The 242,116-nt window shown below is 43.9% G+C and overlaps 7 protein-coding genes and 1 pseudogene across 11 annotated transcripts; 5 read left to right on the top strand and 3 right to left on the bottom strand.

Moving 5' to 3' along the window:
- Window positions 1–4,673: 4,673 nt before the first annotated feature.
- Window positions 4,674–32,251, bottom strand: SNX1 (sorting nexin 1). 2 transcript variants are annotated; one of them, XM_035131271.2, is made up of 15 exons: window positions 32,040–32,249; window positions 25,900–26,002; window positions 22,364–22,500; window positions 21,756–21,822; window positions 18,180–18,223; window positions 16,541–16,682; window positions 15,794–15,872; window positions 14,331–14,406; window positions 12,481–12,594; window positions 12,024–12,117; window positions 10,783–10,988; window positions 7,215–7,358; window positions 6,804–6,884; window positions 5,586–5,657; window positions 4,674–5,109 (listed from the first exon to the last, which is right to left on the bottom strand). In XM_035131271.2, the coding sequence occupies exons 1-15, from the start codon at window positions 32,157–32,159 to the stop codon at window positions 5,059–5,061; spliced, it is 1,530 nt and encodes a 509-aa protein (XP_034987162.1). In that variant the 5' UTR covers window positions 32,160–32,249; the 3' UTR covers window positions 4,674–5,058. The 2 variants fall into 2 exon arrangements, with proteins under 2 accessions (XP_034987162.1, XP_034987163.1); XM_035131272.2 differs by lacking the exon at window positions 6,804–6,884 and having other exon boundaries at window positions 32,040–32,251.
- Window positions 32,252–34,350: 2,099 nt separating this feature from the next.
- On the bottom strand, window positions 34,351–59,228 carry PATL2 (PAT1 homolog 2). Of its 3 annotated transcripts, XM_035131269.2 has the most exons (19): window positions 59,007–59,228; window positions 56,457–56,559; window positions 54,853–55,196; window positions 52,670–52,738; window positions 51,826–51,891; window positions 50,494–50,640; window positions 49,958–50,044; window positions 46,741–46,871; window positions 45,084–45,161; window positions 43,409–43,550; window positions 42,574–42,691; window positions 42,395–42,492; window positions 41,732–41,776; window positions 39,694–39,842; window positions 39,171–39,330; window positions 38,399–38,539; window positions 38,067–38,164; window positions 37,799–37,948; window positions 34,358–35,874 (listed from the first exon to the last, which is right to left on the bottom strand). In XM_035131269.2, exons 1-19 carry the CDS (start codon window positions 59,142–59,144, stop codon window positions 35,871–35,873), a joined length of 2,268 nt encoding a protein of 755 aa, XP_034987160.1. In that variant the 5' UTR covers window positions 59,145–59,228; the 3' UTR covers window positions 34,358–35,870. The 3 variants fall into 3 exon arrangements, with proteins under 3 accessions (XP_034987161.1, XP_060138429.1, XP_034987160.1); XM_035131270.2 differs by lacking the exon at window positions 59,007–59,228 and adding an exon at window positions 57,798–58,995 and having other exon boundaries at window positions 34,351–37,948; XM_060282446.1 differs by lacking the exon at window positions 38,399–38,539 and having other exon boundaries at window positions 34,356–35,874.
- Window positions 59,229–62,148: 2,920 nt separating this feature from the next.
- On the top strand, window positions 62,149–73,701 carry B2M (beta-2-microglobulin). The gene is made up of 4 exons (XM_035131660.2): window positions 62,149–62,306; window positions 68,395–68,667; window positions 68,987–69,024; window positions 73,086–73,701. Exons 1-3 carry the CDS (start codon window positions 62,237–62,239, stop codon window positions 68,995–68,997), a joined length of 354 nt encoding a protein of 117 aa, XP_034987551.1. The 5' UTR covers window positions 62,149–62,236; the 3' UTR covers window positions 68,998–69,024; window positions 73,086–73,701.
- Window positions 73,702–76,964: 3,263 nt separating this feature from the next.
- On the top strand, window positions 76,965–87,301 carry TRIM69 (tripartite motif containing 69). Its single transcript, XM_035131659.2, has 6 exons — window positions 76,965–77,586; window positions 80,111–80,206; window positions 82,216–82,449; window positions 83,387–83,409; window positions 85,320–85,444; window positions 86,682–87,301. The coding sequence occupies exons 1-6, from the start codon at window positions 77,089–77,091 to the stop codon at window positions 87,224–87,226; spliced, it is 1,521 nt and encodes a 506-aa protein (XP_034987550.1). The 5' UTR covers window positions 76,965–77,088; the 3' UTR covers window positions 87,227–87,301.
- A 1,469-nt stretch (window positions 87,302–88,770) lies between these two features.
- Window positions 88,771–97,829, top strand: TERB2 (telomere repeat binding bouquet formation protein 2). Its single transcript, XM_035130481.1, has 8 exons — window positions 88,771–88,834; window positions 89,754–89,835; window positions 90,652–90,791; window positions 91,104–91,165; window positions 92,684–92,757; window positions 93,686–93,774; window positions 95,733–95,871; window positions 97,424–97,829. Exons 1-8 carry the CDS (start codon window positions 88,771–88,773, stop codon window positions 97,827–97,829), a joined length of 1,056 nt encoding a protein of 351 aa, XP_034986372.1.
- On the top strand, window positions 97,611–121,805 carry SCAMP5 (secretory carrier membrane protein 5). Its single transcript, XM_035131293.2, has 7 exons — window positions 97,611–97,721; window positions 106,945–107,011; window positions 110,062–110,190; window positions 111,795–111,951; window positions 112,775–112,876; window positions 113,150–113,267; window positions 114,049–121,805. Exons 2-7 carry the CDS (start codon window positions 107,005–107,007, stop codon window positions 114,241–114,243), a joined length of 708 nt encoding a protein of 235 aa, XP_034987184.1. The 5' UTR covers window positions 97,611–97,721; window positions 106,945–107,004; the 3' UTR covers window positions 114,244–121,805.
- Window positions 121,806–124,053: 2,248 nt separating this feature from the next.
- PPCDC (phosphopantothenoylcysteine decarboxylase) lies at window positions 124,054–160,036 on the top strand. 2 transcript variants are annotated; one of them, XM_035131951.2, is made up of 6 exons: window positions 124,054–124,102; window positions 126,154–126,282; window positions 136,476–136,571; window positions 139,479–139,607; window positions 141,225–141,393; window positions 152,153–160,036. In XM_035131951.2, exons 2-6 carry the CDS (start codon window positions 126,160–126,162, stop codon window positions 152,236–152,238), a joined length of 603 nt encoding a protein of 200 aa, XP_034987842.2. In that variant the 5' UTR covers window positions 124,054–124,102; window positions 126,154–126,159; the 3' UTR covers window positions 152,239–160,036. The 2 variants fall into 2 exon arrangements, with proteins under 2 accessions (XP_034987842.2, XP_034987843.2); XM_035131952.2 differs by lacking the exon at window positions 124,054–124,102 and adding an exon at window positions 124,104–124,153.
- Window positions 160,037–191,288: 31,252 nt separating this feature from the next.
- LOC118092456 (large ribosomal subunit protein uL5-like) lies at window positions 191,289–191,802 on the bottom strand (annotated as a pseudogene).
- Between the last annotated feature and the right edge of the window lie 50,314 nt (window positions 191,803–242,116).

Below are 242,116 nucleotides of genomic sequence, written 5' to 3'. Positions count from 1 at the left end.
CCTCGCGCTCCCTCTATCCGCTCCCTTTTCTTCCACCACGACCATTCACATTTTTTTCTAGCGCGGCCGCGGATCATTCTGCGAGCGGAATTGACTTTGTATGGCTTTCTAGAGATTTGTACATTAAGATAAAGAAGGTAGAATTTTTACCCGGAACGTTATCAGACCACAACTCTATTATTGTGAAATTAAGAACAGGGCAAAAATTCCCAATGAGATGGAGATTAAATGAGAGGTTATTAAATGATCAAGAAATATTAGGGGGGGAAGGGGGGAAATTAAAATATTATATTTCTTCCTCCACGATATCCGGAGGGTGACAACTTGAGAATGGGCCTTTTCTGCAATGGCTCCCCGTTTGAGGAATGCTCTGCCCCCAGGGAGATTTGCCTGGCGCCTTCATATTAAACTCTTTTAGGCGCCAGACGACAACGTTCCTCTTTAACCAGTTCTTTGGCTGATTGACATTCAATGCTCTTTTAAAATGTGTTGGGGAGGGGAGGGTTATTGGTTTTGTTTGTTTGTTTGCCTATTTCGTGTTTTTAATATTGTGATTTTATGTTGCAACTGCCCTGAGATCTACAGGTATAGCACAGTATACAAATTTTAATAATAATAATAATAATAATAATAATAATAATAATAATAATAATAATAATTGCTAGAGGGAGGGGAAAAGTGCAGGAAAGCCACAATCTGGAGAGAATATAATATGGACCCACTGATAATTAATGGAATAACAGAAAGCTTACTTGGCCATGCTAAGCAACAGCAGGAATGAGCCCCTAGTTGCCTGCCAGTGTGTGATTCAGATCCCTGGCAATTGAAATGAGCTAGCCCTAATCTTTGTTATCTTTTCTCAAGATTGGGGATGTATTATAGACATCCAGTTGAATACACAGGTATTTCACAGATAAGAAGTTACTCAGCGGTTGGATTGTTTTTAACTTCCCCTCTTTAAAATCTTTACAAGAGCCAATGAGTATAGACTAGTTATGAAGTCAACAATTATATTTATATGGTGGAGCAGACCCCTCTCCCCGATCTGGCCTTGGCATCTCCAGATTAGATGACAGTAACAGGAAATTGCTTCTGTCCAGCAAGACCTTGGAGAGTCACTGCCAGTTACAAAACAGGGAGTGTTTCAGCCCCCTAAAGACTTATCAAGTTATCATGGGCAACGTCCTCTGTTTCCTCCCGACCTCCCATCTGCTCAGCTCACCAACACCTGTATTCTGTCTTTCTTGTGCACTGGGGTAGAGACCACGTGGCCCCCACCAGGATAGTCAGGGTCCAGGGAAGATGGGCATCATAGTTTAACAACATCTGGAGTAGCACAGGTTCCCTAAGAGACAGGCTGCCGATTTAGGACATTTCATGGCTGATCTAACTAAACCAATGGTCTACTCTGAGCAAGGCTAACACTGGATACCATAAACAGTGGCTGTAATTATCTGGCTGTTCCACAAAAGGTTATGTCATAACTTTGTTAAATATTTAAGGCAGCCTTTTCCAAGCCAGTGTCTTCCAGATATTTCGGACTCTATAATTCACACCAACCCCATCCAACATCTGGAGGGCACCAGGATGGGCAAGGCTGCTTTAAGTTGCCACAAGTCTCAATGTCAGTCACAGTAGGCAATAGTGGACCAAATGGGCCAATGATCTAATGCACTATAGGGCAGTTTCCTATGCACCCTTTATAGATAATGTATGAACAGCAGGGTTTAAGTAGAGCGGGTATGGGGAACTTGGTGCCCTCCAGATGTTGTGCAGCTCCAACTCCCATCAGCCCCAGTAAGCATGACCAATGATGAGGGATGATGGGAGTTGTAGTCCAGCAACATCTGGAAGCCCAGAGGTTTCCCATCAATCACCCACTTAGAAGCAATAATGCATTACACTGCTTTGGCTTTAACCCATGTTAATATAATACTATGCCAGTGTTCAGGGTGTATGGGGTGTTAGGGTAGGGGTAGTACCTATTGCAGGACATCTTTGGGAAAAGAAATGGAGTGGAGTCCCTAATACGGTTGGATGGCACCTCGTATGCCTCCTTGTGGCAACTCCTGCAGCCAAGCAGGTGCCCAACATCTGGCTCTGCTTTCCTTTGGACCATATCAGCAAGGCCAAGAAGGGGGTTTTGTTGTCTGGGCAGCCCAGGATCTCCAGACACACTGCTCAGGACTGTGCCTCCAGGAGGCCACTTTGGTGCTGCTAATGCAGCAGTCTGACGTCACCCCCGGAGGTGCACTCCATTGAGTCTCTCGAGACAGACAGATGCCAGTAACAATGCCAGTGTTCTCACTTTCTCTACCTGCATTCTGCTTTTCTGTTAAAGAAAACTGGTGGCTCTCCAGAGGTCACACCATTGGCCATGCCTGGCTCAGACTGACAAGAGTTGAGTCCAGTCATATCTGGAGGACCAAAGACTTCAAGGGATAGGCCCCTCCCCCAAAATTGATACTGCGGTTTTCCCCCAGACTCATCAACTGAAAACAGAAGAATTCTCCAAAGAAAGTACGGTAAGTTGGGGGGATTGCTAAAAAGGAGGGGGCACAGCATATATCCTGTTTTGGGACAATAACAACCTTTTTTGGGTGTTTATATTCCCGTATGTCCTGGCATCACTGCTGTATTTTCTTCTATATAGCAATTTGTAACGGCTTCAACTTTGGCCTATTGACCATAATAATGGCTGACCAACCTAAATACAACATACTTGGGCAAGTGTGCTTAGTGGCATCTGTGGTTGTTTTTCCACGCCCTGTAGGTAAAGGGGCGCCACCCAGTTTATCAGTTTGCCATACATTGCACAGTCTGCAAATGGAACTGATAGTCAGTGGCTGAATGAACAGGAGGACTTCTGGGTAACTCTTGCTCCCCTTTCTCCTCTCTCAGGTATAGGAGTCTGGAACAAATACCTTGGGGGCTCAATACAGTTTTCCCCTAACACCCCCCGGTAAATCCATCGTTTTGGCTTAAGCAACACTACCTCATGCTTCCTTGTGCTGAGTCCACAGAACATCTGCGGGATTTATAACCCACTTCCCCAATCTGAGTCTATGCCAACAAGAACAAAACAGAAATATATAGATTCGCAAAGGGGATTAAGTACCCACTGCTGCTCTGCAGGCTATGTGGAAGAGCAAGGAGCAGGAAATCTTTTCAGATACAGATTTAATGGGATAGCACAGAAACAAAGGACTTTCAGGTTCCTCTTTAATATTTATTTTGCAGATATTTATTTTGCAGAGACTTCTCGCCCCAGCTTATTAGAACTGAAAGCAGAAGGCAAATAAAAATGCATACAAGGTTTTTTAAGGGCATGGTTGTGGTCAAGCTAATTTTGAATCTTTAGCACCAATGTCTCAGAGTGGGGGAGAACGAAATAAAGCCAAGGACTCTGAGCAGCCAAGAAATCAAGTGTTTTCAGCTTAACTAAAAACTACACACTAGAGCAGGCATCCCCAAACTTTGGCCCTCCAGATGTTTTGGACTACAATTCCCATCTTCCCCAACCATTGATCCTGTTAGCTAGGGATCATGGGAGTTGTAGGCCAAAACATCTGGAGGGCCGCAGTTTGGGGATGCCTGCACTAGAGCATTAGCAAGCACCAGACAACGTTTGGCTGCTAGTATTTAAATCAGGTTATTCCAAGGATGATGAGAGACTGGCCAGCAATCTTCTCTTCCCCACCTGCAAATCAAGGGAATCTAGGAAGCTGCATTCAAACAGAGTCAAGACCATAGGGTTAATCTAGCTCAGTAATGTCTACACTACGGGACCCAGGTGGCGCTGTGGGTTAAACCACTGAGCCTAGGGCTTGCTGATCAGAAGGTCGGCGGTTTGAATCCCTGCAACGGGGTGAGCTCCCGTTGCTCGGTCCCAGCTCCTGGCCACCTAGCAGTTCGAAAGCACATCAAAGTGCAAGTAGATAAATAGGGACCGCTCCGGCGGGAACGTAAACAGCGTTTCTGTGTGCTGCTCTGGTTCGCCAGAAGAGGCTTTGTCATGCTGGCCACATGACCCGGAAGCTGTCTGCGGACAAACGCCGGCTCCTTCGGCCTATAGAGGGAGATGACCGCCGCAACCCCAGAGTCGGACACGACTGGACCTGATGGTCAGGGGCCCCTTTACCTTTAATGTCTACACTGACTGGCAGCAAATCTCCAAAGAGGACATTCACAGCCTTACTTGGAGATGCTACTGGGGATGGAACCAGGGGACTGTCTGCACGCAAGGCACTGAGCTATGGCTCTTCCCCAAAGCATCAGGATTGATTCCAACAGTGAGCCTCTCAAAACAAGTTGCTCAGGAAGAAGCAGCTCTTGCACTAGAAGCGCATGCAAGGTTTGGAGAGTTTGCAACCTGGGATAAAATGAGGCTGGTGGATACAGAGAAAAGGGGAAAGTGTAGGTAGACTGAAAAGTATGTTAAGAGTGAATATTCACAATTCACACACACCATCAACAAAGCACGATCCATTTAAAGGCTTCTGCCAGCTCCTGCTGCAGAATGGCAGGGGTTTGCTTGTGGCACCAAGCGACAGGCAGATTCTGGCAGATGATTACTTTCCTCAGAACACAGCTATTCAGTCGATAGTAACATTTGTTCTATTGCACCTCCTTGCCAGGAGCTACCACAATGCAGAAATAAGAAACAGATTAGCCCTGATTTTAAGTTTTATTACATAGTCGTCATGGCACCACAGGAGTCACAGGAAGCATTCCTGGGCCCAACATCAAAGTCCAAAAAATACACAATAACCCCTGCCCATTCTCCGCTCCCTACAGCGGGTCTTGGCTTGTTAAGCAGGGGACTAGTCTCTTCAATAGGAAAATATATATGTTTGTGTGTGTGTGTTTGTGTGTGTGTATATATATATATCTGAACCTAAATGAAAAAATATACAGTTAGAAGAAGAGTTACTAGCTGGGGAAACTGCTGCGTTGCTTGTGGAGTCTATCAGCTCTGCAGGATCCATCTGAAAGGCCAAGAGGTATAATGTAGTAAAGGCAGAAACAGTCCCGGTTGCATGAATTTGCTTGGACTGGTTAGGAGATGGCCTTTGCCTCCGGTAGGAATGCATCCCAGTACTTCACAAACTGCATAGGAGACAAGAAAAAGGAAAAAAAATGTCAGCAAGGGAAACACAAGCTGCTCATCTAAAAGTATCTGGTAGCTCCCCCTCCCTTTACCACCCATCAAGGACTTTGGCCACTGAAGGGCTTTGTTCCCTTCCTTGGTTTTTTTAAAGTGGGTAACCAACATGGCCTTCAAACTGCTGGGACATCTTTCTTTAGGCAAGAAGATACAGCTGTGCTCTGCCTTGTGTAATGCACTGGAGAGAGTCTCTGTTGAAGGGCCACAGGGCAGCTATACTTTGTGGTCCTTTGGATTTCGTTCTCATATGGGACCCCACTAGCATTATGCACTGGATAGGAGCAAAAGCTGGACTCTGGTCTGACCCAGCAGGGCAACTCTAACGAGACAGATGAGTGTTTGTTCTGCAACATGTCTCCTGGGATAAATAGCCGGCAAATGATAAAAGTTGCAAGTACATGGCTGATTGCTCCCTCACCTGCTTCTGCGAATGTAACAGCGTCTCCAGGTATTTGGTCACATGAGTTTTGAAATCTTTCGTTTTCTCTTTCTGTAGACAAAGGATGTAAAAGATAATAATAATAATAATGAAGACTTAACCCTCCCAAGACTTAACTTAACCCTCCCAAGAGGAGGTTGTAGCAAGTCTTTTGGCTTGATACTGAAGGCATCCTGCTTTGTAGACAGCTGCATGCCCAATTAAACAAACAAAACAAGCTTTGCCTATTGATGCCACAAAACCAATCAACCCCCAAGATGCCACATAAATTATCTTACTGTAACAGAACAGTGACATCTGCTTTGAGCAGCAGGAACAGGCAGACATAAGGTTTGCAGATCTACCTTATTTCTAACCAGAACCTTGCACCAAAGACAGGTGCACAATAGCAATTAGTTAAGGAGGCAGATATGTACTTAGAACTAGCAGGGTGCCTGCAGAGGAATTGGTTTTTAGTACTAGTACTGAAGCTCAGAACTTACACTGCAGCATCTATACCAGCTTCTCCCCAAAGCAGTGCTGTTCTTTTAAAGCAGCCCAATCTAGAAAAGGCTTTTTGCTGTTGCTCCTGCTAAACTTAAACCAGAAACCTTGGCTCATCTACTGCAGAATCACCAAAAGATCCAACAACAGTTTCTAGCTGCTGCCCACTCCTGTTGTACAGTTTTGCCCACACTAGTTTCACGCTAGATTCTGAAGCCACCTAGATACCTGCAGTCCAGTCTCACAAGCTATCACAGGAAGACTGACCAGCATTTATTGGAGCTGCTTTGCAATGGAAGCTGAAACCTCCATGTTAAAGCGTTCAGTCATATCCAAATCTTTATGCTTTCCTTGACACAGAGACTACCAACTTCTGAAGAAGTGTGCATGCACACGAAAGCTCATACCAATGACAAACTTAGTTGGTCTCTAAGGTGCTACTGGAAGGAATTATTTCATTTTGTTTCGACTATGTCAGACCAACACGGCTACCTACCTACCAACTACTGTTTATCTGCTTTAGGACAAAGTTTATCAAATTAAGGGCAACGAAAGCAGAATCAAAGTCAAACCTAGTCATGAGACTTCTCAACTTCTCCAACCCAGCAATATCCCAGTTCAGAGTGGCAGGAAACCAGGTCCCCCTGGACTGCCAGCGCCGTGTTAAAGTGTCAAATTAAAGGAGTTCCAATGCACTTAATGCAAGTTCTATACCTCAAACCGCAACACCTCCTTCCGGAGAACTGCAGATATTCGTTCAAAGTCTCGCTCATATTGCGTCACACGAGATTCCCACTGCAGAAATGTGAAAAGGACAGATTGTCATGATGCAGAAGTGTGTGTGTGTACATCTTCCTTACACACAACCTGCCACTACACATTTTAACACCCTAGAACAGACATGTAAGCAGATATATAAAGATAAGGCTTTTGTTAAAACCATTGGGTTTCCGCCAGTAACTGGAGGGGCTCATCTCAGAAAGAACCATGCCATCTCTCCTTGCTTACAGAGGAAGATTTGGGTCATATAACCCTTCTGAGTTCCTCGGCGCTTATTAGGATAGGGAGACACACACAAAGAGGGATGGAGAGAGGAGACCTGTCAGGTTTGGGTGTCCCTCTCACCTCTGAGATCTCCTCTTTGGCTTGCTGAAGCTTGTCGGGTTTGTTGGCCCACAGCAGCCGAGCCTCTGTTTCTCGTTTCTTCTGCAGCATGATCTGGGCATCCTGCCAGCGCTGCCATGTCTTCATCCGCTGGTCAAAGGCACCCTGTTGGCAGGGAAGGGCACACCTTCAGAACGAGTCTCTCCTCCACCAGGCAACACCACACACAACAATGGGTTAAATCAGAGCATCAAAAGACCCTCCAGCGCATGATATGCTTCCAACACAATGGCTGCATCTTCAGTGGAATGGAAGAAATAGCCTTGGGAGGCTGGTAACTCAAACAAAAACACGTTGAAAAGGAGAGAATTGAGTTTGCATATGAATTAAGATGGAAAAGAAGAGTTTCTGTGGGAATGACTGTGCAAGCAGGCAGAGGACAGTAACTTTCAGGGATAAGAAAATGCAGTTACACAAAACTTAGAAAGAAAAATGAAAGATTTAAATTACTATAACCTCACTTGTTTTTATTTGATATAATTTTGTTTTATCTATATGCAGGAGTCGGTAATGGGACAGCTGATGGTTGAGAAATTCGCTAAAAAAGGATGTTAGTTAGAGATAAATCTGGAAAATAAGCAGCATTTAAAAGGGGAAATAATGGAAATATCTGAGAGAATGGGAAGCCAGTTTTTGAAAAAAATGTATTAAATTAGTTTTAATTTGGCGCTGTTGTGTTATAAATTTGAAAAACAAAAATAAAAATTGGCACACCCCTCCACCTCCAACACATGTTGTGGACAGTGGAGCAGCAGGATGAGACCTGGGTGTTCCACACTCATCAATGCCAGAATAGCAGAGAGTTGTTGTTTTGATTACCCACAGACTCATTGCTATTCTGGAATCTGAATGAAGGGATCATGGGAATGGCTAGAGACAATTTAAAATGCCCTTGTCTAATATTAGCTAGCTGAACAGCCTAGTCAAGAACAGTAGCACTGCAAAAGCAGATCATTAAATAATTGATAATAACAATAATAATTTATTATTATTTATACCCCACCCATTTGGCTGGGTTTCCCCAGCCACTCTGGGTGGCTCCCAACATAATATTAAAAATAGAATCAAACATTAAAAACTTCCCTAAACAGGGCTGCCTTCAAATGTCTTCTAAAAGTCAGATAGTTGTTTATTTCTGGATTCCGGTCCGTCGCGCTGGTGAAGAAGGACGCAGGGACTTCGTGCTCCGAAGTCCCTGGCCTCGCGGAGGGGGGGGGAAGTCCGCAGAGCGAGCGGACTCCCCATAAAAACATCGGGAAGAGTGTCCCGGTGACTCACGCACCCAGCGGCTGCTCCATGCGCGATTCCTCCGCTGCCCGAGAGCTCAGTAGAGCGATCGAGAGCCAGCGGAGTGGAGTCGCGGGAGCCATTTTGGGTTCCAACTTACCTCCTAGAAGCGAAGCTCCGAGTCCTTACCCGGCAAGCGGCGGATTCTTCCAAGAAAATAAAAGATCTCTACAAAGTAAGTGAATCTCCATTTGGACTTTAAAAATATTAATCTGGAAAATAGGGGGAGATTCCAAAAAAACGGAAGTCGATCTCTTCCTAATGGCTAATTGGGAGGTGCATTAAATATTCTCAAGCCGAAAGGGAAAAAGTTTTCGGATTGTGGACCCGAGAGAAAGAAAGACTTTTCCAACCCTTCTCAGCCCCCGAGGCCGGCACCCCTTGAGGTACAGCATTAATAAGGGGAAAGTGTTTTGACAGCTGTCAAAAGCTGTCAAGCTGTTAAAAGATTAAGAAAATCTATTATACTGCTGTGGATGGTAAAATTCGTTTGAAGATGAGGCAGAAGTATTCTAATTGGAATTAGGACTTGATTTGTGATGGAGTTAAAGACAAAGGAGAAGATTAGCCAAGATGGAGCCGACCGTGTAACAGGAAGGAATTTTCCAGCACCCTTTGTCCCCTATCTCCTGTCTGCTTGTGGTTAAGAGAACTATGAAAACAAAGTATTCTCAAGCCTTCCAGGAGGCTGTGCTGAACTATCTACAAATATGGGAGGATATCTATAAGGAACGGCAACATCCTAATTCACCATCAATGGAGATTGAGGTTCAAGATCAGGACTTAGAGGACAATTTTGATTCTGAGACTGTGTATGAGGAGCAACAATTTGATGATAATTCTGAAGGTGATCTGGACCACAAAAAATATCTTTTGGATGAGGCAAAACAAGGAATTGAAAAGGAAGAACAGGACGATAATGAGAAGCAAAGTGAAATGAAGATCAATGGAAATGAGGAGCTTGAAGGGACTGAAACGTGGAGTTGTGTCACTGAGGGATGGGAAGGGCAGGGGGAGGGGGGAACAAGGGCCTGGAGCGGGAAGTGGGAAAGAACTGGTGTGGGGTGAGAATTTTAGTTAAAAGGTTTTTTGGTTCCTGAACAACGGTTTCTGAAATCTTGGCTTGTTAAAGGAAATGCTGATCCAATTGGGGGAAAAGACATCGGGAGAGGGGAAGGAGAGTGTTTTAAAGTTTAAGGTTAAGATTTTGATTAGAGATGTGATAGTATATAAAAATTGAGTTTTCTGGAGGGAGTTAGAAGAATGGTTGAGGGAAGAATTTTTAGATTAATATTAATATGTTTGTGTTTAGATAGGTGTTTGGGTAGAGAGCTGCCCGTTTTCCTCTCTTTGCTCGGAGGCACCCAGTGGCAGGGGGTGCTCTGGGGGGAGGGGAGGGGGTGGAAGGAAACCCAGACACAAAAATGGATCCTTTGAAGTGCTGGGCCCCACGGGTTCCTCTTGTGGCAGGAGGGGGCCCGTGGGAGGACAGCACGAAGAAGGAGGAGGAGGATTAAGTTAATATTATAAGAATAAGATTTTGAAATAGAATAGAAAACCCGCCATAATGAATTAGAGAAGTTAGGTAAACCAGGAGGAAGAGAATCGAGGAAGTCACAATTACAATGTCAAGAAAATAAGAATTGGGAATTTATAATTTTTCTTTTCTTCTTCTTCTTCTTTTTGTTGTTGTTGTATTGTTAATCTGCTATGTTGAAGAAATAGCTGGGGGGAAACCAATCCTCAGAGCTCCTCCATCCCTGTCCGTTCAGTGGCAGGGAGGGGATGAGGGGGGAGGAGGGAGGGGGGAGGCCAAACCCAGCTTATAATGGACCCCTTTGATTCTCAACGCCCACGGGTACTACTGGTGGCAGAAGTGGACTTGTGGGTGGAGGGAAAATGAAGGGACAGAGTCTACACAGTATGTTTGGTTTGTCTTGTTTGTATAAAAACCAATAAAAATTATTAAAAAAAGATAGTTGTTTATTTCTTTGACCTCTGATGGGAGGGCGTTCCACAGGGCAGGTGCCGCTACCGAGAAGGCCCTCTACCTAGTTCTAACTTGTGTACAGCGACACACCTGGGTTTATTCAGAGCACAGACTTATTGTTTGTATCTCAAGATACTGGGGCCAGGCCTGAAAGCATTCTGAATGCAGCAGGCCTGCGGCTCTCAAGCCCATGACTAGGAACATAGGCGTTACACATCAACACATTTAAGCTTCTTGTCAAGGCATTCTCACCCTCACAACAGAAAGAAGGCGAATGTAGTCACTCAGGAGCTCAGCCAGGAGGAAGAAGTCACTGTTGGCCTGTTCTTGGTGCAGCTGTTCAATCTTCTCTTCCACCTCAGCCAGCTGGGAGAGTGCCCGGGACATGGCGGTGTTGTCCTCTGAACTCCCCAGCATGGCTAAACTCTTGGCAAACTGACCCGTATTCAGTGACAGTTCTGGTGGGTGGAACAGAAAGCATTACGTGCAGCAGGAAACGTGAGAAACTAAGCCAGCCAAAGATCACCCTTGGAAATGCAGCAATTGGTCACACAATCCACTGGCTTGCACCTCACTGTTTGGTATTTTGGGGTTTGCTGCAGCTGGCGACTGAAGGTGCTACAGAAAGTAAGGACCTGTATTACAGTTTGCCACATGTTATGCCAATAATTGCATGTTGCTATTTGCCATGTGGCAGCCTCCCATGCCCCTGGAAGCTCTTTGCCTTCAGTAGCTATTACCTATCACTGCCATGCAGCCCCTGGAAGGTTGCCCAGAATGAAATGTGCATGTTTGGGTTGAAAAAGGTTGCCCAGCCCTGATTTGCAGCACGATCAAGATGCTGCACAGAGATCTATAGAAGTCTTGCATAGTTTTTCAGCTTCACAAAGCAGGTGCCAGGAGCGAGCCCACAGTAATCACACTGTGCAAGCTGGAGTTAACTCTTTATTAGCAAAAACATGATCTGCACAAACTTGGCGGAGCATCAGGCCTCATGAGCACAGCAGCTCATCCCTGGTATGTCTTTCCCTATGGATCAGTTGCAGAGATTGAAAGCCCCCCACCTCCCCACAGCTGCCTAAGTGCCCTCCTCTCCAGGGTTTTCCCCAAGCAATCGGAGACTGCGCCTGTGTGAATCCAACCTCTCCTCTGCCCTTTCCCTGCCTCTTCTGGTTCTAGGAAACCGGGGGAAGCTTGTTGCAGCAGGAGGGGGAGACACCTGTGACTCTTCATGAGCCTGAATCATCTCTGCCTCCTGGCCTCCCTCCTCCCCTTCTTCAGCTTCTGCCTCTGATTCTGGACTGCTCTCTGCCACAGCCTCTCAGCTCACCATGTCCTGTTACCTCTTCTCAGTCCTCTTGCCTGTGACCACTCATCATTGTCCCACCACCACTGCCCGGGCTTTGAGCCTTCTCTGCTTGGTGGTTCCCCAACTGGTTCCTCCACTTCCCACCTGCGCCCAACCAGTCCATGGCAGCGAATTGCAACATTACCTTTCCTGTGATTAACTAGCAGTTCTACAACCGCATGTAGCTTCCGCAGGCGCTGCTCCTCACATTCTACCTCCTGAAGTTTCTCTTCAAACCACTGAAAGAGGTAAAACGACCAAGGTCTCATTTTAAGGGAAGTCAATGGGATATCCAGCTAGGCCTGGAAACATCGGTGTGGTGCCCTCCGGATGCTGTTAAACTCCCCAGTTAGCATGGAATACTTGGGGATGGTGCAAGTTGTGGTCCGCCAACATCTGGAAGCCGCCATGTTGACAACCCCTGAGATAGGTATTCACTTCCACAAACACTCCTCAAAGAATCTGAAGAAGTGTGCATGCACACGAAAGCTCATACCAAAATAAAAACTTAGTTGGTCTTTAAGGTGCTACTGAAGGAATTTTTTTATTTTACTCCTCAAAGAAATACATATATGTCAAACATACAGCTGTTAAAAACTTACGACATCTGACTCATTCATCTTGATGGTCATTTTGTTAACGGCATCAGTAGCTCTGTTGAACATCTTCAGAAGTCCAGCTCCACTCAGGGTCTGAGTGCCAACTGCTCGTGGCAACTGTAGGGAGAGTAAAGCCTGATAATCTACAGCACTGACAAACTGAGCTACTTGAAGTCTTATATTAAGAGGCCATGAAAGAAGCATGAAGTATAAATGGGTACCAGAGATATTCCAAACAGAGGCAGGCAGCAATGTTTGGCAGAAAATATCCCCGAGTTTTATACAGTTCAGAAAATGGAAGCATCAGCCTGTATTCTGTATTAGGAAAAGCCTCTTGAAAAATAGAAAAGGAGCTCCGATGCTCATCAATTGTGAATGGTGTTTCTTCCCATATAGAAACTGCTTCCTACCTATGCAACCCAGTAACAATGATAATAATAGTAATTACTTGTACCCCATCCATCTGACTGGGTTGACCCAGCCACTCTGGGCGGCTTCTAACAGAGTATAAAAGAACACAAAATACACCAGACATTAAAAGCTTCCCAATACAGGGCTGCCTTCCGATGTCTATGGAAAGTGGTATATTTGTTTATCTGTTTGATATCCTCTGGGAGGGTGTTCCATAGGGTGGGTGCCACTACTGAGAAGGCCCTCTGCCTGGTTTCCTGTAACTTCACTTCTTGCATTGAAGGAACCTCCAGAAGGCCCTCGGAGCTGGAACTCAGTGTCCAGGCTGAATGATGGGGTGGAGACGCTCCTTCAGGTATATAGGTAAACCCCAAGTGACCCAGAAGCTTTGGGAAACAAGTAAAACCAGTAGACCTAATTATAAATCATGCTTCTGGAGCTGCTAGGAATACATCTCTAGTGTCTCCAAACCCATGACTTGGCAGCAATGGAGGGATATTGTTACAGCTCCATTCCTAGAACACATTCCAAGTGTTCCCTGAACATATGGTTACTTATTTATGATTTGTGAACTGTGTATAGTGACTAGAACTTGCTTTCTTTCCTTTTTTAAAAAAGGAGAACAAGATACAACTAGGCAACTTTGTCGTGAGGATTCACCACAAAACCACACATTGACTGGAAAGCCTCATTTCACACCGGAACCAGTGAGCAAGGAAAGCAGAAACAAGCCGTGATACCTCAGCACGAAACCAGAGAGTTAAAACTAGGCCTACTTGTTGAGAAGTTGGTTACAACTACAGACAGCAACAAAGAGAAGAAGCTGTGGCCATGCTATGCATGGACGTGTCTAATATTAGCCCCACACAACTGCAAAAGCAGAAAGATAACTAAGCTAGCTCCATTCATTTCAATGGCTCTACTCCAAGTAAAGCTTTGCTGAATACCACCCAAAGAATATCGACAGAAAAGAAGCACAAGGCTTGCATAAGTAAGGGACCTCAAGAGCTTAGGGCTGGAGCACAAGATGATTAAAAAAAACAACCTCCCCTCAGTGTTATACACATCTAGCAATCCCTATGCCATCACTCCAGGAAGAACAGCCTGAAGTGGCATGGAGTAAGTCGCAGTCAATCTGTATCAGGTGTCACATGTGGCTCACCAAATTGGGGCAAGACCAAGTGGCCCAAGAGCAGCTGACTAGAGGGAGAACAAGCAAGTGGTTTCTCTGTTTTGAGAGAAGCTGGACAAGAGGTTTGTGCCTTTCTACCTCCTCTGCAGCTCACCAATGTGTCCGAGAGTACAAGTTCGTTCCGATCGAGAACATCTACAAAATGAATTCCTCAAGAGTTTTACCAAATGTTAGATAAATAAACCAGGCCCCAAGTGCAGAAACACTTTGCAGACAAGTGTTGTGCACTCAGGTAGGGCAGCAAACCAACCTCATCTTTTTCCAAGAATTCCCTGACATCTGGGTCCTGCAGCATGGTTGGATGGTTGACCGTTCTTTGAAGATACCTGTGGGAGAGGAAAGTATGAGGCCAGGCTCCCTTCATTTGGCATTTCTTATTTTCAAAAAGGTGTGTGTGTGGGGGTGCACATTGACATCACAACATTCAGGACAGTTGGAATGTGTGGAATTTGCATTTTGCCCCGATTCACAAACAAGGGAGGAGGGTGTGGAATGTGTGGTGGCAGCTGTTAATGGAGAAGGAGACTTGAATGAGAGGGATGTTTAGGTTGGCATGATGGGCAAGATGCCTGTTTCAGCTTGAAAACGGCTCTTTAGACGGCAAGCAGCAGGATTCTGGGCTTAGAATCAGGTGATGGAGTTGAGCTGCGTGACTGCTCTTGGCGGGGGAGATAGGAGACTGGGGGAGCAGCAGTGCTGGTGAAAGCTCAGCATCAGGCAAGATGTGCAAGGGTGACATTTTGGAAGTGAATTTCAGAAGCCAAGCTCTAGCCATCTCCACCCCCAGCCAGCATCAAGAGAGGTAACTTATTCAGGGAAAGACTATGGGGTGCAGCCTTGGCAAAACTGCTGGCTAGCAGGTTTGCTCTCCAACTCATTTGAGAGGCACACTCCTAGATAAAGAAAGGTAACAGAGCAAAACATGTGATGTCTTAAAGGAAGGTGACCCTTTTGCAGTCTGCATCACTGAAAGCAAAAGTGTAACAAAGCAGAACAAGAACTGGAACGGTGCCTGCTTCCTCTCTCACTTCCCCACCCAATGAGAGATACCTGAACCTGCTTTTGATTTTAATGATCTTCGCCAGCCCCTGTTTTTTTATCAGAATTTAACTTCAGCTAGTAGGATCATGCTAGAAGAGGTTTGTTTGTTTGTTTGTTTTAAAAGGTATGGTTACAGAGAATGTTCTGTAACTGATGGAAATTCACAGGATGATGACCCTGAGGAATTTTAAGAAAAAGCATGCTTTGTTAAAGTCAGCTTGAAAGCAAAGGAGGTGCTTTCTTTATTAGGCTGAAGTCAGAGGATTTGTTCTCAGAAGTCAAGAACGAAAAGGAAGCTGCGTTTTGTATTATGAATTATTTCAGGCATTTCTTCCAAAGTTTTCAATATTTGCTCCTCTGACAACACAAAGGAGAAAGGTTAAAGCTCTATGACTGTCTTCCCCAATCTGATGCCCTCCAGATATTTTGGATGGCAACTTCCATCACCCCCACCTAGGCATATGGCTAGGAAGGCCAGAGCGATCTCTGCTTGGGGATTGGGAGAGCTGCTGCCATTCAGAGAATACTAGAGGGACCAATGAACTGACTCCATACATGGCAGTTTTTCCTCAGTAAACAGCTTTACATAGCAGAGTAGGCCAAGTGAACAGCTTACCGTGGCCTTTGACAAGGGTCAACTACGGCAGACAGTTACGTGCACGGAGTGATTACCTTTCTAAGGCAGCTCGACGTTTTTCTAGGAATTCTGTGGAGGAAGAATCTTCTTTCCCAACTTTTACTTTGGTCATTCCTAGAACAAGAATGAAGCGATATGGTCAGCTGTACCTGTGCTGCACCTTCAGCTTCCTCTCGCTGTGGCTTTAACAGGACAAGCATGTCCTCGGTGCAGCACCTGAGCACCCATGTGAAGAAAACGGCTCTCCACTCTGCAAGCACTGTGCGCAACTGACTCCAACAGTGCAGAGCAAGTCAAAGAGCCAGAAAGGCATTATGACAACAGCACAGGTCACATGAACACTTGTGAGTCCAGAAGGGCATTGCTCTCTATAGAAAGCCACAACATTCTGTGTAGAGCCCAAAGGCAGAAGTGCTACAAGAGGCTGAGAGAGGCACATGGAGTAGTAGAGAACTGCAGGCGGAAGCTGGCAGTGAAACTTCACCAGTACCAGAGATGCAATACTGTATTAGGAAGGAAGTTGGGTATGCCTTATGTGTTTATTGCTCTCTGCCAAACAAAGAGCAACCAACAATTACACGCACAAGGACAAGGTGGGCTGATGATGCTTTCTTGTTGCACAGTGTCATGCTTTTAAAAGGCCACTGGTATGTTTTAAGTGTTAATAACCTTGGAAAGGTTAAGATCACAGTATCAAGGGCACCTCAATTACAATGATGAATTGAAAGCAGAGAGCAGAGGTCTGCAGAGATGTTGCTGGAAGAGTGACTGACCAACCTCACCTATCAAACTCTTCTCAGGAGGTGGGGGGACGATGAATCCATTTTGTGTGTGCTTCTCTGATAGCTTCTCATACAAGCCCAGGAAGTCGCTGAATCTCCTCTTCACAGAGAACTGCTTATTCCTGAACATTGGCAAAGTGGTCTGAGGAGGACACAATGACACCATGTTAACATGGAGCATCCTGGATCAAGTTATATTTTACAAACACATGCATGTGCATAGAGATGCTTTGCTTGCAGAATTCTTGAAGCTATAAAAATAAACCATTCTTTGCCACTGCTGCGCTGCCACCACACACAACGCTGGCAAGCATGAATTTTACATGCTGCAGTCCTTTGACTGCTTACCTGGGAGTAAACCGCTTTGAAGACAAGAGGACTGAACTCTGAGTAAAACATACTTAGGATTGTACCGCTAGAATATGAAAGGCACTACATATAGTAAAGGTAATGAACAGTTCACATTATTAACTATATATATGAAGCTGCTGCCCTCCAAAGGATACAATAATTCTACTGAAACAAGGCTGTGACTTGGTTTATGCCACGTTGCTTCCCTTTGAATATGCCATATCAAACTGTCCTCCACCACAGAAAACTTGTAAAAATGGTTTGCCATGCAGCATGAAGAAGTTATGTTCAGAATCAAAGACTCCCATGAAACTTTGGATCCTGCCCGATATATTTTTACTCATTTGCAGGAACAGGAGAAACACAGGTTGGAAACAGAAACCACCAGCACTGTGGCTGGGCTGCAAATGGATGAGCGGATTTAACTCACCAACTCCTTGCCTTTAAACTGATCAACTAAACTGAGTAAATGAGATGGGCATGTGACTAAAGATTCCAGAGCAGACGCTTCAAGATATTCATGAAAAATATTAAGAAAAGCTTTCTGTTAGGAGCTTCCCTCTTACTGAGATTTACTCAGAACCATGCGAGCATTAAAAAGCCCTTTAACTCTCAGCTCCAGAAATTTAAGTTGGCCTCAGCTGAGCAAAGCAAAAGTTGACCAGTCTACTGGTGTAACTAGGTCTTCACGTTCTATTTCTTAGCCATTAACTGGAATGTTGTCATGTTGAAGAAGAGACTCGTGTAAGAACTTGCACATCGCTATTAAAATAGTTTTCAATCATGCAAAAAAAATTTTTTTTTATTAAGAAGTTCAGTTTTTCTATATCATGTAGACAGGAGTGCCTGGCGTGCTATGGTCCATGGGGTCACGAAGAGTCGGACACGACTAAACGACTAAACAACAACAACAACAACAACAAATATCATGTTTTGATGTGTGTGTCTGGGGGTGGGGGGAGAAGGCCTTTCCTCTGAACGTTTTGCTGCATCTTACTGTGTTTTCAGTATTTTCCTTCAGAATGTACTCTCTGGAAGCCACAGGAGTCTGACTCCTCTGCTTCTTCCCTGTAAGGCCAGCAGCAATCAATACAGGAAGGGTAGGAAGGGAAATGGCTGAGTGTGCTACCCCAAGAAACTTGTGTGTAATCAGTCAATTGAAAAGTGCATTGACTACCCAAGGTTTGCAGTGCAATACCAATGGAAAAGCAATTTAAGCAGAAAGCCAACTGAAAGGAACTTTGCATTAATTGGACTTGGTGCTACCAAGAAAGGGAGTAAGACATACCTGTGTCGACACTTTGTAGGCCACATAGGCATTCATACCATCTCCTATGGGAAGGAGGAGAAAGGAAGGAAAAATTCAGTTGTCTCTAGCACACTGCCATACTGAAGCTGTGGGGATGCCTCCTCCTAGTGGGCTCTTGGTAAACTGATTAATGGAGGCTGCTGCCCAGGATAGCTGAAGAATCTCTGCTGATTGTTTGAGGGTCATGTCACGTATTGCAAACTAGCTTTGATCTTATCACATGGCTGTGGATTAGCCTATGTACCTTATGCAAGGTTCTTAGTGCAATCGTGGTGTTTACAAGTGTTCAAAGCACATTTGAAGCATACTGAACTCCACACCATTTCAAGGCATGAAGTGACCTTGAGAAATTAAGAATCAGGGTTGGTGGGGTTTTTTTTTTGGGGGGGGAGGTTTGAAAAAGCTGTAAGCAGAAGTCCTGCTTAGCTCCCAAATGGCTTATGCTGTTCTACTGGGTCAAACCCTAGGATTTTGCTTTTTAGAAAACTGTCAGGAAGACAATCCTCCAATATTGAATTCTACATTACCTGCAACAACTCACGCTTCCATAATGGCTGGGAAACTGCATTTCAGCCTAGCAAGGTGATGCAATTTATCTGAAGCTGAACGTAAATTTACCAAACTAGCAAGTACAGTTCCGGAGCCCCGTTCGCATCCAGAGCAGTACGGAACCTGAAGCACCAAATCTGCACATGCTCACCATGGGATCCGGCACTTCTACGCATGACGTCATTTGGCAGGTCTGCGCATGCGTGAATCGCCGAACCCAGAAGTAACCCGTCCCAGCACTTCCGGGTTCGGCGAGTTTGTAACCCATGATGTACGCAACCTGCAGTGAACGTATGGTATGACTGTATAGAAAAAGGGATGTGAAGCTAAAATGGCAGCAAGTGAAAAGTTATATGCACTAAACAATGAATCAATTTAAAAGTGAGATAGTTAAGCAATAGCTCTGGCCAAGAAGTTCCCGGGCAGCAGAGTGAATCACAAGCTGAGCCATGTGATGTTGTAACAAAGGCATGCAGAATTCTGGGCTGCATCTCATGTTTCCTATATCAAAAACATTTGGAATTCAATAGGCTACTGCTGGAATAATAATACTGTATGTGCATCAGCTGATTTTGTTGTGGAGGGGGGGAAAACAGTGAACCATAGAAGACTCTAGAAACAAGGTTGCAATGAAGATTTCAGAAAAGCATGGTAGTTTGTAATACTGTAAATAAAGTTTACTAAAACAGAGTGTTAGTTCTGGCAAGCAAGTGAAGAAGAAAACAGTTAACCAGTCAAGGATGAAACATTCTGAACATTTCCCATTTCACTGAATAAATAAGCCCCACTTTCCCACTTTCCTATCTTGCTAGTCATCCCCCATGTATGGAGGTGATTCAAGATGATCCAGGAGGTCTCCTTCAGCTATCCAACCATGCAAGCTACAAGATGTACAATAGTTGAAGCTTGCACAATAGTGGCTCCTCAGTAGTGCCAAGTACTGTCTCTACTTCCTACAAAGATGAGTCTAACATAATAATTAGTGACTTGTTATACTGCTAGGATCTGGGAGAGCTCTGCACATCTGCCCCAGGCTGAACAATTAAGTGGCTGTTATGGCACTGAAGGCAATTTTTTTTATAAAAAAAGAACACACGCAGGATGCTGGCCGAAGAATCCCTTCACTGCACACGGCTTGCTTTTTAGAACACTGAAAGTCTAAAAGCAAGTAGCATGAATAGATACAAAATTCTTTTTGCAGAATCCTTTCCCGTAATAAAATCTGCAGGATCTGTGCAGCTGCAGTAAAAGATACATGACAAATTATCTATGCAAAATAGCTGCATCTCAGCCAGTCTTGAAATATTCCTCTCCAAAAAGTCAATTCTTGCTGTTGCTAGGTGAAAACGGTGCACATGCTTTGAATGCCTGCAAATTGGAAGCTGGTTGTATTAGGTCAGGACTTAGGAGAACGGTCGTGTACATTCAGCCAACAGCTGCAAGGAAGGTGTCAGCCGGCACACCTTCCATGTGTACATTTGAATTTCAAGGTTCCTGTACACCAGCTCCCAACAAACAAACTGCTGCCTCTCATTTAAGTAGCATTTTTGGGAATTGGGACACAAGAGTAGCTGAAATGCAGGTATTGTTTTAGGCAAGGTCTTGTATTCAGGGCCCAAGTTGCTTTTTAAAGCACAAGGCTTTTTAAAAATGTTGAGCAGTTTAAAGAGCACCACAGAAATTCAGGAGTGAGAGGGATGACACTGAACGAACTGCTATACTGCTGCTTCACCCCTCTATAGAGCTGTGCATCAGTCAAAAGCCTCTGGAATCAGATTAAAATCTAAATATTCAGGCTATTATTATTCAACAGGCACAAAATGTAATTTAAAAGGATTATCTGTTGCTTGGAAAACATGCTCAAAGCAGTAACTTCAGCACCTGCAGTAACAGAACACAATAGCCTTAAGCTTCTGGTCAAGAACACAAAATATGAGACCATCCAGCTTCAGAATGGGCATCTACTGTACAGCCTTATTACACTTGAACATATACAAGTTAAGAAACCCAGGTGATCCATTCACTAAGAAACCAGAATCCTTTCTATTGGGTATAGTCGGGAAAGAGATTCCCAAGAAAAATGTTAATTTCTTTATGTATGCCACAACGGCGGCAAGAGTATTATTGGCCAAGAACTGGAAGTCCCATGAACTACCAACAGTGGATGATTGGCAAATGAAGATGATGGAGTATATGGAAATGGCAGAGATGACCGGGAGAATTCGCGACCGGGGAGAAGAAGCGACAGAAGAAGAGTGGAAAGATTTTAAAATTTATTTTAAAAAATATGCTAAACTTGTATATTGAGATTAGATTTAGAAGTGTAGAGAAGCTGTGGATTTGGGAATTAGGAAGTAAATAGAGGTATGTGAGATTTGAAATGGTAAGGAATTTTTATTAAAAAAATGCATTGGAAATTGCTAAAGATAAGAGAGAAATGAACCGCAGATCGAGGGAACTCGAGGAAGTCCCCATATACAATGTTAAAGGAAAAAGGATTGTGTATTTGGATTTTTGTGTTTTCTTTTTATTGTTATGTTATTGTGTTTTATTGTGTTGTTTGCTTTTGCTGTTTTTCTTTCTTGTTGTAAAACTAATAAAAATTATTTGAAGAAAAAAAAAACCCCAGGTGATTTATGCTGTTACTAGCCAACTATCACCTACAATGGCACAGAAGGGGAGTGGGAAGTTAACACAGTAATTTATGCAGTTTTTCCCTTGACAGTACTATTCTATCACATTTTTGGCAACAGGAAAAACTTCAGAAACAAGAAGCTTTTGCAGATTCTTGCACTGCCGTTCTACACAGGAAGCAAGAGCAAAGTATTGAAGCTGATCCATAACAGTAAGTGATGGGGGTTGACAGTTCAATCAGTGCAGTTCTGAGCTCCACCAGCGAAAGCAGAACTTTATTACCAGCCTTGCCTCAGTCCGGAAGGCAATACACATACCCATGCAGCTTTCCCCTTCAATTATGTCAAGTATTTCCATTTCATAGTGACTCACCAATTTTCTCAGGATCACTCACTTCCACTGAAAGTTCAAATTTGTCTTCCTGTTCCTCTTCTTCCAACTGTAAGAGAAGTACATTCAAGTCAGTTAACCCAGGGAGTTCTGTCAGGACCTGTATCAGGCACAAAATAATATTCACATTTGTGTGTATATTAAATATTGTGTGAATATTAAAAGAGTTAGGGGGTAGACTGAAGGCTACAGCATGTAGAGCTCATTCATGTTCAATACATAAAAACATAATTTCTAACATAGTACCACAGCTCTGAAGTATCCTCTCCAAAAGCATTTCTATAGAATCTGTTTCCTTAAAAATTATCTCCTAAAATTCCTTTTTGTAAGTTTTTTTTTCTTTTTGTGAGGTTCAATAGGGTTCCCCCCCAAAATATTATTTATATATAATTAACAAAATAGTAAATGCTGTAAGCTTTAAAGTTGCAAGGCAGGATATATGTATTTTAAATATTACCTGTTAGATGTGGGTATGAAATTAGCTTAGGGTTGTAGCAGGCTATTCACAATAGTCACCAAGATTCACCCTTCCCAGGTTGATATACAATATATAACTGACTATATGACTAGCCAATCACAGAAATACATACCTCCTCATAGGTTTTTGACTGTGGCTTAGAAGGCAAATTTGCTGTTTTCTCTAAAGAAGGGACAGAGCTGATCACAGTAGCCATCTCTTTCTTCTGGTTGTTTTGTGTGCTATCAAGAGACAACTCTACAGTGGCATCTGAAAGAGGATAAGATTTATAACTGGGGGCAGAGAACCGGAATGGCTTATAAAAAATCAAGAAATATGTTGAGTTTTTCTAGGCCACAAGAACTGTATCAGGAAGAGCTACTAGACATTATCCTCCCCAATTCCAGCCTGTATGGCAGGCTTTCAAGTTAGAGATTCGCTGTAATCTTTGGCATTAAAATCTGATCAAGGAATATAAATATGCAACTATAATGCTGCTGCACTCCTTCTTTGTACTAGGCCACAACACCAATTCCTGCTCTTTCTGGATAGATTTATGGTGAAATAATAGCCTAAGTCATACTGCATACCATAAGAACATAATAGCCCCCTGGATCAGGCCAGTGGTCCATTTAGTTCAGTATTCTGTTCTCACAGTGGCTACCCAGATGGCCCAAGGAAGACTGCAAGCAAAACCTGAGCGCAACAGCAATCTTCCCTCCTGCAGGTCCAAACAAGAGTCATCCAGAAGTATGCAGCCTTCAGCAGTAGATGTCAGGACTGCACTGAGAAGCCACCTGAAAGCTGTCATTTAGGTTATGTATAAACTTTGTTTTCTTCTCCAAACTTATTTTATATACTTTTTCAAAATACCAAAACAAGAATAAACTTCATTTTGTTAGCAAACAGGTCCTATCAGTTCCCAAACGATTTGAAAACAAATGGCCAGTTGTCAGTTTAAAAAGAAGAGGAACATGTGTAAATTGTGGTCTGGACCTAGGAACATATCTAAGCACACGTACGACAGATGAAGTGTTTGGGTTTCCTGTTTGGGAGCTTTCATGTTTCAAGTATAGTTTAGTATGAAGACTTGAGGGCCTGCTAATTTCACTTCCTTTAATTAACCTAAACACAGAGCAGCTAACTAGCCTGGGCATAAGCACTCCTTGGAGAACATGCAATTATCACAAAATTGTCCTAATTTGAACATGTAGAATTACCAGAATTAGAAATACCATACATTTGTTCCAACTAGCTTTCAGCTAGTTAAATACTCTAAGGCAAAGGTAAAGGGGACCCCTGACCGTTAGGTCCAGTTGTGGACGACTCTGGGGTTGCGGCGCTCATCTTGCTTTACTGGCCGAGGGAGCCGGCGTACAGTTTCCGGGTCATGTAGCGAACCAGAGCAGCACACGGAACCACCATTTACCTTCCCGCCAGAGGTATTTATCTACTTGCACTGCGGGCTTTCAAACTGCTAGGTTGGCAGGAGCAGGGACGGAGCAGCGGGAGCTCACCCCGTTGCAGAGATTCGAACCACCGACCTTCTGATCAGCAAGCCCTAGGCTCTGTGGTTTAACCCACATAGCCTGGTTTAAATCTACAATGATCCTCCTTGGCTCAGATTTACGTGTCTAATATTGTTGTTGTTGTTTAGTCGTTTAGTCGTGTCCGACTCTTCGTGACCCCATGGACCAGAGCACGCCAGGCACTCCTGTCTTGCACTGCCTCCCGCAGTTTGGTCAAACTCATGTTCGTAGCTTCGAGAACACTGTCCAACCATCTTGTCCTCTGTCGTCCCCTTCTCCTAGTGCCCTCAATCTTTCCCAACATCAGGGTCTTTTCCAAGGATTCTTCTCTTCTCATGAGGTGGCCAAAGTATTGGAGCCTCAGCTTCACGATCTGTCCTTCCAGGGAGCACTCAGGGCTGATTTCCTTAAGAATGGATAGGTTTGATCTTCTTGCAGTCCATGGGACTCTCAAGAGTCTCCTCCAGCACCATAATTCAAAAGCATCAATTCTTCGGCGATCAGCCTTCTTTATGGTCCAACTCTCACTTCCATACATCACTACTGGGAAAACCATAGCTTTAACTATACGGACCTTTGTCGGCAAGGTGATGTCTCTGCTTTTTAAGATGCTGTCTAGGTTTGTCATTGCTTTTCTCCCAAGAAGCAGGCGTCTTTTAATTTCGTGACTGCTGTCACCATCTGCAGTGATCAAGGAGCCCAAGAAAGTAAAATCTCTCACTGCCTCCATTTCTTCCCCTTCTATTTGCCAGGAGGTGATGGGACCAGTGGCCATGATCTTGGTTTTTTTGATGTTGAGCTTCAGACCATATTTTGCGCTCTCCTCTTTCACCCTCATTAAAAGGTTCTTTAATTCCTCCTCGCTTTCTGCCATCAAGGTTGTGTCATCTGCATATCTGAGGTTGTTGATATTTCTTCCAGCAATCTTAATTCCGGCTTGGGATTCATCTAGTCCAGCCTTTCGCATGATGAATTCTGCATATAAGTTAAATAAGCAGGGAGACAATATACAACCTTGTCGTACTCCTTTCCCAATTTTGAACCAATCAGTTGTTCCATATCCAGTTCTAACTGTAGCTTCTTGTCCCACATAGAGATTTCTCAGGAGACAGATGAGGTGATCAGGCACTCCCATTTCTTTAAGAACTTGCCATAGTTTGCTGTGGTCGACACAGTCAAAGGCTTTTGCATAGTCAATGAAGCAGAAGTAGACGTTTTTCTGGAACTCTCTAGCTTTCTCCATAATCCAGCGCATGTTTGCTATTTGGTCTCTGGTTCCTCTGCCCTTTCGAAATCCAGCTTGCACTTCTGGGAGTTCTCGGTCCACATACTGCCTAAGCCTGCCTTGTAGAATTTTAAGCATAACCTTGCTAGCGTGTGAAATGAGCGCAATTGTGCGGTAGTTGCAGCATTCTTTGGCACTGCCCTTCTTTGGAATTGGGATGTAGACTGATCTTCTCCAATCCTCTGGCCATTGCTGAGTTTTCCAAACTTGCTGGCATATTGGGTGTAGCACCTTAACAGCATCATCTTTTAAAATTTTAAACAGTTCAGCTGAAATATCATCACTTCCACTGGCCTTGTTATTAGCAATGCTTTCTAAGGCCCATTTGACTTCACTCTCCAAGATGTCTGGCTCAAGGTGTCTAATATTATCACCACCTAATATTATCAACTTAGCATTCATATAAATGGTCGTACAAATGTTCCCATGTGTTATGCTGTAAGTCTTACTCCCAACCCCCCACCCCATGTTGCAGATGGGGACACAGAGGCTGAGATCACCTACTTGAGCTTGTGGTAAAAGCAAAATTCAAACTAGAGATTTCTTGATCTGTAGCTCACTCTTTGCCACTACAGCACAACTTCTGAGCTCGTGTCCAGAGATTTTCTATAGGAGAGATCTAAAACCCAATTTCTGCAAAAGGGTTAACAGCAAAAGACTGCTGTAACTGCTACATGGGTTTTAGCAGAAGAATATCAGCAGACAGTCTTGCTTGCAAAGTTAAGGTGTTTATTTCTCGCAACTCTAACATAACACCTTAACACAAAGCACCTCTTCTCCTGTGCAACTGGAGAATCCACAGCAGTGCATGCCTTCTTAAGAACTTGCACCATCACACCTGGTAAGAAGACATACCTGCGAATAGGTCCTGATCATCCTGTTCCTCCTGAACACCATTTTCTGTGGAGGTAGTTCTTACTGGTGCAGGCGACTCTTTCTTAGGTGACATTGGCTTGCTCTAAGAAGAACAGACAACAATTATTATACATGTTACAAAGTTAAATCTGTTATTGAAGTATATGCCCACAGAAGCCTGAAAAAATATATTGCATGCCTTCAGCCACATGGATGCCATGGGTTTCACAAAACTCTGCCAACTTTACCAAATGTACATTTATTTTGCAAACCCAATGTTTTTCAAACCCTTATTATTATTATTATTTTTTATAAAAAAAACCCTTCCCATTTCAGTATATTAAGTATGTTTCTTCTCAGCAGCTATGAAGAATAAAAGTCAAAAAAGTTTATTTGGGGCAGAATTAATAATGCATTCATTGGTGCATTTTACACTATTCTGCCATTGTAGCGCTGGCTTATAAAGGTCCACTGTTTCCCAACAGCTTTCTGAAGACACAATACTCTGGTATCTGGAGACAGCACTTACACTGTTTGCAAGGCTGAGTTGCTAATTCCAAAATAAATAAATAAAATAGCAGCATGAACGGGGTCACAGACCCAAGAGGCACCATGGCTGAGGCTAGAAGTCAGACTCTTTGTTGCCAGAGCAATGAGCTGCAGGAGCAAGGCTTGCTGACGACAAACAAATCCTTGGAAGGCTTCACCCCCCTGCAGCTCTGCCAGAGCCATACAGCTTCAGAAGAAGTTCTTCCGTTGCATGCGCTCCCTGAAGTTTTAAGTTGCAGGAACTTGATTGGAAGTTTGAGGCTGCAAGTTTCTGCACCCTTTTATTCTGTATGAAAAGACACAGCTCATGGCAACATGTGGCTCTATAGTTAAATAAGGCTGTATTGTTCCCCAAAATACAGTGTTGTGAGCCTTAGCCCATTCTTCTGCATTTCTGTAGCAGTAAGAGCTAGAAATATGGTAAGGTAAAGGTAAAGAGACCCCTGACCATTAGGTCCAGTCGTGACCGACTATGGGGTTGTGGCGCTCATCTCGCGCTATTGGCCGAGGGAGCCGGCGTACAGCTTCCAGGTCCTGTGGCCAGCATGACAAAGCTGCTTCTGGCAAACCAGAGCAGCACATGGAAACGCTGTTTACCAATACTGAGCAGAGTAAAGTTAGCCTTTCTGCCAGTTCTAGTCTTTTTGGTGAAGTTTTGCAAGTTTTGCATGATTTCTACAGAGATTGAGGAACTTCCGGCATCATGCTTACTGATTCTTTCCAGGCAATTGGTGCCACAGAGTTCTTCCTCACCCCCTACCAGGAATCTGAATTTCAAGTTCAGCTCCTTTTATGTAAGTATCTCAAAGCCATTCATTATTTTAGGTTTTGCAGTTTATCACATACAGACAGTAGGGAATCAAGAGATAAAAGGAACAACTGGCAAGTTTGGCCTTGGAGTTCAAAATGAAGCAGGGCAAAGGCTAATAGAGTTCTGTCAAGAGAACAAGCTGGTCATCACAAACACTCTCTTCCAACAACACAAGAGACGACTCTACACATGGATATCACCAAATGGGCAGCATCGAAATCAGATTGATTATATTCTCTGCAGCCAAAGATGGAGAAGCTCTATACAATCAGCAAAAACAAGACCTGGAGCTGACTGTAACTCAGATCATCAGCTTCTTATAGCAAAATTCCAGCTTAAACTGAAGAAAGTAGGAAAAACCACTGGGCCAGTAAGAATACACAGTGGAAGTGAGGAACAGGTTTAAGGATTTAGATTTGGTGGACAGAGTGCCTGAAGAACTATGGATGGAGGCTCGTAACATTATACAGGAGGCAGCAACGAAAACCATCCCAAGGAAAAGGAAATGCAAGAAAGCAAAATGGCTGTCCAACGAGGCCTTACAAATAGCGGAGGAGAGGAGGCAAGCAAAATGCAAGGGAGATAGGGAAAGATACAGGAAACTGAATGCAGATTTCCAAAAAACAGCAAGGAGAGACAAGAGGGTCTTCTTAAATGAGCAATGCAAAGAAATAGAGGAAAACAATAGAATGGGGAAAACCAGAGATCTGTTCAAGAAAATTGGAGATATGAAAGGAACATTTCGTACAAAGATTACCATAATCAAGGACAAAAGTGGTAAGGACCTAACAGAAGCAGAAGACATCAAGAAGAGGTGGCAAGAATACACAGAGGAATTATACCAGAAAGACATGGAGGTTTCGTACACCCCAGGTAGTGTGGTTGCTGACCTTGAGCCAGACATCTTGGAGAGTGAAGTCAAATGGGCCTTAGAAAGCACTGCTAATAACAAGGCCAGTGGAAGTGATGATATTCCAGCTGAACTATTTAAAATTTTAAAAGATGATGCTGTTAAGGTGCTACACCCAATATGCCAGCAAGTTTGGAAAACTCAGCAATGGCCAGAGGATTGGAGAAGATCAGTCTACATCCCAATTCCAAAGAAGGGCAGTGCCAAAGAATGCTCCAACTACCGCACAATTGCGCTCATTTCACACGCTAGCAAGGTTATGCTTAAAATTCTACAAGGCAGGCTTAGGCAGTATGTGGACCGAGAACTCCCAGAAGTGCAAGCTGGATTTCGAAAGGGCAGAGGAACCAGAGACCAAATAGCAAACATGCGCTGGATTATGGAGAAAGCTAGAGAGTTCCAGAAAAACGTCTACTTCTGCTTCATTGACTATGCAAAAGCCTTTGACTGTGTCGACCACAGCAAACTATGGCAAGTTCTTAAAGAAATGGGAGTGCCTGATCACCTCATCTGTCTCCTGAGAAATCTCTATGTGGGACAAGAAGCTACAGTTAGAACTGGATATGGAACAACTGAGTGGTTCAAAATTGGGAAAGGAGTACGACAAGGTTGTATATTGTCTCCCTGCTTATTTAACTTATATGCAGAATTCATCATGCGAAAGGCTGGACTAGATGAATCCCAAGCCGGAATTAAGATTGCCGGAAGAAATATCAACAACCTCAGATATGCAGATGACACAACCTTGATGGCAGAAAGCGAGGAGGAATTAAAGAACCTTTTAATGAGGGTGAAAGAGGAGAGCGCAAAATATGGTCTGAAGCTCAACATCAAAAAAACCAAGATCATGGCCACTGGTCCCATCACCTCCTGGCAAATAGAAGGGGAAGAAATGGAGGCAGTGAGAGATTTTACCTTCTTGGGCTCCTTGATCACTGCAGATGGTGACAGCAGTCACGAAATTAAAAGACGCCTGCTTCTTGGGAGAAAAGCAATGACAAACCTAGACAGCATCTTAAAAAGCAGAGACATCACCTTGCCGACAAAGGTCCGTATAGTTAAAGCTATGGTTTTCCCAGTAGTGATGTATGGAAGTGAGAGCTGGACCATAAAGAAGGCTGATCGCCGAAGAATTGATGCTTTTGAATTATGGTGCTGGAGGAGACTCTTGAGAGTCCCATGGACTGCAAGAAGATCAAACCTATCCATTCTTAAGGAAATCAGCCCTGAGTGCTCCCTGGAAGGACAGATCGTGAAGCTGAGGCTCCAATACTTTGGCCACCTCATGAGAAGAGAAGAATCCTTGGAAAAGACCCTGATGTTGGGAAAGATTGAGGGCACTAGGAGAAGGGGACGTCAGAGGACAAGGTGGTTGGACAGTGTTCTCGAAGCTACGAACATGAGTTTGACCAAACTGCGGGAGGCAGTGCAAGACAGGAGTGCCTGGCGTGCTATGGTCCATGGGGTCACGAAGAGTCGGACACGACTAAACGACTAAACAACAACAACATACAGACTGTTACCTAAAAGAAACATTTCTTTCTGGAAACATAAGACCTAATAAACATGGACTAACTATGACTCTTAGCCAATTAGCTGCATCTAGATAAGACAAGACACCGGCTGCAAAAAAGGGGCTCCTCAAGCAGAATTCTATGCCCTGTTTGCAAGTTCCCTTCACATTAACTTAAGTTTGGTAGCAGTAATCTTCTAAAAAAGGAATCGGGATAAGACAATTTTGCTAAAAACTTAATTGCACCAAACTTTTTCCATCACATCAATTATATTCCATCAAATGATGAACATCCCCAGGACTGGTCAAAGGATGAACATGGGTATAGTTTTTTGCATGCAGTAAGACAGCCTTTTAATGGTAAAAATTGCCATTATCAGCAACGGTAAGAATGTGAATCAGTAGATTAAAGTTATCCTCCTTTTGAGCAATTAACCATAAAGTAAATTCAAGTTCTTTCAGACTAAGGAAGAGGGTAACTGTTCAGTAGAAAACACCACTGACTCAAGATGCAAAAGTGACAGAGAGTGTTTAAAGACTAATCAAGTACAGTGGAACCTCGGTTTATGAACACCTTGGTTTATGAATTTTCGGTTTACGAACGCCATGGACCCATCTGGAACGGATTAATTCACTTTCCATTACTTTCAATGGGAAAGTTCGCTTCAGTTTATGAATGCTTCAGTTTATGAACAGACTTCCGGAACCAATTACACCCATGCTTCGGGTTAAGTACGCTTCAGGTTGAGTACTCCGCGGACCCGTCTGGAACAGATTAATCCACTTTCCATTACTTTCAATGGGATAGTTCGCTTCAGTTTATGAACGCTTCAGTTTATTAACAGACTTCCGGAACCAATTGTGTTCATAAACCGAGGTACCACTGTATGCTTTGTTGCTTGTCTCTGGCATTTTTGTATTGTTTTATTTTGCTATGGCTGTATGCTAACACAATAAAGGTTTGAATTGAATTTGACTAATCAAGTGTATGACCTAGTATTCTAGCAGAATTGTAATATAAAACAAGCCTCAAAGTAAACAAATTTCATTTTAAGACAAGGAGTAGCAGCAAATCTCAGGAAGAATACACAATATACGGTATGCTCTTATGCAGCATGGGATTTAGAGAGCTTCCTATGAAGTCTTATTAGCAAAGAAAGGCTACAAAACAGAGAAAAGATGATAGATTAAGTAGCTACAGAGAGGTAACATATTAGGCTGCTGCTATGCTGCAACAGACAAAACTGGGGATTGAAACCTAGACCTGAACTCAACCCAAGTCTAGAATTTAGATCAAACAGTCAACACCAGTGGGTCCTCCAGCTCATCCAAATGAGGGGGAAAGATCATTTTATGTTCTAGATTTAAACTGCTTCCAAGCCTCCACCATGCAACAGATTCATAACATAAACCCAAGATTTTATTTCCCATCAGGATATCCTTACAATCAATCTGCAGCATTCTGAGAGGAAGCCATGCCCATTCTATTGCAGGAAAACCAATAAAGAACCTTGTGGCACTTTAAATGCCACCAGGTTTATCATAACACATCTTCAAGGAACATAATAAAGGAAAACTGCATAAATGGGCTACCCTCCGAAGGCAGGTGCCTATACAGGAAGGGGGAGGGGAAATGGTTAAGATATTCACCATTTAGCCCTTCCAGCTTCACATGCATGATTCTTTATAGAATTCGTACACCGTCTTTCACTGGAAGGTCACAGGGCGCCCTCCAAGATAAATGCATAACACAAAATGCACGACGAAAACAACACAAGCAGACCAACAGCACCTTCCCCCTCGCATGCACGGAAAGATACACCCACACCCTTGCTTGACAACTTCGTGAAAACTAAAGAAGTGGGCAGTTTGTAGCCCGCGAAAGCTTGCACTACCGTTAAGTTTGCAATCCTACACACAGAGTTTCTCATAACATATATATATATATATATATATATATATATATATATATATATATATATATATATATATAATTATGATTTTCAGTTTTATACATTTCAATAATTTTAGTCTTTTTAACATTTCAAAACTTGACTTCCTCCCCCTCCCTCTTTCTGCGGTTCCTTCAATTTATTTTTTAATATTTTCTGCTACACACACACAAAATTTCCGGAGTAGCAAAGCCCCACTGAACCCAGCGAGGCTCCGCTTCGGGCGAGACGATGCACGGGCGCATCGGACCCGCCGTGGCACCTCCTCGCCCTTGGCCAAGTCTGCAGAAACTTCTCAAGCAAGGCAGCGCTGAGGGGAAGACGACTGACAAGACGGGGTTTTTGGTGGTGGGGGTCCCAGCAGGGGGAGGGAGGGAGGGGCGCCCTCCTGAGGAAGCCACTCACGGAGCTGCCGGTGAAAATGTCCTCCCCGTCCGAGTCGCTGCCCGCCTCCGGGGCGCCCGCAGGCTCCGCCGCGGGGAAAGGCGGAGGCAGCCGGTCCACAGGGGAGCCTCCCGACGCCATGTCGCCGCCACCCGCGGAGGCCACTTCCGGCTCCCGCACAGCCCCGCCGGAAGCGGCAACAGGCGGCTTATGGGGAGAGGAAAGCCCGCGGCGGCGCCAGGACGAGCGGGGAGAGGGGGCGGGGCCTCAGAGAGAAGAAGGGGCGGAGCCGGGAGCCGCCCCTGGGAAAGAGTGAGAGGGGGGAGAGAGGAGGAGAGTGGGACGGAGGTAGGCAGCCAATCAGAGCGTGGAGAGGGGGGGGAAGCGAGGAGCAGGGCGTGGTCTCTTGTCATCCTCTTCGCCCACGCCTGGTCTACCTCGCTTGGCTTCTCGTCCCGTGGAATTGAGCGGTGGGGCTTACTCCCGAGTAGACGCATGCCTGGGTCTGGGCAGCCGGCTCCGCCTTGCTTTCCGAGGAGCGCAAGGCGGCCTACACGGCTTGCTTGAGGAAATGTGGGGTGGCCTCTTCCGTCTTGTAGGGTTGCCACCTGGTTCTGGCAAAATACGGAGCAGGGTGGGGCGGTTAGGGGATGACCCCCCCCCCAAAAGCAGTGCATTACAGAACGGGATGGCCCCTACCGCATTTGTCACATGCACACACAAACTCATGAATGTGCAAATTTGCGCTTTTCTATTTTGTATAATGCAAGTAGGGACCAAATCCTAGGGGCCGTGGGGGCTTCGGCCCCCACAATAAAATATTTGAGAGGGCCACCCCCACCCAGCTAATGGGCATCCCCATTCAAATAGTGTGTGTGCACTGCATCATGTGCCCAATTATGTGGAGTAGAGCTTACCTGGGCCCCAGATATTTTATTCAAGTTGGCAACCCCGATAATGCACATTGTATATTTATTATCTATTGCATTTATATCCCTCCTCCAAAAAGCTTAAGGTGGGATATATGGTCCCATTTAATCCCAACACCCCTGTGTGGTAGGTTAGGTGGAGAGACAGTGACTGCCAAGTCATGCAGTGAGCCTGATGGCAGAGGGGGGATTTGAATCCTGGTCTCCCAGGTCCTAGTCGAGATTCTAACCACTACACTGTATGCATAAATGCATTTTATAAATCAATAGTATTTTATGTGTTGTATTAGTCTAGGATTTTATTACTAGTCTGCCTCTTCTCATACCTACAAATAAGAGATCATCTGTCATATATATGGGGCAGAGCGGGAGGTAGGGGGTGGGAAGAGAATAAGGAAATTTTATTCAACCCTAGCTTTGCAGATTGCCAAATACTGTTGTCAAGCCTTTTGTTATATAAAGCAGCATTTGATCCCACTAAACTGTTGGATTCTAGACACAAGATTTATTCTTTATTGATCTAGTAGTTGGTAACACTAGAACCCTAGGTTACTTACAGCAGTGTGGCTACTTCATTCCATTATGAAGTTAGCTGATAGGCTTGCCTTTTAGCTGGCAAAGGGAATTCTTTAGTGGTGAATGGTTCTATCTTTCTAACAGAAATGGCTTCATGCCCAGCCAAAGACAAACGCGTCTCCTCTTTCTGTATTCACCAGTAAACAGGTGTACTACCAACAGGATTTCCTATAACTGTAGCCATGATGGAAGTGGGCAGTTATAGCAAGATAGAGTTTACAGAAAAATGCTTTGGGTGTATTTAGTAGCAAGGTATCTTATAGCATTTGTAGAAGCTTATACCAACCCTGCAACCCATTTTCATCCTTATCCTTACTTAGCACAAGGATAGAACACCAACCAGGCCCATGCAGAGCTTGTTTGAGGCATGGGGCAGGAGTCTGGCTAGAATAGTTATACTGTAAACTCAAAAAAACCAGCTGGTCCCGAGCAGGTGTACCTGGCTGCCCCACCTCTGCAAGCATCTGGCACCAACTGCACTGGGACAGCCTTAATGCAGTTGCTCCGATGCTTACTAAACACAGATGACAAACCTAACACTTACTTGGAGCTGAAAGCAATTATGTTTGACAAAGTATCAAGACTATGTGGTTCAGCATTCTACCTCTTAGGCTCAGAGGGCTACCACAGGAAATGAAAAAGACTGAATTGTACACTGGTCCATTGCTTGCAACTGTAGGTAAAACTCCAACTAGTTTTTTTGTAGCACTGAGATGGCAGAGAGTAAAATGTCATGTTTAGTTAGTAATACAGACTCTGAGATGGTGCAACTTCTAGCTCAATGGATAAAATGCAAAACTGCTTAGGGGCAGTTCTCTTGTCCAAGGAGTTCAGGAACCACGATGATGTACAGAAGAAAGCCACATTGTAAATACACAAGTATACAGGCTACAGTAGATTGCAATGGCCAGGATTGCAGGAGTTACCATACTGCGTCTGTGAATCTGTGGTTGAAGACAAGGAAACAGCACATTTATCACATTTAATAATGATATTGCATTTTTATTGCTGCTTTTATTTTGTACATTGTACTTTTACATAGAATTGCAGTACAGTTAGAATGCCATTTGCAAAACAATGAAATGCAGTATGTAATAAATAACAGCAGCAATAAAAATACACTGAAACATCCTACAGCATCTGGCATAGCATATTAACAATTGCAACAAAATAAAGCAGTGTTCCAAAACATCCAGCAATTTTCAAGGGTGTGTGTGTGTGTGAATTTAGGACACACTGCATATGCCAGAACCAGACAGCAGCACACAAGTGTCTGTACTTTTTTTAAAGTCTGTTTAACAGAGATAAAAATGGGATGTGTTTGTAGATTTGAAAGCAGCAAGCCCTTTCTATTCTGGAAAAGAGTGGTCATCTAGCTCCAGCTACAGACACTAACAATATCTGAAGAGCAATAACTCATTCTGATGTAGCATCAAGCCAGATCTCTACCAATGTTTGCAGTTCATGTAATATAAAGGACCAACTTACATATAATACTGAAAAACACAGCCCTTGAAATTTCATGTTCTCTCTCTCTCTTTTACTAATAACAGGCCACGATGGGGGTGGGGAGAAAAGAAGGGAAAGTTGCATTTTAATTTTTATTAAAAGGAAAAAAACGAGGGACTGCAAAAAGGTACAACCTTTCCTCCCGCACTATGATAGTCCCAGGTGAAAGCTGCCACCACTGGCCATCATGGCAGCATAGAGGCAATTTAATAGGGAACACAATGGGGGAGGAAATGGTTAACCCACCCACCGTCCTAATGAAAAGACTGGAAAAAAACGAAACATGGCACTTCAAGTGATACACTTAGCATCCTGTTCAAGGCATTGGCAGGAGGTTCCACTGCCTTCAAGGGTCTCTGGGTACCTACCCACATCTGTAGGAAAAGTTAAATATTAACAAAGAATACATGCACAATATTTCTTAGGGTAACTATGCGCACCCCCCCCCCACCTTCAAGATCCAATATTTCAAACTAGTTTTATTTGCTTTTATTGTATAAGTGCTGTACACAAGATCTTGTAAAAAACAAAGTTCATCCCCCCACAACCTAGTATTTACTGTACGGGCAAGCCTGTGTTCACTCATTTCAGCCTGAGTTTACATACTGAGCTAGCACTGAATATCTACAATATTGGCACAGAGCACTTTTTGGGGGGGGGACCATGTCGTACCACAAACAAAAGCAGAATTTGTGAATTAAATAATTATTTTCTTTAAACAACCACTGTGTTCTAGCTACAGCCAACCCTCCTGACGACTGTAACTACCACCAACGGTCACGCTGCAGCAACAAAGGAGGTTCCAAGTGTTGCGATAGCTCTTGAAGGCCGAAGCCAATCACCTGAAACATAAAGGAAAGCAAATCAGGAACCAAAGGGGGAAATTAGTTCCCATCAGTGGCCGACTGCGTTCTGTAAAGCAAGGTTAGCCAATGTAGTGCCCCGCATGTTGTTTTGCAATACAACGCCCACCAGCCCCAGCCAGTGTAGCTAATGGTCAAGAGATTACAGGAGTTGTAGTCCAAAACATTGAGAGGGCGCCACATTGGCTATGCCTGCTGCAAGGCTTCAGCTATTCTGTGGCATCCCCAGTGAAGAGCTCTCTCCAATCTCCTTTTATCCCATTTTACCAAGTAGAAGGAACTGCTCCACAATTATATTTGCAAAACATGAAGCTCACATAAGTTTCTGGCCACCCAGCTGTCAGCTACTACCCTGATTCCCATGTTTATTTAGCAAACCAGCTCATAACGGGGCCATCATTTGCAAAGGACCATGCTTGCAGGTGTAGAATGTGAACCATACAGTGGAACCTCGGTTTGTTAACACCTCGGTTTACGAATGTTCCGTTTACGAACGCCGCGGACCCATCTGGAACAGATTAATTCACTTTCCATTACTTTCAATGGGAAAGTTCACTTCAGTTTATGAACGCTTCCGTTTATGAACAGACTTCCAGAAACAATTACACCCATGCTTCGGGTTAAGTACGCTTCAGGTTGAGTACTCCGCGGACCCGTCTGGAACGAATTAATCCACTTTCCATTACTTTCAATGGGAAAGTTCACTTCAGTTTATGAATGCTTCAGTTTATGAACAGACTTCCGGAACCAATTGTGTTCATAAACCGAGGTACCACTGTACAAGGATATTAAACAGGAAGCACTTGAGCAAGGGCTCTTATAGCTTCCCCCAGCCTGCTTTGGCCAGGGCTTGCTGCCATTCCACAGCTCTCATTCTGCTAGTCATGAACCAAGGTTCTCAGCCAGGTAGTAGAAGGAAGCCCACCTAAAAGAAATTACAACGTGGAAGAGTTCTCCTGAGAACAGCATCGCTATCCTAAAATGTATGGCGCTCACAGCAGCCTAAAGGCCCTCAAAGTATCTCACATATCAATATATGCAATCTCTTGGCTGTGCTAGAAGGAGGCAAGAAGTCAACCCAAACAATAGCAAGGATCCTTCAATGTTAAGAGGACAGTGGTCAGTGGTAGAGCAGACTGTCCCAGGCATCTCCAGGTAGGTCTGGGAGAAGCCATCATCTGAAACCCGAGAGCACCTCTGGCAGTCGAGGTAGCCAATACTGAGCTAATGGGGCCAATGTTCTAACACTTATAGTGCAGTGTAGCATGTTGAACATGAAAATAAGCATTAGGAAAGCAGGGAGTTTTCTGGTAGGGAAAACAATGAACCCCTATTGCCCATTATGAGCCCTTCATTTCCAAGAGCGACAAGCCATCATAAAGAGGGATCCATCATGAGAGGAGACCAAAGGAAAACAGCAGTAGTGTTCCAATTTGCAGCTTTGCCTTACATCTGGGTTCTGCCATGTTATTTGTGTCAGCGGTGGTGACTGGTGCCCATTTGGACTGGCGGGGTGGAGAGCAGGGAGACCAACAGTAGGGGAAGCCAGAGCCAATGAGACCAGCTGGTTCTCGTTTGGCCTCCATCACTCTCCCTGCCGAATTAACAAATGGCAAAACAGAGTGAGGAGGCAAACCCCGACATTAAGGGTCACCCCACTGGGTGGTTTTAAGGAGACAGGCAGTCGCCTGACCGAGGTGAGGTTGGTGGGATAGTACCCCATTCAACCTAATACAGCCTCCACTGTATGTAAGTTTACTTGCTTCAATAGCAATAGTACGGTAATAATAATAAATAATATTTATACCCTGCCCATCTGGCTGGGTTTCCCCAGCCACTCTACATGACATGCTCTTCCCCCACTCCTCCAAGTACCTGCTCTCTGTCAATGCCCAAAACTTACTCCATCTTGGCATCTAAGTGGTTTGCCATGTCTTTGTCTACATAGCGGCAGAAGAGAAAAAGGAGGTTGCTGGGGAGGTGAAATGGCTCTACCATCGACGCCTTGGGTACCTGAGAAAGCTCCCTAGCCACAAGGAGCACTGTATCCACCCTGAGGGGAAGAAAAGGGAAGTGGGGGGGGGGGAAGGATGGAGATGAAACGTTAAGAGGCTTGGTGTCTGCAGACACAAATTACTTGGGACCACCCTGCCCAACAGATGCCACCTCACCATTTTTCAAAGTCTCCATTGCGGGGCTTCAGGGGCATTCCGGAGGAGAGACATCTCTCCCCGTGACTCAGGAGAAGGTATAGAAGTGAGATGGCAAACTTGGAGAGACAAGGAGAGAAGATGGCACAGCAGGAAACATTAGCAAAGGAACAGCAGCAATGGAACCCACCACACTCAATGTCAACCTTGAGGTAAGGTGGCATAAAACCACACCGGTACTGGCAAATACTAAGGGAATTTAAAAGTCTCCCCCTCCCACCCTGTTTGTTGCTCCGCCACAAAATTCTGCCAGGATCCCCGGGAAAGTTTCAAAGCCCTGTCCCCAAACACACCTTGTTCCCAAACACCATAGCAAGCGATTGCTGGACAGACTCCGGCTGCAATCTGGTTAGCTCCTGTAAGATGTCTATCATCTCACTGAAGGTCAACTGCTCAATGACATCACAGAGAGGACCGTAGAGAATGGGCAGAGACTACCAAGCCCACAGAACATGGAAGGAGTAAGTTGAAAGGATAAATGTTAAAATCAAGCTTGCTTACCCTTTAAGAGTTAATAAACCTTATCTATGGGATAGAGAACTCTAATGCTATAGGAAGTAGTAAGAGTTATAGGTCTTTATTTCTATACACTGAACCTGTTAAGAGAAATGAAGTTTCTACTCCCAAGCACAGGGTGGGCTTGATAAATTTAACCCAAACCATTACAACCTATCAAGCAAGGGTTACTGCCTGCTCTCTGAAAAATTCTGCAGCCTCTCAGCCGAACAGGATTCAAGCAACATTTTCAGTTCATTCTGTAAAGGCACAGCCCATCTTACACATTTCAGCTTCCACAATGCTGTGCACATATTTCAGTTTTCTGGTGGCTTGGGTCTGGTTATGCAAGAAAAATCTGGTGTAAATTAAATTGTGCAAGCAATGTCGTTTAGAGACGTTAGCTTCCCCCACAACCCAATTTAAATGTCTCATTTTACTGCAAACCCCCGTTTGCACCCCAAAAGTCAATTTATAATGGGAGCCTCATAACAAGGTCATCAATGATGGTAAAGGGCTTTACACTCTGCAGATGGTTTTAGGGAGAAGTGGAACACACAGGACGGGTACCTCATCCATCATGTCCTTCTGAAGGAGAAACGGTAGGTGCTGGGTGATGCTCACAAGGACCTGCTTGGCCTGCTCCTGCGGCAAGTGTGGCAACAGACGAGCCACCAGCCTCTTGCCTTTTCCCACAAGCAGGATCTGAAGGAATTCATCTTTGGCTTCCCTGGAAGAAAAGACCAGCTGGTCCACACACGTACCTCACTGCCAAAGCATCATGAGAGTCTAGAAAGGGGAAAGGGGCCAAAAACATACCCAAAGGCCCATGGTTATGTTGTACCTAGTGCTGTCTGGACTTCAGACGTGGCCGTTTAACAGAACAGAACATCTCCTGGCTCTTCTGCTAGAGAGGGAGGATGGTATGAACCCAAGGAGTAGAAATTGTCAGCGGCCTGGTAACCTAAGTAGGCAGCTGGCCTGATGGATAGAGGTGGGTCCACAGACACGTGGCCACAACAGCCACCGTCTTCTTCATCCTAACACACATCTCATGTAGCATCACTGCCGCAAATATTCCCCCTGGACTCACTTTTCCGAGTTCTGCTCTTCAATTCTTAGGGCTTGATAGATATGTCCCAGCTCATGCGCAAATTTCTCACAGAAGTGGAGGTGCTCCTCCTCCGGTGCTTGCTCCAGTTTCCGCTGACCATCTTCTATATCCAGAAGCTGCAGGTACATCTGTCTCAGGAACACACCAACAAGATCCATAAAGCCACCGTCTTTGACAGGGCAGCTCTTTAGCCAACTATATTTGCTGAGCATCTAGTTGTGCTTTCCAGGTGCTTGCTGTTTTCCCCTGTTATCTCCCATCTGCCAATTGTTTGGGGGGGGGGGCAAAGGGAAGGCAGCAGATAGTATTTTCTTACCTAGAGTGAATGGGAACTGTAGAGAAATCCATGCCTCCATTTTCCACGGAGTCTCCTAAACTTCTTTAGGGTCAGCAGTGTCACAAGTTCAGGAGCATGAACCAACTATTCTCCAAACAGTGGTCAAACCCTTCATTTGGTGCTAGCATTAAGGATCACATGCACCACAGGCATGTACATGTACCGCCCGCACCAATGAACTATGCTTTAGTTAGTTTTTACTTTTGCAATGTAAAATCTTTTGGCAGGGGGCAGTTTTGTCCAGCAACCTGCAAACTGATGTGGCTGGATTACAACTCCCATAAATTAGGCAATTGCAATCTACTACTACCAGACTTTTAGAAGACATCTGAAGGGAGCTCTGTTTAGTAAAGGTAAAGGGACCCCTGACCATTAGGTCCAGTCGTGACCGACTCTGGGGTTGCGGCGCTCATCTCACGTTATTGGCCGAGGGAGCCGGCATACAGCTTCTGGGTCATGTGGCCAGCATGACAAAGCCACCTCTGACGAACCAGAGCAGCGCACGGAAACGCTGTTTACCTCCCCACCTGAGTGGTACCTATTTATCTACTTGCACTTTGACGTGCTTTCGAACTGCTAGGTGGGCAGGAGCAGGGATGAAGCAACGGGAACTCACCTCATCGCGGGGATTCGAACCGCCGACCTTCTGATCGGCAAGCCCTAGGCTCTGTGGTTTAACCCACAGCACTCTGTTTAGGGAAGCTTTTAATATCTGAAGGACTACTGTATTTTAATATTTTGTTGGAAGCCAGGTGGGTGGGGTATAAATAAATTATTACAACAACAACAACAACAACAACAACAACCTGTGACTGGTTCACACCATAGAGGCTTTTCTCAATTTCTACAACGACTATTTCATTAACACAGCCAAATCACTCACACCGTATGTGCAGAGTTCTAGCTGAACAGAGCTATTTGCTACCAACTCTGCAAGAGTTTCTATGCATCATCATCATCATCATCATCATCATCATCATCATCATCTGTAGTCATGACACTGCCTGTGCTGGATACTACACACTAGGAATCTGCTCCACTAGAATGTCATCATCATGAGTTTCATATTGTCAAGCTCTTTGTTGTGGGGGACAAAGGGGGCGTGGGGGGGGAGGAAGAAGAGCACACACTGCCTTGCTGAATAGAGATTGATGGAGTTTACTTATAGGCTGCTTTTCCACAATGAGCTGCACCCAAAGCAGCTTGCAGCAAACATTCAAAAGCATCAAAACATTGAAAATACAAACATACAAAATACAGAACATGTTAGTAAATTCAAACGACAAAAATAAACATTTCAACAAATGCAGAATACATCAATACAATTCTCGAACCTAATGCGTTCCGGGAGTCCATTCAACTCCCGAAACCATTCGAAAGCCAAGGCACGGCTTCTGATTGGCTGCAGGAGCCACCTGCACTCAATTGGAAGCTGCAGAAGCCATGTTGGATGTTCGGCTTCCAAAAAACGTTCGCAAACTGGAACACTTACTTCCGGGTTTGCGGCATTCGGGAACCAAGGTACCACTGTATTACCAAACAATGTTTAAGTACATAAATACAAAGCCAAACAAGAGTTAACCAACAATAATGCTTCTTGTACTGGCCTTGCCACGCTCCAAGGACACTGGCTTAAATATAAACACGGAACTGCGTTCCCAAGCTATCTCAGCGACTCACCTTCTCAATTTCATAGAGCACTTGCAATCGTTGATTACCCACAGCCTTCAAAAGATGGGGGGGGGGAGGGGGGAAATAGGTGTTAGTTTTCAACAGCAGAGCAACCAGCACCAGTTTGTAATACAGTTTCCAGTGGGGCCGTTTCCAGTACTTTACAGAATACAACAAAGTGGCCAGAATTCCACTGGTCAATTAGAGGTGGCATGAAAAACAGGAGGATAAAGCCCATAGAATATACCGTCCACCTGTCAGTTAACAACGTGCCCTATTTATTAGGGGGTGGGGAACAACCATCCGCTGTGGACCACTGACAGGTGGGCAGGGCCACCCAACCATAAATCATCTTGTGTCACGTGTCAGGCGGTTCAAGCAGCAGCAGCTACAGAGAAGATCCTTCCTTTGCACCCCCAACTGGAATTCTAGTGACAACTGCAAAGAACCTTCCTCGAACTTTCCCATGCCCAACATTCATGGGACCCCGAGGCCCAGGAAAAGCAGGCATGGTTAGCCCAAATGGCCTGGCGAGACAGCTTCCAAGGCTCATGTGTCGGAAGTTCCCACCAACGATATATACGCAAGAGACTTCATGTTCACACGCAGCAAATATGTGGAGTCGAGTCCTAGCTTCTGGAAAAGCCAGAGGCAACAGGATGGGTGCATTACCTGTTCCAGTGGGATGTTGTGCACGGCATCAATAGCCCTGCGGGGACTGTAGCACGTAGACACTGCCACTTGGCCCAGGGAGCCTGGTATCCGCACCACTAGAAGGAGGAAACCATGGTCAGGAGGTGCCTGGCATCCCTAACATCTAGGGAGGAGCCTTCTTTCTGCAGAGTGCTTACCAGATTCGTATGCCTCCACTTTCTGGATATAGGGTGTCACTAGCTTGGGGACTTCAGTCTTGCATCCTCCGAGAAGCCCCTTTTCTGCCTGTTTGTGTTCCAGCTTGCGATAATATTCCTGGGGGGGGTGGGGAGGACAGGACAGCTCAGTACCAAAGGCAGTGGAAGCAAAAAGCACTTCTGTTGCTCCCCACTCATCCCAACTCCAGCATCCAAATCTGTCAAGATGGCAATTCTCGCCGAGCCATTCTCGCCAGACAGTGATTAACGTACACCTTTTGAACTTTTGGGGACGCGGATGGTGCTGTGGTCTAAACCACTGAGCTGAGCTGGTTCGCCAGAAGCAGCTTAGTCATGCTGGGACAAACACCGGCTCCCTCAGCATATAGAGCGAGATAAGCGCCGCAACCCCAGAGTCGTCTGTGACCTTTGAACTATAGTTCAAATATAGAATTTATGCTTTTGAATTATGATGCTGGAGGAGACTCGAGAGTCCCATGGACTGCAAGAAGATCAAACCTATCCATTCTGAAGGAAATCAGCCCTGAGTGCTCACTGGAAGGACAGATCGTGAAGCTGAGGCTCCAATACTTTGGCCACCTCATGAGAAGAGAAGACTCCTTGGAAAAGACCCTGATGTTGGGAAAGATTGAGGGCACAAGGAGAAGGGACGACAGAGGACAAAATGGTTGGACAGTGTTTTTGAAGCTACGAACATGAGTCTGACCAAACTGCAGGAAGCAGTGCAAGACAGGAGTGCCTGGCGTGCTATGGTCCATGGGGTCACGAAGAGTCAGACATGACTAAATGACTAAACAACAACAACAACACTCACCTGGTAATAATAGTCATCCCTGTGAAGGTTGTCACTCTGAAGCTGCAACATTTGCACCTTTATCACCCAGTCTTTTTCTACCGGAGTCATGAGCACAGCATAGGGATCCACCTTCGGCGGCTGGCGCTTCATACGGGGAATTCTTTTAGAGAAGAAGAAATACGCTTATGAAAAGGCTTCTGCACTGGTCCAAAATACCACCAACCCCTTGCTGCGGTCACATACAGTTGTACCTTGGAAGTCAAACAGAATCCGTTCCAGAAGTCCGTTCAACTTCCAAATCCAAAGCACGGCTTCCGGTTGGCTGCAGGAAGCTCCTGCAACCAATCGGAAGCCCCATTGGACGTTCGGCTACCAAAAATAGTTTGCAAACCAGAACACTCACTCCCGGGTTTGCGGGGTTTGGAAGCCAAAATGTTTGAGAACTAAGCTGTTTAAAAACCAAGGTACGACTGTATTCTTTCTTCTGAACTGCTTTTAAATACGGCTCTGTCGTGCCAGGGCCGGAGGAGTAAGAAAACCTAAACACGTAGCAGAGTTTCCAAAAAATAGACCAAAGGCAATTGTACTTCATCCAGCAGAGCTTTACTGCTGCTGAAGGCAAATGAGCATAATGGTTGCAAATCCAATACAATCAGGATTGGCACAGTTCATAAAAATCCAGTTGCAGCACTTAAAATAAAACTTACAAACTTTATAATAAGACTTAAACCTTAACAGCATACAGAACGGAACACCAGAACAAAGAGAAAGAGAAAGTGAGAGCCAGGCTCCTCCTGGCCTTATTATTATACTCAGCACGACCTTGACAAAAACATAACAGAACCAGTTTAAACCAGCTATACTCAGCTTCCCAGAGAAATAGACAAAACATCAGAAACCTTCTTTCTCTCATGTAGAAATAAACCTTATAGAATCCTCCTGAACTAATCAGAATAGGAAAAATCTCTACACATCAGATCAATACTTTCTGCACTAAGAAATGAAAACTAGCAGGCTCATCTAGGGGAACAGCACCGAACTTGAATACCTTCAATAATTCAGAATAGCAGCTTGTCTAAGTTTTAGAAATCTGAATGAAGTTGGTGCTTTCATTGTATTTTTCCAGTTTTAGTTATTTCATTCAATATTCCATACTGTACCAAAAAGTGGGGGGGGGGGAGGAGGGGAGAAAAGAAAAACACTAAATGATCTCCAATGAGCATCTGTGTCAAAACATTGAAAATCTATAACTAGCCCTCGGAAAATAGCCAACATTATCTACGGTAATCCACAAGCTTAATCCATTTTAACACAAAAATATGATGTGCATTATGTTCCTTCAACTGCATATAGTAAGTTAATTCTGCCATTATAATGGGTGCTGAGTCACCAAACAATCCCATGAGGGCCAGCTGGGTGGAGTGGTTAAGAGTGATAGACTAGGACCTGGGAGAGCAGGGTTCAAATCAGCCGTGAAGCTCACTGGGTGACCTTGGGCCAGCCATTGCCTCTTCGTGTAACCTACCTCACAGGGTAGTTGTGAGGATAAAATGCGAGAGGGGGAAGAAGTGTACATGCCACTTTGAGCTCCTTGGAGAAAAAAGGTGGTATATAAATGTAATAAATAAATACATACATACATAAAGATTGTGGCAATGTTCATATTAAGTTGTCTTCATTTGCCCTCACTTACCTCCTTTCTTGCCCTCGCTGTCTTTGGGTCAGGATCCGTTGATGCAGGGGGTGAAGTTGTGTCATGGCACTGGGAACACTGTAATGAAGCAGGACAAAGAGGGGTACCAGGATTCGTCTCCCATGCCTTTAGGACCTTTTAAATACATTTTTGTATTTAACTTCCACTAATATAGTGTGTTTGTTACTACGAATGTACTATTTTTTAGGCATACTTTATCCCCGTATACATTCGTCTGTGCACATTACTTGGCTGCAGAACTAGTTTGAAAAACTTAGAACTGCTATTTTGAAGATGGGCTGTATTTGGTTTTCGTATTGTGGCAGAAAGTGTGACTTAATTGCAAGTAGAGAATAAATCTTTTGTCAGCAACTTATCTTGCCCCCAGTTCTCAAATATGCAACAGGTTAGTCTGCATGCCAAGTTCCCTACTCCAACGTTAAGACTCAATTGCAGGCAGCAACCCTGATCAAACTATTTGCTGGCTGTCCTCTTTCCCCCAAAATACTATTTGAATTAACAGACGACAAACAGAGGCTGCAGATCACGATCAACACTCCAGATCCGTAGTCTGTGCTGAACCAGGGATTCTAGAAAGCCTTCTGAGCACTTGGGAGTGCTATATGCCTGGCACTAGCAAGTGGCATGCAGTAGTCAAGGAGGAGGTTTCTGCCTGTGCCCTGGAGGGAAGTGAGGGGGCAGGTGGGGCTCAATCACCTGGGATGGTAGTCCACTAAGAAGGAAAGGAAAAGGTAAAGGGACCCCTGACTATTAGGTCCAGTCGTGACCGAATCTGGGGTTGCACGCTCATCTCGCATTATTGGCCGAGGGAGCCGGCGTATAGCTTCCAGGTCATGTGGCCAGCATGACAAAGCCGCTTCTGGCAAACCAGAGCAGCACATGGAAACGCCGTTTACCTTCCCGCTGTAGCGGTCCCTATTTATCTACTTGCATTTTGACGTGCTTTCGAACTGCTAGGTTGGCAGGAGCTGGGACCAAGCAACGGGAGCTCACCCCGTCACAGGGATTCGAACCGCCGACCTTCTGATCAGCAAGCCCCAGGCTCAGTGGTTTAACCACAGCGCCACCTGGGTCCCAAAAACTCTGATCCTAAACCTCCGCTGCCTTGCAGGGTATCTTCAGGAGAAGAAAAGGCTAAGGAAAAAAACCCTACACAAATTCAGAGTGGAGTCCCTAAGACGGTTGGATGGCGCCTTGTACGCCTCCTTCCGGCAACTCCTGCAGCCAAGCTGGTGCCAAATGTATTGCTCTTTCCTTTGGACCCCATCAGCAAGCCCAAGAGGGGCGTCTTGCCATCTAGGTGGCCCAGGACCCCCATACCCACTTGTCCAGGCTTGCGTCCCAGAGAGGTCACTTTGGGGCTGCAAACGCAATGGTTTGACTTCACATCTGGAGGTGCACTCCATCGTCTCTTGAGACACATGGATGCCATCAACCAACCAACCAACCAACCAACTAGGTGTCATAGCAGGGATCCATGAGCATGCAATAAGATCTTGTGATTATAGTTCTCCAAGCTAGTCAAAATAACCCCACCACAACTCTAATCCCACGTACTAAACCGCAGATAGAGATGGACTCCTGAAGGGGCTGCATCCTCTCAAACCCAAGGTGATCTCACCCATGCTTTCTATACCTGAACTTCTGCTGGCTGCCAGATGTTGGACTGAAGAGTGGAGGGTCAAGATTATGGGCCATAGCCCAGCTTGGGCTATTAACATTTGGAAAAAAGGGCGTATATGGAGGTGGAGACGCATAGGCAGATGTCTGGAGAGAAAAGGGAAGAAAGGAGATTTCATTTTTATTATTAAGTTTGATATTCCCCTTGATTGTAAAAAATGTCAAAGCAGTTGAACAAAAACAAAACAAAATAAAACTATTGGTAAAAAAACACAAATATTTAAAACATTTTAAAATATAAGACCAGCGACAAACTAAAAACAAATGTGTCAATATTCTACATATCAGGGTAAAGGTAAAGGGACCCAGACCTTTAGGTCCAGTTGCGGACGACTCTGGGGTTGTGGCGCTCATCTTTGCTAATTGGCCAAGGGAGCCGGTGTACAGCTTCCGGATCATGTGGCCAGCATGATGAAGCCGCTTCTGGCGAACCAGAGCAGCGCACGGAAACACAGTTTACCTTCCCGCCGGAGCGGTATCTATTTATCTACTTCCACTTTGATGTGCTTTTGAACTGCTAGGTTGGCAGGAGCAGGGACCGAGCAACGGGAGCTCACCCCGTTGCAGGGATTTGAACCACTGATCTTCTGATCAGCAAGCCCTAGACTCTGTGGTTTAACCCACAGTGCCACCTGGGTCCCTTGGTTGGCAGGGTAGGCTTGCCTAAACAAAAGTGTTTTTAGCAGGAGCTGGAAAAAAGTACAGTGAAGGTGCCAACCTGATGTCAATAGGCAGGGAGTTCCAAAGTTTGGATGTTGTCACACTTAAAGATCTTTCTCTTACAGATGCAGAACAAATATTATGTGGCACCTGTTAACCGTGCTCATGAAGTAACTTCTGGTCGTTTCAGATAGGCAACTATAACTGGTGATTAAGAAAATGCAGGTGCCCAACCACATCTAACCACTTGGGGGCATTCAATCCTCTAGTTGACAATTCTCTCTACTTTGCATCCTAATAATAGCTAGTGAAAGAGGGAGTCCTGCAAGCAAATAACTTGCTCTTACTTGGAGACCAAAAAAGGCATACGTTGCCTGGATATCTAAGGTTTAGCTTGATACTTTACAGTTAAATATCTATACATTCTTAACAAGTGCTTTTTTCTGAAAAAAATAATGTTTTGACTCAAGAAAATCACCATTTTATAGTTCAGATCAGGAAAAATAAATACAGTAAATGGACAAAAGTACAAAGATGCACAAAATGTTTAGGGGTATGCGTACCCCGGTGTGCCCCCAGGAAAAAAAGCACAGTTCTTAACAACTTGGCTGCTGCTTTGTATATGTTCAGTTTCCTGTGATCAGGACACACAGGAAACAAGTTGTGAATTCTGACTTTTCAAAACCTACGCTTGAACTGTTAAATCCTGTTCAGGAGAAATTCCCTCCTATACCCTTTCTTTTACAACCCTTGTGGACTTGTCATGCCCTCTGCCATCAGTAAACCATTCTCAGTAGTAGTAGTAATTATTTATTATTATTAAGTGGGGACTCCCATCTCCCAGTGAATGCAAAGTGTCTCCCTGTTGGCGAGAGATAGCACAGGGCTGCTCCGAATGCCAGTAATTCTTTGCCAATTACTTTGAAACCTCTTGATATGGTTTGAGACTAACGTTTGGAGCCAGGCAGCATTCGGTCAAAGAAACCTGTACAGTGGTACCTCTACTAACGAATAACTCTACTTACGAATGTTTCTACTTAGGAATGGAGCTCCGTCTGCCATCTTGGATGCGGTTTAGATAGGATTTTTTCTACTTACGAATTTTTAGATAGGGTTGCTTCAACTTACGAATTTTTTCTCAAAATGCATTCCTATGGGATTCAACTTACACATTTTTACGACTTACAAATGTGCGTTCAGAACGCATTAAATTCGTAAGTCGAGGTACCACTGTACTCCGCTCTCTCAGGTGAAAACAAGTGGGACCTGCAACAAAATGTTTGCCCTGTGGGATACGCCTGCTGATGGTAGAGCAGAAGAAGAAGAAAAGAAGAGTTTGGATTTAATATCCCGCTTTATCACTACCCTAAGGAGTCTCAAAGCGGCTAACATTCTCCTTTCCCTTCCTCCCCCACAACAAACAGTCTGAGGTGAGTGAGGCTGAGAGACTTCAGAGAAGTGTAACTAGCCCTAGGTCACCCAGCAGCTGCATGTGGAGGAGTGGGGACACAAACTTTCCCTTTTTTTGGCGGGCAATTCCCTTATTCAGGGCCCTTGCTTTCATATCTGGGAGTTGACAGCCCCATAGGATTCCTTATCTTCAAATCCGGGGTTGACAGCTATGTCCTGGTTCACCAGATTACGAGTCTACTGCTCTTAACCACTACACCACACTGGCCAGCTCCAGGATACTCCATTCCATCCTCCCCCTGGCCAACATTCCACTGTCACTGGGCATGCTCAGTCTTCACTGGCACATTTTGAGTTTTCCCCAACCCCAGGGGCTTTTCTAAATATTTCTTTCTGCAAACCTTGGGATCCCCTGCAAAGTCCACCAACACTGCCCTTCTTATGCGTGAATAGTGATGTTTCGTTTACATCTGGGCCAGCACTCAGAAGTGAGATGTCTCTATTAGTATTATATACTAACTGCAATCTTGTGCGCTGGGTTGTGTAAAAGGAAATCAAAAGTTAGAGCACATCTAAACTTAAAAGAGGAAGTGCAGGTGGAACAGTTTCCTGTGAGAACGGAGCTAAGCTACACATTTATTTTTTATCTGTTTCACAAAATTCACATGCCACTGGACTGTTGTAGAACTCTAAAGCCATTTACAAGGATTTTTTTTAAAAAAATAAAAAAATAAAGAGCAGTTAAACACATGATTAAAATAGTAAAATAGATTAAAACACATCAACATCTATGCATCTGGAGAGGTTTGCCTAAACAGAGTTTTAAACAGGTGCCAATAAGCCAAGAGTTCCAAAGCCTAGGTGCTGCCACACTGAAATATCATTTTTCTTTTTTTACAATTGTGGAACAATTAATATATGTCACCTATAACAGTGAAAGTTCTTTAGATCAAAGTGAAGAGGTGAGTACATACTGTCTAAGGTAACCCCACAAGTAAATTGATCCCAAGCCAGTCAAAGCTTTCTTTATCAATAGTAATACCTTGAAATTGACCTGGTAACATATTGGCAACCAGCACAGGCGACATGACACGTGACATTACCTGATTAAGGCCAAGTACACGCCGTGTTCTGCGGGGTGGAGTGAACAGGTAAGGTGATCTCATAGAGCCAGACATCGTGGGAGATTGCTGTGAGACAGGACAGTAGCAAAGACAATTTAAAATAATAATGATAATGATAATGATCATCATCATCATCATCATCATCTGACTGGGTTGCCCCAGCCACTCTGGGCAGCTTCCAACAAATTATAACCTCAAACACAGTAAACCATCAAACATTAAAACTTCTTCTAAATGTCTGATAGCTGTTTCTTTCCTTGGCATCTGACGGGAGGCTGTTCCACAGGGCAGGCATATCCACAGCAGCTCAGGTATCCTCAGGCATTAGGTGCATGTTCTGCATACTGTATAAAACTGTGACTCCAGACTAGTAAACCCAGACAACTGCTTTGTCGTTCTAACATAAGCAATTTGAAAATTAGTTCTGCGTAGCACAGAATGAAAGTAGCAAGATTGAGGGTTTGAGGATTGGGGGGACGGAAGTGAGACAGGGCCAGGCGATGAAGCCAGTTTACCTGCCGCATGAAGCGCTGAGAAGAGGACTTGAAGGTTCTCCCACGGAAGCCTGAACGCTCCAGGCCAGATGTGTCTAGATAGCTTCTCTGTGCTGGTGAGCCCAAAAGATCTAGGTTGACCCGGGACATTGAAGCCCTGTCCAGCGCCTGAGGCATAAGAGGCAACAGTAATATTTAATAGGTTAGGGATGGGATAGGGATGGGATATATCTGTCAATTTTGGTTTCTCATTTTTTCCTGTCTTAAGTTCTCCACTTCCTGCAGCAGTTCATGATTTGCTTGTTAGAAAGTCTTCATGAAAATTCACCAGCGCTTTCATGCAAATTTCTAATTTACATTTTCATGCCCTTATGCCAATACACATTTCTACAAAGCAACTTTCCTAATTATAAATGAATTTCGCATGTTAGTTTCACTCATGTATGCATTTTTATGCACACTAGTTTCTGATGTTTTGCCACATTTTAAACATTCTGTTGGGAGCCACCCAGAGTGGCAGGGGAAACCCAGCCAGATGGGTGGGGTATAAATTAATTATTATTATTATTATTATTATTATTATTATTATTATTACCCTATTATTACTCTAGCAAATAGAGTTTTGTACACATTACCTGGTTAGAGAATTAAATTCCCATGGATGATTGTGCTTTGCTCATGTATTGTTACAGAAGAAACGTATTTGATAGGTTCCCCTTTAAATCCAAAATTAATCCCCCATGGATATTGTGGTGAAGCGCATTGCACCATCTCGGTAGCCAGATAAATTTCTATTTTTGATGAATTTCTGGCTTGCTCTCAGTTCATGCTCTGAAGTGACTCCCAACTCAGATTTTAAGTGGCACGGTACATGGAAGCAGAAAGTAGCCTAAAGTGTTGGGGGACTGATCATTTGTTTTGCAGAAAACTGTTTGAGTGAGTATGCTTCTGTTAACTCGAAGTGAAGAATGTTCCAGAAACCTACCAGAGAAGCCTAATTGCTTACACAGGTGTGAGATACGGATCAGGAGTTTATTGGTTTCAAGAACCTGTAGCATTAGAAAGGCTGCTCTTTAGTTTTTCTTTTTAAAATTTATTTTTTATTAAATATTTTATTGGTTTACAGAAGTACATGCCTTGTCTCTTTTTCAGGTTGTACAATCTTTCTTACATATCTCTGGCATCTGTTGTGAGACGTTAGTGTTGAGTGCACCAAAGGATCAAATATGAGTAGAGGCAAGATGCCATTGGATACAACAGATTTGACCCTAGGCTGCTTCTGTGGTAAAGACGGGGAAAGGGCTGTTATCATTTCCTTTGCTGGGCAGAAAAGTGGTGTAGACTGAGCCTTACCTCCATCATAGACAGTGACTGAACTCTTCTCCGGGTAGAATTCCACATGGAAGATTTTGAAGCTGTCTGAAAGGGATCAGAGCAGGGGTCAGCAACCTTTTTCAGCCGTGGGCCAGATTATTATTATTTTTTTTGGGGGGGGGGAACTGAATGAATTCCTATGCCCCACAAATAACCCAGAGATCCATTTTAAATAAAAGTACACATTCTAATCACGTAAAAACACGCTGACTCCCAGACTATCCGCGGGCCGGATTCAGAAGGCGATTGGGCCGCATCAGAGAGACTCGGTTCAATGAAATTAAGCAAAACAAGAAAGGAAAAAAGCAAGCAAGCAATTACAATTAATCATAACAATTGAGCAATTCAAACCCAATTTCAGCACGTTGAAAGGACTGCAATAGGCTGTTAAGCACGTTGCAGTTGAAGCCAGCTGGGCTGTTAAAACTAGAAGGACAACCAACTGTGTTCTATCAGATTATCCCAGTGACCAATCTTGGATCTAAGGGCTCAGGCAGTCTTTAAGGTATCCTGGACCCAGGATGCTCAGGGATTTGTATATTAATATGAGAACCTTGAACCCAACCCAATAAAATACAGATGTTTTAGCAGAAGTGCCATGTGCTGTCACTTGTCTGCACCCACCAGCAGTCTAGCTGCTGCATTTTGCATTGCCTGGAGTTTCTAGATCAGGCCCACAAGAGAGCACACTCCATTTAAAGGAGACAGTCTCTTCCTTTAAATTCCTGGGAGTTTACCTGGGAGTTTATCAGAAAACACTGATAAAATGAATGTACAAGAGGCTGTATCTTAAGGGGTGGGTGGGGAGAGAAAGCAGTCTTACCAAGAAATCAGTAGGATAATCCGAGAGGTCGTTGGCAACTCTGCTGTCTAGGACAGCAGAATCTTCTCCCTGCAAAGCAAAGCAAAACAAACAAAAAATGAGCCTAAAAGAATATCTAAAATACTGCATAGAGGCAGAAGTGCCACTGAAGCAAGGTGGGACTTGGTGAGGCCTGAAAATCCTCATCTCAGCTCATTTTTAACTAGAAAGTGACTAGTCTTTAAATATGAGCACTTCTTTAAAAAATGCAAAGGTTTTGGAGGCCTTTGGAGTTCTTATTCCCCTTTGCAGTCAAAGCATGCCATATCAGGAGCACATACACAGATCTGACTTTTACCTACAATGTATACTAGTCACAGGAGGTTGGACTTTCAAAAAGACAGAATTCTAGTTTCTCAGTATGGGGAGGGTTATCTGGCTGTGAGCCAGGCAAGAAAGCTCGTTTCCCCACTGCTATCTCTTCAGTCCAATGAAACAAGAACACATCAAGCTAGAGAAGAAATATGATGTGTTTGATTTGTACCGCCATTCTGCTGGCTCTTGAAGACACACCTATTCAGGCAGGTAAACCGTGCCCTGAACTTGAACTTTTTTATCCAGCTGTTTTTACATGCATATTTTATAATGGGCTTGTTTTTTGTTTACTTTAAATATGGATGTTTAATGCTTTAATGGACGTGTTTTATGGTGTTTTTAAATTATGTATGGATTTTATGATTAACTGCATGCTACCCACACTACCATGAAAGTGGTATATAAATTAATAGCAATTCTACAATGGTACCTCGGGTTACAAACGCTTTGGGTTACAAACTCCGCTAACCCGGAAGTAGTACCTCGGGTTGCGAACTTTGCCCCAGGATGAGAACGGAAATCATGCGCTGGCGGTGCAGTGGCAGCGGGAGGCCCCATTAGCGAAAGCACACCTCAGGTTAAGAATGGTTTCGGGTTAAGAACACACCTCCAGAACGAATTAAGTTCATAACCCGAGGTACCACTGTACTACTTCTTTGTAACACAGATTTATGCACCTGGGATGCAAGCTCATTCTATGCGGCAGTGAAAACAACACACCAGCCATTTTCAAAATGGTGCCCTCTATAGCTGCTGGGCTGGGTTACCAAGTAAATTCCTGGATAACAAAAGTCACAATGATAGAATCGGCTCCATATTGCTGGCCTCGAGTTATCCAGCTTTCTCAAAGTACAAGACACCCAAAGGGCATTTTATATTTTACACAGATCATTAATCAGCAGTCCCAGCTGACACCTACTCTCAAAACACCTTAAACCAGTGATGGTGAAGCTATGACATGCGTGTCAGATGTGACACGCAGAGCCCCTCACTGCTGGCACGCGCCCCAGTGGCCCATTCACACTGTTTTTGCTGTCCCCTCCCATTTGTTCTCCCGTTCCTCCTCACGCTATAGCTTGTCTCCACTGTTAAACCCGAATCCTTTTTTGTTGTTGTTGCTGGTAGCCAGAGATTGGTTTTTTAACCCTTTCTGTGCTGTTTTCTGGCGCTTTGGCAGGTGATGATTGGGTGTAACAGAGTTCATTTTTTAATCTGTTCTGTGCTGGTTTTTTTGGCGCTTTGGCAGACTATGTCGGTGCTGTGTGTTAGTTCCAGCGAAGGTATTATTCGTCATTTATTTCTGTTCTCTCCCCCCCCCCCAAAAGCGCAGCAGCTTTGGGGCATCCCCCCCAGAAAAGCAAAGCAACTTTTGCACCCCCCAAAAAACCCCTCCAAAACTTTGGTCAGCAGCTCCCCCCAAAAAAGCTCAACAACTCTGGGCACTTTGTGATAAATAAGGGGTTTTTGGTTAGGTTAGGTTAAATAATTAGTTTTTTGTTTATTAAATACAGTTATATATTACAATTATACATTTTTGTTATTTAAACTATAAATATCACGAAATTATGGTTTTTTCTCTCGAAGTGACACACCACCCGAGTTATGCTCTGTTTTTTGGCGAATTTTGACACACCAAGCTCAAAAGGTTGCCCATCACTGCCTCAAACAGACGTCACAGGCTCTCCCTATCCATACTAGGGGCCCCAAGTCATACGATCCAACTCTTTTACCAAACCTACTGCCCACTTGGTTGCAAAAACCAAATGAACAGAAGAGACTGGCAAGACTGTAAGAGAAGTCTTGTGTTTCACACCTTAAGTCTACCTTACCTCCAATGTACGTTGGCCACGCACAGCTCTCATAACTGCTGGGTCTCCCAGGTTGTTTGGCTCTCCAGCTTCCTTGCTTTTATGATCCTCCTCCCATGCAGACTCCTCATCTTGGTCAGCCATTGCCACTTCCTCCTCCTCTTCCTCCTCTTCTTCAGCATCATCATCATAAGTATGTTGTGGCTCGGTGGGAGGGCTTTCATTCTCTGCCGCATCTTCTAGCATGGGTTCTGCCTCAGGAGCTTCACATTTCTCTTCCCCAACAGTCACCATCACCTCCTCAAATCCACCCACAGGCTCTGCATCTATCTTCAGAACTTTCCCTCCAGTCTGCTCCAGGTAAGCTTTAGAAGTGAGGGGAACAGATCAGCAGCAGAAGGAGGGATCTTAGGAAGAGGGCAGCAACATTTTACCTGCCACAGCGAATCAACTACAATGCAGGAAGCAAGCCCTTAGACAGCCAAAAGAAATCCCACACTGTAGAAGAGACACACCACTGCCATTGTCAATCTTGGTAGATTCTTTTGGAATTTTGTTTTGGCTGTGAACACACCAGACATTTAAAGGACATTCAAAGCATATTCCCTGCCCAAAGAATACAGGTGAAACTCGGGAAATTAGAATATTGTCGAAAACTGCATTTATTTCAGTAATGCAACTTAAAAGGTGAAACCAATATACTGTATGAGATAGATGCATGACATGCAAAGCAAGATACGTCAAGCCTTTATTTGTTGTAAATGTAATTATTTGTCGTTAGGTGGGCCAATTATAAATGGAATGTAATTAATGAAATGTAATAGCAATGTTTTGTATTATTGTAACTGTTTTATTACTGTGGAATTTCCAAAGGAAAGCATTTGTAAAAATTAAAAAGAAAAAGAAAAAATAATAAGTTGCAGTACTGAAATAAATGCACTTTTTGACGATATTCTAATTTTCCGCGTTTCACCTGTAGTAGGAACCATATTTTGCTAAAGGTGCTAGGAATGGTAGTTCTGCAAGCGATGAACTATATTTCTCAGGATTTGGGGTTGCACTAAACTTATGGGGTATATGCAGCCTTTTATTCAAGTGAAATGCCTTCAACAGTTTTTTGAATTGCATTGAGGGGATTTTGATGATGATGATAATAATAACAATTTATTTGTACCCCACCCATCCGGCTGGGTTTCCCCAGCCACTCTGGGCGGCTTCCAACAATGATTAAAATACATTAAAATGTCACACGTTAAAAACTTCCGTAAACAGGGCTGCCTTCAGATTTTTTCTAAATGTCAGGTAGTTGTTTATCTCTTTGACATCTGGTGGGAGGGTGTTCCACAGGTGCCACTACCGAGAAGGCCCTCTGCCTGGTTCCCTGTAGCTTTGCTTCTCGCAGTGAAAGAACTGCCAGAAGGCCCTCGGCACTGGACCTCAGTGTCCAGGCAGAACGATGGGGGTGGAGACGCTCCTTCAGGTATACTGGACCGAGGCTGTTTAGGGCTTTAAAGGTCAGCACCAACACTTTGAATTCTGCTTGGAAACGTACTGGGAGTTTTAAAGTCTGAAAATATTGCTTTGTTTTTGTTGGAATATATGTAACAGTTTAAATATTTTCTTACCTGTTGAAGTGAACGTCAAGTTAACGTAAAGATCAATTTCTTCCTCTTCAGCTGTCTTGTCACCCAAAGGTTCTTCTTCCGTCATAAAGTAATCCTCCAGGATCTGGTTGGAGATGGAGAAACAATAAGGGACTCATCCTGCTGTCAACTCCCTTGTGGGAGAAATCAATGGACAGTATTGAAACCTCTTCCAAAACCAAGTACACAGAACCAAAGCCAATGGCGTCGGTTCCTGCAATCATGGTAAACTATGAACCATGAATGCAAGAATGGCTCCAACATCATCCTCTCCAATCAGAACCAACAAACTACAACCCCTGGCTTAGTGTTAGAACAGAATCAGGGTTCGTTTCACTCCAAACAAACCGTGATTGGTAAGCCAAAAAGAAACCCTGGCTTCACATCACAGTTTAGAACTAAAACCTTTTCCAGTTCAGACACAACACAACATTAAGCTAGAGATTGTTCTTAGCTCCCAGTGTGAACAGAGGCATCTATGCATTCATATCTATGATGTGAACACAGCATGTATATTGGGTTTCTAACCCACCCATATTTAGACTCAGATGTGTGGCCTCCCCTTGGCAAGTTTCCCTCACTGACTTGAGGCTTGAGACTTATTAATCTCAAGGAGGAGGACGTGCCCTGCTCCAAGATTTTGGGGAGACAGAAGCTTCACAATTATTGTATTGGTCAAATGCCCAGGGAAATCCGGATGTATGGATTGGTAGCCCATGCCAGCAGTGCTGATTTCCCCTTAAAATAGCTACAAAACAACAATTTGCGACCTTGCCAAAAAAAGCTCAACAACTCTTTGGACCTGCCCCCCCCCCAAGCTAAACAACTTTGCAAAAAACAAAACAATTTCTGTCCAGATTTTCACTGAAATATGGCAATCCTAGTTCAGTGCACACTAGTTCCTCTCGAATATCTACCATGTTTCTCCGAAAATAAGACACAGTCTTATATTTATTTTTCCTCAAAAAAAACAACACTATGCCTTATTTTCAGAGGATGTCTTATTTTTTTCCTCCTCCTGCCGCGGCCGGCATTGCTGCTGCACCTATCACTATGTCTTATTTTTGGGGTATGGCTTATATTCCTTGAATGCTTAAAAATCCTGCTATGGCTTATTTTATGACTACATCTTAAAATAGGGGAAACAGGGTATTCACAATAACCAACATAACATCTTCTATGACCCCACCACCACCCAGGCAGAAATGCATTTCTCACTCTTTAAACCTTCTTGGTCCCTTTTTATATTGTAAACCACATTGTGATCATCGGATGAAGAATGCTATAGAAATTTGATTTATTAAGTTAATTAAACACACTTACCATTTCCTACACAGCCTTGGGTCATTTCCAAAGGTGACCGTCCAAGAAAACTGCACTCTTGTTCCCTTTGACTGTTTATATAGGCATGTTACCTGCCAAAGTTCTTTTGAATGTTTTAAAGGGCCTGTTTTTACTGAGAACTTGGGTTTCATTTTGTATTTTTGTAAACTGCTCAGGTTTTCTTACCATCAAGCAACATGCAAATCTTGTTAATTAAATAAGCGAAAGCTACAAGAATGTACAGCCACTATCAAGAACACCTGCGGAACTGCCTTGCTTCTGAGTAGACTTGCAGTGTTAAAAGCTAGCCCATTTGACTGTGGCAGGAAGGCTTATAGCACAGTAAGCCTGCAGGGATTTTAAGGAACACTCCCCCACAAAAAAATAATAATACAAAAAACCGTTTCAGGCAGTGTGTTTTCCCCTAAAAATTGTTTAGGGGTACTCTCATTTTCCTACTCATATTGAAATACTGTCCCTCAATGAGGCCAAACTTAAGATTCACAAAATGTTTAGGGGTATGCTCCCCCCCCCAGAAAAAAAGCACTGGTTTCAGGTAATAATCAGGCTGGGTGGTGGGGAGGAGAGGATTCACTCTGACACTTTCACTAAGCTGGCGTAGGGTGAAAGTGTGAAATAAAAATAAAGAGCACGCGGGGGAGTCCTAGAGAGACGTGACTGCGCAAGTGTCTCCCCCACCCTCGCAACAGCTCACTGCGATTTGCAGCTCCAGCCTTTCCTCTTCCCGCAAACCCCACCTTCGTGTTCAAGCTAGGCTGGCTCATGCCGACGTACGCGTGTACAACGCGTGTAAACCACAATGAACTCATCCCCCCCCCCCAAAAAAACTCGTTAAAACAAGCGTGCTTAAACCGCCCGATGCTTTTCTCCTTCCGCTGCCCCGAAATAACAAAACAACAACAACAACAATAAGAATCCAGGCGAAGCACGCGTGTCTCCCGAGCTTCCCGAGAGAGGAAGGGCGAAGGGAGCGCAGAGCCGCTCTTGGAACGTCTGAAAGCGGCAAGAACTCTCTTGCTCTGGCTCTCAAGGAGCTGCAAACACAGAAAGCGAGGAGGAGCTGGAGCTCCACCCCGCCAAGAGGGAGGGCAGAGCCTTCCACGTCTCGTCCCACCCGTCCAGGCTGGGCGGAGCAGCGGGTTATGCTGCCAACAGAGGCCGGAGATCCCTCCGGCGCCAATCGCTTACCAGATCCTGCGCGGCACCGGCCGCCGCTTCCCCTCCCTCCGCCATCGGGGACGCGCGTTTTCCTCGACGGCGTCTCCCATTCCTGCCTCTTTTTGAAGAGGCCTCGTTAAGGGAGGGGCAGCGGCTGCTGGGCTTCATTTAAAAATATACCGCTATTGCTGCTGTTTGTGAGGCTCGCCTCTTGGCACCATCGCTTATGTACATCTTGAGGCGCCGGGCGAAATCTTCCCACTCTTGTCGTTTATTGCATTTGTACCTTGGCATCCACAACATAAAAATGCAAAAACGAAAAGCCCATGTACGTAATAAAAGGAGAGCCAAACCAACGCTTCGCTCAGATGGTTGGAGCGTTGGTGCTGATAAGGTCCAGGTAGGTTGCAGGTTCGACCCCCCCCCCCAGAATTCCTGCATTGCAGGGGGTTGGACTAGATGATCCTTAGGGTGTCCCTTGCAACTCTACGATTGGATGATTCTGTAGGACATCCTGCGCCAGAAGAAGAGGGTTAAATGCCAAATGTCAAACGCCACCAAATGTCAAGAAAACAAGCAACTATCTGACTTTTAGAAGACGTCTGAAGGCAGTCTAGTTTAGGGAAGTTTTTAATGTTTATAGCAGGGGTCCCCAGACTACAGCCCGGGGGCGGGATGCGGCCCAATTAGCCTGCCAATCCGGCCCGCGACGACCCCCGCCGCCCGCCGCTGCCGCCCGCTCTTACGGTGCGCAGCGCGGCAGCGCTCTTCCGGGTTGGGAAAAAAGTGCCGAAAATCCTTTGTGCGCATGCGTATGGGCCTCTCCCGACCCGGAAGAAGTCATTTCTGGTGCACTTCCGGGTCGGGGGAGGCCCACGCGCATGCGCACAACGGATTTTCGGCGCTTTTCCCACCCTGGAAGCGCACCGCCGCGCCAGTAAGCGCCTGTGCGCATGCGCACAGGCGCGCGCTCCCCCGCCCGCCGGCCCGCCGCGCGATCGCCGTGGTGGGAACCGGCCCAAACGCCGGTAAGTCTGGGGACCCCTGGTTTATAGGAAACCAGGCAGAGGGCCTTCTCGGTGGTGGCGCCCACCCTGTGGAACGCCCTCCCAGCAGATGTCAAGGAAATAAGCAACTATCTGACTTTTAGAAGACATCTGAAGGCAGCCATGGTTAGGGAAGTTTTTAATGTTTGATGTTTTAACGTGTTTTTAATATTCTGTTGGGAGCCGCCCAGAATGGCTAGGGAAACCCAGCCAGATGGGTGGGGTATAAATTTTATTTATTTATTTTATTCTTAATGTAAGTTGTCCTCGGGGAAGTCGCCCCAGCTCCTTGGGACATTTTGGCTGCCCTGCTTGGAAACTTCCCCAGGCTTTTGTGGTGCTGCACGCAGAATTGCACTCTGTATTTAAAACGCAGTCACAACACGGATTCGCCTAATGGCATTATATTGGCAGCTGTCCTTTCAATTCCTTATGATCCCTATGGAATTCTCATTTTTCACACTTGCTGGGCACTGGCTCGACACCTTCACTGAACTATCCACTATGACATATTTTGTATGTAAAGCTGTTGGTTTTGTCTGTATTTGGTAATTATTATTTTTTTACAATTTTGAATGTCTGGTTTGATTGCTGTTTGTATGTAAACCGCTTTTTAATTATTATTGTGGTATATAAATTTTGCCACCTGCCATTTTTGCAACTTCTGTATTCCCTTTTTTCGGCTGCATTGCATCCACCTTAGGTGGCACAAGAAGAGCCTGCTGGATCAGGCCAATGGGCTCATCTAGTCCAGCATCCTGTTCTTACTGGTATTCAGAAGCAATACTGCCTCTAACCATCTTGTGGGAGTGAGTTCCATAGTTTAACAATGTGCTACGTGAATAAGAAATTTCTTTTCTCTTTCCTGAATCTTCCAACATTTAGCTTCATTGGATGTTCATGAGTTCATCTACATTTATTTTATCCATGCCATGCATACAGTAATTTTATAGATTTCTATCATGTCACCTTGCCGACAAAGGTCCGTATAGTTAAAGCTATGGTTTCCCCACTACTGATGTATGGAAGTGAGAGCTGGACCACAAAGAAGGCTGATCGCCGAAAAATTGATGCATTCAAATTATGGTGCCACCGTCCCTCAGACCATGTGGTAGGCCGGATTATGTTTTTTGGGGGGAAATGAAGGAATTCCTATGCCCCACAAATAACCCAGAGATACATTTTAAATAAAAGCACACATTCTACTCATGTAAAAACATGCTGATTCCCGGACCGTCCGCGGGCTGGATTGAGAAGGCGATTGGGCCGCATCTGGCCCACGGGCCTTAGGTTGCCTACCCCTGCTCTTGAGAGTCCCATGGACTGCAAGAAGATCAAACCTATCCATTCTGAAGGAAATCAGCCCTGAGTGCTCACTGGAAGGACAGATCCTGAAGCTGAGGCTCCAATACTTTGGCCACCTCATGAGAAGACTCCCTGGAAAAGACCCTGATGTTGGGAAAGATGGAGGGCACAAGGAGAAGGGGATGACAGAGGACGAGAAGGCTGGACAGTGTTCTCGAAGCTACGAACATGAGTTTGACCAAACTGCAGGAGGCAGTGGAAGACTGGCAGTGGGAGTGCCTGGCGTGCTCTGATCCATGGGGACATGACTAAACAACAACAAATCATGTCACCTTTTAGTTGCTTTTTCTCTAAAAAGTCTCAAACGTTGCAACCTTTCCTCAAAGGGAGCCCCATCACAACACCTCTGTGCTATTTATTATTATTATTATTATTATTATTATTATTATTATTATTATTATTATGCCACCAGTTCTGAACAGGTATCAGGCTTTATCTGAGCCTGTGCCACATTAATAATAATAATAACAACAACATCTTGCACTCTGACCCTGGTTCAATTTCAAGTTAGGGACAACAGCCTTGTTGCCGCAGCTGCGCTTCTCCCATTTCTCGGAACTGGCCTGCCTTCCAAGCAACGGAAACTGAAAGTAAAATACTGTATACAAAAAAATAAAATAAAAAAATCAGCGAGCGGCGGGAGTACGCATGTGCTGGAAAGTCCCCGGGGCCTTTCAGCCAACTTGCGCTGAGACATCTCCCCGGCTACTAGTGATGCGTGATCTGTGCGTTATTGTGATTGGGCAGAGAGGAGCGATTTCTGGGCGTGAAGTTCCCTCGGCCGAGCTCTGCCGTCTCAGTCGCCGAATTTCGAGACTCCGAAGCGGAGGCAACGAATAACTTTTTGCCATGGCGAAGGCTCACATGCTGTCGTGCTTGGCGCTTGTGCTGTTGGTCGTAATCCTCGAGGCCACTCCAAGTAAGTAAGACTGTGTTGCAGCCCACCCAACCCTTTCCCTCTCCCGCTTCGGCTGCCTTCCAGGGGTGAACCTCGTTAACGGGTTAAGAGGCGCGCGTTCTCACGAGTAGCTTGACACGGGTTACCTCTCCCTGTGCCCACTGGCCCAGAATTTAGCACCGTTAAACTCGGTGGGTTTTAATTATATACGCGGTGGGCGCGTATATAGCATTGCACTGCTAAAGAATCAAAAGAATTAAAAGTGGCAGACGTGGAATATGTCAAGCAGGCTTCAGACTAAGAAACCTTGTGCTATCCTGAATTTGTTAAACCGCAATTCTAAGTGTGTTTACTCTGAAATAAGGATAGCGACCTTGGCGAATAAACCTAATTATGCTTTCCCCCCCTAAGTCCCACTATAGTCTTACTCCTGTACAGTATAGGATTTCCGCCTGAGCTTTTAAAGGTGCTACAATGTTCCTTAGTGTTTGGGATCCTAAACATCATATTAAGCAAGCGCTATCGAGCACAACTGGGCTTTTCATAGAATCCACGAGTTAGAAGGGACCCTGAGGGTCATCTAGTCCAACCCCCTGCAATGCAGGCATACACAGCTGTCCCTTACGGGGATCGAACCTACACCCTGCATATGCCTGCATACCTAAGTACAGTACTGTATGCTTTTTTCCTGACCGACTGAGCTATGTTGCCTTACTTCTGAGTAAACACGTGTAGGTTGTGTTGTTTTAGTTCATCCTGTTAGGTAATTGGGGCGATTAAAAGAGTTAAGAGTGCCTCCTTGATATTTTGTGGGTATTTTGTGGGGGGCCTAATCCGTGTTTTACCGAAGCTGAGTAGGATTGGGCAGAAGGAAGCAGTTGATCTGAGTGCGTCAGTAGAAAACAACAAAGGCTCATGATGGCTCCCCTGCATCTGAAAAGCTATTCGTCTTCCTTTCTGCGTCTAATTTCTTAAACCAGGGGTTCCCAACAAAATTTTCTCGAGGACCCCTCATCGAGCCGCTATTGTGACAAGGACCCCCATTAATTCCTAATCCTAAAATTAAAAAGTGAGAGCCAAATTAAGAGTCTTTCTATATTTTATATTTATACGTTTTTACAGTTACAACAGAGTACTCCATCAGTATACAGTTAGTTTTAATTTTCAGTTCTTAATGAGATGAGTTAAATCTGTCCTTTGAGTCCATTATTTCTGAAATATTAGGTTCCAAACTTGAAACTTTCACTCTGAAATCCGACCGCATGTCGAGCTGATTCCTATATTCCTATATTTGTTTTTCATGAAACACATGGAAGAAAATGCTTGCTCACACCGATATGTGGTTGCAAATGGAAGGATCTTTTTCATTGCCTTATCTCCAAGTTTCTTGTAGTCCTTGCGGCATACAGCAGAACTACTGCCTCTATCTAATTCTAGTTTTGCACTAGACTCTGCTCATGCAGGAAGCGGCCAAAACAAAAAATCTGTTATCATACGAAATATATTTAATATATTTTTTATTCTAATAGGATCTTGAGACCCCTCTGGCATAGCTCGTGGACCCCTGGGGGTCCCCGGACCACCTGTTGGGAACCACTGTCTTAAACATTGGTTGGTTTGTATGGTTTGTCACACTTTGGGCCCAAACCACAAGTGCAGTGCTCCCAAGAAATGCTGTCTTAGCTCTAGAATGCAAAATGGGAGTTGACTCGAGAAGAGGGAGGATGGAAGTATGCCTGTTCAGTGGGATTTTGTTGGAGCCTTCTGATTCCAATGAGACAGTAACATCCTGATAGAAGTAACACTTTTTGTTATGTGGTGCCCCGTCCTTGTAAGCTAAGATTGAAGTGCTTCCTTCTCCGCCTCCTGCTTCCTTTACTGTAGAGGATTTTACAGCTGTTAAACTCAAGAGAATAGAATTTCTAAAATGTGAATTTAGGCAGTTTACAGGTAAATTCATGCACACACACACCCCACAACCATTTTGTGGGGAAGGGGGAGCTCATATTCACTATCTCCCTAGGGGGAAGAAAGGGGGCATTTGAGCTAGCTAACACCTGCCTCCCCCAAAAGCTGCTGCCCTCTATGCCCAATCTCGCCCCCACATAGTGATAGCACCTACATGATGCTCTCTTCCCCCAGCGATACTCCTCAGGAGAAGGAAGCACACATATGTGCTAACCCTTGTTTTGGGGCCATTTCAATTCCCCCTACTGCTCTCCTGAAAATCTCCTCCCCGTTTTGGGCTCCCAGCGCATGTATGCGCAAAGGGTCAGCTTTAGAACTTTTTGGGGTCAAAAATGAGGTGCCAGTACTTGTATGTTGATAAAAGTGCCATGGGTGCCATCACAAAATAGTTGCTATGGGCAACAAAAGAGAGAGAGAGAGTTGGCCATACTCTGCACCAGTGAGTACTGTCATAAAAAAGCCCTTGATAAGCTTGTCTTGAAAGCTGGAAATGCTGCCAGGGAAATAGTCGAAAACGTAAAAAGAAGATCACAGGACCAAGCTACACAAGTTTCAGGAAGTCTGCCACAAGATCTCCCAGTGCTTTCATTTTTACTTAAAAGCAGCCAGTGCAGGAGTTCTTTAGATTGAGGCTCTGGCCTGACATTGTTTCCCCATCCCATCACCCCTCTGAAGCCTCTATCACAGAAGAACACCCTTTGGTGTTGATTTCCACTGTAATAGCAGTTTGAGGAGAGGACATTTGGACCGGAAAACACCCCCTTAGTCACTGCTGCTTTGATGAAACTTGAGCACACCTGCAGCTGCTTTTTTGGGAAAATAATGGTGGGTTGTATCTAACAGCACTAAGTAACTTGTTCTGGTAGAGCAAAGCTTAAGGGTACATCCACACCCCAGTTTGCACCACCACTTTCCCCCAGGGAAACCTGACCTTTAGCATCAAATTGGAACAAATGGCAATTGAGTTTCCTGCAGATCACTGTTTGTTTGGATTTAGCACTAAAGAGTGGAAGGGCGAAGGCAGCGAGGCAAAGGAAAAACTGCTTGGATCTGTGCTTTATAGGCATGGGACAAGTGGAAGTGTGCCTAAGCGCTTATGCTTGTGCATCTGAACTAAATCTGTTATGTGGGTTGCTTCAACCTTCTGCAGTGAATTTGGGAAGGGTGTGCCATAGTGTGGGAATGGAGGGGAAGTTGTGCAAGTGTAAATCCCTGCACTAATAGACCACGTTCCCTGGATACTACTTCCTGGTGCACTTTTGCCCCAGAGTAAAGGGACAGTTAGAGATCTTGTCCCTGAAACTGTCCTTCCACTCAGCAGTTGAAGCTGTTGTCTGAAAATGAAGGGCGGGTGACCCATTGCACTTTGTGGCCCAGAGTTGAGGACGGGATGTGACTTAATCCTTGCCCCAAGCTGCTTTGCCTTTTGAGTTTCCAGATGTGTAAAACATTCATCTGGAACACTGGGGGCGGGGGGGGGGGCGTGGAGTGAAAAGCAGTGGCACAGAGGTGGCCATCAGGGAAGGAGTTAAACACACACCAGAATGTTCCTTTAATTTAAAATACGCAAGCAGTGGAGACTTACATTTATATCTGTTACTTCTTCTGCCTTGGAACTCGAGGTTGTGTATTAACATACAGTACATCCATTGCCCCTTGCTGGCTCTTTTCCAGGGACTTTCTGACTAGTCACTGGCCTTTGCCCAGTTCTATTTTCATTACTATCACATGCAGCTAGAGAAGCAAGTGAAATGGCGTCTTGGTCTTTTCTGAGTGCAGAGCAAATGTTGCTTTCGCTTTTTATTTCCCTTTCTCCTAGTACACACACGGTAATCTTCCTGTTTTACAAACCCGGAATCTACCTTTAGGCCATCTTTACTTTAGTCCCCAAACATGCATTTGGGGACCCCCCTCTTTTGATTGTATATTAGTACACTGGTAGAGCTGCTATTATGGGACGCAGGTGGTGCTGTGGTCTAAACCACAGAGCCTAGGCAGGGCTTGCCAATTGGAAGGTCGGCGGTTTGAATCCCCTCAACAGGGTGAGCTCCCATTGCTCGGTTCCAGCTCCTGCCAACCTAGCAGTTTGAAAGCACGTCAAAGTGCAAGTAGATAAATAGGTACCGCTCCGGCGGGAAGGTAAATGGTGTTTCCGTGTGCTGCTCTGGTTCTCCAGAAGCGCCTTAGTCGTGCTGGCCACATGACTCGGAAGCTGTCTGCGGACAAACGCTGGCTCCCTCGGCCTATAGAGCGACTCGCGACTGGACCTAACGGTCAGGGGTCCCTTTACCTTTAGAGCTGCTATTGCGAACCACCCAGCAGGGGGAGATGAATGGCAATAGAGCAGGAATAGGGAATCCGTGGCCCTCCATGTGTTTTTGGACTCCAGCTCCCATCAGCCCCAGCTAGTAATGGCTAGTGATCCATGTTGATTGGAGTTGTAGTCCAATAAATTCTAGAGTACCAGAGATTTCACAGGTCTGGAATAGGGCGGCAGCACAGTTCTGCTTTGCATGCTGAACATTCCACATTCAATGCATTGAACCTCCAGGACACGTAAGGCTAGAAAGACACATGACACAGAAAGTCAAATACTAGTTGGTACTGAGCTAGATGAGCAATGGTCTGACAGGGAGCATAGGAAGATGCTTAATACCATATAAACTCATGGTTTATTTATAATAACAGTGACATTTAAAAATTGGACAGTTATAAATATAATTGCAAGGCCTTCGAACAAAGTCATTAATTGGTGTAGACGAGCTCCAAGAGCGAACACAAGTGTACCTATTTCTGCAGGAAATTAGCTGCATGTAAACAGTTCCTCCAAATCATGGTGTGGAGCAGGCTTCCTCAAATTCTGCCCTCCAGATGTTTTGAGACTACAATTCCCATCATCCCTGACCACTGGTCCTGCTAGCTAGGGATCATGGGAGTTGTAGGCCAAAAACATCTGGAGGGCCGAGTTTGAGGAAGCCTGGGGAGGATTGGAAATAAACCACAGGCTTGAGAGTTCTCTCTCTCTCTCCTCCCTGTATGTGGCATAATAGTTTGGTTTGATCACACCAGGTAGCAAAGTTTGTTGGCATGTCCAATCCAGAAAGTTATGGTTTGAATAAGCCCATGCAACTGGGATCAAACCATTGTTTGCAATTGTGGTTTAGCAGGATCACTCAGACCATACTTTACCAGCTTGGAAATAACAGCAAACCACAGTTTACTTAAAACTTGAAGTAATTATTAAATTGTGCAATGTGAGGTGACGAGGAAGCTTCAACAGTTATCCATCTCCAAACCATGGTTTAGGAGTTCACCCAAAAGTAGCTTTTGCTTATACCCATAACTGAGCATGTGTATAAAAAGGCTCAAATCCTAGTTAACTATTTTACAGGGAGGTTGATAGATCTGTTTCATACCAAATGCTTTTCCTATGCTGTGTCTGTGCAGGGCAGTGTGTGCGTGTGTGGTCATCATACATAATGGATACACACATGTGCATTTTTAGTTTTGTACATGCAGAGGACTGCCACAACTGATGGTGGGTTCTAGAGCTGGGCGATACATCAATATACCGTCCAAAACTGGTTTAAAGTCCATATCATGATATCAATTTCATAATTTTTGACCTGGCAATACATCGCAAATCATGGTGGGTGGGTGGGTGCTGTGCAAAAATCACAATGTGGAAAAAACAGTGCAGCCAGCCAGTGCTGCTCTCGATCTTGCAGCCCCCTTAATTCTGCTGGCTCACCTCTCCCTGCCTTCTGGAGGGAGCAGTGAATCACAGGAGCAGGCACTATGCCGTTAAGCCAGCCAATGACTATACAGCTCCATCCTTATTTCAAACATAGTGATATATTGTTAAACCGTGATGTTTAGCTGGTGATATATCAGATGTTGAAAACCAGATATCACCTTGGACTAGTGGGCTCCTGTTCTATGTATATGTAGCAAAACGGACACATGGGCGATTTCAGTCTGTGACAGTATACATGCAGCTTCTTGTATGGAAGCAAAGTCCAGATAGGAAATTTATCTCCTAGGTCAGATATAGCCCTGAGTGCACAGCTAATAAAGCATGGCAGATGATAACCTGTATCCCCAAACCTTGCCTTTTTACCTCTTTCACCCATTCCTACAGGAACTCCCAACGTACAAGTTTATTCCCGCCATCCCGTGGAGATGGGCAAAGAAAACATTGTGAATTGCTACGTGGACAACTTCCACCCTCCCAAAATCAACATCACAATTGAGAAGGGCGGGAAGCCACTTGATGTGAAACAGTCTGACCTTTCTTTTGATAAAACCTGGGCCTTCAATCGCCTTGTCTATGCCAAGGTCATTCCAGATGGGGAAGATGTCTCCTGCAGAGTGGAGCACAGCACCCTGGAGAAACCAAAGGTTGTCAAATGGGGTGAGTATCTGCTACTGTGGTCTTCTTTTTCTTCCCTTTCTTTTTCTTGTCAAGTCTTGAAACACGAACAGCTGTGCTCTGTCATCTGTAGTCCCTCCAGAAAACACATACTGTATCTTCAGATGACATATACACAGGCTAAGATTTGCATCGGTACGTTGCAACAAATTGTCATGAGCGACTAGTCATCCTTTGCAAGAGCAGTAAACATTCATTGACCATAATCAAGAAATCTGTAGGCGCTTCAGATTAACACTGTCATAAAATATTGGACCAATGTATGTCCGAGAGACACTTACCTTGTTTTCTTCTTCTACAGAGCAAGAGTAATAACCAAATGACCCCTCAGCAGGAAAGGTAAGATATGGATGATAATTATTTAATATAATCATCACTTTTTACAAAAGTGTAGTTATTTTACAAACATAACTAATGAATGATCATTAATGTGATTTTTATTTATTTAAAGAAATATGTAAAAAAAAATCTTGCCTTTCTCTCATAAGGGACAAATGGATCAATTTTGTGTTGGACTAGTTATAAACTGTGGGTGAAAACAGATATAATATGAAAAGGAACTTGCTCCTAATTCTTGAGCCATATCTTTTCCTCCCAGCTGTGCAGTACCTGGCAGCAAATCTATCTTTGGTTTGGCCCACCATCTGCCCTACTTCACTATTCCAGTGGGCTTTTTGCCTTTTTAAAATTTTTATTTTAAAAATATATAATCACCATACAGGCATTTATTTGTTAGAGGGGGTTGGTTGGCTGGTCTTAATTGAGGAAATATGGAAGCTTTTTCAGATGGCCAAACTGCTCTAGAGATTGGGGGTAGGTGGGTTTGTGACATCCGAGGTACTAGCCAATCGGTGCCATGTGATGCCAGATTATCAACAAATTTGCAAGACCATTTCCCCCCAGAACTCTGCCTTTGAGCACCTTGCTATAACATAGCTTTACCCCTTGCGATGATACTTTGTGGAGAGATCAAAGACTATTGTTGCCCCCTTTCCTCACCTTGTTTAAAAATATTTCTTTATAGTGTGTGTGTGTGTGTGTGTGTGTGGGTATTGTTTTGCTTTTGAATCTGTTTTTAGCTGTTCCATTACTGTAAGTCACCTTGAAACTCATATGAATGGTGATTCATAAATTAATAAAATAGTTCTGTTCAGCTAGCTTTTACTCAAGAGTGGACCCATTCAAATTAATGGAGGAAAGTTAGCCATAGCTATTTCAGTGTATCTACTGTGAGTTAAATAAAAGCTGAATACAACACATTATAATATATAATAATTATTTCAAGATCCTGGGGGGTTCCAAGACTTTGGTAACTTTAGTGGGGGGGAACACAAGGCTTCTTCAGTGCTTCCATGTTAGGCATTTATAGTGCAATCCTAACCATGTATACTCAGAAGTAAGTCCTATTGAATTTAGTAGGACTTGCTCTCAGGTCAGTCATTGCTGTTCTGTATTTTCCCCATGGCTCTTTTTCTCAAAGGGCCTAAAGCCCAACTTTTTTTTCAGAAGGAACAGAAGAGTAGCGCAATATTCATCAGCAGGTGCCCTTTGGGCCACTCTTCTGACTTTTATTCAAGAATCGGGTTTGGACGTATATTAGGAAACTGAACCTATCACAGCTCAGCACACATTTGTTAGAACTTTTGCCGTGGGTGCCACCTCGCTTTTGTGGTTGTTGTTTTTTTTAATGGATTGCTTATTGCTATTTTTTTTCTGGCTACAAGCATAAGGAAAGAAAGGCAAAGCGCCTTAACACCATAGAATGCTGTGAGAATCTGAAATCTGTTGGGCAGAGTAAATGAGAATGTGGGAAACCCTCAGAGCCCCAAACCTCTCTCTTAACTTCTGAGGTGCGGGGCGAACCCTCAAGTCTTTTAATCAGCATTCAGGTCAGGGGGAGGAGCCATTGTGATGAATATCCTATTGAACATATTATACCCCCTTGGGGTATAATGCAAAACTGAAAGCACCCTTTTAGTGAGTCATACCATTGGTCCATCTAGCTCAGCTTCGTTTCCAGGCATGTCAAACCTGCGGCCCTCTAGATGTTTTGGCCTACAACTCCCATGATCCCTAGCTAGCAGGACCAGTGGTTGAGGAAGATGGGAATTGTAGTCCAAAACATCTGGAGGGCCGCAGGTTTGACATGCCTGGACACTGACTGGCAGCAGCTCTCTAGGGGTCTTCCCCAGCCCTGCCAGGAAATGTCTGGGGTTGAAGCTGGGAAATTTTGCATGCAAAGCAGGATGGCTATGACCCTACCCCCCCAAAAAAACCATATGTACTCCTCTTTACTGTCCTCCCCCTCCTGACCCACCACTGGTTGTACACAGCTAGTTTCCCCTTGCATCTCATGCTCTCCAGATCAATCTTGGTCTTTTCTCTGCTGCTGCCCCCTCTCCCTCCCCTCCCCAACCACATTTCCTGTTTATGCAATAGGAGGAAGGAGGAGTATGACAGGCAGCCATTTTGTTGTACTTGCCACAGCACGTGATTTTCAGCCTGCCCATGTATACTTAATAATGAATAAATAAATAAATAAAATAATTTTATTATTTATATCCCGCCCATCTAGTTGAGTTTCCCCAGCCACTCTGGGCAGCTTACAGCACATTAAAAAAAAAGGTAAAACATTAGATATTAAAAATTTCCCGATACAGGGTTGCCTTCAGATGTCTTCTAAAAGTCCAATAGTTGTATATTTCCTTGACATCTGATGGGAGGGCGTTCCACAGGGCAGGCGCCACTACCGAGAAGGCCCTCTGCCTGGTTCCCTGTAACTTCACTTCTCCCAGAGAGTTGGGTCGGCCATACTACAACATGGATGCCAGTACCAACTAACTCCTTTCTGTGTTGATTTTAAATGATTTCTTTAAAAATACCTTTTTGGCCACTGGCAGGACCAGAAACTGTTGGTGGTTTTTTGGGGGGGTGGGTGGGTGGCGGCAAACTATTTTTAAAAAATAAGCATTGGTGGATTATAGCGTCATAATTCAAATGATATTTTACCGTTCTGGTGTACTAACATTACACTATTCTAATTATATATACAGCTGCACACAGATAACTCTTAGCAATAAGGAACAGACTGGTTTTTAAAAATGAATGCAAGCCATAAAATGTACCCACCACAAGGGTTATATTGAATGTGTGCTGAGCTTCCTATGGCCCCATCTACAACCACTGTGTCATTCCCATGGGGGTGGGGTGGGGTTTATATGAAACCTAGCATTTCCCACTGTGTAAAAAGCCACTCCTTGTAGTTTGCGACAGAGGAGCAAAGCAGCCTTGCCCCACAGTCCTACAAAAAGGCATGATACGAAGGGAACAGGAAAACAAATACATGCAAGGATGAATTTCTCCCCTAAAGTCCAACACCATTTTTATTTTATAATTTCATGTAGATCCCCCCCGCCCGCCCAAGGAACAAAAAATAACATGCACAGTTCTTCTCTGTCTCTGCTCCCATTTTATCCTCAGTCCTATGAGCTAGTTTAGGCTGGGGTGATGATGATGGTGGTGGTGGTGATAATTTTTTTCTTATACCTCACCCATCAGGCTGGGTTTCCCCAGCCTATCTGGGCAGCTACCAACAGAATATTAAAACACGATAAAACATCAAACATTAAAAACTTCCCTAAACAGGGCTGCCTTCAGATGTCTTCTAAAAGTCAGATAGTTGCTTATTTCCTTGACATCTGATGGGAGGGCGTTCCACAAGGTGGGCTCCACCACCGAGAAGGCCCTCTGCCTGGTTTCCTATAACCTCACTTTTCGCAGTGAGGGAACCGCCAGAAGGCCCTATGCCTAGCCCAATGTCACCCAGCAAGTCTCCTGGCTGATTTGGGAATTCGAACCCTGGACTGCCAGACCCCAGTCCAACACTCTAGTCACTACACCACATGTTACCCAACCCTTCTGAAATCAGTATTGCCTCCTATATTGGGGTGGGGTGGGGTTGAGGCTAAGAGAAGAGAGGGTGGCTTGGTCAAAGCCAGGCATCCCCAAGCTTTGGCCCTCCAGATGTTTTGGACTACAATTCCCATCATCCCTGCCCACTGGTTCGGTTAGCTAGGGATCATGGGAGTTGTAGGCCCTGGCGGACCGCAGGTTTGGGATGCCTGGTCAAGGCCACCCAGTGAGTTCCTGGTGAACCAATAAGTTTCTTGATTTGCAGCTCTGCCTGTAGCTAGTTCTTCGAATACTTCTTATCGTTCAAAGTGCTCTTCTACGCTTCTATCCTGCTTTCCCCTGCCACTAACAGGCAAGATTAGGTTGCAATAATGATGCTCAAGACCACATAGAGGTTAATTGTAGTTTGGGAGTATTTGATCCCCTGTTGGGTTTCCCCCCCACATATGAGTCAGTATAAAAGTTGGTTTTATGTTTTTCCTCTCCAGGTCCAAAGAGCCTTCCATTTTATTGCTACTTGAGCATTCTTCCTCCGCTGTTCCTGCCTTTCTACTGATTATGTAGCTCTCTGGATAGTTTTCCATCATGAACCGCATACATCAAAACCTGCTGAGACCTGCTGATGGGCCGTGCTTGAGACTTTGAAGTGTTTGATGTGGGCTTTCATATATGTGTGTCCTCTGTAGGCAGACAATTGAAGATTGCCTCGGAAATCTGATCTGTCATGCATTTATTGTAACATTCAGTGATATTCAATCTGGCTTCATAAAAAACAATGTAACCTTCTGTTGATTTTTCAAATACTTCTATCAGCAAAATCTTCCAGGAATTTGAATCTTTGCAAAAAGAAGCAAGTAGAAAGGCTTATGGGTTGCATCACATACTACCGTAGTTGTACTTTGAATAGAGCCATTAAAGTTATTGGACTTGAGTAACTTTGGTCCATTAATTTTGGTGGGTCTACTCTGAGTATCCTATATATTTCACTTTTTTGACTATGAATTAGTTTCTCATTTGGCCTATCTGGAATGTAACTTTTAATGCTAGTATTAGCATTTATTAAAAGTCTTAATAAAGTGCTTCTACCAAGATTTCCTTATGTAACAGTTGGTGACCTTGATTTATTGGTTTTACAGGGCACGCCCAAACATGTTTACTCATAAGTAAGTCCTATTATGTTAAATAGGCCTTATCCCTGGTAAGTGTAAACAGGATTGCATACAAAATGCAGGATTACATTCGTCAACGGATATTTACAAACATGTTCTTTTTTTAAAAAAATAAATATTTTTTATTAGTTTCTTTCTTTAAAAACATTAGCACACAACATGTTTACAAAAAATATACATACAAAAGAATCATTTACAGTAGAAAAAAACAAAAACAAAAAATCATTAATTAAACAATCATTTACGTCTTCTCTATGTATCTTCACAAACATGTTCTAATCATAAGGAGCGTTATGATATTTCTCCTCTGTCATAATACACAATTGCAGTTAAAAGCGAGCTTTAAGAATCAAAATAAGGAGAGAGATTGTAAATCACACTGCACTCCCTTCACAAAATAGGCCTCAAGTTATATCTGTATCAGAACTCGAATCCCAATGTCTCAAAATACATTGCATGTCTTGGAGGGAGTGTCCCCAGATAACTCTTTGAGTCTGTGAAAAAAGAAGTTAAGTAAAAGATGCTTGTTGCCCATATGTAGCAAGCTGTAACCTATTTTTTTTTTAAAAAAATTAAAACTAGTCTAAAAACAAACTGCAGAGCTCAGAACAAAGAAAACTGTCTCACTGCTTTCTTGCCAGAGTTGCTTATGATAAATAATTCTTGGCCAGTAGAAGAGGGGAGCTGACAGCAAAGGATTAACTCACTGGTTGGCAAGGTTTACCTTGCCTGGGCCGGTTCACTCCAGTGGAGATCCCTCCGTGGGTCGGATTGCATGTGTGTGTGAGCGCCTGGGTCCGCGATTACCTGCGTCTGTGCAGATGTGATTTCTGGCGCATGCGCAGACACGATTTCTGGCACTGTGGAAGTGAGTGGCTGCGTTGCTTTAGTGCAGCACGCGAGGACTCACCAAGCAGGCCACTCAGTTTGGGGGTGGCTCGTGGGCTGGTTAAACGACCCCCATGGGCAGCTTGTGGCCCAGGGGCCTTAGGTTACCGACCCCTGGATTAACTCTTCTTCCAGAAGAAGGCAGGACCAATCAGAAACACTTTGATCTTCCTGCAGGGGCAAATGTGGGATGGGCAATGGATGGGATTTTTACCTTTTGCAATAGGCTGCATTCCAGACACAGGTTTCTAAACACACCCCAAGCAAGAAACTATATACCCTTCTGCGTTCTCCGTGACAGGCCATTCCTTCTGTGAAAGAATAAATGATTGCAAATCTAACATCAGAAATGGCAGCATTCAAAAGCAAGTAGGGGAACATTTCTACCTTCCAAGAGACACTGTATATGATCTAAAAGTAGCCACAAAGGAACATCAAAGGAAGACTGCAATGTGAAATTTCTGTGTGCTTGTGTATATATACACACCTATTACTCAGGATCATCTGATGAACTCAACTGTACACCATGAAATGTTATACCGTAATAAATGTGTTAGCCTTTAAGGTGTCATAAGACTCGTGGTTGTTTTAACACATCATATAACCCACAAAGGCATATTCTGGCCCAACATCCACAGTTCTAGAGTGGAGAGGGAATCAAACTGATGGTAAACAACTGATTTTACCAAGATTATAAATATGTTTTTCAAATACCTTCACATGCAAGGCAAAAGTGGATTTTTTTCAGTATTAAAACTAGAGGAGAAGCACACATCAGTAATTACTTACCATGGATACCATGTGAGAGATATTTCTGGTTATACAGCATAAAGGAATTGGACAGCAATGCTGAGGAAAGAATAAAAACAGGCCTGTTTTGATGGAAGTTAAGCTTTGATCTCATCTGGAGAGCCCGATGGCTGGATCTGTGAGCAAATAATTTCACTGGAACACAGATGGAATCTTCTGGAAGAGGAAAACAGTTGGTGAGTGGCAGTTATCGGCCAGGACGGCAAAGCTGTCTAATGAGATAGGGTGGAAGAGAAACAATAGCTCCTTGAAAAGCATTATTTCTGGGAAATAGGTGAGTTGGGAATAAATTGCTTAGAAAAATGATGGCAACGGGAAGCTACTTTAATACAGAATGCCAGCTCCCATTCTCAATCTGTCAGTAATTTTGAAAGGGAGATCCAGAGCAGGAAAGTGGTATTAGTGTGAAAAGATAGGTTGGTACTGACAAAAGCTTTATTTTCCCCAAACAACAGAATTCCTGTGTATGTATTGAGTAAACCGTACACCTTGTGTGAAGAGGCTATATTCATCCCAGCATCTTATCCCTTATTGTTTGCACCTGCCTTGTCTTGAGAGGTAATGGAGTGTGCCTCCAGGGTGAAATCAAACCGCAAGCCTGGGGCAATGTGGATGGATGTCCTGGGTTGCCCAGACGACAAGACCCCCTTCTGGGCCCTAGAGCCCAGCCTGTTCTTGCCACAGCGCCCCTGACCCACTCACCGAATGGCCGCCCGGCCAGCGTACACATGCACCCACCAAAGGCCGCATTGACTTGCCAGCTGGACTTCCCCCTGCGTGGGCAGGCAGGCAGGTGGCACATCGCAGCCCCATGAACCCTCTGTGCCCCACACCTGCCTGGCAGCATTAGCGGTGACTGTTGACATGCTCAAGGCAAAACACTACACTGGCTGCCCGTATGCCTCCGAGCCCCATTAAAAGTGCTGTTTTTGACCTTGAAAGCTCTTTACGGCTCAGGGCCCCAATATCTTCTAGAACATTTCTCCCGATATGAACCCCAGGCACAGGCAAACTCGGCCCTCCAGATGTTTTGGGACTACAATTCCCACCATCCCTAGCTAACAGGACCAGTGGTCAATGGGATGAAGGGAATTGTAGTCTGGAGGGCCGAGTTTGCCTATGCCTGCCTTCCTCTGAGGCTCTTCTCCAGGGACCCCCTCTGAGGAGGCTTGGATAGTGGTGACAAGGAAGAGGGTCTTTTCAGTTGTGACTCCCTATTGGTGCTATGTGCTTCCCAGCAAAGTCTGCCTGGTACCTTTGTTGACATCTTTTCAGCATCATTAAAGACTTATATTTTCCCCCAGGCTTTTGATCGACTAAGACAATATTGTTTGTTATTACTATGCCCAAAAGTTTCCTGTGGCTGCTATGGGAGTTGTCTTTTTCCTTCTGCTTTAAATCACTTGGAGTTATTTGGGTAACAAATGGCAAACTAATAAATAGCAGTGATATTGCCCTGGGAGGTCTCACATCGAGGAGAGCTTTGCTACAGTACAGGATGTCCTCACATAACTGCCGCCCAGCCTTGATTATTATGCTTTATGATAATCTCAGTTAACTCCTTTTTCATCTGACAGGATGGCCCTATCGTGACTGCTGCCTTAGGGCATTTCTTTCTGCTATAATGTCCATACCCGCAAGCAAAGTCCCTTCAACTACCTCAGTTACTACAACTGAAAAAGAAGCAGAAGCCCGTCCAGCCGGCGCCAGTTCTTCTGAAACCTCTTGGGAGATACATGCAGATGATTTCACCAAAGAGTTATCCTGTGCTATATGTCTAGAGCTGTTTAAGGAGCCTGTCATTCTGCCCTGTGGCCATAACTTCTGCAAAGATTGTCTAGAGGCAGTATGGGGGAAAAAGGGAGTCTTCTGTCCACAATGCCATGCGAGCGTTCCAGAGCGAAAGTTCATAGCAAACAAAACACTGGAGAAAATGGCGGATAGGATTAAGACCTTTCATGTGGGGTGCCTGCAACAGAAGTGCATAGAACACAGTGAGCCATACACCCTCTATTGGAAGCCGCAAGAAAAGCTAGCCTGCTTCAGTTGCCGAGAATCTCAACAGCCCAAAGAACAAAGCACCCAGTTTCTCCTTATCCCAGATGCTGTGCAGATTTATACGGTAACCATCTTACCAAGGCTGGATCCAAACATGGGAAATGATCCAGCCAAACTCAAGTGGCAGTATTCAATGCTAGTCCTACTCAGAGCAGGCCCACTGGAGTTAATGGACACAGTTACTAACTTAGATTTCTCAATTTCAGTGTGTCCGCTCGGAGTAGGGCTCTGGGCTGATTTGCACTTACCTTATTGCCCCAGGCACTGTCCTGTGCTTTAAAGCTCTGTGTCAAGTGTTTTATTTTTGCCCCAGATTTCCGTGCGAAAACCTGCGCTTTGGCACTCAGTTGGAGCACATGGCAATTTAGGTTTTCTGCAGATTGCCATTTGCTCTGATTCAGCTTTAATGAGCGGGTTCTTGAGGGGAAATCTCAGGAACAAAAGAAGAAGAGGAGGAAGTGCTCGACACTGAGTTTTAAAGTGGATGCGCCCCTACCTGGAAAGAGTGGAGGAAAGGTAAGTCTGGAGAAGCCCTTAGCTAAATACAACCCAAGCTTTTTAAAACTATGCTGGTTTCAGAAGGAAACACCTAAGTATCTACTTATCAGGTCCGTTGAAATCAAAGGTGTGTATATATGTTTTAAAACTAGCTGGTTGTTGCTAAGGACTTAAAACTACCTGCCTGTGACACAGATTTGCATGAATGTATAGTGTTCCTCTGGGAAAATGAAGTTGGGTAGTTGAGGTGCCACCAGCACTTTGCTTTGCAGCATGCTCAGCTGCCCTAAAAACATTGTTAAAAAAGTTTTTGTTTTGTCTTTTAAGGTGGAAGGGTCAGGAAATTGGGGGCCCAGCTTAAAAGGTCCAGTTTTGGGGCCACCTGCTCCCCCCACCCACAAGCTCCTGGCTGGTTGGATAATGTTTAACAATGGATGGAGCTTATCCTGTACAAACATTTTAAAATGCTTCCATTCAGTAAGCAGGCCTCTAGCTCAAACAGACTTTTCTGCTAACTGGATGCAGCTTAGAGCCTTACCAAAAAACAAACAAACAAACCAGCAGTTTTATCACACACAAATGGCACAGATTAGTTGCTTCATGGACCTCTTTTCTCATGGTTGCATTTTGTGCAGAAGGAAAATTCCATGTACCCAGGACAGCCTATTGCCACTCATGATGTTGTATCAACTGCAACTGTGGCTGCTGTGTGGAGAATAGTGCGGAGTATCACAAACACATGTTGGATAGCACCCATGTCACTCCTGATGATGAGCAAAACAGCATCTGTGTCATTTTTAAAGTATTTTTTCTATTTTAAAAATATTTCTAAAAAGAAGTTCTCTTTTTTTATATGTGGATGAATGTATCAAATTTGATTATTCCAGTTGCAAATTTAGTTTGCCATATATCTGCATCAGTTTGCAATGAATATCCATCAGCATTTTAGTGCACATTTCTCCTGATATACACATTTTTTGTCTAGTATATGTATTTTTGCAACCAATTTTCTTTAATACCATGCATTTTTGTATGTTATTTTGACTAAATTTTGTGTATACTTTCCCCATATATGCACATGTTTTTCACCATTTGGGGTTGTAGAACTGTATCACAACACTTGAAGGAGTTGTGGGTTCAAGTCCCCACGTTGGGGAAAAATATTCCTGCACTGGACTAGATGGCCCTTGTGGTCCCTTGCTATGATTCTACCCATCCCTATGGTTCTATGGCTTTCTAGGACTTAAGTTCAATTTTTTCTGTGGGGGTGAATGGATGACATGTGGGTTAAGGTTGCCCTCTAGTGCATGAAGATGGGAAATGCAGGTCTTGCACAATCCTGTGCATATATTTACAGTACTTGGAAGTTGGCTTACTTAGTATTGCGATTTAAGTTGTTTTAGTTGCAGATAGCATTACTATTACATCAAAGAACCTCAGTCATGAAGCAAATATACTTCCCGGTTGGCACAGCTCAAAAATAACAGAGATGGTGCCTACATAACAGCTTGCATTCAGCCAGTGATTTTCTAAATTTCTAGCTGTACTAAGTTACACTTTTCCAGATTAACTCATCTGCCAAGGAATGCCTGCCTCTCTGTCATGGACTCCTTGCATGTTATTGGAAGCATGTGCTTATATGCCTATCCAGTGCTTTTTTTCTGGGGGGACGCAGGGGTCATAGCTGCCAAGTTATCCCTTTTTAAAAGGGATTTTCCCTTATGCTGAATAGGCTTCCTTGCGAGAAAAGGGAAAACTTGGCAGCTATGGCAGGGGTACACATACCCCTAAATATTTTGTGAATCTAAGTTTGGCCTCATTGAAGGGCAGTATTTCAATATGAGTAGGAAAAAGAGAGTACCCCTAAACATTTTTTAAGGAAAAAAACACTGTGCCTATCTATATATTAATATGCTTGTGAAAGAAGTGAAATGCAGTGACCATCACTGAAAAGTTTCATGCAACTCTGGTAATGTGGCTGACAAACTTAAATGGGACTGATCACCTTCCTTGGATATAGAATTACTGAATTATTTTTATAATTATAGAATTATTCTGTGAATTATAAAATTATTCCCACCCCCCTCTAGGAAAAACTGCTCATGATGAGAATGCACCTCAGGTCCATCATGGTGAAACTCGAGATGCTGAAAAATGCTCAGGAGGAGAAGATTTCTAGTCATAAAGTGAGTAGCATTAATGTGTGTTTAAGAACAGCAGCAGCAAAATTACTTTGTCTATACTGTACAGCAGAGTGTTAATGCATACTTGGGTCTCACAGATCCTATTTTTCCTTGTAGCTTTGGTGCATGTTTGTCCACACATGAACTCTTTCAATTGATTTCTGTCTGAATGCTTCCCATCCACACTTGTGGGTGGTGTTTGATGAGGTGTGTTTGCATTATGAGCTTCCGTCTTCTCCTCTCAATTAACACTTCCCAACCCTCCCAGAGTTCTGGAAGCCTGAGGACCATAGCGGGCATGCCTTCGCATATTTGTTTACCTGTGCATGACCTATTTTTTATTTTTGAGGTACAAGCCTTCAGATATACCAGACGCACAAAAGAGGTAAACAATTTCAGATCCTCCATCTCCCTATTTAACAGGGATGTCCTTGATTTAGAGAAGCTGTCCCAGTATCTGATTAGATCATGGAATGTCCCGCTTTTCCTTAGGATGTTCCTGTTTTCACTGGATAAATGTTGGAGGGTATGGAATTATCTGACCCCCAAGCTGTCTGAAGGCACTCCTTTTTGGGAAGGTTTTTTTTTTATAAAAAATGGCTAATGTTTTGTTTTAATATATGTTGAAGGCCACCCAGAGTGGGTGGGGCAACCCAGTAAGATGTATGATGTATAAATAGTAAAATTATCATTATGGAATGGGACGTACCTATTTTCATCAGAGAAATGTTGGAGGCTATGCATTTTTTTTAATGTACATGTGAGCCTAGCCACACCAGAAGTAGGCCATTAAGGAGTGCCTCACCATTGGACATAGTGGTTTGTGGAAATAGATGGGACCAAAAAAAATGTCACCATACATGTGAAAAATGCCCTACTCAGCCATCCACCTGCAAAAGTGAACTTCAGTACATCCACAACTGGGTAACATGAGATTTTATATTTAATTCCACCCCGCCACTTCACTGCTTTATCCATAGTTCAGGAAAGTTCAAATTATAAGGAGGGAAAGAATAGGGTGCTCCTTGGATGAGGATAACATTGTGTGAAACACAGGCACACATGGAATGCACTGAATCCACTGCTGTATGTACACAGTGTTTTCCATACCTACATTAAATCACTTGAATGAAGGAAGCTAACTAACTAAAATGCTGTGCACACACTTCAGTTTAATCTGAACCCAATGTGCTCCCACCACTGGTTTGTGAAACCAAGAACACATGCTGTTAGTCACAATCCACGTCTGTTCTGTAGTTTCTTGAGAAATTCTGTGTTTTGATGCATTTTCCCCCAAAGCAGCTTCAATCTTATTTGAACAATATCAAGACTCCCGCATCTTCTCTCCATCCAATGGTGTGAACAGACACCAGGATACTTAGAAACACATCCAGCCATACTGAGGCACTTAACAATATGTAATCAAACTATCACCATCATTATTATTATAATTATCAATGATGTGCAAATGCAATTTGAAACACAGTGGAGGGGAAATGCCCCAACTATGTTTTAATCTAGTAATGTGTACACAGCCCAAGCTAACTTTTGTCTGAAAGGTCGGTGAGCTCTGTTCAGTTCTGGTACTGAAGACAAATTCTAATATCAGGATGTACTCAGAGATACCTATAAGGCTTTTGCACAAGGTCTGGTTGACAGATCTTGTGGTTTTAGTGATAAATAAAATAAATTTGACGCATCTGAAGTCTGCCAACCCCTCATATAAAAGTAAGCTTGTCTGGAGTTGTAATATGATGTACTTTGAATTTGCTCTTGGCTGCCTATTATTAAACGGGAAAAGAAAATCTAGAGAATCCCCAACAATAATGTTGCTATTTTAATAATTGTGTGCTTCCAGATGGGGTCTTAATACTGCAAACAGGTCACTGAAATATTACAAAGCAGTAATAGACAACAGTTTTCTTAAAAAAGGGATCTCATTTATTTATAAAAATATTTATATCAGCTACTAGACCACCCTTTGCTTTGTCTGATAAATCATTTTTTTCCAGGAGAACAGATTGCAATTTCAGTACCATATTTCTTTGGAATTTCTAAAACTGCACCAGTTTCTTCATGGCAAGGAGAAAATGTATATCAATCAGTTAAAAGAAGAGGGTGAAATTCTCCTCCAAGAAATGGAGGCAAATCTAAACAAACTCCAAGACCAAACACAGAGCGCTAAGGATACCCTGGTCTGCATCCAGGCCCGTCTGTACCAGCAGAATTCTGCTGGCTTCCTGAAAGTAAGGAATTTGGACTTAACCGTACATTGATTGGGATATTGTCCATGGGTTATTTCAGAGATTTCTAGTCCAGTCACTGCATGCTTAGTATAAGGAAACAACCCATAGTAATAAGGAATATGTAAATGAAAAAAGGGAGTTTTCCAGCTCCAGAAAATGATGCCATTACTGCTCTCTGAAAAAAGCCCCCGAGTTGCATTACCCTGTGTTTCCCCTTGCCTGCATCATTTGAGCTCTGAATGTCCTGACCAGGGAGATGCAAAATGTCCAGCCCTTTGTGGCACAGGAAGAAACCCTAGATTTCTATGAGCTAAAGCACAAATTGTATTTGGGCCCTCTTACATGGAGGTGAGACAGGAAGCCAGTCAGCCAAGCTAATAATAAGGTGAGCAGTGGCCGAGAGAGAGAGAGAGAGAGAGAGCATGTGTGTGTGCCAATTCACTGCCTCACGATGCCTGCTGCCAGAAGGCTTTGATACTCGGGCCTTAACACTTATGCTAGCCTGGAGTTGATACAGCAAAGATTTAGGAGAAAATGCACCTGCTATTTACCCTAGTTGGCTGGTAGGATTTAGGATGCGGCAGTTAATCTACTGCTTTCCTTCCTCCCTGTCCCCACATAGAGTTGTTTTGCCCCTTTAGTAATGGAAGCTGAAAATAGAATAAGGGAATCTGGGATACAGCAGCAACAGTATGTTTTTATAGCCTTGCAGAGAGGTTTGGTGAAAGCAGCTTTTTAGATCACCATGAACATCTGTGAGAAAATAAACACTTTCTGGGGGAGGAGACAGGCAGACCGTGAGGGGCATTGTTTGGTTTCTGGCGCAATGAACCACCTGTCCTGCTTGGGTCTGCTAGGTTCCACATATGCTGAAAGTGTGTCCCAAAGACCATTAGTCAATAACTGTTTTTTCCTTCTCTCTCCTTTCCTCTGACAGGGAATAAAAGCTTTCTTGGAAAAGTAAGTGTGAGTCTGTGAGCAAGTGTTATCCAAACAGTAAGGCAGGCTTTCTTTAATCAGTCAGGGGACAAGCCTTATTCAGGTGTGGGTACCAAATGTGAGTGTGATTGGGTGGGTAGCAGGAATGAGTATACTAGCCATGCCCTTGAAAGTTGGCATGTGTGCCTGTGGCAGGATGTTTTCCAGGGGACCAGGCTATGAATTCTTGATACCTTGGTTCTTGGTACAGTATCTTCTATGGATACTAAATAGCTAAATAGGGCTAAATATTGTAAGTTTCACCATATGTAATTATGGGCAATATTTCATATTACAGAAGAGTAGGGCCTGGTTCAGACATAACACTATACTCATACCTTACGCCTATTTAACTTGTGAACATTGAGGCACACACACACATAGCGGGTGGAAAGTGGGTGATGTTTGGGGGGAGGAAACCTTTGGCAATTTCCCCCACCATAGCACCCAATGTCTTTTGTCTATACAGTCATACCTCGGTTTAAGTACGCTTCGGTTTGAGTACTTTCAGTTTAAGTACTCCGCGGACCTGCCTGGAACAGATTAATCCATTTTCCATTACTTTTGATGGGAAAGTTTGCTTCAGGTTAAGTACGCTTCAGGTTAAGTACAGACTTCCAGAACCAATTATACTCATACTTTGGGTTAAGTATGCTTCAGGTTGAGTATTCCACGGACCCGTCTGGAACAGATTAAGCCACTTTCCATTACTTTCAATGGGAAAGTTCACTTCAGGTTAAGTACGCTTCAGGTTAAGTACTCTACGGACTGTCTAGAATGGATTAATCCACTTTCCATTACTTTCAATTGGAAAGTTCACTTCAGGTTAAGTATGCTATGCTTCAGGTTAAGTACAGACTTCTGAAACCAATTGTGTACTTAAACCAAGGTACCACTGTACTCAATTTTTGCATTGTGTGCTATCTCCGGAACATAAGCGTCACATAAGTTGAGAGTTGCCTGTAGCATCATTTAGTATTACAGGAATGAGGTAGCACGAGCCTTGGGCTCAATCAAGTGTGCCCTGCTCTTCTGCTGGCGTATGTCAGAGTGTAGGGATGGAAAAGAAATTTAATTTTTTTTGCATTTTGAGGAGAAACTACCTCAGTATTTCACATTTCATGAAACAGTTTCTGAACTGAAATACAGCTAGCCATCAAAATTTGCACTACTCTGAATTTTTCAATGCAGTTCTGCATCCAAATTAAACATACATTTTAGTTAAAATAACGTGCAAAATAGCATTATATTAGGGGACATTAATTGCAAAAATGTGTGCATTTGTCAAAACTGCATACAAATGTCTGCTTAGTAGGAGAAATGCACCCAAAAATGCTGGCAAATTTAAAAGAACTTTTTTAGGGGGCGGAGGGGGGATGGACAGAATATTAAACTGCTATAGAAATGTGGAGAGGTGACTTTAATATTGGGGAATTGAGAAACATAGTGAACTTATACTTTAATTGGTCACAAATGTATCTTCAGGCAAACTATGGCTTAATGTGAACATGAAGCATATTAATGCATGCTGCTGAAAATTTATCTTCCCGTTCCTCTCTTTCTCCAACTACTGCTGCAGCATTATTGTTATTGTTATTTTTATTCATTTATAGGGTCCTATTGTAGCCATTTCTGGAATGCCTCTTACAGTTTTTAATCACTGTCAGCAATACTGAATATAGTAATGCATTATCTTATACAAACATGTTTTAAGTATATTTTGAGCAGTGCATCCCACATTGTCATTGTACCTTTGAATGCTTTGATGGCCTTTGGCTAAGCAATGAAGATTTGTTTTGTTATGTGAGCCACTATAATGGTTGTTTATAGAACAATTTTTTCAGGCAGTATCACTTCCTGCTAACTGGAATGTGAATTCATGATTTGTGCAGGATGGAACAGAAAACGGAAAATTCATCTCTGGGTGAACTAGTGATCGGAACTCTGAATGCCGGGGACTACAAAGGGCCCATACATTATGCCGTATGGAAGGAAATGAAATCCATCCTCAGCCCAGGTAAAGCTGTGTCCTGTACCACTTACTCATCTTTAAATCAAACTAAAGCTGCAGCTCTGTACACACATGGGAGTAAGCCCCACTGAACTAACTTCTGAGTAGTTCTAAAGATACTGTAGCAAGGCATTAGAAAATTTGGCACTGCATTGTGGTCAAAGGTAGGGAAAGCACCATGAATCTGTATAGGACCGTGCTGTAAAATGGTTTAAAGGAAAAGACAGGCAGTCACTGAGCTTCACATAAGTGTTCTGATTCCTCTTTCTCGCCACAATAAGGGCTTGCAGGATCATTTTTTGTTGTCTCCTGTTAGTCCCCCCCCCCAAACACAGGAATATAATTTAAGAGAGTGCAAACATCTACAGATCAGTTTCTTCAAAACAAATTTAACACGAACAATAATTTCTAACCTAAAAGAAGATACCTCAAAGAGGTGTTTTCAGTGTTACATCCCCAGCATCTGCCTGAACTAGCAAATTCCTTTCTCTAAAAGTGTTGTGGAGTCCAATATACACAGAACATCGATTTTTGCTGAATTAATCTCCGTTTTAAATCTCTGCTTCATCACTGAGCAACATTTCAGTGATTAGAGGTGAATGGACTGCTCTATTCATTCATCAACAAGTTTCTGAAAATCCAATTTACAACATTCCCAAAATCATTTATCAACAACCATTACACAAATATCCAACTATTTCCTTCAGCAATATTGGAGATACAGTATCTAGTTACTCAATGCCTACAGTCTATAAATAGACACTAAAAGGTGCTGTAGCTGAAGCTACTGCCGTTCAGCACTAGTGAGTTAAGTGGCATTTGGACTGCAAACTTTAAAATGAAAAGTGGCAAAATTTAAAATGACATTGTATTACTTTTTTGTTGGGACAGGGAATGCAGGTTTTCATGAATAGCTTGCATATCTTTACATCTAGAGAAAAGTTTTCTTAATGTTTTTCATGTATTTATATCTCATTTTTCTTCCACTATGGAACTTAAAGCAGCCTAAACAGAATTCTTAGTGGTTTCCAAACTCAACGTTTGCCAAACCCAGACTTGCTTAGCTTCAGGAAAGCTGTTGAATTCAGACCAATAAAGAGAATATCATATATTGAGGAATTAATTTTTTTGCATAACACATTCTGACAGTAGGGCCTTCTTTACTGGGGTGTTTTTACACTTTCATGATTGTCCTTAAAAGTCTCCAATGCTACAATAGTCATGTTTTTCTTGATCCCACCAGACATTTCCTTCCTGACCCTGGACCCCAAAACAGCACATCCAAACTTGGTTCTCTCTGAGAGGATGACCTCCGTGAGACATACTGACACAAAGCTAGTTTTGCCGGATATTCCAGAGAGATTTGACTGCAGCGTTTCTGTCCTGGCGTCTGAAGGGTTCACCACTGGGAGACACTACTGGGAAGTGGAGACATGGAAGAAGACCAAATGGACCTTGGGGGTTGTGAGAGAGAGCATTAACCGTAAAGGGAACTACCCACTGTCACCCAAAGAGGGCCACTGGCTTATAAAGCTAAGGAATAGCAGTGAGTTCAAAGCTATAGACATGGAAGCAAAAACTCTGGCCCTGAGCCAAATTCCCACTAGAATTGGGGTGTTCTTGGATTACGAGGGCGGCCAGGTATCCTTTTATAATGCAGACAATATGTCTCACATCTACACTTTCATGGACAACTTCGCAGAGAAACTCTACCCATACCTTTGTCCATGTCTGAACGACGCAGGACAAAACAGTGAGCCCCTGAGACTTGTTGCTTTTCACTTATAGAGGCAGGGTGAGAAGGATCACCATGTGTAAAATAGATCTCTTTCACCCTGAGCTATTAGATGCAGACAACTCTCATGAGCCAGTGCTAAGATCCCATTGCCAATGAAAGGGGACAACGGGTGCCCCTGGACTTCTTTTGGGACTTAACTCTGGCCCTATCATTGGGACCTGCTCTGGTAGCTACCCTGGCCCTTCCTGTGGTCCAGCTTCAATTCTGCTACACAGCCTTGCCATGTCTGAAAAGTTAGCAGGATCCCACGTAGGCCCCTAAAAGTGGCATCGCAGTTGAGGCCTACAGAATTCTTACACTAATCACTCCTAATTGTAAGCTTGTAAGGAGAGATTAATTATATAATATTTTTTTTCCAAAAGGCAAAAAATTAATACTATTATTTAATAAATTTAAATCCACTCAAGTTCACAATGTAGCGCAAGTTTAGCACATGTATAAAATTGTCCACATGTATAATTTATTAGAAAAATATTCAGCTTCGAAATGGCAGGGAGCAGAAGCAAAAGTTAATAAGTAATAACTCTGGGATAAAACTTGTTCCCCAACAAAAATGTTTCGGTGTATCCTTTTGTATTTGTTTGATGAAATCCAATAAAAAGAATGCTCATATCAATTTCTCAGTGTGCTGCTGGGCTCTTGAATAAAGTTCAAATAATAGTCTTAATAAAAGATAAATGTTTATGTCTGTAGACCATTATTATCTGGCTTACACAGGTTTTGCATTCATTACACTACCCTACTGCAGTGTTAGTTGGGGTTGAAGGGTGTTATTTTTTAGGAGAAATTCACACAAAAATGCTGATCTATCCCGAAACATTTTTTGTGATTTCCAGTGAAAATGTGGAAAACTGAATGTAAGATAGGAAAAATGAGAAACTGGGAAAACTGGCAGATTCATCCATCCCTTATTGTGATAGCTGTAAATAACTGTCGATGGGAAATCAAGTTCCTAATTTCACCACGACCCCATGTTGTAAGATGTTTTCAAATAGGCTTTCCTTTTTATTGCCCTTTATGCTACCAAGACGGGCACCAGCAGCCGAAATATATCAGAAATCCTCTTTCACACTATTGCAACCCGCCATAACTGGGCAGTCCCAGCAAGGCCCACCAATGGGGTAGGGGCCTAGCAATGGAGACTTTACGCACAGGCCTTCAAAACCTAGATTTGGCCTTGGTTCACGATTAATTGGTACTGGTAGATCTGAATTCTGACAGGAATGCTGGAAAGTCAGTAGCATTGAAATAGCCTATATTGGTGGGCCGGGAGGGGGGGAGGCTGCCTGGGACACCCTCTGTACACAAAACACTACGAATTCCTGTGAGGAAAAACTTTTTTTTGTGTGTGGGTTCTCTCATTTTTGTGCAATACACTGTGGAAAATGTGTGCACGTATTGGTCAAATGTAGTTGTGGAAAGCGGGTGGAGACATATTCCTCCCTCCTTCGCTCTGCAGGATTTCAGTTTCACTGTATCAAAAAAAGGCGGGAAAGTGGAGGCCTGTCAGGGCCACCCTTTACCTCACAGCAGGATGTTCAGGGGCTGCAGTGCCTGGTTTTCTCAAAGCGTCAGCCATGAGCTCTGTGGCCTTTGGGGTGAGGGGAAATCATGACACTCTGAGGAAGGAAAGCGGGAGATCTTATATCCCTCTCAGCCTGAGGAGAAGGTTGAGGGTTAAAGTCAAACTCTGTATTTTCATTGAGGGAGGAATAAAATTTTGGGGTTTTTTTTTGGGGGGGGGCAAGTAAGCCCTGACTTGCAAAATCTATCCCATGTCACGGAGCACTCACTTCATTTGAAATGACATGCCCATCAACTTTTTGGGGGGAGGGGGCAGCCCCCTCAAATATTTTATTTTGGTTCCTATGGGAAATGGGATTGAGAGGGGTTGGTGGGAGCAGCTAGCTTTGAAGAGATGGAGAACTCCAGCACAGCAAACATCTATCTATCTATTGGTATAGAAAAAATAGGGGTGGTTGGCTTTTGCTGCCCAACTCCCCAAGGGACTAAGTCTACGATCAGTCAGAGATGAATGGATGGAGGCAGGAGGCCAAAAAAGCAAGGCAGATCTTTATTTTTTTCTGTTGCAACGGAATTCCCTACCCTCCCAGCAAGGAGGGAAGAGAGACTATACCAGTGTAAAGAATAGCCTAATATCTGCCCCACAACCCTCAATATAAACTATGAACCTTTTGAGTTATCTCTTCACCTTGGACTCTGTAAAGAAACACCCTGTAAAGAAATTCCTGTAAAGATAACATAAAGGAGAAAGTGTTAAGAATACCATTATGTATCATTTTTGAGCTGCCTTAAGCCTGTTATGCTAATAACTCGCCCCTTGATTCTGATTTGCTTCATTTTTAATTTGCATCTTCAAAAAATTTAAATATAGAATTAGTAAACAACAACAGTTCAATGCAAGGAATACATGTTTGCAAATTTCAACACCCGTATTTCAAAGAGTAAGTATATTTTGAAGAAGAAAGATTATTCCCTTGTGGCATTTTTCTGCAGTTGCTGAAGGAGGAGTGATCACAAACCAGGATGCTGCTGATTATCTGTTCAGCAGTGATGCTTCCCACCCTGACACAAAAAGGTATATTTTGTAGCTGGCTTTATAGCTCAGTCTTGGTCTGAAGTCTGGGCATTGTACACTAGAAGCTTCTACGTCTACTGCCTAATTTCTGGAAGGAGAAGTGTTGGGATGTAAATCAGCTTTAAAATATCCTTCTGTATTGGAAATGCAAGAGGTATCTCACAGATATTTAATAGCTGGGGGACGGAGGATATGTATATATTGTGGATTATATTGCCTACATACCTGAGAATGGAGATGATGTAAGGCTGTGGTTCCCAAACTTAACCCCCCCCCCAAAGCACATGAAAATTGCTGAGGCTCTTAGTGGACCACTTAATGATTTTTCTGCCTGCTGTAGCAATTGTCATGTGCTGCCTGTGCTAGATGCTATATTGTTTTATTGTATTTTATAGTATTAGCATTTGAATTCCATTATCTTCAAATTGGAACACTGTTAAATACAATGTGGGAAATAAACAATACAAATGCAATTAAAACTCAGTTTGAATATTTAATGTGCGGGATGTGCCGTCTCCAACCACAAATCCACACATGGGCTGCAGAACACCTGAATGAAGCTCATGGACCACAGTTTGGGAACTCCTGATCTAAGGCATTTTGCTGCCAAGGCAAAATATCCTAGCAGCACTCCCTTGTGGTGGTAAAAAAATATAGCAACAAACAAACAAATTACCGTAACTCCATTTAAGGATGCCTCCAAATCCTCTACCTTGGCTGATCTTTGGAGGGATACATCTTGCTTGAAAGCTGTAATTAAAACAATTGTTTGGATGTTTCATATTCATTTCTGTAACCCCCTTCCTCTTCCTCTAGAATACACCAGAGCTTAGATTATCTAGAAGACAGAGTCACTGTTTTTCATTCTTCTTATCTTGCGGCATGTGTCAACTCTGAAACAAAAAACTCAACAGCATTAGGACACTTCCTCCTTCTACCTGCCTGCTTGCAGCAAGGTGTGTGGGCACAAGTATTTCCCCCCATTTCAATATTACACTTGTTATTTAAAACAGGAATGGAAACCTTGGGCATGGGGGGTGAAAAGCAGTCCTTCAGTTTTCTCTGTCCAACCCTTGGCACTCTCAACAGGTCAAAACATCCCTCACCAACCCAGCTGAGCACCTGCCTCAAGTGCTTTTGCCTGACTAAAATGTGTCCTTGAAGTACTTCAGCAGTAAATATTGTTAGTGAGTGATGGCCATTACATTGCATCATCTGATAAAGCTGCACCCAAAGCCTGATTCTCTTTCTTTTTGCAATCCCTACAGAAATTAGGAGGAAAAATGGCAACTTTATATGGGAGCAGATTTCCAACCCTCTGAAGTTGCAGGTAAGAATAATATCAAATGTACATTACATGAGTCTAATTTTAATTTAATTATCTGTTTTGGTCTGTAATTTTTTTATTTTAGATTTTAACATACAGCAGGCTTCCACAACTTGGCCCTCCAGATGTTTTGAGACAACACTGCCCATCATCCCTGACCATTGGTCCTGCTAGCTAGGGGTCATGGGAGTTGTAGGCCAAAAACATCTGGAGGGCCAAGGTTGAGGAAGCATGACATACAGCATTTGTATGTACAGTATGGAATAGTACTCCAAAATGAAATAACTGAAATTTGCTGAAAGCATGAACTTGGTATGTAGTTTTCTTCCTTCCTTTAGAGCTGCCTGTCTTTCCCTCTGTGCTTCTCTGCCTGTCTCTATCTGCCCCTCCCTTTGCCTGCCTCCAGTGAGGCTGATGACCAGGGGTGCCAACTTGAATAAAATATTGTGGGGGCCTGGGTAAGCCCCACCCTGAATAATCAATCACATGATGAAGTGCGCACACACCATTTGAATGGGAATCCCCATCAACCTTGTGTGGGCCCAGCCCCCTCAAATATTTTAGGAGTTGGCTCCTATGCTGATGACCTATGCAGGTGGGACAAAAGGCAGGGAGGCCAGAGGTGTAGCCAGAACCAATGCCAGATGGACAATCACTGCTAGTTTTGTCCCCATCCTCCTCCCTGCTGACTTCTGTAAGGGCAGCCTTGATATTAAGTCGGAAGGCAGGCAGATGGGGCCTGGCTGAGGTTGGTGGGGCAGCGCTCCATTCTCTCTAAATGATCAACCTCTGCAGCTTATCTCTCTGCATGCTTACCTCTCCCTCTGCTTTACTCTCTCTGCCATACTCTCTCTCCTTCTGCCCATTTCTCTGTTCCCACCCATCCACCTCCATGCTAATTGCCTAATAAAGGTAAAGGTAAAGGGACCCCTGACCATTAGGTCCAGTCGTGACCGACTCTGGGGTTGCGCGCTTATCTCGCATTATTGGCCAAGGGAGCCGGCGTACAGCTTCCAGATCATGTGGCCAGCATGACAAAGCCGCTTCTGGCAAACCAGAGCAGCACACGGAAACGCCGTTTACCTTCCCGCTATAGCGGTTCCTATTCATCTACTTGCATTTTGACATGCTTTCGAACTGCTAGGTTGGCAGGAGCTGGGACCAAACAACGGGAGCTCACCCCGTCACAGGGATTCGAACCGCCGACCTTCTGATCAGCAAGCCCTAGGCTCAGTGGTTTAACCACAGCGCCACCTGGGTCCCTTAATTGCCTAATAAGGATGTGCTAATTCCTCCATAGGAGGAAAAAACTCAGTACCAATGACTCTCCCACACAGGAGTGAAAGACTGAGCTGGACTCCAGTGTTATGTAGCTCAGCACTGAATAATCCATGGATTGGTAGCAATAATTAATAATACCATGAATATTTTTGGAGCCAATTCCCATCTCTTTTATAAAACTGCATTGCTACATTGAGTCCTGTGCCCAGTTTCAACTATGGCCATTTTTTATATCCACAGCCAGGTCAACCTGTTGAAGTAAACTGCCACAGGGTGGAAGAAGAGATAAAGGCCAAGAGAGGGTTGGAGAAAAGGTATATTTTGTATCAGATGATATTGTTGGATGTCTGTAGTTTTTTCCAGTAGCTAAAATACACTGGTGGTGGCATGAGTTCAGTGATAGTGCAGATTAGCTAAAGTCAGTTCTCACAGCTAGTTCTCAATTCTTATTTTTTTATTGTAAATGTCCGATATCATTACCACTCCACCAACAGTAATTTTATCAACAATGCCCAGATTTTGAGTTGTATCCAGAGTTAATCAACACTGGAATTAATCAACATGAAAATGCCAGCTTGTATGCTCCCCCACTTCATCTTGATTTTCCCATTCTGGGGGAAATCCTGTAAGTTAAAAAATGGCAACACATTTCTGGCAACACATTTACAATATATAACTGGTTGTGTACACCAGTGATATATATTGGCATGTGACTGCCCAAAAGACTCATAGGAACTGCAGTTTACATAAGAGCTATAATTCAAAGCCCTCTTAACAAACCACAGTTCCCAGGATTCGTTGGGGGAGTTACCGTATGTGCTTTCAGTGTATGTTCCATATGAAGTCACAACCTGTTCACAGTAGTAAGCTCCCATATGGAAGCACCCATGACTTCCAACCATAGTAATTCCAGGGAATTGACAGAATCTTTATGAAGAGAGGATGCCTTTTAACAGTTTGAACCTGTTTGCTTCATTAATATAAATGTTTGGTGAACAATAGCTGGAGGCTGGGTCTAGATAATACAAAGCAGCACAAGTTAAAAATTATGCTCTTGTAAATCTCTTTCTTCAGGGCAGTGCACAGATTCTTGTCCCTTGAGTAGTAAGCTGATGGAAAACTAAAATAATAACCTGGAATTAAAATACTTCTCTGGTGTTATATTGGTTGTTGTAAAAAAAACCAAAATGCTTTTGAAAGTGTAAATACCTGTAATAGCAAAATTTCTGTCTGACATTACAGTGAAGACAATCAAATCCCAGGGACAGTAGAAACAGTGAAGATGGCATATATTCCACTACAAGATTATCCAGCAAGCAATATGGTGATGGGTAAGAATAAAGCATAGTTTAGGATTTATCACTACAGTATTGGGATTTATCACTATTATGCACATGACCTCAGTTTTAAGTACAGCATAAAGCCAATACAATAAAACACAAAACAAAGATTAAAAGCAGCAAATTTTAACCTGATCTTCATCAATGAATGGCAAACTATAACTTGCTCAGTTAGATAAGTTTAACATCTATTTAAACCCCTGGTTAAAAAACTGCGGTCTTCCTAGAGACACAGGCTCTGTACACAGTACACACCACACATTTAAAGCAAATTGAAAGGACATTCTTTTCCCCAAAGAATTCTGAGAACTGTGCTTAATGGCTCACAGAGCTACAATTACTAGCACCCTCCACAAACTACACTACAGGCATGCATCCTTAAGTGCATTTGAATAGAACTGGTGGGAGATATGTGACAGCCTGGCTTAGAGAAATGGCAGGAGACCAGAGTCCTTTGTGACAGCTACTTCTTTAGGAACTCAGGTCTCAATTTAGTTAGGTAAAGTTCAGCATCTTGAATTGGGCCCAGGAGCAAAGGCAAAGAATTAATCTTTTTAGAATTGGTATAATGTGGGTGAATTTTCTACTACCGTAACTGAAGCTTCCAAACCTCCTGCAAGGGCAGTCCCACATAAATCACATTGCAATAATCCAACCATCACTCTAGCCAGATTATTGCTGTCCAGAAGTGGTCATAGCTGGCAAGCCAGACATTTCTGGTAAAAGGCACTCCATGCCACAGAGGGAACCTCCATCTCTAGTGACAACACTGGATCTCAGTGCACCTTTAAACTGTGAAGTGTGGGTTTAGTTAGTCTGATTTAATTCATTTCATTTCATCTATTTTGCCCACTGTTTCTCACAGGGCTGAAGTGAATTTGTTATTTGTAGTGATGGACACGAGTCAGGGAGTTGTTGCAAGTGAGCTGTGCGAAAGCAAGCTGATTGGCAAGCTCAGCAGAGCCCTTTTTATTAGCACAAATGCACACGTGTAGGAACAGTCTGACCTTTAGTGCTTTTACATCATGAGCTGACACATGATATTCCTCTGATACTTTGCGAGGCCTGCTCCACCACGTCATGTTCCTACTAAGTGGGAAGTGAGCCATGCCTCTCCAAAGGGAGGCAAAAAGGTCACAGACAGACTACTGAGAAAGCCAAAGGTGAGATTGAGAGCATGACGTTCAGACAGTGCGGCTTGCCTGGGGGGGGGGGGAGTGTGCCTCACCCCCAAAGGTCAGGCTGTGGCCTGCGGGGTGGAGGTCCGCCTCATGCCCAGTGGTCATTGCTTCAGTTATTGATTTCAGATATTAAAATTGAATTGGATTTACAATCCAAAAGCAATTCTTTTCATCCAGTTTTAATAGTTTTTTAAAAAGCTGCAGTCAAAATAATATTACATTTATTCATGCAAATACACACAATTTAGATTAATGATCTCTCTCTCTTCATATTCCTGTCTTTGGGTTATGACATCAGATCATAGAACTGTAGAGTTGGAACGCACCCAGCAAGATCATCTAGTCCAACCTCCTGCAATCCAGGAATATGCAGCTGTCCCATATGGGGATCAGGACAAAATGAAATATGACACTGGAGAGTTATCCCTGAATTTTCTGTCTCTCTTAGAAAATTTCATTATTTTAAGAGCAGGTGTGTGTAGGATTGGATTGTTGGGCTAGTGGAGGGCTTTTAAAAACTCTTTCCCTGTTCCTCTGTGCTGTTTAAATCACCTTCTCTCAAGTTGCTAATTGTGTCCCATTAGTGGAAACACAAGGGTTCCCCTTAAAGTCATGTATGCACAGCCAACAACAACAACAAAAAAGCTTTGTAATTGAGCTACTTAAGGCCTTCCAATATTTCTTTCTGTATTTTGCAACATTTCTTTCTGTGTTTTTTAAAACAATATTGAGATTGTGAAATGTGTACCTTTAACCTTTACTTCACAGGTTATCCTTCTGCTAAAGAGATGAACAAATTCATTGGAGAAATACAGGATTTCATTCCTGGCTGCTCTGATTACTTGGCATACTGGATTCCAAATGAAACATGTATTTTCTCTGATCTAAAATCAAAATTAAAACGGAAGTTATAAGTAACATTTAACAAACACACCCTGCCTCTGAATATTCTTCCTTGTGATCCTCATTCTTAATTTTGCCAGATGTGCTTTACTCTGAATTTTCTCCTGAAAGGATTGCCAAGTTTACATTAGAAAGTTTTGTCCTGCACGATTCCTTAGAATTTGAACAGTTAAATTCTGTAAATAATTTATAGTTTCAGAACTACCAAAAATTTTGTTTGATTTCTGTTCTATTACTAGAACTTACTTAAGCCAAATAGCAATGGTTTCAGTATTAGTACTTCTGCACAGATGTGTGTGTCTACTTTTCAATGAAACTGCTTTGGTTGCTTGCAAAGGTCATTTATAATACCAGGAGAAGCATTCTGAATTGCAGGGCGATAAGTTTTAGCAGCCCAATCTTAGGCCTAGGTTTCAGGCTTCCCACTTGCATCTGGTTGGCCACTATGAGAACAGGCTGGTTGACTAGATGGGCCAGTGGTCTGATCCAGCAGGCCCTTACGTTCTTGTTCCTGGTACAGCTTGTGAGGTAGAAATTGACAACAAATCCAAATGCAGTTGACAACATATCCAAATGTGATAGTAGAACACATACTTTCCACAGAGAGTGTGAAAAGTTTGCACCTTGGCACCTTTCACTAGAGCTGGGGAAAGGTCTGTCTCAGATCCTGTAGACCCACTGCCACATGTGGTGCTTACAGATCGAGGTTTACTGTGGAGTCAGTGCTGCTGATGGATGTAAGTTTGTCACACTGTCTACATGGTTGTCATTAGCCTGTTTGCTAAATCTACTCCAGGTAAAAAAAACAAAAGCAGACTAAATTTCTGTAGTCATAAAAAACAAAAGCAGGATGAAGAATGGATATTCAGCTTTAGTTTAGCCTTTCTGAAGATTGCCTGAATGGAGTACAGTACATGGACTTCCAGTGGTCTGGAGACCACAGTTTGACAACTCTTTGCTTTATGTACTGTATGCCTGAGTTTGAACTGTATTTCCACTCTGAGCTGCAAAGTTTTGGTTAAGTTGAACACATGCATGTTTTTCTTCAGATTCATAGGAGTGGGAAGCCCAGTTCTAAAACTTCCTTTGTCAAAGGCTACCCACTGGGAATTTTAGACTCTGAGCTTAATGGTCTTGGTAGTAAGTAGTGCTCTTTAGATGGCAACATATGCCCATAGGCAGTTGGGCCAGGTTCAAGGCCCTTGTGTCACTGTAAAAAGCCTGGGACACCTTATGTCCACCTGAACCCTTAAGGACCCCCTGAACCCTTAAATCTCAATCTGGTAACAGAGATAAGCACTGTTAGTTGTCCCTTGTGTTGTAGAGGCCTGACCAGCCTCAAGCAGAAGTTGGGCATTTAGTCTTGCTGGTTCTACAGTATTCTAAAAATACTGTAATGCCCTTATATTGCTCTACTCCACCCTGATATTTTACGAGAGAGCATGGTTTTATAAATAAATGTGCACATCGGAATGCGCTAAGCGAGCCCTTCTGTTAGGAGGGGGCTTGCTCATTCAGCTGAGCAGGCCCTGAAGTCCTCCTCCTGGTACTGGCAGCACCAGCAGCCTCGCATCTCCTCCGCCTTGCATCCTGGCCCCTCCTCTCCGGCTGCTCGCCGCACCCAGAGACATTTCAGCACCGGGGACAGCGGCAGCATCTCCGCCTCCGCCCCGCCCCTCTCTCATCCGCCGGAGCCACCCAGCCCTGGGTGCGTGCGGGGCGGGGGGAGGAGAAGAAGGATCCGAGGAGCCTCGCGAGAGCTGCGGCCGCTGCAGCAGGAGGCGCCGGTGGGCGCTGCGGGTCAGGATCCGGGGGAGACGTTCGGCGGGGCCCGAGGACCAGGACAGCGAAGCGGTGAGTCCTAAAAGCGGGGGATGGAGAAGGGCGGAGGCCTCGCCCGTTGGACGCCCGGGCAAAGAGGCCTCCTCCTCCCAGTCTGCTGCCTTCCCCGCGCTATGTTAGCGTGGCGCCTTCGGGGACGTAGGGACGGGGTTGTGCTTATCTTTCCCCGGGGCCGAGCAATGTGGCCTTCAGTGCGATTTCCTTGAGAGGATACGTGCAATGGAGCCTTTCCCCGGCGCGTCTCTTCCCCTCATTCCCCGCACTTCACCCTTGCAAAAAAGAAGAAGGGGGGGGGGGGCGTCGATCAGGGGAGCTGCTTCTTGGCTCCCTTTTCTCTCCGAACCTTTGCAAGATGCATGCACTGGACCCCGCTCCCTCCCACAACAGGAGCGCCGTGCAAAAAGGAAAAAGGGATCATTGGAGGCAAAATACTGTGTAGGTTCCATCCGCAAGCTGTTGACATTCATGGTGCTGGTGGAGAACGCGGATTCCTGCATTTTGAGGCCTTCCGGTAGATGTGTGTCTGTGGTTAGTGTGTAAACTGTTCTGCTCTATACAGTATGGGTTATATTTATGTAAAACGCTAAGTTCCTTCTCTTCCTACCCCTCCTTCAATGAGTGCATGAGTGTGCAAAGATATTCCAACAGAGACAAAATGTGTTTGCAGAGTGACCTCAGCTATGGTATTGTAGAACCAAGGGCTTTGCTTTACTCCATCCAATCAGCATCTTCCCTAAGGCAGTTGTCCTCTTCCACAGTTAACCCTGCACATTCCAAATTTTGTGGGTTACATCTCCACTATGCTATAACCAATTGACTGCCAGTTAACGCCACTGAAATAAGCAAGATTTACTTTCAATAGGCACTGTCAGAGTGTTTAAGGGCAGGTTTGAGTTGCGGAGGAGTTATATACATGTAAGAAGGCCTTAGTAAGTGTGTGTGTGTGTGTGATCTAATGATTTTGGTTGAACAATAGGAGGAACTTCTTGATGGTAAGAGCAGTTGAACAATGAAAGCAATGACCTGGGCAGGTGTGTTCTCCATGGCTGGAGGTATTCAAGCAGAGGCAGAACAGTAATCTGTTGGAGATGCTTCAGCTCTGGATTTTTTAATTGAGCAGGAAGTTGTATAATATTACCTATATTCTGTATTATCCAGGGTCACAGCTCAGTGGTAGAGCTTCAGCTTTGCATGCAGAAATTCCCAGGTTCAGCCCCTGGCATCTCCAGGTAGGTCAAGGAGACATCCCTACCTGAAACCTTGGAGAACCTCTGCCAGTCTCATAGGCAATATGGAGCTGGGTAGACCAATGGTTGACTCAGGGCTTACCCAGACTCCCTTTTGTGCCGTGTTTCTAGGCACAGGTCCAGACTTTGAAGCTCTGTGTCCAAGTGGTATTTTTTTGTCCTGGCGTTTTCCTTGGGAAAATTCACATTTTGGCACTGCAAACAGCAGTCAAATTATCTGTGGATTGCCATTTGATCTGATTCAGTGGTGAAATGTGAGGTTCCTTGGGGAAAGTGTTAGGACAAAAAACACACGAACCTGGTCGGATACAGAGCTTTAATTTAAAGCATGGACCTGTTCCTGAAAAGCACAGTGCAAAAGGAAGTCAGGATGAGCCCTCAGTATAAACCAGCATCCTACACCATACCTTTAAAGTACATTTAAAGCACATCTCCTGTCCTCAGGAATCCTGGGGATTGTAGTTTATCCCTCACTGTGCTACAATTCCTAGTACTCTTAACAAACTACAGTTCTCAGGATTCTTTGTGATGTATGTGCTTTGGATGTGCTTTAAAGGTATGGTGTGTACACAGCCTGTGTTGACTTTCTCTTATGCATCATTTCTCGCTTGGAATCTTGGCTGCAAATGCATCCAAAGCCAGGGACTTGATACATAATCTCGTCACCTTTATAATGTGGCTGCTCAAGTAACGAGGTTAATTTCTTTCAAGCTGATTCTTCAGTTTTGCTAACAGAGGTATAGGATGTATGGCTAACCTAAACATATTGTTGTTCAGGCAAGCCTATCCAGATGCTTAGAAATGCTTATGTGAATTTTCATCTGTTTTAGTATTTTAACTTTCTGTCTGTTTATAGTATTATATTCCCCCCTAGACTTTCTTGTTTTTATCTTTTTGTAAGCCACTTTGAGACTTGTTTGGTTTCAAGCGGCGTACTAAATTTATGAAATAAATAAATATAAATAATGATATAACTGTCTAACAGTGTTATTTAGTACAGAGCAGGGGACTTGAACATGGCAGTTAGTACAGGTCAACAAACCTAGGTAGCTGCCTTGTGTTGAATCAAGCATTGGCACTTCTAACACAAGGCTTACCCACACTTTTATCTCCTCCATTCTTTCTAGGCATGGTCTATATGCTTATAGCTCCCATTTCCAAGCAACATTTGGAGGGCACCAGGTTGGGGAAGGTTAGTGTAGGATGATGCTTTCTTTGGGAAAGTCATTCATATATACCCCTTGACACAAAAGTATAAACAATTGATTCCTGGTGATTCAAAAATTGACTTGAGAATCAATGTGCTTGTGTATATGTAGAAACAAAACAAAAACGGTATTATTTTATAACTAGATTTCATCTTACAGAAGTATGGGCATTTATTTGCATTAGAAAGAGAGAGAGAGTAAAAAGCAGAGAGCAGCCCTCAAAGAGAGAAACAACCACAAACTCCTTAGGGTAGATGTTCAGGCTCCATTCATCTGCAAATGGCATACTGTATAATGTTTTGCATGAAGATGAGGCTTCTATTATTTATAAGGTCAAAAGTGTTGGGTCCAACCAATGCTGAAATACCTGCTTAGGTTGGACTGAAGTCCTAAAATATGCACAAGCTCTTCAGTCCAATCCTTTGCATGTATACTTGTCCTCCTGAGATGAACAGCAGTTGAGTGTGCATCAATCAGTTTGAAACCCAGCCTAGGGGTATTGCATTTGGAGATTAGGTAGCCGCAGAGTCTGTCTTTCTCAGCTGGAAAATGAAATGCCTTTTCTTATTATTACTCTGACACAAGGCTACCTGGTGTTCCTTCACATTCCTCAAAATAGGGTCTACTCCCAGTGGTGCAGCTGGCATTTTAGACCCTAGACTTAATGGACTTATGAGGTGTGGGTGGCTGTTAAGTGGCAATGTGTATTACAGTACTTCACTTATTTCAAAATATGGTAAACCAGTTCTGCTGCATTTGCACCCCCCTCGCTTATTCTGTTGAACAGGCCCTGGACGTGTGTCTGCCCCAAAGTCCTTCCTTGGTGGCACCACTGAACTCGGTGTGTGTGTGTGTGTGGGGGGGGCATCTCAGGTGAAGCACCATAGCTTCTTCATAGAGCATTTAGATGACCTGAGGTTCAATCCCTGGCATCTCCAGATAGGGCCATGAAAGACTCATGTCTGAAACCCTGGAGAGCCACCGTCTGTCACAGTACTGAGCTAGGTGGATCAATGGACTGAATGTTCAATGCAGCTTCCTATGTTCCCAATCCAGAGGCTGCTGTCACCTGTAATATGAGAACAGCAGAATTTGTGGGCATTTGCAGATTATTGTCTTACACTTTTGAGTGGTGGTGAATATATATGGAGGTTTCTATGCTGTAGCTATTGAAGAGGTGCAGAAATCACAAGCCAAATGATTAAGATGGCAGAACATGTTTCCAGTTAGGAAAGTTGAGGCTTTCCGGCTTAAAGAGAAAGGATACTAAGTGGAATATGACCATGATTTACAAAGTTATGAGGTGGTGTGGGGAAAGAGGAGAGAGAAAACTTAACTCTAATTCCATCACTTCCATAATACAGGGGAGGGCTAAAATGAATGAGTGGAAATTGCAGGGAAGCCAACTTTTGCTAAATTCCATGAGAAACTTCCTTAGGAAAGGGATGTAGCCACCTGCCTTGCATGCAGGAGGTCCCAGGTTCAATCAATGCCCAGCATCTCTAAGTCAGGCTGGGAAAGATTCCCTACCTGAAACCCTGGAGAGCCACTGCCAGTGTAGACAAAACTGAGCTAGATGGATCAATTGGTCTGACTCAGTATAAAGCAGCTTCTTATGGTCAGAGCTGATTTTCAGAGTTGGAGGCAGAGGGGCAGGAGACAGTTTTGTTGTCAAGAACCAGGTACCCCCTTCTTTGGTGGGATTAGATGCACCCACTCAGAACAGACATGTGCACACTCAGCAGTCTCGTATGACAAAAGAGTCCCCTGAGTGAGTTTCCCCCATCTTTTCTTTAATAACTTGACACAAGGGATGTGTCAACTCTTGGGACATCTGTGTAGGTTTCTGTTCAGTTATGAACCACTTGCCTTGCTTGTGCATCTTGGAACCTTGACTTCTGGACCCCCTGCTTCCTGCTGAGCCTTTACCACTATTAGCCTGAGAAGTTATCTCTTCCTCACTTACAAGTAAGAGTCACTGCCAACATGTTTTGGGACAGGATCCTGACACTGATTTGTTATAGGCCAGCTTTCCTATGCAGCCTGTATGACTGTCTCTGAATCATTCACATATTATGATTCTGAAAATGCCCTTTTGCATAAGACTTGGTATTTATTCCAGCCTTTCCCAACCTGGTATCCTCTAGGGTATATGTTGTTGGATTCCTGCGCCCATCCGTTGCAGCAAACAGGGCTAATGATCACAAGAGATGGGTTCTAATAGTGATACGGGGAAGAAAATTTCACAGTGCTTTATTTTTCCTTGGGAAATATCCCATGTCCTAAGTCTATTAGTAACAGTGAATGGATTCTAAGTGAAAACACCTCATTAGGCAAACTTGGCAGTTTCAAAGTGTTCAGCTTTGTTTACTAAATGTCGTTTGAATAAACATGCTAGATTAGATCATTCCTTTGGGCAGCAGTGAGGAACCTCCAACCTATTGGCTTAATTAGGCCCAGCAAAGGTCACAGTTGGGCCCCCAGGCCATTTCCGCCCAACCACACTCACCTGGCCCACACCTTGAGAGCCAGTGTGGTGTAGTGGTTAGGAGCGGTAGACTCATAATCTGGGGGACCGGGTTCACGTCTCCGCTCCTCCACATGCAGCTGCTGGGTGACCTTGGGCTAGTCACACTTCTCTGAAGTCTCTCAGCCCCACTCGCCTCACAGAGTGTTTGTTATGGGGGAGGAAGGGAAAGGAGAATGTTAGCGGCTTTGAGACTCCTTAGGGTAGTGATAAAGCGGGATATAAAATCCAAACTCTTCGTCTTCTTCTTACATATGTGATGCCAGGTGTGGGGCAGGTAAATATTTAGCTGCAAATAATAAAAAATAATAATAATTTTTTATTTATACCCCACCCTCCCCAACCAAAGCCAGGCTCAGAGCGACTAACACCAAATATAAAACAACTGGTTAAAATACAACTCAACAACAAAACTAAATACATCAAAATTAAATTAAAAATTAAAAAAATTAAAAATGAGCAATTGGGAACTTAAACTTGCCTCCTGATCATGTCTTGTTTTGAATTGATTTAACACTTGTATTCCATTTCTTGGTGAGTGGCACTCCTGACAGTACTGATCTGTGAGACCTGCTGGGATTGGCTGCACAAGGGAGTTTCTTACTGGGAACTCTCTAGCACAGCTGATGGGAGTTGCTCTTGGTGCTGCTCAGCACATGAACATTTTTACGACTGCAAGTTTGTGGAGGAAAAACATCAATTTGCAGGAGCGTTTTGATACAAACCATCCCGTTAAACTGACATTAAAAGGGCACACCATAACTGCTAATCAGCTGCTTGGGGGTTATAGCAAGCCTCACTGAATGCGTTCTCTCAACCCAAACCAGCTGATTAGCATATTTTCAAAGGGGGCCAATCAGTGGGTTAGTGAGCCCCTCTAAAGTTGTCACCTAATAAGATGATTGGAGGTGAATGACAGGAGTACAGCCCAATCCATCTGCTAAAGCTGGCTTGTGGATCTGCCCCACTGGTCAGATTCATTTCCCCACCCCTGCACAGAATAATTTCCTGCAAACTGAAAATTCCCCTATGCAACTTTGACATTTTTCAGAAAAGCCGCATCACTTGGGTTCTAGTCCAAAACATTGGGCTGGTATCAGGTTGGGACAGCCTCCCTTGTTGCATTTATGGAACACTCTCCCAAGAAAAGGGACCCAGGTGGCGCTGTGGTTAAACCACAGAGCCTAGGGCTTGCTGATCAGAAGGTCGGCGGTTCGAATCCCTGTCACGGGGTGAGCTCCCGTTGCTTGGTCCCAGCTCCTGCCAACCTAGCAGTTCGAAAGCACGTCAAAATGCAAGTAGATAAATAGGAACCGCTACAGCGGGAAGGTAAATGGCATTTCCATGTGCTGCTCTGGCTTGCCAGAAGCGGCTTTGTCATGCTGGCCACATGACCTGGAAGCTATACGCCGGCTCCCTCGGCCAATAATGCGAGATGAGCGCGCAACCCCAGAGTCGGTCACGACTGGACCTAATGGTCAGGGGTCCCTTTACCTTTACCTCCCAAGAAAGCTTCCCTGGCACTGAATTTAACATCATTTGGGCACCAAGAGAATACCTTATTTGTTCTAGCTTTTTTTTAAAAAAAGGCCACTTAATGCTAATTATGTTTTTGTTTTGGCTTATTGTTTTGTGCTACCTTTAATATGGTTCCCATTAGTTTTTAAGTGTCAATTGCAAAGCAGGGTGTGACATTAAAACATTTAAGTAAATAAATGAAATGGAAAACTTAGTTCTCGGAAAGATCTGTAGTTGATCTTTCATGCTAATCAATGTAATATATAAGGTCAAATCTGAGAACCAGTTCTGAAAACATTTAGTATGGGATAAGCACCATATAAGTAAATAGATTTAGGATTTGCGTATTTTGGTTCTCTCATCCCCCTCTCCTCCACCAGTATCTTCCTTTCTTCTGGTGTATATTTTGGAAAGTTGCTGTTTGCCCCTCTTGATGTGTATTCACCAAACTTGGAATGATGGTTCCTGAGATCAAGGGGCAAGTTTTTTGGTGTATGTTTGGATACTATTGAATGCTGTTTTGAATCAAGATAGTGGATCGAACCTTTCAAAACGCCATTGATTTGTGCAGGGCCGGCTCTACGTAGAGTCCCGGTGGCGCGGGGTGCCAGGGCGCCGGGCCGGTAGGCAGGGCGCTGCACGGTAAAGCTGCGCGGAAGCCATGCTGCGCCCTGCGAGGGCGGGGGCGCCGGAGCGATCTCCGCCCCTCAGCGCCAGGGCACGCGACCTGCTCGAGACTGCCCTGGATTTATATACTTCTTAAGTTATTGTTAACTGTCATGTGGCCTACTGGACGGATCCTCTTTAGAGGAGGACCTGGCACTCCCCAAAGCACATGTTACAGAGGAGGAAGCTGGGCCATTGGGCAGTAAGACAGAGCAGGGCAATCTGGGACCTTTAGGGGTTACAGCACTTCCTTTTTTCCTCAAGACACAGAGGGCCCCTACACAGAATTGGAGGTGGGGGCTGAGCTGTCACCATGTCCATCAACTGATTAGCCATGAAGCTGTTTGGGGTAACCTTCGGCCAGTCTTTAAGCCTAGCTTACCTCACAGGGTTGTTGTGAGAATACAGATAGAAGGAGAAAGTGCTGTGTAACCTCCTTGAGCTCCTTGGAAGAAAGACGAGGTATCAGTGGAATCAAATGAAACAATAGGATTGCAAAGAGTATTCAAACCATGGTTTGCAGTCCTGGTTTGTGCAAACCTGGTGCAGAAGACTCTAAGCTTAGCATAGGTGTGTCTATGCACCATACATTTAAAGCACATACAATAGTTCCAACAAAGAATCCTGGGAACTGTAGTTTGTTCAGGAAGCGCTAGGCATTGTGGCTCTGTGCGGGTAAACTACAGTTCTCAGTATTCTCTGGAGGAAGCCACATGCTTTAAGTATATGGTGTGTATGCAGCTATAGTGTCACCTGCTCTAAGTTCTTGGGAATTGACCAAACCAATACCTAATCAATGCAAGAAAACAGGGATATAATCCCCTATGAGGAATAATGCATTCTGCTGTATTTTCATTTGGATGTCATAAGGCAGAAGCTTGGATTTTTTTTTTAATACCTCCTTCAGAAAACATGAGCCAAAGTCGGGAATGTAGTGCCACTACAGTCAAGCTGGCTGTCCTTGTAGATCTATTCTGGCACTTCCTGTCCAGGTCTGCATCTGTGGATTAGAGAGTAGTGTGGGTCAGTGTAGGTCACTCATAGGTTACTCAGGAAGAGCCAGAGGCTAAGTATGCCTGTCCTACATTGTAGAACCTTTTTTAACTTCTCAGGCTAAAGCCGGTTTGTTTAGCAACACAGGCTTCTGCTGGACGCTGGCTATGGATGCCTCTTACAGCTTTGCCTGTCAGTTGCTAGTCAGTTCTTGTGCATTTCCAATTTATCTACTTAGGAAAGGGATTCTAATTGACTGGGATAGAATAGGAAGATGAGCACAATTATTATTATACCGTTAAATGTATATTCCCCCTGCCTGTTTCTCCCAAAGGAGCCCAGGGCAGCAAATACATCGGGTTTAAAATAGCTAAGAAGGCCTTACTCTTTATATCATGGTTTGCAAATAAATGTGGCCTTCCAGGCTTCTATATCTGGTTCCCTGGGAATTCTCTCCATGCCATACCCCTTAATTGCCCTCCTTTGCCTCCCAAGTGTTTTTGCATGGTTGGAATATGTCCTTGGAATAATGCCTCTTGTTTGTCTGGAGACTAGAGAGGAGTGTGTGTACGAACTATAAACTTTGCATTCATTTCTCTACCCACTTTTATCTCTGGGCCTGTCCACCACTGGCTTGCGCCTCTTAAGAAGCTTGCCCAGAAGGTAACGTGGCCCTCCGCTGGAAAAAAGTTCCCCACTCCTGATTTACATTGATCTTAAATTTACTGAGGTGGTGGTGCTTTTGTTTCGAGTGGTGCCAAGGCACTGCAAATGTTCCCTTGGATTTTGAGCCAGCAAAGGAAGCAAATTGCACGATTAGGCCTGGTCTATCAGAAGTGGAAAGGCTTGCATGTCAATGACATGTTTATCCCTATTCTCTTCCTTTAATATCATATCTGTTGTCATTGAAGTCTTGGGAGCACATACCAGTCATAAAGCTAGCCCAGTACTTCATTGTTTCTCTCAAGCAAGCAGGAAGTGCCTGGCTTCAACCAGATACAAATAAGTCCAGTGTCATCTGGTGGTAAAACTATATAATGATGCTATCCACATAACTGTTCCCTGATTTCTTTCAGCTTTATTGGTGGTGTGACAAGTTCTTCTGTCTATCTGTGGAATAAAGACTGGGCGACATCATGGGAGGTAAGATGACAGTAAGATTTCCGTGTAAACAAAGCTTTCATAGTGTGAGGAATTGATGCTCTGAGCAAGGCCTGGTTCTATCAACACTTTTTATCCTGAGATAGTAGTTTGTATATTCCCATGTTCAAGCCTGAACTGGGAGGCTAAAGTGAGTCAAGACTTGATGACAAGATCAGTATTCCTGAGATGCCTATGTTTGACACAGCGACAACATTTGATGGACAGAGCTCCCAGGTTCATAGAAATTCACAGTGTTGATCTGTCAATGGTCTGTCAATGGCCAAAGATAGACAGCAACAAGTGGGACCAGTCTAGAGATGCCTGTCTGTTGCTTCACAGAGATCTCCAATCACAACTTCTTGTACCCATCAAAGGTATCTGGACTCTGAAAAGAATAAGTAGTGGAGATTATTGGCCCCATATGAATGCAAACCATCCTGGTATTCCACTAGGATCTTCCAATTCTGCTAAATAACCAATGAAGCCTGACCAAATGGTGCAAAATTTGGCTTCTTTGATTTGTCCTCCAAATAATCTTACTTAAGAGATAATCCTCTCTGAAACTGTCAGTACTGATAACTTTTCATACTAAGCCTCTATAGAGAGACCCTTCAGATATTTTCAGTATCTGAAATGGTCTTGCAGCCATTAAAAAGCCAACTTTTGCTTTGACTATATTTGTTCTGGTTGCCCCAAATACTTAGCAGTGTCTGGTAGGGCGCTGGTAACAAGTTTTGTGCTCTTATTTGGTTAATTTCAAGAAACACAGATTTTTTGCAGTCTTGAATGTTGCTGTTCAAGCCAGCCAGCTTCTTGGTCATGCCTTCTTTCAGGATATTCAATTTCCTTCTTCCTCTGCCCCACCACAACAGTCAGCCAACATTCCATTCCCACAGAGCATGCTTGTGGGACTCTTCCTCCAATTCCCCCCCCTGTACAGTAGATTTTTGTGTGTGTTTGTATTTCCACACACCTTGGGGTTCCACTGAGTCTGCTGATGCCTCTCTCTTGTGTATAGATGGTGCTGTTCTGACTGCGCAAGAGTCCACACTCAGAGAAGGAGATTGCCATGAGTATATGCCAGGGGTAGCCAATGTGGTCGCTTCTCATTGTTGTTGACTCCCCATCATCCCTGGCCATTGACCATGTTGGCTGGGACTGATGGGAGCTGGAGGCCAAGAACGTATGGGGGATGCTACTTTGGCTGTCACTGATATGTAGTGTGGTCTATGGCAGAAGCCACCCCCAATTCCTCAGTGATGTAGAGTTATAGCAAGGGGCTGCTTGCAAAAGGGCTTTCAAATAGCCCTATGTTGAACCTTGCTTCAGGAGCAGGAAGCAGTTTCCATTGAAAATACTGTTAAAATGGACAAGAAAGGCCTATCCATATTAACAAGTGTTTCAATGGAAATCACTTCCTCCTCCTTCCTCCATTCGTGGGCAGTGGAAGCATGCCTTGCTCCAGCAAAGGAACCACCAGGAGTTCATTTTCAGCTCCCAACTCTTCATTTGAAGCCATATGAATACCAGCCCCACGCCTAACATCACCTATAATGTCAGGTGTGTGTGTGGGGGGGGGGAAGAGGCCAAATTGGTACCCCTGGCAGGTGTACCAATGGTGTAACCTGTGATCCAGAGGTTCCCCACCCTTGATGTAGATGGAAATCAGCCCAATTATACACTCTGGATTTTGATTGCATAAGAAGGCTTCCAGACTTCTTAATGGTACTCATCATTGGAATGCTAGTGGTCCCTTTTCTGTATGTCAGTCTCCCTTCCCCCTTGACCTGAAAGTCACCCAAATGAGCCTTTTATATTATTGTGGCTGTTATCAGTCCCACGAACCCCAGAGCACCAAGAGAGGGAGAAACAGTTCCTTTCGCTGTACATAGTTCTATAGACCTCTGTCATTTCTATGCCCTCCCTACCCTCTAATCAATATGTTATGCCGTTGATCATAAATTTATTTTCTTGGAAGTTAAGCCGAGTCTGCCATTAGGCAGAAGGGGACTGTTGACTCAGACCTGAGATATCATTGTCATTCATTTAATTTATTATTGGATTTTTACTGCTGGGAGGTGATGGCATGAAGCAGTGCCATTTAGATTTTATATCTGAAGTGCTGAATTGTCTTGGGCAGGCCCTTCTTAGGAATAAATCCTATTTCCACAAGTTCACCTCCAGGCAAATGTTCTCAGGATTGCATATTGAATTGCTCCTGTTCACCTCAAGCAAATTGTCACAAATAAGATGCACAGCTCATTGTCTGGTGATTCTGAATAATTAATTTAGTCTTCTCTCTGCTCCCCCACATCATCTTCTGTGTTATCTTTGACATAGGACAGGTGCATAGGAGGTTGCTAACTATCTGTATGTATGTATAGTGTGCATTGGGGATGGGGGACAGACAAAAAGAGAAGTATTTAAAATATTAATGGAACTGTCCTTGAGAGCAGAATGGGGAGTTCTTTTTAAAAATGCCATCATTTCTGGACCACATTTCAGACTACATTTGAACTCACATTCTCGTGGACAAAGTAAGTTTGGAGGATTTGCAATATGGCTAGTTGAAAGTTGCAATGCTGTAATGATCAAGAGCATTAGCTGTACACCAGGAAGTCCCCCAGTCTGAACATATGGAGTCACTGAGTGACTCAAGGCAAGCTGTTCTATCTTTGCTTTTTGCTTATAACAGGGTTTGGGAACTTGGCACTTTATATATTGTTGGACTCCCAACACCCATGGAAAGCCCTAGAATCCCCATCCCTTGCCTATAGTATTGTCACAGTAGGGTTGTTACGAGGGTGGCAGAGATATTTGCTGGGTTCAGACATAATGGCAATACCATGGTTTGTTTTTGCTAAGCCATTGTTTATTTAATATGGTTAGGGCAAGCCATGGTTTTGTGCCTAGATTTTGTATACAGTACAATCATTGTGTACCAAAGTGTTGAACCATTTGGAAAAGACGCTGCTTAAATACTGAGTGACTGTATTACTTGTGGGGAGGGAAATGGAAAAGAAACAACTTCCCTTCTGTTTTTCTTGCAGAAAGAGTGAACAATTTCCCTCCTCTCCCTCATTTCATCCCATTGAAACCGTGCTTTTACCAGGATTTTGATGAGGAAATCCCACCCCTACACCGAACCACAGTCAAACGTCTTTACTACCTCTGGATGTGTAAGTTGTGGAGGTTGGAGGGTTAAAAGCGCAATCCAGCATTCCAGTGTGTGTAAGTGGGGAAGCATGGACCAGAAGCAGTAAGGGACCCACTCTTTCATTTCCCTTTCCACAAATCTGAATTTAAAATTTTAATTTATTTTCAATATTGATAGAATTTTTTTGGCCAGAGAGGGAGAATTAGGCTCACAATGCGGAATGTGGGGCTCCTGGCCGATATGAGCTGCCAATCTCAGTCTTGGGGGACCTCCAACAGATATACCCTGAAAGACCCTGGATATCAAAGGCATCAGGTGGTCCTAAAGGCATCCTGGAGTCAAATTGTTAAAGGTTTTGTAAATTAAGACAAGAACTTGACCTTGGCCTGGTAACATATGGGCAGTCTGGAAGATTTTAAGCACGAGTGATGTGGTGTCAATAGTCTGTCTGCCATTTTGTTTTTTAATTGCTATTTAAGAAAAGGGCCACAATGGCTGAAGAAAAGGGACATCAGACATTAAAAACTTCCCTAAACAGGGCTGCCTTCAGATGTCTTCTAAAAGTCAGATAGTTGTTTATTTCCTTGACATCTGATAGGAGGGCGTTCCACAGGGTGGGGGCCGCTACCGAGAAGGCCCTCTGCCTGGTTCCCTGTAACTTCCCTTCTCGCAGTGAGGGAACTGCCAGAAGGCCCTCAGAGCTGGACCTCAGTGTCTGGGCTGAACGATGGGGGTGGAGACGCTCCTTCAGGTATACTGGGTCGAGGCAACAACTTTTGTGTCTGGATTTACACCTTTTGAAATATGGCAATCCTAGGTTATTATTTGTAGACATATATGTGGAACCAAGTCCAGAGGTAGAGTCTTAATTCTCCAGATCTGGACGAAAGGTTTTGGCCAGCGTGGAACAGTTTTCCAGTCCCAGCCTTCATCTGTGTTCCTGGTTTTTGTTTCCATTAAGGGCCAACTCAGTTGTCAGCATAGTCTCAAAATATTTAATAAAAACAATTTAAAACAACAACAACAGTGTAGGCCGTTGTTGACTGTCAAGAGCAGGCATCCCCAAACTTCGGCCCTCCAGATGTTTTGGACTACAATTCCCATCTTCCCCAACCACTGGTCCTGTTAGCTAGGGATCATGGGAGTTGTAGGCCAAAGCATCTGGAGGGCCGCAGTTTGGGGATGCCTGGTCAAGAGGGTAGATTTATTTGGTTCCTTTTGTTGTTGTTCTACTCCCTTGTCTCTCTTCCTTGCCTTTCCTAAAGGGAATGTGATAAGCCTGACTAGGGGCACTTCCAGACAATGTGTGTTTATAGAGCATTCACACTGATTTGTTTGTAGGGAGGCTAGATTCCCGTCATTTTGGAGAAGTGGGTTTGTTGGGCAAGGCCTCTAACTCAGCTTTAATTGTGTAACCCAAATTTGCCAGCATGTGATTCAATCATACCTTAAAATAACTATGGTCTGGAAACACCTTTGGAAAATCGTGGAGGTGGCACTTATTATTCTTCGTTGAAGCTCTGAACTCGTTTATCATTCCCACTCTCAGCTTGTCCAGCTCTTGCTGTGTGATCTGCTACTTTTGCTCCTCTCTCTGTGTGTCTCTTTCGATAAATGTGTTTGCAGTGAATAGCATCACCTTGGCAGTGAATCTGATTGGTTGCCTTGCGTGGATGATCGGAGGTGGTGGAGCAGTTAACTTTGGACTGGCAATTCTCTGGCTCATTCTCTTTACGCCTTGCTCCTATGTCTGCTGGTTTAGACCCATTTACAAAGCCTTCAAGTAAGTGATAGGCACAGCTTCTCTCTCTCGCTCGCTCTCATTCTCCAGCCCCACCCCAGTGTGCTCCTCTGTTCTTTTGGCTAGGTCCTACTGCACAGATGGGGAATCCATGGCTTCCACTTGCTGTTGGACTCCCAACTCCCATCAGCCCCAGCTAGCCTGACCAACGGTGTGGGATGATGGGCATTATAGTCTGGCAACATCTGGAAGGCCACAGGTTTCCCACCCCTTTGCTACTGCGTTCAGTAGCCTCTCCATATCCACCCATTTCTTAGTTGCTGTTTTATTCTCCTGTGCACAGATGTTCTAACCCGTGGTGCTCTCCAGCTCCTAACACGCATTTCTGCTTCTGTAGTTCTCACCTGCGAATCACATCACCCTTCCTTCTCTTATCCATCCTTGCTCCCGCCCATGACTTTAAGCCATGTGTCTGGTCACTATCACCATAAGGAAAGGCAGTGTGGCAGTATGTCCTCTCCGTTTCCAAGCAGTCCTAGTCATCTTCATTGTGTGTTCCATGTTCTTAGGCATGCAGAAATGCACTGCAAATTAATGGTCATCTTTGGTCATCCTTTCTGTGTTCACCCATCAATAAATAGCTGCTTTCCCTTTTGCTGTTTTTTTCCCTGGAGGCTGCTTACATCCTAGCTGGATCCTAGCTGGGTCATCTTGTTTGGTGACAGGTCTCTTTTCAAAGTACGGGAGAGCACTCTCTCTTTCCTTTTGAGTCTTGACTGTTGGTGAGAGACTTGCCTAGTGGTTGGACTGGTTGTCAGTAACAGCAATGGAGAAGGCAACAATGATGGGCTCTTTTCTTTTGTAGGACAGACAGCTCCTTCAGCTTCATGGCTTTCTTCTTCACCTTCATGGCTCAGCTGGTGATCAGCATCATCCAGGCAGTCGGGATCCCCGGCTGGGGAGTCTGGTAAGCTGGGCAAGAGCAGCCACCACCTTAAAATAAATATTTAGGCAATTAACTGTATGGCCTAGATCAGGGATAGGGAACTGCCCTGTGATCTTGTTAGCTGGAGATGCCAGGGATTGAACCTGGGACCTTCTGCATGCAAAGCAGGCTCTCTGCCGCTGCACTATGACCTTTCTCCAGGTTATGGCTCAAAGGAGTGGTTCTGAGTGGTGGCAGTAGCAGCCCCATAGTTTCCTCACAATGTTTCCTCCCATTCTCATTGTTTCTCTGCAGTGGCTGGATTGCAGCAATATCTTTCTTTGGGACAAACGTGGGGTCAGCTGTCGTAATGCTCATCCCCACCATCATGTTCACAGCCATGTCTGTCTTCTCCTTCATTGCCCTCAGCATGGTAAGATGTGGGAAAGGTTTTGCATGGGGGGGTGCTACATAGATATATCTCACACACTATGGCTGAGAATGCCCAGGAGACTCCTGGTGGCTGATCCTTCTGTTTCCAAGGGCCAGAGTTGATATGACTGCGTTCACACAAGTGATGTGCAGTGTGCATGGATATTGATTGGTATATATCAGTCACTAAGAAGCTGCTTCTTACATTTTTTTTCCTGTGTGCACCTCACACCTATATATTTAATATGTGTCTCAGAAGTATATGTCCATGTACTTGGAGATTCTTGGGCAGCCACCAGCAAAAGCTTGGGGTCACCCAGTGCTGGAAGATTCAGGACAGATAAAAGAAAGAACTTCTTCATATGGTGCACAGTTAAACTATGGATGATCACCAACTTGATCATGGAAGGATTTTTTAAATTTTGTTTTGACTATGTCAGACCCACACGGCTACCTACCTGTAACTTGAATCAAAAGAGTATTATATAGTTTCATGGAGAATAAAGGCTTATCAATGGGTACTCAGAATACTAGTTACTTGGATTCAGAAGTGGGGAGAGTGCTGTTCCACTCAGGTCCTGCTTGCAGGCTTCCCATGGGCATCAGTGAAAGCAGGATGCTGAACTATATGGGCCCTTGGCCTGATCCAGCAGACCTCTTCTGATGTTAGATGGCTACATGATTTCCCCAAGAAACAAGTGAGCTTGGCTCCTTTGTTTGTCCTTCCAAGGCTAAACTGAAAAAGGTGATGAATGACCCTGTTTTACTTTCCCCCATTCCAGGTCCATAAATTTTACCGGGGAAGCGGTGGGAGTATCAGCAAAGCGCAAGAGGAGTGGACGACGGGAGCCTGGAAGAACGCCCACGTGCAGCAGGCAGCTCAGAACGTGGCGGTTGGTGCCGCCCAGGGAGCCATGATGCCACATGAGACGCAGTATTCGGCCACTCCTAACTATAACTACCCCAATGACATGTGAGGTGTGACCTTCCCCACCCAACTAGAACTTCCCGAGTGAGATGTGAACCTGATGGGGTTGTGACTTGAAGTGGGCAGGAAGAACTGGAGGAGAGTGTGTGTGTTTCTCTGTGTATGTAAATTCCACTGTATAGGAGGGTTGGCGCAGGGCTGGCTGTATAATAGCCACCTTGATGGGATGGAGGCATGTCAAAATTGTTATTCTTCCTCCACCCTTTGGCTTTGTTCTAGGATAATTGTCCTTGGAGATCATTTGTTCTCTCTCTCCCCCTCCCCCCAATCTGAAGAAGCTGTTGCGTTGACATGCAGGACTATTGTGTCGTGCTGTAGTGACTGTACATGTGTGTGCTGGTCTCCCTCCCCCTTTTGTGAAACAATGTACAGTGGTGGTTTTTAAATTTTACTGTGGTTTTAGATGATATTATAGCTGCATCAGCCGGTGTGAGCGTGGAGAGCCCAAACATTCAAGAGCTACTAAAGGGACACTCTGGGGGTTTCATGGATAACCCAGTTCACAACAGCTGCCTGTTGTAAGAACTTTGTCAGGTTCAGTCTGTCCCAGCTGTTTGCAACTTATACTGTATAGAACAGGGGTAGGGAGCCTGCGACCCTTTGGGTGTTATGGTCTCCAACTCCCATCAGCCCTGGCCAGCATGGTCAGAGGTGATGGGCGTAGTAATCTAACACCTGGGGGGGGGCTGCGTGTTTCTGACGTAGGGCATTGCTGGCTTATTAGCATTTAAACCCTGCTCTTTTTCACACACTCTCTCCACTCTCAAAACCAGAGCTCAACCCTTTCATTCCACACTGATCCACCAGAGGTTACTGCTTACCTTAACGTGTGGTATTATAAACAAGTCCATTTACTCTTCCGATGTATAGATAGGAAGGCAGTGCTTGTGCGTGGCTTAAAAAACAAAGTTGTGAGCAGTGCTGTAAGAGCTGCCCTGTTTGAACTGGAGCAGACCTCTGTGTTCGGTGTGAAATTTACCACATTCCAAATATGCCCCCAACCCCAGAAGCCCCATACCTAGAATCATGGAGAGGATCTTGTTCCCTTCTGGACAAGCTTTCGAGGGCCGTGTGCTGGTGGTGTGCAGGGCCAGAGGCAAAACCAGGTGGAGCTTATGAACGCATGTATTACCTTTGTACAGCAGGCTTGTTTCTCTGCCTTCCATCTAGACAAGCAAGGGGCATTATTAGAGTTCAAGACACATGCCAGCCAGGCAAAAGCATGGTGTGTGTGTGTGTGTGTGTGTGTGTGTGTGTGTGTGTGTGTAAGTAACAGGGTCAAGTGAGGGGGTGTTGCCTGGGGGAAGGGCCAAAAGGCCTGAGGTTCCCCACCCATGTTGTATGGGCCATATAGTTCAAGCCCCTGCTTGATGCCAGAAACCCAGGTGTAGAGCATCACCAACTGGTGGCTGTTCACCTTGTGCTTGAAGACCTGTGGTCAGCGAGAGCCTCCCCCCAACCAGGCAATTAGTTCCATGACCTCATGATTTTTCATTCCCAGTTCACCTATAAAGGCCTGCTTTGCAGAAGAGAATATGGCCCACAATAGGCTATAGAGCCTCAAATGACATTGGAGCTGGGCTGGGGGAATGGTGACCTGCCAGATGTTGCTAGACTCCAACTCATCATCATTTACATTGGCCATGCTGTCTGGGACTGATGGGAGTCCCAACACCATCCGAAGCGCCATGGGTTTGCTTTGCTCTGATTTAGGGGGGCTGCCTTGATCATAGTCCATGTAGCTGCCGTGCAGTTTGGTGGTCACTTGGTCAAGTGGCCTTGGCCTTGCCTGGCACTCCTGTTGCCAGAATAGTGACCACTGTAGCTGCTGGCTGGATCCCCACAGGAGGAAGTAGGCTGCATTGTACCTGTCTGCATGCTCTCTTTTCCCTTTTCCTGGGGAAGGACTGTAGATCAGTGGTAAAGCACACACTTTGTGTGCAGAAGGTCCCCGGTTCAATCCCCAGCATCTCCCAATAGGGCTGGAAATGTCTATTGCCTGAAATCTTGGCGAGTTGCTGCCCGTCGGTGTGTTGTTGTTGTTGTTGTTAAAATTTGTATACCGCACTTCATCTGTAGATTTTACGTCAGTTCACAGTACTGTAGACAGTAAATGGGCGAACAGTCTGACTCCATATAGTATATGGCAGCTTCCTATGGCTCCTTGGCATCTTCTCCTGAGAGAAGGAAGGAGTAAGCTGATTCCTGATGATGATGATGATTATTACTATCACTTATTATTGTTTCTCAGGATGCGGGTGGCGCTGTGGGTTAAACCACAGAGCCTAGGGCTTGCTGATCAGAAGGTCGGCGGTTCGAATCCCCGTGACGGGGTGAGCTCCCGTTGCTCGGTCCCAGCTTCTGCCAACCTAGCAGTTCGAAAGCACATCAAAGTGCAAGTAGGTAAATAGGTACCGTTACAGCGGGAAGGTAAACGGCGTTTCCGTGTGCTGCTCTGGTTTGCCAGAAGTGGATTTGTCATACTGGCCACATGACCTGGAAGCTGTACGCCGGCTCCCTTGGCCAATAAAGCGAGATGAGCGCTGCAACCCCAGAGTCGGTCAAGACTGGACCTAATGGTCAGGGGTCCTTTACCTATTATTGTTCCTACATGCAAAGAAGGAAAAAACCAGGCTTTGTAGTGAAAGGTTGAAGGAGCTGGGAATATTTAGCCTGGAAAATAGGAGACTGAGAGGAGATATGATAGCGATCTTCAAATATCTGAAGAGCTATCGCGTAGAAGATGGAGTAAGCTTGTTTTCTTCTGCTCTGGTGGTTAAGACATAAACCATTGGATTCAAGTTACAAGAAAGGAAATACTGACTAAACATCAAGAAAAAATTTCTGACAGTAAGAGCTGTGTGACAGGTCTTCCTCAGGAGGTTGTGGACTCTCCTTCCTTGGAGGTTTTTAAGCAGAGGTGGGTGGCCATCAGTCATGGGTGCTTTAGCAGTGATTCCTACATTGCAGGGGGTTGAACTAGAGGGCCCTTGGGGTCCTTTCAAACTCTACAATTTTATGAACAACGTTCCAAATTCCATTGGCTCACTGATACACGGCAATTCTCAACTAAATATAAATAATGGAGTTTTTCTCTCTCTTTGGCTGAAACATTGTAGAACAATTCCTAATGTTTCTGAATTGTCTGGTGGTGTCGGAAGGCCCAGCATCCAGTAATTGTATTTTTATTGATTTGTATCAGTGTTTCCACAGAGCCACAAGGCTGCTTTATGGATTTTGTTTTTTTTAAAAAAACATGCAGGCACAGAAGGTGCTTCTGTATAGGAATTAATGTGAAGCTTGCCTATAACAGGCTGTTTTGTGTGAAGAGCCACCACACACGGACAAGCGCTTTTCGGAACATGGAAGCCTCTACTGCATCCCAAGCCGACCTTCACTTCAACCTCCAATGCTTTTTCTTGATCTGAGTATGGATCTTGTATTTTATCTTGGATTTTAACCCACCCTGAGATCTATGGAGGAAGGGCAGCATATAAATTTAATTAATAAAAATAAAACAACAAATAATACGGCAACTCATTCTGGTTTCCTTGGCCAACACACCCTCTTCCCCATCATATCCAACATCAGAACATAGGAAGCTGGTTCATACAAAGTCAGGCCATCAGTTCATCTGGCTCAGTATAGCCCACACTGACTGGCAGCCACTCTCCAAGGTATCAGCTAGGAGTCTCTCCCAGCCCTACCGGGAGACGCTGGGGGTTCAACCTGAGATCTTCTGCATGCAAAGCAGGCGTTCTGCCACTGAGTCATGGTCCTTTCCATGGTGAAATACAGTCCTACACCTGAACAGGAACAGGTAGGAGGCAGAGGGTCATGTGTGCAGGCCCTGCTCCCAATGCCCCCCATAGACCCCCCCCCATCCCCTCGGTTCCCAATCTTTGCATGTTGAGCTGGAAAGGTCTGGCGGTCGACTTCTACTTGCATTTGCTTCCTCCAGGTCTTCCCAGGTCAATGCAGGAAGGGTGTGGGGACTGAGTGGATAAGGGTGGAGTTGTCGGGATGTGGGGTCACCATATTCACCCCCTTGCTCATTGTGGGTTGATACCCATGGTGCTTGAACAGGGCTATTGTTTGTTTGTTTTATTGGATTGTGTGCTTTGAATAAGAGAACGTGATATTCCCTGGTGTTCAAGTGGCTGTGAAGTGTGTTTATGCCTTCCTCTGCCCCTGTGTCTTACCTTTCTGTATTCTCTGTCGCTAGATCATTACTGTTTGGCCTCACAAGTGTGTGTGTGTGCATTCAGGGTTCATTAAAGATTGGCAGTTCCACTGAATCAGAGACACTTAAAAGAGTCTTGTCTGCCTTTAGAACTTAACGTAGACTTCTGGCAAGAGTAGATTATTTTCACCTTCATTTGGGTGGGTCCTGCAGAACCGAGTTATTGTATGGGCAGCCATTCTCTTTGGCTACCTGCAGCCACTTCTTCCTCTGTTGTGTTAGATCTAATAAAAGTGGGTTAATCCCGTAGGATTAGAGTACACCATAGAAGAGTGCTTTCAAAACTCGATTAGATTGGCACTGTGCTTTTCCTCCCTTCTTGAAGCTTTTTACCTCTTTTCTCCCCTCACCCCCACCACCTGCAATTTCCTCCTCCTACTTCACAAGAGCATATTTCCTGCTCCTGTGTTGTTTCTGTGAAATGGGTTAATTTATGTGTTGGTGGACCGGGGGGGGGGGGGGGGAGCAGCAAGGGTTTTTAAACTGTGCTATTTTTAAGTATCCCTGTAGAAATCCACCCACCTTTTCAGTGCATGTCACCCAAATGTATGGAATTCTGCCTGTTTCTCTCATTAAAAACTGCTAAGGCCTGCCTGTTCTCAAAGATGGGAAGCCAGCTTTGTCATTCTGAGCAGATGGAATCAGTTGGAACAGCTTGGCCTCTGTTCATCTCGCTCATCAGTCAGAGGAGTCAGACTTGAGAAATTCAGGGAGCTCTGCTTTCAAATGCAGCAACAAGATAATCTGGAAGGGGGTAACTTGCTTCCCACTGAGTGTGCCTGGCAGTGCCCTGTAATGATCCTTGCAGCTCTGGGAATAGAGAAGTTGGTCGAGTCTGTGAAGGGAATGGGGGGACAATGTGGTTTGAAGATGATCTGTAGCTCTTGATCCCCAAGAGGAAAAACGCTCTTCAGGTATACATGGTGAGCAATTCTCTCTGCAGTGGTGAATTTGTGTTAGGGAAGCATTACTTCAGCTTGCACATAAGGGCTCATAAGCTCAAATCTTGAATGGTAGAATCATAAGGGGCCTCAAAATCAACTAGTTCAACCTTCTGCCATTATTATCATCATCGTGGATAGCTGGTAGAGCATGAGACTCTTACTCTCAGGGTCATGGGTTTGAGCCCCACGTTGGGCAAAAGATTCCTGCATTGCAGGGGGTTGGATTAGAAGACCCTCATGGCCCCTTCCAACTCTACGATTCTGAGATTCTATTATTTTACATGACTCTCGGTTCCTCAGTGGAGCGCAAGGTGGCATACGCAGTTCCCCCCTCTCCATTTTAATCCTCACAACAACCCTGTGAGGCAGGATAGGTTGAGAGATTGTGACTGGCACGAGGTCACTCAGTGAACGTCATGGCTGAATGGGGAATTTGAACCCTGGTCTCCCAGCCCCCAGCCCAATACTCTAACCAGTACAGTATTTGAATATGGCTATCACATCACCTCTTAACTGTCTCTATTCCAGCTAGAGATGCCCAACTCCTTCGAACTTTCCTTGAAGGACTTGGTCTCCAGGCCTCTAGTCATCTTTCTTCCCCACTTCTGGACATGCTCTGTTTGCCTAGAACTTAACCCAGTACTTTAGGTAAATGTTTCTCCTTTTTTTTAAAAAAGGGGAGGGGATCCCTGTACCTGGAAAGCAAGCAGTGAGAAGGCTACTAGAATTTATCTCCCTGGTGTGCTAGTTTTCTTCATGTAGGGATGCTGTTGTTTTTGAATGGAGGGGCTTTCCATCATGTGAAATCCCATCCGCAGTTGGAAGTAATGCAGTCCCATCCCAGGTTGACCAGCTTGGTGATAACAGGACCCAAATGATATCAAGCTAGAGGGTGTGTGTGTGTGTGTGTGTGTGTGAGAGAGAGAGAGAGAGAGAGAGAGAGATAGCATCTAGCCTCCCTTGTTCACAGGTTTTGTTGTAAGCCAAAACAACAGGTTCGTTTTTACTACAGATAAATATTGTGCCCGAACTGCATCTCAGGGATTCTAGGGTAGAGAATTTGTTCTTTCTCTGTGGCTCTCCCCAATGGAGACCATGCAAGTGGGGAATGACTGTGGGCTCTGTGCCAGCCACCTTGCGGTTTGCAGGGATTGGAGGTGCTGAAAGAATGCCTCCTTGAGATAGATTGGAGAAGAGGAGCTTGGAGCTGAATCAGAAAGGATACCCCTAGTGTCAGAGACAATGTAACTGAATACCAGTTGCCAGGGAACAAGTGTGAGAGAGTTGTATTCATGTCTTGCTAGTGGGGTTTTCATATGCATCTGGCTTTGTTGCTGTGAGAGCAGGATGCTGGACTTGATGGGCCTTTGGTCTCATCCAGCAGGGGTCTTCTGCTTGCGGTGTCCCATCACCTGCAATTATATATTGTTCCATCATTTGCTGTCATCTCCCAGCACCTATGGTAAGCCATAGATGGCTTCTCCTGCATTCACAAACCTCATGTACCAAACTTCAATGTTACTAGCACCAGCTTCTGTTCATCTGTCCTGACCTTTCGCTTCCCATTGCTTTTTCCTCCTTAGTTGGGTTCTGGCTTCTTGTCCCTCAAGGCCATCTTGCAGCTGCATTTCCAGCGTCCACTGTGTGCTGAAATGGTAGCACCAATAGGCCTTGAATTTTAGCCTGGAAGTAGTGGGTATGGCTTATGGGCTGCCACTTGAGACAGTAACATCTTAGAAGGGTTTTCATTTGCTGGATGCTGATGGCTGGACTGAGTTACTCATGGGAAAAAATTTCAATCTGATAGGGAACAATTGTGGGCTGAATGCATTTGTAATAATTTATTTTTCAAAAGGGGAATATAATGGCTTCTAATCATTGTGCATTGAATTCTTGTGAGTTTCCCTTGCTTAGGCAGGGCAGAGGTTTCTCCTCCGCTGAGCTCCTGTTGAAGAAGAGAGAGACTCACTGGTGATCCTGTTCTGCATTTCTTTTCAGAGACTCCTCAAATAGCTGTGGTGCCATAAGTAATCATCTCAATGTATCTAATTCACAACAGAGTTTTTAAACAAATGTTATATAGAGAACAAATGGGAAAAGCAAGGGATGGGGTTTTTAAATATGGGGACCACTTGTGATTATTCAGTCATTCCATGTCTGTCCCTGATGAAATGGTGTCAACCTGGAGACTAATTAATAAAACAAATTATATCAAAAGTTGTGCTTTTGGTTTGGTTTTGTATTGTGCTGGTGATGGTGATGCTTCACCACAATTTTTTTTTTAAAAAAATGTGTGCAATGTTGGAGAAGAATTCCTCGGAAAGAAAATGACAAGAGAAAAGAGGAGTCAGATGCAGAGATGGTGAAGAGGAATACAAAAAAGGGTGAGAAGTTGATATGAGAGAGAGGGAGAGACTGCCAGATAGCTGTGACAGACAGGCAAGAAAGTGGGTGGATAAAGATTCTTGCATGGGTTGCTAATTAGGTGAGTAAGTGGCAACTGTATGGTTGCGGGGCTGGGGGAGGAGGTTTTTTATAGTGTGCAGTTGGAAAGCTGACAATGTGCAGTTTGAAAAATGGGGGAATTAGACACATTAGGTTTATGTGTTTATTAAGCACTTAAAAACAGACAACATCAGGAGCAGCATGTACACAAATTACATAAGGGTAGTATGCCCTCAGTATCCATTCTTAAAACAAAATACTCAGGCCATATTGAAACACCTTAATTTAGACCATCTTCATTTTCAAACAGGTAATCCTTTGCATCTTTGTAAATACCTTTAAAATGCTCCATGCCTTTTAGTTACTTAACTAACACAGTTTCATAAACTAATAATCACTGAGTGTTAGATCAGTTCACAAGTTGATTGTTCTAGCTAAAGGCCATGACATACTTGTAGCAATAGTACCAATAAAACAATACAGTACAGAACATATACCCATAACATAAGCCAACATCCATTATGTAAGAGAGTGGAGACACATAGAAAGCATTTTGCCAAAATCTAGCTTGATTTCAGATTAAACCTCTGAATCACCGCAACAATTTACAGCGATTTTAACTAACTCCTTTTTCCTGAAGTTTCTTTTTTTTTTTGCAGTTTTCACATAGAGTCACTGTGTGTTACAAAGCTACAGTATTGTCACTCAAAAAACCCTGAACCATTTCTGCCAAGGTGTACCTGCTTGCTTGTGTGAACAAAGGTTTCAGAAAGCGATCTTTGGGGTCTCTATATGAGGGGCAGGTTAACAGATCATGAGTGATGTATTCCACCCAAGGTTAACCACAAATACAAAGTCTGCCTGCATGTGGGACCTTGTTGTAGCAGCCATCCAAGACTGCAGTGGACATCACTTGGAAATGCAGCTCAATAAAGGCAGTTCTTCAGGGAACATAAGGGTTTGGTCAGATAACTATCACTAAAATGCTCTGTTCTCAGTAGTGCTATTTTTCTAGAAAAAACGGTGCCGGAGCTCATCATGAACACCTCCCTCCTTCTCTTAGAATGGCAATGGCACCCATCAGAGGTGCCAAAACTCGCATGAGAGATGCTGGAACTGAGTTCTGGTACGTTCCCCTTGGGGAAAAAAAAGCTTGCCTTGATGGAGGATGGAGAAATTGTTGGAGCGTGTGTGTGTGTTCAACCTGTAACTTGTGTGTGACTGAAATGTAGCCTACTGCCCAAATGTAAGAGTCACATCTGCTGCTCTGCCCATTCTTTTTTCTATTGGCCCTGCTCAATGTTGGCATTGGGGCCCAAAGAAGCTTGGCTGTTCAGGGCTCAGAATGTGGCTCCTTGCAGAATTCCAAAAAAATCCATAGTAGCTCAGTACCTTTATTGGACTTATTAAAATGTCACAAAATAGTGAACAAAATGACTTGAGTTCTACAGCAGCCCTTCATCAAGCCTGGGGTTAATCAAGGTGGTGAGGGCAGGTGTGGAGACTGGTTTGGTGTTAAAGCCATAAAGTCTGCATTGGTCTCAGTCTTAAGATGGATTGTGAGCAGGAACAGAATTAATAGGCATTTGGAGGGCTTATAGTAATTTAAGATGTATGTACTGATGATTATTGCATTCAGCTTGTGAACAGATGATTGCTATGTTTTTCGTTATTATTAGCAGTATTTAAATAGTATTTTTTATTTTATTTCTGTTTCTTTGTTAAATTTGCAAATTTGAGAATAAAAAAAATCAGTAACTAACTAAAAATAGTTGTGGGATTTCCTATGTCCTATGCAGGCTACCCTTAGAGATGCTAGGATTAAGAGATACAACACCTGGCTGATTCCCCCCCCCCTTTTAAAAACATCTTCTAAAAATCCTGGAATCATCCATTAAATGCCATGAGCACCTCCTGCTTCCTCGATCGGCTGGGTGGGGGTGGGTGGGAAATGGAGGAGTAGAAGTTGGCGCTTGCGCGCCACTCTACATTTACGTCTATGGTTACATTCGTTCTAGAAAGGAACAGGAAGTTAACCAGCCCAGTGCGTCAGTCAGCCCAGTAAGTCTATGGAAGGAAGCGGAAGTGGTGTCCCGAGTACCTTTCTAATAAATGCTCCTGGAGCAGCCGTTTAGGAAGCGGAAGTTCCTTTCCCAATAGTGTCCGTGCTCCTGCGTCCGTCCGTGTTAGGTTCCGAGGATGGGTCGTTCCCTCAGGTGAGTTTAGGGGAAGGGAAGGTCGAGAGTCGCTGCTTATTTACTGTACAGGTATATGCTTCTTCATGCTAGTTGCATTTCCTCCAGGGGGCTGAGGGCATCGTACACCGTTCTCCCCCCGCCACCCCCACCCCCCGTTTTAGGCTGCAATCCTAACAACGTCTCCTTGAATTTAGTGGGACTGACCCTCAGAGAAGCGCTAGGATCGCAGCCTGGGTTTCACGAACAGCAGCCCTGTGAGGTAGGCCAGGCTGAGAGAGGGACGGACCGGGCCAAGATAATGTTAACCTGGGGATTTGATCCTTCCTCGGATCAAACACTCCCTGACACATATATATGCTTACACGTGTATTCTTCGCCATGTGCACATGCGTGGCTGCTAAAGACTGGCAGGTTATACTGTCAGTTAATAATAATAATAATAATTTTATTATTTATACGCCACCCATCTGGCTGGGTTTCCCCAGCCAATCTTGGCAGTGTACAGCACATAAAAAAGGTAAAACATTAGACATATATTCCCCCCCCCCCAAATACAGGGTTGTCTTCATATGTCTTTTAAAAGTCAGTTTTTTTAAAATTTCCTTGACATCTGAAGGGAGGGTGTTGTACAGAGTGGGCACTGCTGCTGAGAAGGCCCTCTGCCTGGTTCCTCTCTCCTGCAGGAGTGAAGAGGCTTTAAGGAGAGTGGCACTTTTACCTGTAATCCTCATCTCTTTACTCTTCCTAAGAGTAAGCCCCTCTGAATTCAGTGGGAATTACTTCTGAGTTGACATGGTTTGCACCCTTTGTTGGCTGATTTGCAAGGCAATGTTCCCAGTCAGTCCATCTTGCCCCCAAATGACAACTATACATTCCGTTTTGGCAATTGTAACCTTGGTTTAAATAGCCTTTTGGTGCTCAGCTTATATTTCTGAGTTTCTAACACTGCCACACATTCTAGAAAAGATGGGGGTTAGAATTCCCTTTAGTTGCACAAATGTGGCATGTCGCCTTTTGTCCGTGCTCTGGAGTACCATACTTCAATGTTCAAGCCTGATGTGTACATTCATCAGGTATGTATTTTTCTAAAGTTTGTATGTCTTTAATGAACTGGATATTATCCTAGTTATGGAGTTATTGGAATGGAATGGAAAGTTGGAATGGAAAGATTTAAAAGAGAGCAGCCAAAAATTCCTGATCTTTCAGCAGACTACATGGAGAGGTCCTGCAGTCCCATCACTCGCCTTCCCCTATACACACCTGCCATTTCAGAGATTGCTTAGCCTGTGTTTGGTCCTGAATTGGCATTTTCTGTAGTAAAGTAGACCAGTAAGTCATTGTGCATTGAATCCACTGTTGTCCTTGTGCTGGTAACCTCCAGGTTGTATTTCTGCAGTGTGCTGTATGTGGGGCTGCCTTTGAGGTTGACCCAGAAGCTGCAGCTAGTGCAGAATGCAGTGTCTGAACTGCTCACTGGGGCCGACTGTCATCATTGTGCTTTACTGCTGTTGAAAAAATTGCACTGGCTGCCAATTAGTTACCAAGCTAAGTTTGAGTTGTTGGTTCTGGTATACAAAGCGATATACAGCTTGGGACCAGGATGCCTAAAAGATCGGCTCACCCCTTATATATCCAATATATTACTGTGCTCTACAGGATATAAACTCATCAGGAGGTCTACTCCATACAATATAGGAATTGGGCCTTTACCTTTACCTTTTTACATATCCTTTGGGACTCCCTCCAGACAGGCACTGTCTCTATTGTCTTTTCAGTCCCTACTGAAGACCTTCCTTTTTCAACAGGTAAGTGGAAACCTTTATGCCACTGTGTTGGAACTTGTCCTTACATATGGAATTGCTTTTAGTTGTGTATATGGAGGTGTTTTTTCATATGGAATTGTTTTTGTTGTTGATGTTCTTACTGAAAGTAAAACATCCTTTCAGATATTTTATGCGAAGTGATTCATACATGGAATCAAGGAAATAAACAAAATCTGGCCCTACACAGATTTCTCAAATGATGTTTGAAAGCAATAACAGTCCCATCTTTTCCTTGTTTGCATACAGAATGTGATGGTTCCCAAGATTGAAATGGATCCCATGCAGAAGAACACTCACATCCTTGTTGGTGTTACTGGAAGTGTGGCTGCTTTAAAGTTGCCTATTCTTGTATCAGAGCTTCTAAAGATACCTGGGGTGAGTAGTTGTTACCTGGGCTGATGTGAGTAAATTGCTGGCTTTTGTATTTACCAAAGGGGGAGCAGTCATTGGTTCTTTTTCTTTGTGTCCTTTTGCATTGGGCACAAACTGACTTACAATAATTAGGCAAAGAGTTTCTTAAAGCACTATGTAAAAGAACATAACATGCCACAGCAAAAATATATTTCCTATATATCTAGGCTACCTTTGATCCAATTCATCTACCTATTGTTCTTGATTAGTGCCTGTAATATGTCTAAATTTTTTGGAAGTGCTATGTAGAGTTTAAAAGATAAAGATTGTCCCCCTACGTGCAGACTCACTAACATGATACAAAATAAATGGAGAAGGAAGAGGAAAGCAAGCAAATTTAGCCACCAGTAACCTCAGCAGGCATGCTATGGTCCATGAGGTCACGAAGAGTCGGACACGACTAAACGACTAAACAACAACAACAACCTCAGCAGGATCCTCTGATCTGCACTGGCGACCTTCTTCCTTTTAAGTACACATGCAAAGCAGTACTTAGACCACAGGGTCTTTACCCTGACTTTTGAAACTTTAGGTGTATATTTTAGGACCCACTTGATTTCCTGTAATTGTAAGTTGTTTTAAACTGCTTTTAATGTTGTGTTTTAATTGTTGTAACCAGCCCTGGGACCTCTGGGTGAAGGGTAGGTAATTAATAATAATGGCAGAGGCCAGAGATCATATCCCAGTGACAGAACTGGGCCTCTGTTTTTTTTTTAAATATATTTTTTATTAATTTTATCAACAAAACATACAAAATGCTAAATACAAAAATACAAATACAGAAAACATCAAAATACAAAATACAAAAATACACAAATCAAACAACATATAACGAAAAAATATATCATTTCTCAACCATTTTAATATTCATTGTCTTCCGGCTTCCCCAATTCCCTACTATCTGATTTTCATTTTTATAAACTTCTATAGCAGTTTCTAAGTCATCTTCCTTATCCATCATGTAATCCCTTTAACGCTTCAAAGTTAATTCATCTTCATATCATCTACCCTAATTTCTGACTTTCAATCTTCTATTATCTCCCTAATGCCTTAACCTCTTTATTTTCCTGGATATTCAAACTCTAATTGTCAAATACATTCCCTATATACGTTTTAAATTTCTTCCAATCTTTTAAAACTTTGTCATTTGTCTGGTCCCGGAGTCTTCCTGTCAGTTCTGCCAGTTCCATATAGTCCATCATTTTCATTTGCCATTCCTGCATCGAAGTAATTCCTCTTTTTTCCAATATTTTGCTATTAAAATCCTAGCAGCTGTGGTGGCATACATAAACAAATTAACATCGTCCTTGGGAATTTCTTCCCCAATTATTCCAAGCAAAAAGGCTTCCAGTTTTTTCAAAAATGTGTTTTTAAACATCTTTTTCAATTCATTATAAATCATTTCCCAGAAGCCTTTTATCTTTGGGCATGTCCACCACATATGGTAGAATGAGCCAACATCCTGCTTACATTTCCAACATTTATTGTCGCTTTTGTGGTACATTTTAGCTAACTTGACCGGCGTCAGATACCATCTATACATCATTTTCATCAAGTTTTCCTTCAACACCGTACAAGCCGTAAATTTCATACCTTTCTTCCACAATTTTTCCCACACCGACATCATCACATTATGACCCAGATCCTTGGCCCATTCAATCATAACTGATTTCGTTTGCTCATCTTTCAAATGCCATTCTAACAACAAATTGTACATTCTGGACAAGTTCTTGTGGTCTGTCTCTAATAATTCCGTTTCTAATTTCGATTTTTCTGGTTGGAATCCTATTTTTTTATCTAACTTGAATGCTTCATTTATCTGCACATACTGAAACCAATCGCTCAACCTATCTTTCAGTTGTTCATATGGTCTTAACTTGAAGTGGTTTCCCACCTCCATCAAAATATCTTTGTATTTCAACCTATTCTCATCCATATTTGTCCTTTTAGGTTTCTTTGCCTCAAGTGGTGAAATCCACCTAGGAGTTTTTCTTTCCAACAAATCTTTATATCTCATCCAAACATTGAACAATGATTTCCTAATTATATGACTTTTAAAACCTTTATGCAATTTCACTTTGTCATACCATAAATATGCATGCCAGCCAAATGCATTGTCATGGCCCTCTAGGTCCAGCAAATCATCATTATCTAACAAGAACCATTCCTTCAACCAACAAAAAGCTGCGGCTTCAAAATAAATCTTTAAGTCTGGCAAGGAGAATCCTCCTCTTTCTTTTACATCAGTCAAAAGTTTATATTTAATTCTTGGCTTCTTCCCCTGCCAGACAAATTTAGACAATGTCTTCTGCCACTCTTGAAAACATTTCATTTTGTCAACTATCGATAGGGCCTGAAATAAGAACAACATTCTCGGCAATACATTCATTTTAACAGTTGCTATTCTACCCATTAAAGATAAATTCAACCTTGTCCATACTTCCAAGTCTCTTTGGATTTCTTTCCATAACTTCTCATAATTGTCTTTATACAAATTCAAATTTTTTGACGTCATATTAACTCCCAGATATTTCACCTTTTTTGCACACTTCAGTCCTGTGCAATCCTCTATATTCTGTCTCTCTTGCAATGTCAAGTTCTTATCTAATACTTTACTTTTCCCTTTGTTTAACTTAAAGCCTGCCACCCTGCCAAATTCTTGAATTATCTGCAGTGCTCTCACCGCACTCTGTTCAGGGTTCTGCAAAGTCAGTACTAAATCGTCTGCAAAGGCTTTTAACTTATATTGTTTTGTACCCACTGTAATTCCTTTGACACCTTCATCGCTCCTTATCATATTCAGCAAAACCTCCAGGACTGAAATAAATAACAGGGGGGAGAGTGGGCGCCCTTGTCTTGTTCCTTTCTCAATTCTTATCTCTTCTGATACCACATTATTCACAATGATCTTAGCTCTTTGCTCAGAGTAAATACCATTAATCCCATTAACAAAATTTTGGCCAACCTCCATTTTTTCAAAATTTCTTTTCATAAAAGTCCAAGAAATATTATCAAAAGCTTTTTCGGCATCCACAAAAATTAACATTGCTCAGAACTGGGCCTCTGATGTTGATCAGAAGGCACAGGATAAAGCAGCCCTTAAGGTATCCAGATCTCAGGATTTTCTGTCAAGTTGCACCTCATGTTCAGGTTTAGGAAGGCTACTCTGAATAGAGTTGGGACGTTTCATGGGAACAGACATGCTTGCCGCTAGAGATCATCCCTTGTATGTAGTAATGCCTCTGACCGGTAGATGGCACTGTTAGCCAATGCTGAGTGGGTTTAATAGCCCCCCCCCCCCAGGCTACAGCCCTTGCTTTTGCAGTAACCTGCGAACCTATTTATGCCCATCTAAAATGATTTGCACTCCATTTGAATGGATGCTTGACTGCATCTTTTGGAAGAGGTGTACTGTACTTCATCTGAGAAATTTCATTGCTCTCCTGGTGCCTTTGTTGTAATATAACTTTCAAGAATCCTTTGCTAATTGCAGTTACTAGAGATGCCTGGCTTCATGGCTTGAAAATACAGCTCTCAACTAGCACCTTAAGCACTATAAAAATGTATTGTTTGCATAGGAAGCTGGCTTACCCCAGGCCAGGCAATTTGTATCCCTTGTGTCTCCAGGGTCTCATGCAGAGAAAGTGTTTCCCATCATTTGCTAACTGATCCTTTCACCAGGCAATGGTGGGGAATGAACCTGAGACCTTCATGTAAAACAAGCTATGACCCTTCCATTGCGGTGTGACCTGTCTTTCCTCCAGGGCCTTAAGAACATAAGATGAGCCTGCTGGATCAGGCCAACGACCAACCTAGTCCCCTATCCTGTTCACCACCCAGAGGCCCCTGGGAAGTCTGCAAGCTAGGCAAGAAAGCCATTGTTCCTAGTGGCTGTTGGTAGCCTTGTTCTTTCCTTCATGCATGTGCCTATTCTTTTAAAAGCCTTGTTTAGGAGCTCAACACAGGACACTTTGCATCCAACAGGAGAATTGTGCCGTTAAGCCCAGAGGTGTGCAAGATTCCAGCTTGGTGCTGATGTAAAAAATGCTGTTTGGCATTTGCTGCCCAACTCCCCATGGGACTTGGGAGTCCCCTAAGTCCATGATCGGTCAGAGAAAAATAGATGGAGGCAGGATCCAGTGGAAAGCAAGGCAGATATTTATTTTTCTGCTGCAACAGAGTTCCCTCCCCTCCTTCCAAGGAGGGAGAGACCCCGAACAAAAGTGTGCAGGAACCTTTAAAGACTTTTGACATTGCCCAACCCCCTTAGCCAAAGACCACCCGAAAAACCATCCTACATACATCATAGGAGGCAGTCTACATTATCAAGTATCCTGTCTGCCAGGATACTTGATAATGTTCCCTAGGCAGCCTGGCCATTCTTTTGTGATGGATACTTTAGTTCCTGAATCCAGGTAACAGCCTCACCCTATTCGTACACAAATATGCCCTTAAGACAGGATTTGTAAGCAAAAGGACAATGGGAAGGCTTTCCTCATTTGCCTCCCTTATTGCAGAGGAATATTTGAGGTCATTGGGAGAGTCAAAATGGCTTCAGGATTGCTCTCCTGTAATGTTTCAGACACATTGTTTATATATTTAGATATGTGTGCATTTATGCATATTTATTTTATTTTTGAGAACTTAGAATTCTTATAAGAGCGCAAAAGACACACACTTAGAATCGAAGATTTCTGACGCTTAGGAACTGTGTCTGAGAGCCAGAATTGAATGGCACTCAGAGGTCTTCCACACAAAAACTTATTTGTGGTTGCCCCTTGTAGCAGACCCAACTACTCAATACTACCAATTAATAATGCAGCAGATCCGCTGCCGCTAACTGCCCCCAATTAAATATAGTGCACCCACCTCATGGTACACCAATTGCACAAATTTATACAATTTACCACAGATTATCTAGTGGGGGACTTGTGTGACGGGAAACTTAATTTTAAAAAGTAATGAAAGCTGAGAGTCTGGGACATCTGCCCAGGGACACCAGCGAAATCCTTTGTGGCATTGTGAACCCCTGGCCTTAAAAATACTTTCACAGTCCAATAGTTTCTAGAGGTATAATAGTTATCTCGTTAGTTAATACATGGAAACCATGTTTCACTAAAAGCTCCCATCCCCCCAATTAATATGGCAACAAAATTTCATTGTTAAAAGTTATTTTAAAGACAAGTACAGTACTGTACTTATAAAACAGCAGGTGGCAAGCATTATCTTAGAAGAGGCATTCATTCCTGTATTATTATTTTTTGAAATAATTTTTATTCATTTTCCAATTGCAAATTACAAAAACAAAACAAAACAAAACACCACACACAAGCACAAACACACACAACAATTAAACCAATGATCTTCCTCATAACCTTTTCATCTCATCTCTTTTTTGCTCTCACGAGCTAAGGCCTTCCTCCCTCCCTCCCTTTACACGGCTTTGTTGTTTTAATCCTATCTCGCAGTTCCTTTTACATATTCTGTCTCAGTTCGTAGGATTTATTTTAGTCCTGCAAGTGTCTTTATGCTTGTACAGTTTTTCTCCATATAGTCAATAAATTTACTCCACTCTCTCTGGAACTTTGTCTCTCCCTGATTCCGAATCGCACAGGTCAACTTTGCCAGTTCAGCATAATCCATCATTTTTGTCTGCCACTCCTCAATAGTTGGAACATCTTGTGTTTTCCATTTTGGGGCTAATAACGTTCTCGCCGCGGTTGTGGCATACATAAAAAGTCTCTGGTCCCCCTTAGCAATCTCATCTCTGAGAGATGAGTCCCAACAAAAATGCTTCAGGTTTTTTGGTGAAAGTGTATTTAAACATTTTTTTCAACTCATTATATAAGCTTTCCCAAAATCTTTTCACTATCTCACATGACCACCACATATGATAAAATTGTCCATCTTTCTCTTTACATTTCCAGCATACTCTACTACTTGTCCTATACATCTTAGATAATTTTACTGGTGTTAAATACCATCTGTACATCATTTTCATAACATTTTCTTTCAATTTACATGCGGTAAATTTCATTGTTTCGTTCCATAATTTCAACCACACGTCATACTCAATATTGTGCCCAAAATCTTTTGCCCATTTTATCACCACTTCTTTAGTCATTTCGTCCTTAGTATACCATTATAAAAAAATATATACATTTTTGACAACAATTTCACTCTGCCTCCCAACAATTTTGTCTGGAATTTGGACCGTTTATCTTCGAATCCTACTTTTTATCTTTAGACAATACATCATTAACTTGGTGGTATTGTAACCAACCTGTTAACCCTTCTTTGATTTCATCATATGGTTTCAATTTCCATCCTCTATCTGATTTCGTCAAGATCTCTTCATATGTGATTCTCCTCCCTTCCATATTTATCTTTTAACAGTTAAAACCCCCACTGGTGAAATCCACCATGGAGTTTTTCTTTCCAAGAAGAGTTACAGGTAGGTAACCGTGTTGGTCTGAGTAGAAACAAAATAAAAAATTCCTTCAGTAGCACCTTAAAGACCAACTAAGTTTTAATTTTGGTATGAGCTTTCGTGTGCATGCACACTTCATCAGATACACTGAAACAGATACAACTTCATCAGTGTATCTGATGAAGTGTGCATGCACACGAAAGCTCATACCAAAATTAAAACTTAGTTGGTCTTTAAGGTGCTACTGAAGGAATTTTTTTTATTTTGTTTCCAAGAAGAGGCATTCATTCCTGTAAGTGAGAATGGGGAATAGCTATTCTGAAATAGTACCTCCTTATACACCTGTGCGCATCATCTCAAACTCCCTCTTTCCCTCACCTCCCAGATAGGTCACTTTCTAGATAAATAAAGAGGGTTTTTTCTGTTTGAGAAGGAAGCAAGAGAGAGATCTTTCTAAATGAAGCCCTTTTCCTGCTTATGCTAGCATAAAACATCCTTAGCCAACTTGGTGCCCTCTAGAGATTTCCATCAGCCCCAGTCACAGTGTGTTGGTTGGAACTGATGGGAGTTGTAGTCTGAAATAATCTGGACAGTGCCAGGTTGGCGAAGACTGGCATAAACATTTGCAGTTAATCACTGATGGGAAAACCAAATACAGTGTCAGTTGATTCAAGATAGCTCCTATTGAGCTATGATCCCAGTGGCTGCTTAATTTGTTACCTGCTAGGAAGCATTCCTGTGCAGAACTGCCTGCAGATACGGATAAATTTTCATGCATACAAAATATACCTCAATAAATGCCTTCATCCAGGGATGTAGAATCTGCAACCCTCCTGAAGTTGTTAAATTCCAACTGTTGTCGGCTCCAGCCTGCCTGACCAATGGCCTGGGATGATGGGAGTTGTAGTCCAATTATACCTGGAGTGCCACAGTTTTTTCATCCCTGCCTTAATGTGTATAAAGACTATTTGTATTAAGAACGTCCATCTGGTTCTTTGGATTCTGGTGTACTGGGAAGAAAAAAAGGCTTCCTGCATCTGGAGTTTATTCTGAACCAGAATGTTGCTCATCAACAATCATGACTACATTCCAGCTTGGATAGCAGAACTGAGCCTCCCTCGACCTTGATTCTGGAATGCAAGGGAGGCTGATTAATGGCTTTAATTGGCCCTGTTTCGCCATTAAATAATAGACTAGGATGAACAGCAGCAGCAAAGTTGTGCATTCTCTTTGGTCGGCAGCAGCTGGGAAATCTTCATGGCTTTGGCCTGGAATGTTTCCCTGATAAGACACCTATACTGTGCCCGTCTCCCTGCTTTAAGCAAACAAAGGGAAACTTGTCCAATTCAGTTTTCCCCAGCCACATGGTCTCCAGATATTGTTGAGTAACAACTCCTATCATTCCTGGCCATAGATCTTGCTGTCCGGGGTTGGTGGGGGTTCTAGTCCAGCAGTGCCTGAAGGGCCGGAGGATGGAGAAGGCTGGTCTAAATGATGTTGCAAAATTTTCACATCCTGGCAATTGAGCTGTAGATGTTGGTCTACAACTCTCATCATCCCTGATCATTGGCCAGGCTAGCTGGGGTTGATGGGAGTTGGAGTCCAGCCACAGCTTCCCCAACTCTGATCTATACAGGAATGAGTTTTAATTGGGAAAGTGACTTATGGGAGGGACGAGAAAGACAAAGGGAAGTATAGAAAAGGAGGAGTCATTTATTCACCAGATCTCACTTTGTTTTTAAGGCAGTTGTGGGGAGGGTCTTTTCTGGACTCCAGTTTTTTGCCATTTCTCTTGTTGTTGTTGTTTAGTCATTTAGTCATATCCGACTCTTCGTGACCCCATGGACCATAGCACGCCAGGCACTCCTGTCTTCCACTGCCTCCCGCAGTTTGGTCAAACTCATGTTCGTAGCTTCAAGAACACTGTCCAACCATCTCGTCCTCTGTCGTCCCCTTCTCCTAGTGCCCTCCATCTTTCCCAACATCAGGGTCTTTTCCAGGTAGTAAGGCATTAATCCATTCATTGATCCAAGGGGCTTGAATAACTCAGAGAAGCTATGAGCTATGCCGTGCAGGGCCACCCAAGATGGACAGGTCATAGCGGAGAGTTTTGACTAAACGTGATCCACCTGAAGAAAGAACTGGCAAGCCATTCCAGTATCCCTGCCAAGAAAACTCCATGGACAAAGACAACAGGCCATTTCTCTTACAGAGGAGAAAGGGGCTTCATGTTTTGATTTCCCCTCTTGCTTTATTATAAATGCCCTGGGTAATGTTTACACTGGAGTAGTTCTTGGAAAGCTTCTGTTTTCCAGGACTGAATGTTTTGTTTCTTCTTTTTCTCCAATCCTTATCGCTTCCTTTTTGGCATTGCATTTCCTTCTGATTCTTTGGAATGAAACCTGTTTTCAGATTTTTACTCGTTGTCACCAGAGGACCACTTCTGTGTTTCACTGTTTCTTACCTGAGACCCACATGAATTTTTCTCCTTTTTCTTTAGGTCTGCTCTTGATTGGTAGCTATACATTTCTCTTGATATTTACGTTAAAATGGCGGGCTGTTAGAACAACTAGGAATTTATAGTGTGATGCTATACATGTATACTCAGAGAAATAAGTCTCATCCAGCTTATTGGGACTTACTCCCAGGTAACCGTGGGAGCCTTAGAGAGATTTTGTACCAGTACAGTATAGGAGGTGGCAATGAAGAATGGCAGTATTCAACTTGTTGCTGTTTTTGGCATATATACTGTGCTGTCCTGTCCCTTAATTCCCTGTTCTTTCTGCATTACGCAATCCTGTGCATTAATAATTGTATATATTAGTCATATTCACCTTTAGTACAGTGTAGTCTTTCATACACTTCTTTTTCATCTTTTATGGACATAATATTATTTTGTGCTACGTTTCTATCATGGTCACAAGCTTATACGTATTTGCCATTTGTCTACAGGGGGAACCTCAGCCCAGGGGCCAAATCCTGCTCTCCAGACATCTGTTGAGCTTCTAGGACTCACCCTACCAAAAACTTTCCTCAGCCACCTTCCTTTCTGGCCTTGTTTTTACCCTCCTTGACTGCTGGAATGTGTCCTCGAACTCTGTTCACGCTTCTTGCTTGTCTGGGTGTTAGGTGGAATATGTTGAGACTAGCCTACCATACAAAGATAACGCCAATCTGTTGTATGAAGGTAACACTCACACTTGTCTCTGTGCCTATTTTCACCTCTGGCCTTCCTCGCTACTGGCACGTGGCCCCCAAAAGGTATGAAAATGGCCCCCCATGATTTCAATCGGCCTTGGAAACAAGTCTACAGAAGTGATTTAACCTGCAGAGAAATGTTCTCGCCTGCTGGGGGTTGTCTAAAGAGGCACGGAGAATGCCATCCCTCCTTCAGCGGCCCTTTGCAGTTCTTTGCTGTGCACAGAGGGAGGGTGGGGGTGCTGCTCCATCGCTCCTCCTTCAGCCTGCTCCCTCACCTGCATGCCAGTTCCTTTTCACCTACCTAGTCACCTGTCAGGCAAGTGCTTAATTGCAAGGCTGATGGGAATTAACTTTTCAGATGTGTTTCGCTTGGAATCTGGTTCTGTGGCCCTATCTGACTGTACCTCCACTAGCTCAGTGGAGTAGAAATAAAACTTAAGTTCCAAAAGAGTTAAACTCTTTATCTCGAATAGCTTCTCTTCTTTCCTCCTTCTCAGTGCTCCCCCTCCCCTTTTTTTCTTTCCAGGTGGAAGTGCGGGTGGTGACTACCGAGAATGCAAAGCACTTCTATAACCCTCAGGAGCTCCCTGTGACCCTCTACAGCGATTCTGATGAATGGCAGGTTGGTGTTCAATGCCACTTAACTTTTCAGTTAGGAACATAGAAAGCTGTCCTATACTGAGTCAGACCACTGGTCTCCATTTAACTTAGTATTGCCTACACTGACTGGCAGCAGCTCTGCAAGATTTCAAGCAGGGTTCTCTCCCATTCTTACCTGGAGATGTCAGCACGTGTAGGGCGAAGCACCTCTCCCAAATCAGCATCCTTTTTAAAAATGGAAGCATACTGGATTTTTTAAGAGTGTGAAGGGAAGTAGAGAAAACGAGACTGGCAATTCATTGCTGCCCAACCCCAACCTTTCTCGGGTTTAAGCGCCTTCCCATATTGAAAGGGCATCCCTTTGCAGCGGGCAACCCTTTCCGTGTGTGGAGATTCCCTGCATGATTGAGGACCCTGGAAGTTCAGAGTTGCATATCACCTGAGAATCCTCTGCTGGTAGAGCAGACTCCCTACATTTAGCCCTCCAACTCTTGGAGGGCGACAGGGTCAGCGAAGGAGGGGTTGGAGCTAGTGTGCTGCCTCCCTCTTGTGATTCTTTGCATGTAGCAGATCCGAACTCCCAGATAGAGCCTTGGCTGAAAGGGGATCTGGTTTGCACCCCAATTCCCATTTGTGTAGAGTAGACAGTGTATACTGGCAAAAGGATAATAACTTTCTCAGGTTGCAGAATTCACCTTTGAAATTTGCTTTCCTTCGGGGCAGATGGCAGAGTGTCCTGCATTGCACACCTGGTATGATTTGAATTGCAAGCATGGTCTAATTGTACCATGCCAACTTTACAGAGCACAGGATGTTCTAGAGGTGTCGTGTGTGTGTGTGTGTGTGTGTGTGTGTGTGTGTGTGTGTGTGTGAGAGAGAGAGAGAGAGAGAGAGAGAATGGGTGTCTTGATTCTGTTTTGCATTTTTCTTTTTCTTTTTAAAATTTCATCTTTATTGAAAGTTAAAAAGGACCTAATTATATGTGCACTACACATGGTGGGACGTAAATAAAAGGGGGGGGGGAGAAAAAGAGAAACAGCATCCATGTAGGAGGGAACGTAAAGTAGAGGGTGGGACCTCCAAAACTGTATACTTTACAAAGTTGTTATAGTACTTCACCAGATCTTAAACTATTACAGTATTTGTAAGAATGGATTCCAAATATCACTGAATTTATCCATGGCAAGTCTGCATTTATATGCAAGTTGCCCACATCTTGCAAGTTTGTATAAGTCTTCAATCCAATAATACTGTAGAAGAGAGCTGCATTTTTATTTTTCCAATTCATCAGTATCAGTCTTTTTGTTGTGATAAGGATACGGAGAGTCCACTCATATTGTCCTTTTGTCTTGTCTCTGTTCTGCATTTTGCTAACTGTGGTTCCAGGAGAGAATTTCTCTTGCCCCTAAACATTCCACATAACCTTCAGGTATCTTGCAACATGCAGTGGGGCTTAGTGTCTGTTAGTGTGTTGTACATATACCGTGTTTCCCCTTTTTTAAGACGTAGTCATAATATAAGCCATGGCAGGGTTTTTATGCTTTCACGAAATATAAGACATACCCCGAAAATAAGACGTACCTCAGAGAGGCTTGAGACCAGATGGGAGGGGGCCCGAGGCAGAGCGGCAGCGGGGCGACTGACTGCGGTGGGAGACGCGCTGCTGGAATGTTGTGTGCTGCATGGCCCAAAGCAGAGCGGCGGCGGGAGGCAGCGGAAGCCCTGCTGCCAGAACATTGTGGGCCGCATGGCCGAGGCAGAGCGGCGGGGCGACTGACAGCAGCGGGAGCTGCGCTGCCGGAACATTGTGGGCCGCATGGCTGAGGCAGAGCGGCGGCGGGGCGACTGACGGCAGCAGGAGCTGCGTCGCCGGAACGTTGTGGGCTGCATGGCCCAAGACAGAGCGGCAGCGGGGCGACTACGGCGGCAGGAGCTGCGCCGCCGGAACGTTGTGCGCCGCATGGCCCAAAGCAGAGTGGTGGCCGGAGGCCCGCTAGCCCTTCCGCACGATTCCAGAGGTTTTTCTGCAGCGTAGGTGACGGGCTGCTGTTTCTCTGGGCCGTCAGGCTGCAACTTCACCGAGCCCCCGCCAAGCCTAGATGGCGGCGGCATTGGCAGTTCTTTAGGAACTTGCGGGTTCCGATCTCGCAGTTCTTTAGGAACTCGCGGAGCCGGATCGTGCAAAACCTGGCGCACAGCGCAGGCGCGGGACGAGGGTCGCGATCCAGCCTCGGCAGCCCTAGCGATGGCGAGGGGGGCGTTGCGAGCCTGCCGCTGGATGAAACAGCCCCACCCCCTGCAGAGTCTGCGGAGTCAGATCCCTCGGCAGGATCACTTCCCGCCCCCAGTTCTTAAGAGGAGCTGCCGGTGGAGCGCAGGGAGCCTGGAGGGGTGGCGAGGAGGGCAATCTGTCCGTCTGCCTGCATCCCTCTCTTAACTGTTCTACGGTAACTTGGCAAAGAGGTTTCCCACCTCATCGTCCCTGCAGGCAGGCAGCCACTTTAGAGGGGAGGAGGGCAAGGGAGGGGGGAGTTCATTAATGTTTGGAGAGTCAGCTCGGGAAGGGGACAAAGGGAAGGCTTTAAAAGTGTCACGAACGGGGAGATATTCCTTTTTTTCCAGCAAGGTGTCCCAATGCAACAGCTTGAGTATCTCCTCTTTTACGTTGCAATCTGCGTCAGCTTTTGCAACCGATAGGGCTCCAGTGCCGGCGCCCAGAGCGGATCTATCCATAGACAGTTCTTGCTTCCCAAAACCAAGTCTTGTAGCACCGTAAAAAAAAAAAAAGACATCCCCTGAAAATAAGACACCGTGTGTTTTTTTGAGGGAAAAAAGTTATAAGACGGTGTCTTAAAAAAGGGGAAACACGGTAATGTACAGTACTTAAACATACCAGGTGATTTCACTGATCTGAGAGTATTTTCTGCAGCTGTGGAAAAAGCGTGAGGATCCTGTGCTACATATTGACCTGAGGCGCTGGGCTGACCTTTTGCTGGTGGCTCCACTGGATGCAAACACCCTGGCCAAAATGGCCAGTGGCCTCTGCGACAACTTACTGGTGAGTTTCTGCAAGCTTCGTCTGATGCTTCATGCAGATGTCCCCACCACTGATGCCTGCCTGTATCTGCCAAGCTTCTGTTTCTGTCCATTCGCTTGAGGCTCATGTTTACACTCTCTTATATTGAACTGGACATACTAGATTGTGTTGCAAAGAAACAAAATAAGTTGCTTCAGATTCATGCCTCCATGCCCTTGCTCTTTGCCTATGTGCCCATTTCATCATTTTGGGGTGGAATATGGCTACTTAATTTTTTAAAAATGAAATTAATTAAATTTATATTCTACCCTTCCCAGAGGTGCTCAGGATGGTAAACAACAAGAGATAAAACAGCGAAAACATATTGATAAACATTTCCGATACAGGTGCAGACTGGGGAAGATCTCTGCTTAAAAGGCATGTTGAAAGAGGAAAGTATTCTGGAGGCACTGGAGAGGCAATAGAGATGGTGCCTTCTTAAGGAGAGGGTATTCCAAAGGGAAGGGGCCGCCACAGTGCAGGCCCAGTTCCTACATTGTGTGGAAAGTACTTCCTGATTAGATGGAATCTGCAGGAGACCCTCAACTACAGAGAACAGTGATCAATTGGGTATATATGGGGTGAGACGATCTTTCGGGTACTAATGATTACATGATGATTATGAGTAGTGTTCAGCTAAGTTTTACTCCAAGCAGATCCACTGAAATGAATGAACGTTGCTAAGTTAGAGCCATTAATTTCAGTAGGTCTAGTGTAGTTGTATTCCATCCTATGAGTTTAATACCATGTTTCTAGGCAATACTTCCAAGTTCTTGTTTTGACCCTTAAAAGCCCCAAGCCTGCCTTCCCCAACCAGGTGCTCTCCAGATGTTTTGGTCTTCAACTGCCATCAGTACCAGCCAGCACAGTTGCGGTGGCTTGGGCTGATGAGAGTCAAAGTTCAAAACATCTGGAGAGCACCTGGTTGGGGAAGGCTGCTCTAAGTGGTCTGAGACCAGGGAATTGGAAGGATCACCTTTTTCCATAAGACTGGACTTTGGTTGTATCCAGCTTTTGTCATCCTCAGGGTAGACATGTTGAAATTAATGGGCATGGCTAACGTAGCACCCTTATTTTCAGTGGGTCTACTCTGAGTCAGACTAAGATGAAGACAACCCGTGGGGGTGGGGGGCTATTCAGGACGGCCTTTTCTGTGGTGACACCCAAGCTCTGGGACTGCCATGTCCCAGGTGCCTACATTTGTTGGCTTTTAGACGCCAGTCGAAACTTTGCTTCAATTTCCCAAGCTTTTCAGTGAGATCTGTCCCAACTAAGCTCTGTTACTTCCTTCTTAGTTGCATTCAGGTACTCAACTCACCTTTCAGATTTCATTCTTGTTTTGCTGTTTCTTTTTTTCTTTTTGCATTATGAATTGTTTTCAGCTATTGTTGTGAGCCAATTTATGAGTATGCTGCTCATCGCTTTGGGGATCTTTGGGTCCCGAAGCCCCAGCGAACAGTAGCATGACTCATCTGTGGTCGTCGTTTCTAGCTTGTCAGCCAAGGAATGGGATGGGCCGTTCCTTCCTCGCTTGCATTTCTGCAGATACACTACCCATGTGGCAAGAGAGGCTGTCCAATGCTTTGCCTGCCTTTGCAGACATGCGTCATCCGTGCCTGGGATCTGAGCAAGCCGCTGCTCTTCTGTCCCGCCATGAACACCGCCATGTGGGAGCACCCCATCACTGCTCAGCAGGTGGATCAGCTCAAGAGCTTTGGCTACGTGGAGGTTCCTTGCATCGTGAAGAAACTCGTCTGTGGAGACGAAGGTTGGTAGATAGCCAGCACACTTTCCCTTCATCCTTCCTTCCCTTTAAATGAAATTATGGGGATGTCGGGAAGTACGCAACCCTGCCTCTGTGGGATGGTTCCCATGCTGCCTTTCAAAGATGCTGCCGGGCTCCTTTGAGTCACTCCGGGAACATCCAGAAATTGCTACACATTCTTTTGAAGAAAGCTTCCAATATTTACAGTGCAATCTTATACACACCTACCTCTGAGTAAGTCCCCTTGAACCCTGCAGAGCAAACATGTCTAAGATTGCACTGTCAGTCACTGGAGCAAGATGGTTTGAGCGTATGGCGCTGATCCTGGTTTGACTGCACTGGCTACCAATTAAGTTTCCGGGTCCAATTCAAAGTGCCGGTTTTGACCTATATAGCCTTCAACGGCTCAGGACCCCAATACCTCAAGGACTGCCTCTTTCCATATGAACCTACCCGGACCCTGAGATCATCTTCTGAGGCCCTTCTTCATGTGCCGCCTCTTCGAGTGGTCCAAGGATGGCAACATGAAAACGGGGCCTTCTCTGCAGTGGCTCCCCGTCTGTGGAATGCTCTGCCCAAGGAAGTTCACCTGGCGCCTTTAGGTGTGTTAGGGCAAAATTCTGGGTGCGAGAATGCTCAGCCACCCAGCTCATCAGGCAAGGGCCTGTGGTCGTTGCGGAGTATAAAAGGAAGGAGTCCAGCCATGATCCGGAGCAAACAGCAAGGTTTATTACTGCGCAGCAGGTTCAATGCCAGACTGAACACTGTGAACAGGGCTGCAAGAACTTTTAAAACTTCCCACCACCATCCCATAATGCACATCGAAAGCATCATACATACATCACTTGTGACAGGGTAAAACGTCAGAAAAGGGGAAGGTGCAAGGGGCATTAGCATACAGGTAAACAGGAGGTAAGCAGGATTAGCATAAGGATGTCCCAGGACATTGTTAAGCAAGTACCAGTAAGTATCTGGGAAGGGATCCTTGAGTACCTGGTGGGGGGAAACAATGGGTCCAGTTGTGTGTATTGCCTCTGGCTTCGGAGGGTTGGGAATGGCAGGAGATGGTACCTGAATGGATTATGGATATGCAGAGGAGCACCACCCTGGCTACCTGACCTCTTGCTTAAGGGATTATGGCTGTTTCCTGCATCCCTGAGAGCCCTTGGCCAGAGTCGCAAAAAGGAGGTTTCTAGAAATATTTAGAAATAAAGATACACTGTATTCATTCATAAAGAAATATGGTTACATAGAGTCTCAGGCAACAGAGAAAGGGTAGGAAAGGGAGCCTTTATTACTCAGGGCTTGATCTTGAGGGGTTCGTGTTGGTGCGATACTAGAGTGGTGTTGTAGGATCAAATGGGGTCCCCTTGAGGGCATTAGTGCCAATCTTGATTCCCAAATGAAGCCTCGTTTGGGTGCCCCCCCCCTATAAAATTCCCTAACAGTCCCCCATTCGGAGATAGATTCGTGACCCAGTTCTGAAAGAACAACGAATCTTTTCTCCGCTCCTTCCTGCCCTTCCCTGGGGTCCTGGGTGCCAAAGCTCTGTGATCTGGTATTCTCCTTCCTCAAGTGTCGCATCTGAACATATTCTGGGAAGAGGGTACGGTGCTGAGAATAAGTTCTTTAGGGAAAGAGATTTGAGGGGTTTGTGTCAGGGAAGAAGCGGAACAGGGAACAACAAGGGTTAATACAATGCATGGCACAACAAAACACAGGTACACATAAACTAAAACAATTCCTTTAAATAACCATCCTAGGTTGGGGGGGGGGCCAGCCCCATATGTCAAAGTCCGAAAGTCCTTCATGTTGAATAGCTTCCAGTTGTCCAGCCAACTTATGGATATTGTTCAAGTGTCCCGGAATATGTAGAGTCTGGTCTGTGACATACGTGCAGCACTCAGAGTTGATCAGGGCACAAGTCCCGCCCTCACTGGACAATAAAGAGTCCGTAGCAATTCGGTTCTGTTCTGTTCTGCCTTCTGCATGAATTTTAAAAGTACGCCTGTAAGTTTAAGATGTCTACATGGTTGGAGCTAGCTCCATACACAGGGAATAGTGCCCTGCCCCATGTTTCCCTATTGGCAGCCACGTCAGAGAGTTTGGGGAGGGATTTTGATTTTCCCTTATTCCTTTGCCTTCCCGCCGGTAAGTCGCGAGTGATAAAGCAAATCAGGTTCAAGAAAAGTTGGATCTGCTCCGAGCTGGCATGGGGCTGTACTGGTAGGGTGTGGGGGTTAGGAGTTTAAGAGGGTTATGTCCTTTGCAATCTCCCCGCAGCGCTGTGGTCCGGTGTGGTCCCATACTGGAGAGGTGGGTGAAGGGCCTATGGGGTGGTACCAACCCTCAAGGTACTCTTCCCCCTTTCCAGCCCTCTGTGTGTCCAGGATTCCACAGGCAGCAAAATCGCCTCAAACAAATCCCTTGTAGTTGGGGCTTTGAAAGTTTTGGGGTCAAGAGGAGGCACTGGAACCCAAACATTAGGTTTTCCGTTTGGTGTTGCTTGTCAGTATAAACATGCACAGCCCCTCCCTGCTCTATTTCTGTCCAATTTGGGTGGCGAAGGGCCTCACCTTGTCCATAGAGGAGGTACGATCCATTAGCACAGTCCATATGGTAGTATTGTTGTTCCATGGAAAGGTTGGCATATAGAGAGTTCCCAGTACTGAGTCCCAGTGATTTTAGGCACCAGCGAGTGACGTAGTAAGGTTTGGGAACCCGGGTGACAGAAGTTGAAATCCCCCATTCGGTCAGGGTTGTGGTCGCCCCCTAGGTCTACAGTGTGGTAGTCGAGGAAGTGGCAGTCAGCTTGCAGTCTGGAGCATTGGTCCGACAGGACCAAGGCAGGTTGAGAGCAGAAGAACAGGGTAAGGAGGTAAAGGATGGGACCCATGTTCAGTTCAACGTGGAGCGACAAACAACTGACAGCTGTCAAAGCATGAGTTGTCAAACGAAGCGATGAGTGAGCGGCTGACAGCTGTCAAAGCAGGAACTGTCAAAACAAAGCGACGAGTGAGCGGCTGAAGCGACGGTAGGAAGCAGGAGCGAAGCGAAGGCTGAAGCGACTGCAGGAAGGCTGAAGCGACGGCATGAAGGCTGAAGGGAAGCGAAGGCTGAAGTGATGGCAGGAAGCAGGAGCGAAGCGAAGGCTGAAGCGACGGCAGGAAGGCTGAAGATAGACGGCAGGAACTATTCACGTCTTAGGCGCAATTTGATGGTGTTGGGGTCTGGAACTATCTCCGAGGTCCAGATGTCCAAAGCGGTTTAGAGGAGATCCTGGTCTGGTCCGGTCTGTTGGGCCCGATCTTGGTCCCGATTCAGGTCCGGTACTGTTTTCTTACACCTAGTGTGATGCAGCCAAGAGTTCTTCTCCCCTATTTTAGAGCAGTGGGTGAGGTGAGGAGAACTTGAGATGGTCCCTCCCAAGGTGGTCAAAGTGGCTGCTTCTGGTACACTTTAACTGAAATCCAGTCTCCAGACTTCATGGATTCTGAAGCCTCTTTTTTTGGTCAAATGAGTTAAAACAATTAAAAAAGATGTGTAGAGAAGGTTGGCACACTGCAGAGTGCCAGGTGGGACAAGAATATGTGGTGATAAGTTGGTCTAACTTAATAAATTGGTCTTAACAATAGCCTGATCTACTGGAAAGTATAAAAATGCATGAGAACCCTCCAATGGGGTAAAAGCAAAAGTATGGTAAACATAAAAACAATTACACAAAAACTGTGGTCCCCCCTCCCCCCATGGAAATAACACACTATCAGACATAGTTCAGCAATTCTACATAATAACACATAATATACACAACATACAATTATTAATTCCACCCCAGTTGGATGTATTTGAGGAAATCTGTGGTTTTGAGGCAGTTCTTGCCTTTTTCACACATCTTTAGCCATTTGGCACATTTGCTTGAGGTTAGAAAGGGACAGAAAATGTCCTTACAATTCATCTCCCCCCCCCTTTTTGTCAGTCCATATCCTTTTGGAATGTGATTGTTGTGGCCAGAGTCTTCTTGGGAAGCTGTAAACAATAAAATCTTAATGCATTTAAGTATTTTATTCATCGCCTTTCTATATAGTTACTACTGTTATTACCTGCTAAGTTTGTTTGGTTCTTTTGCTAAAAGAGAACTTTATGAAGATAACTTAAAGGTGCTACCTGACAGAATGCAGTTACAAAACAATACTGTATTTGGAAGTACTTAGGTTAATTTCATAGACATAATGGAAAAATAAATAAATAAATGAAAGCAGATTATTTGCAACCTAAAAAGAAGCATCAAAGCCCAAAACAGAGGGAAGTCAACTTTATATAGCAGGGGGGAAGAATGCCTGTAAGGGAAGAAAGACTAAAAGAATAAAAGGGATTACTGTTTGTATCTCCTCTCTTTTTTTTTTTTTTTTTTTTTTGCTGTGGAAGAAAACAAGAGGCAAAATACACCAGGATTAATACCAGTATATGGTAGAGGTAAATGTGAGATTAGTACATCTCAAGGAAGCATTTACTGACGAAGCATTTGCCCAGTGACCAGAAGATAGCAATTTTCTATTAATTTACAAGTGTGGAGGGGGCGTCCCCCCTTTTGTGTAAATAACATACTGTCAGACGTACAGTAGTTCAATGTTTTTGTCGAATATCACACAACGTAAATTATATATCAGTTGTATGTCTTGAGGTCATCAAGTGAGCTTGAGACAATTCTGGCTGCTTTTAAATCCTAGGGCACAGAGTCTTGAGGTCGAAGAGAGAAAATATCCTTGTAATTCATCATAGTTAAGCATTTTATTCATTTAAATATTATTATTATCATTTATATTTAATTACTGCTGTTATTGTCTACTCAGTCTGTTTAGTTTACTTCACCTAGTTTGGCTGTGGAGGAAACAAAGGACAAAAATGTTGTTAATTAGGACACAATTGATAAGTTATTAACATTTTCCTTATGTGGTTCTGAATTCTCTTTGAGGTTCGCGTATCCTGTTTGAAAGGGACTATTATTACTATTATTATTTACAGGAAAGAATGACTTAGATGCTACATTCGTATGTACAGGAAGAAAAGGTAGAAATGCAAAAAAAATTGCATAAATAAAACAAAATGATATTTAGATTACCACTCAAACAACATTTTTTTTCAGATGGACTGGACACAAAGATATCAGATTAAAAGGAAAAAGTTACTATCAATTAATACGAAGACATTATAAAGACCACACATGTTAATATTGGACTGTAACCTTAAAGATTTGAAGGTGAATGGGAAAATAATGGAAAACTGATTTAATAAATGGAAGCTAGGAAAAGGACCCATACGTCACAGAAGGGGTGTAGCCCAAGACCGCCCTCCCTAGATTCATCATAGGTACATCATGAAAGGGGAGGTCTGGTAGCAGTAATCTGAGCAGTCTGGACCCTGCCCCCTGCCCCCAAAACCCAATCAACAAGAGATATTTACATTTCCCCGTTTCCCAGCCAAGTTAATCACACCCTTTTGTCTGGCACTCGGGTATCAGGATGCCAGGGATTACCTGAGACAATGAGAAGGTTCCCCCCACCCCCTTCTTCCTTGCAGAGGAACACCTGCTCAGAGAGTCAAAATGGTGTCAGTCAGGCCTGTCTTCCTGTGCTGCTTCAGACATGTGCCTGTACATTCATGTACATGTTTTATGAACAATTATTATATATGTGACCTTAAAATTCTTATAACAGAGCCTTAGTTTGCATAGTCTGTCTGTCAACTGGGTGGATCTGACCATCAGGGTAGTATGAAGAGAAGACAGCTATTTTCTATGAATTTCCAAGTGTGAAGGGCGCTTTACATTAAGAAATTTGAATAATATTTCATGTGCAGAGTATAACCTTGACACCTCTTAAGTTACAACCTTCTTTTTCTCCTCTCTTTCTCTTCAAGCTGACATAGTCTCTGTGCATGTACAGAGTTCATGATTTAGAAATCCATTGTACCAATTGAAAGTGTTGCAGCTGTTGGCTAAGTCACCATTTGAATAGAGGAAGGGAAGGGTGAATAGGTTAGATTTTACCCAGAAACCCAGCAATTTACACTTCCACCAAACCAGCAACAAAAAGTGGTCAAATTAAATTCTTTGGTAAGTTTAAATCCATTTCTTTAGCCTTTGTGTCCTGAGATATTTCTGACCTCTTATTTCCTGTTCCTTGCTGCTTAGGAAGCAGGCTTATAAATCTTAAACTTTAAATATATAAAACTTCAATATCCAGACAACGCAATATTTTCACCAGAAAGCTGCAAGAAAAGTTTGGTCAAATTAAACTCCTTAATGAAGTCATGGCACTAATTAGCCATGTTTACTGTACTATATAAACATCTCATACCCCAGGCAAAAGAAATCTAGATTTGCCCCCTTTATCTACAGGGTTTTTGGGGTGCAGACTTTTATTCAAAATATTTCACAAATGTGGATTATTATTATTAGTGTGCTTTCCCTCTAGTCATTAGCGGAACAATGACCCGCCCCCTTATGTACGGGTAAATGACCAGTCAGAATTCATAAATTGCAAATGTTTGTTTGTTTTAAATAACTTCAGCCATGGGCAGACTAAAATTCCCTGCCCCCTCATATATGGGAAAATGGCTACAGGGTCACAATTCATAAGATATATTCTGCCATTTATTTACAAGGGGAAATGGTCAAGACTTTTATATGTGCTTAAACTTTAAACCTTAATAGACAAAATGGTAAAACTCATATAATCACTCCTTAAAAAAGACACTCTTGTTCTAACTCTGAAAACCAATAATCTTTCCTTGCCAGAAAGCAGAGCTGGGCTGAATTTCAACCCATCACCACATCAGACACATTGCCTTTCACATAGCTCTAAAATGGGAGTTAGAAGGGACCCTGTGGTCATTTAGTCTAACCCTCTAAGATACAGGATCCACAAGATTTGAATTAAAATACCAACTTTATACAGAACCCTTTAGCAGATGAGTTTTTCCTTAAGAGGTTATATCAGGAGCCCAACACAATTGAAGTTAAAACTAGACTCAGATAGACAATTCCTGGCTAAGGAAGCTCTACTTTTGACAAACAAATCACCTTTATAGGAATAGCTGTTCAATTTTCCTTTAGTCAATATTCCTCTAGTCACTTGAAGAAAGACTCCCCTTTTGAGCCTCTCTCAATAACAAACATTTGCACACCTCATGAAGTGAACATTTTCAAGTTTCAAAATATTTTCAAAGTATTGAGCAAGCATTTTCAAGGTTACTTACAAACACATTCGCTTTCTCTCCTTCTACCTACCTAGCACCTTCGCATCACATACAACATACAATTTCAGACACATTCTCTCTCTCTCTCCTTCTACCTACCTAGCACCTTCACATCACATACAAAATGTAATTTCAAACACATTCTCTCTCTCTCTCCTTCTACCTACCTAGCACCTTCACATCACATACAAAATGCAATTTCAAACACATTCTCTCTCTCTCTCCTTCCACCTACCTAGCACTTTCATATCACATACAACATACAATTTCCTCATTTAACTCCCCCCCCCATTTGCAAGAGTCTGGTAGGGTTGGAAGGGATCTTGAGTAATCTAGTCCATCCCTTCTGAAATATGGGGATCTCAACACTATCATCGCCCTTTCAAAGCAGGATACACATACATTTGAGTACAGATGGCTAACTGGGAAGGAAACACGGGCTATGCCCTATCACGGAAGCACACATGTGTACTAAGGGAAAAGGAAGGAAGGGGAAGATTAAAAGTACCAACTTTACATGGAGGCCTTTAGCAAACCTGAGGGTTGGATAAACAGTTTTAAGAGGGAATTTACTTTCTCACTACCACCATTCTGTCCAACTGGACCAAGGTTAAACTGACTCAGATAGACATTTGCTGGCTATGGAGCCTCTACTTTTAATAACATTTCCCTAGAAGGAACACCATATTTCATAGTCACATGGTCCTAATACTTCCAAGGATTCCTCATAACAACAACACTCTTCTCTCAGAAGGAGACCTACCTAAGGCTTTATGAAATATAGACACTGCATTTTAGCTTGCAAAGAGCTGTTGTGCTCAATGAAGCTGGTTGCAGCAGAAACATTACATACAGAGCACATGGCTCCCTTGTTACACAGACCTTAAACATTGTGAGTTCACAAACAAACATTTTCAAAGTTACAATCTCCCTTTTCCCTTCCTGCTCCCCCTTTCTGTACAGAAAGGGGTAGGTATACACACACACCCTCTTTTACTCTCTGGAGAAAGATTGGCCTTCTACAGCCTCTTACAACCAACAAACATTCACACACCACTTCCACCCTTTTTCAATATTTGCCATGTTTTTGGGTTGATCAATCCCTTAACATAAAATTATTTAAGCAAGCTTGCATTATTATTATTTTTAAACTTTTTTTTTTAACTTAAGGAAGGCAGTCTGTAGAGGTCATGGCCAATTTTTAAACACAAACTCCTTACATTCCCAAACCTTGATTACATTTCTTATTTATTTCAAGGGAAACAACGATCTCTAGCAGACACAAGGAACAGATGCACACACACTTAACAGACAAAACAAATAACAGACAACATGTAACGTGAAAACATATATATACCATTCCTATTGTTTCTCAGTCCTAAATAAAGTTACCTAGCTATTTCACAGAGTTTCTCCTGAGCCCTAGCTATCTGGTTTCCTCCCCAGACCTTTGGTGCTCACTTTTCCCGTTTCTCTTTGGGGTGCTTCCAACCACTCTGCCATGTCCTGCCTAATCCCTGTTAGGCTACCCCTCCTGGCAACCTCCTACCTATCGTCACAATCTTGAGAAATAGGGGACCCTACTGGACGCCCACGCTTTGCGGTGCCAGATCAGGTACCCCCTTGGATAGAATTTTTCGCTCCGGAATACCCCCCTTGCTTTTGGAAGCGGGCTCACGCACGATACACGTGTTACGTGGCTCGACCAGTGCGGCTGGGGTAAAGACAGGACAGAAAAGGCTTCAGCCTGCTGGCTGAAGTGGTTGAAAAAGAGCCTTTGGTCCCTTGCTTTTGGACAGGGCCTTCCTGCCAGGGCGGCTGACCAAAGGACCCCCACTCTTTTCTGGAAAAGGGGGGGTGGAGAAGCAACAGAGATAGAGCTCAGAACTCCCCTTTCGAGTTGAGCACGGCACACGGTCCGGAGAGACAGGACAGAAAGCACGATAGATAAGAGGGCAGAGAATTCAGTTGCCAGGAGATACCACCCCGCTACCACCAGTGCACTGGGTTTTAACCTTATACTCACACACTCCTCCGTGTTGATCCTGGGGATGAAGAAGCTGGCCGGCCGGTTCTTGCCTTTGCTCCCTGGCTGGGTCCTTCGAGACTTGCAGATTACCGCCTGGAGGATGGCCGAGGGTCCAAAGGGGTCTTCCCAGGCAAAAGGGCCTGGTGCCGGCTGAAGATCTTGGGGCCCTCAGTCAGCCACACAGGAGAACCGCAAGTCCCTGTTCGGGCGCCAAATGTTAGGGCAAAATTCTGGGTGCGAGAATGCTCAGCCACCCAGCTCATCAGGCAAGGGCCTGTGGTCGTTGCGGAGTATAAAAGGAAGGAGTCCAGCCATGATCCGGAGCAAACAGCAAGGTTTATTACTGCGCAGCAGGTTCAATGCCAGACTGAACACTGTGAACAGGGCTGCAAGAACTTTTAAAACTTCCCACCACCATCCCATAATGCACATCGAAAGCATCATACATACATCACTTGTGACAGGGTAAAACGTCAGAAAAGGGGAAGGTGCAAGGGGCATTAGCATACAGGTAAACAGGAGGTAAGCAGGATTAGCATAAGGATGTCCCAGGACATTGTTAAGCAAGTACCAGTAAGTATCTGGGAAGGGATCCTTGAGTACCTGGTGGGGGGAAACAATGGGTCCAGTTGTGTGTATTGCCTCTGGCTTCGGAGGGTTGGGAATGGCAGGAGATGGTACCTGAATGGATTATGGATATGCAGAGGAGCACCACCCTGGCTACCTGACCTCTTGCTTAAGGGATTATGGCTGTTTCCTGCATCCCTGAGAGCCCTTGGCCAGAGTCGCAAAAAGGAGGTTTCATTTAGAAATAAAGATACACTGTATTCATTCATAAAGAAATATGGTTACATAGAGTCTCAGGCAACAGAGAAAGGGTAGGAAAGGGAGCCTTTATTACTCAGGGCTTGATCTTGAGGGGTTCGTGTTGGTGCGATACTAGAGTGGTGTTGTAGGATCAAATGGGGTCCCCTTGAGGGCATTAGTGCCAATCTTGATTCCCAAATGAAGCCTCGTTTGGGTGCCCCCCCCCTATAAAATTCCCTAACAAGGTGCCAGGCAAAAACGTTTATTTTTAACCAGGCCTTTGGTTGATTTGATCCTATGCCCTTTTAAAACATGGGGTGTTGTTTTTTTTATGGGGGCGTGTTACTAGATTGTTGTTTTTATTCTGATTGTATATGTTGCAATCTTTTCTTTGAACCGCTCTGAGACCACCAGGTATAGGATGGTATATAAGCTCAATTAATCACCACCACCACCATCAGTTTGATTATCTGATTAATAATTTCAAAGTTGGTCCTTCAGTTGCTGTTAGACCCCCCCCCCCGACTCCATTCATCCTTGATGATTAGCCATGCTGGCTGGGGTTGATGGGAGTTGGAGTTGGAGTTCAGCAACATCTCGAGGGCCATGGTTCCCCATCTCTCCCTGTGGAGGAGCTGGCCTCACCCTGCTTTTGTTCTCGCTTTACAGGTCGTGGCGCCATGGCAGAAGTGCCAACCATTGTGGCGAAAGTAAAGGCGATCCTATCGGAGCGGGGCCTGTCAGCGCACAGCTGATCCCCAGTGAACGGGCAGCATTTCTGTCTCCTTCTGGGACTACAAAGGTAGAAAGAGCAGGGAGTGAAGACCACAAAAACTGGACCCAGTCCTTACTGGCAGCTCTGTCTCTGCGTGGTTGGAGACCTCCTGCACTTGAGCTTGAGAGTTTTGATGGGGGGGGTCCTCTGTAATCCCTTTCGTGCAACCCCAATGCTTGTTCCAGCTTGAAGAGGGAGTTGTAAACTCACAATATGCTGCACAGTTTTAATAGTGTGGCATTTGCCTTGCAGACAAGAGAGGGTGTTCATAAAAAGTCAAGAGAACATCTGTAGTAAAGGTTCATAACAGTTTCTTGGCTGTAGCCTTTGCACCGGGGATTTCACAGGATTAGAAGGTGAGCTGTTTCACAACTTTCCTGGGGTTAGGCTTCCATTAGTAAGTCTGCTTAGGGGCCCTATGACTTTAGCTTTTGGTGCTCCCCATGTCTGCTGACGCTCAGGAATGCTGACTTCAAAGAGAGAAGCAAACAGACCCTCTGCAGGAGAGGCCTTGTCAGACTTTGCTACCAGTGTGTAGTGCTTTCGGCACCTTGATTTGGGGCTGGGGTGGGCGATGGCCTGGGAATTTATTTGCTGAGAAACGGGCTAAACAAACACTCACAATTGATTAACAGCTTTATTACACAAGAGTTGGGGTGGGGCTGACCGGGATTGGATGGTGGGAGGAGATCCATTCCAGGCCCGTCTCTATCCCTTTGATCCCTCCCGGTGGGCCAATGTCAGGTTGGGTCGGTGGACTGCCCTGCCTGGTCAGTGGCCTGTCACATAAACACAGCAGAGTTTGCTCTCGTGTCCTTAGAGTGCATTTAAAGCCAAATCAGGTTCCGCACATACAGGGGAGCCTGGTACAAAACGTACGCGGCGCATGAAGGACAAACTTTGAACTGCTACGCACGAGAGAAACATTGGATCCTTGTCAGTTTCCTACAGATAAAAAGCTCTTTGTAGTTTTCCCACCTTGCCTTCCAGCTTGTCGCAGGGACACTACTTCCTGTGTGGGGATGGAGGAGTGGGGTTAAGGGCATGAGATTCACCATAGGTCATCGTCTCTCGGAGACGGAGCACAAACTTTGCGTCCAGAAAGAGCCTCTGTCGGCAGCTTGGCAGGGCAGGGGTGGCCTTGGGAGAGCCATGACCAATTGGGGTGAAATGGAACAATGCCCGCAGGAGGGTGATTTCTTTGCCTTCAATCTTTGGTTCTCAGACTGCAGGGATAGGCATAGCTGAAGATAGCAGGGAATTCCAGGGAGAATGGGTTATTTGCCCTGAAGCATAGTGCCTTTTTCCCTCCACCAGCCCAAGACCTGGGTGGCTTGAACCCCTGACTGAGGGTCCTCACTGATCCACACTGCACTTGTGGGGGCAAAAGTATCATCATTGCCCTATCACCCCACCCAGCTGCTCTTGGAAGAGCTGCTGCTTTGCCTTAACTAAGAGAGGACCAAAGATGCCTTGGTTTATTCTAAATTTGCTGCTGGATTAATTCCCCAGTTCTCTGCAGCAATTGAGAAGCTGACCCGTAGACACAACTTTCTTTGCCTATACAGACCATATATTTGTTTTTGCTTTGATTGGATGGAGTCTCCCCCTTGAAGAAAACCTCTGATTTTGACTGGAGCAATGGCATGGCAAGGGGGTGTCAACCAGTTTTCTCTTCTTGATCCACCCCCCCATCTCTGCTATCAGCTCAATTGAGCCAACCCAGTTGCCTGCATTGTGTCCATATTCCCCCCCCCCCCCAACCACCAAAGTGGTGCTAGTAGCTCGGGGAGTAAGACAGTTTTGATCAGGAAATGGGAGAAAAGACCAGACACATTTCATATTGGTTGAGTAGGTAGAGTAAGTATTTTGCATACAAAGAGTCCCTGTTTCTAATTCCTGGCACCTTCAATGAAAGGGATCTTGGAAAAAAGGGGTGATGGGAAAGTCCTGTCTCCTGGGGACCCTGGGGAAGAATCTGCCTATCAAGGTAGATGGACGAATAAAATAGTTCCTCTCTCCCTGTGTACATGCGTGTTTTGCTTTTAAGCCAAAATGACCGTGGATTTTCTGTGCCAGAATTGGCTGGACCAACCATGTTTCCAGCAGCGCTGCCGCTGCCTGTTTATCTAACGTGAGCCGTTGAAGAGGGTTTTTATAGGCATTGTGCAATGGCTGACGTCCAAAGCTCAGGGCCAGGGGAAGGCGGTGCTTTCTGACAATTTGCATGCGCAGCATTGATGTTTGCAAACTTGCCTTGCAGATTGGCGACCGGCTGCATTTATAAATATTGACAGAAGCTTGCTTGCCTCACTACGCCCAGCGAGGCCAAGCAGATAAAAGTCCTGGGAGACACTTCTGCATTGCATGTTGCATGGCAGTACAGACACAGCATGCAGCTGTGCAGTTTTACTCGGGCTTCGCCATTCATTGAGGGATTCTATGCTCCGTCGTGTCTGTTCTCCTGCCACCGACGGTGGAGGCCTGGCAACCCCAAAAAACAAATTTTGCCCAGTGCACACAAAAAATTGCCACATCTGCAAAACTGCCAAGTTAACCTCTGAGATTGATCTTTAATGCAATTGCTCTTGTAGGTTTTCCATGGAAGCGTCCTTCACTCGTATCTGTTGTATGAGTTGAATCGTTCAAAAGTGCAATCCTGCACATGTTTGCTCAGAAATAAGCCCCTCTGGGCACCAGTGGGGCTTACTCTCATGTAAGTGTGCATTGGGCTGCAGTCTTTAGTTCAGGCATAGGCAAACTCGGCCCTCCAGATGTTTTGGGACTACAACTCCCATCATCCCTAGCTAACCGGACCAGTGGTCAGGGGTGATGGGAGTTGTAGTCCCAAAACATCTGGAGGGCCGAGTTTGCCTATGCCTGCTCTGGTTGCTCTTTTCTCTGCCTTTTCCAAGAGAGGCTCTTGTACAGGGTCACATGATGTGGGGTGACCACTTGCGCTCCATCATGTGACTTGAAGACCCATTTAGATGAAGTGTTTCTGTCTCAATAAACTAGTTCCAGACGAAGCAGGTGGGTGTGACTCAAGGTACATTCCATTTGGCTGACAACCCAGCAACTCGGAGACGAAAATGTTGCGAGATATCACTGTAGAACAGACAGAACAGGTGATTTAGAGTTCCTTAATTGAATTGCTTCTTAGCAAAGGATGTGCTAGAAATACTCCCCTATTGTACTTTTCATCATCATAAACAAAAGGGGCAGAGGCTTTCATTTTCATTTTCAACTAGTTCTACCCGGCCACGCGTTGCTGTGGCTCAGCCAGGGTCCCTGTTTCCAAGGACAGGTGCATGACGTAACGACACCCCACTCTCTGTTCCCCCCGCTGCGTGACGCCATCTTCCCCCATGTGATGTCACCCTCCCCCAACACCCCCCCCTGCATACCATATGCACATTTTGGGAAGGGCCTGGCTGCTTCCCTCGGCAAATCCTGGCAGGCGAGGGGGCAGGTGGTTCATCTGCAGTTCCTTATTGAAGATGGACATGCCAAGGGCGGGGGGAGAGGCAAGACGCCAGCCCCCAGTCTCCCAGAAGGAGCCGCCTACCGAATGCACATTTTGGGGAGGGCCTGGCCGCTTCCCCTGGCGGATCCCGGCGGGCAAGGGGGCAGGCGGCCCAGCTGCAGTTCCTTATTGAAGGTGGACATGCCGAGGGCGTGGGGGAGAGGCAAGGCGCTGGCGGCAAAGGGACAGGATCCGGCCCCCGCTCTCCTAGAAGGACCCACCAGCCACCCGCTCCCAGTATCCTCTGCACGCTCGCGCCGGAAGGATGCCACTGCGCACACCAAGGCATCCTGGGAGTAAAAAAATTACTATAGCATGTGTTGCTTTGACGTCCAATAGATGGCGTCGTTTTTCCAAAAAAGTATGTTTTTACCTGTCACAGGTGTGACATCTATATAATCTAATTATATGCAAACACTCCCGTATTCGAATGCAATGTTGTGTCAAAATTTCAAAGCAATCAGTCAAGAACTTTCGGAGATTTTTGATTTTGTACAAACGGATATTTACATTTTTATTTATATAGATGAAAGCTGAACATTCAGGGAAAGGTCCTGGTATGCCCTTAAGGTTCTCAGGCCTCCACTGGCCCCCCTGGCTTTGCCACCCAAACGGTCTACAGTGGTCCGTTGGACTGGTTGCCTGTAAATTTTAATTCCTTTTTCCACCACCTTTCCCACGCACTGAATTCTATATTATGTCCTATGTCTCTCACCTAGTTAAGCTGACTTAACCATCTCGCCCTTTTTCTCCCACTCCAACAATAATTTATACATCCTGGAAATTAACTTTCCTGACGTTTCTATAACCTCCCTTTCAAATTGTGAACTTTGAGTCACAAACCCATTTTTCTTGTCAACTTTAAACAAGGTTAAAGGAGTGGATAATGTTGAAGAATGCACACATTTTAGATCTTGAAGGGCAGGATATAAAATTTGACTGGCATGCATGTCTATGGTATGGAATATATAAGAGCTTCTTGAATCATGTAGTCAGGAAGAATTTGTTTAGAGTATGAGATAAATACAAAAACCTGCTTGAAAGGAAAACATCACTCTGGCTCTCACCCACAGAAGCAGAATCCTTGAGAATATCGCCAGTGGATAACATATAGAGATTTACTGGCTTTTCACAATAAGAGATAAGATTGAAGAAGCTGGAAGATGTTAATTTTGCAGTAACTGATTGCTTACAATATTATCAAGTACATGAAATTTATTATTTGCCTTTTATTTATTGTAAGCTGCCTTGACCATATTTTATACTGAAAGATGGGATGGAAAAAATAATAAATGAGTGAAACTAAAAATTGACTGGTGTTCTAAATAAATATGAGAGTCTTTCTCATGCTGTGATTGCCTGGGGCAGGGTTATGATGGTTAATGTGTTATGGAAGCTTGTGATAATTAAGGAAGTGATTAATTTTATTATTGCACTATCATCACTGGAGAAGATGATGTATCTGTCAAGGGTATGTGGACTTCACATTTGGTACGTGGTAATGAATAGCTGGCCACATCTTCCCCCGGGGTTGACCTTTATGTATATGGGGAAAAAGCTGAGTTAATTAATGCATTGCCAGGCCTCCTGTCCTGCTTTGCTAAGGACAAATTAAGTCTTTGAACAGAGCTTGGGAGTCTGTCTTTTATGTTGTGAGAACGCAGTACTGAGTCAGCAGCATCGTCCTAGAATAATAACCCACGAACCCCAGAGGCTCTCTGGCTTCTACCCACCAAGGTCTTGAATGCGTGCAAGGCAGCAACCTTGCTGAAACTGAGCAGGCCTGGGTCTGGTCAGCACCTGTGTAGGAAAGTTCCTGGGCACAAATGGTAGCAGAGAGCTTTTCGCTGAATATCATGCTGGTCAAATATTTTGTTGCTCATCAGAAGAGCTATGCACCCAAATGAACATCAGGATATGTGTGCATATGGTTTTTGCATCTTCGTTATTAATAGTTTTTATTCAGTTTTATTCAGTTTTCTGTTTTACAATTTAAGATACTCATTTTACATCCTTAAGATATCAATGACTTCCCTTCTTCTCTTTCCATGGTTCATTTTACATATCTTATATCCCTGCATATTTTACAAAAAAACTATACCAATCGGTTTTCCATTAATGCACCCATCAAAACTTATTTACACTGTTGAATTTATCTTAATGCCGCCAGCGTTTTCAGCTGTACACAATTATTTTCGATATATTCAATAAGCGTTTTCCAATCTTCTTTAAACGTATGTTCTTGTTCTCTTATTCTATACGTTAAGTCTGCGAGTTGTGCATATTCTGTCAACTTAAGTTTCCATTCTTCTTTAGTTGGGACCTCGCTCGTTTTCTATTTTTGGGCTAACAAAACATGGGGCGTTGTAGCAGCATACATAAATAACCTTTTTTGACACCTGGGAATTTAGTTAATAGTTATTATAGATTTTTCCTATACATGGGGGGGGGACCCAGAACCCTCAACATTCACCCCTCCCCACTTTAATATATACACCATCCCTGCCTCCTCTTCCCAAATAGACAAGTCCCTCTACCTATCAAAGCACACAGGCACTTGATGCCTTTTCATGTGTGCATGCTTATACTAAAAGGCATGAGTCCAAATTTCCAGTTTGTAAGATTTATTGATGTTCTTAGCAATACTGACAGTGTTGTCATACCTAAGGGATGGAGGAGGATTTCAGTTTGGTTCACATTTAAAGCTGAATCCATCACATTTTGCACTTTTCGATGGAACATGTGAATCAAAACACAACTATTCTCCAACATTTGCACATATCTGATCATTTTGATGCAGTTCCCCAGCCAACATTTGAAAAACAATGCCTGTATTGGGGAGGGTGTGTGTAAAAAATGAAGATATTAGTGAAAATAACATACCAAAATCCATTATTTGCGGGAAATTTGATTGCGTGCACTTTGTGTACAAATGTGTCCACTGCATCTAAAAATGTGTTTGTTAGGAGGCATTCACTGATGAATTTCCATGAGGATTTTTTAAATTAAAAGACCATCATGCAATTTGCTGCAGAATGTGGAGAACTGAAAACTTCCATCCCATAGCATACCTATGAAAAGCCTTGCTGGGGGTTGGCTCCTCCCTCAGATGCATTTTGTTGGCTACCTTGAGGAACAGGATGTGTGGACTGGATGCAACTTTGATCTGCTCTATCTGGAGTGTTCATATTTCCTCCTTTAGATGTCATTCTTCAACGAAATACGCGATTCCAAGCTTGCAGCAAAAACAATACTGATAAAGAAAACGAGAAGAACAGATAAAGGACTCGGCAGTTGGCAGCCTAATTCTTAGGAACACCCTTAGATGCTGTAGTAAGACGCAGGCACGTGGGGGTGGGTGTCTTGTAGCCAAAACCAGGAAGCGCAAGAATAGAAGTGGTTTGAAGCACTTGGGCCTTGCGGGTTGGAAAGGGCGACCGAAGAGGAACTGAAACGAGCTATTGCAGCTCTCTCGACATTTCCTCAGGAGCAAGTCCTGTTGAACTTGGTGGGAGCAAATTCCGAAAAAACAGACAGAAATGTTGAGTTGTCAGATTTCACATGCGTGGGGAGGAAGAAGTGAAACTGACTGTGATTATAGACAACTCCGGCGACCTGGAAGAAAGGAGAAAGCTGGGTTGCACTCGTTGACCCTCGGATGTCAATCTTCCATTGCTGTGGGTGTCTGCCTAGCCTATAACTCCTCTCTCCTTTTACTTAACAGCACAAACCATTCAGATCTAGGGCAGCATCCAGTTTCTCACAGACGGCTGCAGGAAGCCCTAGTGCAGGTGATAACCCTACCTTACCGTTGCCTCCCAGCGACTGGTATTCGGAGATAACACTGCCTCAGAACATGGAGTGTAGCCTTTTGGCTATCATCATCACTATCAGTTTGTTTAGCATGAGCATTTTTTCCACCCCACTCTTCAGCCTCAAAGGGGCTCCCGAAGTAGTTGACAACTATCAAAACGTCAAGACCTTGCCCTCGGACTCACAATCTGAGGGACAAGCTCAGGTGCGACTTTTTAGGCACAGAGATATTGTGAGAACCAGAAAGGGTGAAATTTTGGAGAGGAGCCTCAAGTTGCTGTTTTTCAGCAGAGAGAGTGGTGAGGTCCTGCGGCGCCAGCTTTACCCCCCTCTTTCAGTGAAAAGGTAAACCACCGTGAAGTGCAAATATATAAATGTACCGTATATGCACCAACAACCTTCACATATACAAGAAGTTTCAAAAATGTGTACAAAATCTCATGCTCGAGGTCTTAAAAGTCCAGTATAAAGTGCAATAATCAAGTCCGACAGGAAAGTGCTATGATGTATCATGCGTTCTTATCTCTTCCCATGCGTTCTTATCTCATCCGACGGGTGGCCAGCTTCTTTCCCGTTTCACAGGAATGGTTTCCTCAGGGGGCGGACTCTTTCAAAGGTTCATGTGCAAAGGCTTAACAAGACTACCGAAGCTCAAAATCCTCAAAGATTGATGATCAATTATTGCACTTTATTGCACTTTATACTGGACTTTTAAGACCTCGAGCATGAGAGTTTGTACACATTTTTGAAACTTCTTGTATATGTGAAAGTTGTTGGTGCATATATATTTATATATTTGCACTTCACGGTGGTTTACCTTTTCATTGTTTTGCTAACATTACCGTGTTGTCTGTCTGTTGCTGTTACCCCCCTCTTTCAGCCTGATGGAATGGCTGCTGCGGGTAACAGTTGAGGGAGGAGCCCGATGCAACTCGCCTGTGCCACGGATAGGCATGTTCCCTGCATTTATCTAATCCCGTTGAAATCTAGTGATGCTGCCTGGAAGTGTGGTCAAAGATAGCCCAGCTATCAGTAGCAGCAGAACTTTGGTGGGGAACTTGTGGTCTTTCAGACGTTGGCAGACTCCACCTTGCAGCAGCTCACAGCCTGTGTCCAGTCACTAGGGATGTTGGGAGCTGCAGTCTAGCCATATCTTGAGGACAATGGGTTCCACCATCCGTGGGTTACAGAATCTGGGTCTGAAGCACTTTATTGAGTAACCAAGCTGGGTCTGAGCGGTGACAAGATGCTCTCACAGACGTGGAACCCCACTGGAATGCATGAAATGCCGTACTGAAGGGGAAATGCAAAATCTCAAAGCTTGCATACCTTTGCATAAGCATTTCCCAAACTTGGGTGTTTTTGGACTACAGTTCTCCTCATCCCTGACCACTGGTCCTGCTAGCTAGGGATGATGGGAGTTGTAGTCCAAAAATACCTGGAGACCCAAGTTTGGGAAACCCTGGTTTACATGAACTGGGAGTTTTGCCTGCTTAGAAATCTTCCTATTAACTACACAGGAAAAAAACAAATCGTCATCTCCGCTGATTCTAGAATTTAATTTAATGTTTGGGTCCCTCATACCTCTCCCTCTCTCTCTCTCTGTGTGTGTGGGGATTCTTCCTACTTCTGGAGATAGAATTCCACCCTTCGCCACCTCACTAAAAAAAGAATACCACATTGCCCTATAGTAAAAGACTTCTGGGAAAAGATTTATAATGAGTTTTAAAAAGTGTTGAAAAACACATTTATTAAGAAACCAGAAGCCTTCTTATTGGGTATAGTTGGAAGAGAAATTCCCAAAGATGTTACTTTTTTTTTTGTATGCCACAACAGCAGCAAGAATATTGATAGCTAAGAAATGGAAAACACAAGAGGTACCAACTGTGGGAGAATGGCAAATGAAAATGATGGACTATATGGAACTGGCTGATCTGACCGGGAGACTACGGGACCAGGGAGAAGAGACGGTGGAAGAAGATTGGAAGAAGTTCAAAGTTTATTTAAAGAAATATGGTAAAATTTGTTAGTATGAATTGATTTGGAAGTGGTTAGTTGCTGTAGAGTTAGAAGATAGTTTAAAATTTTATAAGGAAAGTTAAAGTAAAATGATAAAGATAATGTAGCTAGGGATATTATGCTTAAGAATATATATATTGTGAGTTAAAGGTATGATACAGAAATTGCTGAAGATGATTGAAAATGAACCGCAGAAAGGAAGGACTCGAGGAATTCACCCTAAAATTTGAAGAAAAGTTTAAGATTGAGAAAGGTACAGATTTTGTATGAGTGTTGTAAATGTGTGTGTTTTTTGTTGTTGTTGATGTTGTTTTTCTTTTTGTTCTATTGTTCTATTGTATTTTATTGCAAAATAAATAAAAAAAATTGGAAAAAAGAAAAGAAAAAAACAATACCACGTTTTTGCATTTACAGAGCTGCATCCTAGTGAAATGGGGAAATTTGAGGGGGGGGGGAGGAAGTGAAAGTACCAGTGCATATACCACAGACTGCTCATTAAATCTACTTGCCTGTGTCTGCAGCTCATTTTACCACCACAACCCATGTTGCCCTTTCTTATGGGAGTGAGGAGTAGAAAGTTGGCATCCGTACCACCTTCTCCCACAGTTGGTTTAGACCACAGCGCCACCCATGTCCCCTTAATTAACTTAATTAAGTTAATTCTTAGGATTTAGAGGTGTCCAATACACAACTGGAGAAATTTGCCTCTGTTCATCAACTCTTCAGACATGCTAATTCCAGGGGATTAACAGCTTAAATACACATGAGCCCGGCTACCCAAGGAAACCACCGCCAGATCTTAATTGAATTCTAGCATCTATAAATCCATAACAATACTAACCATTTGGAGGCACCTCTTCAATACTAACCATTTGGAGGCACCTCTTCTTCCATAGGGGTCAGTCAGGCATGGGTAGAGCAGCTCAGCCATTTCCTTGTTCCAAAGCACACATCCCCAAGGAGCTTCCCCACCATTGGGTTTTAAAGTTTGCCAACATGCATTTGGAATCCCATAATGTTGGGGGAAACTACTTTAGGGGGAGGGTGGCAGGGAAGGAGGTTATTTATGGCAAGGAAATGTGCCTCTTCCTCCACCCCCCCCCCCAGGGCTGGATTTAGGTTTGATGAGGCCTAAGCTACTGTAGAGAATGCCGTGGTTGTATGGGCCGCAAGATGGCCCATACAAAATGGATGCTGTTAATAAACTAATAATGAACTGTGTTGATTGAAGAGCTACTGGGATGTGCATGTTCTGGCCAAGTCAACAGCGCATGCAAGGCAGCGTAAAGACTGCCTTTGCAATGCTAGCCTCAAACAATGAGTGTTGCAACACACCCCAAGGGTACAGAACACCAGGTCCAAACAATGAGAGTTGTGATATGCCAAGAACACGCTAAGGACAAAGGACTGCCAAGAACATGCCAAAGACAGTCAGAAATGCTAGGATTCAGATGAACACCCAAAAGGACTATATGAGACTTTTCAGATGGGTCTGTGTGTGCCGGACCTATGACAGCACTGTCGTCTGCCACCCATAACTCTTACTGGAAACTGATCAATTCCAGTGAAGAGTGGTGAGTATGGATGAGTGTGTGGTTGTGTGCGTGACTGAGTGCATGTTCCCTGTCTTGTTATATGTTATGTTTGTTAATAATAAATCTATGTTGTAGAGAAATTCCAATATATATTGGTTTTTTGTGCTTGCTTGTGCTTTCCCCGGAGCATGTTGAGTCTCATTTATGCTAAACACCTAAACAGATTAAAAGGACCTATATTTTATTCAGTTTGACCAAACTGCAGGAGGCAGTGGAAGACAGGAGTGCCTGGCGTGCTATGGTCCATGGGGTCACGAAGAATCGGACACGACTAAACGACTAAACAACAACATATTTTATTCATAACATATTTGGTACCAGGAGTGGGGTACCAAAGGTAGCGGGGCCCTTTATATGTCCAGCTGTCCTTTGTCAACAATAATTTGTCACTGATTTTTGTGTTGAATATATGCTATATGGTAATTTATGGACCTAATAGGTATCCAAAGCCATTTGCACATGTTGCCATGCAACCAGTCCATGCAGAATGTAGGCACCCTATATATAGAAATGAGCAAACCAGTGATATTTTAGGGAGCAGGCTAGCAGGCGGGGCCCATGACTTACATCATAGGAGCCTACACAACACAAAACACTGCTGCTGTATGTAGGTTTTATTTGTTTTTTATCTTATATTTTGGAAATGTACATCCAGTTTTTTTTCCTTTAATTTTTTGCCCTCCCCCCCCCAAGAGAGTGGGGCCCTAAGCTATAGCTTGATTAGCTTATACGTAAATCTGGTACTGCCCCCCCCCCCCCACATGCACTGGACATTGGTACCACCAATTCACTTCAGCCTTTTCTGCCAGAAGTTGCTTTTTCCCATCCAAATGGCCTTTGGGCAAAAGTTATTTTCTTTTCTTTTTTTCTTTATAATTTTTATTAAATTTTCTGTTTTACAATTTAAAATACAGTCGTATCTTGGAAGTCGAATGGAATCCATTCCGGAAGTCTGTTTGACTTCCAAAATGTTTGGAAACCAAAGCGAGTTTTTCTGATTGGCTTCAGGAAGCTCCTGCAGCCAATTGGAAGCCATGGAAGCCCCGTCGGATGTTCAGCTTCCAAAAATAGTTTACAAACCGGAACAGTCCTTTCCGGGTTTGCGGCATTCAGAAGCCAAAACGTTTGAGAACTAAGCTGTTCGAAAAACAAGGTATGACTGTACTCATTTTTACATCATTAAGATATCGAGGACTTCACTTCTTCTCTTTCCATGGTTCATTTTACATATCATAAATCCCTGCCTATTTTACAAAAGCTATACCATTCAGTATTCCATTATTGCATCCATCAAAATCAGGCATCCACACAACATGACCAGTCCAATGAAGCTGATGTTGAAGAATCATCTCTTCGACACTGGTGACCTTTGCTTCTTCCAGTACACTGGTATTAGTTTGCCTGTCTTCCCAAGTGATGCAAAATTTTTCGGAGACACCGTTGATGGAATCTTTCAAGGAGTTTGAGATTGCGTTTATAAGTGGTCCAGGTTTCACAAGCATACAGTAAGGTTGGTAGCACAATAGCTTTGTAAACAAGCATTTTGGTTTCCCTGAGAATACCCCGGTCCTCAAACACTCTGCACTTCATTTGAGAGAAAGCCACACTTGCAAAGCTCAGGCGATGCTGGATTTCGGCATCACTGTCAGCCCTTGTGGAAAGATAACTGACCAGGTAAGAAAAGTGATCGACATTTTTCAATGTTACACCATTGAGTTGGATTTGTGGCGCTGCAGAGGGGTTATTTTGTACTTGTTTTATTTGGATGTTTGAGGATGGTAGGGCAGTGCCCCGCTTGCCATATCGGTCCAGCCTCCACAGTCCTCACATTGACCTGTGTCGTCCCAGGATGCGCACAGGGGAATGGATGGTTTGAGATGAACCAAAGCATACCGAGGATCTGTGGAGTTTGGTGTGCTGGGCTTATTAAATCCTCCCTTTTGTACTCAGTTTCAAGGAGCTATATGCGAAGCCTGGTCCTTTGGGCTGATTAATTATAGGCACACCTTGTCTGCCTGGCAGGGGCGGGATGGCAATTAGAGGTGGAGAACTCTGCCAGCCTGCCTGCCTTGTGGGATTGTGTATTATTTCCCCCAAAGACTTGCCACCTCATGGCAAATTCCAGAAGGGCAAGCAACTGGCTCACAGGGTTTCATCAGCCATTAACCCCTTAGAAAGGCACTAAAGTCTGTCAAGAGCAGAGCCCAATACAGTATATGCAAATGGTACAGCAAGATGCAGAAAGTGGTTTGGTTTTTTTTTCAAAATAAAAAAATAACAACTAAACTCTATGGGCTAATATATTTTGACGATATTTACTTAAAAAGAGAAAATAACCTTCCATGTGGTATGACAGCACTCTTTTTAGAATAAAGTTAGAATAAAGTTTTTGGATAATAATTTTTATTAGTTTTTTATTAATTACAATAATCCAATAATAGCCTCATTATAACAATGCTAATTATAATACAGTTACTAATACCAATCATTCAGATGCCAAATTCCATAATTTAGGTGGATCCCCGCGTGCTAGAATTGATGGTTTGATACTTTATTTCTGCGTTCCAAAATCTTATTCATTTAAATTACGTGCCAGTCAAAATAACAACCCCTTATATAACAACTGCAATTTTAACGACCTCCATTTGTATTGATGCATTAAATGATTTATAAACCTATTGGTGAAGCATTCAAACTACAGTATATCCAGATACCATGATCGCAAAATAAAGTTTTGTTGAGACATTTATAATACAATAGAAAAATCAACTAATCTAAACAAGAACATAAAAAAGAAAGAGAGGAGAGTGCAATATCCTCTTTTGCAGGTATATCTTAACTTGTCCCATACAGAGAACGGTCCCTCATATAATGGGTCAAGGGAAAAGTTCTTCGGACAGTTGCCCCCACCTTAAAACAGGGATCTTGAGATTGTGGCCCTCCATCAGCTTCTGCTAGCATGGCTAGTTGTCAGGGATCATGGGAGTTGTATTCCGGCTAACGTCTGAAGACCCACAGGTTCCCCAATCCTGATTTAAAATGACAATCTCTTCCGATCAAGAACTCCAATTTTATTTTATTTTTAGAAGATTTTGGCCTTTTTATGGCTGTTAAGGTAATAAATCAGTGGCAATTCACCTCTAACATTAGATTAGTGAGGGGGAACCTGTGGCTATCCAAATGTTGCACATAATCTCTGAATGCTGTATGGAGGTGGTGGGATTTGGAGGACCATAACTTCCCTATCCCTGCCTTATCTTCCTCCATCTGGCAGCTATTGGGAAAGAAAGTTTTTAATTCTTGGGGGAGAGATTTCCACATGTTAGGGAGCAGAAGGCTCTGTTTGCTTATGTTTTTTGGTTATGAATTTGAATACCACTCTCCATTGAAAAATTCTTGTTCCCGCTCCTCATCAATTGATGCGACTTGTTGGGTTGCAAGATTCAACTGGACCCTTTGTTGTTGTTGTTGTTGTTGTTGTTGTTGTTGTTGTTGTTGTTGTTGTTGTTGTTGTTGTTGTTGTTGTTGTTTTTGCAGATAGATAAGGAATATTCCTTTGTGACACAGGAAATGGGCAGCCAAAGTTGGCTGCAGGAGCTATTTTCCCTATTTACAAAAAAAGGGGAAAGAAGTTTAAGTGCTGGGAGTGGGCAGCAGAGAACCATGCAGTTAACTATGGAATAGTTAAAACAAGCTTTCGAATGGGGTGGGGGAACATTTTTCAGACCCAAGAGCTGCCTTTCCTTTTGGGCAAACCGCTCAGATGCCACAAGGCCATGATGTCACGAGACTGGTGACGGGATTCTTTTTAGATCAGAGTGTTTTTAAGAAGAAACAAAAATGACCCAAATCTTCTTAGAAATAACCCTTTATTGGTTAACAAGTAATAACTAATAAGAGCTCATTCACTCCTCTCATTCATACTCACCAGATGGGTGGACCCACTAAAAAAGGGTGATCAATCTCTTTTAAGAGTCTTTGGACGGCCACCCCTGCAGTCAGGATAGCAACGTGCTGTGCCAGGGACTTACCAGCTGTTATATAGTTTCAGGTTCGATCCCTGTGTGGCTGCATCAAACCCCCGTGTGGTATCGCAGGGGGTTGGACTAGATGATAGCTGTCGTCATGCTGATTCCCCAAATAGTTATGAATAGTTATTTGTCCCAACCTGTCTTTTGAGAACTATGGCTGCTGTCTGCTGGGCCAGGCGCACACATAAAACACAGCCTGGCTTGTCTCTCTCTCTCTCTCTCTCTCTCTTTTAAAGCAATTTATTAAATTTTCCAAATAAACACATTAAACAAAACAAAACATTCAAAAACAAATACAACACACACAAATAATCTCTTTTTAACAAGTATTCCCGTTTCTCTAATTCCCCATGCTCTGCCGAGCTTGACTTCCCTCCCTCCCCTCATTTGGTTTTCTTTCCAACTCTTATCTCACAGTTCCTTGTTTCTTATTTAAAGTCATTTCGTAGGATTTATTTCAGTCCTGCAAGTGTCTTTAAACTTCTACAGTTCCTTTCCATATTTTCCACAAATTTACTCCAATCTTTTTGGAACTTTGCCTCCCCCTGGTTTCGGATCCTGCTAGTCAGTCTTGCTAGTTCCGCATAGTCTATCATTTTTGTCTGCCACTCTTCAATCGTCGGTAAATCCCGAGTTTTCCATTTTGGGGCTAACAAAGTCCTAGCCGCGGTTGTCGCATACAAAAATAATATATGACCCTCCTTTGCAGTCTCCTGTCCAATAAGTCCTAATAGAAAAGCTTCAGGTTTTTGGGAAAGGTGTATTTTAACATCTTTTTCAATTCGTTATATATCATTTCCCAAAATCTTTTAACTTTTTCGCATTTCCACCATGTATGGTAAAACTCTCCATCCTTTACATTTCCAGCACATTTTGTTACTCATCCTATACATCTTAGCTAATTTTACTGGTGTTAAATACCATCTATACATCATCTTCAAGACATTTTCTTTCAGGGCTGTACATGCAGTAAACTTAAATGTTTGATTCCATAGTTTCAGAGAGGTGGCTTGTCTCAGCATGTCCTCTGAGAACAGTTACTTGTCTCAACCTGTCCCCTGCATGTCCTTTGACTCACCCAAACCTCTGGCACATCTTGACTGCCCATTCCATTAGCTACCGGTAGTTCGACAGTCCATCTTTCCTGTTTTCTTCAGAATCAAACAATCCCTATCTTCATCTTCAGAATCAAACAGTCTCTTCATCTTTATTTTTATCTTCAAAGTCACATACAATCTGTTTTGTCTCATACTCAAAACATTAATATCTCCATTCATACTCTGATACCCTCATAGACCTCCCAGTGGTGGCCACAGGGGAAAGTTGATGGAGCCATGAATGTAACATTTGTCTTGGTGCAGTATGCTTGTTTCCACAAACACATGCACACTCTCTTCTATCCATAGAAGTAAGAGGCAGATCAAGGCATATCTGCCACTGAGCTAGTTTACTCCTCACAGAGCTACAATTCCCATCAGCCTCAACAAACCATGGTTCCCAGGATTCTTGGAGGGGGGCAGCGAGGGGGGAAAGCCATGACTGTTAAATTGGTGTTCAGAGTGCTTCAAATGTATTGTGTGGAGGTGACCAGGCAAACGGCAGCTTCCTGGGGTTCAGATTTCATTGGAAAGGTGAAGGAAACAAAAGAGAGATCTTAGCCCGGGAGAATTTTAATTGCTCAACGTGGCAACTAAATTACATGCCCTACTGGGCCAGACAGCTTGGAAACCCTCCAGCATGGGTAGTGTTTATATGCGAAGGTTTAGGGACCTTGCAAGAGTTATTTCTTGTGTTAATTGGCTGTTTGTTTACACGGCTCATAAACACTCTTTGTCTTTTGGCTCTGAGGATCAGGTAGAAATCCTGGACTTGCAGAATGATTCAAACTTTAGCTGGTGTGCCTTTGTTTTCTGGGTCTGCTCTGGAGGTGTCAACTTGAATGAAATATTGGGAGGGGGCAGGTCAGCCCAGCCCCACATAATCAATCACAAGACGGGGTGCATGCACACCATTTGAATGGCAGTGGCCATCAACTGGGGGGGCAGCCCCTAAAATATTTCATTGGAGGGACCTCGGCCCTTAGGAGTTGGGACCTTTTCCTTGAGTGCTTTTGCCAGGCTGGAATGTGTCTTTGAACTCTGAGCATGCTTCTTGTTCACCTGGATGGAGGATAGTGTGTGAGTGTGAAGAAGCTAGGATATTGCACAAAGGTAATATTTGCATCCATTGCTCCGCCCATTTTTTGCCTCTTGCCCCGCCCACCACTCCCTGAAATGCAAAGGTTCCTCATCCCCACGGAGTAAGTGGAATCAGGTAGCAGGTAAGGGGGAAGACCTGTTGCCTGAGACCCTGGAGAGGTGCTGCGGGGAGTCTGAATATAAAATACTGGGCTGGACAGGAAAATGGTCTGGCCTGCCATAATGCTGCTGTATCTTCCTGCAATATCTGAATTTTCCAAACATTCTTCAGTGGCAGCCCCAAGTAGAGCTTAATGCAATAATCAAATCCGGATGTGGCCGAGGCACAAATAACTTGACTGAAATGTGCCAACTTCTGTCCCTCTATGGATTCTTGGTTGATCGAAGTCTGTGGCAAAATGAACAAATCTGACCTTAAGTTAGAGAGGGCCGTTTTTGTAAAGGAGTAGAGCTTATTTATTCAATGTTGGAATAAAAGGACCTGGGAAAATTTAAAAGTTTGAGTATTTAAGTATTTATGCGCCTTGTTACTGAAACTAATACAACATATTCTCAAATTAATGTGGGTAACTTTAGTCAATTCTTCTCCTGTTAGGGTGATAATTCCATGATGAATTTTTTTTAGGACAGAGGATATGGAAAATATTGCATTGCACTGAAATTGCACTTATGTTTATAAAATTCAAAATTTGAATTGTATTCTTGTTGTTGTTATTATTTTAATTAGATTGAGGCACAGATTGCAATTAATATACAGTATTGGTTTTCTTCTTCTCTCTTCATCTTTTTCCCTGCCTATGTAGATTATTATATGAAATCAAATAAATATAAGGTTTTTTCCTGTCAAAAAAATGCCCCATCCTAGCCAGCCAGTTCCTGCAGCCATGGTCAGCACCTACTTTTTCATTGGAACAAATGAGAAATCAGGCCACACCCTTTCTCCCTTTCTGTTCCCAGATTCAGATACTGTCCTCTCCTCCCTCTTCATTATCTACATAGGTTTCCCCGAGAGTTTTTGTATTCCCAGTGCAGTTAGTTTCTTCTTTTCTTAGAGCAGAGCTCCCATGTCACATCACAGAGAACTTTGAAAAAAACTCTATCAAGTTTTCCAGTACAGTTTGCTGTCCTTTTGCTGTCCCTTGGGCAAAGCCACTGCTTAAGAGCTGCAAGTTCAAAATCTTTCTTGGCACGTGGAACTAATTGCTCAATTGGCTGAGTTTTTGGATACCTTGCTTCCCTCTGAATGAAAGCCGCACCGAAGATTTTGTGGGGGGCTGGGAGGCGGAAACCTCTGAGACGGGAATAAACCCCCAAATCAACAGCCTTTGCTCAGAGGAAACATTTTATCTGATTTTATCTATTAATCACAGGTTACAAATACCTATTTTGGGAGCTGCAACAAAAAGCTGCTGTGCTTGTTCTCTGTCCCAGCCAGTCAGCTATTCTTCCTCCATATTATTCCAGTCCATTCTCTCGTCCACCATTCTCTCTTCCATTCTCTCTTCTGTTTGACACCAGCCGCCTCATTCAGCCCACCTCAGACACCACCTCAGTCAGCCCACATCCTATGGCCCCCAAGCACTTCTGGCCATAGTTCAATGTCAAAATGGTTAGGTTATTTATGTATGCAACAACTGTGGCACGCGTTTTGTTAGCCCCAAAATGGAAAATGAGTGAGGTCCCAACCAAAGAAGACTGGCAACTTAAGTTGACAGAATATGCAACTACAACTAATCCAGAATGCGGCAGCTAGACTAGTGTCTGAGAGTGGCCACTGAGACCATAAAACACCGGTCTTGAAAAACCTACATTGGCTCCCAGTATGTTTCTGAGCACAATTCAAAGTGTTGGTTAAAGCCTTAAACGACCTTGGCCACCCCCATTGTTCAGCCCGGATACTGAGGTCCAGCTCCGAGGGCCTTCTGGTGGTTCCCTCACTATGAGAAGTAAGGTTACAGGGAACCAGGCAGAGGGCCTTCTTGGTAATGGTGCCTGCCCTGTGGAACGCCCTCCCACCAGATGTCAAGGAAATAAACAGCTGACTTTTAGAAGATATCTCAAGGCAGCCCTGTTTAGGGAAATTTTTAATGTTGGATGTTTTATTGTGTTTTTAATACAGTATTCTGTTGGGAGCCTCCCAGAGTGGCTGGGGAAACCCAGCCAGATGGACGGGGAATGAATGAACGAATGAACGAACGAACAAACAAACAAACAAACAAACATAATGCACATCTTCTTGCAGGCTTAACATATAGAATAAGAGAACAAGAAGAACACACGTTTAAAGAAGATTGGAAAACATTCATTGAATATATGGAAAATAACTCTGTACAGCTGAAAACGCTGGGAGTATTAAGAAAAATTCAGCAGTGTAAATAAGTTTTGATGGATGTAATAATGGAAAACTGGTTGGTATAGTTTTTGTAAAATATGCAGGGATATAAGATATGCAAAATGAACCATGGAAAGAGAAGAAGGGAAGTCATTGATATCTTAAGGATGTACTGCAAAAGGTTTATCTGAAACTGTAAAACAGAAAATTTAATAAAAATCATATTTAAAAAAATAAAAGAAAATGGTTCTGTCTCTGTAAGTTCGGTCTCTCTTTTAGCATTCCATTAAATATTGCTTTCCCATGGTTACTTACATTCAGAGTTAGTATTCCTCGATAATTTAATCCTCTAAATAATCCTTACCAGGATTTTAGAAGTAATCTGTGTTGGCTGCCTGCCAAGTAGGAAGTAGTATTTCAAACTTAGTGAGTGGATGTGTCAGCTAAACCCAATGTAGCTTATGCAACTCGAACAGTATATAAGGCACCTTTGCTAGAGAGGACCTCAGCATACACCCTGCACTGCAGAAAGTGTGAAATACTGGCCAATCTCCAGCTCCAGGAGCCACATCCATTGCTGATGGGATCCTCAGCAACCATTAGGATGTAAGCCTCCTTGCAATGCTATGTAGTTTTCTTTTAGCTCTTAAATGGGGTCTTTAACCCCATTGGTGTGCTCATTACGTTCCAAATCCACAAACAACCTCTGCCTTGATTCAACAAAAACTAGTTATTGCGAATTATCCCAAACCGAAAGGCCTCCTCACCCAGGCAGAACGTAGAACACATCTCCTGCTGGTTCTAAATAAGACCTTACCAGGAGCAATGAGGCCGGACGTTATTGTCTTCATAAAATATATATATTATGACAGTTTTAGGGCACAGGCAGTGGTTACCTTCAAGGACCCAGATCTAGCCAACTTTATTTATAAAATCAGGGAGTTTTTCATAAAAGACAGGCTAGAAATTGTAAGATTTTTTTGAAAACCAGGCACCAGTGGCCTCTCTTCTTAGTGATATGGCTGTCGAGTGCAAAGATAAAGATTTTCCGAAACCAAACAGAGAAGAAGAAGAAGAAGAAGAAGAAGAAGAAGAAGAAGAAGAAGAAGAAGAAGAAGAGGAGGAGGAGGAGGAGGAGGAGGAGGAGGAGGAGGAGGAGGAGGAGGAGGAGGAGGAGTTTGGATTTGATATCCCGCTTTATCACTACCCAAAGGAGTCTCAAAGCGGCTAAAATTCTCCTTTCCCTTCCTCCCGCACAACAGACACCCTGTGAGGTAGGTGGGGCTGAGAGACTTCAGAGAAGTGTGACTAGCCCAAGGTCACCCAGCAGCTGCATGTGGAGGAGCGGAGATGCGAACCCTGTTCCCCAGATTAGGAGTCTACCGCTCTTAACCACTACACCACACTAGCTCTCTACACTACACTGATGAAAACCTTATAGATTTGAATTGGACCCAAGAATCCTTGCCCCTTTATTATAAACAAGAGACATCAAACCTCTGCCCCTTGGGAGAACATTGGTGAAGTTAATACTGAGATAGTTGGACCAATGATCTTATTCAATAGATGGCATCTTCCTCTGTTCCTGGGTGTCATGTATAATTTTGGATAAGGACCATAGCTCAGTGGTAGAGCATCTGCTTTGTACGTAGAACCGCCCAGGTTCAATCCCCAACATCGCCAGGTAAGGCTGGGAGAGATCCTTACCTGAGATCTTGAGAGTGGCTGCCAATCCAACCTATAGAAAATCCTGAGCTGACCGATATTGACCAACTGACTTGATGTAAGACAGCTATGTAGCCATTTCTACTGTTCCATTTCATGGAATATTACAAATCTAGGTTTTCAAGGTTCATAATTGACCATTATGCCCAAGCACACACATAGAGTCACCCAAAATTAACCACATTATCAAGGGATCTGACAGCAAAATGCTCAGGGTCCCACAGGAATATCCCTAGGAATAGTGATTTGGAATCCTTACCAAGAAATAATGTGCAACCTTTAAATGTTCTGAAGCACTGAGATGCACTGCCATTTATCCATTATTAAGTCTCCCATGGTGGTTTGCAATATGCAATTTTTGCCGCACAATTTGTATGCATGCCAGATTTTCCGAGATACATGTGTAAGAGAGTTAGGTAAGGAACTTCTTTGTTAGAAATGCTTGCTGCTGACACTCTCCCGATACTTTTCTAAACACCTTGGTTTTCCCAGGAGCCTGCAGAACGGGTGAGGGAAGTGGGAGATGACTATCTGTGGGAGGGAATGAAGAAAAATTACCCAGTGTCTGTTGGTTTGACCTGGCTGTTATCCCTGGGAATGTATTCCCCCTAGATGGAATGTCAGGTGGGAACTATTTGCTGGAGACAAATGAGTCAGGAACTGGAAAGGGGGACAGATTGCTTTTCACAACCCTGGGAAATTAGAGAGGAAGAGCCAGCCTAGGAGGAGGAATCTTGAAAAGAAAGGAGGATGGTGAAACCAGTCTCATCCTCTGTGGATTTTGGCTGGAATCCTGGGACAGAGGCATCCTCTTGGTACAGACTGAAATGAAGGGGAAGAGAAAAGAGCGAGACAGACAGGAAGCAAGAGAAGAGAAATAGCTTGAATGTGGGAGAGAAGGAAAGGCGCAGTAAGGTTGATGAGTCAAAAAACAGAGTCTAGGAGGCAATAAATTACAACCCACTGAACATTGAATCAGCACAAAGGTTATTTTTAAAAATTGCATTGTATGTGAATTAGCTTTTCACATACCAGGATGTCCATGGTATCAATAAATTGGGTTTGTGTTGTGAATGGCCACTGTTAAAAATGCAATTATCACCATCGGTACTTTCTGTTTTTCATTTTCTGCTGCTTATAATTCTCCACACCCAACGCAGGGGGTCCTCTCTGGGGAAGGGGGCTAGGGGAAACTGCCCCAGGGCCCATGCTTTGGGGCACCCACCCACCCACCCCAGGCGCAGTGATGCTGGTGTCTATGACTTCTTCTTCCAGCAGCCGTTCTGCATCTCCCCACCTGGTGAGGATCTCCACCTCTTGCCTTTGTAGATAGACACCAAGGGAGATGGGGAAGGTCTCCCTTGGGGCTGGCACTGCTAAAACAATGGCAAATGGGGTAGGGGGAAAGTAAGCCAGAAGGATGGGGGAGAGGTCACCCACATTAAAGACAGATCAAAACGACAACAAAAAGTAAGCTGGATGAGGAGCCACTGCAATTGCCATGAGGAAGAGGAGTGGCAGCGTTGAGAAGAGGGTGGATGAAAGCAATGGGAGGGGATACACAGTGGGATTTGCCCCAGGCCCTGTGCCACCCTAGGGGCAGCCCTGCTCCAAGTAGCGTGGTGCAGTGGTTAAAGCATCAGATTAGGACTTGGGAGGCTAGAGTTCAAACTGTCACTCAGCCATCAAGCTCACTGGGTGATCGTGGGCCGGTCACTGTGTCTCAGCCTAGCCTAACTCACAGGGTTGTTCTTAGGATAAAACAGGGAAGGGGAGAACTGTGTGTGCAGTGACGGACTTTGGGATCTAAGAATTTCAGCAGCACCCTATGTGATGCTTAAATTCAGCCCCCACCCCCACCTCTTGCCTTCCATTCTGCATCATAGTTGGGGCGCCCCCTGAGGGTCTGTGCCCAGTGCACCTGAACTGGTCACGCTACCCCTAAACCTGTCTCTGATGTTTGCCACCTTGAGCTCCTTGGAGGAAGCGGGCATATAAATGCCTTCATCGTCCCATAACTGAGAATAACACTTCCTGCATTTGATGGGACTGTGGTCCAATAAAGTTATTAAACTGTGGCCAAATCGTCCAGGAGTCTCATTCGAGTGGTTGGTAGCATACCTGTGGATTTGTGGTTGAAAACATCAGGTGGCACATCCATCAAAAGTTAAATATCCGTACTGATTTTTTTAAATGTATATTACTTGCTTCTTTCATCTATTATGTTGCATTTTGCTATATTATGATTTGAATTCTATGGAAAGCAGGAAAAATGCAATTTATAAGAAGTATAAGAAGGAGGAAACAAACCCATAACAACAAATTAGAAATCTTTATTGGACATACAGATAGAAAATACAAGTACAATGTATAGTAAAAAATAAAAAATAAAAATAAATAAATACACACACATATATTTATATATAGACAAAAAGAGGATTAAACAAGAAAATATAAGTACAAAAAAAGAGGATGAATGTTTAAAAACGATATGAAGAATGTTGAAAATAGACTGAAACAATAAGGAATGTTATGCCGCGCAACCAAACACATGAATATAAAAACAGCAGAAGAAAGTAGTGTGGAAGTCGATCATCGGGAATTTTTGTAACTTTAGGTTTGAACTTTAAGAGTTGTTGTTATTATTACTATACTAAGTTGAATTTTTATTTGAGGATTATAGAATTTGTAAAGATAATGAATGTAATGAGCCCAAATTTTTGATAATTTTTTTTTAAAAAAAGAAGTTTAAGAAGCAATAAAAATACAATTAAAAATAAATCATACAGCCTCTGGCACAGTGCATTATGACTGAGCTGAGAGACAGCATGGGTGCCAACTCTTAGGGACCAAGGGCCCTTTGCCCCCCCCCAATAAAATATTTGAGGGCCTCTGCCCCCCAAATTGATGGTGTGCATGTGCCGTGTCTTGTGATCGATTTTGCAGAGTGGGGTTTACCTGCCCCCGATATTTTATTAAAGTTTGCGCCCCTTTCAGCAATTTTAAAGTGGTCAGTGGTGAAAAAGGTTTGGGAACACTGCCATAATAAATTGGGTAGACTTTCAGGTGCCACGGGACTCTTTGTTCTTTCTGCTTCCACAGGCAACCTCGAGTCTCTCTCTGGAAATGAGGGATACAGTCTCTGAGAGGCGGCCGGGCAGATAATCGGAGGTGGAGGGTGAACGATCTCATCCTCGCAGAACACAATTGCTTTGTGTCTCCCCACCCTGTCCCTGAACAGGAAGTTCCTGGGTACTGGTGGTTGCAACTGCGATGTGTATACAAGGAATTCATTTGATCCTCTTGGCTCGCAGAACAAAAATGACACAGATGTCTTGGAGCTACAAGATCAAAGGGCCATTGTGCCTGGCATCTCAGTGAACCCTGGCGGAAGATGGGCAGGCCGTGTGCTTTACCCAAAGCCGCAGGAATGTGAGCCGCAAGAGCTCTCCCGCGCCAGGGGAAAAACCTGTGGCAGCATCTAGGGAAGGCCCAGGAAAGTCGTGCTCATGTCAAATAATTTGAACCTCACCTTCCTTTATCAAATCAGACCAGAGCAGTTTACAAAGAACATTTGGAAACGAAGGAAGCATAACGTCCCTGTTACAAGAGACAAATATCGAAATGGCAAGGCAATTTCCTTCTTCATCCCCACCCTGCAAAGAAAACTGAACGAAGCTTCAGTCAATCTCGGCACAAATCAGTCTGTTACTGTTCGTTCACTTATTTATTTACATTACTCTTGCCCATTGCAAGATTCCAGAGGTGCATCGCGCGTCTCTTTGAAATTATAGTAATTATTTCCAAGTGGCTTCTATCCATAGAAAATAGCATATTTGACATTTTCTTTCAGCACCCCCTCCCCCCACACTGGTGAAATGCCCCCTCTGGGAGATGGCAATCTTGCCAATGTTTCAGTGCCAGGCAAAGATGCTCTTGTTTTCCTGGGCATTTTCCTGGGCAGCACTAGGGAATTGTATTGTTTGTTAGCTCTATTTTTTTTTAACACATTTGTCATAATTGTATTTTTCTAACTTGGTAGTAAATTGTTTTGGGACTTTTTTGTGTGGGAAAAATGATATATAAATGCAATAGAACAAGCCTAACTCTTATTCAAAACTATGTCTTCTATTTTGGCAATGCCTAAGTGGCCACACAAAACTCAGTGTGTTGGGAAGATTTATGATCAGCTTGTAAGTAAGCTCAGGCCAACTTATTCTCGCTCTCCTGTCCACAAACCTACCCACCAGGAGGGCACAAGGCAAAGGGCTGCTCCTCAGACTTTTATGAGGCCCCAAAGCCTTACCAATGGGAAGTTCTCTGCACAAAAATCCCTGTGAATTGAAGTTTGCCAGAATTTCAGGGTCCTTAAACTTGGCAACCTGGGCAAACTTCAGTTTGCTCTGGGATATCTTGTTGGTAAACCTTTGGTGCCTAATGCTAAAGCCCAAGGAACTTATCTCCCTTTCACGATCCGGTCACCACTACTCAGAGAGCAGGGATGGAGGAGAAATTCGATTCAGTTTGCATCTAAAGATGAACATTCCCAATTCGCACTTTCTGAAACAATATGCAAACTGAAGCACTGCCTTCTCCCAATTTGCACTTCTGTATGGGAAAACTGCATATTCCTGCACTGCAGGTTGTTGCACTAGATCAGGCATGTCCAACTCCCAAGAGACTGTAATCTACTCCCACTATATAAAAAGATGGTAGTGATCTACCCATTGGATTGACCAAAGTTGTTGAGCTTTTTTTTTGGGGGGGGTCAACCAGGGACACCCCAGTAGATCTCGATCAGGGTCACTTCCAACTCTAGAATATATATACTTTTGTATACTGACAAGCTTGAACGTGTCCAGAAGAGGGCAACCAAAATGGTCAAAGGCCTGGAAACGATGCCTTATGAGGAACGGCTTAGGGAGCTAGGTATGTTTAGCCTGGAGAAGAGAAGGTTAAGGGGTGATAGGATAGCCATGTTCAAACATATAAAAGGATGTCATATAGAAGAGGGAGAAAGGTTGTTTTCTGCTGCTCCAGAGAAGCGGACACGGAGCAATGGATTCAAACTACAAGAAAGAAGATTCCACCTAAACATTAGAAAGAACTTCCTGACAGTAAGAGCTGTTCGGCAGTGGAATTTGCTACCAAGGAGTGTGGTGGAGTCTCCTTCTTTGGAGGTCTTTAAGCAGAGGCTTGAGAGGCATATGTAAAGAATGCTTTGATGGTGTTTCCTGCTTGGCAGGGGGTTGGACTGGATGGCCCTCGTGGTCTCTTCCAACTCTACGATTCTATGATTCTAATTCTATGATTCTCTGACATTTTCTCCCATCCCTGTGGAGGTATAGTTTTCAGAGGCAAGGAGGGGATGGGATCAAGGGGAAATTTGGGGTCCCAGGTAGATGGAAAGCAGTGGAGGGCTGGCAGGGTAGAATTGGAAGGGTGAAAAACTCAGGAAAACCCACGCTTTCACTGAAATGTCTCCGAAAAAGCTTGGCACGAAAGAAACAGTTCTGAATCAAGTTATTTCAGATTCCCTTCCATTCTGAACTCAGCCAGTTCAGATTCTTATCCACTTCTGTAGTCACTGCTGTGGCCCTTCTTGCCAAGCAGAACTTTGGGCAAAACTTGTCTACTTTGAACAGGACCCCAAACATTTTACGCCAAAGTGTTACTGAGGTCAAGATGCCGAGAACAGATTTCTATCCAGCCAGTTGCACAAGAGGCTGCCAGCAGTGACTTGCTACCAGCTGGTCTTTAGTGAGCAAGTTTGTGAAATGGGTTGGCTTCAGAAAAGCAGATGTTAAGGCTGTCGCAATCCATCAATACTCCAAAGGCATTTTTAGGCATGATGGAATGACGGGTGGGGGTGGGGGAGCCAAGTGCGGAAAGCTAGAGCAGCTTCCTCCTCAACATACATGGTTCTTTCAAAAGGTAACATAAAGGAGAAGTTAGCCAAAGATGATTTGTTCTTGGTTTTTGGCTTGTAGTTGAAACTTGAACTGGTAAATCCCTGCTGAGTAAGGGAGCAGCATGGGTGAAAATGGCAACTCTATTGGAGCTGGCAGACTTGGGTATTAATTGACATGACTCTCTCTTAATTTCAATGGGTCTACTCTAAGTACAACTTAGCTGGCTGTAACCCAACTGCTCATTTTGACCTGGCAATATATTGCGAATCATGATGTGTGTGTGTGTAAAATCACAATATGGGAAAAACCAATGCCACACAGAGCATTATTTCAGACATTGTGATCTATCAGTGTATCGCAATGCTGAAAACCAGACATCGGCCAGCCCTACATGCTCCTAGCTCATGCTGTAACTAGCTTGAACTAACTATCTTGGAGAAGAAACAGGAAGTTTAAAGCTTGAAAGGAAGTGATCTGTTTTACCAGCCAGTAGTTAATTTAGGAAGTTTGGGTAAGTGATTGCAAGTTTTGCTCCTGCCAACCTAGCAGTTCGAAAGCACATCAAAGTGCAAGTAGATAAATAGGTACCACTACAGCAGGAAGGTAAACGGCGTTTCCGTGTGCTGCTCTGGTTTGCCAGAAGCGGCTTTGTCATGCTGGCCACATGACCTGGAAGCTGTACGCCGGCTCCCTCGGCCAATAATGCAAGATGAGCGCCGCAACCCCAGAGTCGGTCACGACTGGACCTAATGGTCAGGGGTCCCTTTACCTTTACCTTTAAGGTCACTATGCGTCCTGTCTGCATTCCAGGCCCATCTGTGAGTGTCCAAAACAATATAGCGCCATCCCTCAGAGGGCTGGTTTCTCTTGGAAAGGCACCAAGACTTGCTGGAAGAGCGTCAAAACCAGTTGGAAAGGAGTCAAAGCTAGTAGTAGAAGGATTGCTCCATTGTTAAGGCCTAATTGGGGTAATTAATTGTGGACTGAATCATTTGTATAAGAAAAGGTATATAAAGGGGGAAGACTTTCTTTGTGGCAGACACTACATTTTGGGATTTCCCTCCCTACAGAGATGCAACTAACACTTTCATTGTACAGCTTCTCTTGTGTGCTGAAGGATTACCTCTGTTTCCTGACCTTGGGCAGTTTACTGGAGCCGCCATGTCTCTTTTGTTGAATCTATACTCTGCTGCTTTTGTCTGAATTGTTTCACTTGTTTTTTTTAATTGCATATAGGAATAGAAGGACGTGAGCAATTGCAGTCATCAGCAGCCGTTAACAGCCATCAACAGGTTTACCACTCCTATCAGCCCATCACCCATTCCCACCCCCCACCCTCTGAATATAAATAAGGGTCTGGTTGATTCTGTTTCTTGGTATCTGAAGAAGTGTGCATGCACACGAAAGCTCATACCAAAATAAAAACTTAGTTGGTCTTTAAGGTGCTACTGTAGGAATTTTTTTATTTTGCTTCGACTCAGACCAACACGGCTACCTACCTGTAACTAGTGTCCATTTCTGGTCTCTCTGTTACTCACTTCCCCCCAGCCCTTAAATTCATCTCTCCACATTTCTGCAGCAAAAGCCTAGAGAGCCGTTGCCGGTTAGTGTGTAGACAGCACTGAGCCAAATCGATCAGATTTGAATTCCTACGTTCCCTCTGTACTCACATAATCTGCTCTAACCCCAGGTGGGGTGGAAGGGGGGGGAAGAACATAAATTCAATTTAAATTGATGGGGATTAGTGACTGACCACACAAAAGCCTTCCTGCAGTTCGCTTCCCAGATTTTGAGCCAGGCTGGACACAACAGTGGTTGCAGCAGGAGACAAGGAGGCAGCGGAGTAAGAGTGGAACAGATCCAGGAAGTGTGTGGGTTTTTCCCCCCCTGCTCTGACTTGGCTGGTTGGAGGAAATGCTCTTCACGCTGCAGCCTGTCTGCCAGACAGGTTGCAACCTGAACTTTGCTGAGATAATGGAGACCAAGAGGGTCAAAGACTCAAAACCTCCAACTGCCCCTCTGGGTCCCGTAATATACAAGGGCACCTTTCCTCCCAGTGCTCACCAGAAGCAGCATCCTCTTACTGGAATGCAGAAGAACAGCAAGTGTCGAAAGAGAAGCACTCTGTGACCCACTCACCTGCTTTGGGATTATTTGGGATTAGTCTGAGCACAGCCCCACAGCATCTGGGTCGTGAGGCGGCCCCGAAGGAAGAGCCCTGCATTCCCCCAGCTTCCCAAAGCATGAGAAAAGCAAGAGTCCATAGGCAGCTGCCCCATACTGAAAAAGCAGACTCCCACAACCACCCTGATTTTGCCGGGACATCCTGGATTCACAAAACCATTCCCAGCTTTGGATCTGGGAATGTCCCGCTTTCCCCCTCCAGAACAGCTGTTGAGCTCTGGGAGTAGGATGAACCTGTCGAGCCCCCCTTTTGGGGCTCCTAGCGGTTGCTGGAGAAAGGGCAGAAGATGAGAGGCTGCTGCTGTTGCTGAAGCCCAGAGCCCAGTGACTGCAGCTCTGGCCCACCTGCTGCAGGAGCCACCGGCACGGCAGGTGCTGCAAGGATCATCTCCCTACAGAGGCTGTCCGTACCTTCCCTGCCCAGTGGAGGAGAGATGCTCCTTCTCCCTTTCGCTTCCTGTCAGTTTGCATTTCTTAGTACAGAAAGTATTGATCTGATGCGTAGAGATCTTCCCTGTTCTGCTTGGTTCAAGAGTATTTTGGAATGTCTGGAAAGTTTTCCGTGTGAAAGAAACAGGCAGACGTTTCTTGTTTTGGTTATTCTTCCTGAGAAGCTGAGTGCAGCTGGTTTAAACCGATTCTGTTATCTTTCTGTCGAGGTCATGGTGACTATAATAAGAGGCCAGGAGGGGGGCCTGCCTGGGTAATTTACTTTCTCTTTCTATCTCTTTGTTCTGGTGTGGTTCTGTATGCTATAGTCTTATTATAAGCATTGTAAGTTTTATTGTAAGTGCTGCGACTGGATTTCTTATGGATGGGGCCAATCCTGAATGTATTGGATTTGTGACCATTATGCTCATTTGCCTTCAGTAGCAAGTAAAGCTCTGCTGGATGAAATACAATTGCCTCACTGTCTGGTCTGGGGAACTCAGCAACATGTGTTGTAAGTTTTTCCTCCTCCAGTGATGGCATGTCACTCCCCCCCCCCATTGATGTCCCAAGTAAGAATGTTTGCAGGTTTGAAATGGACCATTGGTCAGTATTGTCTACACCAGGGGTCCCCAGACTTACCGGCGTTTGGGCCGGTTCCCACCGCGCCGATCGCGCGGCGGGCCGGAGGACGGGGGAGTGCGCGCCTATGCGGGCCGGCGGGCGGGGGAGCGCGCGCCTATGCGGGCCAGCGGGCGGGGGAGTGCGCGACCGTGCGCATGCGCACGGGCGCTTACTGGCGCGGTGGCGCGCTTCCAGGGTGAAAAAAGCGCCAAAAATCCGTTGTGCGCATGTGTATGGGCCTCCCCCGACCCGGAAGTGCACCAGAAATGACCTCTTCCCATGATTGCGGAATAATGCCCTTTTCCAGTATTGTATTAAATAAATCTTTCAGGGGAATTAACATTATATCTTCCAGAGTCTTATATAATTCCGTTGGTAGGCCATCTGGGCCTGGGGCCTTACCATTTTTCATCATTTTCAGGGATTCCTTTATCTCTTCTACTGTTATTTCTTTATTTAATGCTGTTAACTTACCCGGTGGTATTGGTGGCATTTTATGTTTTTTAATAAACTCTTCTATTCTCTGCAGATTCGTGTCTTCTTTCTGGTAGACTGATTCGTAATGATTTTGAAAGGCTTTCATAATCTCACTTGATTTCTCGAGGATTCTATCTCTAAATTCAATCTTGTTAATAATTTTCTCTTTTTGTCTCTTCTTTATTTGCCATGTTAGTAATTTGCTTGGTTTATTTGCCCAATTAAAATTTTTATACTTCCAAAATTGTAAATTTTGTTCCAATTCATGGTCAATCAATTTCTCATATTCCAATTTTAAAATTTTTAATTCATATTTTGTGGCTTCATTTCCCTTTTTAGTTAATTTTTTTTCTTTCTTTCTAATTTCTTGCAACAGATTTTCCTTTTTCTCCTCTCTGATTCTCCTCAACTTTGTATTTTGTTGGATGAAAGCCCCACGCAATACCGCTTTCCCTGCATCCCAGACTATGGTGGGATCCACTTCTCCCCCACTGTTTATATCTATATAATCTTTAAACTGTTTAGACACTTCTTGTATTGCTTTTGAATTCTTTAGCAAAAACACATTTAGCCTCCATCTTCTATCCTTTACCTCTGGAGCTAGCGTTAATGTTACCGGGTTGTGGTCCGATAACGTACGTGGGCTTATCTCGACTTGTGTTGTTCTCAACGCAATTTCCCTGGGGATCCAAATGGCGTCTATTCTCGACGCTACTTGGTGCCTGTACGAGAAATAAGTGAAGTCTTTTTGGGCGGGATGTTTATGTCTCCATGCATCCACCATGCTTAAGTTTTCCATCAGCTCATCAAAAATTTTTGGCAATTTATTTTGTTTTTTCCTTTGAAAGGGGCCTGATTTATCTAAAATTGGATTATTAATACCATTCAAATCTCCTAATAATATAATTTTATCTCCGTAATAATTCATCAATTGGTTTTCTAATTCTTTAAAAAAAGCCACTTTACTATCATTCGGGGCGTATACTCCCACCCAGATCCAATTTTCTCCTTCAATCCGTGTTTTTACTATGACAATCCTGCCCTTGTCGTCTTTCCATAACAATTCTGGGTTCCATTTGTTTTTTATGTATATCACTACTCCTCTTTTCTTTTTCATATCTGATGTTACGAAATCTACGCCCAATTTTTCATTTTTTAAGACCCTTTCATGTTTTTTGTTTACGTGTGTCTCCTGGAGACATACGGTATCACATCCCACTTTCCTTTGTTCAATATATGACTTGACCTATTCCTCTTCTTTTTATTATTTAATCCATTAATGTTCCAAGAAATTACTTTAATACTCATATTTATTCAATGTATCAAATTAGAAATTAAGAAAAAGGAAGGATGGAGGAAAAAAAAAGATAGGAAGGGAAGATAGAGGGACGAAATTAGTCTCCCCCTAATTGTTGTGAGTAAGTCCTGTAAAATTTATCAGCAGTGTCCGGCGACTCAAATTTTCTCCATCTTCCCTTGTAAAACAGGGAAAGACCCTCTGGGTATTCCCATTTAAAGAAAATCTTTTTTGCTTGCAGATGTTTGGTCAGAAATTGGTATTTTTTCCTTTTCTGCAGCAGATGTGGTGGAATCTCCTTCATGACCACTATCTCGGCACCGTCCATCATTAGTTTCCTTTTCCCTTTAGTCCGTAAAATTTTGTTTCTGAGCCATAAGGTCGTGAATGTCACCAAACAGTCTCCTGGCCAGTTGTTCATTCTTGCTTTCCTGGAGTTGATCCTAAAGGCCTCTTCAATTCTTGATTCTATCTCCGGTTCTTCTATTTGGAGCCAGTTCGCCAAGGCTGTAATCACTCTGTTCTCGATGTTTTCTTGTGGTAGTTCTGGAATATTTCGAAATCTCAGAGTTTTCTCCCTTAATTTCATTTGCATAAGGGCTAGGGCATCTTGTTGGGCTTCAAATGCCGCCTTTTGCTTATCAAGGTCTTTTCTTATATCTTCCATTTCTCTCTTTCCACCTCTTTTTTCCTTGGAGATCTTTTCCACTATATTTTCTATAGCCTGGTTTTTAGATTGCAGCTCTTGAATAGTCTCTGCCGATTTATTTGCCGTCTCTTCCAATTTTCCCAGGTGGTTTTTAGTTTCCTGGGTATCCTTTGCAATAATTTCATATTTCTCCTCGATCTTTTCCACCTTATCCTCCAGGGTTCTCACTCTTTCATTCATCTCAGTCTTAATTTCTGCCAGGTCATGTTTTATTTCACTTATGTCACTCCTTAAACTCAAAATCAGTTCTTTAAGTTCCATTTCTTGCTCATTTAGTGATATTCTTCTTTGTGATGTAGTCTCAGCATTCACTTTCTTCACTTTCTCTAGTTTCTTATTTTCCTGTGGCATGACTCTGCTTGTCCACTCGGTGCCACACAGTGTCTTGTTTGCTTTCTGCCAAGGGGAACTCGCTGATAAAATTGGATAAGTTTAAGCCGCTGGCTATATATGTTGTCTCTCTTAAATTGTATTGCGCCCCTTTAAATATCCGTTGCTTCTGGCGATGCACGCCTCGTCACTTCCCGGTTCTCTAAGACTTTGTCTGCTTAGTCATACAATTTGTAACTTTGTCGCCATTTTGTCTCAAAAGTATCCCCTCCTCCCTTTTTTTGCCACTTTGTTTCGTGACTCAAGGCTTGTGTGTGTGCGCTTCTATCAGTTCAAAGTCCACCAGGTTCCTACACATTGATCCATATATACTCCCCTCTGAATAAACGTTAAGTTTTCCCCCGATAGCGTCTCTTTAAAAAATAAACTTTCCGCTTGTTCCTTCCCTTCTCCCCCGCCTCACTTTGTTGTATCGTTTTATCTCACCGTCTCCGACGCGCGCGGGGGGGGGGACGCTCTCAGCGCTTTTGTTGCCCCTTCTTGCCACAATCAGTTTACGCTCGGGGGTATATTGGTGGGGTTAAAATATGAGGAATTTTGCCGGCGCGATCGCTCGGGCGCGGTTCGGCTTCTTTGCTGGTCCCGATGATCTGCGTCGCAGCGCCCTGGTCTCTCCTCTCCTCCGCCGTGCTTGCGGGAAGCTGAGAGTACGTTCAGGCGCGACCGACCATTCGGTCGAGGATCGCCTCCCCGACCTTTCCTGGGGTCCGCTAGCCACGCGGAACACCCCCTTTGCCCAGCAAAGTTTGAAGGTGCTACAGCGCTCCTTTTCCTGCCCGCTAAACGATCCGCGGCAAAACCGGAAGCCCAGATACAGCTTCTGTTGATAGGCTTTCTCTCTCTCTTGGTCTGCCTGGCAGGCTTCCAGCATCTTATTACTTTGCTAGAAGCCTGCCAGGCAGACCAAGAGCTGCTTATCACTGGAAAATGACTCAAAGACCGATTCTGGTTTGATTCATTTCCTTCCTTTGTAACAAAGGCATTGAGAGCCGGAAGAGCTTTCTCCTGAGATGGGGGGGGGGAATTCCCACGTCTCTCCGGGCTCCTTATCTCGTTTCAGCTACCGCTCTTGACACCTGCACACTGGTTTCGACTCTTTCTACAAGTGCCCAGCTCGGCTTGATGTCAAGAAAAGATGCGCGGCCCCCACTTGTGATTGCTCTCTGCCATCTGCTTTGCAGAAATATATGGGATCCGTCGTTTTTGCTTTTATTCATGTTTATTGCAGAAATCGGATGGTCCGAGAACTGTCATCGTTCAGAAAGACTGTTTGCAGGTGGCTGTGAACGGGCAGAGGGTCATGCAATAAATGTAAGATTTCTCATAATGACTGCGGTAAGGTAAAGGTAAAGGGGCCCCTGACCATCAGGTCCAGTCGTGTCCGACTCTGGGGTTGTGGCGCTCATCTTGCTCTATAGGCCAAGGGAGCCGGCGTTTGTCTGCAGACAGCTTCCGGGTCATGTGGCCAGCATGACAAAGCTGCTTCTGGCGAACCAGAGCAGCGCACGGAAACGCCGTTTACCTTCCTGCCGGAGTGGTCCCTATTTATCTACTTGCACTTTGATGTGCTTTCGAACTGCTAGGTTGGCAGGAGCTGGGACCGAGCAACGGGAGCTCAACCCGTCGCAGGGATTCGAACCGCCGACCTTCTGATCAGCAAGCCCTACTCTGTGGTCTATCCCACAGCGCCACCTGGGTCCCTAATGACTGCGGTGGTGATTACAAATACTCCTAAATGACCTGGCAGGGCCTTATTGGCGCTGTCTAACTGAGCCTTTGAGATTTATGGCAATGCCAAGCATATTTCATTAGGCATTTGTAAAATCAGATTGACAGATGGACCCAAAGATTGGAGGCAAGGCCCTGTTGGTGATGGTGCCCCTGGAAACCACCCAGTTGGCGTTGACCCATGACAGGGGCTTTTTGGTGGCAGATCCCCACCTGTGGAACGCTTTGCCTGGTAATCTGCAGTATCTCCCTCATTATCGACTTTTCGGAGGTGTTTAAAAACATTCCTGTTAACGTAAGGACCCACAAGGGGGAGGAGGGGAGTTGATGGGAATTTATGGAATTCTCTTTTTGTTTTGGTTGCTTGACGATTGTAAATTTCAAAATCTGAAAATTAAATAAACGTATAAAAACAAAAACAAAAAACAAAAACATCTCTGTTCATCCGGGCATTTGATGGCTGAATGATACTGTTCCTGGCAACCTTAAAATCACAGGTGGAAATATATTATTATTATTATTATTATTATTATTATTATTATTATTATTATTCTTACTACTACTACTACTACTATATATTGAATTTATATACTGCCCTATACCTGGAGGTCTCAGGGCAGTTCACAGAATAAATAAAATATGGTTTTTATCTGTTTTTAGAATGTCCTTAACTGGTTTTGGAATGCTTTCTTTAAGTACTGATATGTTTGTTGCCCTGAGCTCCTTTGGTAGGAAAGGCAGGATATAATTTGAATGAATAAAAATATGAATATGAATATGCCATGTGGTTGGTTGTAAGTTGCTTTGGGTTGCTCTGGGCAAGACAAAGCGACTAACAAATGTATTAAATAAATAATTCCTTCCAGTGCTATTTTTCCAGAAAAAGAGGTGCCAGAACTCACTATGAACACCTCCCTTGTTCTCTTATAATGACAATGGTGCCCACCCGAGAGGTGCTAGAAAGGGGTTACAGCAAGTTACGGCAGGAAAAAAGCCCTGATTCCTTCTACATCAAAGTTCAGGAGAGTGTGTGGATCTTCATGTAGATAAAACTATTCATAAACAAAAAGGTGGCTTTTTGTTTGGTAGGCTTAGGGGGAACTTTAGGGTTTGCAAAGTCCAAAAAAATATTTAGAAGCACAACTGTACTAGACCAGAAACAGCTCAATGAGTATTGAGCATGCCCAGTGGACATGAAATGTTGGAAGGGTGCAATAAAAAACGCGTATGGAGCATTGGAACAAACTTTTGGCTGTGTACACACCATACATTTAAAGCAGGCTTCCCCAAACTTCGGCCCTCCAGACGTTTTGGACTACAATTTCCATCTTCCCCGACCACTGGTCCTGTTAGCTAGGGATCATGGGAGTTGTAGGCCAAAACATCTGGAGGGCTGCAATTTGGGGATGCCTGCTCTAAAGCATATGACTTCCCTGCAAAGAATCTTGGGAATAATAATAATAATAATAATAATAATAATAATAATAATAATAATTATTTATGCCCCGCCCTTCTGGCTGAGTTTCCCCAGCCACTCTGGGCGGCTCCCAATCGAGTATTAAAAACAATACAGCATTAAATATTAACAATTTCCCCAAACAGGGCTGCCTTCAGACTTTTTTTTTTAAATAGGATAGCTGCTTATTTCCTTGACATCTGATGGGAGGGTGTTCCACAGGGTGGGTGCCACTACCGAGAAGACCCTCTGCCTGGTTCCCTGTAACCTCACTTCTTGCAGTGAGGAAACCACCAGAAGGCCCTCGGCGCTGGATCTCAGTGTCCGGGCTGAATGCTGGGGGTGGAGACGCTCTTTCAGGTATACTGGACCGAGGCCTTTGAGGGCTTTCAAGGTCAGCACCAACACTTTGAATTGTGCTTGGAAACGTACTGGGAGCCAATGTAGATCTCTCAGGTCTGGTGTTATATGGTCCCGGCAGCCACTCCCAGTCACCGTAGTTAGCACCTCACAGAGCTATAATTTCCGGCACCCTTAACAAACAACCCAGGATTATGTGGGGGGAGCCATGCACTTTGAATATGTGGCACACATGCAGAGTATCCTGGAATATGACCTGGCTGGCTGGCTGGAACCCTGAACAGGATTCTGTGCAGCTTCCGTATCTGAGTCCAACATGGCCTTTCTATAATGGTGGTTACAGGGTAGAGGAGGTCCGTGCTTGTGACCCACTAGAACATCCAAACAAGACCAATCACCAGGCAAAGAAAAAAGGAGAAGAAAGCTCTCATCGTTGTTTTACCACCTAACCAGCAAAATCTTGTGACCTGACCTTTTAGTTAGATATTTTGATGGGTCGGATTCCCAGAAGTGCATGTTGTTAGCAAGATGTACTCAAGATATATCAAGGACTTGGGGAGTCTTGATTAAAACAGAGCTTCCCAGGAGCCTTCCACTAAACAACCAACTCAGGAATGTTGTTCAGAAATGGATGCTGGGCAACAGAAATGGTCTTATCAGAGACCGTCACAGACATGGGTGGGCTTCAGCCATAACAGTCTGGAAGCTTTAAGGTCAGGATGCAGATTCCCAAGGATGTTTCTCAGCAAGCTGGGACATGTTATGAAAGCAGGCTTTGAAAACGGAATGGCACATTTTGCATCAGTACTTCTTATAGATAACCCCATGCGATTCTGCCCAGCAGCTGAGGTCATCGTCCAAGCTGTGAGGGTGATGTGCTCAGCGACAGAACACATGCATTGCATGCAGAAGGTCCTGAATTCCATCACCGACACCCCCAGAGAAGGCTGGGAAAGACTCCTGTGTCCCGAGCTGCTGCCGGTCAGTGTAGACAAGGGACAGCCAACATGGTACCCTTCAGATGTTGTTGGATTTCACCGCCCATCGCTCCTGGTCATTGGCTATGCTGGCTTGGGCTGATGGGAGTTGAAGGCCAAGAACAGCTGGAGGCCACCACTGAGCAGCCTGGCTCATATAAGGCAGCTTGCTGTGTTCCTATCATCCATCTCTGACTGCCTTTGCCTGCAGAGGCTGGGTGGGCGACAACAACCAGATTGAATATGTTTTCTGTAGTTCTTCTCAAAGTGGTGCTGTCCCTCCCAAGAGATATCTGCCAGGAACCTTCATTATAATCCTTTAGGCAGAGGCAACACCTGCCCTTGCGACTGCCAGCCTTTAGTGGAACTCCCGTGTTTGTTTGCTGGCTCTTTGGGCAACTAGGGATGTGAGGAGGCGTTTATTGCCTTTCCAAGCTGTATTCACTGCATGCGGCACTGTTTCCGTTCTGCTGCGTTTCGGCTTCAAAACAAAGAAATGCCATTAGTCTCATGGTCCCGTGTGGCAGAATTTCACACCATTAATTGCACCGTTATTACATTATTCCACAACGCATTGTCTCCAGGCTGTATTCACTGCATGCAGCACTGTTTCCGTTCTGCTGCGTTTCGGCTTCCAAACAAAGAAATGCCATTAGTCTCATGGTCCCGTGTGGCAGAATTTCGCATCATTAATTGCACCGTTATTACATTATTCCACAACGGATTGTTACATGCCACCCCAGTCAGTGTGCAAGACTTCGAGGGTTCCAGGCACTCACCCAGGATTTGTGTTTCCTTTGGAAGATTAGGTACAATGGCAACTGTGGTGTCTTCATGATATTTGGTTTATTTACACATGTATACAACCTGAGCCTACTTATGGAGCGGCTTACAGCAGCAGCAGCCCAAAACACACCAGCTTATGTCATAGCAGCGGCAACAATAAGCTCAGCACCATTTTTTCTCTGCAGGGCAACAATACAACTTTCAGGTTACCGGTACATCACTCCAGCGCTAACCCCACAGCTTTCCCCCCTAGCCAAAATTCTTGTCTCTTATAAACCAGGGAAAGTTCCCTCCTTTGATGTGCTAAAGCTCATTATCTCACAGGAGATTAGCTTTTCATACCTATTCACATTTAGCACTTTCAATGCTTTGAACGTCAAATGGTCTATCCCCACAGGCTTCTTTCACGAGGAAATTAGTCTTTCGAGTTAACACTTTTTTATATTGTTTTATATTGGGAAAAATTATTTTCTTTTTTATACTGGAAACTTTTGATTTATGAGGAAGGATGATGCCTTCATACTTCTGCTGGAACCGACGCATGGCTTCCTCCTTGCTGTTATGGTGCTGGACCCAAATATTACCAGCCCTGCCCAGAAGCAACACCAGGATCGTATTTCATTCCCAGATCAACGTGCTCCTGGATTCCAAAGCCAAAGTTGCTGGTGTCAGAATAGTTATTCCTCCTCAGCTCGTATTCTTGCACCTTCAGCCCTTTCTCCAAGATCTCCTCAGCTTTGGCCCCCAGCGTACATTGCAGTGAACGGCTATCTTCTCATTTCTCCTGATCCCAAAGGACCTGGCTGTGTGTTGAACTCTTGAGAAAACAGGAGTCCGGCCTAGTGAGCTGCTCCAGCACTTGAGCTGCCCGGCTGAGCCTGTCTCCACTTTCCCCAACACAGACGTTCAAGCGAAGTTTGTGGATGTACATTTCCCGCAGGGGTTTCTTCTTCTCCCCCTGGTCCTGTTGCGCCATCTTGGAGCCATGGAAGAGATCATGACAGCCCCAGAACTGAGTTAAAATGTGTTGATTGGCTAGGATTACTGTCCTAATAAAAAATAAAATAAAAAAGTTCCTTCCAGTAGCACCTTAGAGACCAACTAAGTTTGTCATAGGTATGAGCTTTCGTGTGCATGCACACTTCTTCAGATACACTGAAACAGAAGTCACCAGACCCTTATGTATAGTCAGAGGGTGGGGAGGGGTATTACTCAGAAGGGTGGTTGGAATTGGTGATTGGCTGATAGGAGTGGTAAACCTGTTGACGACTGTTAACGACTGCAATTGGTCTTGCAGGAAAAAGCAAGGGGTGAGATGGCTGAAGAAAGCTTTATCATGTATAATGAGATAAGAATCCCATGTCCTTATTCAGACCAGGTCTCTCCATGGTTTTAAGCTTGGTAATGAGTTGCAATTCAGCAACTTCTCTTTCCAGTCTGTTTCTGAATTTTTTCTGTAATAAGACAGCTACTTTGAGATCTTGTATAGAATGTCCTGGGAGATTGAAGTGTTCTCCTACTGGTTTCTCTGTCTTGTGATTCCTGATGTCAGATTTATGTCCATTTATCCTTTGGCGTAGGGTTTGGCTTGTTTGTCCAATATAGAGAGCTGAAGGGTACTGTTTGGCATTTGATGGCATACACAATGTTAGAAGATGAGCAATTAAATAGTCCTGAGATGGTATGTTGGATGTTGTTGGGGCCAGTAATGGTGTTGTCCGAGTGTATGTGGCAGCAAAGTTGGCATCTGGGTTTATTGCAGGCTCTGGTACCAGTGTCCATTTTAAGTCTGGTGGTGGTATTATTGTGGGTGAGGAGTTGTTTAAGATTGGGTGGCTGTCTGTAGGAAATGAAAGGTCTTCCTCCTAGAGCTAATACAGTCCTAATACAGGAAATCTGCCCAATTTAATTCGTGTTTATGCCTACGCTAATTACTGATTCTTAACAGTGGCTCAAGCACACTTCCTACCACCCCTAATAAACACTTGGGTGTGCCTACTTCTCAGATTTGGCTCTAATTAAATCCTAACATTTATGAAACCCAAGCGTTTAGTAAGGGTCATTGCAAGGGCTGTTTTTTTCAATGGAAAAGAAACACAATGAAAACGGGGAAATTGTAATTGTAATTGTACTGTATGTACAATTTTTCTGGCAAAGGGTGTTTAAGGAGATAACAGAAATCACCGGGTTAAAGCTGACCAAAATTGGCATTATTATCAATTTACAATGGGGTGGAAGGTTCGCAGGCTATGAATGACTTGCTCACAAATTTATTAACAGCTGCACGGATTATGATAGGGGCAAGCAGAAGTGGAAGCGGAAAGGGCAAGCAGAATATAAAATGGAAGAATGGTATAAAGAGGTGTGGGATATAGCTCTTAATGATAAATTAACATGTGCCATTAAGGTAAGACAGGGAATATGCAGGAGAAATTATTTTTAAGGAGATATGGAGGGTGTTTGTAGAATTTGTACTGTTAAAAGGGAAATGGGTCAAACCATCGCAAGAGCTGTTGAAATTTCGGGAGGTTGGATAGTTGCAATGGAATGGTCTCGGTGGTGGGGTGCACATTTTTATTCTTCGTTGCGTAAAGAAAATTTTAAAAAGAAAATTAAGAAAAAAGAAAATGGGGAAAAGTCATGGATCAAGTATTCCTTGTCAGCTAATAACCACTGCAGTGCACACTGATCATATTTGCTGGATTCCAGACATAGGACTAATCAGCAGACATTGGAAATTCCTGTTCCTGTTTCCAATCGAATTTCCCAACATTCCAGGAGGGAGAGTGACTGCCCTCATCCACCCCCAAAGCAGATTGCAGCTCCTTCTCATTGCTGGACTCCAGTGATTTCTTAATATAATAATATAAGAGGAGGCCTGCAGGATCAGACCAATGGCCCCTCTAGTCCAGCTTCCTGTTCTGACAGTGGCCAATCAGCTGCCTTTGGGAAGCACGCAAGCAAGGACCTGAGCATAATAGCACTCTGCCCACCTGCAATTCCCAACAATTGGTATTTATAGAATCATAAAATCATAGAGCTGTAGAGTTGTAAGGGACCCCGGGGGTCCTCTAGCCCAGCCCCCTGCAATGCAGGAATCTAAACTCAAGCGTTCAAGATATGCATTACAATAGAAGCAATTGCTTACAATACTGTGTACACGAGTCAAAACTGCATGTAAAAATGTGTTTATCGGGAGAAATTCACACTAGAATGCTGATGAAATTTCCAGGAAGATTTTAAACACACACACACACACACACACACACACACACACACACACACTGCTGTAGAATTGTAGAGAAGCGAATTTAAAATGAGAAATTACAGTTGGCAAATACATCTCTTCATCCCTCTAGCAAATCAGGGTGAATTCAGGATGAGAACTTGTTGTTGTAGAACACCACTGCAAAAAAAAGAAAAGAAAAGAAAAAAAAGAACAAATGCTCAGTAAAGACGAGATATAATCCATCTAATCTCCATGTGGCTTTGTTCAAGCAGTTCAAGGTGAATGCTCAATAAATTGCTTGGAAGAACTAGGGGAGGGGCAGGGGGCGGAGGATGTATTTAATCCTAGTTCTTCTACCCCAGTACCTCTTAATTATTCTACTGCATGGTACTCATACTGGTAACCTGCCTCAAGAACTTTGGTTAGTGGACTCCAGAAAAACATGATGCTCCAAATGAATTGTGTTGGGAGAGGAAATGAGCTGCATTTGTTGCTGAAGGAAGAACTCAGTGCCAATGAGCAGCACAAGGAGGTGAAGAAGATGCCGCCCCTTCGCTGCAACCTCCTGCAAGCCTCGCTGAGAGTTTCATCATGGCCCTCATTATCAAGAGGCTGCAGAATTCCCAAGGTCCTTTCCTTGTTGTTCCTTATTTGTCAAGAGAAGGATATCGAGCTCTGTAAAAGGCTCCCCTCAGGGACATTTTGGGAGCTGTTTTGATTATTATTTTTCTTCACCGCCTGGTGCTTCCTTCTAACAAGGCCATGTGCAGAATTAATTTCATCTACATTGATTAGATTTCTCCGACTCGGGCACCAGGCGGCGAGCAACCAACAGTGTGTTCTTGTAACAAAAATTCGCCCATTCAGAGAAGCTGCAGAAACTCAAAACTGCTGTCAGATCATCAGTTATTATATAGAATGACTGATGATCTGAAAATCTATATCATCTATCTATCTATCTATCTATCTATCTATCTATCTATCTATCTATCTATCTATCATCTATCTATCATCTATCTATCATCTATCTCTATGATTTTCAGGTTTATACATTTCAATAATTTTACAGTCATTTTAACATTTCAAAACTCAACTTCCTTCCCTCTCTTTCTGTGGTTTCTTAAATTTATTTTTAATATTTTCTGCATGTCCAAATTAACTTAATTTGTTCATTTATTCGTCTACTTTAAATATATACTCTTGTGAAACTGCAGGTTATTACAATAATCCCGCCAATGTTCTTATCTGTTTACAGTTTGCTTGTAAATATGCCATAAACCATTTCCATTCTTTTAGAAAAAGTTTGTTATCTTGGTTTCTTATTTTCCCGGTAAGTTTCGCCATTTCTGCATATCCCACAAGTTTTTGTATCCATTCTTATTTTGCTGTGACTTTCTTCTTCTTTGCATTTTTGAGCAAGTAACATTCTTGCCACTGTAGTCACAAAATTTCACCTGTCCAGCGAAGCTGCAGAAACTCAAAACTGCTGTCAGATCATCAGTCATGGTCACGGTCATCAGCTTCTGTTGTTTTTCAAAAGCATCACCTTCTGTTGTTTTTCAGAAGCATCTGCTGAGAGTCAGGCAGTATAAAAAGTCCCGGTTGTATCCAAGGTCAGTCCTTCTTTTAGGAGACTCACTGAGCTTAAAAGACACAGCTACCGGTATCTCAGATCCTTTAATGTCAACAGGTCAACTCTAAATATGGCATAGTTGGGTACATTGGGAACCTTTGCCAGTCTGCTGATATGACTTATCTTTTATTTGCTGCCCACTGAGATGAGTTTTATTATGACGTTGCTATTTTGTGAATTGATTCCTATGAAGAATCCTGAAGTGATTTCGCAACACAATAATCTATAGTGCTAGGGATTGTACCCCTAACTCACTATGTTCACCAACCCCCCACATAAACCCCCTAGAATTTCCCTCCAACTTCGGCTGTCCCCCACTTTCTCCCCTCTAAATCCAGAGATTCCCTATACGATCAATGTAGCTCTCCTATTCAGATTTTCAAAGCATAGGGGATCCCTGGATTCAGTGAGGAGAAAGTGGGGGGGGGCAACAGCAGTTGGAGGAGAACACAGCATGGATGAGGGGGAATCCAAGGAGGAGGCGGGTGTGGGCAGGATTCCTGCATTGCAGGGGGTTGAACTAAATGACGCTCGGAATCCCTTCCAACTCTACAATTCTATGATTCTAAGGCAGGCACCCCCAAACTGTGGCCCTCCAGATGTTTTGGCCTACAACTTCCACGATGCCTAGCTAACGGGACCAGTGGTCAGGGATGATGGGAATTGTAGTCCAAAACATCTGGAGGGCCGAAGTTTGGGGATGCCTGTTCTAAGGGGTTCATGATCCACATGAAGCCATGGTATGGAGAGGCCCTTAGTGGTATACCTGTGCCACTGGCAGATGTTTTGCACCAACGTAAAGTAGTTTCATAAGCAAGTTGCTGGTAACTTTGTTGTACAACACATTACACCACCCATTGTACAAAAGAGTTTTCGCTCGCACATTTTTCGCACAGCATTAAAGCATTAAAAAACACCTAGAGTTGCCCTATGTCCAGATTTTCCCATACCTATGTGTCTGGGCAGAAATCGGATAAATGTCTGGGAATATTCGGATGTATGGCTGTTTTTCCAAAAAAAGAAAAAGAAAAGCCAGCAATTTTTAAAGCGTGCTTGCCGATAAAGCTCAACAACCTTGGGTAAAATGGAAAAAAGCTTAACAACTTTGCAAAAAAAAAAAAAGGCCCAACTGTCTGGATTTTCACTGTTTGAAATCCTGAGCACACCTGCTTTGTGAAACTTGCTTTGTGCCAGCAGACAGAAAACATTGAATGCATACACAAAGGGAGAAAAAAACTCCCCAATTTGAATAGGATATTTAAATAATATTACTGATTTAACTAATCTATTTAGAAATCTACAGGTTGAGCCTTATAGGGTCCTGATGGCAGGACATTGCTTGTATCAAGGTGAGTCAGTGCTTGCCTGCCAATGCTTGTATCAAGGTGAACCCAACACACTAAAGTAAAAAAAAGTCACCCTTCCCCCTCTCCCTCCACCAGGCAAAACCTTTAGCTCCCCTCTTGCAGGCTGCTATGATGCAAGGGATGAATAGCTGATTGTGCCCATTGACTCCTACAAGATAATGATGTGATGCCCGGTTTGTAGAGGAAGCTGTTTGCCCAATTTGCATTAACAGGGCAGCGTGGTTAATCATACTGTTAGATTAAATCTTTATGCATGCATGAGCATGAAATGCTTGTTCAAACAGGAGAGCCTTACATTACCCCTAGAAGGTATTCAAGGTTTTTTTGGCAAACCTCAAGGGGAAGGAAGGTTCCGAGCTGGTGAGCAACTACCAGGAACACATCACTTTGTACCCATTTTGTTTGCATGGATAGAAAGCAGCAAGAATCACAGTTAGCCTCAACTTTGGGTAAACACTGAAAGCCAGGACAGTATTGGCTTTTATGGGCATCACTCAGCCTTGGCACTGAGGAATATAGGAAGTTGCTTCACACAGAGTCAGACCATTGATTCATATCACTCAGGATTGTCAACACAGAGTGGCAGTGGCTTCTGCAGGGTTTCAGACAGGCGACATTTCCAGCCCTACCTGGAAAAGCCAGAGATTGAATGTGGGCCCTTCTGTATGCAAGGGGAATGTTCCACTACTGACATTCCCTAAAATTATTCCTGATACATAGGAGCAAAAGAAGATGCCTTATGCTGAATGGCGGTTTCCCAAGCTGTGGTCTTTCTATTGTGAAAATGATTTAGACCAGGGGTGGCCAACTCCCAAGAGACTGTTATCTATTCACAGAGTTAAAAACTGGCAGTGATCTACCCACTTTTTTGGGGTTCCAGGCGCATTTTGGGGGGGTTCAAGTCAAAGTTGTTGAGTTTTCAGGGAGGAGGTAAAATGTTGAGCTTTTTAAAGGGGAGCCACAGTTGTTCAGTTTCTGTGGAGGGAGCCAATGATCTACCAGGGATCTACTGCAGATGTCCAGTGATCTACCAGTAGATCATGATCTACTTGTTGGCAATGCCTGATTTAGACTTTGTGTGGAAAATCCGAGTGGACAATCAGTTCAGTTTTATTTCGTTAAACATCGACAACTGGGAAACACTGGCCTGCGAGCGCTCCAGTTGGAGAACAGGTGTCATGTGATCAGCAGGTCAGGTCGGAACGACTTGACATCAAGAACATAAGAAGAGTCTGCTGGATCAGGCCAATGGATCCATACCCCCCAACATTTCTCTGATGGAAATAGGGACGTCCCATTCCATAACGATAATTTTACTATTACAGTCGAACCTCGGTTTATGAATACCTCGGTTTGCGAATTTTCGGTTTACGAATGCCGCGGACCCATCTGGAACGGATTAATTCACTTTCCATTACTTTTAATGGGAAAGTTCGCTTCAGTTTATGAACGCTTCAGTTTATGAACAGACTTCCGGAACCAATTACACCCATGCTTCGGGGTAAGTACGCTTCAGGTTGAGTAGTCCACGGACCCGTCTGGAACGGATTAATCCACTTTCCATTACTTTCAATGGGAAAGTTCACGTCAGTTTATGAACGCTTCAGTTTAAGTACTCCGCGGACCGTCTGGAACAGATTAATCCACTTTCCATTACTTTCAATGGGAAAGTTCGCTTCAGTTTATGAACGCTTCAGTTTATGAACAGACTTCTGGAACCAATTGTGTTCATAAACCGAGGTACCACTGTAATACCTCGCACATCGGACTGGGTTGCCCCAGCCACTCTGAGCGACTTTCAACATATATAAAAGCATAATAAAACATTAAACACTTTTTAAAAAGGCCTTCCCTATACAGGGCTGCCTTCAGACGGGTCGGGGGTCGGATAACTCCATACCCTCCACCATTTCTCCAATGAAAATAGGTGTGTCCTAAGGAAAAGTGGGACATTCTGGGATCAAATCAGAAACCAGGATGGCTTCTCTAAATCAGGGGCGTCCTTGGAAAATAGGGACACTTGAGGGATTTAGGTGGGCAACGCTCCGGGTTGTGGGAGGAGGGGCTGCACTGATAGTAATGGTAGGGGTGGCAAAAGTGCCTTCTCTAAATCAGGGATGTCCCTGAATAATAGGGACACTTTCAGGGTCTATGACTCATCCTGTTCTGACAGTGGCCCACAAGATGCCTGTGAGCCAGCAAGCAGAACGCAAGAGCCCCTCTTGTTGTTTCCAGCAGCTGGTATTCTCCTGGGCCATTATCAGAGTGTCGGTTGTGGCATTCCAGAAATTGCTGAGAATATTATCTGGAAATTCAGCCGCTGCTCCTACTTCAGCAAAGAAACAGAAAATGTCATGCGTTCTCTACTGCAAACTACAGGCAGCCGGAAATGGTACTTAAGAAGCAGTTGAGCATCTTGAAATTTGCATAGATGAAAAGATTGACTGTTAAAGGAAGGTGCTAGGTGCCATTCAAAACAAGTTCTGGACAACTTGTATAAACAAAGAGCAATTTAAAAAGTAGGGAATGTTGGGCTGTAAAACTTTATTGCTCAAGATTAAAATGTTTCCCTGAAGTTTGCTTATCTGTGAATGATCAATAAATAATATTGTGTAAGGGAAATGTTTATAAACTATAAAATTGATATAGCCTCCTGTTAAGATAATGGTGATATTGAATTAAGGCCTGTCTTATCTCTTCTAGAGAAAGAAATGCAGAAGTTAATTTAGAATTTATATGTGACAGTCTCCTTCCTTATGTTTAATCTCATAGGAGTTTTCAGCAACAATAAAATAATTGTGATTATTTATGGGGCAGATGATTTATGGATCAGCCTTTTCCAAAACTGGCGTAAGATTTCTGGTATTTCCTTTTAAATTTTTTGAGTTTTGTATAAATAAATCTACAGGGGCGAGGGAACCTGTAGCCCTAAAGATGCAGATGGACACTTGTCAGTCCCAGCAGGGATGCTCAGTGGGATGATGGGAATTGCAGACCAACCCTGAGCTATATGGAACTAAAAAAACTCAGACGAAAAATAAATAAAACTAAGGAAACACATGTCCTTAACAAGATGCAGAAATCTGCTGGGGACACTACCTATAGGACAAACCTAAATGCTATTACTTGCTAGCTCCTAGTAATAGGTCATCTATAGATGCAGTTGTTCATACATCCAACCAGCATTTTCTTCATTTTAATATCCTGCCCAGGCTATCTGTGAATCTTCCTAGTTTCTGTTTTATTCTCTTTTATATGTTTCTTAATGTTTTCTTTTCTATGATGCTGTTTCACTGGTTTTAGGTTGTGCTCTTGTTTTAAGAATATATTTGAGGGTTTTTCTAGACTTTACAGCCCTTAAGAGATTATTAAACTATTAAGTAAAGGTAAAGGGACCCCTGACCATTAGGTCCAGTCGTGACCGACTCTGGGGTTGTGGCGCTCATCTCGCTTTATTGGCCGAGGGAGCCCGCGTACAGCGTCCGGGTCCTGTGGCCAGCATGACTAAGCCGCTTCTGGCGAACCAGAGCAGCGCACGGAAACGCTGTTTACCTTCCCACCTATTTATCTACTTGCACTTTGACGTGCTTTCGAACTGCTAGGATGGCAGGAGCTGGGACCGAGCGATGGGAGCTCACCCCGTCGCAGGGATTCGAACCGCCGACCTTCTGATCGGCAAGTCCTAGGCTCTGTGGTTTAACCCACAGCGCCACCCGCGTCCCATTCAACTATTACATGTGAAGTAAAATTTTAAGCTGGTTCCTATGAACCCAGAGAAATGGATCCTGACCCAGGGAGAGCCCAAGGATCCAGGCAAGCAGGCACGATGTTGCCGCTGGCCGTAGAATGACAGAGACCAAACTAAGGCTGTCAAAAGCAAAGTACAGTTTATTAAAGAATAAAAACTGTTGCAACAGGGTCCTTCCTCTCACGCAGGAGAACAAGGAAGGAACCCCAAACAGAGGTGTCTTGCCCTTAAAAAGAAATTTGAAATTGGTTCCAGCCCACCCCCCAGAAGCATCATCCATATGTCACAGAAGGGGTGTAGCCCAAGACCCCCCTCCCTAGATTCATCATAGGTACATCATGAAAGGGGAGGTCTGGTGGCAGTAATCTGAGCAGTCTGGACCCTGCCCCCTGCCCCCAAAACCTAATAAACAAAATTGAGAGATATTTACATTTCCCTGTTTCCCAGCCAAGTTAATCACACCCTTTTGTCTGGCACTCAGGTACCAGGATGCCAGGGTTATCACTTTAATTCCTGAGACAATGAGAAGGTTCCCCCCACCCCCCTTCTTCCTTGCAGAGGAACACCTGGTCAGAGAGAGAGTCAAAATGGTGTCAGAAAGGCCTGTCTTCCTGTGCTGCTTCAGACATGTGCCTGTACATTCATGTACATGTTTTATGAACAATTATAATATATATATATATATATGACCTCAAAATTCTTATAACAATCCCCCATTTGGGGCTATAATTTTTCTTAAAAATTGTTGCCCCACAAAAGAATAACCAGATGTGTTGTTTTAGTACTTTGGGAGAAGCATTTCTCAAAAATGGTCTATGTATTACACTTAACAGGATGGTCCACCAATATTGACTGGAAAGTGCAGTTTGTTACTAAAATTACTTGTGACATTCTAGCACTTTGTGATAAGCATTTTCTCGGTAGTGGTTTATGCTTTTGAGTTATGAGGAAGGTTCAGCAAAGACTGAAAAATACATTCTGCTTTGTTTCTGTCCTTTTTGTGTGTGTCTCAGGTGTCAAAAGCTAGCTCTCCTCTGGTTGCACACCTCCATCGTGGCACAGCAGCAACAATCCCTGGTGAATCCCCTTAGGGCTTTCATATTGACCATGTCGCCTGGCACTCACCATAGCTGCCACAGGTTTGGACATGTCATGAGAGAGATGCCTTTGCCTTGGGCTTCCTATGGGCCTTTATTATTATAGGCTCTGGCCTTGCACTGTAGGGAGTTGCCCAGTTGCTCTTAAAGGAAGAAAGCTACTTGCACCTTGGATACACTTGCCCAATTAGAACTGAAGCCAAATTAAAATTTATACAGCCCCATAAAACATGTCCAAATTAGTCAAATTTAACTCTAAAAGGGATCATTCCTGTTAAATCAAGACATAAATACCTTCATTTATCTGGTGTTTCATGGATCTTGGAGCTTATTCTTGGTAAAATGATTTAAAACAATCTAAAATTGTGTAAGAAGGCTGGCACACTGCAGAGTGCCAGGTGGGACAAGAAAATGTGGTCATAATTTGATCTAATCTAAATACTGGACTATGCAATATCCTGATCCTTTAAAAGGCATACAATGCATGGCAATAATACACAAAAAAAACATTGGGACACTATACATTAAACATTAAAAAACAATTAAACACAAAATTGGTTCACCCCCCCCCCTTGTGGAAATAACATACTGTCAGACATAGTTCAATGTTTCTGTCGAATATCACACAACATAAAACATAATCATATATCAGTTGCGTATCTTGAGGCCAATTCTTAATAGGGCACAGAGTCTTGAAGTCAAAAGAGAGCGTATGTCCTTGCAATTCACTTTCCCTTGCCCCTCTTCAGTCTGTTTCTTTTGGAAGGAGATTTTGAAGATGCTGTGGCTACTTTGGAAAATCTGATGTCTGTTGTTGTTGCAGATAATAAACAGTCTTATAGTCAAAATCCTTAAAACTTTTCAACAATAGTTCCCCCCTTTCTCCCCCCTCCCTTAAGTCCCAAAAAGTCCCAAAAAAGTCATTTATGGAAACAATGGCTGTGGGCTTTCTCATGCTGTTCAGCTGCTGTAGGTTCATTATTCAGTCTTCAGAAATACAGTCTGCAGAGGGACAGGAGTGCTTGGAACTAAAAGACAGTTAGGAAGGAAGGAGTGGGAAAACAAAAGGGGAGAATATCCTACAGTATTTCTAAAAAATTGTCGGGAAGCTGTAAATGATACACATCCTTTTGAAAATAGGCCTGCAGGGGGTTGGGGCCTGAAGATATAATTAGTTAAAAAATAATAATAATAGTCAAGAAAGGGGAGAATATTCTAGAAATTTCTTCTTGGGAAGCTGTAAATAATATAAGATCATAGTTAAGCATTTTATTCATTTAAATATTACTATTATCATTCATATTTAATTACTGCTGTTATTGTCTACTCAGTCAGTTTAATTTACTTCACCTAGTTTGGCTGTGGAGGAAACAAAGGACAAGCTTTTGTTAATTAGGACACAATCAATAAGTTATTAACATTTTCCTTATGTGGTTCTGAATTCTCTTTGAGGTTCACGTATCTTGTTTGAAAGGGATTAATATTATTATTATTATTATTATTATTATTTACAGGAAAGAATGAGTTAGATGCTACATTTGTATGCACAGAAAGAAAAAGTAGAAATACAAAAAAAGATACAAAAATAAAACAAAATAAAATTTAGATTACCACTCACACAACAATTTTTCAAATGAAATTGGACTTATCAGATTTAAAAAAAATATATAAATGGAATCAGATTATTTATAAGCTAAAGAGAAGCGTCAAAGGCAAAGAGAAATGAAATTACTGTTTGTATCTCCTCACTCCTCACTTTCTTTCTTTCTTTTTTTTTTTTTTGCTGTGGAAGAAAAAGAATTGGGAAAACACTCAATCATTGCTACATTAGAAAAGGGAGGGTTATATTAACGTAGGGTAATGCTTCAGGGTGAAATGCAAATGGGAGATAAGTATCCATCCTGAGTACCTGCTAGGAAAGGACAATGGAGCCTTTTGTTTGCATAGTCTGTCAACTGGTAGACAGCAATTTTCTATGAATTTCCAAGTGTGGAGGGGGCTTGTTTAGGTGGCGTCCCCCCCCCCCCAATTGGGAGATAATTTTGCATTAAGGTTCTGAAAGAATTTCTCTGCACCCTGAATCTCAGCATCCTGCTGGAAGGGGGAAATTATTTCATGTGAAAATCTTGTCAGGAAATGTTGTTCCTAAAATGTATAGGTATACAGTGGGAGAACTGTGAAAAGTTTTGCATGTTGAACTGGAATTGGCAGCTTCTAAACAGTTGATGGTTCAATGGTTCTTTATCTATTTATTTTTACATAAGGAAATTAGAATTTAAGTTTCATGTGCAAAGCATAACCTTGAACCTCTTAATTAATTTATAAACTACTCAAGAGACAGACATATAGTAGGAGTACTCTGCTATTTATACCTGTGGAAAGAATCTGGCATGTTAAGATTTTGAAACTTGGCAACCATTTAACTTTGATGGACCAGTAACACACGAGGTTGTTTTCCCTCAGTGGTTCAAAGCTTTACATTAAGAAATTTGAATAATATTTCATGAGCAGATTATAACTTTTTCGCCCCTTAGTTAAAACCTCCTTTTTCTCCTCTATTTTCCTCTTCAAGCTGACATAGCCTCTGTGCATGTACAGAGTTCATGATTCGGCAGTCTATTATACCATTTTTTAAAGTGCTGCACCTCTTGACCAAATTACCATCTGAATAAAGGAAGGGAAGGGGAAAGAGTAGATTTAAAAATAAGGTTAGATTTCAAACAAAAAATAGAAACATAGCAGTGTTTTGTTTGTTTTTTGTTTTTGTTTTTCAGAGCCAGTTTAAATTCGTTTTCCTAGTTTGGAGTCCTAATACAATTTGATACATTGTTTCTTGTTTCTTGCTGCTTAAGAAGCAGGCTTATAAATCTTAAACTAACTTGGAAGCTGCAATAAAAGTTGGGTCAGATTAAGGTCCTAATGAAGTCACCAAATAAACATCTCATACCCCAGGCAAAATAAATCTTGATTTGCCCCCTTTATCTACAGGGTTCGGGGTGAATTCATAATTGCAAATGTTTTCGTTTGTTTGTTTGTTTTTAATTAATTTATTACAGCCATGGCAGACTAAATTCTCTGCCCCCTTATCTATGGGTAATATGGCCAGAGCAGACTTAATGATAAAATCTATCTTTCCATCCTTCTCCACCAAAGAGTAAAGCTTGACTGAATTCAGGCCATTTCACTAAGCCACCAGAGTTTAAAGTCACTTTTCAGTGCTTGAGTAATCTAGTCCACCCCTTCTGAAATATGGGGATCTCAACACTACCACCGCCCTTAGGATACACATACATTTGAGTACAGATGCCTGACTGGGAAGGAAACACGGGCTATGCCCTATCACGGAAGCACACGTGTGTACTAAGGGAAAAATAAGGAAGGGGAAGATTAAAAGTACCAACGTTATATAGAAGTCTTTAGCAAACCTTAAGATTGGATAAACAGTTTAAGAGGGAATTTACTTCCTTACTAAAACCATTCTGTCCATTTGAATCAAGGTTAAAGTGACTCAGATAGACATTTGCTGGCTATGGAGCATTTCCCTAGAAGGAACACCATATTTCATAGTCACATGGTGAAACATTACATACAGAGCACATGGCTCCCTTGTGACACAGACCTTAAATATTGTGAGTTCACAAACAAACATTTTCAAGGTTACAATTTCCCTTTTCCCTTCCAGCTCCCCCTTTCTGTAGTGAAAGGGGTAGGTATGCACATACACCCCTCTTTCACTCTCTAGAGAAAGATTGGGAAATGTTCAAGACTTTCATATGTGCTTAAACTTTAAACCTTAATAGACAAAGTGATAAAAACTTATATAATCACTCCATATAAAAACAACAATGACACTCTTGTTCCAACTCTGAAAACCAATAATCTTTCCTTGCCAGAAAGCAGAGCTGGGCTGAATTTCAACCCATCACCACATCAGACACATTGCCTTTCACATAGCTCTAAAATGGGAGTTAGAAGGGACCCTGAGGTCATTTAGTCTAACCCTCTAAGATACAGGATTCACAAGATTTGAATGAAAATACCAACTTTATACAGAACCCTTTAGCAGATGAGTTGTTTTTTTCTTAAGAGACTGATATGGGGAGCCCAACAATAACCCTTCTGTCCAACACAATTGAAGTTAAAACTAGACTCAGATAGACAATTCCTGGCTATGGAAGCTCTACTTTTGACAAACAAATCATCTTTATTGGAATAGCTGTTCAATTTTCCTTTAGTCAATATTCATCTAGTCACTTGGAGAAAGACTCCCCTTTGGAGCCTCTCTCAATAACAAACATTTGCACACCTCATTCTCATATTTATAATGTTTAAGATTGATCGGTTCAACATTGTTTCTATACTAGAAATTTAAACAAGTTGGCAGTTTTAACTATGCACACTTAAGAAGGCAGTCTATGGATGTTGTGGCAAATTTAAACACACCCCATAACATTTCTAAACCTTGAGCACATCTCTTATCCACTTATAGCTGGAGTTTATGAAGTGAACATTTTCAAGTTTAAAATATTTTCAAGGCATTGAGCAAGCATTTATTTTCCTTCATCCTGCCCCCTCTTTTTACTTTTGGAAAGGAAAAAATGGCCTTCTACAGCCTCTTTAAAACAAACCTTTACACACTATCTATAGCAGACACAAGGAACAGACGCACATACACGTAACAGACAACACAGACAACATGTAACATGCAAACATTCTGAAGGGGGTACTGGTCTTCCAGGGTCAATTTTAAAGTGGAGATTCTCTGTATGTTAAAGGAACCTCCTGGTAGCCATTTCCCCTCATCTGGGTGGTCCATGGTAAAGCGGACCCAGTGTTTTTTGCAAAGTTTTTGCAAGCGATTTCTGTCTAGCTTGTCCGCTCCAGGGATATCACTCCAACTTTGGAGGACAAATTGTAAAGGGGTTTCTCCCTCAAAGTCCCTACCAGAGCCAAGCTTCCACTGTGCTTTGCTCCGGTTGGGAGTTTGGGGTAGGAATTCCTTAGAAGATTGGGCGCCCATGTTTAACTCTCTGGCCTATTTATACTGCAGTGCGGGTAGAAGACCCTCCAATCCGGGACACTCTATACCTTAAACTCCTGAGTCTAAGACTCACTCAACAGACGATACCGTCTCCTGCCTACCTGTTGCGTGCACTTGCTAACTAGGTGGCTGGTGTGGCTAGATACCTAAGGACCCCCTCCTGGTCATTAATTGCCTAGGGTCCTGCAGCAACTTTCCTGCCTCTTACACACTAGACTCAGATCCTACTGAACGCTTGCCTACGCAATGTCAGGTCGGAACTGAGGAATACAAAGTAGGAAAAAGGAACGGGCGCACTTGCAATCTCCGATCATGGGTCATACCCAACAAGGTCGCCATGGCAGAGGGGCGTCTTCACCCGAAGATTAAGAGCAGAGGAACATGGAATAAGGTTGGGTAGATTGCTCAGAACTCCTGCGCAGATTGGCAGGAGCGAGCTGGGTCCGTCCTTCTAGGGATTTCGTTTTAACGAAAGGACGGATCCCAAAAGGCTCCAATTCTTCTTTATCCCTTATGCCTTTACAGCTTAGCTGCAACTAGAGCCCAAGATTAGAAACAGAAAAGGAGAGAACAGTGAAGAGTGAAGTTTTAGATTTTTAGTTGCTGCAGTAATCAGCCCACCCCAAAATGTCCCTGTTTAATACTCACAACGAATGACTCCTGAAGCTTCGGTTTTCCTCAATGATCAGATTCCTGGAAAAAAACCAACCCTTCCCAAAGCTTTGCTTTGCCTTGGCTTGGTCCCGCTAGGCTCCCAATCACTCCCCTGAGCTCCGGACCCTGAAGTCGGGTTTCCCCCTGCAAGAGGCAGGAGCGCGCTGGGTCTCCTTTCCCCAGAAAGTCCGGGGCTCAAGGAAAAACTGGGTCCCTTCGTGGTCGCCAAATTGAAGTAAAATTTTAAGCTGGTTCCTATGAACCCAGAGAAATGGATCCTGACCCAGGGAGAGCCCAAGGATCCAGGCAAGCAGGCACGATGTTGCCGCTGGCCATAGAATGACAGAGACCAAACTAAGGCTGTCAAAAGCAAAGTACAGTTTATTAAAGAATAAAAACTGTTGCAACAGGGTCCTTCCTCTCACGCAGGAGAACAAGGAAGGAACCCCAAACAGAGGTGTCTTGCCCTTAAAAAGAAATTTGAAATTGGTTCCAGCCCACCCCCCAGAAGCATCATCCATATGTCACAGAAGGGGTGTAGCCCAAGACCCCCCTCCCTAGATTCATCATAGGTACATCATGAAAGGGGAGGTCTGGTGGCAGTAATCTGAGCAGTCTGGACCCTGCCCCCTGCCCCCAAAACCTAATAAACAAAATTGAGAGATATTTACATTTCCCTGTTTCCCAGCCAAGTTAATCACACCCTTTTGTCTGGCACTCAGGTACCAGGATGCCAGGGTTATCACTTTAATTCCTGAGACAATGAGAAGGTTCCCCCCCACCCCCCTTCTTCCTTGCAGAGGAACACCTGGTCAGAGAGAGAGTCAAAATGGTGTCAGAAAGGCCTGTCTTCCTGTGCTGCTTCAGACATGTGCCTGTACATTCATGTACATGTTTTATGAACAATTATAATATATATATATATATATATGACCTCAAAATTCTTATAACACATGGCATATAATTGATTTTAAATAAATAATATTGGAATTGGTATGTAGGATTCCGCTCCTCGTAGGGTATCCGGGAAAGGAATACCCCAGACCTTTGAGATTTCAGGGCCTAAACCTGAGATCTAGGAACAGGCCCAGGTGATGTCAGTAAGCATAATATATTAAGCATTAACCGCAGACCCTCCAAGTGTCCCTATTTTCCAGGGACAGTCTTGGATTTATACCCCTGTTTCTGATTTGATCTGATTGGAATCTCCTGCTTTTCCTTAGAATGTCCCTATTTTCATCCGACAAATGTTGGAGGGTATGGAGTTAGGCGAGCCCCGAGCCAAGGAGATAAGTACAACCTTTAGAAGACAGCCCTGTATAGGGAAGTTGTTTAATGTTTTGTTATGTTGTTATATACAATGTTGGAAGCCGCCCAGTGTGGCTGGGGCAACCCAGTCAGATGGGTGGGGTATTATTATTATTATTATTATTATTATTATTATTATTATGACGTCCCTATTTTCATTGGAGAAATGTTGGAGGGTATGCGTCATTCAAATGACAAACACAAAGCCTAACAAATGAGCCAATGTGTCACTGGTTGGAAATCACAATAGAAACCTTAGCAGGAGGAGCTGTTTCCAGGTCCAGCTGGAGGGAGGGGATCATTCCTTTCTACCTGCTTACAGATTCTGGGTGGAGAAGGCTCTCCTGCCCACCTGGAGGTTCAAGTCCTCCTCCAGCCACCTGGGGAAGGCAGAACAAACCTGGAGATTTCAGGGTGGCCCTGGAGGGTATGGCAACCCTAGCTCCTTGCATGAGCCAAATCAGATAAGAGAATGGCCATGCGCCCTATTTTTAAATGTTTCAAAAAGCACCCATGTTTGTGTGGTGGTGGTGGTTTCTAATTTAGACTGGGTGCTGATTGAAGCAGGGTTTAGTACTGGGGCGGAATGAGGTTTCAATAAAAACCACTTAGCAAATGGACTTTGAAGCGATAGCAGTCGTCTGCCTCACACTTGATGTCAGGGCTGGTTCAGGTTGGTGTAGGGTGGGGTTTTTTGGGGAGGGGGTGAGGAGTAATGGCCTCTTCTGTGCCCCATGCTTTACTAGGGACTCAAATTGTGCTTTAACAGCCTCTTGCGTTTGGACTGGCAACACGATGACAGAACCTCCTAATCATTAAAGACACACTTCTCACCAGATTCCACCAGATTTGCTGTCCGATTAAATTCTGCTGGCTTCTGCAAGGTCAAAATATATGAATACACACTGATGTTTCAAAACCCACGGGCTAGATCAAGGGGGCCAGATATGGCCAAATTGCCTTCTAAATCCGGCCCGCAATCGATCCGGGAATCAGTGTGTTTTTACGTGAGTAGAATGTGTCCTTTTATTTAAAATGCACCTCTGGGTTATTTGTGGGGCCTGCCTGTTGTTTTTACATTAGTAGAAAGTGTGCTTCTATTTAAAATGCATCCCTGGGTTATTTGTGGGGTATAGCAACTCGTTCACCCCCCCAAAAAATATAGTCCATCCTACCACATGGTCTGAGGGACAGTGGACCGGCCCCCTGCTGGTAAAGTTTGCTGACCCCTGGCCTAGATAATGCATCAGGGGGAAAAGGTCATCTTTCCTTTTCATTACCCCAAACTCTTTATCCTCCTTTCCAGGATATTTGGTTTCCTCTAATGAATCACTATATACACAAGTAATTTATAATAATCACTTCATAATGAAAAACACCTGACCTTTCCCCCTTACCATTGTCACACTACTCCATATATTATCAAGCTCCCAGGAGCAGTCTAAAAGTACTCAAGGTTTTAAATGCTCAGTGCCAAAGTTCAGTTTCAGAATGGAAGCCCTTGTAGGGCACATATGGCTACCAGACCGAAGATAAATGATAATGTAGATCATGATAGAAAACGTATCTTGCTTTTAACATGTTGCAAAATCCCTTATAGAGTAAGAGACCATGCCCTTATAGCGATGCTGGAAAGACGGTGGAAAGACATGTGCTGTGGGATTGTGAACTTATTTTGTCCATCAGAAACCAGATCTCGCCTTCCTTTGCAGTCAAACTCCTGATTCCATCAGAGACTTGTGTAAGAAGCTGGGAGAAGTCTTGCTGAATCATCCCGTTGGCTCTTCGAGTCCAGGTCCTTGTTACCCACAGAGGCCAATCTCAACGATGCAGTTGAAGCACTTTTATATTTTGGATTTAATGGCCTGGTCTTTAGATGTTGGTCTTTAGATTTACCGTACTTAAAAGCATTTATATACCACTTAGGGTAAAGTTACCAGATCTTTTTCAATGAATCCGGGGACAATTTTCAACTTCAATGGATTTTGTATAGGGACTGATCTGTAAATCCGGGGACTATCCCCGGGAAGCGGGGACGTCTGGCAACCTTAACTTATCAGAGAAGCTCAAGACTAAAATAATCAAGGAAAGAGAGAAAAATAAATAGATGACCCAGAGTCCGGAAATCAAGCCTTATGGGGAACAGTTGAGGGAGTTATCCTGGAGGAATTAAAGAACCTCTTAATGAGGGTGAAAGAGGAGAGTGCAAAATATGGTCTGAAGCTCAACATCAAAAAAACCAAGATCATGGCCACTGGTCCCATCACCTCCTATCAAATAGAAGGGGAAGAAATGGAGGCAGTGAGATATTTTACTTTCTTGGGCTCAGACCATATTTTGCGCTCTCCTCTTTCACCCTCATTAAAAGGTTCTTTAATTCCTCCTCACTTTCTGCCATCAAGGTTGTGTCATCTGCATATCTGAGGTTGTTGATATTTCTTCCGGCAATCTTAATTCCGGTTTGGGATTCATCTAGTCCAGCCTTTCGCATGATGAATTCTGCATATACCGGTAAGTTAAGAAAGCTATCTGTGGACAAACACTGGCTCTCTTGGCCTGTAAAGTGAGATGAGCGCTGCAACCCCATAGTTGCCTTTGACTGGACTTAACCATCCAGGGGTCCTTTACCTTGACCCTTTTTTAATTGCCTCTGATATTGGAGTAAGGACACATACCCTCCAACATTTCTCCAAAGAAAATACGGATGTCCTATTCAATAATAATACCGTAATAATAATAATAATAATAATACTTTTATTATTTATACCACACTCTTCTAACTTGGTTGCCCCAGCCACTGCTGTTGGACAACTTCCAACATATATAAAAATATAATAAAACATTAAACATTTATTTTGTAAAAAATGCTATACGGGGCTGCCTTCAGATGTCAAGGAAGATCTAAGATGTACAATCCTGCCCTCACTTTTTTGGGGAGCAACTCTGCAAGACTTCTGCCCGGGTGAGCATCCCTCAGACTCTCACATACACAGGCAAAAATGTTCCAGTAGGTTCATATGTAATATGAAGAGAGGTGAACTAATGCCATTGTATTGGAAGAAGCAAAGATCACCAGTGTTGAAGCAATGATTCTTCAACATCAACTTATTTCGACTGATTATGTTGTTTGGGTGCCTGATTATCATCTTCCAAAGCAACTACTCTATTCCGAACTTTAAAATGGAAAGCGTAATGCTGGTGGTCAACAAAAGAGGTTGAAAGTGTCTCTCAAGGCAAATCTAAAAAAATGTAGTATAAACACTGACAACTGGGAAACACTGGCCTGTGAGCGCTCCAGTTGGAGAACAACCTTTACCAAAGGTGTCTTAGATTTTGAAGATGCTCGAACTCAGGACGAAAGGGAGAATTGTGTTAAGAGGAAGGCATCCTTGGCAACCCCTCACCGTGATCAGCTCCTGCCCAGAAACCTATGTCCCCACAGTGGAAGGACGTGTGGATCCAGAATTGGCCTCCACAGTCACTTACAGACTCACTGTTAAGACCGTGTTCATGGAAGACAATCTTGCTCTGCTACAAGGGATCGACAAAGAAGAAGAAGAAGTAATATGAAAACACACAGGTGACAGCGCCGACTGGCTTGCTCAAAATTTTCCTGGAGTGGCAATCATTGGACCGTAAGCTAACAAGCCAGGTCAGCTCAGTTTACAAGGAAGGTACTCGGAGAATGCCCAAGGCAGGTGACTCCATCTGACATTACCTGCCCTCCCAAAGTGGGAGGGGAATGGTGTCTGGTATCCGAGTCAGTTCCCCCAGGGCAGCTGTACAGGTGGGAGATGTCAGCCTGAAGCTTGTTTGTCTCCTGCCTGGTGCCTTCCAGGAGAAGCGTGCTGCTTTCTCTGCGGAGGAGGGTGGGGTAAGGTGGGGACATAGCAAGAGTTTATGACTTTAAAAAGAACAGCGTTCTTGCAGCAGGCGAAAAGGAGGTGTGCTGGGTGTTCATCTCCCCGACTGGAGGCCAATGAAAGCAGTCCAGCAGGTCAACTTTCTGCACCTTCTTAAAGGAATGTCATCTCTTCGTCTGCTAGCAAAATGGCCTTTGGTGGCTGGTGGCCTCTTGCACCCACCTGCCCTCCCCAACCAACACTTCCCACACCCACTCTATTGGCTGGGGTAGAGTCTGAAGAACTACCAGATGTGTGTGTGGGGGGGACCTCTGGGCTTCTGAACGTCATTCTGCTTGCCTTGAGGGAAACTGTTGCTGCTTTCACTATCTCTAGTTAGTTTCTTGGACATTCAAAAGCAGATATTAGAACAATGATGCATCAGATTCTGTGATCTTTTTGCGTCACAGGGAAACCTGTCCTGCCAAATCTTCCAGAGGTTTATTTTATGGATTTAATAGATTCTTAGCCTTCTCAAAGCAGTTTATAGCCATATATCCCATGCAAATTCACGAGGTAGGTCGTGTTCGCCCACAGCAGCAAAACAGAAAAAGGGCCCTGTGCTGCTTTGGAGGAATAATGTACTTCTTGTGGCATATGCTTTTGTATGCCACAATATGTAAACTGCAGCATTTAGATATTTCTCAGGCAAATTGCCTCCCTCTGTGGCAGATTGTATGCAAAGTGCTGTGGGGGAGATCTCTGTGGCGAATTGGATGCAAATCACCCCCTCTCTACTCATGAGATTCATCAAGTAAAAAGTGTTGAGAGGAGAACCATGATCTGCATGGATGAACTGGAGGTGGGACTGTGCTTAATTTGCAGTTCCTGAAATGATGCATGAACCTGAATGCAGCTGTCTCTCAATATCCTGAATTTTGCAATGGAGTTCTCAAACTGGAAAAATAAACAAAAGTGTGTGAAAAAGTGTGTGTCAGCATGCACAAAGATGCATATATGAATGAAAATGCATTTTTGCAAACCACTTTGAGGTCTTTTTTTTACAACCAAGCATTGTATAATTTTATTTTAAAAATAAATATTAGGAGCAGCTACTTACAAAGGTGTTATGTATTGGGCAAAACAGCATACAGAAACTGAGTATGTTAAGAGAAATGCAGACTCAGATGCTGACGGATTCCCATGAGACTTTTCCTTTAATTTAGAAAATGGCAAAGCGATGCCAGAATATGACACACTTAACTCAAGAGGGCGAAAAAAAAGAGAAACCAAAACTGACAGATTTGTCAATCTGTAATACCCATTTTTGGTGCCACCGCCAATCAAGGAGTAAAGTGTTTTTGAATTTTTGCAATGATCTTTCAAGAGGTTCATGCTTTATTTTTTTATTTTGATGCTGCCATTATTTGTTTTTGCCATTTTATGGTGTTCAGGGTAGCGACTCTGTTTTATACTGTACATCACACTGAGAGCCAAGAACACCTAATAAATGTTTATAACATCAGTGATGATCTCCTTAGGGCTGAGACCTGTCTTATTGTTGTTGCTTTGAAGAGTGCCCTGTATTTTCCCCTCATTTAAGAAAATAACAACAAGCACTATAATTCCCTCTAATAGCAAACTTAGACATGAGTGCTGACAGCTATGCAGCCCAAAAGAAAGGGATCAGCATATTTGAGGAGACATAGTATAGGAAGAGGCCATATGTTAAGTCAGGCCACTGGTTCATGTAGCTCAGTATTATCTGATATTTCACCTTCTAACTGGGATAGCTCAATCAGTTGAGCAGGAGACTTTTAATCTCAAGGTTGTGGTTTCAAGCCCTGCGTTGAACAACAGATTCCTGCATTGCAGGGGGTTGGACTAGATGACCCTCTGGGTACCTTCCAACTCCACAGTCCTATAATTCTATGACTGGCAGCATCTCACCAGGATTTCAGACACTGGACCTCTCCCAGCTCTACCTGGAGAAGCTGGGGATCGAACCTGGGACTAATGCTCTGCCACTGAGCCATGGCCCTCGTCCAAGTTTGCAAGAAATCTTTAAGGGAAAATCTCTTAGGGCAGCCCCCTCCCTTCAGAACTATCCCAGGTAATTCCTGTAATTTCCAGCTGAACTCGAATGTGAATTGTTTCTTTTGGCGTGGGATGTCATCTTAATCTTCTTAAGTATATGATGAAAAATCTAACTTGTTGCATTAGACTTTGAGAACATAATTATAGAGACAGTGTTGGGGTTTATTGCTTTTGCTTTATCAAAGTGGAGTTAGTTCACTGACTATTGTAGTTTTATAGAAAATACCTCCAAATCTTAAGTATGGATTTTCAGTACCTTGAGCTGAGGAAAGCTGAGTTTAGAAAAGGCATCCCAACAACGCCTTTCTTTAAATTTTTGGTTTGATTGTATTGTTGGCAAGATCACAACAAAATAGTTTTGAAAAAAGAATATTTTCTACTTCGGCACAGGACCTTGTTGAATGTTGTGTTCCCATTCTTGTTTTTTTTTCCTCCTGATGATCATTCAGATGTACATGAAGTAAATTCCCCATTTTGTCAAGGGACAAACATGAACTGGAGTTGGTTCTCTTTGGGACGTGTTGAACTATTTACGGTACTTAGTTCTTCTTCTTCAGAATAATAATAATAATAATAATAATAATAATAATAATAATAATACCGGTAATAATTTATTATTTATACCCCGCCCATCTGGCCAGGTTCCCCCAGCCATTCTGGGCGGCTTCCAACAAAATATTAAAATACAGAAATCCATCAAACATTAAAAGCTTCCCTAAACAGGGCTGCCTTAAGATACCTTCTAAAGGTCTGGTAATTGTTGTTCTCTTTGACCTCTGGTGGGAGGGCATTCCACAGGGTGGGTGCCACTACCGAGAAGGCCCTCTGCCTGGTTCCCTGTAACTTGGCTTCTCGTAGCGAGGGAACCGCCAGAAAGCCATCGGCGCTGGACCTCAGTGTCCGGGTAGAATGATGGGGGTGGAGACGCTCCTTCAGGTATACTGGACCAAGACCATTTAGGACTTTAAAGGTCAGCACCAACACTTTGAATTGTGCTTGGAAACGTACTGGGAGCCAATGTAGGTCTTTCAGGACCGGTGTTATGTGGTCTCAGCGGCCGCTCCCAGTCACCAGTCTAGCTGCCACATTCTGGGTTAGTTGTAGTTTCCGGGTCACCTTCAAAGGTAGCCCCACATAGAGCGCATTGCAGTAGTCCAAGCGAGAGATAACTAGAGCATGCACCACTCTGACGAGACAGTCCACCGGCAGGTAGGGTCTCAGCCTGCGTACCAGATGGAGCTGATAAACAGCTGCCCTAGACACAGAATTGACCTGCACCTCCATGGACAGCTGTAAGTCCAAAATGACTCCCAGGCTGCGCACTTGGTCCTTCAGGGGCACAGTTACCCCATTCAGGACCAGGGAGTCCTCCACACCTGCTCGCCTCCTGTCCCCCACAAACAGTACTTCTGTCTTGTCAGGATTGAATCTCAATCTGTTAGCTGCCATCCATCCTCCAACCTTTCCTCCTCCAATGAACTTTCCAAGCTTTTCAAGGAACCACAGGATGTTGAGGATCATCTGGAAAAGATGACAGAAAACTGGAGGGGAGGGGAGCTGAATGACACATCCCAGAGGAGCACATGACTGGCTTGCCTGTCGCACTGAACAAGAGCTCTCCTATTAAGGGACAAGGACATTATACTGTTGTATTCTGTTGCAGATCCTACTGATACAAGAAGCTTTCATTATTATGCAGCGAGACTTCTGTGCAAAAAATAGGTGTTTTTCCACGTCACCTTTTTAAAAAATCTCAATTATGAATGGAGGAGGAAAACAGGTGCCGGGTTTTGAAAGAGCAGGAATAGTGCAATGCCCATTGCACTCGAAGACTCGCAGGTAGAGAAGCAATGGATTTTGAGGAGCAGCTACCAAATGAGACGACATCTGTCTGCATCTCCCTTTCGCTGGCCGCTATTTGAAAGCTTTGTCTTCCCCACATGCTTTGAGAGGACCTGGGGGCTCTTGCTGTGTGCTTAAGAGACCCCCTGCCGCCGCTTGGTGACTGCATCAGGGCGAATCTTAGCCTAGACCTAGCCGTGACCCCTTGGTAATGACACCAAAGGGAGTTCATTAGGAGCAGGCACCCCGCAATGCCGCTGCAAACCAGTAATTGTTCCCCCTGTGGTCTGGAAGCATTGCTCAGCAGACGCGATTCCTTTTTTCCTAGGCTGATTGCTAGCAACAGCTCTGTAATGCTCTGCTATGAACATCAGCCTTGGATGACTGAATCCTGCCTTGCTCCCTGCGATAATCAGGTTGAGATAAAGGGATGCATCCTGTTTGTTTTATCCTCTGTGGACACATGCCCTCCACGGCAGGCATCTCACAAACTGGGGATGTGACTTTCACTTCACTCACTCCCTGCATGTGCCTTGAATGCACTGGCGGAGGAAGAGGAGTGCGAGCAACTCCTATGAGGAGAGGTTACACCATTTGGGGCTTTCTTTTTCTTTTTAAAACAATTATTTGCATTTTCAAAGACAGGAACAGAGAACATATTTAACCCCCTCCCCTCCCCCAGTCCCACTTACAACTTCGTACCAAACATAGCTGCCAAGTCTCCCGTTTTCCCTGGGAAATCCCCATTTTTGCAGCTGTTCCTAGCTGAAAAAACAGATTTTTTTGTTTTTCCCCGGTTCATTCTGGCGCGGCGGCCATTTTGGAACTGGGCGGAGCATGCTCAGAAGCGACTTTTGATGCTGCTCTGCCCAGTTCCAAAATGGCTGCAGTGCGACTTCCGATCTGCTACTTCCGGCCCGATCCCTTATTTCTCTGACAGCAACTTGGCAGGTATGGTACCAAATAAAGCATGTGTACATACACTATGACTTCCCTTCCACACTTTTCCTGGTTCCTTTGCTTTTCTACTACTCCGCATAATCACATCTTCCAAATTATTACATCGCTCCAATCATATATATCAGGGATTTTTTGTTACACATATTCTTCTTGCCTTCCTGTCCCTCCTTCCCTGATTTTTTTTAAATCCCCCTTGATAGCTTAATTAAAACAATAGCTTAATTAAAACAACAGCTTAATTAAAACAACAGCTTAATTCAATATCCCCATGGATAGTTGCCGAGACTGACAGACCCTGCCTCCCCACATCTCTAGGACTTTCTCCCAGCAATCGGAGACTATACCTGTGTGAAGTCAACCTCTTCTGTGCCCTTTTCATGCCTCTTCTGGTTCTGGGAGATAAGTGGGGTGGGGAGCTTGTTGCAGCAGGAAGAGGAGACACCTGCAACTCTTCACGAGCCAGATTCATTTCTGCCTCTTGGCCTCCCTCCTGCTTTAGATTCTGATTCTGGATTCTCTCTGCCACAGACTCTCCCAGCTCACTAAGCCCTGTTACATCTTCTTCACCACCACTCTCTCGGCGCTGAGCCTTCTTCCCTTGATGGTTCCCCAGCTGGTTCCTCCGACTATTGTGCTGTGTCCAACCAGTCCATGACAATGATGAAGATGCTCTTTGCTTTTCCTATCCATCTAGCCTTGTTGCTTACAATTCCCCCTTCCAACCGTGTGAAAACGTAGGATGATACTTCATGCATCTCATGAGCTGGACTCCAGCCCAGAAAAGCTTAGCCATCAAATAAATGTGTTTGTCTTTTAAATTGCCCCGGAACTCTTTGATGCTTTTGCTGCAACAGACTAACGCAACTAGACTCCTGAAAATTCTTCCCTATTTCAACACTCCAAAGGACACATCGAACCCATTCAGGATAACCAAGTGTACTGAGACATCATAAAGATTAACTATTTTAAATATGCTTATTAATCAGCACTGCTTGGCACATGCCATAGTATTTGCCTGCCTTAGGGTTGCTACTAGCCAACTAGGAAATAACTGGTCAGGCCTGATCCTACAAGTTTAACACATGTTTAATATGCAGAAATCAGCCATGGAATGAGGAGGGGGAAAGCGCTGCATTGCACTGAGCCACAAAGAATCTATCACTTCCCAGTCCCTGTAGTCTACATCATCAAATAGCAGCTAAACCAGGGAGGGGGTGCCTGGTGCCCTCCAGGTATTTCTGGACTCCAGCTTCCATTAGCCCCTGCCAGCATTGCCAATGGCCAGGAATGATGGGAGTTGTGGTTCTGACAACACCTGGGCTACAGGTTCCCTGCCCACTTGAGTTAAGTTCCCTGCCACCTGGTTCCAAAGCCAGCAGGCCTTGGTTGGTCCCCATGTGGCATTCATTTGGGATCTTGAGCTTCATTGGGAAAGAACCTGAATCTGATTGGCTGGTGTGTTTGTTTGAGCACTTAAGGCTTCAGTGGGACCAGGAACACACATGAAACGATTAGGTCAGGGCCTCTTCAGATGCAGCTCCCCACTTGTGGAATATTTTTGAGGGTTGCCTGGCATGATCATTAACATCTTTTTGGCACTAGGAAAAAGCTTTTTTCTTTTCCCAGACATCTGATGAATCGGGATGGTTTTGCTGTTTATTGATTGTATGTTCTTCTGCAGAAGGAGAAGGAGAAGAAGAAGAAGAGTTTGGACTTGATATCCCGCCCTTCACTCCCCTTAAGGAGTCTCAAAGTGGCTAACATTCTCCTTTCCCTTCCTCGCCCACAACAAACACTCTGTGAGGTGAGTGAGGCTGAGAGACTTCAGAGAAGTGTGACTAAGCTCAAGGTCATCCAGCAGCTACATGTGGAAGAGCGGGGAAACGAACCTAGTTCACCAGATTACGAGCACACCGTTCTTAACCACTACACCACACTGGTTTTGCTGCTGGTTTGTTGGGTTTTTTATAGATCTTTGTATTTCTTTATTGTAAGGTATCATTTTTTCTTATTTTAATGTTACACTTTACGGTCTTAACATTTTGTAAGTTGCTTGGAGGCTCTTTGGGTGGTGAGTGGCTGATAATAATAATATTATTAATAATAATTTTATTACTTATATGCCGCCCAACTTACCGGGTTTCCTCGGTCACTCTGGGCACCTCCTAACAGAATATTAAAAACACAATGAAACATCCAGCATTAAAATATTTCCTATACAGGGCTGCCTTCAGATGTCTTCTAAAACGGGTTTATTTCCTTGACATCTGAAGGGAGGGCATTCCACAGGGTGGGCGCCACCACCAAGAAGGCCCTCTGCTTGGTTCCCTGTAACTTCACTTCTCACATTGAGGGAACCGCCAGAGCTGGACCTCAGTGTCTGGGCTGAATGATGAGGGTGGAGATATTCCTTTAGGTATACTCGGCTGAAACTGTTTGGGGCTTTAAAGGTCAGCACCAACACTTTGAATTGTGTTCAGAAATGTACTGGTAGCCAATGCAGGTCTTTCAGGACTGGTGTTACCATACGGTCCCAGCGGCCACTCCCAGTCACCAGTCTAGCTGCCACATTCCGGATTAGTTGTAGTTTCTGAGTCACCAGGTATTGTTTACAGCAGAAGCTCTGCATGGTGGTCTTGGGTAGGAGATACAAGGGATTGAACCTAGGGGACCTTGCTGCCCCCGCCAAAGCCTCCGTTAATCTGGCTGGTGTAGTGATGCCTGCCAAGTTGCAGCAACAACGACTGGTTCTGGAAAGATCTCAGCAAGATCTCGCTGGAAATGCTGGGGCTGCCAGTGCGGTTTCTCCACCAGCAATGCAGGTGCTGGGCTTCCGCTGCCCGAGGCAGCTGCCTCAGCCTGCCTCATGACTGGGCCGGCCCTGGTTAGAGGTTTATACAGATGATCCACAACGTGCTTTTTTGTTGCAGTACGGTTGTGTATTGTAAGTTGCCTTGAATTCGCTTTAAAAAAGAAAAGAAAAGGGCAGGGTGTAAGTCTTTCAAACAGGATAAATAACGTATTACGAAACACCAGGAAGCCTCCAGGTAAGACCTTGGTCTTCCCCCACTGCCTGGAGAAGTGGATAGCGCATAACAATGGACTTCTTCGCACATTTCTCTGAACTTAGACACAGCACTTTGCAAAGGTTTGTGCGAGACTGTACACTTGTTGATTTGTACAGCTCAGCAGTTGCTCACACAGGGAGTACACTTACTAAATATCACATGTGAATAACTTTACAGGTGTACAGCTCCTATTTGTTGAATGCAATGTGGAATCACCCCCACCATCAAAATCTTTCTTTGGTTTATATCCTCTTTTTCCTCCCAAAGGATCCCCGGGTGGAATGTGAAATTCAGAAAGAATTCTCTGGATAAAACAACACGCTGATACATATGGATGCCTTCCAGCTTACTTAATTTGCTTCAACGCATTGTTTTGGGAGGTTCCTGCAAGCCTCGTGGTTTTGTACATTGCATGCTTTTTCAGATTTAGAAAATCTGAGATAAATCATCGGTGCTTTGCATCCAAACTATCTGTCTCCCATTCAACGCCTCCGTAATAGCGCAAGCAAAATAATATAGCATGTCTTGGGAAAGATCTTGGATTACTCACAGAGCTTTTAGTTAGTTTGAACTCTCCGGTTGCCCTTCCAAGGAACTGAGAGGGCATTGTTTGACATCACAGTGGAAGGAAGGCAGGGAGGTTGCAGGCGTGAGACATGTAAGAGCAAAAACACAATTGCCCTGAAAAAGGAGGAAATGAGGAAACCCAGATTGCCGTATTTTTCGCTCCATAAGATGCACTTTTTCCCTCCTAAAAAGGAAGGGGAAATGTCTGTGCGTCTTATGGAGCGAAGACACTGGACGGCAGTGGATTCCTCGGCTGCCGCTGCAGTCACAAACAGAGGGATGGCTCCCAGCGGCAGCGGAGGAACGAGCAGCCCGAAAGCAGCCCTTTGGGGCTGCTCCTCCCTCCACCACAGCTGCCAACAGCGGCAAAGGGGCGGGGAAAGGACGAGCAGCCCGAAAGCAGGCTGCTCCTTCCTCCGCCACAGCCGCCGACAGCGGCAAAGGGGTGGGAGAGGGACGAGCAGCCCGAAAGCAGCCCTTTCGGGCCGCTCGTCCCTCTGCTGCCGCTCACGCTTGCAAGAGCCGGCATAGGAGAGGCACAGCACAGCACATCTCTCAACCGCACCTCCTGTGCCTGCCCCAGCGAGAGGCAGCGGCGGGACCGGTTGTTTATTAAATTGTTTAGTACAACATTTGATTCAGAATATTGTTTTCTTGTTTTCCTTCTCTAAAATCTAAGTGCGTCTTATGGTCAGGTGCATCTTATGGCATGAAAAATACGGTAAATTACACAATGCTAAAAAAAAAAAATCAAGATTTTTTTCTTCTAACAATGTATGCCCTCTGTATGGCCAACAGAGCTGTTCAAACCTGTTACACAAACCTAGATTTCCAGTATGCTCTTGAATCCCTCCCACAAAACACTGACAATCGAGAAGCACCCATTTCCGCCCATGGTAGTTACTTTTAGATCAGGGGTGCCCCAACTTTTTTCAAAGAGGGCCAGATTTGATGAAGTGAACATGCGTGAGGGTTGACCAAAGCTGTTGACCTTTTTTTAGGATTGAAGCTGTTGAGTTTTTTGGGGGGATTTTACCCCAGGAAATAAACTGCCACGGGGGCCAGATTAAACCAACTGGCAGGCTGGAGAAGGCCCCTGAAACAGAGTTTGGACATTCCTGTTTTAGACAGATCAAATGTTTGGTAGAATGAGGGGGGAAGTCTTTGCCAACTTCCTAAAACTCAAGAGAAGGGAAGCAATTGTACAATCCAAGTGCCACGACTGAGAAGGCCTTGCACTAAGCCAAACCCAACCTCCTGACTCAATGGCCATGTAACTTTTGAAGACCTTAATTTTCCCAATCTGGTGCCCTCCACATCCCAGCGCCCACCTGTTCCTGGTGAAGACTGATGGTAACTGGAAGCCTTGTGCTAGTGCATGACAGAGTTTACAGCTTGCTCAATAAAATAACACAATGCAGAAGTAGTGTTAGCGGAAGCTTTTCATGCAACAGCTTGACTATGGTCATGCAATCCATTGTGCTGCAATCACAGATAACGTACTTGCATTTTTCCTTGCACAACAGAGTTTCACAAGCATAACAAGGGAACTACAAAGTGACTTTAATTTGGCGGGATGTTGGATGCAGTCCAGTAATAATGGCAAGATCTGTTGTGGTTTTTTGTTTTGCTTAAATTAGAGTAACTGCTTCTTAATATGTTGCTATGTGTCTGAGGTGTTAAGATGGGTGCTAGACTGCTCTAATCCCTGGACCCAGCGAGTGTTATAATTTAATCTTGGCATAGCCAATCTCCTGGTGAGTCGACAGTCTGGGTAATGAGCCATTAAGGGAGACTAAGGAGCATGGTGCGAAGAGGCAAATGGGTGGTTCCCCCTCCCTCAACAGAGAAAGCCAGAGTTTGCAATTGGAGGTGGGTGCGATGTGACCAAGAAATAATGTGGCAAGCTGGAGAGAGCGTCAGAGCAATGTTTGAAAGCAGTGATTGATTTTTGCTTGGATTCAGCTCTGCATCTACGGGAGAAACAATACCCTTTTGGGGTGCTTATGCTAGGAACCCCTCCCTCTGTCTGGATGCTGTCAGCAGCTCCCGGCCAGTCGCCCAGGAAAATATAAAGACAAGGAAAGGTTTCTTACTGTCCTTTTTTATTTCAGTCTTTACAGAGAAAGGCTATAGAACCCAGCCTCTTGGATAACAACTTTGTCCCAAGTGAATCTCCACCCCCATCTCTCCCACTTCCTCATTCGGCTCTTCTACGGGTGCTGCTACATGCCCTCTGTCTTTGAGCTCTTTGTTCTCCTACTTTTAAGGCTCGCCAGATTCTGGGAGATGGTCTGGGATGCTTTCTAATGACAACGTGTCAACTGGGTGTTGTTCGGGCTCTCCCATGATTTCCCAGCTTTCCCCCTCATCTGCCTCTGAGCTGCTACCTCCGTCAAACCCCTGTTGTCAATCTATCCTGCCTTCCTCTTCCTCCTCCCTGGAAGGGTCAGGCTGGGGAGGCGGTCTCCACCATTCCTCCTCTGCCCAATCCCTGACACCGTCTTAGGCTCAGCTTGCATATATGTGTAAATAAACCATGTATAATAAAGACGCCACAGTCTCTGCTGTGCATCTATGTCGAAAGGAAACACAAGCCCTAGATAAGCCCTTGGAATGAGGTGGTGTGCAACAATACATAAAAATTAGCATGCACACATATTATGTAGATCTGTGTCCTCTTTTGTTTCATCTTTTTTGTGGGGGAGGGATGTGCTGTGTGAGTGACCACTGTCAACTGGGCAGAGCTATAGGACATTGAATGCTTTTCATTCTCTATCTAAATCATCAGAGCATCCACCCACCTCAAAGTCAAAGCAAATGAAATCTCATTGATTCAACAGCTATCCTGTTCCAAAGCAAACTAAACAGCTCCGTCAGGTATTTGCCTACACATGCTGATAGTCTTGGATTCAGAGCTCTGGTTTCAGGGATGGCTGGCTCAGGCAGATTCCAGTTAGGCTCCTGGAAACTGAGGTCCCACCCCGAAAGATCAACAACTTCCAGCTGTTTTATAGCCACTTCCAGAAAGGTTGGCTCACCTTACCAGACTATATTTCAGGAGCCACCAAAGCCTGTTTTTGAACTGTGAAGAGTTTTTTTTATCTGAGTTGGTGATTATAAGAATCTTGTAAGATTTGGTACCTGAGCTGACTTGGTTTTCCTCTTCCCTTCCCATCCCCTTTTCATTTTGTGTTATGACTTTTTAGATTGTAAGCCAGAAGTAGGGACTGTTTTATTTATTTTCTTATTGGTATGTAAGCCACCCCAGGAGTGGGGAATAAATGCTCTGAATTCATGAATGATCCTGAGACTCTAGACCACTGAATGCTCGTAGACCTAAGTCCATGAATGACTTTTATACTACTTTGATAAATGACACTGACATCTAGAGGCTGTAATTCAAAAGGTGTTTCCATGCTGGGCTCTAATGGGACATCTGAGACAAGGAATGGATAGATGTGGCAATTTCAGTTTTCAGTTTTACATTCACGTCTCCATATACAGTACCTGCTGCAATTCATGGTTTGTTTTTAAAATCCTCATTGACACTTTAGTGCAAATTTCTCCCAATAAGCACATTGATGTGTGTAGTTTTGAGTAATATACATATTCTTGCAGGCTGTGCTGCTCCTGTGGGTAATCAGAGAGGCAAGGTCCAGGTCCGGTCCGTGGTCCAAAGAGTCGATGTAGAGTCAGTCTGATGTAGCCAAAGCAGGGTGCAGGGCAGGGAAACCGGCAAGGTCAGGAACAGCAACACAGGCAGGATCTGGCAAACAGCAATGTTGCTCCCACAACCTGGGGCAGGGTCTGACCACCTTTTATCTCTGATAGGGTAATGGCCGGTCCTGATCCCCCGATGACTCACCACCCTGTCTCACCTGAAGGTGAGCACTCCTCCTGCGAGTACTCAGGTCTCTCCTTCTCTTGGACCTGAGTCTCTGCAGCTCAGGAGAAGTGGGTCAGCTGTCGGTGATGGCCCAGGTGATGGCAACAAGGTATTCCCCACATCTGGAGCCAGGACAGGCTCAGGCCCCTGACTCAGCTCAGCTGGTGCTTGTTGCAGGGGAATCTGTGCAGACTGAGGCTCCTCAGAATCAAGCCACAGACTTGGTTCAGCTGATGCCCGAGGCAAAGGATCCGGTGCACACTGAGACTCTTCTGGTGCCGAGTCTGAGCCCGAGTCCCAGGCCTCCCTAATATAATGCATTCTTAAGGCGACTTTCTCTAATGTATGCATTTTCATGCACTTTGTTTGGAGAACAGCATTGCAAAATCTGGGGAAGTGAGAATTTTGAACGTTAATTCTGCTTCATTTTGCACATAGGTACAAAAAGGGCAAATTACGTAGCTTTTAAGTAAAATGCAAACGAAAAACATATTTCTCTCCCCCCCTTCCCATTGGAGAATTCAAGAATAATGTGTTTTGTGGAGACATGGCTTATTTAAATATGCCCAATAGTTTCCATTTTCACAGATCTAGCTTGTAATAACATCACCAAACATCTGAAGGCCACTAACTAACTTGGAAAAAGAAGATGGGTGCTTTTGTTTGAGAAAGAAACAAGAAAGAAGTGCAATTTGCTGTAGGGCTTCCCTTCTTGCCCCAGCTATGTTCTGGCGATATAGGATACTTTCTAAGAAAGGGGAATGGCAGAAAGATATTTATATTCGTTCATTCCTTTTATTTGTATGTCCCTTTTCCACACACACAAAACCATCCTCAAAGCAGCTTACAAGAAAGAAACAGGAATGCATTTCAAATACTACAAAAGCAATTTCATTGTAACATAGAAAAACAATATAATAAGACACCAAAAAGAAGCCACACATTCCAATACTATTGTTATGAGAATTTTAAGGTCTTATAGACATATAAAATAGATGTTCATAAACGTACCAAGCAAACACATACAAATATGTAAACCATATGTCTGAATAGGGTTGCCAGACTCAATTGAGGACAGGACTTCTGTGCCTTTAATTGCCCTGCTCTCTTTTGAGTCTGGAAACCTTAAAGAGAAACCAGCAGGCCCTTTGCTTGGAAATTAAACAAAGGGTCTGCTGGTTTCTCTTTAAGGTTTCCAGACTCAAAAGAGAGCAGGGCAATTAAAGGCACAGAAGTCCTGTTCTCTATTGAGTCTGGCAACCCTATGTCTGAAACCCACAGAAAAGTCCTGAAACCGGTAATGGACCAGCTGTTGGCAATAGTTATTCTCAGCACCTGGAGCCAGGACAGGATCAGGCCCCTGACTCGGCTAAGCTGGTGCTTGTTGCAGGGGAACCTGAGCAGATTGAGGCTCTTCAGGAACATGCCCCAGACTAGGTTCAGCCGATGTCCCAGACAGAGCTGCGATTCAGTCAGTCAATTTTATTACAGCAAGAGCCAGCAATACAGAACAACACAACTCCGAACAAAAGATCAGCAATATCATCATCGGAGGGCAGGACAAATTGTCATAATATGTTATTCAATAAAAGAGATTTACGTTTTTTAATAGCTAAGGTGCAAAATTTGGCCACAGTGTAGGATACTGAGCTCAGAGAATCTTCCAGAAGGAATTTACGCAATGTTTCAGGGGGAAATTCTAGATAATATTGCAATATTTTGATAATAGGGGTAAAATGAGTCATGTTCGTTCTTCACTATAGAGTTCACAAAATAAAAGAATGTGAATAACACATTCCACCTCATTAGACATGCATGGGTAAAAGCGCTTATCAATTGGTACACGCAAGAATTTGCCGTGTAACACAGCTGAAGACATCGCATCAAATCGAGCTCTGGAGAAGGCCCATCTATAAGATTCATGAGTAATATCGGATAGATACGGGGCAGCTGCCAAATTAGGCCAAGATTTTAGACACCTGTAGTTCTCAGGGAGTAAGGCATCTTCTTTTTGCAGTTCAATATCAAAAAGCCTCTGAGTAATAATTGTTTTTGCCTTATTCAAAGTTCCATTAAAGAGGTCTTCTGGGTTTAGGCCAATTTGTTTGATCTTGTTAGTAATTTGTGTAAGCCAGGGTGGATAAGGGACTGCAGCCAGAAAATGATATAACCTTTGGGTTATAATGAATTTTCAACCAGAGGGATATTGCTTGTTCCCAGACTTTTAATTCAACTCTGGGCAGTCCTGCCTCTTGATGGGCTGTGATTCCTCCGAGTCCGAGCCTGAGTCCCAGGCCATCACAGTGGGGTCCAGTAATAATCATTTTCACTGCATATCATATTATCCATATATCCTTAAATCTCTATTTATTACTATGGTCCTTTTCACATTGTGAGTGTTATTTCAATCCTGATGTTTTTAACTGCTTACAATGTTGTGTCAAATATATTACAAATTTTCCCCAGTCTTTGTTGAAGTTGTTATCGGCCTGATTCCTGATTTCTCCAGTCATTTTGGACATCTCAGCATAGTTCATCAATTTTACTGTCCACTCTTCTCTTGTAGGTGTTATGTCCAAAATATATTCTCTCTATCCCAGAGATTTAACTCAATAATTTCTGTCCACTTATGAATCACTTCCTGTAAAATGTCTCAAAGCTTCAAAAAATAAAATAAAATAAATAAATCAACAATGCAAATACAATTTTTGCATGTAAAAAAAAACTATTTCAAAGCTACTTCAGTTACAGGCTGAGATAGAGCTGCGCTCAGAAGGCTTTTGTGAAAGAGGAAGGACTTTGATAGGAGGCAGAAAGGCAGTCAAGATGGTGCCAGTCTGATATCTAGTGGAAGGGAGTTCCAAAGGGTAGGGGCTGCCATGCAAAAGCCTTGATTCCTTTAGCACATGGAATTAATTAGATGACATCTGCAGAGCATCGTGAACAGTTGGGTATCTGGTGGATGAGGTATCTTAGTCCTGGCTTTGAACAGTGTCTTGAACACAGCCCAGTAGACTGTGCAATTATTTCAGTAGCTGTGTAACATGATAGCGATATCTTGCCCAGCGAGTTACTGCCTTTTGCACTTCTTGTGCTTCTAGAAATGGGAGCATTTGTTCAATTCAGTAAACCCTACTGATCCAAAACATGTGCAAACTCTATGTGCAGGGACACTATATATGCTTCTTCTGCAGGGTTCCTGATTGCATGAACGAGTCTGTTCAACCATTTATTTATCTTCTACCTCTGCATACGTCAGGTGAAGCAGCCTGTGACCCGAGACACACACTCGTGATTGTTAGACTTGCCCCATCATTATTGATTGTGCATGGCTCTCAGGCAGCCAAAAAAGAATTTATGGGAAGTTTTAAATCAAGACTCCGTTCTCTGCCAATCAAGTGCCGTTTTCCGTGACACTCTAGGGACCTTCTCTCCTTTTGTCTCGCCTCTACTGGTTTCTCCATCCTTGAAGTTTAAGTCTCATGCATTCCTACAACAAAAACAATAAGAATGCATCTGAGGTCAGGGCAAGAGCAGACATGCACCCAAGGAAGGAAGGAAAGAGGGTCAAGAAGGATAAGAGAAAGCAATGGCTACACGGTGCAACAGTCAAAGGAACATTAGATGCCTTCATACATTATGAGCAGGTTTAGGTTTAATGAGGCCCTAAGCTCCTGAAGGTAATGGGGTCCTTATATGTCCAGCTGTCCTTTGTCAACAACAAATTGTTACTGTTTTTTGTGTTGAATATATGCTATATGGTAATTTATGCCTAATAGGTATCTAAAGCCATTTGCACATAACAAATAGGAGCCTACACAACACAAAACACTGTTGCTGTATGTAGGTTTTATTTTATTTGTTTTTTTATCTTATATTTTGGAAATGTACATCCAGTTTTTTCCCTTTACATTTTTGGGGCCCCCAAGAGAGTGGGGCCCTAAGCTATAGCTTGTTTAGCTTATATGTAAATCCGGCACTGATCATGAGTATTATTCTTTCAAAAAATGAACTTGCAGATTGCAAGGCTCAATAAAGCCTTGAGCTAATTCTCTGCATTCATGGAATACAGGCTGCCTCTTTTGCACACTTACCTAGAGTTGTAGTCCAAAACATCTGGAGGGCCGAAGTTTGGGGATGCCTGGCCTAGGTGAATACAGTGAGACTTGCTCCAGAGTAAACATGCATAGATAGGATCACAACAAGGGCGTACCCACCACGGGGCAAGTTAGGGCAGCTGCCCTACTCTAGAAGCAGGGCTGGTGGGCAGAGGCGGAGCACAGCCCGGCGGAGCGCGAGTTCGCCATTCCCGCCGCGCCGCGCCGCACCCTCCCTCCAGCTCCCCGGCGCGCCCTCAGGCAAGGCCAAGCGCGACGGGGAACCAGGGAGCGCGGCGCGGTGGGCGGGAACGCCGAACACGCGCTCCGCTGGCCTGGGCTCCGCCTCCGCCCACCAGCCCTGCTTCTAGGGAGGGGCACAGCCCGGCGGAGCGCGAGTTCGCCGTTCCCGCCCGCCGCGCTGCGCCCTCCCTCCAGCTCCCCGTCGCGCCCTCTGGCAAGGCCAAGCGCGGCGGGGAACCAGAGAGCGCGGCGCGGCGGGCGGAAACGCTGAACTCGCGCTCCGCTGGGCAGGGCTCCGCCTCCGCCCACCAGCCCTGCTTCTAGGGAGGGGCACAGCCCGGCGGAGCGCGAGTTCGCCGTTCCCACCCACTTTGTGGCCCCTCCCCTTCCGTGCCTTGGCCCCTCCCCTTGCCCCCCCCCCTAGTTTTGATCCTGGGTACGCCCATGGATCACAATCTAGGGCAAAGGTGGGGGACCTGTGGCTCTCCAGATGTTGTTGGATTACAACTCCCATCAGCCCAGAGAGCACAGCCAACCATCGGGGATGCTGGCAGCAGGAGTTGAAGAACATCTGGAGGCCTAGAGGCTCACCATCCCTGTGGTAATGCTTTGAGGTTTAAAATCCTTCACCTATTATCCCAACTGCACTAGGAGAAGGGGACGACAGAGGACGAGATGGTTGGACAGTGCTCTCGAAGCTACGAACATGAGTTTGACCAAACTGCGGGAGGCAGTGGAAGACAGGAGTGCCTGGCGTGCTCTGGTCCATGGGGTCACGAAGAGTCGGACACGACTAAACGACTAAACAAGAACATCCCAACTGTATCAGGGACAGGCCATATTTTCTGGTTCCTGCTCTTAGTTGATATAGAAATAGCACACAAATCCACATGCAAATTATTCCTAAGGACACGTGCAGATAAATGTGCTCCAACAACCATTCAGAAGGGTCAACTATGTCAATATCCACAGCTCCCCCCCCCAATCCAATTGGTGCAAATGTCTTGGCAGGCCTCTGAACAGCATCTTGGTAGCTGAGATGACCCCGGGACTAATTGGTGGAATATGTAAAATGAGATCATATATGCTTGCTTTGAAGCTTTGAAGTTTTGAGTTTTGGTTTTAGTTGGGAGAGGGGAGGCTTCTCGCTGCCTGCCAGCTACTACTCCCTATCTGAGAGATGGATGGGAATGTCAAACAGGCCTTTAAGCCAGGAGTGGTTAATTGGGCTATTGTTGCCAGCTAACTTAGCTTGCTTTTCGTATAAGTAATGCTTAACATATTAGCCTCTCATGGACAGTCGTGACAAATGCTTATTGTTTTGGTGTCTGAGTCTGTAACTCAGCGAGGTCACTGGCATTGCATCACAGGTTTTCACCTTTTCATAACAAAGCGCTAGGATTAATCACTCTGCTGTTTTTGACATCTTTCTTTGGAACCCCTGTACCAAACCAGTCGCACAGCCCCTCCTTTGGACCCATGGATCAGGACCATACAGAGGTGTGGTCCCTCTGCACACCTAGCCTGGGCCCCCGTTATCACATCGGGAGGAGCAGAGATCATGGGCAGTGATATAGGTAAAGGTAAAGGGACCCCTGACCATTAGGTCCAGCTGTGACCGACTCTGGGTTGCGCGCTCATCTCGCATTATTGGCCGAGGGAGCCGGTGTATAGCTTCCAGGTCATGTGGCCAGCATGAGAAAGCCGCTTCTGGCAAACCAGAGCAGCACATGGAAACGCCGTTTACCTTCCCGCTGTAGTGGTTCCTATTTATCTACTTGCACTTTGACGTGCTTTCGAACTGCTAGGTTGGCAGGAGCTGGGACCAAGCAACGGGAGCAGAGATCATGGGCAGTGATATATTGGGATATAAGAGCAGAGAGTTAAGTGATTGTGGCAGGGAGGTGAAGAATGGTAGTGAAGGTTTGGATGGTCAAGAAGCCAGATTTATTTATTAAGACGATTCCTACCATGCCAGTTAACAATTGATTGCAATAATATCCCACCCTCGCGCATGCATGCACAAACCCACACCACCCGTTCCCCACTGATGGGCGAGGCCAGAAATTTTCAGGGAAGCATCCTGGAAATTCTCATTGCGTGGCACAGAATGGCACAGTCCCACAGCAAGCTGCCTTATACCGAGTCACGCCATCTAGCTCAGTGTTCTCCACACTGACTGGCAGCAGCTCTCTGGGGTTTCAGAGTGGGGATATTCCTAGGCTTGCCTGAAAATGCCAGGGACTGAATCTGGGACGCTCTGCATGCAAAGCTCTACCACTGAGCTGGGGCCACCCTCCTCCTAAAACCGCAGCCCTTCCCAGGTTAGCTAGAGGGAGGTGGCATGCTCCCAGCAGCTGTTCCTCCTCTGACTGATGGATGGGAACAAGCAGGTCTGCCACATGCTGTGATGTACCTCCTAAGAGGAAAGAGGTGCCCTCTCCCAAGGGTTGGTGGCAAAGGCCAAATTGTGCTTCCCTGCTGCTCTGAGCTCCCAGGGCAAAATTGATTTCATTCTCCAAGTGAGCCAACTAATGTTCCTTTAATTAAATGTTCTATTTAATTGTTGCATTGCAACATGCAGGTAAAATTGCACTGCAGCAAGTTATTTTCTGGAGTGGTGAGTGGGCACATCTTGTCTCTTGTAGAGGGGTGGGGCTACATTCTCCACTGGGCAACATTCAGGGTGAGCACATGCCAGGGGCAAAAGTGGGCAAAGCAATAAATGTGAATTTTACCATTGTGCTGTAGGTGTGTTTCTACATACGCTCACCCTGGCCCCATCTTCCATCCTGGGAAGCAAGAGTCATTGTCTGCTTTCAAGGGCACCTTCCAGCCAGGCACAAAGAAGAGGTGAAGTTGCGTCCATGTATCACGAGGCAGGGAACCTTAAAAGGAGAAACCCCATAATTATGCTCTATGAAAAGACCTCTGGGTGACTTAATGTATCGGACGAAAAATCCAGTGAAGGGGAAAAGTGTTAACACATGTCAGAAATGCTGACCCTCTCAGGGAGAAAACTCATTATAAGGAGGAGGAATAGGAATGAAGTTATAGCTGACATAGTGTAGGTTAAGCAAAGTGTGAAAGTGTTAAGTAGATGATAGCAGAAATATTATATTGCTATGAGTTTGGGGTGTCGGCTTGGATGCCATCCATTGGGGGGGGGCTTCCAGGCCTGAGAGTCTGTATCCAGTAAGGGTTAGAATCTAGTAGAAGCAGCTGTTGAACCAGTCAAACCAGTCATTTTATAAGGTCATGGCCTTTGCTGGCCAGTAAAGTCCTTTCATTTGCATCACAGAGTGTGAGCTAAGTGGTGGTGTTCTCTCATAGCCTCCAACATTTCTCCAGTGAAAATAGGATAATAATAATAATAATAATAATAATAATAATAATAATAATAATAATAATAATAATACCCCACCCATCTGGATGGGTTGCCCTAGCCATAAACATTAAAAACTTCCCTTTACAGGGCTGCTTTCAGATGTCTTCTAAAGGTTGTATAGTTGCTTATCTTCTTGGCTTGGCGGTTGCATGACTCCATACCCTCTAACACTTCTCTGATGAAAATAGGGACGTCCTAAGGAAAAGTAGGACAGTCCCTGGAAAATAGGGACACTTGGAGGGTCTGTTCTCTAAGAAGGTGGTAGGCATGTCCTCACTACTATTCCTCACCTGGCTAGATGCAACACCATCCTAGGTTGGGGAACAAGAGGCCAAGGAGGTTTTGTGTGTGTGTGTGTGTGTGTGTGAATTTTGGCTGGCGCCGGAAGTGGGAGAGACAGAGGCATGTCTTGCTCTGTGCTGGATCCAAAGCTGAGACTTGGGGTTTTCCTGGATACCCAATGGGGAGGCAATATCTGTGTGAATGCTGTGAGCCCCCTCCATCCTACAGATGTGGGGAAACCCCACTTGCACAGCCGAGTCAGTTTACTCACTAGCAACGATGAGGGACATTCGATAATTCATTACCAAAAACAAAGTTTTATTTCTTACTTGAGCAAGGTTACAGCAAGCAATTGGGGACTTGATTAGAGAGTGGAACCTCGACCTTTGTTTCCACCCCGTGGCAATACAGGTCGGTCATTCAGCACACCCGGAGGTATGGGTTAACTGTCACCCTAACCACAAAGGCAGGTGTTTTCACACTTGAGCTTATACATCCTTGCAAGCTTCCATAACTTCCCTTTATACACAGCTCTGTTCTTTATTTGTTCCTCTCTTTAGCTTTTGTTACAGCATGACTAAAACAAAAATTATATTGGTTCAGGATGGCATTAGTCTGGCTTTCAAGCCATAACACTGTACTCAGATTGTATATACTGTATGTGTAAATAAATCCACCATAACGTCCATTTGTCTTTATTCCAAGAAAACCAAACGCTGGGTGAGCACTGCAACCCCTGGAATCTCTTGCTTGGGTTTGCGCGCAATGTTGTTGTTAGGATTCCTAGCATTTATTAGTTGCTTTTTTCATGTAAGCTAAGTGAAATGTCTCAAGAGAATACTGAGTGACATAGAATAGCAAAAACATTGTATCAAGGCTGAGAACTGGACTTAAAATGGTGTCTGTTTGGGAATTTGATTCCTGCCACCTCCGGATTTGTTATCTCCTGTTTCCCATGGGATCTGAGAAGGCAAGAAGGATACTGTGAGGGACAGGGGATATCGCTGTGACAGATACCAAACTCAACATCATCACCAGACTTATATTGGCAAAAGATCTATTTGGAACTTTTGGACATTAAAGATGAACTGGTCAAGATTAATAAGCAATTGCGACAAATTAATAAACAATTAAGTGATGCAAGGTGCAGCATGGAAAATGAGGTGGAAAGAGAAGAGACTTGTTCTGAGAAATTAGAGGCAAAATCACAAATGACAGACAGTATTAATAATTTTGAAGAACTTAAAAGTTGCAAAGGAGAGGAGGAAGAAGGCTGGCAGAATGTCCCACAAGTGGGAGATGTAGAAACAGAATTTGGATCTGAATAAAGAACTCCTCAAGAGAGAACCAGGGGGGACTATTGCACTCCAGTGAGAGAGGGAGTGCAAGGAAATCTCTGGGAAAATGGGAAGGAAGAAGGAGGATGTTGGGAATCAGTAAGAGAAGTGTGGAAACAGCAGAGTTGGTTTAAAAAATATTGGTGGAAGCTTTCGGAAAGGGGTGGGTTAAAAAGGTTAATTGTGTGATTTTAGGCTGGATTGATTGAAAAAGTCCGACACTGGTAGGAAATATGGAATTCACCGAGATATCTGGGAAATCTGGGTCCAGGGGAAGGGGGGATGAATTGCTACTAGATTGTATTTAAAGATTATGAGTGATGAGGAAATACTAAAATGGAATTTCATTGCTGGTAAAAATTTAAGCTAAGGGGAGATATAATTAATAGAATATAAGGATATAAAAATTGAGTTTATAGATTAAAATTGAATGGTGATAATTAGAGAGGAAATTTTAATTAATTTTTTTTAATATTGTGAAAACTGCTTTATGATTAATTGAAATAGGGAATCAATGAGGGGGGAACCGGGGAAGTCTATAATGTTATGAAGATTTTATAAGATTATTAGATATATATATTTTTCCTTTTTTTGTCTTTTCCTTTTCCTGTGTATTTTCTTTTCTTTTCCTTTTTTGTATTTTTTGTTGCTTTAATGTATTGTTTTTTCATGTGTGTAAAATGAATAAAGATGATTTAAAAAAACAACAACAACATTGTATCAAGGCTGGGCACATTTGGAGACAAAATCATAGCAAGGCGTACTGTGTGTCTGCCATGGTGAGAGCAGGAAGGCATGGGTTGATCAGAAGTGTCTGGCACACCATGATCTACACTTAAGGTAAGGCCCACCTGATCATTTTGGCATGGAATTGGGCAAGCTGACAAAGGAATTGGGCAAGCTAGCCTGGACAACGAGCCTAGTAAGTGCTGGATTAGAATGGGAGCATATCAACTCTTTGCTAGAAGAGGATGTGTGTGGGATGAAATTAGGAATGGAAGAATCTGTCCATTTCGGAGCTCTCAGCTTCTCGTTTTTTTCCAATTTTAAATTCAATTCTCTATTTTTCTGCAGCTATTAGAGATTAAATAATATCTCGTGGCAATTTGTCAGCGTTTTAGTGCAATTTTTTCTTAATAAACAAATGGCAAGAAACCAATCTTTTAGTGTACCTTGGAACTCCCTGCCTATTGGCAACTGTTCATTACTGTATATTGGTTTCCTCAAATCTTGTAAGGTAGGCACGTCGAACAGGTAGACCGTGTAGATGTAGATAGACCACTGGACGTCTGTGGTATATCACTGGTAGAGCACTGGTTCCCCCCACCCAAAGAAGCTCAACAACTTTGTCTCCCCTAAAAAAGCTTAACATTTTTGCCCTGCTCCCCCCAAAACAGGGCTTTCCTCCTCCCTAAAAAAAGTTCAACAACTTTGACCTGATCACTGCCAGTTTTTAACTCTGTGAGTACCGTAGATCACAGTCTCTTGGGAGCTGGCCACCCCTGTTGTAAGGTTTTCAAGGTTAGTGTGCCTAAATAGGGATGTTTTTCAGCCGCCAGTCACCACTAGTATTTCTTTTTATGAATGGATGAGATGAGAGACACAGAATGCCTTTTCTATGCTTTATTCACTCTTTTGCTTGTCAGTACATACAACTCATATATGTAGTGAATCATTTCAATTAGGGATGGGAAATAAATTTGATTCTGTCCTCATTTAAAGGCAAACTATCAAATTCGCACTTTGTGAAACAATGAGACAACCAAAACACCACCATCCTTCAAATATCTTCTCCAGATTTTGAGATGCGGTTCTCTAACCAAACAGTGTTTTAAAAATGCACATATTAGAGGGAAGGGTGCATAAAATAAAGCTACTAGTGAAAAATGCATTATATTGAGGGAAATTGCTTGCAAAAATGTGTATCTTAGTCAGAACTACATACCATGTGTGCCTTCTCGAGGTCCTTGGGCCAAAGGCATGCAAAAAAAAAATGCAATAAAAAAAAGACAGTCGATGTATAGCAGAGCTGCTTTGGTGTAGAAATTGCACAGGAACCCTTAGCCACAGGAATGGAGATAACTCCAGCTGCAAATGCAGATGTTTCATTAACCTGATCCCGACTGATTTCAAAAGCGAAAGCTGGAGTGCTCCCACCCAAGGCATTTTTCTACAGAACTTGTGGTTTCTACATGTAGATTTGATGCCTTATTGCAGACTCGATCTGAGGCTTGTCTCACATGGCATGAAGCTATCCGAACTGCAGTTCTGCTGGGCTGATGCAGAGATAAGGGGGTCATACTTAGGATCTTAGCAACTACTGCTCTACTCACATAAACAATGCTAGGTGGTTTTTGTTTCAAATTAGAAACTGCTCCCACTAAAAATAGGTGCACTGATTTCTACTTGGTAGGGCACAAACGCACAAGCTTTTCCTCAGGGTATCAGGACCAAATATGGCCCCCATCACAGTCATCTGTCTCTGTCTGGCCCTCAGGATTCTCCTCAGGACACACTCTTCCCTGGGCTCTGCACCATCCTCAAGTTCTTTTGCCTGGCCAGAAATGGGTGTTTGGATTGTGATAATGTGTCAGGGCAGGTGTCAGGAACAGGAGGTCAGCGGTAACTCAAAGAAACAAAACAGCTCAGGAGCCTAGTGAGCACAGCAACCTTTCCCGGTAGATCTTGCCCCAATGATGTAGTTGTGAGGACTGAAGGTCCCCGCTTTCCCACAGCTCCTTATGTCTCCTCCTGCCTCAACTCCTTCCCAAGCAGTCTGAGGCTCCTTTGTCTTGTCTGTCTTTGCTCCTCACTCTTCATACCTCTTCTGGCTCTGGGAGACAAGGGAAATGGGGAGCTTGTCATAGCAGGAGGCGGAGACCCCTATGCCACTTGGTCTCCATCATCCTACTCGTCTGCTTCAGCTTCTGATCAAAACTTCTCTCCGACACAGACTCTCCGTGCTCACTAAGCCCTGTTACCTCTTCAGCTTCCGATGCCTCCTCCTCCCAGTCTGCTCCCTCTTCTCCCTCTGACCACTCCTTGTCATCCCACCATCAATCCCCTGACATGGAGCCTCATTCCCTGGGTGTTCCACAACTGGTGCCCCCCATTGCTCCTCTGCATCCAACCGGTTCATGACATAAGGAATGCCTCTTGCTCTCCTGAATGAAGGATGGAGAAGATGTGGGAGCTTCTGACTTTTGCATACACACAATCGCCGTATTGCTCTGACTGCTTTTGCATTTGGCCCTGTCCACCACTGCCCTGGAAGGTTTCCCATGAGGGAATGTGGCTTTCTGGCTGGAAAACCTTCCCCACAATCTCTGTGTCAAGGCACAATTGCAAAAGTCCGTTCCAAAACCAAGGCGTGCTTTCCCATAGAAAGTAATGCAAAATGGTTTAATCTGTTCCAGACTTTTAAAAACAACCCCTAAAACAGCAATTTATCATAAGGTTACCAGATTTTCCCCCCAATGAATCCAGGGACATATTTCAACTTCAATGGATTTTGTATGGGGACTGATTTGTATATCCAGGGGGTGTCCCTGGGAAACGGGGATGTCTGGTAACCTTAATTTAACCTTAATTTTACTATCTAACGAGACCATTGATCCATAAAATGAAAGCAATAAACAACGTACTGCAGTCACACAATCAATCAGTAGCTGAACTGGGTTCCACACAGTCAGAAAAACGAAACAAAAAAAAAAAACAAAAAAGCCTCAAAAACAAAAATGCAAAATAAATAGCAAAAACAGACAGACCTCAGTGTAACACTCAAAACAGAAGTTTGGCACTCAAAACGGAGCACGTTTGGCTTCTAAAAAAAGTTTGCAAGCCAGAACATTTACTTCCGGGTTTGCAGTGTTTGGGTTCCAAGTCGTTTGAGTACCAAGGCACCAAGGTAGCACTGTACTGTCACCCTAAACTATAGTTAAGGGCTTACCATTGACACAGAGATGGTTCCTTCCTCCAATTGTACAACATGGATGACTACCGATGGCTATGCTATGCCACCAAAGTTGGAAGCTGCAATGCTTGTGAATACCAGCTGCTGAAGGGGGAGAGGGCTCTTGTGCTCAAATCCTGCTTTCCCTGGTTTCCCACAGGAATCTGTTTTTTGTCACTGTGAGAACAGGATGCTGGACTAGATGGGCCATGGGCCTGATTCAGCAGGCTCCCCTTATGTGTTTCTGGAATCCTGGGAACTATAGTTAGGTAAGGGTGCTTGGAATTGTTAGGAGAACCTTATTCCGTTATCATTTGAAATACTTTCCAGAGGGCACTCCCTAGTATCGCAACCCTGGTTTAAATGCACCCACTAGTCCACTTACCCAACTCCCATTAGCCGTAGCCGGACTGACAAATAATCAGGAATGAAGGGAGACCTAGTCCAACAACATTCAGAGGGCCACAGGCTCCCTATCCCAGATTTAAATCAAGCATCGCCATAATTCACTTGTCTCTTGTTTATTCTGCTATAACTACATTGCAGCTCATCTTTTTATTATTTCATTTATTCTGCAGGTATGTGTGCTCCAAAATTCTTTACTTGGCTTATGCTTTGCTCTTCCCCTTTAAGGGACAATTGATTGGCTTATGCTTTGCAAGCATTGGTTAACAATGGGCAAGCGTTTTCTGGAAGTGAGCAATTGTGTCAATAATGGAGAGGTATTCAGTAAAGAGAAATCACTTGACATCCCTTAGCTGCTAATGCATATTTTGAAACAATGATTCTATTTTCATACAAAATGAGGTCGTTTGGCTAGTTTTTGGAGAAGACCTTTGCATGCAAAACAAGGTAGGAAATACAAGCAAGTGACCTCTTTGTCCCTCCCTCCCCAAGGCCGTGGGGCTTTGCTTTTAATAGTTGCATGGAAGACCATCATTCAAGGAATGCAGCTTTTCCAACCGGAAGATGTTGGTATTTCTTCATTCTTCCAATTCTTTGCAAGTAGAATTCTTGCTGCTGTTGTGGCATACAAAAAGAAGGTAACATCCTTTCTAGGTATACCCTCTCCCGTTATCCCAAGTAAGAAGGCCTCTGTTTTTTTTAACAAAGGTGTTTTTCAACACTTTTTTCAATTCGTTATAAATCTTTTCCCAGAAGTCCACCACATGTGGAAGAAAGTTCCTTCTTGTTTTTTACATTTCCAACATTTATTGTCTTGTTTATGATAAATCTTTGCTAACTTTACCAGAGTCATTTACCATCTATACATCATTTTCATTAATTTTTCTTTTAAAACTGTACATGCGGTAAACTTCATATTCTGCTTCCATAACCTTTCCCAATCTTCCACCATGATATTATATCCTACATCATTTGCCCATTTTATCATGACACATTTTGTTTGCTCATCTTTCGTATGCCATTCCAACAATAAATTATACATTTTTGATAAATTCTTACTCTTTGAATCTAACAATTCTATTTCCAATTTAGACTTTTTCATTTGAAAACCAACTTTTTTATCCTTTTTATACATTTCATTAATTTGATGATATTGAAACCAGTCATTTATCTTACTTTTCAACACCTCGTACGGTTTTAACTTAATCTGATCTCCTTCTTCCACCAAAATATCACTGTATTTCAACCATTTTGTTGACATATTCAATCTTTTCTGCATCTTAGCTTCTGCTGGTGAGATCCACCTGGGTGTTTTTGGCTCTAATAGATCTTTATATCTATTCCATACATTATACAATGATGGTTACCTCCCAGGGTTGATGGGCAATGAAATCATGTGAGCTGCCTTCTTCGAAAGGTAGGATACATATCTAATACATTTAATTAGCACTTGTATTTTTATAGGTGAGGGATGTTAAGGCTGAGAAACAACTTCGAGCAGCTGGAGCAAGGCAGGCTCTAGCAGAGCTCATTTGGTCTCAACTTGCAGTTATAGTTGCTATTGACAAAAAGCCTTGCTGACCTTCTAGTTAAGCGTAATCTGTTTACGCATGAAGCTCACTGGGTGACCTTGGGACGGTCGCTTCCTTTCAGGTTAGCTTCCTTCAGAGAGGAAAGGAAAATGTTTCAGCAAAAGGGCCATAGATCAGTAGTAGATAATATACTTTGAGGGGGAAATGTTCCAGGTTCAACCCCTGGCATCTCCAGGTATGGCTGAGCAAGACCCTTCCATGAAACCCTGGAGAGCCAGTGCTAGTATTCATTGCAGAGCAAGACAAGAGAACCCGTGGCCTTCCAGATACTGGTGGACTACAATGTCCATCATCCTAACCATTTGCGACACTGGCTTGGACTGATGGGAGTTGGAGTCCAGCATCTGCAGGGCTCAGCTCTTCTCTAGCAGGGATGCCCTTTCAGCCCATCACTGCAAATGGAGTCAGATTGAGCCAGTGGATTTCAACAGGATCTGGTAGGCAATAGCCTAGGGTTGGGCTGCTAGGGAAATGCTCCTGAAGGAGAATTGTAGAATTGTAGAGTTGGCATGCACCTGAGGATCATCTAGTCCAACCCCCTCCAATGCAGGAATCTCAACTAAAGCATCCATGACAGATGGCCATCCAACCTCTACTTAAAAACCTCCAAGAAAGGAGAGTCCACAGCCTCCTGGGAGAGACTGTTCCACTGTCAAACAGCTCTTAGAAAAGAGCTGTTGATGGTTCCCTTCTCCAGGCAAGGCATAAGAACCTAGATATCTGGCCAGCCTCTCTCTCTAGGCTTTGTGGAGGTGTTTTGCTTGCTTCTGTTCAGGCTTTCACTCTTTCCCTACCCATGGGTCTTGTTAGGTGAAACTTTCCACTCCGAGCTGGCAGCTCATCAAAAGCCAGAAGGTTATTGCATCATTCGCTGAAGTCTCCCTTGTTGTCAAAGGTTGGCAAGGGGAGGGAGGGAAGGAAGGAAGGAAGGAAGGAAGGAAGGAAGGAAGGAAGGAAGGAAGGAAGGAAGGAAGGAAGGAAGGAGGAACAGCAGGAGAGGAGGGGAAATGCCTTCTTCTACAGTTTGGCTGGCTGAATTTTCTTTCAAAGGGCATCTGGTGGAAAGATGAGCCAGTCTCTCTCTCCCTCCCTCTCCTTTTCTCTGATAAAGTCTGGAATCCAGGAGTGGGGAACCTCAGGCCCAGGTGAGGCTCCCCAGGCTACACTTGATCCCCAGTTGCACCTTCCTCAAGTATTTTTGCTAGGCTGGAGATGCTAGGGACTCAACCTGCGACCTTCTGCAAGCCAGCTGCTCTAACCACTGAGAAACAGCCCTTCTCAAAGGCTCAAGTGGGCTATCTTATCTCAATGTCACGATGAGCTTCACCAGCCAGTGTTATGCCAGCCAGGTTTCAGGGGGCCCTGGCAGTATGTCCTCCGGTGAGCTCCCTCCTCTATCCATGGGCCCTGATGGACTTCCCAGGTTGTGATGGCAGAACTGGGGAGGAGGTTTTGGCCAACCTTTTCAATTTCCCACAATGCCCTGGAAGTCAAGGTGCATAGGTCTAGTTGCCTGCTTATGTTTGAAGCACCAGGCTGGGGGTAAAAATAAAATAAAATAAATAAAAATAAAGTAAAGGAGGCCTCAGGCAAGCATGAGCAGTCGGCCCTGCAGGATATTGGGGCCCTGACAAGGAAATAATAATAATAAT

The sequence above is a fragment of the Zootoca vivipara genome, chromosome 14 (genome assembly GCF_963506605.1).
Source record: "Zootoca vivipara chromosome 14, rZooViv1.1, whole genome shotgun sequence".
Classification (NCBI taxonomy): Eukaryota; Metazoa; Chordata; class Lepidosauria; order Squamata; family Lacertidae; genus Zootoca; species Zootoca vivipara.
This window is presented reverse-complemented; position numbering and strand designations above follow the sequence as displayed.

Bases quoted from the DNA above. Each gene is read 5' to 3' on its own strand.
- SNX1 (XM_035131271.2), bottom strand. From the start codon at position 32,159: ATGGCGTCGGGAGGCTCCCCTGTGGACCGGCTGCCTCCGCCTTTCCCC. The intron at 21,823-22,363 runs GTATGTATTTCT...CTTCTCTTACAG, and splicing joins AGTCAAAAACCTATGAGGAG to TTGGAAGAAGAGGAACAGGA. The intron at 14,407-15,793 runs GTAATCACTCCG...CCTCTCCCACAG, and splicing joins CGTCGAGCTGCCTTAGAAAG to GTATCTTCAAAGAACGGTCA.
- PATL2 (XM_035131269.2), bottom strand. From the start codon at position 59,144: ATGAAGCCCAGCAGCCGCTGCCCCTCCCTTAACGAGGCCTCTTCAAAA. The intron at 43,551-45,083 runs GTAAGTGAGGGC...CTTCTCTAAAAG, and splicing joins CAGCGAGGGCAAGAAAGGAG to AATTCCCCGTATGAAGCGCC. The intron at 38,165-38,398 runs GTGTGTTTGGGG...TGTCTCTCCAAG, and splicing joins CTATGGTGTTTGGGAACAAG to TTTGCCATCTCACTTCTATA.
- B2M (XM_035131660.2), top strand. From the start codon at position 62,237: ATGGCGAAGGCTCACATGCTGTCGTGCTTGGCGCTTGTGCTGTTGGTC. The intron at 62,307-68,394 runs GTAAGTAAGACT...CCATTCCTACAG, and splicing joins AATCCTCGAGGCCACTCCAA to GAACTCCCAACGTACAAGTT.
- TRIM69 (XM_035131659.2), top strand. From the start codon at position 77,089: ATGTCCATACCCGCAAGCAAAGTCCCTTCAACTACCTCAGTTACTACA. The intron at 77,587-80,110 runs GTAACCATCTTA...ACCCCCCTCTAG, and splicing joins ATGCTGTGCAGATTTATACG to GAAAAACTGCTCATGATGAG. The intron at 85,445-86,681 runs GTAAAGCTGTGT...TGATCCCACCAG, and splicing joins GAAATCCATCCTCAGCCCAG to ACATTTCCTTCCTGACCCTG.
- TERB2 (XM_035130481.1), top strand. From the start codon at position 88,771: ATGTTCAGGGGCTGCAGTGCCTGGTTTTCTCAAAGCGTCAGCCATGAG. The intron at 90,792-91,103 runs GTGTGTGGGCAC...CAATCCCTACAG, and splicing joins ACCTGCCTGCTTGCAGCAAG to AAATTAGGAGGAAAAATGGC. The intron at 95,872-97,423 runs GTTATAAGTAAC...TGGTACTGGCAG, and splicing joins AAATCAAAATTAAAACGGAA to CACCAGCAGCCTCGCATCTC.
- SCAMP5 (XM_035131293.2), top strand. The intron at 112,877-113,149 runs GTAAGCTGGGCA...GTTTCTCTGCAG, and splicing joins ATCCCCGGCTGGGGAGTCTG to TGGCTGGATTGCAGCAATAT. The intron at 113,268-114,048 runs GTAAGATGTGGG...CCCCCATTCCAG, and splicing joins CCTTCATTGCCCTCAGCATG to GTCCATAAATTTTACCGGGG.
- PPCDC (XM_035131951.2), top strand. From the start codon at position 126,160: ATGGTTCCCAAGATTGAAATGGATCCCATGCAGAAGAACACTCACATC. The intron at 126,283-136,475 runs GTGAGTAGTTGT...TTTTCTTTCCAG, and splicing joins AGCTTCTAAAGATACCTGGG to GTGGAAGTGCGGGTGGTGAC. The intron at 136,572-139,478 runs GTTGGTGTTCAA...TATTTTCTGCAG, and splicing joins GCGATTCTGATGAATGGCAG to CTGTGGAAAAAGCGTGAGGA.